Source organism: Temnothorax longispinosus, chromosome 6 (genome assembly GCF_030848805.1).
Source record: "Temnothorax longispinosus isolate EJ_2023e chromosome 6, Tlon_JGU_v1, whole genome shotgun sequence".
Lineage (NCBI taxonomy): Eukaryota > Metazoa > Arthropoda > Insecta > Hymenoptera > Formicidae > Temnothorax > Temnothorax longispinosus.
The window spans coordinates 1,815,492-2,103,849 of record NC_092363.1 but is presented as its reverse complement, the minus strand read 5'-3'; the positions used below and the strand labels follow the sequence as shown (position 1 = coordinate 2,103,849).

Here is a 288,358-nt window from a genome sequence, read left to right as displayed (position 1 = left end):
GTTATTTAATTAAACTCAGTTATAGATTACTAAAATATTGATTTCCATTACATTCGGCATTTTTGAAACCAGTTATAAGATGGCAATTCTTTAGCTTATATTATTTCCATATAATTCAATTTGCGATTGCACACAACGGTATACTATACATTGTAGGTAAAGCCTTATCCCGATGTCTTCTGATTAAAGGGATTTCGGAGGCATCTTCGGTGATACAAAGTTATATTGTTATTCATAACAGGCGGAGAGGTAGTTTCGCGAAGCCTGTAGCAGAGCCCATTATCTTAACGCGGCTGTGACGGGTGAGTCTTAAAATTGGACGCATCTCTCGGTAGTCTAATTACTCATTAGTCGGGCCCAGCCGGTGATTCGAACATTATCTTAACACAGCCGAAAACTTGGCAGCGGCTATTATAGCCACTCGTAGATCCGTTTTCACGGCTGCTTTAACCAGACGCGGTAACAGGTTTCAGGTCCCGATTTCGTCTGAATTATACGCTATATTAAATTACTCGGCTTGCATCACCATTACAGTTTGTCGCTCGACAAAGTAGATGTGGGGAAACTATTTCTGTTGGATCATTACCGTTAGTTAATGGGCACGAATTCATATGTTAGCGAATTGTGGAATAACTAAGTGCTCCCCATTGTGTGACACTTTATAACACGTTGCATATTCACAGCTACGTGTTCACAGGTCCTTACATTAATATTGCTGTTAACGATGTTGTCAATCAAATTTTTAAATTATTTTCTCTTTATAAAACTTTAAATCACTTACAATGTCTAAAATAATATTAAAAAATAACACTAATTATAAGATATATCGTACAATGTTGCTACCGTCTGCGCTTCTTGTTACAGCTGCAGAACGCGAGCATATTATTAAACTTGAAATACGATATTAGTTCATTGTACGTTACGCGCGTGTTAACATTATACGCAGACATACATCCCACGCTTTTTCGCAAGTTTGCTTGACGCATAGCAAGAAACATAGTACGCTCTCGCGCAGGTGCGAGTGTCTGCTCATTCGATTCCCGAAGGCAGAGGTGCCGTCGGTGATGAATAAACGATCGTAATTCTTCATTCAATCGTCCGCGTCCTATGCTCAATAGTGTACGTACATTTTTATTTTACGTAAAATAGTAGCAGAGGTCCGTCCTACAACGGAAAACAAACGTGTCACCGTATTCTAAGAGTCACCGCCTCACTTATAAACGGCTCATACCACTGTGAGAAACAAAGGTCGTCGACTGCGGATAATATCTACCACGGTAGTAATAGAAAATAGCGCTCCACTAGCGAGATACAGCATATATCTTCCGCTAATTAGCATTCATCTAGCCGCGGCTGATATGGCGAGCCGTGCGTAACACGAATACGTTAATTCCGCCATCCCGCTATCCCGCTAGCTTTGCGCCTTTGCTGTTTCGCCGAACCGTAGTATTCCGCGATCGCACAATGTAAACGGAGCGCCGGCGTCATTCCGATGCATCGAGCCCCGTACCACGTGCGCGTAGCACAGCCTCCGTGCGTAACAGGAACAGACGTGTTCGTCGTGATAACCTGCCTCCAGGACGTGTGGAATTACTCGATAAGCTCACGTTCCACCAGGCCGGAGCCAATTCTAGGTTGCACGGAAGAAAACATCCCTACGCTGTCAGCGTTTCCCGAGAGTCGAGAGTAAACAACATGACTAATGGTAATGCTGATGTCCTGGTGCGACTCGAGGATTAAACCATGCCGATAAATGTTTCTACAAGAGCACGCCGGTTCTCTTAACTTTCGCATATTAATTACACGTCAAGCGGTTTATTATGACTATAAATATTATTAATTTACAGATATTTTAATGTTATTATTAATATTGAACCTATAATGTCGGATTTTAACGTGAAAATTCTATCGTGTGTATAATTTTATCTCTCTTATTTCTTATTACTTTTTATCTCCACTTTATTGATGCAAAATTTAATCTTCAAATAATAATGCAATATAATACATATAATACGGGCAATATAATGAAAAATTATTAATCTCAACTCTCTATTAAACTTACTTTATATTATATAAATGATACATGTCAGATTCATATGTATCACTCTTTCTGTCAATTATCTTTTACCATCTCTCAGATCTTAATTTAATGAAAATATCAAAGTTTTCTGATGTGAGAAAGTTATCGTTTCGACTACTACTCGAACGAAAAAAGATATAGAATCGTGCAATTTTATAGTTTTCCCGGATCTATATCAATTTCGATATTAATTTTGATCGACAAAAGATCACTACCATTATATTTTAAATTGTAATTATTTTTCTCTCTGCAATGTATTATTTGTAGGTATTTATTACAATCGTATGTTCCTGTACATTAACCGTTATTTCTGTTTTACTTCAATAATTTGCCTCGACGTTACCTCGTTCGAATTATCGACTAAAACTAACGTAAAATGCCTTGAGCATTTACGACTCGGTTTTTACGAAAAGAGGGTAAGTAAAGTATCCTGTAATTCTTTATCTTCGTTAAGACGGCGAACAGTCGATGTTTATAACAGTCTTCGCAGGTACGTATAAAAACACAAAATTACATAATATATATGATAAAATAATTCAGATATTTTATAAACTTCCGATGAAGGTATCGAGGTACACTTTTCACTTAAGGTTATAGGAATTTCATAAGAATTTTCATAAGCAATAATACACACACAAAGTAATAACACATATTTATAATATTAAACGTAAACATTTATTTAAAAATGCAGGTTAATTACATTATTGCAGAAAATGTTTAGCATAATCTTTTTATTAAGTCGTAAACATGTCGGAATGCGGATTTTGTAATAAATTGAATCGGCGAACATGTTGGTATCATAATTAATCAAAGAGTGTGCTTTGTAATGTTCAGTATACACGGTATTCAATATCCTCTGTTCGTTGAATCTGCTATCTTCGTTAAATTCCGCAGCACGTACTGCAAAGCGACGTGTTTATTATATTCGCAGAATAACCCATCTGCCTTCGGATTATCTGTACGTCGTAGAAAGAGCTCATAATATTTGAGTAAATATCTGATCTGACATTTCCATAATATTTCTATTTGGATCGTGATGCTGTAGAGCGAATTTTAAGAGCTTAAACAACAGCGAACGACTTTCGGCAATTTCAACTCATTATAATCGCAGCCTAATTGATCAATTTTCAATTTAATTTTTTATCGCGTCGCAGAAGTATAGGAGTGGTTTAGACTTAATTATATGCAAGCAAGGAAAAAAGCTGTACGAAAATATGACTGGAAAGAATAGCTACCAATAAGGCAAGAGAAATAGGCCGTGTTTCTCTCGCTATAGTTAAGAAATATGATTGTGTGATTGCGTCTGGCGCAATAACATCCCTTAGACAACTCGTGCATGGCATAGAGTTGGACTAGTCACTTGTTATGCATGATATATTGCGGCATGCTTTCTACGTGTCTTCGTTATATCCCTGTTCATATCTTCTCATCGTGCGATAGCGCGCTCTATTATGCGAATATCACGAAGAATAACACAGTTCTTATTTCCCATGTAGCTGGCGTATAAACGTTACAAAGAAATACTTATATACTTAGTTAAATACGTAAATCTGTAATGAAGATAATAACTACGCCATCAAGTAGCGCACAACTTAAGAAATACGGCGCTCAAATTATTGCCCACTCATTTGAATGGTTAACAAGTAGAAATAGCTCGGCACGCGTACTCGCGTTTAACTCGGATAACTTCTACTGAAATGTATATTGCGGTCAAATGACATTAATTATGCCGCGTGAGTAAATCAAGACAAACAAGCCCATTCTACAATTTGCGTGCAGAGTGGTCGTTATACATACATTTGACGATGTTTCACAGAATTTATATATCGATATAACAAGGAGGCTTATTAATAATGCACAAATATTTTAATTTCACATTGTTCTCGTGATTAGTGCGGATAAAATATAAAGTGCATCGATTGTACGACGCCGAATACAACCTAATTAGATTAAGTATAACAAATACTCTATTCTCCCGCAATAAATATGTTATTCGTGTCAATATATGTTGCTATTTAACAAATAGTTAATTCAACATTTGGAAGCTAAATATGTTCACATATGTTTTTAAATATATACTTATAGATACTGACACACGGTGTTAAAATAAAATTAAATGAAGCACGTGGCGCGAAATACGTGACGGTTCGTTGTAATTACTGTGGTGATTCTGTGCTGTTCGTATTTTTCCTTTAATATTTTAAGTTTGTTTACTCTAACTTCAGCAAAGAATGCATGAACCACCACCGCCGGCTTGAAATATTCTGATTAAATGTCGGCTGAATATTCCTCTTCCAGTGTAAACAATAAACATTTTCACAAAATGAAAATTATATTCTATAACTACTGCTTCTTTGTGCATTCCTCTTTTATATCTTCTTTCAACCACAATAATAACCAGAAAATATATCTTTCCGAGATTTATAATTTATACATAGATGAATATATACAAACTTTATTTTTCACAATAATAATAAAATTACTCCTGCATATCATAGATTGTGCAAAATAGGCTTAACTTACGCTATCGCGAATTTCATTTTTCGTATCATTTATATGTTACGCTAGATCGACGAATTTTCTTATTCTGCGAAAAGATATTTACATCGTACATATGTCGATAAAATATAAATAAATCTTACGCGTTTCTACTCATATTCAATAACAACCTGTCATGGCGGAACTCGCGACACAACTTTGCATACGTATATAACAAAAGTTGGAAACTTATAAGACGTCAGAAAGTTTCTAAGATAATACAACAAGACGCAAACGCGCTCTGGCAGCGTCGGCAGCACTACAACTTTCCCAATTTGCTATCTATGACTACAACTGCAGATTCTAACTCAATACACGCTCCTTAATATTCATCAAATTGGCCAAGCGTATAACATCTTTAAGACGTTGTCCAACTTAGCCCAGATCAACTAGATAATACTTGTGCTAACTTTTCCAACTAGACACATTAGACGTACGTGACATTGTTAAGTTGGAAGAGATGTCGTAGTATTTTGCAAGAAATAGTATAAAGTACATAATGCAACTTATGTAGCAGCGCTGCGCTATTCTGAAAAATTTCAATATCACATTCTGTCCATCTCTCAGGGTAAATTATACTTATTTATAATTATAAATTTATGCATGTCTAATCATTAATTGCTAGTATAATGCTTAAAAGATTCGTCTATAAATATAAAATTAGTTTGGCTTTGTCTATTTAACCACACGAAGTAAATTCCTTTGTCGAAATTTATGCAAAATATATTCTCTACTATATATATTTCTCTACTATATAGGTTTCATCATGACATAATGCAATGGATATCTGATTACAATGCGGATGGTGTTATTGAAATCTGCACTAGAATCAATATACGACTAGTGAGAATTCCGATATCGATACGGATACTGATGTACTGTAAATTATACGGATGTCCCGAGTAACATTGCCCATTTGCTCTCGGCTATGCTGATAAATTGTATGTCATCTATTTCAGTATCGAAATATCAATGTTTTTTGGATTACCAGGATTTTTAGATTAATTATTTAAAAGCAAAGGGTATGTTTGGTTAATATTCTCTTATAAAATTTATTATCTCAATTCTCTGAATTATTGTTTAAAATATTTGTTCTGTTATGGACGTATATCAATAAATTAATTTTTAAATTAATTTATTTATAACAATTTTGCTCTAGTTCAAAACAATTGTTTTTAGCAAAAATTGACTCTTTTCAACTTTTTGCCGATTCGCATTGTATAGCGAATGCGTCTTGTCAGTGGATAGTTTTTAATTACGTGAGTACGAAGAGCATTACGCTTATACGTTATTTCAGCGGTTCTTCATGAAGGCATAAAGTATCCTGGATATATCATGAAGTTTTCATAACTCACGCCACTTACCGTGAATATATGCTCAGCCTGGCCGCATCGCCGGCATTACCCCTCGCGTTGCGCGACATTTTATTCTACATTTATGATCACTATAAGCTAAGATCGTTATTCCCGCAGCCGTATTTTTCACCATTATCGGCTAATAGACTCATAAATCGGCGTACGACATAAATGAAAAATTGCAGTGGCCATGCATCGTTATAGCGCAATGAGCGATCGAATTGGATTTAAGGCATCAGATTTTATAATAGCGCCAGAGGAATCGTTTTTCAATGACTCTATCACATCCTTCGTTTCATCTTAATCGTTAATTGATGCAATTTATATACATAAATCAAACGACGGCGATCATTACAAATGTAAATGTATGTTGGAGAGACTTGAGTATTCCAGCCGCATAACCAAGCGAGTGAAATAAATTATGAGTCGCGTATTGGGTACTGAAATAGCGTTACATCGATGACTTCGACAACCGCGAACCAGATAATTACTATTTATCGTTTGCATCTAAGTTTAGCAATAATTAGATACGCCGTCATCCTATAAAATGCGATATTGCTATAACATTATTAAACATTTGCCGGTAGAATCAATAATTAATAATTAACATAACATAATTAACGTTGCATCATATTACGCCTTTACGTATTAAACATAATAAGAACTTATAAACTATAAATCGACGAACAATTATATTTATTCTTTAATAGTTTAGCAACAAACCGCGGATGTTGTATTTCATAATTTTTTTTTCCAAAATATATATTTCGGAAAATATATATCGTTTGCATAAAAGTAAAAAAGAGCCAAATATCAAGTCGTTGATAAATTACAACAACATTTGTAAATGCGCATTGCCTTCGTTTTTTTATAGCTCTAATTACAGCATCAATGATACATCGACGTACACTTATCCTTTTGTTACGCCAGCCTTAATCTGCCTTAAGTGCACTCCTACGTTTGGCGATTCAGTTCGAATTAAGACGCAAGAACCGTCGCGGAAATCTGTTTGTCGCTGCGACAGTGAAATACAGCGGCCCTCGTTAGCGAAATTTCGGTATTATCAACTCATTAACATATCGTCCCCGGGCCGAGATAGAGAGATATAAGAACGTTAATCTCCGTTAAGTGCACTCAAGTCCGTCGATTCGTTCGGAATAACAGCGCGCAGCAGATATCCCCTTCCGGTCTCCCTGGTGCTTTGTCTTTCGGCCACCCGCTGGAGGATACCGCAAACGTTGCCCGCCTGCAATGTGGCTCGCGAGCCTGCACATAACGGCCCGCGCTTTGACAAGTTTACGACATTTAACGGGATGCAAATGCGGAGCGCAGGAAACGTCCGCACGCACAGGTCCAGTCGGACAATAAAGAGTAGAATACACGAGATGTCGGGGAATAAAAGGTGAGGGAGATGGAATAAGAGGACGAGAGGGAGGAAAGAGGAGAGAGAGAGAGAGAGAGAAAGAGAGAAGAGAAAATTACATGGTGTGCAGGAGGGGTAGCGCAGTATACTCTAATCCTCGTATAACGGGCGAAGAGAGGCGCATCAGCGCCAGGGATTGGCCAAACGCCAACTGTTAGACAGTAGAAACGGTTGTTTTAGCTGCAAACTATATCACTGGTAACTTGCCGTGGCCGCGACGCGTATATGCGCGCGATGCGCGTGGAGAACACGCGAGAGCGAGCGTAAGTACGGCCACCAGTTGCCTCCTCTCTCTTCCCGGCTTATAATAGATTACGCGTTATATCTAACTTTATCACTACAGCGGAATGTAGTGCAGGCTGTGTTGGAAAAATAATCGAAAAATTGCTCGGAGCATTATTTTGAAAAAAAATACTTTCACAATTGTTTATGTTATTTTGTCAAAAATGTAAAACGAAAATTTTTAAATCGTTTATTTTGAAAATTATTCTGTTATTGCATCGAATAATGGTATAAGATCGATGTTTTAATTTTAGCAAAATCTAATCAAATATGTTACTTGTTAAATGATAAGTATAACTGCATTGTGCAAAACATTACGCATAGATTGTAACTATTATTGTTAGTTACTCCAATATATAAAAGCTCACTTTAAAAGGACCAAAATCTATGGTCGAGACGTCGTGAGGATTTTTAATAAAAAAATTTTGGCCTGCAGTTGAGTCGTTTAAACCATTCTCTTGTTAATTATTTACTGGCGAATAAAAAAGGTCACTGTTATAAAAACTTTAATTTAATTTAGGTCCATGTTATTTATACTACAGCCGCTAATTGTTTTATAGATGTAGAAGGCAAGAATGTAGAGTGCCGTTCGATCATAGCGCGCGAAAAAGACCAGAGTGCTCGAAAATATTTACGGAGCCGTGTTTCCATAAGCGACCGGTAGCGATGGCTTTTGGGTAACTGCTGCTACGTCTCTTACCATTCGGTATATTTACGCCAGTACTAGACTTTGCAGACGAGTGTTTTCGTCTCGCTGGCTATATCGTTGGCAGCTCGCTGCGTATATACGCGGCAAACCTACACGTACGTAAGTACTTACGACCACCAGTTGCCGCCTCTTTCCCTGGCGTTACATCCATCGAAGTATAAAGCGTCGTTCAGCAGCGTGGACGGGATGGTTTATTGATCATTGCGGCGGAAGCAAGAATTACTTTCGTTCGCCCCCTTACGTCGTAAATATAAAGGAAACATCTCAGCCCTGACAATTGCATTAAAATATGGTTTACTGTGTTAATAAAAATAAAACTACTTATGAATGAATATTTATTTTAAAAAAGAATAAGTAAAGCATTTATAAATATGTAGAGTATATAATTCTTTTTACATCATATTTGAGGATGCAATTATGCAGTAAGGAACCAAGCGCAATTTTCGTGATTTTTAGTTCTGTATTGCAAAATGATCATAAGATCTATAGTATGTTATACACAAATGATTCACCTGTTGTCTATAATGTGCTGCCCCCTGGAGACACAAGAAAAACGTATACCTATAACATAAAAGCACAAAAACATATATAAAACACGCACATAACGCATATAACACGTGGAATTGATATTTCAGGAGGATTATATTTGTTCAGTCATTAAGTATATTCGAGATAACGTTAAGTATATTTGAGATAAATTTTGTTTCTAATGTTTCGCGAAATTTGCTCTAGTGGAAAAGTAAGGTTTTAAAGTTGGTTCCGCATTGCAGAACTGCATTCATTTAATGTTATACAATTAGTGTTGTCATATCTTCTCCTTGTATGTAATTCCTGCGGCATTTTCATATCTGTAAGTATATCAAATACAATCGTGTTATTGTTACATCAGTTAAATAGCGCAATTTTGCACCACAAAGTATTGGCAACGCTATTTGAATAAGTATCGATCATGACCATTCGCTCGTTATTGAATACAATAGCTGCGTGCAGTGATCCGTGAAACCTCCATATTAGCATATGCATTAGGATGAAACGCAATATAATGATGATATCAATATGTTTTAGATAAATGTAATTGGTATAATTAGAAGTGGGATCTATACACATATGTATACGTATATTACATACTTGAAAATCTCTACTTCATATAAAGTTCGATGAGATTTCGATGCAATTATGAGATTGCGAAACGAAGCTTGTTACACACTTGAAATGATCCATCTTCCCCTGCTCTAATGAGGGGCAGGACGTAAATATCAATGGATAACTAGCAAATACATGCGCGTATCAGAGATCCTATTTAACGCTTCCGTCATTTCCCAGTTAGTTGATATTGATACAGTAAGCCGATTTTGCGATACATAGTAACGTTTCTGTGTGTTGCGATGATCGATTGCAGCTCTTATAAAACATGACACAATAATTCATTCCTACATCGAAACAACGCCACTATTCCTACATTCGAAGTTGTACGTGTAACGAGCGACCGGCGCCCGCAGGACGCATTACAATTTTGCTGGCTCGGTCAGTTCCGAGAAAGACGAACATTCCGGTTTTATTTCCGTCGTAGCCCCTAACGAGATATTGATACAGCAACGAGACCACCCATAACTTTCCACCCCAGAACCGCGTATATGGACTCTTCCGCAGTCACTCGTCCTTACGCGGAGGATGGGCCTCGGTAAATCCACGTTAGTATGTGCGGAGGGTTGTGAGCGTACCCCGAGTAACCACCCTTCTTGTTCTCGAGCACCGTCTATAACATCGTTCCTGAGTTCCAAGACGTTGCTGGACGACTTGAAAATTTATTACCAGGATAGAAGAGGAAAAAAGCTGCGGAGAGAGAACCCGACTTCCTGGCGATATACTTGCCTCCGCGTCTGACCCTTAATTCCCTCGGGACGGACAGAAGTAGCGACTTTAAATTGCGTACACCGCTTAACCGGTAGATTTTCCGAAGCTTGGGATAAAATGTTTCCTGATACCCCTTTAGCCCCGGCCACGATATCTGCGTACCGCACCCGAAATGTTCGAAGAAGCTCTTTCGTATTTTGTTTTACGACAGTAATTAAGAGCGTATCATATAAGTATCAAATATAAAGATATAAATGTTAAAAGTTTCCTGTGCGTGGCAAGACACTTGTATCGTTTTTACTCATTCCAATAGGCACGGTTATGGCTGAGTTTATTCATGGATATACACACATTTATTCGCGTATAGAGAACGAATAAAATTGTCCATAAAATCTCGTCGTTACATTGAGAATTCAACGCGTAGAATATATACCGGAAGGTTGTCTTTATATGCGGTGCACGCAACGAAGGTCTGAGCCCTCATAAAGCCGACTTGTATAAAACGTTATTTAAATGTACCGTGAACAGATCATCCATCCCGAAAGCGATCCGCGATCTGCGTTAGTAGATACTCTCATCTTTACCATGATAATCCAAGCTAGGAAGGATTCGCGAAACGTGTACAACAAAAATCTCGATTTCGCAAAAACAATCGTCGATACACGCGTGTAATATTTCAGTACGTACATAACAACATTGCATAACGAAATATTGTCATATGTGCCGTTCATTTGTGTTACTCGCTAGGAAAAACGTTTCTTTATTCGTACAGTCAGTTTGATATTTTTTATACCTCGCGGAAACCAACTGTCAGTTGCACTAAAAATAAACTGACTGCACCAAAATTCACTGTGATGTACGCGACTCGCAAATCATACCGGCAATTATTCACGTCTCCACGAACTGGAACGTATGAAAAATATGATGCCTTTCGTATATTGGATGGTATTAATTTCGAGATGGACGCATATTAGTAAACGCGTTCGCACGAATCGCGAACGTGAAATTTAATAAATTCTTTTCAACGAGGCACATTCAAGTTTTTAAATAAATTTAACTTTCCAAATTTAATTCAAGACCTTAATAAATCTTACAAATCTTAACAAAAAACAATTAATATATATATAACATAGATATTAAATTAACAATTTGAAAATTATATTTATATATGAGATATTTTCTCTTTTACACAAATTATCCACTCTTTAAAAACCTATATGAGTGTTGTTGACGCTTTTCCGCTATGCCGATTGGATCTCTCACTGCACTTACTTCGTGAGCATCTGTATCGCATATTTTGACAGTTTTATGTATCAAGGGGTTAATAATGTAATGTAACAGTAATAGTATAATATTAAAGCTAAATACTGCGCGCGTAGCGCGCGTTTGTATAATACCAAAAATGCAAAAAAAAATTAGATGGTAACGTCACACGGTGTTCCCAAGCGGTCACCCATCCAAGTACTGACCGTGCTCAACGTTGCTTGACTTCAGTGATCGGACGAGAACTTGTACTTTACAACGTGATGTAAACGTTACCTTAATATTTGAGCTATCCATAATCATTTTATATTATATGATTCTGTTCCAAAATTCCACTTCTTTTTATATAGCAATAAATAAGAATAATAAGAATTGTTAACTGATTAATCAATGCGTACGATCAGAAAGCCATTCAATATTTTTTTTTTCCATTATCCGCTCTTAAAGAAGGAATGTGAGAGATTGACGCAAGAATCGTGTTTAAACAACTCATAAGACAGGTTATTATGATTGATTTTATTCAAGTTATTTTATCTTGCATGACGTCAAGTAAATGTAAAGATTTGATACATGTTATTAAAAATATATGTATAATAGTCGAAAGCGAGATAGAAATCTTATAACCTGAGTTGTTGTTTTTTTACAAATTGTTTTATTAATCTACTTTTTAAAAAGCCGTGTAAGAGTTTTTATTGTAAAAGAGATAATTGTAAAATAAAAGTTGAAATAATTGATATGTAAACAATTTATATCAAACAAAAACGAAAAATGCATGATATTTTTTAAAAAACATGATTGCGGATATTTCCAATCACTTTTTGTTGTCAATACAATTAACTAGAAATAAAGTGCTGTCCTCATAAGGTAAAAAGATACACAACAGGCGCAAACAACAAAATCGATTATGTATTACCAGCGGCATTCTGCTATGACTTTATCTACGTTCCAACAGAAATTATCTCAAAACAGTACGAAAATTATCTTACCATTTACAGATTAAAAAGAATATATCTTTCTCCATTCAGGATAATGTGGCCGGTATCATATCGAAAGAGAGACTCCGAGAGGAACCTGAACACACGAGCTTGATCATCCACCGGCAACGTTACTACCGACTGCGTTCGCTCGTACGAATCAGCCGTGAAAGAACGGGCTCTCCTTTCATCCGAAGAGATGCCGCCGTTGCCGGCGATGTACGCTTGTTTCATGTATGTAATGATATTTCTATAATTAAAAATATACGTTTAATAACGTATTTTTGCATTGCCTTCAATCCGCCACTTAACGATTCCACGATGCTTCGTGTGGAGCATGAATGCGAAATCGAGACCGAGCATGAAGATATACTTTTTCCTCCCGATCGCAATTTCTTCCGAAAAGCATTTGACGCGTTTCGCTCTTCGCTGATGGTATCCGGAAAAAATCCAGGTGCCCGCAAGTATTTACGCAGTCGCGCTTCCGTAATCTCGGAAAAGCGACGGCATTTGCGTAACTACAAACATATTCTTCATCCATTCAGTGCCTTTAGGTATATTTCCTTGACTTTCTATAATCTTCCTATATATGTAAAATGTATTAGTATTAGTAGCAAATACATCATCAAATCAAATACATTATACTAAATCAGACCTTTTATAGCACAGATTTTTCTGGGAAATCCTAATGATTTTAACGATAACATGCTTACTCTTGGCCATTCCGTATCAAGCTACCTTCGAAATAAACAGGCGTTCAGGTTATTGGACGGTTTGCAAAAACATCCTACTTTGTCTTTGTTGCGTGGACATAATCGTTAATTTTATGACAGGGTGAATATAGTTTAATCAAGAAATATTCGCATTTTCGCAGAACGCAACGTAACACAAGAACACAATTTTTGAACGTTGTATTCTCACGTTCTTATTACAAAATTTATTAAAATCAACATTTCTTTATCTGTTGTTGAGCAGATATTTTGACAAGCTGCATCACACCGTCGTAATGGAACCGAAAAAAATAATGAAGAGGTACATAAGATACGGCACTTTTCTGCCAGATTTGTTGGGCTCTTTACCAACCGACATCGTGTTTGTTAATACATGGCAGACGAACACAGTCACACGCGAGTTAGTGTCTTTGATGTGCGGATTCCGCGTGTTCTCTCTCAGTTCCTACGTAACAAAGATTGCCCAGGCGTACGATGTTCCAATGGCCCTCTATGAAGTTTGCATTATGATATTTTGGCTAATGATAGCGTTTCAGTGGCAGTCTTGCCTGTATTGGCTGGTGCCAATAGCAACAACTTCCATGCATTTACCAAAGCGACCAAGCAACGACTCGTGGATACACGAGTTCAACCTTTGGGAAGAATCTAAGGCTCTACAGTATCTGAACAGTCTCTTACGCGCCGTTTCCACCTTTCTGTCTTCGGGCTTCCTGCACGGAAGACCGAGAAACGAAGCGGACCTCACGCTGGTGATTCTCTTACAGATCTTAGGAAGTCTAACTATCTGGATCCTGATAGCTCGTGTGAACCAGCTCTACAAAAGCGCCAACAGTTCTAGAATAAAGTATCAAGACATCATGGCACAGCTCAAGCAATATATAAAGCATCGGCAACTACCGTATTCGACTCGCCACCGTATCGTAGCTTACTATGAGTTTTGCTTTCAACATCGATACTTCTACGAAGCCGAGATCCTCAGCACTTTGTCCCCACATATGCGCCAGGAGATTGGCATGCACGTCTGCCGCAAACTCGTAGAAAACGTTACGTTTTTTAGCAATCTGCCCCTCTCGTTACTGACGCGCATCGTCGCTCTGCTAAAGTCCGAGATATTTTTAACAAACGACGTGATTGTACGGGCCAATCAACCAGGTGATTGCATGTACTTCATCGCTACCGGTACGGTGGCTATTTATACGGGTTCCGGTAAGGAAGTGTGTCACTTGGAGGATGGCGCGCACTTTGGGGAGATCGCGCTAGTGATGCCGGACGAGCGGCGAGTGGCCAGCGTCGTCGCCGTTGAGATTTGCGAGTTGTATCGTCTGGATCGCGCGGATTTCGCCAGAACGATTCATCCCTACCCCATGCTATGGGATCAAATCAAGAAAATAGCTGTCGAAAGACACGAGAGAACGACCATACTGGATATGCATTAAATATTGCAAAAGTATTTTATTTAAAAAATATCGTCGTTATTACGGCGTATTTATTGGAAAATGGTAAAAAAAATCTTATTTGTGTGCAACTTGGTTATGATATTAAAAGCAATATTGATATTAATATCGTTTTAACCAATTAAAAATAATATTTATTTAGCGATACGTTATATGGAGAGCAAGTTAAAAATTGCTCTATCTACGATCATTAGAATTATACAAACCGCGACCGAATGCTGAAAGTAACATTGAGATTACCAAGCAAGCTAGAAATTTTAAAGATCTGATTATCTACTGTTGTAACGTAGCATTAGCATTATGAAAATCATACTTTGGAATAATGCGTGTCTTTGCGTTCAATTGCGTGTCTCGTAATTTTTTAAAAGATATAATGTATTCCCTAAATTTATATATTGTGGCGTACTAATATCAGGTTGTATAAAGGTTATTAAAGAATTGCCGTTGAACGGTTACGATTGTAAGAATTGTTAATGATCGTTGACGATAATAGCGGAAAATTGTTAAGAAACCGATAAATTTCAAGACTCCGATAACTGTTTCTCGTAACCCAACATTAGGGCAGATTTATTACCCTGCACGCGGATCAAGAAGATCCGCGATCGTGCGCCGCGAAAGACTACAATTTTCAATGTACTGTAGATCATCGGTAATATCATGTAGCAAGAAGAATGTGTGATCACTTCTTAAGATGAATTCGTGATAATTACAGTTTAGCGCCGCGCATCAACCGGAACTCGGACTCGTTTTGCGAACATCAAAAATCTGCAAGTCGATTCGAAATGCATCGCGCGTATCAAATGTATCGCGAGCTTTGAATCGGCAAGTGGAGCACTTAATATAATGGAACGAGAAACGGAAGGACGCCTGCTTCGCTTTGTAACCGTGCATCGACGCAACTAGCTCGCGCTATTAATACTTATCGGACGCTGGGATCATTATCTTTAGCGCTGGTTATAAGATCCGTAGTTGATTGTAGTCGGTGTCCCGGGATATTGCATTAAGAATACGCGTGTAACGAGAAAAGGCCTGATTTACTTGACGATGCGTGCTTATCTGAAAGATTCGCGTATCGAGTTAGTCCGACCGGTTCTACCTGAATATCTGCGCGATGCAACGATACGTTATCCGTTATTAATGAATGCAGTTTTCACGATAATTGTTTTTTGTCGTTACGGAACGAACTTGTTCTTTCACCGAGGCGAGGAATGGTCTAAGCAGGAAAACTTCGATGGCACGCGTAAATAATCGGTATGCATACGTTTTGGTAAAAAAAAAAAGTACCTATCCTCTCGAAACTTATTATTAGATCTAGTTGCACGGTAGCGTGGTAACAAGTTCGTGCCACGATGATATATCTCGCTTGATGATATAACTCTCTGATGTTAAATGCGACAAATATGTATCCCGATTATCCTACGCAAAAAGAAGAATAAACTACCGTAAAAGAGAAAAGGAAACTTTGGCTGCCGCACCGTCGTCGCACGTAGTGAGGACATAGCAAAGCGTGCAAATCACAGAGACACGTACAAAGTAGTGTAATAAATACGCATTAATTACTTAAAGAGAGAAAGAGAGAAAGTTACCACGTATATGCCACATCAGCGATAGCTTAATGCACAAATTTAACGACAAGCTATGTTACTGTTGCGATAAATATGATCGGTGATTTGCGAAAAGGAATTTTATATACATATAATAATTGATCGAACAGTCAAGTCGGCAAATCTATCATATTAATGACACCTTTCCGACAGAGGGGATTGCACCTAGATAAAAGCAATTAATATACTCCACCACTGGTGGGTCATGGGTGGTCGGCCGCGCGCAGAAACTCACGCCTCGCTTGGCCTCACCGTGGAAACGGCGCGACGCTATCCGATGACGGTGCAGGTCTCGCTGGCGAGAGCCGCCCATTCGACGAGAAACAATGGTTCGCGCGCATCGACGCATGGGCAGAGAGAACACCGATGACAATGAAACGTTTAGGAGGGCTGGCCATTGTAATAGGCCGACGATGCGCCTGCTTGGTAGCTCTCGATGGCGTACACGCACTGGCGTATCCCTACTGCCGCGCGCGCACCAGCTTCGCGGGCAGAAAGGGGAACGCTAAGCATTAAAAAGATAGTATGAACGAGAGATAGAGAGAAAAGAGGGAGAAAGAGCTCGCTATTGTTATCAGCACGACCACGGATTCGGTTGGCGAGAGCGAGACGAAACATTCCTGTGGCGAACGAGTGAAACGCGCGACGATGAAACGAGAGGAAAAGCTGGACAGACAAAGAGGGTGAGAGCGCGAAAGTAGACGAAGGAGAGAGATAGAGAGACAGAGAGGAGAGAATCGTTGTGGCTATGGTTATGTGGCCACACCCCGCGGAGCCAGCCAACGGGCTCTCCGCCGACCGACGACCCACCTGACCCCACAATGGGCAGATCCACGTAGCTACGCTCGGTGGCTGCGCATTGTTCCCCCTCTGTGCGAGTTAAACGGTGTGCATGCCGCTAAAACGAAGCGGAAATGTGTGCGGAATGGGTGAGGTGCTAGGAGGGTAAAACGAGAGAGACGTATGCGCGATGATATACCCGAAATGAGCTTCTCCGATTGAACGTATCGTTTACGGCACGTGATACGATGACAACGTCGAAGACGCTGAGAACGCGATGCGTAGCAGGCAGCTTGAGGTCATTAACATGTTTAACGGTGCATAAGTGATACGGAATCGCGATATGTCCTTTAGAATGTACATCGAGCATGTCGCAGATAATTTGACTCGGCTACTTCCATGACCATTGCATGTTCCTTCTCTAATCGCTTTCCTGTCTCGCGTACACATTAAAGGGTGAGAGAAAACACGCAGGAACATAGAGACATTGAGCTCGTTGCTCCTGGATGCTCTGGCGGAACGTACACTTGGTACTCGAGAGCGTAGTGGCGAATGTGAAAGTCCATAAAATGAAGATTACTCCAAGTTAAAGGGATATTTTAATGATCTAAGAAGTTTTGTAAATCTTCTTACTACGCACATTCTTGTTAATGACTCATGACGTATATACACCTCGAGAGATTAAAGCGAAAATCGTAGATATATATTCTATTGCAGTCACGTCAGACAAACAGTAAATCCCAAGGGTCAACATTGAATAGCATATACATTCGAGAAATCGCGGAACACTCCCCGAGTGGTATGCCTCCACGGAATTAAAGCATGGAAACGATTCAAACTCGTCGCGCCGATGCGACAGCGAGATTGAGTCTCGTAACGTCTTCGCGCAGATATCCAGATAGACAGATACGCGCGGAGCGTATACACCTACATCAACAAAACCCGGCGAAGGCGACCCTGGCTGCCTTCTCCTCTGCGATGGGTCGATACTCTGCAAGCCGCCACCTTCCCCCGCGCTACCCTCACCCCGCGTCTCGTGCCTCCTCTGTCTTTTGCCCCTACCGCCGCTGTTTCCGTTCAACCCCTTCCATCCTTCCTCTCACATACCCATCTTCACCCACCATCGTACCGTTTCTCTCATCCCTTGTACTTCCTACCCCTACGTCGTCCTCCGTTACCACTTCCTCCTCCTTCTCCTCCGGCCGTCTCTGCCTTCCCGCCGCTGCCACCGCCGCCTCTTTTACCCTCAGTGGCCTCGTCCATAGGTGTACCAGTTGATTGATCGTTTATCGATACGCAGAGGGCCCACCCCGGCGAGTTGCGGGTACGTCCTACACCCGGTCCTCTGCTGCCCTCCCGTCCCGCGCCCCGGCCATTCCCACTTTCAAGTATACGCATTACACATTTATAAGGGCGTTAAACACGAGCCGCATCGATGGCATAGAACGCTGTACAAGGATATATATGCGTATTTCCCTCATCCTCTCCGTGTTTTTCCCTCCGCGCCTCTCTTGATACTCTGCCCTCCGTTCTCTACTCTTCCCTACCTCCATTCCTGCCTCTCTCTCTCTCTTTCTCGCTCTCTCCTTCCTCTTTTCCTCCCTCTCTCTCCCTCTCTCTCTCTCTCTCTCTCTCTCTTTCCTCTCCTCCCCCCTGTAAAGCCAACCGGCCGCCTGGCCAACGAAGCCCCCCTACATCGGTTTTGTGTAGGAAGAGCCATGCTCGATTGGTGTCGGTGTGTTTGTAAGCGCGCCGGGCAACGTCAATGTTTCGAGTCGAGCGTCCGCCCCCATTATTTTACCCCCGGCCTTGGAACCGCCATCCCATCGACTAGCTCTCTATACAACACGGCGCGCCATCTCCTCCCTCCCCCTATTCCTCCCTCTCAGTTCCTCCCCCGCTCGTTCGCGCGCAGAGATCCCGATACACACAGCCGATACTTATTGATATGGGCTTCCGTTTACCGTTGACTACATACGTGACTTAACCGCCGGCCCCATGCACTTCCGAAACTACTACATCAATTTTTAACTGCGCAGTCGGATTTATCGGAGCTTATATTCCGCCCCGTGCACGCCCGAGCAACTGCGCTTGTGCTACTCCGCGAGTTCCTACTATTCTTGTATCTTGTTTCGGTACCTTCAGCCCGTTACTTCATGAAATTCTGTGAGTCAAGCGGAATATATGTACCGAGAAGCACTGAATGTTTCTACATTCTACATGTTTTCTGTTTCTACGAAAAAAAAGTATTTACAAATTATTGTACAGACAGAGTAATTATAGAACTGCGACGCAAATGTTTGTCATGTTAGCGGTGATCTTCTATCGGTCAAAAAAAGAGCTAATAACGTCGTTCGTTAACGAATTAAAGCAAGGTCGCAGGTAGGGGATTCTCCCAACCCCCATCGAGTGTTAGCTTCCAGTCGTGACGTGGCACGACGCGGTGTTGACTGTCCGTCACACATCCCCGAGCCCGAATGACGACGTTTATAAGCTAGTGTCAACAACGGTGGGTAATGATGTGCGGCCCCCATGTTCAGCAACCAAGAGCTTCCCGGCGGGCGGTCGGGCACCCGCAACGTATCATCCCGTCACGCTACATTGAACGTCATTGTCCGAACTAAAGTCGCCGTTTATCGCTCAACGGGTGACGGTACGCGGACAGAGAAACTGAATACGCCTAGCCCGTACTCCGTTCCTGTCCGTTCCCTTGCGGTGCAAAAAATCGCTACTCAAAAAAGCGACATATCGACTTTTGCGCGTCCATGATCGAGGATCGTTCGTAGCTTCCACCAATTTTTGATGCGAATCATATATAATATATAATGATACCTGCATTTTGTACATACACAGATATACAAAACGATTATTTCTATAACATTGTAATGTAAAAGATTGCCTTCTGTATGTGATAATACAATTTCACAGCCCCGATATCATTATATTTGTTTATTTCAGTTAATATACATCTAACTTATACAGACATAAAATTTTTTAGAATATTCCGTGAGATAGAAAGCGTTCCATGACGACAAAGACATGCGTTTTCATCCCCAACACGCGATGATTTACATAATTCGTCATTGGCTTCGCCTTTGCAATCACCCCTTGACTAACGAGACTACCCCAGCAGGGGGGATGTTTCTGCAAATTCACTTTCGTTCAACGTTATATACTGACGCACGATTATCTTTGCACGGTTAAAGCATTCAGTGCAACTGGTAGATAAAACGGAAAATACGACCATAGCATGAATTGCGAAACTCATTTAACTAGAAAGAAGAGAAAGTGCGAGGATGTTATTAATCAGTGTCAAAGCGTGCTTTAGCGATAATTGCGTAGCTAACAATAATTATCGCCACCATAATATTGTACAACTATTGTATATCGGCAAGATATAAATTATCCATATCAGACAATCGCATTAACACTTGGCGATATTTGTTATTAGCAATAAATTCCGCGATTGGATATGTGCATATTTTAGAAAAGGCACAATGAACTTGCTAAAATGAGTGTTTAATCAGCGACGCTTCGTTCGAGAGGCAGAGGCAAAAATAAACGGAAGAGAGAGAACATAAGTCAGCTCGTGATCGTAATGTGTGGGCAAAGTGTTTGTCTGCGATAAATAACGACAATATATGAGCGCGTGTATCGCAAAGAATCGTATATACATCAGACATCATTAATGCCTTCCATTTCCGGGTTAGACATTTACGGATAGAACGCATCTTGCGACTGGATATTCGTATATCATGGCTCTTGTGTTTGACAGTGATATCTTTCAATGTCGATGAATGTTTGTGTACATATGTTTGTATGAAAAATTAAATATAAGATTAAAAAACAAATAATATATCATACAACAATACCTGAATTGCTTAAGTTGTAAAAGTATAAAAATACAACAATAAAAAGTATAAAAATACAATAATGAAAAGAACATTATTTGTGATATACATATAGATTACTTTCCATATTTCTTACGTCAAGCAAATAGGAAATTAAGCTATTAGATACTGTCGCAATGCGTGCATTTAACGCGGAATGTAAAATAAGCAAAAACGTATAAATAAAATTATCCGATCGACAACTAGGTATGTTTTCTGCGATGCAGAAAAAGCGTATCGCGAGCCGAGAGCCTCGCTATACCCGATCTTGATTACTTTCATCTCACGTAGATCGTTTCGTTGCAAACGTGACAGCAATTACCCGCGGCGCTAGATTTCGCTGCGTTCTCAATAAGCGTCCAAGTCTGGACCAACAAGCACTACGAATGCCGAGGACAGCCGGAATATACTCGCCGAGCACTCGCGAAATTCATAAACTTCTACCACACGCGTGTCTCCCCTTTCTTCGACGATTAGAAGTCGCGTATTCCGCCGCGCATAATGAAAGGCCCTCCATTATGGAGACGGAGAGATTTTCACGACTCTTTACTAACTATGACTTGCACATGAGTGCTGCCGAAACAAATAATTCGCCGTTCATTATAAATGGACAAAGTTTCAGTGGAATTTCCTTTAACTCATTATCGACTTCTTCGAAACGGTTTCACTAGCATACTCGTTACATTTTGACAAGGTTCTTGCAAAAAACACTTAAAGATATGATTACCTCGCTTGTTTCGTAATAAATACAAACCTGTTCGTCGCCATGCGATTAAATATAATTTTTATAACGCAGATGTTGTTAATAATAACGCTATAAACGATAATTAAGTAAAATATATAAAACAAGAAAAGTTTATTTATCAATTATTTATTATTAAAAACATTAAAATATCAAAATTAAATTTGCAAATTTAATTGAAATTTCTGTATAAATTATCTGCTATTGCTGCTTATTTTTTAATTTTTAATTTAATTCATATATAATTAGGTAATTGAATATGTGATTAATATGCATTAGATAATTTTCAATTCATACTTGATTATATACAAGAAATAACAGAAGATAAAAAGTGAAATAGGCGTCGTGATTGTATTTCAAAGAAATATACTACTTAAAAACAACATTTCGCATGTTATAACAGTTAATTACTTTTTGATTTCTCCATCGTCACATGTGCGTGCACTTTCTTTCGAGGCTGTTGTACGATGTCCAACGTATTTCACATAATTTCTTTCGGAGCATTCCTTCGGAGCATGCTCTCTTATATCACATAGCTTTATTCGGAGAGCATGCAGCAGAACCGTTTATCATCCACCATATGGGCCCTACTGTGTTGATAACGATACTCGAGGTGAAAAGAAGAATCAATTGCGAAACGATGGTCATTCCGAGGCACCTCATCGTGTCCCCGCACGAAATCCAACATTTCTCCATAAACGAATTTGCAGTTAAATTATGAGGCATTTATTATCGCAATAATGACCAGGCTTAATTACTTGGCCACTGTAAACACGTCCTCCGCGATATAACCGGAAAAATGGATGTTGTTAATAATGAATACGAAACGATTACCATGAACTGTGTTCGCATGTAAAACGCAAAAGTCGTAATTTAAAAAAAAATATCGACCGTTCTTTTCGTGCGACAACCTGTTCGGTTGTTGCTCGAAGCGATGGACAGGTCGGCTACAATATTGTACAAAGTTCAACTAAACAAACCTGTTTCCGCAGAACCGTGGAATTAACCGTTACGAAAGATCGTGCCGTATGATAATGAATTTTCTCTTGAGCTTAGAAAATATCGTACGCGCGAGGTATCTTCGTACATGTAACAAAATTACTATCGGTCCCGTACTATATGCCTCGCACGGATAAAGAAGCTCTCGGTAAGCCCAAAGATACGTCGATTATTTAATCGACGCGCACGACAAGTTTCGCACAAATAATTGCGCGTAATATCGACTCATGCATACCGGCTTTGGCTATAAGATCTTCGCGGACAATTTTCCCCAGGAATATTCGAATCGACTGTTACGCAACATGCTCGATCACTTACAATACACGCAACGCGTATTTCCCCCTGCAAGTCTCTACTAAATAACATCCATTACTCAGGAATTTATTCGTAGGCTCACAACAGGGCGCCGACATTACGAAGCGATAGACAAGCGTCCTCTTCCATAGACGTTTCCGCGAGGGGGTACGTACCTTGTTCCAGCTAGGATATTTTCGTCTAATCCTCGATATGGCTATATGTACAGGGAGATAAGAGCATCCGCACACAAACTTCCGTATTCATGATTATTCAGTCGCGGAGTCCAATGCAACTTTCGAGATATGCGTATCCGCAAAAAGATCTAAAGATTATTTGACATATCGCTTACGAGAAATACACGATGATTCTGACATATTATAGAATAGAAATGAATAAAAAGAAATAAATCAATCGTTGTGCGATGCTGTAAAGTTGATCAATGACGTCAAATATTAAATTTTGCAACATGCGTGAATTCCTTCTTTCGACTCACCTATTTTTCTCAGGACGCAGATACAACACGCACATAAGCACATATCCACGCCCCGCGACTGTCGCTGGGGCCATTTTGTAATATCGCGAGCTTTACGAGCAGATTTCCAACAAGCCTCCACGGCGACCCCCGCTGACGACGATAGTGTTAAAGCGGTAGCGTGACTGCACGCCGCTTTCCCCTCCGTTTCCCGTCGCGACGAAAAAGCGTCGGATCGAGAGGATCGAGAGGGCCGAGGCGCTGTGGCGATCCACGCCGTGGCCGTGGCGGACCACCCGATGTGTCGGGCATCTGAATTAATTATTTGTTTTAATATAAAATCCGCGGGGTGTGATTTAGTTCGCCGCTACGGGGGCAAGTAGTTGGGGGCCCGAGCGCATAAACAAGTCACAGCGGTCGGGACCCTATCTCTTTGCTCCTCATGGATGCGTTCCGCGCCGGCGGGAGAGGTATTCGGACGCACATGTATGCACCGCGCGTAGTGGAGGAGAGAGAGCCGAACTAACGAGTCGCCGCCGTCGCAGTCACGTCGACTCCGCTGCAGCACGAGGAAAATCGCGCGCGCTCGCCGGGATCGGCCGCGACGCCGATTATCGATGGCGCGATTTAATCAAGCATGTCGATTGCTCCTCGGCATTTATGGCGAATTTCACTCTATTCGTGTCCACTGAATCATATTTTTTGTCGAGATGAGATTGGTTTATGCAGTACGCGCGTCTGATACGAGATACGTCGAGTATCTTAACTGCAATCGGCTGACCGTCGCCTATATCGCCGGTGAATTAGTTTCATTCGGAAAACGCTCGTTTTTTCCGCCCGATATATCGCTTTGATTAATTATGCGAGTCTAAAATACCGTGATCCTGATACTAATGTCATCATACGTTCGCTATATCTTGAGTTGTTTTTTGATATCGTATTTTAGAAATCTGCGAATTACTTTGACGGGTTGAAAAATTCTGTTTAGAAAAATGTATGTGCCATCTTGCAATTTTCCTGATATTTAAACCGTAGAGATATGCGAGTAAATTTTTTAGATTTTAATCTATATGCAAATATGAAGTATTTTATATATTTATGTGTAGTATCTAATATTTATATACCACATAAATACATCAAATGCAAGCTAAACTAATGTATAACTAATTACTAAAAGGTTACTAAAATAACTCGTTATGATGATAAACTTGATTGATAAATCGTATACATACAATCCAAGTTGAGGATTTATTCCTCTTAATATATTACATTTTATATAGCATCTTATCACAGCTATGGCTACTATACATGGTTATTAATTATGCCATTAATAATGCAACGAGATAAAACTTATAATTACAAATGCCAAATGAATTAGTATAACAATTTTTCCATCTATCGCTATTAATTGCATCTAATTATCTCTTTCACGCAATATCTTCCGAACACTTATTATATACATGTATATGAATTAATTATTTCTAGTGTTCGGCACAGCTGACATTGCAAATAGGGAAAATAGAAAATAGAGAAAGGGCATATATAATACTATGCCACTGTTCCGTGAAGCAAACAGGAAAGGGAGGAGCAGAAATTCGAGTCGACTTGGAAGTCTCGTTAATGGATGGAAGGTCGCGTGTAGAAGAGAGTAGCGCGTTCGGAGCTATTGCCCGGCATCGGCGGTCGGCGAGCCACTAATCACCACTAATGTTAATATTATGCAGCAACTACAATGCTCTACGTGGAACCTCGATAAACCATGAGCGGATCTCCGGAAGATGCATGCAGCCGTCTCATGCGATTCCCTTGTCGAAGTGCCACGCCACTACCTCCCGATCGTTTTTTCCATTGGTCTTTGCACGCAGGTATACTGACTCATTTTCTTGTTTTCTCAGAGTCGTGTAAAAATTTCGGTGTAGCCAAAAATGTGATTGATATTTCTTTCTTTCTCTCTATTGCGATCCTCGATTGTATTATTAGAAAAGCAAGACATTTTTTTCCCAATAAATATCGTATTTGAATATCCTATATTGCTCGATTAAACCTAATTACATAATATAAATCGATTGGTAAAACAGCTTAATGCATATACATTTTCAGTAATTTAACGCTAATTATATATTCCGCTCGTAACCTATCCGGACGATTACGAACAGTAGGCGAGAGTTCATAGATCACCTTGCGGATTCTGTAATCTATAGGAAACTCTTAACGTCGTTCACGCGGCCCATCCACGAAATGGAAATGGAGGTCCCGGAAAATAGCCAACACGATGGGTGAGATTGCCATTTATTTTGACGTCCCCGGTAATCGCCGACGCGCAGGTAAATGTTAATGGATGGGCACTGACAGCAAATTGAATACGTGCATCGATCCGCGGCGATACCAGGTGCGTTTTGTTCGATACGGTACTCTATCAAACCCGCTGACCTATCAACTTGCCACGTATCACGAGGAATGACAAGGGGACAAGTCTAGTGGAACTGCTACAGGCTGCCGCGGGTGGTCAATTAGAAATGAATATTCAGCATTTCGCGTCCATTGACAACGATTCCCTCGGCGATGAGTTATCGGAGCCGGTCACGCGAATACTTGTAAAAGCTAATAGTACGATTCTCGTGCACGCGCGCGCAGCTAACTACATACGATAATGATAATTACAGTGTTCCGCTGATTAATTATCCGCGCGCGGATATTTTTACGCGCGATTTAAGGAATCGACGATCCGTATTCCAATTATCTCTCTTCATTCATATTAACATTATAATTAAATTACATACTCGGCACGCAAAGGAGAATAATGCGTCTGATTTATTTTATTGCTCGAAGACCGCCTGGACGGATACCGAAATTGGGTTACCTTAATTGGAGGCAGAAACGGATTCGTATGTGAATCCGTCTTTCGCTCTGTCTGTCGCATTTCCGTATTCACGTGATCGGGGCGTGAATTCCGCGTATTTAAGTGTCCGTTGCGCCATGGTGCCTTTCTTTACCCCCGGTAATGATCCCTTTGTCCGGCGAGTGAGCGCGACTTTAAGTGAAAACGTCCATTCAGCCAACGACAACGACGGTTTGCGCCCTGAATATATTGCACCGATTGCGAGGGGAAGATAAGTACGGGAGACTGAGGTCCGTCGGTTCTTAGCTTCCGACGACTCCGAGCGAAGGTGCCTTTTTTTTCTTCAGCTTGCTGAAGAAAAGGAGCTTAACGCTCGCTTCCTTACTGTCGGAAAGGAGAGAACGAGAAAGAAAGAAAGAGAGAGAGAGAGAGAGAGAGAGAGAGAGAGAGAGAGAGATTGCGTTATTCACGGAGGTAAGACGGTGTCGTCATAATACGAGCTCGTTGTTGCGTCGAATTTGGAGGAAGCGGCTCGTAATAAAGGCCGGCAATTATTCTCATTCGTGAAATTCGCCCCTTCGTGGTGCTCAGCTCCTCGCTGTTGCCGTTTTCCTTCTAATGTAACGTCCATCAGCGAGGCCAACACGAAAGACCAATCAACGTGAGAGGTACGCTATTAGCGTGAGATTTTTTTAGCATTCAAGCTTCGTTCGTTCGACGGGATAGCGCGTCGCGATAAATCGCAGCCGCGCTATGTCTGCAGTGCTTATTTACACGCGCGTATGACTTTGACGAGCGTTCGTCCGCGTCGACCGCGGGGGGACGACGAAATGTGTTTAAGCCGCATCGATTTGTCTTAAGCCACGCGAACACTGGCATGCGAGGCATTTTCACATCCGGCACCGGCAGAGATTTTCACGAGATCGGCTCTAAGTGTTTACGCGATACTCCGCGGGATTTTTTTTAGAAAATTAATTAACACCCCCGGCCGCCATAAGCCGCTTATCCCCCCCCCCCCCATCCTTCCTCCGCGGATTAGAATCGCAAACGCGTTAAACGCTAATAGATGCAGTCGAGTCGCGCGGGCTCTAGTAAGTGTATTCGCCGAGAGTAAATAAGCGTATCTCAAGTGGCTCTATTAATAGGTTCCCGTGAGCTTATAAGCCGGAATAAATTTTTTTCCGGGACCAGATATCGGCGCGCGGCAGTATCACGCGCGTCCAGCGCCGCTTCCAAAGCCAAAGGCACGTCGATCCAGAAGCCGATCTCGCATTGAGATAATAACAGGGAGATCGCCCCGTGGCGTCGGAAGGCGGTTAAAATGTACCTGGCGATATAGTCAACGACCGAGATCGCCCCAAACGGACCTACCGATCGATTCGCGATCATTTGCACGCGATTTGTTAAACGCGGTTAATCCTCCTTCTCCCTATCTGTGTTTCTTCCCTAATTTTGCTATCAAGATAAAACGAGACCTCATATTTGTGAAAAGAGATTTCTTAAAGTCTTCTACGTAATGCTAATTTAATTAGAAATCAGTTATGCAAATAATCACTTCTTCGTAAAAAAATTCAATTAACGAAAATTTTTAGAGAAAGACAAATTATTCATGCTCGTAAAGTATTTAAATGTCAGATTAAAAATCAGCGGTGGCGAATGTTTTAATGAGAAACGCTGGATTTCCTGTAACGATCGCGCGAATTACCTACTTTATCTTATCCTGCTTGGCGCAAAGGATGCATCGTATGGAAAGACGCGCATCGGGAAGAAACGTGCAAAAATCACGACAGATACGAGCGTTAATTTGCGTTTCCGCGGCAGAAACGGGAGTAACGAAGGCTTATTAATAGAGAAGGCAGTGCACGCCAGAAGGCGACTATCCCTTTTTCAGAAACCAGCCCACGGCGGCGTACTGCCATGCTACCACATATTTGCACGTATTTCACAAACAGATAGGCGCTCGAACGAGTCGGTAATTACGGATGTGGCTTAAAATAATGAAAATCTATTAGTTGGTACAACGCTTAACAGCGATGCTATCCGTTTAGGAGCGGGTACACGTGCACCACCACACACATGCGCATGCGTATACGCTTGGAAATGGAATCTCGCCGCATGACAGGACGAATGAAATCTACCTTAGAAGGACGTTCGGGACAGGATGAAGGCTGTAGCGAGAAGTACATCAACAAGATCTATTTCAAGATCTTCGTAAAATTAAACAAAATTAGGCGAAGAGAATTTCTTTATGATAACTTTTACCTAAACTGGACTTGATCTAATAAACAAAATTGATCTAATAAACAAATTAATAAAAGTGCATATTCCTATCCCATTCTTAAAGAAAAAATGATAAAACCTCTTATAGAGATCTATGCGATATGCGATATTCAAAAAATCACTGAAAATTCTGAGTGTAAAACTATATCGATAATTAACATAAGTTTACAGCAAATACCAAGCCTAAAGGCTGTAATCTGCCTAGATTTAGTTACGTTGATGAAAAGCAAGTTTAAATGCAACTCCCATTCTTTTTTTACTAATAAGTTATAATCATGTGTGAGATAAATATAAATAATCATAAATAAAATCAATGCATTGCCGATATATCAATCCACGCAAATGCTTATCTTGAAATGTATGTTAAAATAAAAATGTTTTTTTCCGTCAAAAAAAATTTTACATTAAATTTCTTTAGCTTAGGAAGAAAGAATGGATGATCAACGAAATGAATAAAAAAAAAATGGATGAGAAATAAATAAAAGAATTTGTTCGAATATCGGTCGATATTCTCGATTACAAGCGCCTATCATCAGAGCACATCGCGCAGCGAGTCGATTAAAGCGGAAACGGTACAGCGTGAGGAGAAAACAGATACAGAGAGCGCACCGTCAACAGCTCTCGGATGCTGCGGAGAGGATCTTCGCGCGGAGTGAGCGCCGCGTTTCGCATCGGCTGGCCGGCCGGCCGGTCGGTCGGTCGGTCGGGGTCGCTGACTCGAACGGTCGCCGATCCGTCAGTCGATTACTCCGGGGATCTTACGTGAACATGGAAACAGGTTCTTGGAATCCGGTTCTCGATTCTACATACGACTCTAATCAACGCGGCTAGATTGCTGCATCGTATAGGTACATACGCCGTGTACGGCGAGCTAGCGCGCGTTGGACGCTCGCTCGCTCGCGGTCGCATGTGTGTTACCTCGTTATTCCCTTCGGTATAATGTGCGTTGTTTGTTCGACTGGCGACGGCCGTTCTTCGGCCGGTCCCGGTCGGGCTGTTGAAATGTATTTAGAACCGATTTCATCAACGTCGTTTTATAGATGTAGTTGACATACTTTTCAGTTTTCTTTAATTCAAGATTAAGAAACATGAAAGATATCAATTCTCTCTCCAAGTTCGACGTACATATCAAAATTGATTGATGAGACGTCGTCGGTGAAAATCGTCTCCTAATGTCAAATAATAAATGACCAATGTATTATAATTACTGGCAAAAGATCTCTCCTTCGATATCATTTAAAATCTAATTCCGACTGCTTTTATCGAAGATTCGGCCATTATTTAATACTTATTTCTTTAATACTATTTACTTGTATAAAAGTACTTTGTATAATATATAAAATTTGCATATTAAAATATAATTTTTTTATAGTTTACTACAATATATAGTATCACTGAAAATATAGCAATGTCAATCTTTTCGATCGATTAAGTTGACACATGCTTCAGTGACATTTCCAATTTCGGTCATTTGCTTAAACGGATAAGGTTGGACAAACCAGAGCCCGATTTGTTCTTTGTGTGGATTGTCACGAAGGTATCCCGTCAGCACAGGCGGCTTCTACTTACAAGAAATGAAGTCACAATTACTCAAAATTCGTCGCGCGACTCACAGTTAGCCGAAAAGGATCGCGATGCGTGTGCGGGCCGAACGAGCCCGGCAATAGCAGCAGCTGGTGATTTTGTTTGCACACGTGGAAAGCAAAGTCGGAGTCGTATTTGCGTGCGCGTCCACCGCGTCAATCGAGTCGCGTCGAAAGATCCGAAACGAGTGGATCACGCTGCTGGTACCGATTTTACGTGGCTACGCCACGGTAGCTGGCAATTATCGTTAATTGAGACCCCGAAATGCAACGCCTTACAGGCAGCTGCCGCAACGGAAAACGATCCCTGTGATTCTCGATGAATTTCGCTGAGGATACACCCGGGGATGGGGCCGGTCCTTTTTTCGGACAGTCGCCGTCGTGAATCCTCTCGTAAGCGACCATAAGCGGCATTTTATGCGCATCATACAGTAGTTTCTTTTTTTTTCTCAGCGAGATACCTTCGGCTACGCGCGCGATATGTATCGGAATTATTCTCCTCGGCGCCTTTTTGCACTCCGTAAAACCGGAAATGTTCACTGCTCTAATGCGCGTTGCTAGCGAAGCGCGACCAATTAACGTCATTCCAGCGTTACGACAGTGTCGAATTATTTTAACGCTGACATTACTAATATGCGTTTTCTTCTGGCATAACGCAGTACACAATACGACTAGTTTCGTGTGAAACACGAAAAGATAAAACCATCTCCCAAAATTAAAAAAAAATAAAACAAAATGAAATAGAATAGAGAAAAATGAGAAAGATAAAAAACGATAAAAATCGGAGAACTCTATATAAATATATCATTGTAAGTAGCAATAAATGTAAGCAATTAACTATATGACATGGTAGAAAATATTAATTCTCTATGAAAACCCAAGTTGAACGTTCTAGCCGACAAGCCCACTCGTGAACCATATAGCTAAACGCAAACGAGCGACAAGTTCGAAAAAGAATGATCGGTTTATCGGTGTCAATGAGATGCGCGGGACCAGGGTCCTGGATCAAGGTCGTCCACCTGCCCGTCAGGACCAGGTTATCTGTCCCGCGCGATCCAATGTCTCTCGCTAGTCCACGCCTGCCTCGGAATACGTGCACGGTTAAGCCGAGCGAAGTGAGTGAGTGAGTGAGTGAGTGGTGAGTAAGAGAGAGAGAGAGAGAGAGAGAGAGAGAGAGAGAGAGAGAGAGAGAGAGAGAGAGAGAGAGAGAGAGAGGCCCCTCGTTACGACGCTCTGTGCCGCTGCCGGTCAAGAATGGAGACATCATCCCCGATGATGCCGCGGAATCTGAGCGGAGAAGCGTCTTTCCTCTCACGCGCCCGGAGAACGTTTGCGTTCGCGCTGTATGTTCCGGAAGCGCTCTTCACGCAACTGACGTTTGCTCGCCGCCGCCGGTTGTAAGTATTGTAGCAAGTAGCTTTGCGGAATGATATCCGCGGGAACGATTGTAATTCGAGAGCATGCACTACTGGAATACGCATTCTGCTTTTATCAAGATGATATAAAAAATGATAATGATTAGAATCCTAAAAAGACGATATCTATTATTCGTTAATGATAATTTTAAATTTGACGTATGGATTTTTTATTTTATTGTTTTTTTTCTCTCACATTTTTTGCAGTATTATAACACTGTTTTACTATATGTAAGCTATAGATATTTATTTGATCGTTAGAGAGAATACATTGCAGTAAAAAGCCGCAAAATGGCGTTCCATGAGATAGCAAAAGAGCAGTCCGATTTACTGACGACTTTTTATCATCTCCAACTTGCGCGTGTGGCTTTAGCTATCAATACGCTGCGTTTTCGCGACGCTAATAAATATAAGATCTTGAAAATTTTGTGGTGCAATGTACCGATGGCCGCACGAAGATATGTATAGGTCGCAAGGAGACCAATTAATTTTCGACCGTTATGAAAGAGCCGAGGCAGAAAGCTACTTGTATAAGTCCTCTCCGCCGATAATGTACTGTATTACGAATGAGGGGTTTTACACAATCGCCGCCATCCATAGCATCTCTCACTCAAACAGTTGACGCAACAAGGTCTTTTTATAGAACCATCGTCCTATTTTTATAGACCATTTTTATTTAAATAAGTGATTTGTCTAAAACTCCGTAATTATCCTACACCGCTGTATAAACATTTAAATTTGTTAATTTCTACAAAATGTCAATCGTGCGTGCAACGATTCACAGCGGCATCCAAATAATTTTTATTACAACTGAGTGTAAATAACGTTTCTTGCTCAATTGGAAAGCGCGAAATTCTACTAGAATGACAAAACAGAGACGTTTGTCAAGCTCGCGTACTTTGCCGTTGCAATGGAATAAGATCGGCTATCGGTTCTCCGTGTCTCACGTCGCACAATATTTCCCCGTCAGAAAATAATCCCGTTGCACGACAACGGAGAAAATACCGATAGCCCAATACCATCGGGCCGCTATATCTCCTGACACACATGCTGCTCCTACCGGGATGAAAATTCGTGCCAAGTCCGTGTACGGGCAAGTAAAATGCGTCACTGATCGGGTCGACCAATACGCATGCACGCGAATTTACATCGGCAGGTGTTATCGCATTACCGCAATTGCGCTACCGAAGTTGTAATTTTCAGGCGCGAATAACCAGTCCAACTAGAGAAAAATGATTACGATGTATATATGTATGTTAGCGTCGATGTACACACAAAAAAATATTGTATATTGCCTGTTCGCGCGCATCTGGAACGACGATAATGCGATATATTGCGCGGGAGCTGGTTAATGCTGGTTTATCCATGCTACTATCTAAATCATCGTACGATACCGCCATGCGATACCGTCGATTGCTTTACGACTGCATAAATCCGCGTCGACCCCCTCGATGTCGCATCGGTGCATCTTCGCCGCGCGATTTATAGAAGATTTGCAAAACGTGCTAACGTTTATTTGGATGCGGTTTTGCGTATATGCAGATTCGCGGAATTTACGTGTTACTTTCTAAAACTCTCTCCTGCAATCGCGGGTAATTATTAGTTGCCGCTGCGCGCGACGTGGACATTTACACGCTCACAAAGCTCTCGCTCCGAGAGCAATTCGTAATTCGCTAATCATCAATTCGTCAGAGCGACGCGACGATGCAACGAATGCTATCCTGTCCCTCTGGCAATGCTTTAACTTTCGCTAATCTCTTTAAACAAATTGTTACTTACTTCAAGTTATTTCCTAATTACATTATCTCCTAATAACAATAATTTGCTTTAACCAATTGTCTTTCATTATTTCATTATATTCTCTCGCTTTTCCCTTTAAGATCGAGAAAGCATTAAACTAATCTCGGATATTTTAATTTTGTGATTGCAAGCATGAGAGATGTAAAATGTCACGATCTTTGTGCATCGAATTTGGTATTAATTAAATTACGAAATTAATCCTGCGGTTTATATATAAAGTCAGATCTGAAAAGAAATCTGATAAATAGCTTTTGATAGAGATAACAACGCTTTTGATTCTTCGATTGGTGAAATAAAAGTATGCATATGTCATAACATTTAATGATAATGCTCCATATACGATGCCGCCTTTCGCTAAAGCGTTACGTTTGATGTTAATATATGAGAGGAATATGAACAAAACTGGGAAATAAGTATCGGCTATATGTTAAATGTGCTATATGTGTCACATAAATTAATATTGGAATTTTTGGGAAAAAGAAATCGATATCGAGTGCAATTCTAATTTCACTTCCCCGTTTCTGCCAAGCTCACGATTAACTGGCGGCTTAAACGACGCTTGCGCGCGCGCATGCCGGCGTGGCATCATACGAGCCTCAATGCCGTCTACGGAAAGAGCCGATTTCGACGTGGCCGTCGGGCGGAGGAGGCTTCCGACACGACCCCAGGTCACGCGTAGCGCCCGAGTAAACACGTGCACACAGGCCGTCACGCCGCGAAGCCCCCGGCATGTCGTTCGCGTACATACCTGTAAGAAGGCGGACAATAACAGGCGTTACTGATGTGCGCCGAGGATGTTCGCTCGAAACCACGGCGTGTTGCACACACGGCTGAGATGAAGAAAGGGGAGAAGGGAGGAAAAGCCGAGAGCGCGAAAGAGAGACGGGGACAATCGTGATCTTTCCAACGCGCGACAACGCGAGAGGAGAAAGAGCGAGGGCGCGGAGGGGGCGGTAGGAGAGGTAAGAGCCCGCGGGGACAGGAGAGGCATCGTACGTTCGAGCCGGTGGGAAAGAAGAGCCCGAAGAGTGGATCGAAGATGTAAGGAGGCCCGTGCATCACCTGTGTCGGCCCACGGGTATCGCCGCTGGCGTGCCGTGTAGCGTTGCGGGATGGAGGAAGCGGGAGGAGAGAGAAAGAGAAAGAGGGAAAGAGAGAAAGGGGGGAAAGGGAATCCCAATCGGTGGTAGGGGTAGCGTGGGCCTGACGCGAGGATAGACTCGGACGAGGGACACAACAAGAGGATCGGGGGGGGGGGGACGGGTGAGCCCGCGCGCTGCGTGTGTGACAAGTGAGGCCCCAGGAGGTATCAGCAACCACCACAATCGCGTGGACTCACTCATGCGCCCGTACGTGGCGAGCAACGGACGGAGAGCGATCGACCGACGACGACGACGACGAGGACGACGGCGAGACGAGCGGGCTCGGTGAGCAAGAGAGGAGGGGAAGGGAGCGACTGAGACAGCCAGCCGGGAAGGGAGGACAGGGTATTCTCTCTTATGCCGTGAGGGCAAAGACGGCGGGGCGGGAGGGCCTTCTGGATGCGAGAGAGGAGCCGCGCGCGGCTGCCCTCCGGCGCTCGTCCGACGGCATTCCTTCCACCGAGCGAGTCGTCTCTTCATTCTTCTTATCGGCCCCTCTCTCTCTCCCGCCCCTTTGTATCGCCGTGCGTCCTCTCTCCTTTGCTACCCTGACTCTTTTAAACCTTCCCCACCCGTCTCGCTTTGGCCGCCCGGCCCCACCTGTCAACCGCTCGGATCCCAATTTTAGCCTGGAAAGATGCCTAAACACCCGACTTTGTCACCTGCCATCCCTTGAATCTCGCCGCCTCTGTCTCTTTCTCTCTCTTTCTCTCCTTTTTTTTGTCATTTGAGAGAACGATATCTGACTCCACGAATATGACTAAAAAGAAGATTCTCATTCGCTTGTCTCTCGTGTGAGCGGATCCATCGTTCCTTTTGTTGCATGCGCGGCTCGTGTTATTGGATAATGCGAATGCGATCGTTCCGATCAATCGAACGTGAAACGCTATGATACCCAAATAAAGTAAAAAAAATGATTTACATAAAAAAATGTGCTGAATAATTATTTGTTGGTGAAAATCTGTTGATGAGATTACATATGCCGACATTCGACGCGTTAGTCGCATACGTATATAAAGTACTTTGAAAATGTCATAAGAAATGTCCATTGGTGGAAAAGAGGAAACAGTTTTCCTCTATACACGTTCGTTAGCACGGAACACGTTCGAGCGAGTAAGTGCGATCTCGTCGTTGATATATAAAATTTGAGCAACGCGGTCGAGTAAATGAAGATTTTCACGGTGCCGCGCGTTCGCGAGTACACGGTATTTTCGCAGCAATTAAAAACGGTCGGTAATTTCTTTAATCAACCACCCCCTTCTCCCCCTCCGTGCAACGCCTCCTCCACCCGCGCGCGCGCGAGCGCGCGAACTAAGTTTCAACGCCGAGATAACATCGAGCCACGGGGTGATAAGTTACGCAAACCCCCTAACCGTAGAAAAACAAATGCGTTTCCGACGGCAGATCATTATACGGCGCGTTATTTATTCTTGATGATCATGAAATACCGGTTCCCCACGGGGCACGGCCGGAGCGTGCACAATAATTAACGTACGATAGCAATAACGATAATTCGAGATCTCGCGCAGCATTCCGGCGCTACCGGACACCGGTGGTGCGCGCTTCATTCATCGATCTCGCGTTTATACTCCAGTACCCAGGCCCGATGCCTCGGCAACGGCTCCGGCTCTCGGTATCGGTCTCGGATGCCCGTCCGCGAATCGGTCGGGAGTATCAGCATGGTGATGCGTTCCAATTCGGTATTATCTAATCGCGGTTGGCATGCCGGAGCTACCGCGATCTCATACTCCATCATGGCGTGGCGCAACGCGCCTATACAGACCACGCTCGGACGCGGACGTACGCACGTTCGCCGTACGTGTACTTTTATGTATACGCCCTTCATGTAAGCAAATCAACGCGCGCTCACCACAGGTCGTTTCCACGGCTGATTTTTACTCGCGGCAAATAATAAATTATCGGGGCGGCCGTGCGTAATCGGTTCGGAATATAATCTGCGCATGGACAACCGTATCGCGCTGCGGTAGCAGCGGAGGCTCCCTCTTAGCCTACAATCTGTCTTACATATTCATTATAGCTGCAGGGTGAGCAGGTATTATCTTAGATGGTCGGTTTGGAACAACGTATAGCTTGTAATTTTCAAGGGGCCTCTCTCTTTCTCTCGGACTACTTCTCCCTTCTCCGCTCTCCCGCGCGTTTCTCTCGTCCGTTCCGTCGTATCCCCCTCCGTTCGTCTCTCGCCTACATTTCTCTCACACACACCCCTTACACGTTTTCCCTATCTCCTCTGGTCCCGACGCTCTAAGTCGCGACCCTTCCGGCCTCGGCGTCGCGTACCCCGACACCTGATCTGGCCGCGCGCCGTTACCCACGATATAATGACAGTTCGGTACGCGCGTATGCAAGTGTGCAAGTACAAACGTACGTGCACGCCTCCGTCTGATAATATCGCGGTCTGACCGTAATTGCGCTCGCGCGCTCGTCTGCCTCGCCACAATGGCTCGAGTGACGATCCTGGAATTCCCGGAACTCCGAGCGGCGCCTTCTCCGGAAAGAAGAATCGGCATTCGTCGCTCTCGTTTGTACCACGCAACGACACGGTGCTCCGGATACGCATCGGATAGACCCGGTAGACCGCATTCAACGCGTTGGACATATTTAGCTGCAAGAATACGAGTTTTGCTTCCCTTACCGATTTTGTAATACAAAGGTCTTGTTAAAACTAATAGTGCTTATAATGCTATAGAAACATATAGGAATTTCATTACAATGATAATTCACTTTGTAATTCTTTTACTCATTGCTGATACTCGTCGTTGACGTTTTTACGTAGATATCTTCTTTACAATATGGATTTTCGTGAAATTTCATCTTCTGGTACAATTACAAGTTCTCTCATAATTCTTCTTAGCGCAAGTCTTTACGAGGTGATCCACGTATTTCTATGGAGAGGCGATTAGATAGCAGAAAACGAACAGCCGTTCTCGGGGGGCTTAAGGGGCGACGATTCCCTCGAGACTTTCCGAGCAGGATTATCCTTCAATTTTCAAACTTCGGGTAGTGCATTTTCTTGACACGACACTCCGGTGAACGTATTCGGACGTTATACGCGACACTCGGCGTATAACGCCGTACTTGTAGCTAACGCAGGTTGGATAGGTGCGCCGTGGAGAGCAGGTGCCACGTGAAGTGAATGACTGGTGGCATGTTAGCAGTAGCGGTGACGAAAGTGGAAAAGAGAGTGGAGGAGAGAGAGAGAAGAGGAGAAAATGAGAGAGGAAGGTTTAGGGAGTAACGTGAGTGAGGTATGCGACTCCTGTGAGTGGATAACGCGAGTTTAGTGAATGGGGCGAATGAAGTGAAACACTCGAAGTCGACGGAGCGTGCAACGAGTAGGTGATACGCTTTCTAATTATCGGAATTAACTCGACGGGAATAGAAGCGCAGCTTGACACGGTTCAAGCCGCGCGCCGCACGATCTTCGCCTCCCTATTTTGACGCGAAAACACACCGCGCGTAATCTTGTGTACCGGTTTGACCATTTATTTTCCGTAATAGCATTAATATTTCGCGGAATGTTGTATAACATTTTCCACTTTTTAATACCGTTATCGTCGTTCGGTTTTAACGGTAAGTTATAGCGTGGGCATGTTGAAAGCACTCCATCATTAAATTATCATTACTAGCCGACTGGTTTTAGAAATTTTACTTCCACTAACTTGTTACGCCTTGCAAATCGAGCATTAATTCACGAGTGTCTGTAAAAAGTGCACTTGTTACATCTACTTTTATATCATTACTATCTCTTTTGTATTTCTGTATATTTTCTTCGCGTAAATATAAAAATAATACAATTTGACATTAATGTAGAACGAACTGGAATAACAACGATTTTCAAGCTAAAATCTTACTGAGGTTGATCGATTCTGCCGGGTAGATGGCTGGGGCGGCGAGCACCCGGAATCGGGGCACGCTTGTCGTACGTCAAGGCGGGGAGGAAAGTGCACCAGCAACAATAATCAATGGAGTTACTGCATTGGGGTGTGGCGCGCAGTGCCGGCGCCTCCTTGCTGTCCGACGTACTTCGATCCGTACCCCTTGCAACCCTGTCTTCGCCTCCCTCCTCCGGTGACTCCTTTCTCTCTCCCTCACTCTTACCTACCTACCCTTCCACCACCCTTTCCTCCTAACTCACTAGCTACCCCTCCGACGTTGTAGGTATCGACATCCCGTCTTGTGTCTCGTCTTCTTTCTACTTAGACACTTCTATCTTACGGAGGAATTGTAAAAGGAAACATTTATCTGATATAGCAGTTATTCTATAGAAAGAGTAATTGCAGATATCGATTACATCTAGTTTATAATCTATTTAAGCGTCAAGTCTAAAGACTGCGTGTTCAATAATTTTTGCAATTGTCTCTTATCTACATTCTCTTTCTCTTTTTCTTCGCATTCCTTTAGCGATAAATTGACACAAGGACGCAAAGAGTGATTCTGATTCAGCAATAGATAAAGCATCGACATTTCTGCGACGGATAATTGAGACAGATAATCACAGGTTGTCACGATATAATGACAAATTCATGTTTCCACACGATCCGAGGTCCGGACTGAAGCGCGCATGGTGCGTCGGGACCCTGGGGACTGGTTCCGGTACCAAGACCGCGCGTGGGTGGAGCGGATGCAGTAGCGCGAGCACAATGCATTGCGGACTGCAGGTGCCATGCACCGCAACGGAGCAGCGACGAAAGAAGTAGCGTTGCGCTGGTCAGCGCTGACACGCCCGGTTGCTTATGCTTCCGGCGCCAGCATCGTAGCCGAGTATCTCGCAGTTCCGAGCGGCGCCATGGAAGTCGCACTGCACCTGTCTTACAGAGTCTATCATTCGGCGCAACATTTGTCAGCTATCTGTTCATCATTTATCATTTCTCCAGGAACGCCGCTTTCCTGAACGATACAATATCAATAATAATGTGCGAAAGGTGAAAGTATATTGCAATTGCAATGAACAATTAGTCGTTGAATTAATCAATAATGACATTAATTAATAATGTGATTTTCTAAATCAATAATAAAGGGCCTGGCTCTCAATTAGCTCTTTCCTTTATTATTCGTGGATTTTCAACAGAGCCTTATACATTTATTTCAATAATAAAGGTTCGATATATTCGATTATGTCTATATGGTACAGATAAATGAAATCTTATTCTATAAAGATAATTTTTCCCGAAGCTAGTCTGTTAACACCTGCAGGTATGACTAATAGTTCTGATGTAAAAATCTATACAAGATTAGATTTTTGGATACAAAAGAGATAAAATAATATTTTTTATCGCCGTTTTTTATTAATATTGCCGTTACTCTCAAAATAATTAAATTACGAACACGATGATTAATGGATTCGAAAGATCGGTGACTTATGCAAAGCAGAACTCATGTTCTGTTTGAACGCGCGGTGACAAATTGGTAACGTCAGTGGTTTAGACGCGTATCCACGACGAAGAGTTCGAAACGATGACGACAGAATGGCATTTTACTGGTTACAGCTGCCGCGCATGATTATTCGCGCACTTCCGTTGCATCGAATCGCGTCGTGCGAACGTCTCGCGGAATTTGCAATTCTCATTCTGCTGATAATGCTGATCTTGAAGGGAGAATCGGTCGAATGTGTTCCCGTGAATACATTACGCATTTCTCGGATTGTATATGCACTTAATGTAAATAATGGCGATAATACCGATGCGTTGCCGCGCATCGGTACGGGTACACTATTTAAACGACCGTGCTTTCTACATTACTCGTAATTTATTCCAGAGGCAATTACAGCTCAGCAAAGCTATATTTTATGATCGCTAATTGGAAATCGACACCGTGCGACATTTGAAAAGTATCATCTCTTTTAACTACTGCGTTAATCATTTTAAGTGCAACTCGATAATTGGCACTAAGTGCTGTAACTTTGCCTGTAAAACTTTTTCACCTCCCTTTCTTTTTCTCTCCATCTTTTCCCATCATTAACGCTACTAAACGCAGACGGTACGCTTCGCATGCGATAACGATGACTTTTAGCGTAGTCACCGTTGTCACTGTCAAACAGTCAGCACACCGGTGGCTGCCGTCGATATTTAAAGCAGCACCGTCATCCCTCGGCCGGTCCACATAGCTCATTCATGCTCGCTCTCCATTCAATCTTCCGATCAGAAACCACCTGATCGCACGCTACCGTTCGTACCTGCTATATGGACGGTACGCACCAATGTTACATTATTTATAGGTACTTCTAATCGCGCCTTACAAGTTCCGCAGCATGTACCCAGTAGGAATAATTCTGGTAGTCAATAACGTCTTAAACATTGGCATTAGTTATAGCACAAAACCCCGAAGAATGCACCGATTAAAAAAGAATGAAATGTATTTTTTTCCCGCAAGAAGACCTCATCATCGATCGATCAATCAACGTATTCGCATCGCGAAGCGTGCTTTATTCCACAATCAATCAAAGAAAAGTAAGACCGCGTTCTGCGCGAACAAATGCTCGTCCAAACTAATTAAAACATACAAGTCCCGATTTGTCTATGTGTGCCGTAATCTTTATAAGCGTCCAGCAAAGCAAGATCTTAGAGGCGCAGTCATTAAGAATTGCGACATGAAAGAACATATAGTTATTGTCCCCGTGTATACAGGTGGAAACTCGTTATAAAGCACTTGTTACGCATGACGCAATCCTCAATATAAGTTATACGTCACAGCACGGACGTCAATGCAATTCAAGTCATTATTGAATGATATATAGATAGTCTTACGCCTAACAAAATGGGACGTCTTACATCATCTTGTGGCAGAGATAATAATGATGTATTATTAAACCCGCGTGTAGTAATGACGAATATATTATTCACATGCTCAGCTTCTTTCATAATTTATCCTTTCGTTGCACTTGGTGCATGTCAATTAGACTGAAATTGTACAGTACAATTAATAACACAATAAAAATTTTATCACAACTACTACTTTGTTTTAATTTTCTTATTCGCTATATAACTGCTCGTATATCAAGTTTCTCGAAGCGACATGATAATCGTGTGGAAGTTTTCTTCTAAACTTTATTCCAATTTTTCGAATCATAATAATACTTCATTAACACATGTCCGTTAATAATACTTTGAGAAGCAAAGAGGTATGTACATGTACATCGTTGAAATCTGCAGATATCTTTTGATTGTCGATAAATGGAAAAAATATATGTTTCATATCATCAAACTTAAACAGCTACTACTTTTACGAGGATTAGCCCACGTAAAATCCGATCATCCTTTATCTTCGGCGATCAAGAAGGGGCCAGCGGTCCCGCAGGAATATTCGGTTAGAATTCAAAGCGTGTGCCGTTCCCACGTAGACTCCGGGGAGTTTTTCCGATTCACGATGAATCGCTAACCCAAATGCTCAGTAGCCCGAGGATCCAGATTGTGCCGCTCGGAGGCATTATGCCATCCCGCATTGTGCGCTCATTGTGCGATTGAATAAAGAATATTTTTAGACATCACTTAGGGCTTATCCGACGGGGTGACACACAAGCACATCTCATCCTCGCCTAACATCCCCCTTTCCATTGTCGTGGAAGACACTCTTATTGTTTGGGATGCTTTTAGTAGCCGAATATCTCACGCTAAAACTACAAATGGATGCGAAAAAAATGATCGAATGTCAGAAACAGGTGGCTGTCAAGATACCAAATGACTTTCATTAACATCATAAAAATTTCGAATAAAATTTCATATTCTAATGAATTCTATAATTTCCTCATTGTGAAATAAAATTGACTATAGGTAATGCAACAATTATAACCATAAAACATATTTTAATTGTCGTCTTCTTCATTGCTCCTTGTGGTTAAAATCATGATTGAAAACGAACGTTAATGATGTATAAATTATTTATATAGAAAGTTATGCTTCAATTAGTAAATCAAATTATCAACATCACATCAAGTACAAGCTGTTGTAATGCTAATTAGTTACTACATTAAAATAAAAACGATGTCGATAATATCAACGAATGTCATTAACATCATATACCGAGTACTTTATCTGACACAAAATCGTGACACTTTAATTTGTCAGTTCTTTTGTAATTCGATGTTGGAATTTTCAATTGATTTTAACAAGGTGAAACAGAACTAGTTTTAATGTATTGGAAATTTTTATATATACACTGATTTATATATTTTTTTAACTAAAAATTATCGCATATATATGTACTGCGAGCTGTGAAATAGCGACCATATGATTTACCAAAAGGATCACGTCATGATAAGGTATGTTCGAATTAACAAGAGACTCGAATTTCATGTTTTATTGCTTAAAATTATCTCTTCTGATGCAGATTGACGTCATTTTGCTGCGAGTGCTTAGGTGATATAAGAGAAATTGTCAATTCTTGAAGAAAACCTGACGATAAGAACGCAGTAAAGCGGTTCGGCCGAGCTGCCGCCAGCTAAAACTTCGTTTAGCATCGCATCGGGGTGAAACAAACCGGTCGCGTGCGTGTTGGCTGCGTGCGACGAGCAGAGGAGCAGAGGGTCAATCTCCTCGCGCGCTTCTTCTTCTTGTTCTTTCTCTTCATATTCTCTCTTTTCCTTCCGCGTAACCATTTTCTTCTTCTTTTTCATCATCATCTTCTTCTTCGCCCGCCTAACCATCTCTTCTCCACCTCTGTTTCCTTCGCGGCAGCATCCTTTCTCTTTGGCCATTTCTTCCCGTGCCTCTGCCAGGTAGTCGCCATTATAATGTACCAAAATATCAAACCGCTACCACCCGCTATCGTAAGCGTATTGCATCGTTATTTCATCGAGAAGAATGGTCCACCAGGTTCCAATGAGATTCGATGAACGTGAGTTGTACAGAATATTTCGCGAATCATTAAAAGAAGGTAAATGCAGTTTCATGCTTTTTATTTGTCAATTTGGAACCATGACTAGAATGTTAAACTGAATGTCTGAAAAGGTAGACAAATTATATTTTGATTCTCTTCATAAGTATGAATAGCATTAATTGTCAATATAAATTTAAAAAACACGCGAAAAAAATGTTTACACCTGAACACGTGATGGAAACATTCATCCTTAATTTCAATATTATGAATATCTTCTTAATAAAACTCATTATAGTAATAAATATTACTAGTAGATATTATTCAAGAAATCCAGCATCACGATTATATACATTACCTCAAGGACCAGAAAAAAAACGATACATCACTATTGACTGGTCGGCCTTGTCTAGATGCCTTATCTTTTTACGTACGGGATTTAGTAAGCCATTGTGATGCCATAGACGAACGGCGGCAAGTCGAATTACGCACAATCATTTGCGCAAGGGAAACGTTTTATCTGACTGTTCTTTACTTATATAGTGCTCACTGTACGATGGTTTATCAACAATATCTCAAAGCAATATGTATCAATATATGTATCAAGAGAAGTTAATATTATACATTGAAATCTTTAGACAAATGTGGTAAAGTGATGAAGTCAAACTAATGATTGATCAATCAGCATACTGAAAGGATTTATCACCGAGCAACATCTCTAATAATAAGGAGAGATACTTCGTAGAAAAGACCATTCCATGAATTTTGAAGATAATGCGACATATTTATATATTGGCACGTTAGCTCCATACACGGAATCGCCATGAAATGCTAACGTTATAATAACGGTCGTAATAGCAAGAAGTCGTAATTTAAATTGAGTTTCTCGCTTGTCTGCCCGTAATAGCTCTATTGCACGCCACTCAAACGCGAAAGAGAAAGAGAGCTAAGGTAGGAGAGACACAGCGAGAGAGGCACGGTGATCTGGAGGGAGGGAGACGATGAGAGCGTGACTCGAGGAACACGCGGGAGCAAGAGAAACGCGATCGAATGTCGAGCGAGTGGGTGGGTGTGAGAGATATCTGCACTCTTGTGGGGCGCGTTGATCTAATTGATGCCCAGAGTTGGGGACAGAGCCAGGATATGACGCGAATCCATTGTGGCTCGCATTATTATAATATATATTATACACATATCCTCCACACTACACCGATATCACCGCGTGCGACGTGACAACGAGAGCGGAGCGAACGGCGAGGGAGAGAGGTATATACTGAGGAAGAATGGGGACGGAGAGATACGAATGTAACAATCCGCCGACATTGTTCGGTCAGCCAGTTAGGGAGTACGGTTAGCGGGAGTCAGACACTTCGTTCGATATATCGGCAACGATTTGAAGGATCGGTAATCGCGGCTAGTGTGCGTAAGATTCAAGAATTGGCGAAAAGAAAGAATTCTTCGCGAAGTATATCGAGCGATCACATAAATAGTGATAGTCACCCACGATTTTTGAAAACTTGCAAAATAAACAATTGTCTAATATTAAATTTGATGAAAAATATACCGAGGACAGTGACTTACAATAATGAGAATAGATTTATAACTGACTCTTAATAAATTTATTACGATATTACTATTTGGAGCACTCTGAAAATGTTTTTAAATAGCGCAAGTTGGCTAGAAGAGAGACATATGGCTTTGCGCGAGGAACTTTCATTCAATTCCGTTGCGGAGTGTCAGCAAGGCTCTAACCGAGGATCCCCCTTCTTGGCAATTCGTTAAAGGACATGTTGGTAAGTCATGCATGCTGGTACGAGCGCCAAGTGAAATTGACGCGCAACCACTCGAAAACGAGCGCGGGTAATCGCGTTCACGTAAAAGTGTCTTAGGACCTTCCTTCCTCCGGATCTTCTCCACCGCCTCCGCCTTTACCAAGACGCATACCAGACGTCGCCCTCTGAAACTTATAATGAAGAAAACCCTCGAGAGACGCTCATGTATAGAGACCGACGATATAAAATCATTAAAGGAACCGTGCAAGTATTCTTCCCCTCCGCCGGCGACATCCCCTCCTCTCTCGTCGCTCACGAGCGAGTTGATATTCAAAGTATCCCTCTCGTTTTAGCCGAGTGGATGGCACTTTGACTCCCGTCCCCCCGCGATAACATCTAACGTTTAATTGCATTCGAGTCCGCCGCCGGATATAACTTTACTACCGGAAATTAACGAACTTTGACTATCGGCCCCGCCCGCGTATGCGAGCGCACGGTCGTACATTTAAAATCGAGAGCGAGAGACGCGCGCGCGCGCCCGCTATTAGCAGATCGGGCGAGACCGTCGCGGAGACCGATAATTAATATCCCGATGTTAAGGTGAGCAGCGCGAGCCGGCAGAGAGCCGGAGTTATTACCGCTTATGCAATGTAATACCGCGTGCCAGAGAGCACGCGCGCACAGAAGATCCTAATATCCCGTCCCTCGCTCGCAGCAACTCGGTCGCTTATTTCCGAGTCCTCGCGATCGATCATCCGGCAACGAATGCTCCTTCAATTTTAGACTTTCCGAAAGGATCGAGAAGGAAGGTAAAATTATGGACTACGTGCTCCCGGGCGTTAAGGCGCACGAGGCCCCACCGATCTTGGAACTGCCGTCGCGCGGTTTTTATAAAAAAAAAAGCGTCTTTATCTTCTGCCTATTATACCGCAAAAATTCCAAGATATTCCACGAGCGCGTCACTTGTCGACGGAGAGCCTGTCGACCGAGATATGGTCCACCCGTATCGTTGCCGAGATCGGCGGCGGCGCGCAGCATCACCGCGAGCGGTGGCTTCGGCGCGCGGTTCGAACTTATCGGACACCCGATGGGCACGGCCGGGGCCCGAAATAATTGCCCGCAGTGAAATATAAATGATACCAAGATTGTGGATCGTCCAGGATGAGCGAACCCGGGGGGACGCGGGGAGGTGGGGTGGTTTGGACCGGGAAGGGACGGGTTACGCGGGCGCGCCACGGCGTCGTCGGTGCGCACCTTCGTGCTGGCGTGTGTGTGTGCGTGCGTGCGTGCGTGGTCCGTCGACCGGCTACTTGGTACGCGAGACGTACGCGCACGTAATTGCGTGCCCGTCCTGAAATTATTCATCTCCCCGACCACGGCTGATCCCAGGCGCACACCGCACCGCACACGGTCCCGGCACCAACGGAGCCAGCCAGCCAGCCCCAGCGGTATGATAATGCATAGAAGTGCCAGTCATTATACCTATACGTACCCGGTGTATCCAGCGCCCATCCTACCTACTCGGTACGTAGATTACACCACCTCGAGTCGTCCTCCCCGTCCACCCCTCTCGCAAACCCGCCCAGTGACTGCTTTGCCCCCCCATCGCGCTGCATACACGCATACGCGCGGTGCAACACGCGCGAATTACACCTCTACCTATCTGCCTCCGACCGATACGCGCGATGCACGAGCGACGCTGCGTGTAAGCTTGGGCGCGAACGCATCTATCCCGTATACGCACGTCGCAAGAACATTAAGGATATCGCGGATTACGAGAAAACCGAGGAAAATTGGATTTCCGAGTAACATGCGATGGCTATACATAGAGCAAAGATGTGGCTGCTCGACGTGAGAGGATGTATCTTTTTGCGCGTTGTTTATAGATGAGGGATTTTTTTTTTAAGGAGATGAGATATTACAGTTGTCGACAGTTTTTCAATCGACAGTAGCGTTTCGTTAAACAGCCAAAAGAAATCGTAAGTTGCTGGTCAAACTCAAATTTCGTTATCTTCTCTTTTATCTACCTGTTAATGAAGCACAAACACGTGAGAGCGTTCAGATTTCATCTCGAAAAATAGCACTTACTCGAGTTCCGAGGAACGCTTTATTATTAACCGAATTCAAGTTTCAAGATATCTCCAGGTAGAGTTGCGCTGTTAAGCCTTTCGGCATAGCAGAAATACGTGCAGCGGCGTTGGTTTTGAGTCATTAAAAGTCGCTTAGGATAATATCTGGATGATTCGCTTTTAACCTGAGTACTTTTTCGAGCAATTTATCTCGTATTTTCGCGAGCCCTTTGGTGCCGCATGGTTGTCAAAGATGAATATTCCGGTACCCTCTGATCTGCCGAACATCTGATGGGTTTCGAGATTTTGTGCGATGCCAGAAGCAATTTAAATTCGAACCTTATTAAAGTAAGAAGCAACATGTATTTTGCTCTCGTTCGTGTATAATACGATATAAATCAAAGACGCTGGCAAATAATTTTGTTTATAAATCATTATTAAAATATATAGAAAATCCGTAAGAAGATTTAATATAAGATATCATTCAATTTACATAAATATTTAAAGTATCTCACAATATCCTTTATGAGAAAGTTAACGATAAAGTAATATATTACAATGTAAGCGATATTACGTCGCAGTCTTTTACACATCATAGATTCGCTATTGACTCTTTCAAAACATTAACACCCTTTTTCCTGAGGGTATCCCAATTCAAGCAACGAGAAATAAACTCTACGCTCATTGCATGGAAACAAATCATACCAGGAATGTCATTACGTCGCGAAAGAAATCTCGATCATAAGGGGGGAGAGGGAGAACGTAAGGCCTTCGCGGAACGGAAGTTCGCCCGATTCGCGATATCCGACGCCGCGTGGCCGCTCCTTTCCCTTTCTCGTCCGCTTTGTTTCTGGAGTCCCGAAGATAATGAGCACAATTACGGCAGGGTTTTTGTTCTAGAAATTACACAGTAGTGTGCGGATGCATGTCTGTGGCTGATTGCTATGCCCCCGCCGTCCCCTCGGCGCGATACCTCGCGTTACGCGCACGTCTGTCTGTGCGCGTCCGCGTGTTGCGTGCGTGTTCGTGACTTCGTGTACCTGTTGCGGGGTCCGCGCGCGAAAGAGTCGCGGCGAGGATCGAGGATCTCGCGCGCGCGCGCGCGCGCGCGTGTGTGTGTGTGTATGTGAGCGCGTCCGTGCGTGAACCACCACGTTTCTGCGGGGAAGTCGAAAGGACGACGTGGTAGCGCGGGGTCCGAGAAGCCGCGGGGCAGAGACACGGAGTAAGCTCTAATTGCATTCAATAAAGCAAATAATAGCAAGCTCATTAGAGTAGAGAGAGGAGCTGGCGAGTTGACCGCGGCTCGTACGCCAACTTGCCTACGCTCGGACGAAGAAAGAAAAGGAGGAGGGAAGAGGGGAGGAGAGGAAAGAGGACGTGAAGGCGCGGAGGGTAAGGCCGATCGTTGAAGAAAGAAGGAGAAGCCGCGGAAGAAGGAGGGGAGGACAAACCGGGCAGAAACCGGCGATCGTGCCGTCGTATCGTCGCGAGAACCACGGTCCAATGTCATTTATTGTCCACGGTGGACACGCCGTTCGCCCGAGAACGTACCCCTCTGCTCCCTTCGTGGCGTGGATTCGTCCGTTTCATATGAATGGCCCATAGCCATGCAACCTTCACGTCCTTCGTTAGGTATTTATCCCCGTTTATTATTATTCGGTCGTATCCCCCCGTACGTACATATAGATGCCGTGTTCACCACACGGCACATCGGCAAAATCGATGAGTAATGTTTTACGCGCGATAGCGCATCGTTTTCCCCGAGAACGCAGCGATCAGCGCTATTTCTCCGTTTCTCTGGAATTCACTCGGAAATTACAATCGCGCGGCGTTAAGACGCGACCTGTTGCTGCTGCTAACAACGCGAGCTTGTATTCCTACGTTATGCAAAATAAGCAATGAAGTATCCTTCTGGGGTTTAATTTCTGGAGCTTGTATACTAATTAGCGAGATGTAGCGTTTCAAGAATAACTTTGATAAAGTCACCAAGGATTACGAGTTTGCCGAGATCGTTTCTTATCGAAGTTGTATTAAAAAATATTATAAGCAATTTTAACAATTAACAGACAATATGCTCAATAATGGTTATTTTATCGTCTGTTATATTTGAATATTTCAAATAACGCTGTCATCTCGATCAGATTATCACCAAAAGGAACAATACAGCCGTTAACAGTGCATCGTAAAATCCGCAGCAGTTCGCAGGCGCCAACATTGACAAATCTACTCTCCGCCCGATGATCCATCTTCAAGCGCTCTTTCACTTATTCGCCTTCGTTAAGCGTGACTTTGACTATGTTAATTCATCAATCCACCGCATAGCATTGATACGCGAAAATCAATATACGCATCATAGTGTCCTCGATCCGAACGATAAATTAATCAATTTTGTATCGATTAATTTGCGCTATTAATAATTTACCGATATTTCTTCCTTCTCGTCCAAATCTAACGAGCAAGCGGTACGAAGCGGTTTCTATTTGGTCTCGTATATATAGCGGGCACGCGTCTTTGAGAAAGACGAACGATGGACCTGCATCGACGAAGAGCTCTACCGAGCGGACGATCATTGAGGTGGGAGGGTAGATCGGGGGGGAAAAGGCAGCCGGAGGAGAATCGTCCGCCCCCGAGACGCGAGTAAACGTCGGTAAGAATGGCGATTCGGCTAATGTATTCCGCGGATGTGCGCGCTCATTATTCAGCGATAATTAATTGACGGCTATAAATAAGCGGCGCGTCCGGGCACCGCATAAATAAATGGTTCGCGCGCTGTGGAATGGTAATGGTGACTTTGACGGACCGTTTAAACTGGAATAAAGCAGGGTAACTCGTTTCCCCCGGGCACTCCCCGAGTCCGGGTCTGCCCATCGCACGGTAACGAATATAACTCACCTGCCATGCCGCGCGGCCGGCACAGCGACTGTTCGAGGGACTTGTGGCCCTTACGGCCTGGTACTGACCCACAGATATTTACTTCTCCGGGACTCTCTTAAACCTGCGGCCTAAAATCCCGGCCCTCTCGTTTCACTCGCCGCGAATCGCTGTATCCCGAGGGATCACGATCACATACATCCCAATGTATCAGTTGATCATTATTGTTTTAAAGTTTTATATCTTTCTTGTCTACAATCTTACCTACACGATAAAAGAATAGAAAATTCGACTATTCTTGCATTAAACTGTCATTTTTTGCGTATAATATCATTGACGATAAAAATGGATAGTATAAGATAATTCTACAAATATTTGCCGTCATCACCAAGAATGCATAAAATATTTAATTACAATTGTATGATGTTTGAATAAACCAACAGGGTAATACGTGCTCGTATTGTTAATGTTCAAGCTTGGTAATGACCGGAGGCTTCTTTCCTTGTTGACGCCCACAGTGCGCTGTACAATACGTGATTAATCTCGATCGTAACAAGGTCTGACGAGGTTTCAGCCTTTCGGCTAATATTCGCTACTGATAAAGTGGTAGTTAACTGTTAACTTACATTCATATATATAATCGGTAAGTTGTCAATTTTTTTAAATTCGTATGAAAAATGATGTCTCTTAATCATCACCAGCTTTCTAAGCGATACGCAAGGTGCACGTAATAAACACAGCATATATATAGCATGGATTATGCTTCAACGAGTCGCTTCTCACGATGTCAACCTTACCTTTGATATCACGAATAAAAGGAGAAAATCAGATTACGGAATGCACTTGCTTTAATGTTGCTGTTAAGGCCCTCGATGTCACGTTCGAATAAGGAAATTCGCAGCGTGGCGACATTATCGTAATATTTGAAACCAATTCGAACGACATAGTCATGGCGCAGTCGTAGCATCTCGCCAAGGTTGGATTAAAAGGACGACAGCAATGACGAAAGTGTCGTTGAACCAACAACGCGTAGCCAAAGAGGTAATTCTCGAGTTCTTACGACAGGTAGCAGGTTCTATGCGACAGGCAACAAAGTCCAGAGTGCCTCGGGTCGTAATTGCCTCGGCGGCGCCATTATTATTTCATAGCGCTTGTATCTGAAGTAAGGACCCGGCGGCGAAATTACAGAGTTTCCACGCAACGGATCTCGATATGTAGAGAAGCGCTCTAGTTCTCTCGAGAGCCTATACTTTGAGGGAGAACCGATCCCCATCGAATGAATATAAATCCGCGACAATATATGCCGCGCTTGCCACGGGATACAGGCCGCATCTTGCAGTTAATGCAAGTTAATGCGCGCGCCGATGCGCGTGCGGGGGACGAGCTCGAGCGATTATTAGAATTCAGAAAGCAGCGTGCGGTGTGTGGCGGTTCTTACACGTGTATTCCTTCCATTCAAGTGAAACATGTGTGGACGTCGATCGAGATATCGTTACAAAATCTGCGGTAAAGTAAAGATCATTCCGCGGTCCTTTTAATTGGACGTGCCGCTGCGCCCGCGCCGCGTTGCGTCCACCCAACTTTTAGTTGCCGCGCATGCAACCCGTTTTCAACGAGAGAAATAATACAATGTATCGAAGAGCGTTATCGGACGGCATCTCCGGCGAACATGGAATCCCGCCTAATAACCACTTCGCCGATCGACATTGTTATGGGGCGGTCATTAAAGGCGCGTCCCAGTGGCACCCAAAAAACGCAGGATGCACCGTCGTTTAACGGCCCTTACGCCGTCGGGTCTCATCGGCGCGTACTTATCTCAAGGGACTTGAAAATCCGGTCGCATTAAGATATCTATCGGAACAACGGATGTGCGCCATTAAACTTTTACTTTATTTAGTGCTCGAAGGAGAGCCGCGGTCCGCACAGCAGTCTCCGGAAAGGAAGACGAGGGAAAAGGAGGGAGAGAGAGAAAGGGAGAAGAGAGAATGACGGTCTGCGTACCAAGTCGCGAGCACTGTTCTGTCAGTGACGTCCGTAGGTAGGACTCCTCTTCACATTGCGCGATTGTTCCTCAACGTATAATTATTACTTATACGTTTGCCGCTAATGACCGCCGAGACGTACCACGCCGTTTAGAATTGCTAATGTTCCATGCGTTGTCAATAGGCAGTAAAGCGCATGAATCTAGCCACCTAACTAATTGGATGCGTTACGATTAACAAAAGGTGTGCATATGATTAACTGACAGAAATATCTCTGAGAGATTCGTGCATCCTCGAATTTATATGGTAGTAGTATCCGCCTCGTGATCGAGAGGACAGTTCGTTGGATTCACGTCTCAACGATTTTCAGTGCCTCGCTCGCGTAAGGAACATAGAATAGAAACCTGACTTCTGCGCGATACGAAGATTAACACTGACAATTACGGCACCGCACGGCGATCAAAATCGGAGAAACGGGCGCCATTCTTACCGCCCTTCCTACATAAGCGATTGTTAACTGGTTATTTTCTACGGTCGTGAAGCTGGACGGTTTAAGCAGAGAGTTACGACTTTGGAGCTCGTTATGCATGCATAGGCGCAAGCATAAAACACTGGAATTGCGCGAGAGAGCAAACGAGCGAACGAGCGAGCGAACGAATAGCGCACACGCTGGTTTCGATTCGTCGTCGCATATATCGGTGCATCCGTGATCTTCTCTTTTTCTCTCCGGAGACGATCCGGCGACACGGCGACGATGCTCTTGCCGTTAACCGTGGCCCAATGTTAACCCCCATGCTCTCTCCCTTTCCGAGGCGTCGCGGAATCACGAAGGCGAGAAAGACCTCGCCTCGCGGCTATGCGCCCGCACCGCAGAAAGTGGTGCACCATTGGCGAGGGCGACGACGGGCGTCGTTATTCGCGCTGATTTAGTTGAAGGCTATGGATTTACGGATCTACCCTTGCTGGCACGCGGTACGTACGACGGGCGGCGTGGCGCGGGCCGCGCCGAGCCCTTTCTCGTTAGCCGCCTACATTATATTACCCATCGAGCGGCATACATCATTCCCTCTTTATGTAAGTATCTATAACGGCCCGAGAAACATTTGCAGCTCGCTCCGCGCAAAGGAATGAAACGGAACGGCGCGGCTGGATACGCGAGCGCACCGCGTGGGCTGGCCGGATGGTGCCAGCGCGGGTGAACCGCTTGCGACCGCCGCGGAATTGATGTACTGCGTCCGGGGAACAATGCCTCGTAGTGCCTCGTACCGACGACGACGTGCCGCACTGCGGGGCGATCTTTTCACTCGCCGCGCCCGTGCCCGACAGCGTTACGGAGACGCCTACATCTCCCGAAAATTAAGGACGCTCGAATGAGCGAATCTCACAAATGTAATATATGAAAGCTTAATACATATAGTAAATTAACGATCAAAGTTATCAACAACTTTCTCGTTTTTTCAGTTAATACTATTTAATTATTACGTAATTACTTACGACACTTAATAATGCGACACTTAATTTTTTAAGTCAAAACTAATGCAGATTTATTAAGAATAACAATATTTGATTAGAAATATAAAATTTCTTTAGAATCAAATGGAAAATCGCGGATTCATTTACGATAGGCGGGAGACATTTACTGCGAACGCTGAATGCGTTCGACGGTGCATTGTTGTGTGTTAGTCAAGATCTTATCTGCATCCTTGACGTTGCCGTGAATTGTAAGACACCGTTGCTATGGTTTGCAGATAGAAACGAAGAAGATTGAAGAAACCCATCGCCATGTAAAATATATACCCTCTCGCTGATCTTCTCCTCGATTCTGTCGATTATTTTAATATTGCCGTCATGCAAGACAATTGTTTCTACTCAGGTCCAACTTTACCAACTGATATTTAATGAAACATTCAATTGCTCCGAATTTAATATCTCTTGATTGTCACAAAACGTCTCGTAAATCTATGTCGCGCATTATTTGTGCTATATTTTATTCGTGACAGCAGAATTAAAAAATATATGCTGAAGACATGGATCAGAATTAATATTATAAGTATCGAGATCATGCAGACGATATGTTATTTTTGAAGATGTTTTTCTTAAAAAGTAACTTCTTTTTCTCAAATTTGTTATTTGTGAAAATATATGATTTTAACAAGCAACTCGATTAAAGTAACGGGAAAATGACCAAGAAAAATGAAAAATGTGATAAATTTATTTTCATGAGAATCTTACGTAATCTACGAACGCCTGGAGCGTGAAATCAACGTTATAAAGGCTTTGGAAAGTATATCCTAGAGCATCGATTCCATCAGATGCATTAGCCGTTACTTGGGGCGTTTACGTGACGCTCACGTTATCTCATTATACATCGCGGATCGTCAAGAGTGAGAACGTACGAATAGAATATAAGTCGTGGAACGATACGGACCATCACGACGAACTCGAGGAACGATGCCTTATATCTCCTTAGCAAGACGAAGGTGAATGGCGTACACACGGTGAGGGTTACTCCTCGGCCAGGAAGTAGAATCCTCAAGCAAACCGTCCGTCGTTGCGTAGAAATTTATCGTCGAGCACGAAACGCATCTTATTGCGAGAGACGCACTCGCGGACGACAACAACGAATAGGTACTTAAGTCCTATAAGACGCTCGGTCTGAGAACAAGCGTGGATTCTACCGGTTCTTAATAATTGTACGCCGGCCCCTCTCGCGGAATTGCGAAGCTTATCTCCGGCAAAACGCTTCAAAAGCTAGTCGGCAACACGGCAATACTTAGGATAGTCCTCGCATACCACTGGCCGATACATTCTGGCCATACGGCTCGACGAGACGACAAAACTATCTTGAATGTGTTGACGTCTTTTCAGCACGTTCTTTGATAACGTACAACTATAATTATAGCTATAATTATAGCTGAATCACACAAAAAATCAAATCCTTCGTTATATAGTAATTTATTTTTTGATTTAATATCTTCTCAACTAGTCTGCGGCGTCGTGTTGTGCAATTCTTAACCGTTACACACACGTGTCATAACTGCTCATTAATCACTCATAAATGACTATTAATAGACAGCTTATTAATATCCTACACAACTATTACCAACTTGACCGCGTCAAGACAAACTGAAAATTACGATGTAATAATAATGTTATTCAAATCACGCGTGTATAAGCCGAACAGTTACATGTCACGATCTCATTAATCGTCTATCAATTAGATAAACCACGCCATGGCGACCTATCAATATCCTCGCAAGCTATCCCACCGCGTGAGACAGACGGAATCGACAGCTCTTGGACGGTAGTATTTTTATCCCGCTCGCGGGGGCCTAATCGCATCAGTCACGAGACGAAGGACCTTTTAACCATCAAGTCCTCTCAAGTTGGAGAATGAGATAGAACAGCCGGCCGAGGACACGGAAGACGAATAAAGAAAGAAAACAGTGAGAAGATAGGAGAGAAAGGAAGCAAGAATGGGAGAAAGAGAGACAGACAGACAGAGAGAGAGAGAGAGAGAGAGAGAGAGAGGAGCGAGAGGACGGTAGAAGACAAGAGACGAGAAGCTACGAGAGAGTCCCGGTCTGCTTGACAGTGAGGTGTCGGGTGGTCGGAGCCCAGCTTGCTGTCAGCTTGTCAGCCTGTCAGCCCACGCACGTTGGCACCGTGGCGACCGGCGACCACGTATGGATTCACACACCGACGCCTCACGCCGTGCCGTGGCTGCACGCACGACGCGATGCGACCGTGCCGGACGCGTATTGTTACAGCGCGCGAACGCTATTTCGTATGCATGTGAAGAGCGGAGACCAGCTCGGGATCAGCCCTCGGAACGAGCCCGCTTCGCGGCTTACACGCGGCCGTCATTAGTCGTGGAATCATGTCTGTCGATTCGGTTTCACGAGGATTTATTAAAAGTGGCTTTTGGCCAAGGCTATATTAACCGCGCCTTATACGGTTCTTGATAATGACGCCGATAATTGCGATCACACCTGCGCTATGCTGATCAATAAAGTCACCTGTTCTCATATAACATCAACTTAACCTCGATAATAAAAATATAGAAACGGCGAACAGAGAGTCTTCTTCGTTTATTCATGAGAATAACGAGGTCTAAATATATTTGTCCGAGCGATCGCGCGTCAATCGTTGATAATCCATTCTATTCATTCGCTTTTAAAGAACCTTGCCGGTATATAATCGACTTCCACGCTGAGAGACAGGTGTTCCCAACTGATGCCCTTAGGAAATCGGAGGTGAAGGGACACTGTACGCTCGAGAAAACACAATCACTTTGAATAGACTCGATTGCAGGATTGCGATAACTGCTTTAGAGGGTTCGAAATATTACATGATTCTTACGATTGGAATTTTGCCCGGCGGGGAATAAGCGATTTTATATAGTGATTAACGAATAATAATGTGTTAATCTGCGGATGATGCATGGGTGACTTGTATCTACTTTCATAAGCATTACAGGAGGGACATTATCGTAACATTCTCTAAATAATTCTGCCTCTAAAATAATTTAATTTATATGATTGTGAAATGTCAAAACTGCCAAGATGTATAGTCTGTAATAGTTGTTGAAAGAACTGAAAGTTGTTATAATTCTATTCAAATAGCTCTATCGTAAGAACATTCTAATTTAATTTATTAACTAATTGTAAGAGAAAGTGCGCGGCTTTAACGAGTCTTGCCAGTATACCGTGTGTGTCACGAATAGGAAGGAAATAAACGAACATATCAAAATAACACTGTTATCATTCGATTTTGCAGTTATACGTTGCAGTTATACCATCGCGATTATACGTTACATCCAGCTGTGAAATTAATACCTAATCTGCGGTTTCCATATCAATTGAACAATCTATATCTTTTTGTTAGAATTGTGTGTAGAGTCTAGTTTCTAAGGATCTGATCTTTCGCCATTCTGACGTCAAGAGCGTGTCTTATTCTGATTTTTTACGCAACCGGTTTCAACATTATCGCGCCGAAATGTACGGCGAAAGAAATATTGTTGCTAATGCTTCGGGCCTGAACTGTACTTTCATTACAATTATCGTTGCTACCGCAGCCGGATGGTTACGCGCTACTGTTCTGAAAGTATATAATTTATCTATAGTGGGAGGGCGTAGCTCGCGCGAAAAACGTTTACTTACGATAGCGAAACGTTATATTTAGGGGAATGTTCCATAACGATAAAGACCCGCTCGAGATTGTCTCGGATCAGCGCGGAATTACGGAGGCGATCCGAGCGCAATTATCGATAGTATATCTCGATTATATCGGAGTCGGCGCATTATCATGTATGCCGCTGTAAAAGAGCGCAAAACGACGAGCCTTGCATTCCACCCAAGGAGATCTCGGCCATTACGCTAGATTTTCTGCCATTAAGGCTCAATCTTCCAGGGAGCGCGCACGTATAAGCCGCGCGTAGACCGCACCGATAGCGCGTACCGTAGCGCGACGCGTGAGCCTAGCGTAAAAATCTACGTCGCCGTTAAGAGTTCCTATTAATTTACAACGATAGCGCATACCCTCGGCAATTAATAGCGCTCGCGGTAATTAACAGCTCCGTATGGCCTGCGCGGCGCAGCTCGACTCGACTCGACTCGACTCGACTTGACTCATCGTTTCATGGACCGCGTCGTCCGTTGGACGCATCGTCGTAAATCCTTCTACCATGGCGGCGAATTGCCGCCGTCGCTCGCATCGTCGCACGCAGTTCCCGTTGTTTGCACACATTTATCGCGACGAGGCGATCTCCCCAGGGCGCACGAGATCGCACCACGTCCGGCTAATCCGCGAGGATTCTATAAGCCGCAAAAGCTCGCGCACCCCCGAACGTATTATTATCCGGTAACCAATCTTAATTGACCTCACCCTAGGCACACGGTTCGCCGGTAATCGATGCGATTAAATCGCTCGATCGCCGAACGCAAGGAACGTATATATGATAATTCAGTGGGCAACCGAAGCCGGCGGTCAATGGTCGCGCACCTGTTCTCTAAACTATCTTTCTCTCTCTCACTCCGTCTCCTTCGCTCGTGCTACCTTCTCTCTTATTACACAGGCGTATAACTCGTCCCTCTTCTTCTCCAACATCTCTCGACGGTCCTCCTTCTCTGTCGGGTCAAGGCACGTCTAGGCTGTTGGAAGGCCATTTACCCCTTAGCCCGGTACACACAACACACCCGTGGTCTCTCTTCTTTCTCGGATGTGTTCGTGGTGTGCGCTATCCACATATCTCGTTTCGTCATTGCGCAATCCGGAGATGATACAATGCATGATAGGCATTGTAGTCCGTACATTCAACATCTTGATAAATAACGTCGGTTTCGCTTAAATCGATTGAAAAGTGGAAACATCGATAAGTCTTAAATGCCATCATACACTTATCGTGTGAAATTAACTCTTTTAATATTTTTATTCTCTCTAATCATGCATGAAGCTGATAATGATTTGATATGATGGCTCATATAAACGGCAAGGACAAGTCAACAGACACTAGAAAGCGATAAGCAGCAACCAAGTACGGTACCGAGTCATTCGAAAACTACCGTGCAACGCAAAGCGGCGGACAATTTGTCAGACAGCTCCGTTAATTTACGTAACTACATATTATAGATCTTATAAACGCGACGTATACACTGATACGCGCTGATCTCTCTCCGATCATAAGTATCGATGACCTTTCGCGCGGCATTCGACGGATCTAATGAACAGATTTCTATCGGTGTATACCGCGTATAGTTATGACGTTTCGCGTCACACGGCTCAAACAATCGAGGAACAAGGCGTGGAACTTTTTACACTGTTGTGAAAATTACACTGCAGGCACCGCACGATTGCGTACATATGCGCAAATACACATACGTATATGCACAAGCGTACCGATTAACATGTTGCGATAGGCACGTTAACAACGTCACCGATGTCGACGTAGCGCATACTTATTGCGAGAAAGCAATCATACCGTAAGCGACTTCGGAAGGGGCATGCGCACGATTAATTATCCGTGTCGAACGGTTTTCACCGATGCATCGGCCAACTGCTAAGATTAATTGACTCGAAACCGACTTTCTGGCGACAAACGGCGTAACGTCGTTAACACCGCCACGAGATGAAGAAAGATCTTCGTCGCATACGTCTAATCTAACTATGTTATATCTAACAATAATCGCGATTATCAATCATCTGGAAAATATTTATTACATTAACCCGTTGTGGTCACACCTCCTAAAAATAACGTAGTGGTCACATGGGGTCCAATGGACCCTACAACAGTTTCCATTTGCGTTCTTTCTGATGTATCGACTCAAACCCTGAACTTGAATTTAGTTTATGACTTCCTCTTTATATAATCCAGTAATTTTTAAAAATTTTTTATGTTGAAAAAACGCGAGAAAAAAAATTTTTCTTCGAAAAATTTGACTTTTTCCACAAAAATATTTATCATAATTTTTTGAGATAGAGTAAAAAAACTTCCTGCGTTTTACTCTCAAAATAGTATACTTTTAAGAAAAAAAAAGCAAAAAAGCCTGGGGTCCTATGGACCCACGGTGACCACAACGGGTTAAGTTAAGTCATCGAGCAATCTGTAGCGGGGAGAAAATGCATGCGATGTGCCAAGTGCAATCTCTATGCACATTTTGCACGTTTATAATAAGTACGTTAATTTACATATATACCTTACATATACGCATTTTACATGTATGGATCATCCATTCGCGTACGGTTTATATTTCGAAAAGCGTATTCACTTTAATAGATACACGTATAAGTTCGATCTCCGAGCTTTATTCGGGAGCCGGCATGCGGCCGGCTATATCAATTTGTAGACGCATGTGCACTGTACAATCGTGTGTGCGTGAACGCAGGTAGGATATACGCACGCGAGAGAAACACCTACACGGTATCGTGCGGTTGCGCGCGAATCCGCAGCCTCTTGTAGTCTCGGATCTCTCTCGCCCCGTTCCCTCCCGCCGCCACATGCGTTATAATCTCGATATCCCATATATCCATGTACAAGACATGCCTCCCATTTTAAATATACCATCGTGTAATTCATAATAAATGACTTATAAATGCAATGTACTTTTTGTGCCGGGGCACCGCGCGCCCGTTGTGCGAGGCAACCACGTCGGCCTCTCTCCCCCTTTCCTTGCCGCGCGTGCACGCATACAATCGCGTACGCGTCCGTGCGTACACGCACACGCGGTGGCAAACGCAAGCCGTATCCCGGGCCCGACACCGAGGCCGCGTCTGCGTTCCTGCTTTATTATGTGTAACACGCATTATACGAGCCCTTGCGCCCGGCCGCGGCGCGTCCTCCCCTCGCGCCGCTGATTTAGATAAATCGAAGATAGCCGTGGCGGAGGTCAGGCCGTGCGTACCTCATCTCATCTCGCCGTTCCATTTCCGAGAGTCGCGCGGCGCTAAATCTCGTCGCTGCCGCGTATAGCTCTTCGAGGCGTCGCACAATTCAAGCCCTGCCGGCCGTATGTCGCGGCTGGTCGCAGCGAAGGGTGTCTGATGACATACTTGAAATAGTCGAGCGAAGGAAACTTGTTTTTAACGTAGTCAACTAATATGTCTCTTTCGGAGAATTACGATCTTTGCAATGTTGCAATTCAAAATGCAAAACGCGTAGAATACAAACATATTTTGTTAAGCATTTTCCCTCCTCCGTAAACGTAGGATAGAAACGTGAAGTAAATGAGTCGCGCATGAAGAAACGTATAAAAACGCGGAACAAATTCTCACCCCACCCTCTCCCTCTCGATTGCCCGATATATCCCAACGTTCGATGCACACGAATTACCGTGGAAGCCGGTCCGGACGGACATTTGTATTTCTCGTGTCCGGTTTCTCGCGAGTCCGGACGCGAGCGACGCTGCGTGATCGAGGTCCACGGTAAAAGAGACGCGGCGAGATTTATCGAAACCCGATGCGGCGAACGCGCGCCGATATATGTCCCGGACCCCGCTCGAAAACGCTCCGAAGAATCGTCCGATACTGAAAATAAAGGATCATCGTCTCTCTCTCTACCAGTCGTCGACGGCAGGATGGTGTATCCATGTGCGCAAAGAGAGCCAACGGGAGAGGAAGAGAGGAAAAAACACTGACAGAAAGAGAGAGAGAGAAAGAAAGAGAGAGAGAGAGAAAGAGAGAGTGCGGCGCGCGTAGCAGCAGGGGTGCGATTAATCGTCGTAAGCAATCGCTTATATTCCGGAATTTTAATTCGCAGTCAGTTAAGCGCGCTTGTAGCCGCTGGGGACGAACAAAACGTCGTCCGCGTATATTGCGAAAAGCAGGATTCAAACGGCGAGCGTATCCGAGACGAGTCGCCGATACCTAGGTGCGCGTCCACTATACGTGACCGAACACCTATCTACCAACGTATGTACCTCCTATACTTGTACTTGGGTACCTACACTTGAAATCCGGCCGACGGTACGACTCCGGCACCTGCGCTCGCAAGCGCGCCGATACGACGAAGCGGTCGTACCAGTCTGGCTGTTGTAAAAGTGTCAACGCGTACACCGGCTTAACTTCAAGCGCACCACCGATCCGTAATAACCGTTTCCCCGCGTCTCACGCGGCTTTCGAAGGTGCTAACGACTTCGAGTGAAAAACTCCCCTCGATGAACCAGACGTTTCAGCCCGGTTTAAGTTTCCTTGTCGCTGTAGCAATCGCGCCGCTTTTTCGCGTGACACACGACTCGAAAATGCACGCACGGTCCGCGTATCGCATTATAATAGGTGGATATAGGCATGTGTACGTATAAGACGTAGCCTGGCGTAGCTATATATACCGCGGATAAGATGCCGCATCTCCCGCAGCGAGGCGTCTCGCTAAATAATGCAATAACGTAAGAATTATGGCAACTTAATGATACTTTATGTATAATTATGTGGCTGCGTTACAGGGCGCGCGGATTCCCTTTCTCTATTTTGATCGCGGGTGGTAAGTGGAGGGACTCGTTGCTTATATTCGGATTATAAATAGTTGTTCAATGCGGTTTTCCATCCTCTGGACAGCTACGCTGTGGGTTTCGATGTTATCGCGAGTTTTACAGATACGCTCTAGGAGAATAACATTGTAAATCTTGTCGTATTTTTTTAGTTTTCGCAGCTCACGTGTTTCAAAAGTTAGTTTCTAATGTACGCTCTCAAAGAGAAGAGATATCATATTGGTATCAGAATAATTTTGTACCCGTGGTAATAGACGCGTATGTATATGTACACCGTCAATTGCGCTGCAGTATAAGAAATTTCAAAGGAAATACAGCGCATGTGGTTTGCGGCAACTCGGTATATATAATGACCGTGCAATTACGCGTAATGAAACAATATTACTTTACTGCCTAAGAGAATACCGTGGTTTATTAATTTTTATGAGATAATTTCGGGAGCAGCACTCGTGCGTTTAATATCTCTCTCGCGAATCCATATAATTTGCCGCCTATCTCGGCTACCATATTACAAAGTCTCAAATATATACACGCGAGGACGAAAGGGGGCTTGGCACGAGTGTGTCACGCAATGTAACGAGTGGCCGCCCTTCGAGGCTTTGACGAGTCCACCGACTTTGTGCGCCTTTTCACGCGAAAGGAAGGCGCCGGGAGCGGTTAATTTAAAACATGTTATATGCAAAGTGGTAATGGTCCCCACTGTCGCGACCATCACTGTCGGATGCCTTAAATATCCGTCGATGCGTGTTTGTCGTCTCAAAGAGGCAGGGCCCTCTTTATGCCCTCCCGCCGTTGAAAAAAACGCACGTGTAATCTGCAAAACGCTTTATCGCGCGGGCGCATCCATCCGGATCCATGTTTATGAATCGTTAAGACGTCGAATCGCGCGAATCTATCGCGGAATCGCGTCGGAAAAAATTTGGTTAATCGCTAAATTAACGGTTGCTCGCACCTGCGAAGATTTGTAATGCAATCAGCGCCGTCGGTCCCGCGTCTTCGGGCGACCCGACCCGATGGCTGCCGACCTCTGACTCGGCAAACATATTGATTTATTAAAGTGCACGTGCATACGTACACATTACCGCACAGCATCCCATCACTGGCCATGCCAGGTGTAAATAGGCGGTTATTTTCTTAATAGATTTCCATTGCCCAAAGAAATGTTTAACCGGCGCGGCGCGCCGGATGCCGGACTGTCCGCGTGAGGACCGCCGCTTCAAATTGCAGCTTGTTCGCGGTTACAAAGTCCGGCTTATTTGGGCCGAATTGCCCCGGCCTGTCCGCATGAAAGCGACGATAACGAGCCGGCTCCCTTCAAAAGTTTGACGCAGGGATTGTTCATTGTTGAATATATATAATCAAATAATTTCGGCGAGATCGAACTTCTGTGCTGTCTGCTACACGTAAGTGATCTCTACTTTTCTTAATAACGGGAACACCGAGTTAATTAAAAAACTACCGCAAGGTTTTCTCTGTGATTTCGAAATAAAAATCAGACCGTAAATTAGACCGATTTCAATCACTTGTTTGATAAATTCGCCGATCGCGTGGCTAAAGATACGCGAGACGGTCCTCGGAAGGGTTGACGGGGACAAGATCGAGGGTGGCACGAGGGAGGATGGGCGAGATTGGTAGTTCATGAGCGAGACTGGTAATTTATAATGTGTAATATGTAAAGTGGTAATGGACGGCCGGTTGTAGTGGTTTGATGCAAGTTGGGACTTCAGGTTGAAAGAGAGTCTCGAGGCAGGCTAGCGGCCAAGCAACCGACCGCGAAGATATTACGAGGGGGCACCGTGGGGCGAAAGAGCGGGAGGGGTCCCTCAGGGGCGTCGAATGGGGTACCCGATCCCGAGAGCGCGACGACGACGAGGGGATGAGAGGATGAAGGTAGAAACAGAGACGGTGAAGAAACGCGCGACGAGGAAAAAGAGAGCGCGAAACGGGGCAGGAGGATGAGAGGAAGAGGGAAGGGAAGAGAGAGCATCTCAGAGCCGCCACTGCTTGCGTGTCGAGCCTTAATGAATGCAAACCACGATCCGGAGGCAGCCCGCTCGACCTGTTGTTTTCCAGTCCAGATAGCCTATAATTTTTATTGTCACGGGAGAAATAGCAGCCTGATGGAGGCACGGCTTATCTCGGTCCTCGTTTTGCGTCCGAGCCGTGTTCCGTGCGTTTTGTTGCCCTCTCCTTAGCCCTCGCACCACCGTCCTCCCTCGCCGTCTCTCTCTCTCTCTCTCTCTCTCTCTCTCTCTCTCTCTCTCTCTCTCTCTCTCTCTCTCTCTCTCTCTCTCTCTCTTTCTCTCTAGCATGTCGCTCTCCGCGCGGTTTCTTACTCCCCCCTTCCCCGTCTTTCCGCGAACCTCTCTCACCTCTCTCGTCGTCTGCGATTCCGATTCCCCATCTCATTTCTGATCCTCTTCGATCAACGCCACTGGGCGATATGTAGGTCCTATTATACGAAGAATATGATAGCATATTACCTGCTTTATATCACTAATATATGATACGCATGTAATAGATATATATAATACATACTGCGCTTGCGTACACGTATATGTACATGTGAATTCGCCAAGGAACAGCTACCTTGAATTGCTGCAGCGATTTTCCGATATGAAAGCCTTGGCGATCAAAGTCTACATCGATCTCCTCGAGTAATAGTTTATTAGAATAGTAATCGGAGGATGATCACGGATATTTCGTTTCGTTTCGTTTCGCAAATAAAAGATTGGTGCTTATCTGAAGCGGTGCGTCAGAAGCAAAAAGTCCCGTATCTCTCAGTGACAAGAAGATACCAGTGACAAATATTTGGTTGTCGATAGTCAGTTATACGAAGAGACAGGGAGACGGTTGTCGAGACAGGTACCATCCTCGCTCGTGATCCAAAGGCACGTAATCGTTTCCAAGGAATCGCATCAGGAGAAGATCCGATGAAGACACGTCAGATCGTCCATAACGATTATCTGGCGGCGAGGTATCGTTTCCCGCGCGCAATATACAACGAACCTTGTTATGTGGAAGATGCGCCGGTGCATTGTCGGCCGCGTACACAAATGGTTTCACAGAATCGCACGGTGGCCAACGATGGTATTGATAATGACCGACGTGGATGGGTATCCGGAGCGAAGTGAATCGCGAGATGCGCGCGCGATCTTCTTCAGAGAACTCGATATTTACGCGCGACCGCGAAGACGCACCGGCAGATTTGCGGCGTGTAACAAGATTCGCCGTGTAATTCGGGGAAAACTTGTTGGTCGTGTCGGTTTAAATTGGATTATGATGTGTCGGATGCGATCCCGCCTTTTCGCGAGCGCGCAGCGAATCGCCATTATACACTCGCAAATTCATTAACGACATTTGCGAGTCACCGCGCAATAATCTTAATAAAATAATTCACCGAATTGCCCGATATAACGACCTTTCAGTCGAAACAGCCGACACGGATAATAGCCATTTACTCCTCGATTTTTTACCAGGTGTAATCCGTAATATGCTACCCGATGTAAATCTACAGATCATGCTCGAAGGAGCTTCGATCTTACAGCGTCATTTGTATAACTTATGCTATTTGGATAATAGAATTCATCCATGATACATGAGCACGAAACGTTCAACGTACGTATATATTTTAGACTACGTTCTAGCACATGTGTCCGCGCGCGTGCAGAGTCCATTCCACGCCAGGATCGGCGTCATCATCATCATTATCGTCATCATCGTCGGCTTTTCCATGCGTGTGCACTCTCTGTCTCCTTTTCTCTCTTTCTCTCTCCTGTTGCGCGGCAACAAGAAATTCCAGCGGGTGAACGGTATAGCGACCGCAGGGCAATCAGCGTTAACAATGTTTTATTGTTACGTCACGGATCGGGTTGGCTGTACACGTATACACGTACGAGACGAACGGACAGGCGTGCATTAAAGCTTATCATAACGGTTCGCCGTTAAGTCGCCGTCAGGGCGAACCCGGAGTAGTTCGCGGGCGGAAAAAAAAAGCGGCTCGAAAGTTGGACCCGGCGCGGCGCGGGTTGCTGGACCGAGCACAATATGTTCCGCATGTTGGGATCGACCGGCGGACACCGCCACGTCGCGGCCGGTGTCGTGAATATGCCTACGTAAATATAGCGTATACTCGCACGGATACGCTCGATTAAAGCCGACCGCGCGCATATTTACTGAGCGCGCACGAAAATAAGCCGCGCATTCCCAAAGCGGTGGAAAACTATTAATCTTCCATAACGTAAGCGGTACTGCCTTGCACCTTGGGTATGCGGAATATCCAGTGGGAAACTGCATGTGCATATATTAAGTTAATCCCTGGTACTGATCGCTGGTTGTCTAAATAATATAGATAGTGTTAACTGTATTATCGAGTAATTTCTACACCTCTCCATAGACTCTTTAATTTTGAATATTAGGTGCTGATAAAATTTATATATTATAAACATATATAGTGATATAAGAGCATGTATATAAGAGCTGATAAAATTTATATATTATAAACATATACAATGAATATATGACTTTAGTAGCAAATTACACAAAACGACAAAACATTATTGCAAAATATAGGACATTAATTAATTTAAATATTTATGTATATTTTAAAGTTTGGTATCCGACGGTACACTTTCGCAGGCTGTACATGAGAAGTTTTGCCGTTCATTCTCTCACACAGACTAATGTACGGCGTACAAGGTGAGCAAAGGTGCGGGCAGGAGAAGGTGGGGGAGTCGATGTATAAGGGTAAAGGTGTAACGGGACCCTTGACGATCTACGTATTCATCATGCGCGACCTTAAGTGAGAAAAAAGTGACAACCAATTTATAACCGGGATAATTACAATATCAACCCCTGAGCTTTTAATATATGCTTAATAACCGATAATGAGCGTATTGGCGGGCCGATGTACGTACCCGTTTTACCACTTACCGGTATCGCTTATATATGTGGGACAAGAAGCATTCTTCTTTCCATAACGCAAACTGTACATAGTCAGAAAAGATCCTATCGACAGGCGTGGCGAAGCACGAATTACTTGGCACAGCCAGTGACAGTGTAATTCACGCGAATGGGCGAATCCCACGGCGGAGGACTAATTGACAAACATTGACGGACGGTATGTACGGTAACGTGAAGTGGTGTATAGTGTCCGAAGTGGCCTTTGTTGACAGGCGGACCTGTGCTTGGGCGACACGGCATTTCCCACAAAAGCCCTACTACTTCCACTCAATTTGCCCGCTCGTGCGAACTCCAGCGCGGATCGGATCGTTCCGCGCGCGCGCGCACACACGTGAACGTTTATTGCACACGAGGAGAAATTTCTCTCTGCCAATTTTATTGAGGACGATCGAATGATTACAGCTCTTCGTGAGTTCTTAATTAATCGCGGTAACTTTTATCGTAACCGCTAATTTATCGCGCACGACCGTTAATTTTCTGTAGTAAAACCGCGGAAAAGATTCATGGGATATCTAAACGCGCTTCTCGCGTTTATAATCTTCCAATCGCGCGGTCGTCTCTCTGCCTACGTAGCAGTTCGAAGTAAGTTGCCCTAATATCGAAAGGAAATTCGATCAGCATTTCGTATCGACGGCGACAAGCTTGCCAGCCGCGGCGGAAAAGCATTTATTTGCATAGGCGGCGAGTACCATCAGCAAAGGATTTCTGTAATCCCATGCAAATTGTTAAAGTTGAACCATTAGCGAAAATTAATGCGATTTTCTCCGAGCGCGCGGGAACGGGTGAATATAATATTGATGGGTTTGATACGAGAAGAGGGAGGGGGACAGAAGAGGAAGGGGAATGTTCGATTGGGGTGAGAGCGAGGGGGAGACTCGCATTATTTATCGAATCATCGGCTGTGGAATTGTGAGCATCGCTATAGTATCGTGTGTGTGGCGCTCGCAAAAGACTTGAAGCATCGCTCCGGACTTATTTCCGTATGCCGAATACATTATGCAAGATAACCGCGGAAGTAAATAGATCTTATTTTCCCTCCTAACAAAATGCGTCGCAATCGTTCCGACTCGACATTATTTCTTAGCCTTATCGCGTTTTATTGTGAAATGCAGAATATCAAAAAGCTACGCTATGTTTTTCACGTTGACACTTGAGTGTTGAAATATATTATGTCGAATATGATATTACTATTAGCGAAATAGAGAAATCATGCGAACCTATCAAAAATATAATGAACACGTTTCCTCAAGAGAAATATAAGATATGTTAGGCTCTCGGCGTTTCGAGAAGGATATACAGTTTATTTTTTAACATTTCTCAAGCAGCGTTATTTGGTACATTGCCGCGCTCTATCAATCATCTGTTTTAATTGCTAGACAAATGGACATATTAGGTACGTCTCGGAAATATAAATAGTATCTCAGCTGTCCAGCGCGGTCGTTTAATATTCTATTAGCTTAGCCGTGGACCGTCTCTCTCCCTTCACCAATGCTTGCCTCCTCGTTCATACACAAGTTTGCTAGTTGGTTTAGAGCCTAGAGAGCGGTATTCTTACACAACGCCAAGTACAATAGCTTCGTTCAGTAGCTTTTTTTCCCGTCTTCTCGTCCTTTTCTCTCGTTCGGCCGGCTCGACGAATCCAGGAATCTTTATGAAAGGCATAAATGGCTATCTTCGCTAACGGTATCGTCGAAAATGGTATTCATAATTATACAGTTGCGACACACGCATTATTTGTTCGGAATTGTAATGGCCACGAGTTCTTTGGCTGAATGAGCCTGCGAGCGGTATAAAACGTTAATCGCCGCGCCACGGAAAGATGTCTTTTACGACCGATTATAAATCGTCGCTTTCTCACTGCGTTACTCTCGTCTTAGTCTGTCGGAATAATTATATCCTATAGCACGAACGGGTTAATAGTCGGACACGATGATAAACCGGTGGCCGTTGATTGATCTTAACAAGCGGGTATTGTGATATCCTAGGAATGTTCACGAATCGATCAGCGGAATTTTCTCATTAAACGGCGTGATTACAAAATTTAATTCAACGCGATTTAACACGGATGCCGTAAAATAAATCGCGCTACGTATAAGTTTCTTTTGAATAATACAGTTTCCTTAAAACATGAGTATACATTATCCACGACTTTCATATGTAAAGAAAAACCACGCAGATTATTATATTTGAAGAATTGTAACAGTAAAATTATTCCCTCTAATATTTTTTCTAAAATTAAGAATATGTATATTTCCTACTGCGGTAATTTACTTAATATAATTATTATTTGAATTATATGAACAGGCTGCTACATTGCTCTCAATGAGGCCAGCACATGATTTATCACAGAATAAAAACGTTATTATTGTCACCGAAATCTTTCGAAATCCGGTTTAAAGAGCAAATATACCTGATACAGAGCTTTTGAGAACAGGTCTAATGACAGTGTATCTCCCCGTCTTTCATCGCCATCACGTCGCTAATGCACGCGTGCAAAGCTGCGTCGCCGACGACAAGCAGTCGTGCCTTTTCGCTCCGATATCATCGGTCCGGCAATTTTGTTGTCGATCGAACCCAACGTCATTACCGACCCTACCGGCCCGAACTGCCACACCGAAAACGGTCTCGGCGTGAAAGAGTTGCGCTTCTTCTCGCAAATAATGCAGGTTCGTTGGCCGGCTGTCGACGTTTTCTCCCGTCCCATCCATTCTCACTCTTTTCTCCTCGACACCCCCTCTAGCTCAGTTTCTCTCGTTCTCTCTCTCTCTCTTTTTCTCTCTCTGTTGCTCCCACTTACGCGACTCACTCCGACTTGGTCTCCGCGCCGGAGAACAGCCGTGTTTTTGTCGCCCTATTGTGTCAGCCAGGGTTGCTGCCTCTTCTGCTCGTCCATTGTGCGAATTCATCAACGTATTCATTCATTCCGCCAGTATTGTCTCACAGCTGCTCGCGTAAGGTCCGTCTCCCCGCCAACGTTTCTTTCTATCGTCACTGATCGCCTCCGTCGTTATGTTGCGCATTAATGGTAATCTTCTCGCAGCAAAGAAATAGAAGCGAACAAAGGAAAGTTCGGATTAGCAAAAGAACACGCGAAGAAGCGCGTGGCAGGGAACAAAAGTTACCTCGGCCTATACTCGTTTAAACCAATGCCATTCGCTATATAGCTTCGCGAGCTTGTAATGCTTCATCTTAGAATCGATGGAACAAAGCGCTTATATGTTAGAACGTCAACGGAAACCTAACACGAGCCATCGATTTATTGTTCAATTTACTGTCGCTGAAATGATATTGTCCTAGTTTACTCAATAACCTGTTTCTCGCGCCCCTCATTCGGAATCCTCCGGTTCTCGCCGCGTAGGTGTGTAACGACGTCCGACGACAACTTCCTGGGGCGAGCTTCCCGTCACCCCGTAGCAGCGGCAACGCTTCTACATGTGTCGGATCGTGAAGGGGCCTCGAGGAAGGGTGCGAGCGAAAGAGCGGCAACAATCGCATTTCCCGAGCGGGAATTATCGAGCCCACGCAATATCGTTGCGGATATTGTTTTCGGCGCGAAACAGCGCGAGGCTGCGTCTAGGGTGGTACGGCGCGGTGGTGACAATGGCGAAAACGCTGTTGCGAGAGCGAGACAGAGAGAAGGAGGGAAAGTAAAAGGGCTTCCTACACGAGGAACTGAGAAGGGCAGAATGCGAAGAAAAGGAAGGCATACGTGCGAGGAAATGAGAGAGGGAAACCTGCGCGGTGGTGGGCCGAAGGGGCGCGTTATTGTCGCGTGGTGTGAGCTATTCTCTTGCGACTAGCAGTCAATCAGAGCTCACACGGTGGTGCCGTTCTCGTTCGTTCAGTCAGTCAGTCAGTCAGCCAGTCTGCCAACCACCAGCCCAGCCAGCCGAGCCGAAGTAGTCTCGGTGGTTGCCGACCTACCGAGCATGGAAATACAATTACCACGCCAGGAACACTATGCCTCGCAGCTCCGCCATTACGACCGGCAAGCGCGACCCCGCCACCGTTCCTCTGAGTCGTAATGACGCCTGATTGTGTAACGCCGGTAGGGATATTGGGTTAAATAAACAATATTAAATCCGCAAACGCGCGGGGCGCGCGGGCAGGATTGACGTCTCGTCGCTTACTTACATCTCTGTGCGCCGACGACGATTTTCGTGAGACAGAGGGCGGATTCTTACGTTTGCGCGTCTCGCGTCGTCGTCGACAATCGCGTTATCGCATGCCGACCTGTTAGCGGCTAAAACAATAAACGCAAACGCGTCTCCCTTCCTGACGGAACGAATGCGGGGGCCCGGGAAATTGAAGCCGGAGCGCAAGGGTTGCGCGCCGTTTGCAACGCGCTTAATGCGCCAAAGCGGAGCACGGTAATAGCTGCCGGTGATTTATGAGAGCGCGCGAGAGGGCACATGCGGTTGCACTGATCGCGATTTTCGCTGCGCGAAGGAATGATTTATCAACTCTCGCGTTAGGATACAAATAAAAATCGCTGTTCCCACTTATCACCGCCGTGATACTATGTACAAGTGTACTATTAGCCGTTGCCAGCAATCACTTATCCATGCTTTCCTCAACACGTATAATATCGCCTATTAATTTACGCGCAATGCATATGTATATACATTGATATGTATATACGTAGATGGACACCCTATATGATAAATAATTTTCAATATACATGTGTATTTGTCATATAGAATTAATGATCGCATCACGTGTGCGTGTCAGCCTGATGAAGCAAAATTATCAAAAGAATGTTTGATAATATATAATGATTAGAGTTTTTGTCGAGCAATTGTCTTTTACAGTTACTCGGGACTTGCCACGCATAGCACAAGTATTATTTCTGGCGTTGTGTGTAAATTATTGTTAGCCGAAGGTCTCCACGTTCGTTTTTATGGCGCGTAAGATTTAACGTCAAATGCACTTAACAAGCAATTCAATTAGAAAACATCGCGAGGCCCGGAGTAGTAAAGATAATGAAAGCAAAAGTACGAATTTATTTTCGCGGCGAATTACCCCGGTGGCTGCATGGGAATGGAAACTAATAACAATTTACAGACCCTTTCGGCACTGGTCGGAACGTTTTCGAAACTATTATAATAACAACGCAGCGTACGTGTACCGTTTACCTTCGCTAGAATGGCTAGACATAAATAAGAATGATAATAACGATTATTGCAGTTTTTGCTCGGCCGTTGTTAAGTTCTCCGTTCTCTCCGGCGTCGCCGGCATTAATTCCGTTTAATTGCAGAATCCCGGATGCTTTAAGTGCCGCAGATACGCGACCATGTAGGGTTTCAGTTTCCACAATCGTCGTCGTTTTACGATATTGTTGCGATGCAAAACTGTCATAACATTTACGACGCGGGATAAATTTGCATATGAGGCGTGTTTTATTTTCACAGCCAATCCTCGCTTGCAGAGAGAACTCGCTCGATCGATCACTATAGAAGATTCAAGGCAATTTCATTCCTCGTGGTAAAGACGATACTTGCTCGGAGACATGTCGATGATCGAACACAGAATTTTATTTTATTCCTTTTTCCGAAGCAGACTAACGTGCACGTATATTGAAACTGATAGAGAGATAAATCAAGCGAAGCTCATTTCCGTCTTAAATCCTGGAATGCTTATTTTATCCTTATTATCTTTTATTTTTATTATTATTTTTTTATTCAAAGATATTCCTGCCAATAAACTTGAACAGAATGTCGACAAGTGTAATTCATAGTTTTACTCTGAAAGCTTTACTACTTCATGCAAATTGTGTTTATTGGTGGAACGGTGGATGAGCCATAGTATTCGCATATTTTCGGTGGCTCGAAGCGCAATATCACGATCAATTACTATCAATACCGGGAAGAGTCTCATAATTCGCAGCTGCCCGCGGAACGTATTATTTACGCGAGGCTCGAGGCACCTCGTGATTACGTTACCACGCAGGGAAACAAAAAAGTCGAAGGACAACCCTTCATTTACTCGTCCTTTGTAAGTGGTTACCCAGCAATTCGTATGCATCAAAAGAAACTGCATTCGGTCACTCCACGCTTTATCATTAGAATACAACAGACGTCTGCGCGGCGTAATCCCTACAAGCGTCAAAATCATTTTTCCATCATAACAATCATAATTGATCGCATTCAGATAAAAATGATCGATTTTATGAAAAAAAGTTGTTTCTTTTGATAAAGACTTGAGTCCTTTTCTGTTCGGCTGCGTATTATACGAGCTGGTAATCGCTGCGTGGAGTCAGTCGAGGCATATTTGGGACAGGCGGTCTAATTATTGCCGACATTATTAACCTCGATGAGAGTGGGGTTCGCGCGGAAGATGAAGGTTGGGTGAATGGGTGTCGGAGGGCGAAAAGGCGATAGATGGTTGCTCGGAGACGTCGGCGTCGGTCGAAGGAGCGTTCGGGGGCAAGGAGAAGGAAGCTGGAGGTTGCTGGCTTCGGCTATAGACGCCGCATTATGTCTTCGTTCGCCTTGCTTGCAACGCACCGTGTGACGTGACGTGAGTGTTCCAGACAACCTAATTACATCACAACATAGCACACCGTCATGCGCTACCGTCTCTCGCGCGCACTACCATGCCCGTGCACAGCCGTCTTATAAACCACCTTTCCTCCAGGCAACCCTCGCTTTCTCCTCCACCCCTCGACATCCAATCGTCTCTCGTACTCTACGACACCCTCTAACCGACATGTCTTCGGATGAAACAGTCGCTCATGAGTGTATAATACTACGCGCGCTAGACAGACGACATTCCAAATTCCAGGACGTTATCATAGCTCGCAGGGTTGCCCAAATATAGTTGCCGTATATCTATATTGAATGTCGAGGATATAATAGCAAACGTTGAGAGAACGATATCATGTTTTAAATACAAAATTGTAAATATGTGATAAAAAAGCATATTCTTTGTCAACTACAATTCATATGTGTAGATGATAATAATAAATTAAATTAATAATGAATTAAAATATCAGATATTTTCTTTATGTGTGTTTGAATGTATATCATTTTGAGAAATTGCCCTTTAACGATAATTGCATATCTGACGTGTCGCGTTATATATAGATTGCAATATTGAATAGATTCCTTTTATTTGTATGAGTAAATGTTGCATATACGTTCCCCTAGTAACGAACATTGTACATAGCGAGCAGCCATGCAGAAAATAAACATACACCAGCCGCACAAAGGGGCGTGAATGAGCCATTCATAATACAAATGATGAAAATACATCGCGTTACAGGCTAAGCGCCATGCCCTTTCGTTGCACTTTCACTGATATCTAATTGTAAGTCGAGTCAAGGGCGTTCGTGATCACAGCGATAGATTTAAATCTTACTGGTAAATTATCGCTGACGCTATCTACAGCCGTAAAACCATCGTCGGCGCCATGGGAAAGAACAGTTACCTTGCACTCAAAATCGTTTAATATAAATACGATGATACGCAGAGATGTTGCGGCGCGCAGTAAGTAATTGTGGCACGCTAATGAACAGCCCGAATGTCCAATAGATTACGAGGAAAATGCAGTACTACTACAGTTATCTTCTTTTATATTACTGCTTAGACTTATCACCGTATAGGTACTTTGTTGTGTGCAATAAATTAATGCCCTTTCGCAACTGATAATCTTATATCACACGTCTCGAGCTGGTCTCTCAAATGGCCATGATTGATGTAAACGCAATCGAAAAGTTATAAAAGTAGAAGGCAACCTCGTAATAAGCACGTAAAATACGATTGACGAGATTACGTGACGCTCCAAGATGATATATCATGTCAATCGCTGACTAAAATCGCCTAGTTAATGATCTAGTTAATTGATGCATATTGCATACATATACTCAAGCGATGAAAAATAATATTACATCATATAATATTTATAATACTTCGTAGAATATGTGTGTATTTATATTACATGTATACGTGTATATGTATATATGTATTGATTAGGGCATGCTATTATAAATGCACACCGATTACACGGCGACGAGGAATTATCCGTCTCTGAAGCTAGTGCGATATTGAGACTCAACGATTGAGAAGTAACTGGCTGAAATAAGTATCCATCACTCTCAGCACGTATCCGATTACCTGTATCTAAGTAAAATTACGGACGCCAACGTAAATCGTTCTCTATTAATACACTTCGTTGATCTACGAGCTTATCCATCGTTTCTCACTCCTCTACCAGTTCAGAGTTTTTACGTTTTCATGTTTCGCACACAAGATGTTCTCGTCGGGGTATCTTTATGTTGCCACAATTAATGAGTGTGGGGGACAGATAAAGTGCATTAGTAGTTATCGTTTATGGTATAATTTACAGCTTAATGACACATTACAATTACGCACCGTATTATATTGCTCTTCACACGCTCTTTAATTGTCCACGTTAACAAAATTCAGCACTTTACTCTCAAGATACCTTCAACGGTAATCTATTCCCGTATGGCTCACTTAACTCATTGTATTATATCACTTTGCGATTGACGACTGCGTCCTACAAAATTTACTACTAGGTATATCTTGAAGCTATCGCGGTAAGCGAATAAGATCGAAGATGAAAAACGGAGATTAATAAGCGATGATTAACGAGTAGAAGCTTGAGCATTGCCCTCTGCAATGGCGTATTTGTTAGCGCAACGCTGACAAATATTGACATCTTATGGGATATAAAGCTGCATGAAAGATAACGGCGATTCTCGCTTATAACGAGGTCGCGTTCGTCTTTTGAATTTGCGACCTAAATGGCTACCAATAAAAATGACGTAACACGTGATATTCTCTCAATCGACATGAGTATACACGGCATAGATTCTTATTGCAGAATGTCATATCATCATTTGGAAACAGCCTATAAAAGTGCAGGCTATTATAAGCATGCTGACCTTTGGTTGATTGAACGATAGTGTTAAAAATCAAATAGTCAATCGTGTATTGTAAAAATATGATAGTCTTTTATACACGCAAGCAATAAAATTTGACGTAATTGCGAATAAATATACGGCCAATAATAACGTCATAAATAAAGCAATTGATCAAATTTTCGTTATTTTATTTAAGTGCATTTCGTGTGCATGAGCTCCTTAAATTATTCACGTTGCGTGCGAATAAACGAACCTCATATTTCACAAATAATATTTACGTACGCATGTTTTAGCTATAGAAACAAATCTCTGTAGAAGTGCATGGCGCAACGTGGGAGCCTTTTTTCGTAATTATCCCGCAATATTAATCTCAGTAAAAGAGCTCGCGTAGGTACACCGAGATGAGTGTGCTCTTTCAGCGAGCTATCAAGAACAGCACAACCCGTTCCCGCAACATGTTTGGCCAGTAAGTAAAGCAACGCGTTACCTTAATAAAGAAGTTTACGAAGCAAAATACGTATACGAAATATGTAGACTCGATGTAAAAACTACGTGATCGCAACGTGATGTGGGCAAATCGATGTGTTCGGAATATGTAAGTCATAGGTACCATAAGCATCAGCAATGACCATGTAAGAGATGGTCTCCACGGGGCGACACCGTGACAACATATTACAAAAATCGTTCCTGCTAAATAGACCTTAATGAAGCACTCGAGGCACATCCAAAAGCGGAATTATGTCCCACGGCAATCGCCAGAAAAGTATATACGTACGTGGCACCAAGCCGCATTTTCACACACCGACACGCGCGTCCGCGATAATTACTTTATCCCCGTTCCTCTATCCTCGTCAGATATTTTTCACGCGGAAAATCGTCGAAATGGAACGGCCGCGGCGTGTTCTCTGTGCCTCTCCTAACATGGTAAACTCACCCGCGGGTGATCGATGTTCCTTGGGCCCGCCGCCATATCTCACCATATGTCACATTCCGCGAAATCCATCGATCGGTGTGCGCGGAATATAATATGTAGCACCGCGATCGGATTGGCCGGGAGCGTCGGGGAGCAGCGGTAACGCGGCCGCAAGAAATTGCACGATGCTGCCATTCCTGAATCAGAGCGCACGGTAGCCGGCACGTCTCGACAACTTGATTAATAGCCTTAATTAAGATATTTAATTGCTTTTATTTTTATTTCCTGCCGCGTTGTACCTACATAATGGCGACGTCGCGACAGCACCGACGAGGAGGGGAGACCCGACGAAAAGGGCGGTGGCGACGAGGACACCGGCTCTTCTGTGCTCGCAAAAGCGTCGGGAGGAAACGGCGTGCTCTCGAGAAACACGTCATAAGCCTTGCGTATTATGACCGTGTGTTCATATTATGATAGTGTATCTCGCTCATCGTCGCTACTATAATTAGATAAAGAGACTACATTATTTTATATATATATATACCTCTATCAACAAACGCACGCAATGAATCTTATAACACTTACCAAGCCTTAATCTCTCTCGGAGAAGAAAGAATCGTGACTCTACTTTATGTCAACATCAGTTATACTTTTACATAAGAGCAGTATTTGAATTTTAAAAAAAATATTACCGTACATAATATTTACTTTGTTAATTTACCGCTACGTTTGTTACGCAGCTGATGAATCTCGACACGCGTATAGAGTAGATACTACTCGATAACATCGTATAATCCTTGATCCGTCGTCTGACGGTAGCTTGGAACAATACGGGTAATCACGTATAAAGGAATCAGTGATTGTTTCATTTTCGGTGTGTGCGAGGAGAGGGTATGCTTGTCCAAGCCTGAAGAGAGGCGCTAACTCCCAGACGCGCGCACAGACACTGGTGTCTTTATCTGTCTCTCTCGTTTATCTCGGACGGTCGCCTTCGTGTTTTGCCCGTACACGTACGACGCCGACGGTACGGGAGGATGAAACCAACGGAAGGATGGATAGGTGGATGGATGGACGGATGGATGGACGGACGAACGTGCCAACTCTCGTGGCTCACCGACTGCTTTAGGGGTGGCTTCGTAGGAGTTGTGGGTGGGCGACGTGAGGCGTGCGAGCCAGGCATACGTGTGTGTTTCTGGGGTGCAGAGGAAACGTGTGTGGGAGCGAGATGTGGTGGATGGAGCAGCTCTCAGAATGGAACAATCAGCCGAGAATCAAGCGACCACTTGTTCTATATGCAGGGACGACGGACGCCGGTCGCTCCTCGAAGTACTCCGCTCGGCGCCAGCCCGAACAATGGAGACCGTGACAATTATTGCAATTACCACCGAAACTCCCGGAGAGAGCGCGAGAGCGGCAAGGATATACCCGGCGCTAAGCCGTACTATTTCGATGCAAATCTAAGCTGCTCGCGCGTACAAACGCCGCCAAGTGGCGTCTCTCGTGTGACCGGTCCTTGCGTTCGCGCGCATACGAATTTTAACGTAACAATAAATAAATACGACTACAAGAACAATTACGATTGCTTTATATACTACATAAGTAGTGAATGAGAATCTTCTTGCAACTTTTTTCATATGACAACCTCAATTACTGACGATAAACCAGTTTAACAATTTCGTAAACGGATACACTGCCTTAAATTTGGATTATAGTATATAAATTACATATAGTATTTAAATATAAATTAATTTATAAATATAAATTAAATTATAGTATATAAATATAAATTAAATATCAATAAAGTAGAGATAAGGCAAACAGAAAACTGGTTTATAGATAACGTACTGCATATTGAGCAATTCAACGTAATATACTTCAATTTGATTGTGCACATTCAGTAAACTAAAATAATTGAAATTTATTCTATGATCGATAGATAATGTCATCTGAATAATAAATTTCTAATTTATCATTTATTACTAATAGGTGCTACTTACTGCCGATTTTTCCAAAATATTGCAGACGTGTATATTGATTAATTTCTAAGACTATATTAATTAATTAACAAGAGGACATTTCCTAACTAATTTCTAATTGCGATCTGTTAGAAAATTCTTTCTTTCTATGTGAACTATATCGTACCAATTATCATATGGTAATAGGACATTATATGTATATATAATAGGATATTATATGTATAAATCAGAATTTTTTTGGCTTGTTAACAACGACAAGTTTGTTTAGTTTTCAGATAATTTGAAAAGTTTTTAAATGTGTGTAGAGCTTTCTTTTCCGTGCAGCACTATATTGATCACTGTCGATTTTTGTGCAAAAATTACAAAAGCGTCATTGACGACAATGACTGCCAAAATTATAAAGAACAGAAAGTACTAGAAAGATTACATTGCTACATCCTTATAGAATCAAAAGAAGAAATTTCTAAAGAATGTACGTGAATAATATGTCGTCGTCGCGTACGCACGGTCACGACTAATGATGGTTAGAGAACACCTGGGAAAAAAAGAAATGATGAGAGACGGGCGAAAAAGAAGGAAAAAACGGAATGAGAGATCGGTAGTCAACGTACACGAACCCTGTATATAAACGACAATACTACCGGTGGTGCTGATAAAGTGTCGCGCCGCTGAAGGAGAGGACGACGATCTCGCCCTCACATCTTCGCGCGGAGGGCGCCAACCACCCTCCACGACGGTTATTGTTGCGGTTAGTGGCAACCCTCCGATGACGAAGTTAATTGGGCAACGATTGTGCGTTGGATACGCTGTTTTCCTTTCTCCCCGCGAGGCACGTTTACCCATGACGAAAGTCTCATTACGAGAACAAAGATCATGCACCCTTTCTTCTTCGAAATTTCATGCGCCGAGATTGCCGAGAACTTCCCTGGTCAATGTTAGATCGTCTAGAGAGATTCTTGCAGTATTTAGCAACTTTTTAAAATTAATTCAGATCTTCATGTACGTTTATAATCGAAATAATTAAAAATATATAATTATTAATATATTAACGTAATTACTATAATAAATAAAGATATACACTTAAAGTACAAAGTAGTCGTATTTTTATGATTTGTATTGCTCTGATAACTGATATTTATTATTTTTAAATGAATACCGAGATGAATACTTATATTATGCGAAAAAGTAGAAGAGCAATGTAGTTGTAACCCAACACTCTTTTACACTAATTTCTTATTGTTGCATCTCAGATATAATGGCTGTCACGAATGTTCATATCTAAGCGATCAATACTAAACTCCCTGCCATTGATTTGTACGTAATTGCATTTACTTGGGCGTTTTCGCACAGAAACCCAGTGACATTGACGTTAGCCCCCCGGCTGCTCGACCAATCCCCTATAATCCACTAACACTAACCCTTCTCAGCAAGAATGAAAACTGACCTTCCTTGTGCGTAGGTATTGTAACTGCTGACGCGTTGTATGCTAAATCCGGCGATAAATCAAGTCCCTTGGCAATATCTAGTAAAATATGTACTGACAGATTTATTAATTAACGGAAATATTAATTCGCGCACTACATAAATCACTACTCTGCCATGTTTCGTATTGTATACTTGAATTATGGGAATAGCTTTCACTTCAAGTTCCATTCTTCGCTAAGTAGTTAATATTGTTAGATTTATTAAAGTTTATTAGATTTATTAAAGTTTTTTAGAGAAACTTTCTCAATTCTTTCAGAGTTATGCAAGACGTAATAACGCTTCTGCATGAAAGTTTATGTGTTCTTTATGAAACAATTTTAGACAGTAAATTACAATAATTTTACCCGTTTATGATTATCTCTATTACATCTATAAATCAGTAGGTGTATATAATCATTATATAATCATTAAACAAATACTCAATATATGTATAGGTATATATAAGAAAAGTAGAAAATATAAAAATTAAAATTTTTTAAATATTCTGCACAAAAAATAGTGATATTACTTCCTAAATGACTTTTGTTAAATATATGATCGTAGAGAGCTACCAATTCTAATCATGTTTGCCGTACATTTCTTCATCGCACAGAAAGCAATTTCCACGAGGAAACGAGTAGCTTAATTTTATCGGAAAAAAAATAATATAAAACAAGCCGTCGAACGACGCCGATCACGCTGTAAAAGCCACCCCATCTCGCTCTTCCCGCCCATAATGAGATTTTATACTTGCTCGTAACGAAATAAATATTCTTTTATTTCTCGTTACATTGGCCAGTCGTATCTTTCGTTCCGTCTCACTGAACGCATCACCTCGAAAGGACGTAGCGTTTAAACGACAAAGCCGCACTTCCGGCGCTCGGACGGGCACAACGATGCACCGTCGTGTTTCGGCGAGGCGAATTACAGCGATAGGAAGGGTGCATAACGACTAAACGGACAATCGTCGACGCATCCGGACGGATCGCGGGTATATGATGCGCCGGGATACGTGGAAAGACAGAGAGGCGACGAGCCATCCAGAGAACAACGAGGAAGGGAAACGTGTCCCTCTCAGCAGGCAGCAGCTCGTTACTCGCGACCCGCGGCTCACCATCTCGTGGAATCGCGTCTGCGGCTACCAGACACGATTGTACTACACGACGCACACGCTGGAATCGTAGACTCTTATATTATCGCGTATCAAATATCGCCATCTCTCTCCCCCCTTTCTCTTCTTTTCTCTCTCTCACTCTCTCTTTCTCTCTCTCTCTCTCTCTTAGCAAGTCAGCCGGGAATAGTGTCGGCGCATCAATGTGCTACATCGCTGATTACGGCATTACATCGTGCGGACAATTGTTTCTGATACCTGCATTTCCTAGAGTTCCTTTTAAGGATGAAGCTCGCCTTCGATAAGATCTATTTTCCATTAGAATAATTTAAGATTGTTCAGCACGGAATGTAAGGATCGTTTGTGCGGATCGAGATAAATTTCAAGATTTATGTTGCTAATGTAGATATTACATCGTTCTGATACTGCAGTTACGTCTAAAGATCTCGGTCGGAATGCGTCTCTAATGATTTTGCAAAATTAAAATTACAGATTCTGAATGTTTATTTCGGCGCTGCTAGTGGCGTTTTCACGTTCACCGATGTATCAGGAGAAACTTTATTTTTCTTGTGGCTTCTTCCACCATACACCTAATCGTCGGACGTCAATTTATGCCGCGCGGTGCTCCCGACCTCGAGCTGCGGGAATAAAACGAAACACTGAAGCATCTCTCCCATGTTGATGGCGAAAGAAGCCCTGTAGCGCGACGCCTAACGTATCGGCCTGGAACACGCGTCCCGTGCACGGAATCGCACACGAGCGTGCGCATAAAGTCCACGGTGGTAATACTACAGTGGCACGCAAGCATACGGGCGCCGTCCAACGACTCCGCATTGTTCTCCGGGGGAGGGCCTCGCCGCCGCTAATTGCGCATTGTATACCATTGTTGCTCTCAGCTTAACTCCTATCGATCTGCTATCTTTATATAAAGTAACGCAAAACAACGTAATTAATTGCCAGTCTCCCGAGCATTGTTAGACGATAAATAACGCGACGGGGCCTACGTCCAATTAAAATATTCAGTAAGACAAACAACAATGGGACGAGACCCTCCTCCACGACTCCTCCGTGCGTGGTTCTCGACCGCTTCTTCCTATCCGGTCGCGGCCGGCGCGGCGCGCGGTTGGACGGTCTCTTACCCGTCTTTTCTTCTCTTCCTCGGAAGATCCTCGCATGCGTTCTCTGGCGGTTAAACCCGCGCGCAGCGCGCAGGTGGAAGAGATACGAGCCTGTACCTGCGACTTGCACAAAAACGAAATGTGATATTCTCCGTGCGGTGTAATCACTGCTATCCCCGGATCGTCGACACAGAGAGAATGAGAATTCTCCCTTTTATTTGTGCGTATAATACATAACGCACAATGGCGTTTGACATGTTATGAGAACCGGAATTTGTGTAGAATGCGAGATAAGATATGATCTTTCGTCGCGCTTTGCATATATGATAAAAGCTAATCGAAAAGTTTTAATTACTCCAAAGATTATACTGATTTAAATTAATTAAAGAGCATTGAGAATCTTGCTCGTAGAAGAGAAAAATTAATATAGAATTCCCGTTAATAGCTTCAAGAGAATTTTATCGTCAGCTCGTATTTCAGTTACGCACGTTATATGGTATAAAACATCGCGATAAAGGTCTTTTACAGTTTTTCGAATCTATTACAGAATGTATTAATGATATATTGTGAATGTGAAAATGTGTTAATAATATATTGTATTAAAATAAATTTTAAACAATTTCTTTTGGATAGCCAGAAGAATCTTTCTGCCTAATATCTAATCATATGTAGTCAAATGCAAGCATATATTTCTCATGACATTCCTGCTACAGGAAATTTCCCTTTTTGTTTCATCTCCAACTATGCAATTACGTAATTATATAAACATGGTTAAGTTTATCTCGCTACATTTACAAGAAACTACCGTTATTCTTAGCCTCGCTCGTCGCGGCATGTGCATGTGATTGTGAGAGAAATTGAACGGAAGAATATCTAAAATGACATTAGTGTCGGTGTGATTCGCATTTAGCAATAATTAATTTCCCTATCTGCCCGGAAACGCGGAAGATTCGAGTAACCAACAGGCTTTTCCAAGCGTATTCGCGCCTTCATTGCACGATGTTTAAACGTCTTGATTACAGGTTATCCGTCGGGGTCCGCTTTCTAACGCAGCGCGTATCTATAGCCTTTTTTTTCCAATTCGACTCCGAGTGAAACTCGAATCATAGTCCGATAAGCGCGCGGCGATACGCCTCGCTCGTCGCGGTTGCGTAAGATACCTGTATACTCTTGTTCTGACGCCCGACATGCCAGCGGGACATTTTTCCAAATAACAAATCTCCTTCGTATCTTCTGATCAAGCCGCCGTGACGAGATCGAGATTAGTCTCATTCACTTTTGCCGTGGCCTCTAGTAATATCACGCTTTATCTTTTTCGTCTTCTTTTCTCGACAACAATGTCCGACAGCAGTCGATGTCTGGATTACGTATAGCTGTACGTAGAAGAAGCAGCTTCGCGATAAGTCAATCGTAAAACTTTGATTTGCGCTCCGACGTAAAGATGGTATATATATTTCGGTATATACTTCAATCTTCGCGGCATAGCACGGCTCTCATGATGGCTCTGTAGCTTCCGAGGAGCGCGCTGGTCTCGAGCGCGATACGCATGCCGGCAACTTATATCAGCAAGAAATTGCCTTCAGGAAACAAGGCATTCTGCATTCTCGCACGCTCTAACGATGTGGGCATCTTTCGAGACGAGAGCTCGGGCGCCTCCATCGCGGTCCGCGTCCATCTCATCCGGATTCACCAAGTAACCGCGCGCTACACTGGCGAATGCGCGTATGCACGTACGTCTATTATCACACATTAGTGGAAGCTGAGACGTTGGCGGTCAGCCGCGAATAATGTGAAATCCGCTCGCTCTCTCAGGTATTGTAATGCGCATGGACTGCACCGCGCGTCGCACTTTCTTTCTCTCCCTCGAATACAGATGAGAGCAGTGTATCACAAGCTCTATATGCTACATAACGTAAATCTCTTCCTGCCGCCGTTACATCGGTAACGGATTTAACAAATATAAGTCTTAAGCATAAAGGAAGTTGTTAGTGAGCAAAGAAAATCTTTCTAAATCTTAATTATTGGATGCGAAAAATGACTTTATAATTACTATAAATATTTTAAGAATTATATGAAAGATTAATGAATATGATATTCCAACTTCGGAAATAAATAGAATATATAAGTGATAAATGAAATATATGCTTTTTATGTGCTTATTAAAAATCCATTACAGGTTCACCTCACTGCTATCCCTCATCAGACTATACAAATCTCACCCGCAATTTCATTCTTCTTCTCCGTCTGTTTATTCCATCTCTTCTTCCGTTCGTTCTTCCTTTTCGTCCTCTTCGTTCTTTCTTCCACCAATCTGCTTCCCGCTACTCCATCTAATCTATGTATATACTTCACTCTCTTCTCTCTCCATCGGGCATCTTTCCTCTTTCGCTGACCGGCTGAGCGCGTTATTTATTGCCAGCAGAAACGGCCGCAAAACTTAAAGCCCGTACGCGTGTACACTTTCTGTGCGCGGCTTTTTACACCGTGCATTACAATACGCGCGCATGCAAGCATTATACTGTCCGCGTGATTCATTACCAGCCGATCCTCCGGGCCCTTGAGAAAATACGGAAACTATAATTGCGCGAGACTTATGATGCGCACGGCGCCTGATACGCGAGCCCATTTCATGAATAACGTCGCGCGCGACGTTCGAGAACGCATAGGAGGCGTTTATGATCGCCGCGAGATCGTATCGCTCGATCTCTTCATTCGGCTATTCGCTGTGGCCTTCGACCGTTCTCGTTGAATAGTACGATTTGTAATCGTTATGTCATCTCTGTGGAAAACTGCATTTCGAATGACGCTGATGAACGCACGCATATAATCATATATTATATATTTATCAACATTGTAAAAATGCAATCATAAAAGAACAATTACATGTCTCTAAAATATTTAAGTAAAAATACTGTTTTAAATTTAAAGAAACTTTATCTCTTGAGAAAGACTTTTACGATCAAGTTTTATCGCTTGCTATAGAAGTCACGTTATGAAAAAAACACTGAATATCCGAGTGAATATCTAATCCTTAAATACATGCATTCTTGAAGACTTTACGAGCGATCAACGTTAACAAAATTAAATCAGCCTCGTTGTAGATAGATTAAATATCTAGCTTCTAATATCATATAAGCAATTCTTAGAATTTTTTCTGACGTAAGAGCTTTGTGTTTACTGATCCGACAGAGTAGATTGGTGGCTCTGTTGGCCTGTAAAAAAAGTGGATCGTTCCTGTACGTCACTTTTAATCTCGATCACGTCTATTACGCGTAGCTGAATTATGATGGAATACACACACACACACATACACACATACACAGCGATGACCTATTTTCTAACACTACTTTGCCTACAGCCTACATAACAAAAAAACGGGCGTTGATTAGATGAAGCTTCCTTACTTTAAAATATAGTATATGTTTCTAATATAGAGATTTTGTTACAATAACATGTGTATATATAGCTTTATGCAAAATTAAACGACGTTATTGAGATTTTAAACTCTGACTTTACTTCTACGCGTCTTCAATTATAGGATGAAGAATGGGAACATATATTTTCACCATCTTTGAATGGCATGAATAAATTACTTGTATCTAAGCACACTTAGATACATTTGGAACTTATGAACGCAATTATTATTGATGAATAAGGATGCGTTGGGATACGATTAATAATAGTCGATTACATATGATAGCAATAAAGGTCGACATGATCTCTCTCTCTCTCTCTCTCTCTCTCTCTCTCTCTCTCTCTCTCTCCTTTCCTCGCTCTTCTTCTTTTCTTTTTCTTTAACTGAATCTCTCTGTTAAGCATCTTTGCTAATTGTAAATTAAAAATGCACCTTGCCTTCTGCATTTTAACTATTCTCTCTGAAATTTTCACAAAACATCGGAGATCTTCGTAATAACGTTTGAATAATGTCAACAATAAATATCGATATCCGTCGGTCGATTCCAACCGGTCAACACGCCCACTGTGATTAGATCATTATTACAACAATTTCCGTACTGGTATCCTTTCATTCCGTGTTTCGCACAAACGGATAGCGTATTTATTTACGAGACAGAACTCTCCCGCTCCTCGGGTGCGGATATGACAGACCGATCTCCTTTTTCCCCTCTCCGTATGTCTCGACGAATGATCTCTCCCGTTTGTTTCCTCTATGCATCGCACGGCATACGTCTAACCACCTATCTACCTGTTCGCCTCCTTCTCTCTTACTTTCTTCTTCATTCGATCCCTCTTCATCTCTCTCTTTCTCTCCCCGTCACTCTTTCTCTCCGTGGAATCATCAACATTGCAGTCAGGTGCCGCTACTTACACAATCCTGTGGATTCCATCTCCGCGCGAGTTCTCCGTGCACAGAGGGGAACCGAACTGAACCAAACCGCGCACGCATGGTGCTCACAGACAACGACGGAGGATACAGCCGGAGTGATTTTCTATTTTCTGCCATCCTGGTGTTCGTGAGCGCGAGCGTTCGAGCGAGAGCGGCCGATTTCATCGGGGCGGCCGCTACCGCGTGTATGTCGATTTATAGCATCGCGGTCCATTAGAGATAATTGTTGTTGGTCGGTATCCGATGTGTGTACCGAGCGCGGTACAAAGTCGTTTTTCCCCCGTACGCGTGTGTACCCCGCGCGCGCTGTTCGGACACGCGGACGCCTATCCGGTAGCGGTTGTTTTATTACGTGCGAAATTTTTCTCCAGGCTTTCCGTGCGCGCGCGTCCACAGATATACACGCACACATATGTACAAATATATTGTATATGCCATCATTGGCGTCCGCTTGAACGAGTTAGTTTTATAGTGGTCGTTGTAAACGCCAACCGCCGCGCCGCGCCGGGGGAACCCGGTTAATTGGAATGTTGCTCCTTCGATTAAACTATTAAAATAAAATCTCGATGTGTATGGTGTCGGCTCGGAAAACTTCTTTTTGTTCTCCTTTCTTGTTTCGTCGTGGCATTCGCGAGGAATCGCAGCTTACACTTTTTAATAAAATGAGAGAAACAGAGAGAGAGAGAGAGAGAGAGGAGAGAAAGAAGTTTCTTGGAAAATGTCTTATTTTCGAAATATGATATCTAATGATAGTGGAAATAATAGGCTTATAAAGAAAAGCAAAAAAAACTATTCTTATATTATCACGAGTCATAATTTTCATTGTTTTTTGATACTTATTATATACTTAAATATATAATTAAAATTATATATTTAAAATTTAATCATTTAAATTAAATATTTGAAATATTTATATTAAAAATTTTGATTAAATATTTAAAATGTAGGAAATTAAAAAAATTCATAATATTTTTCTAAAAATTATTTCTCGAGAAAAAGTCGGTTTCAAAGAATTTATAATTTAAACTAAAATTATCGTTTCCAGGATGCTTTGTATAATTTACATTTTTTTCGAACTTGTTTACGCAGCCGAGTTTATTCCACGGTATCAACGGGAAAATGCAAATCGCCGTATCTCGATCGATTTCCTTCTTGCTGTTATGTTTCTTTTTCATAAGCGAGTAGCTTTTCGCTTGCGCGAGCACGGCTACCGAGGTAGCGCCCGACCAGATCGGTAATCTCTCCTGCGCCGGTTATGGTGCAGGTATTAATCTTACGCAATTCATCTCGTTGAGCTTGTCTGGCTTATTAATCCTAATAACGACAGTGCGATTCACTTTTAGAGATTCCGCATACGGCGAGCGGGTTGTTGCCATAGATGGCGAGCGAAAAATCGTACGCGCTCGATTTTGTTGATTTTTGATAATACCGTAATGCGCGCGCAATTCGCATGATCGGTATCTCTCCGTAAAACTTGCAAAAGCGTAACGAATCGGCAGCACGCATGTAGCGAGGTAGGCATTATTCCTTTTTAGAGCTCGATACGAAAAACAAAAGGCGGAAAGGAGGAAACAGTTGCAATTAAAAATGAAGATGCAAAGATAAATAACAATCTTATGGCAAGTATATGTACGATCCTACATCGCGAGAATCAACAGAATCGTCTTGTTCCGTTAAGACGAGCTTTCGTTAAAAGGCCAAACTAATAAACGTTAACGAAACAACGTATGAATTATGACTTCCTGCGATTCCCTTCTGAAATTTCGCGCGATCGTCAACTTGGATAAGTGTACGCACGTAGATGAAAGAGAGATCGCGCAATGCAAATAAATACACGAGCAGTGCGCGTATATTTTTACTCAATCTTACGGCACATTTCTTATGGGATGCACTTATCTCCGTTATTTAATTCTCCAATAATGTGTAAAGTGGTCCCACAAATTATCGCTAAGAATATATTCTGGCAAATTAATCCATTATCCCATTTAGCCAATAATTTTAATTTAATGACTTTCAAAGTTGTGTGATAATTAAATATTGACTCGCACATTTCTCGGAAGAAGAGATATTTTCGAGATATAAAATTTTAAATAACATTCCTACACATTATGCTAATTTTACTAAACGGTATAGTGTATTTGATTCGTGCAGTTCGACATTAAAAAGTTAACGGAAGGCATTTTGCATACGAGAATACGAGATTTCGAAGGTTGCGTCGACGCGAAAATATTGTATATATTAAACCAGGATGCGAGACCGTCTGTATCGCGGTTTACACTTTCAGCAGAATAAAACGGCTTCCGCGCATCTGCCGGCCGTTTAAAGGCGACTGACAGTAATATTCGAGTGCCCGTAGAGAAAGTGCCCGTTTCCTATTTTCCCTCGTCGCACTTCAAAAGACCAGGCGCGCGCGTGCGCGCACGCATGGCGTTCTCGGCCCGCACTCCATGTGGCCATGTGGTGATTTTAGTGTAACAATTCTCTTAAACTGGGTGGGTTTACGTTCGCGCGCGGCCGCACAGGAGCAGTTGTAAAGGGGCGCCGATTGATTGATATTCGGACCGCGTCTGTCTTTAGCCGAAAAGATTTTAACGTCCCTCTATAGGAACGCGTTTTCTCTCGCGCGCGCGAAAGAGGTGCGGGTTGCCAAGAGGCTGAAATACTATGTGCCGTCTACTCGCGCGACGAGTGATGCACTCCACGCGCTTTCTTTGCCGCCGTATAAACGTATGCGTACACCGTGATACGCATCGCTCACCGTCCGCGCCGCGGCCGCGGCGAGAAAGAGAAGCGCGCGTCGATGCCGTCACAAATTCTTTGTAGACCCATTCACGGAGGAAAGTTCTGAAACGGACCTCTCTCTAATCAGGTCAGCCTGTTCTTAAGATAATGTCCCCTCGACTGCCTAATGGGAGATGACGGTAGTCTGAAGTTTCTAAATTACTGTCAACGTAACGGACAAGCGTTTCCCCTCCTTTATGCACGATTGTAATCTTATTCTATCTCACACTAAGCACTTCGAGCGAAGGACCGTGTCAAATGAAGAGAAGCTGTTCTCAACGAGCGCAGTTTGTTGTGCAGAGTTGCGCGAGGATTCGCATAACAGTAGCGTTGCATCACCACCGGTCTCGCCGCGACCATATACGTTTCTTTGCTCCTAGTAGCTTCCTACATCTCGTGATAACGTTCTTATAAGGCTTGGATCTTCTACAAACTTGATCGCGTGTTCGACTAGGCGAAAGAACGCAATGTCTATCGCAGAGTCATCGAACTTATTACAAATGTAACTAGAAATATCTTTACGAGATATATAAACGATATCTATATAAAATATATATATATTTTTATCGCCATATATAATTCATTAATATAAAAATTGATCGATAATATGTATTGTACGATACATGACTGTATAACAAATATATTATATATAGTTTTAATTGTGACAAATTATATTAATTAAAACTTTGATTTACACACTATATTGTCAGGCATTAGTATTAGCCTAAAGAGAAACAATTAAGGAGAACATAATCGCCGCTTTTCATCTACATAGCTTTTCGTAGTAAAGTTATTTCAATGTCGGAAAGGAGTCGTAAGAGAGCGCGAAGGATATCTGGCAGGCACATTTCCACGGTCGGCAGTAAAGCCGGCTAACAGTGGCGCACGAAAGTAAATGTTATAACAAACACGGTGAGCAGAGGCCACGACGCCCCGCTATTTAACATTATTTAGTTTGCTTTGTGAACGTTTAAACAGTGCCTGCCTACTTTTTGTATGGATATTTGATGTACCTCGCCCAGTCTCAAGCCGCGATGTGTGTGTATATACACGAGAATGCCATGTTTGTTTTCTAGGTGGCGGTGGATGAAGCAAAGATAGTCAAATCGTTCAGTGGTACATACGCACATGCACCTAATAATATGAGTTGCAGACTTGCAACATGATGTTGACAAGAAAATCACGATTTCAGAAAATATTTTCTTCCTGCGTAAAATACACGAGAACATAAGCAACAAAAGCATTATAGTCGATATTGGCTGATACTAATGATAAAAATGAAGAAACAACGCGAGTAAGAATAGACGATAATGATAATTAGCGTGAATAATAATGTATAATTAATGGCTCGGATATATAATAAGTACTTGAACAGATATACGCTGAAGATGCAGGACAATTCTAACATCACGGATTCAGTATGCAGCAGCGAACGTTAGAATAGGCACAAAATCACAAGTCTGCATTTATCGCTCTTGGGAAAACGGCGACTCTTCCGATTTTGGCCGATAGTGCCGATATTTTTCTCCTGAAGTAAGGAACGTCCGGCGCGCAGAGATTTACACGCGTATTAAATTACACGCGACTTCGTGACACGCAAAAGAGCCTTTCCTTGGGCGGAGTAGTGCAGGACAAGGCGCGTATCGTGTAAGAAACTCGCGACTGTTCGTCGGGGCATAGAAATCAAGATAGAAAGCTCGTATACCTGCAGACGGTGGAGACAAATGGTTGTGACGTACGGCGTGAATTCTCCCGCGCGGGACCCCCGCTTAAATCACACCCGGAATATTTACGGTATGGCGTATCACGTTTCAATATATCTTATTGTAGCCGCCGCGGCCTCGCCGCGTCCGTAATGAAAACGTGTTTATGTAACGCTCGGTATGTCATATTCCAATGTATCAAGCGCAGGGGAAGGGGCGCGGAACTGAATTAACGGCGGAGCGTTAGATTTATCGCCGAGCGCTTTGTTAGTTAATGAGAGAGCCTGTATCGTTCCATTGTGGCGTCACGCGGCCGATACAAATGGTCCTACTCGGGTGACATCGGTATTCTCGTGAGAAGAGAACGATTCCGCCGTTACGTCTCAATGTCATAAATCTATGATTACTGCGCGCGTACTCCCAGTAAAGCAAAATTAACGAGCTGCAGAACGCATTTCTTACGATTTCGTCCTGCTATTGTGGACTTCCGCGTTTCACGTTAATTCTGGAAGTGCACAACCGAAGTCTAGCGGGCCCCAAGACGTCCCGTTACTTCTAACTTTTCCTCTCATCTGTATTTTCAAGCAAAGAAATGGTAGAAATTTGTTCGGCGGAGGAATCTCAGGAATGTCTCGGAGACATTTGGGTACAATCAGCGGTGCTAGGCACCGTTAAGGTACAAGCTCGTGCTCGAAAAGAGCGTCTAACAAGACAGTTTATGCCGAGTCTCGGCATAAATCGAGCCGAAACTCTAAAAAAGGTCGCACCGTCATTACCAGGTATACGAGAGACGCACGCGCGCGAGAAAGAAGGCGACACAGGTCTTCTGAATTGGCAACTTGGAAGCGCGTACTGAGAAAGGAAGCGCGCGTCACCGGGCTTTTACGAGCGACGTTATACCGTGCTACCGTAAACGGGGTGCCGGCGAGCCCATTTTCGCGTTACGCAAAGCCTCATTAGACATCCTATTCTCGAACGTGCGTTTTAATCGAGCCGCGCTCGTTTCCCGGCCGCGAGCGAGCGAACGAGCGAGGTGCAACGTCCTTTAGGCCGGACTCTCCTCTCGTAGCACGTATTCTCTCTCTATCGGAGCCCCTCGTCTAGATTCACGGCCCGTTTCAGGCGCTGAACGAGAGAAGCGAGAAGGGACCTACTTTCTATCGTAGTTAGCCTACTGTTGGCGTACACCGCACGGCTCCAGCATCCGGCAGCGCCCGGGGCGAGCCATCACTCTCGCTGCGCGAGATGAGATCTCCATGAGCCAGGTGTCCATTGTTGCTTTTTCAACGCGATTTCCCTACGACTATCACGTAAACGTAAATCATGACGCTATACTCGATGCGTAACCGCTGATCCTGAAGCCGAGAAGAGCGAATTTCCGTAGAGGATTGCGATGACCACGCGCCGACGTGACCGCCACGTGCTGGTATTTCCGATTTACGTGGAATCTCGCGCGACATCTCCGCAATGGTCGGAGATGGTCACGTCGGCAGTGTAAAATGTATTGTGTAATGGGCAGTAGCCACGTGGCGGAAGACGACTGCAATGCTGCCTACTCTAAGCGTGCTGACTTCATGCTTGGTCATCATGTCATGGCTGCTCTTTAAGCAACGTATGTGTTAGTGAAAGAAAAGAAGCGATGACACTACGTGCATTTTCATATTTATCACGTTTCAAACTACAAATATTAAAGTAATAGATCAAAGTTAATCCAGTAGATTAAAAAATCGAAGAACGAGTCGAGGAGCGAAGCAGTTTGTCCCGCTGCTAATATTAAATGAGGGAAAGTTGTGGGGAAAAACATTCGACGTTGACAACCGGCAGAAAACTGCGAAAAAAAGAATAAAAGCAATTGAATTCAGACATTCGCATGAATAATTAATTAACATTTCTATCTGTCGCGCACAGATAACAAGAATCATAGATAACTGTCGTGGATAACATTCCTGTGAAAAAAGAATTATGTTAGCGGAACCTGCTTCGAGGCGAGTCGCATTAAACGGATGAAAAATAGTCAAAAGACCGGCGAGAGCGATTTTCGCAATTCCCGCCTCACACGCATTCCTGGTTAGTCCTTAACGAGTCCGCAAACAACCTCGAATGGGGCCCCCCGTGCTCGTTGTGACGCTAACTCATACGCCCCATAAACGCCCCGTAGACACGGGGATTTGTGGAGTGTAAAGTATCAACGTATTGCTAGATACATTAACCTGCGGTCGCATATGCAGTGCGTGCGTGCGTGCGTGCGTACTTTGGGGGTGCTCGACCGTCCGAAACGTCAATGTTAACTGCGTTCGGCTGATAGAAAACCGTTGGTATGCCTGGTCGGCCACAAAGGCCATTTCAGCGACCACAATGCGCGCTGAAAACACGTACGGTGTATACGCGTATCCGCGGCCGTTTAGGCGCATGCAATATACTCGTACCTGCGCGCGCGGCCGCAGATACGGGGAAAAAAGGCCCGAGAAAAGTACCCGCGTAACCGCACTTATTAAGACGTCGTTGGTTGGGCGGAATTTAAAGTGCCTGGTCTTAACGTAGCGGTCGAGCACGAGCGGATAGATTATGCCGCATCGGCGTGCTTTCTCGTAAGAAAGTATGATCTTCCTGGTAGTGGCAGATGTCTCGTAAACGAGAAACTGAGGGATGAGGGGGTGCACAAATTAAGGGATGAACGATAGCCAAGCGCGACTTTGTTGAGTATCTCGCGTATCGACAGTGTCTCTTACAAAGTGAAATATTGTAGATTCCATGGCATTGTATAAAACTTTTCGCAGAATACAGTAGAAGAGAATCTAAAATCTTAAAATAGCGATACTGTAATGTTTTTTTCATAAATACGTAAATATAAATACATAAATACGTAAATATATACGTATAAATTATGTTCCATAAATTGGGTTCTATATATAGATAACATCTCGCAACAAGGAAACGAGATGGTAGGAAGTTTTAAATTACCGAAAACAAACACGATAAATTGGTTGGCGAATCATGATCGGGCGACAGCATAAAATGAAATCTGCGTAGTTCGATACGCACACACAAGGAATATTCCTTCGTCTGTCGATGAATATTCTGTCGCGTGGAGGAATTGGAGGTAGTGGAAGATAGATAGATGAGAGAGAGAGAGAGAGAGAGAGAGAGAGAGAGAGAGAGGCGGAACGATAGAATGAGCGCGAGAAAGATCGGCAGAGCGAGAGCGCGCGGCGGAAGGTACGGAGAGGGACCAAAGCGCTTCATGGTAGCTCACATCAAAGAGTCGGCCTTAATAGAAAGCCTTAGAGGCGTTTGTTCGAGTCTCCTCATCTGGCTAAATATTCCTGACTGAGGAGATATCGGCGGGCCAAGATACACAGCACGGCGCGGATCTTACGTATAGAACAAACAGCCCGGGCCTCGGGAATACGCTTCCGTTTCGTGCCTTCTGGGTAACGACCGCGTATTCGCATAAGTTTCCGCGAGTTTCTGCAATCTGCGTGTATACACATATCGAGTCGTTGACTCCAACGTAATAACCAATGGGCGCGTTTCAGCGCGAGCTGCGTGTGCACCCCCGCCGCACGCGCGTCTGCTCGTGGCGCGGCGTACGATATACGAACGCCTTCTATCGCGCGGAAGAATCGACCCGCCCGCCGCCGCCGCGTCGACAGACGGCAGAATTCGACTAATTAATATCAGTGTTGACAGTGGGCCCGACAGTTGCCGCGATGAGAAACTTACGAAATTTCGAGTGACGAAGGAAGGAAGGAGGAAGGAAGGGAATGGAGTGCGCCTTACGGAAGTTTAGAAACAGTTCCTCGACATCAACTAAGACGCCGTTGAGAAACGGCATTGAAGACATCGACGTCGTCTGCGTATCTCAAAATGTACGAATGTACTGGAATTTGATGCAATTTTGTCCAAATTTTTTCGTTTTTATTGACCTGGCATTCTTCATGAATATAATCCTCTCTTAGTGATATCATCGTCCTTCTACACTAAATCTATATATTGAAAACGTTCAGTTACAAAAGTTTGCTTCGGTAGAAAAAGAATGTAATTAAAAAGTGCTCGCGTGATCCAATTCTCACTAACATTTAGCCGCATAAACGTATAATTAATCTTCGATTGGATGCCAACGTATTTACTGTAAATCATTAAAAAAAAAGTACTCCGCATGCGCAACGCCGATTAATACCTGCGGATATACAACCGCGAAACCATACGCGCGTTTGATTGATTTAAACAATCCCCCTTATCCTCTGACAGATACAAATGAATCGGATGCGTCCGTTACTAAGCGCCGTACAGATGTAATCCTTTAAAGGGATATTCGGCCTGCGATTCGCTTCGGTTAAGCTATACAAATAGACGTGGGATGTTCGCAATCAGGTTGGTCTCTCTCTGCACACTGGGGTGGGCCGGAGCGGCTATTTATAAATGAGTCCTCACGCAGAACACACCCTTTGACGAATCAGCAATCTTCCGTTATTATTCCACCATTCAGATACTCGCCGCACTCTGCCTCTGCATATACGCCATCATACAGAGACTCCCGAAATTACGTCCAAATGTAATACTTTGAAGCGAGATTATATCCGCATTATGCCTTCCTCGGCGGTCCGCAATTAGTGATGCCTACTGATATATTATGTTATATAAAAAAGACGATTACTCCCTAATATTAATTTACCCACAATGGAACGTTCTACGGAACCTTAGGTTCAGACTGCAGAATAGCAGTGTCAAATAGGTCAATCTCACGAGCAACCTCGCTGCGAGGTATAAGCCGCTAATTACTCCCGTCCCAGAAAGCGAAGCCTTTAATTTGAATATCAACGGGAGGGAGCAACATTATGCTCAACAATTATTCAGGCACGGCGAGAGGCGGGCTCATGAATTAACAAGATCTATCAGTACCTTCTCCCGCCGACCATCCCCGACACGCTACCCCTCCCATCCTCCCAACAGCCTCTCACGAAACGGGCTGGTACTGCGAATCATCGTGCCAAACGACCTCGGTAACGACGAAGCATCCGCCGTTTGTTTGTACGCTTACTTTGCCGATCCGCCCGCCTTCTCCCTGTCACTCCTACTCTCTCCCTCTTTTCTAGCGTTCTCTTGCGCGGAGTCTTCCGGCATTGTTTAAATACAATTTTGTCGTTTACTAATTAATGCGCCGTACATCAAAGAAGATGTTTATTGGTTCATGTGATACTAAAGAGACGGTAACGAAGAGGTAACTCGCTAAGGGAGCGCTTGAAGGAGCTGGGAAGGGTGGCCCGGGCACCGCCACTGCACTGGTTTGAGAAGCGGTGAACGCCCATGAAAATATCTATATAGACGCAGGAAAAGTTCTCTCTCTCTCTCTCTCTTCCTCTCTCTTCTCTCTTTCTCTTCTGCGCTCGTCTCTGTTCCGTTCTTCTATCCGCCTGGCTGTCCTCCTCCTTTCTGCGTCCCGTTTCCCGTTTCTCCTCTCAGCTTCCCTCTTATTCCGTGTTGCTCGTCGCTCTTCTCCTCGACAAACGACGGTAACCACCCACAGACTCATCAACTAACTCTGTTCCAGAGTTACCGAACGACGAAGCCCCTTTCCATTCCCCTCTACCCTCGGTCCTTTTCTCTCTTTCTACTTCCGCCTGCTGTGTCTCAAGCTTTGCGGACATGCGGCGCGGCAACGCACGGCGCCGCCGAATCAGTCGTAGTTAGCCTCGTAGTTTTCGTCCTCAAACGGAAAACGGAATACAAACATCCACACAAACGACAACGATCGGTGAACGGTGGTAGTAAACGGAGAAGGCAACCATGAAAATCAGTAAGTTGTTCAACCGCGTAATTCGTAGGTTCTCTACCAGATTTAATTGGGTAATCCTTCTATTTGGGGGCTCACACCATCAAGTTGAGTTTCTCAATTCACGTGTTTCATCGTATACATTAATAAAATACGATAGATCTTTTTTTACATTATAATATTTCTTTCTATAATATTTTAAATTTTGTGTAATAATGCTCAAATTATGAAAGAAAAAAATTTCTATGCGCTTTAACGTGCTTTTTACTTGAGCTATTTTCAAGCTTGTGAACAAGTATGAAGCTATAAAACTAGCATTTTCGTGCTTGAAAGAGAAGCTAGGATATACAATGCATTAAATGACGTATTGAAAGAGTGGATGATAAAACGCAATCTTTCGTAATGGCAGGAGGCTGTAACACTTTAGCGATAACGAGAGGAGAAGAAAATGCGGAATAATGAATGCAGGATCATAGCGCAGTGGTAAAACGAAGGTACAAAAGCGGATTAGAGAGCACGATGGAACAAAAGCGGATCGTGATTGATCAGGGCTTTAGATATAGCCTGTTGATATCATCATTCAACCCGCTCCATATAATTCTCTGTCTAAGCGATAAAGTAAAAAAAACAAGAAGAGGACAAAAAGTAAATGGAGAGAGAGAACAGAAAAATGAAGCAAATGAATAAAATGGCATTAATGAGCGAAATTTGTCTAAAGAGAAACAAGATACTTCTTATAAATAAAGCAAAATGATTCAAAGAAAGTTTAAGAGCGAATTAAAAAACAGTTTGCAAATTCGCAGAAAGAATTCGTATCGTGGACAAATAAAGCATCGCAAAGGTAAAAGCCCAAAGATTAAAAAAAATGACGGTCCTTTTAATGGCTTGTTTACTCGAGATTGTCGTTCCTCGTGCATACGATTTATGTTTCCAATGAGCAAATCCCAAAAGCATTCTGGAATTAAGAGAGGGACAAACAGGCGAACGAAACGAGAAGGGGGAAAAACGGCAACGACGTATGAGGGAGTGAGACGTAAGGCCGAAGGACGAGGGTCAGGAGGCCGTGGGTCCATGTGATAATGTTGTGCTCCACCGACCGAACGAAAACGGTATCGAGGGGCTCTCCTCATCCAACGGGACGCATTATGCTCGACAGAACAGGAGGAGGCGCGCGCGTTGGCCGTTCCGCGTGCCCTTCCTCTGTCAATAGGCTCGATTTCCCTTTCAAGTTGTCAACTCTTTTTGTGTGCCCGGCAAATTGTCGCCAACGGTGGAGACGGGAACCGTGGTTGACGCTGACGAAAGAGAAAGGGAGAGAGGGAGAGAAAGAGAGAGAGAAAGAAACAGGGAGATAAATTAACATTATTGTTGCGACAAAGACGGGGGGTGCTGAGCCCACCCAGACTGTCCTGCGCGTCCCCCGCGGGAGCCGTAGCTACGTAAACAATTCCACTTGATGATCGGCTCGTTTGATGTTGCCTGATTACCCTGTGCAAACAATCGTCGATTCTCTCTATGGAATATCGCGATATTTTCTTTCACTCATTCCCCGATCCTCCCTACCACTTAGGAAAAATGTTCTCTTTGCACGCTTATTGAAACTGGACGTTACGTCCGCGAATAATGATCGTAAAACGAGGAAATTTTGATTACCTAATGTAAAAATGAAAGCAAAATGCTCGCATCTTCCTGTTATCTATTGGTTAAACTATTTCATATTTTTGTGTAATTTCTATGCGAAATGTGAATCGGTATTTCTTCATTTTCTTATTAAATTTTACAATAGTATTACGAAAAACATACATGCTAAAAGAAGCAAAATAAAAAGTTCTTGGAAGTTTCTTGATTAACTCGTTCAGAGACGCTCTTATTAAAACCCGAATAAAACAGCCTTTCACGCATGAGTCCACCGCAAATTACCTCCCACCCACTTCATTCTTACACGTTGATGGATTGTACTGATATGAAAATACATATTTGTTATTGGTCGGTAATATCGAACTATAACATTGTACAGATATAAGAGAAATAACGAGAGTGATCTTGTTAATGAGCGCAACTTTTTTTCGTCGACCGTTCCATGATCAATCTTATTAATTAACACTCAAAATCCCCATACCGCCAAGAGTCCCTCGTCTTTTTCTTTCCGTTTTATTTGATGACGCAGACATTATATGATTTTCCCGCTCGGTCCACGATCACAGGAAAAGAAACCACACATACCGTTCTGGAAGTCCTTCGACTTCGATAAAGCGAGAAGTACCCTCGAGAATCCCGGTTGGTCTTCCCGTATCTACTTATACACGCGCGTCCTTAATTAGAGTACCCCGCTCGTCCGTCGAATCCGCCTTACGTAAGCGTCGTCGTCGGTCCTTGCGTCGCGTCGTCACAATGGGCGGCGATGGGCAATCATAAAGAGATTCACTGTTTTGGACGCGGGCGACGCGTAATCTGAATAAAATATACGATCGAGTAGATGATAGATAAAGGACAATGCCCTTTTCATCGTGAAGCGGAGGGATGCGAAATAGAGCGCGAGGAGGGAAGCGAGAGGGCCCGAACGAGCGAGGAGCACTCCGACTTTCAGGGAGTCGACAAAGAGGCTCCTTCTATGCAAATTAAATGCTGTTTCCATAACCATTCGTCCGTTCCATTGAGTGAGGTTCGGTTCTTTGTCATCAAGGTAAAGGGAACTTGCACAAGCTAGGGGCTGCGTTCGCTCCGACCAACCAACCAGCTAACCAACCCAGCCGCCGAACCAACCACCACCCACTCACCCACCCGACCACCACCTGTCCACAAACTACCCTTCTGATTTCAATAACCGAAAGCTTCGGCACGCTTCTCTGTGTGATGCTAATAAAAAGATCTCTCTTTTCCTATCGTCAACCTTGACGTTGCCTTCTTTCACCCTAATCTTTCTTTTTTCTCTGCCTCTATTGTGACTTTCTGTGACGGAAACAAACGTTTCGGACAGCTCGACAAAACTGATCGATCTATTGTGCAATTTAGAAATTCTGTTTTGCCACACTGAATATCTTTCTTTGATATCACTTAAAATATAAATCATATCATTACGTTCAAATAGTTTGATGAGTTGCATAGAAACTAATATAAATGTAAATATTAAACGACTAAAAATGTATATATTCCATAGATTACTGAATGATACCCGAGTTTCAGATTTTACCTGCAAAATTAATAGACTGAAAATATTTTTATAGCAGAAAAATCTCGCAACTTAATAATCTTCTAAATTATTGCTTGTTTTATCCGACGGTCTCAAATCTCACACTTTAATTTTAGAGAGCCCAAATAATTAATATATACTCATACTCACTATAATAGCATGCAATAATACGGAATACAATGAAACGAAAGGAGAATTAAACGCCAACGTTCTAATCTTTAAAAATTAAAAAAGATATTTCTCTTTACATTGATAAATTTTATACATCAATACATTTTTAAAATCTACATATTTCAAAATCCAAATATTCATATTATTGATGCAATTAATATTGCTACGAATGAATGGGAGGGCACCTATTTTCCGCCGACGGCTTGGGTGTAACGAGGGTCGCAGAGACCGTCCCGCCCGATTTCGCCAGTGATTTGACTCAACTCGACTCGACTTGTAACGGCGAGCGCACGCCGATAGCAATAAAATTACACTCGGCACAAAGAGCGCCGGCGGGCACGCCAGTCGACCACCAGTAATGATGCAGCGCGTTTATGTTAAGAAAGCACATCACCGATTGCCTCCGAACAGAAGCAAGCTGCTCCTACATCTCGTCGACTCTCCTATACGCGTGTAATCGTCCGCGCGTGTACGGACACCGGCGACGCGTGTAAGTTACAAAGCCGCGAGAGAAGGGAGGAGTATTTTCTATTTATTTAAGAGAATTACTAATTAACAATTAATAATACACCTCGATACGTATGACAATTATATTGCAATTATTAGTCAATATTTTATATTACAGATATAACTTTTAACAAGAATTTTTGCAATATTTAGAAAATTAAAATTAGTCAAGATCGTGATTCGATTCTTCTATTCTAAAAGAGTTAATAAAAATTGCTGAAAAAGAAAAAATGCGAAACAATATTTCAGATAATTATCCCTTTAACTAGATAGTCGATAAGACACAAGGGCGAACGCTACTGACTAGATATTAACGACCTACAGCTGATTAAGGAGAGTCTCGGAGTTGGAAAAAGAGCATACGTGGCGAAGAAAAGGAAGAAAGATGGATAAAGCTAGAGCTCGTTAAGTTTCTATCACCTGGCCGCGCCGATGGAAAACGGCAGGACGAAGGACAAAGCGCACAGCGGAATTACTAGCGAACTATGAAGCGGAAACGTATTTAACCTCTCACCTACATCACATTAACGCTGGGTTACGGGATAGTCTTTTTATAGTACCACGTCCCTATGGACGGTACCAACTCGCAACAACATCGAGCGTTTTACGATACACCGCGACGCTCAATCATTTATGATCTCCACGTCGTTCGCGAGAACTACTCAACTACGTGTACGGGAAGTTGTCGTATCTTGTTCTGTTTCACGCGAAATAAAATGTCGATGAAGCGAAATAAGACGAACTCTTTTTCACGCTTAGAATTTTGAAGGACCCATAAATGTAATCCTTACTTTAATTTTTTAGATCGTAATGTTAATATATTTTAAAAGTAATAAGATACTGCGATGTATAATATTTTACTCTATAGAGTCCAGATTCTTCTAAGCCTTCAAAGATAAAGATAGGATGAAAAGAAGTGATACGGGAAACAGGATGGCTCCATTACAACGAGAACATCACATTACGGAAGACGATCGCGTGGAAATTGAAGAAAATTACGGCTGCCAGTCGTAGGTGCATGATTTATATTTGCACGTTCCCTTAGCTCGCGGCTCGTTTCCTTTAAGCTCAGTGGTCGACCAGTCGAATGGCTTTGCAGCACAAGGCTGTTACGCGCCTGAAGACGTTATTAGGCACGGCGGCGCGTTATGCTCGTCAAATCGCACGGTTGAGCCACACCGAACGCGTAAGCTCAAACTGTAATCTTACGATCGTCTGCTTGAATAGAATACCGATTACCGCAATACGATTTTTTGCAAGACACGCGGCATTAGTCTGCAATCTAGCTACGGATTTTTATGTCTAACAATAAACGATAGATATGTAGATTCTACATAGAATGTTTCATGACTGTGATATAATTTGGAAAGTAGTAATTTTATATAAAAATCCGAAAACTATAAAAAAGATTAATATTAATCTTTTTCTTTTTGATATATGTAAGATAATTCGGAGGCGAATGGCGTATATCTTACGTATACTATACTTGTACAAACTATTCACGGCTATCAAACTGAAAGCTTACTGATGTGAAAATAACGCATTTTGCGAAAAACATTATAATTCTCGGAAAAATACACAGCCGCATATTTTCTTTTTATCGTCACGAGAATCATGTAAATCCGAACAAGCTAAAACCAAAGTGTCATTGCAAAAAGAGCCATAACAATATCTGTACAAGACATATGCGCTGCGACGGAGCTAGTTAGCGAGGCGTTTCATTAGGCAGATAAGGCAATCAAGCAACCCGCCATCTCGTTGAATTGTGCACGGATCGTCTTGAGTATGTGTGCATATGTTAAGCGTGTATATATGTATGTAACGGTCAACGCGAGTACTTTACGTTACTCGTATACGCACAGCGTTTCGCGGAGTACCTACCCTAATAAGCCGCATTAAGACGCAGTCCGTCAGTTTGCGGTATTCGCGGAGCTTACCATACGAAATGTTTATCTCAAAGTGAAGCAGAGGACGTTTCACTCTCGAGGGCGCAGTGGAAATAAAGTCGGTATTACGACTTTAGTCCGGCTCCATCGCGAGGGAAATACATTTACAGCTAATATGTATGCTATTCGAAATTCCTGCGGAGTTACCCGTGGACGTGGCGGCAAAAACCTACCGTGTCGCTGCGCGTTTTATTAAATTCCGTCCAATATAGTCGGTCTTTACTTTAATTACTCTCGATACGAGAATCCGGGATAACGTTTGAGGGACTGACACGCGCACAGTTTTGCCGTTTCTGAAAATGCTTCTGCATCGCATCTCGTTAACTCGGAATAAATTGTATTACCCCATCCCCTGCTCGGTAGCAAAATGCTGGAATATCGGTTGCACCTGCTTTAAACTCTCGTACTTTGCAAATAAATAGCTTTACGTTCAGTTGGAAGCGTGCTGTTTCACTCGTCGATGTCCTTTGTGACTCCTTATTAGGGTACACGTGCCAAATCAGTAGCTAGCTCGGTTATCCGGCTAGTAAATGGAATCGCGTGCATTCAGGATTGTCTCGATATCTCGAGCGGCCCACGTGAACAACTTGGGGCCTTCAGAAGCGCATTACGCACACCCTACACGCCGTCCCTTCGACATCCTCCGCCCGGTGTGGAGCCAGGATATCTTGTACGCGTCCTACGTAAAAGATTTAACGTTCTATATCCCCTACGAACACATTCTGACGCACGCCAGCCACACGTTGCACATGTACACATTAAAGGTGTACGTTTAAAATGCACAGTTATGTCTCAAAATATATTTACTTTTATATTTTTTTTTATTCTTATCTTATTAATTTATCTTATAAACTATTCTCATGTGTCAGAAAATTGATAACGAATAGGCAATAAATCTAGTAGATAATAATAAAATACGCTTTATAAAAATATAAAAATATAGAAATTCAGTTAAAAATATATATGCTTCAATCATATCATGCTCCATAAATTTTGTATCGATGCAAATCCAAAGTGGCGTAATAATTATAGCTGATACATTTCTCCGTAAGAGCGTGATCGGGCACGACACGTGAATTGCACGTTCGACGATTCGTTGCGTCTGCGTCGAGGTGACTGTAAAACTGTGCGCGAAACCAAGACCACCATGACAAGAGGCCAGTACCGAGGAATAAATCTCCCGATCGACTACCGGCTGCCATTCACTGCTGCGCCTCTGCTTCACGTGCGTGCGAGCGAGCGAGCGAGCGAGCGAGCGTGCGTGCGTTCGTTTATGCGCGCCTCTATATTTAATATCATAAATTATGATCCGTCCGCGAACGGGCTACCAGCAAACCGGACGATCCGGGAATTACTGGAACGTAATTAAGCGTGAAACGCGCCAGGTTCTCCGCGCGCGCGGCGACAGGTCCGTGTGCGTGCAGCGCGCGAGACGCAAAAAAATGCGCACGAGGAGCGCGTTCTAGGAGAACGAACGTGTCTAAATGCCATGCAGCGATGCATACGCGCGTCTTCCTGGTCTTCCTGGCTGCGACTCGACAAAACGATTTACGCTTTCGATACTTTCGGGATATCATCCGCAGGCAAGGTCAAGATAATACGCGCGCACGTCTACGTCATACCTGGTTCATTTACAAGCCGTCACTAATTATCTGCTCGGTCTTCTTTTTTTCTTTACAATAGAGTCGTTAAGTTGCGTATAATTGGACGCAGTGGCATTATTATCTCAAGAGAAAACTCTTCGATCGCGATCATCGATATAAGAAAGAGTCTTGCGTAAACTGATATTTTAGTTCATAGAGTCACATTACAGAGTGTGATTCACGTAGATAATAACTTGGTGAATTAATTAATCACCAGCTCGGTAGCGATTCTCTTCGAGAATATCCCAATGTCCTCGAAAGCTTAATAGCTTCGGATAATTTGATAAAAGTAATCCGGATTGTTTTCTCGTGTCTGGCTCGAGTGCATCTTGCTGTTTTGCGCAGACGGTAATTAACGTAATTAGACGATAATTTATTCTGTTTTAATTTAGAACATTATATACTTAATTTGCAAGAATCGTATCGGATAAAGTATAATTATCTCACACTCCTATACTACTATTATTATATTTTGCTTTTGATTCGTTTTAATAGAAATGCGATATATACTATATAGTTATTAAAGAATTTTTTTATAACGATATAATACTATTAAAGAAATGCTAAACATCCGACCGAGATATTTTTTTGAGCCGCAAATCCGAACTGGTTGTTCGTGCAACATCAAGGAAACGAGTAGGTCGCGAATTTCATAATTATTTCACTCTGATAGCCGATTATAGAGTGCATTCGTGACTCCACGTGTCAACCTAACACTCTTAACAGCGTTTCTTGATTTTTTCCTCACCCGACTCACACCATTGCGCCGATTCGATAAATCGGTAAATCACGCCTCGCATGACACACGTAGGCAATTAACGTATATCTACGGACGATTAGATGCGTTAAGGACTTCGATCATGCTCTACCGCATGTTGCAGTGTAGTCAACGCGTGGGTGTACACGACCAATAAGATAGATACAAGAAGGAGGAACTCACGTCATCTTACATTTGTTTGTCTTCTTATCAATATAGCGTAAATTATAATTCCGTTACTACCTTAAATTTTGTTTCTTAAGTATCTATGACTCTTCTTTAAAATAAACCTATAATGTTGAAGAGAATACATATGTACTATAATTGTTTGCTTTTATTTATATCTTTGCTCTTCTGTTCTGACTATAAGTAAATTTTAAAGGAGCAATTTTTGCTAAATTTCTACATTAATTATTTCCTATCAATCCCGTTTTTAATAATATTTGAATTTTTAATATTAATAGTCAATAAGTGAAGTAGTTATTTATGAGGATTTGAAAGTAAATAGAAAGTGAGGAAATATACCGGTTTTCGCTGTGTTAAAATTTTCTTAATTCTAATAGGCCTTTGCACGCACGAAAACGCTTATTTTAGCATGACTCGGCAAGTACCGCGGAGTAATGCAGATACATTGCGCAGGCTCTCGAGTTCTTTTTGCGTTCGCTGGATTATCCCGCGGCGCCATATTTTGCTTGGCCACGTCCGGCGTTGGCTCCGTATCCAAGGATCTCATTCCGCCGATTCCTTCGTTTCCCATTCGCGGCCAGACAGCACAAAGTGGACGCGCATAAAGGCGCGACCTTCCACTAGGCGCTTCTTCCTCGTCGCCCGTCGTCGTCGCCGGGGTGAATAGTCTGCTGCTGTGTATACGCATGTGTACGTGCGTATACGTGTATATACACGCATGTGTAGGTAGATAGGTATATAAACGCACATATATTTTCTCCTGATCTGGAAAACAATAAGCGTGGATTTATATGCACCGCGGCTCGAGGCAATAACTTACAGTACGAAACGCTGCTTCTTTGGCGTTTCCCTGCCAACCCGGACGTGTCCCCCTCTACATAAGGATACGACAGAGTTTCCCATTTTATTGTTCTACATCTTCTATTTTATAATAATACGGAGCTATCTTCTTTTTTTCGACACATTACTAATGCGCCACCCTATACATATTTCTAACAGATCATTTTCATGACAGATTCACGCTTTCCTTTATTTAAAATAAATACGCATACTTTATTTAAGATAAATTATTATAAATCTATCTTTCTTGTGTGTTTTTAAAAATTTTATAAAAGAATAGATTTGTTACATCGAAGATTAATCTGTAAAAATGAAATATTTTAAATATATTACGTTCGCTCGCGTGATATCGCGTACAAGAATCGTTTCCTGCGGAAACATTCTCGTAGGCATAAATTTCGATTATTGGCGTTGTTTATGCCGGAGATGTTCAGCAAACGGGAACACGATAAATCTCAACGCGCACATTCCGGCCTGAAGAATAGAGTTTCCCGACAAGCGCCGATTTGTCAAGAAGGGCTTCGAATACCTCTCAATGGCAACAAGCGAAAAGCTCACCCTTCGTGGCATTCCGAAGCCACAATGCCATGAATGTGCGTTCCTTATCCCAGTGTCAGAGAAACGGTCGCGATACGACGGAGGGAAAAGTAGAATAGATCCGTTTCTCTCCTTCCATTGAGATCGGAGAGGAAGCCTGCAAAATTTACTTACTTACGACCAGTTCTTTCTCCACCGGACCCTCCAAAGCGGATAACTGTATTATACGTTATATTGTACTTTCTAGTATGGGGTATCACCTGATTTCTTGTTGGCCCGACGTCAATAAAACGCGCGCGGTGTGTTTAAAACTAAAAAAAACTTATCGATCGTCTGCCAAGATCGTCGCACTTGACCGTCTAAGAATTTGCGACAACAATGTTATGTGTATCTTCTTTTTTTAACCAAATTTAAATATTCAATTATTTTGATACTTTTCCGATCTTTATTAGCACGTAAATGTGCGGCAGTATAAAATAAACAGTTTCCAAATTAATTCGTTTTCTGAATAACACTGATATTCCATCGGTATTTAAAGAACATCTATATAATCGTGTTTATCTTGAAAATTCAGATGAATATTTTTCACGGACAATCACAGTGCTTGCATTTAAACAGGACATGTCGTTATACGAGCGCAGATGCATCGACATTTACCGGTCATTAATTACGCGCAAAATCATCGTGCCGTTTCCTAACAAAGATATACACGATCGTTCGTTGCGATGTGCGATTGTCGATGACTGCAAACGGGCGGACGGATCCGTCCAACGTGTCATTGTCTCCTCAATACCTGTCATCCGGACTTTCTCCTATCGATTGCGGATGGTCGATCCACCGGCGCGCGCGTCCGCATAAGTCCTGGCAAGGATTTATCGTGCCCGTCGATCGTATGTAATGGGTTGAACGACCCCGACTTTATCTTGAGACTTGAACCTCAGGCCAGGAACAATCGATCTCGCGCGAACCCGCGCGCGGTCCGGAGAAGGACGAGCGCCCATTATAGTCGACGGATAGAACGTGCGTGCGAAAGGTCGTGGACTGCCGTAGCTTCGCGATCGGCGTTTTTACACTTTCTAATGCTCCGCCGCGATCTCTCGCCGCACGGGGCTAACGATAACAAAATCCCTCCCGTTCGCCACCGCATACAGATCCGACGTCGCTTTATTGTATGTCATTATGGACGAGGCTCGGTGCGCTTCCGGTATATAAGATGACATTGCTCTAAACGTTTCTTGACCATTTCACTTTACGCAAATACGCTTTTGAATTGAATATCTCCCGTGAATTTAATCCTTACAGATTTAATTATGTCCATCGCACTTATGTACGCGAATCTGTTCGACAATCTATTAAAAACTAATCTATTAAACTTTTATTTTAATTGTTTTTAATGAATATGATATAATGTGTGAATACTATTAGCTGCTCCTGCGATATTTTGCAGTCGAGAATGCATGGCGAGGCAAAAAGATTATTATTGGGCTTGACGCATGAAATTAAGATTAGCAAAATTCACGCGCAATTAAGATTATGTCGTAACAGAGAAAGCGAAATGTGCAAGAGAATCAGTGCCTGTGTGTTGAAAACACGATAGTACACTTGTAGAGACTAACGAGCCTCGACAATTTAATGGCATAATGTCATTACACTCCCGGGGAGGCATTGCACCGCGATAGAGAGATATAATAGGACTGGCGCTAATTAATAATTAATAACCCGGATCCAAATTAAATGGCTTTAAGGGTCGAGGGTGGTCGCCGATACGGAGCGATGAATGCCGCGGCGCGTGGTATATCGGAAATGGCATTGGGGTGGTCCGGAATGGTAGAGGGGCGACAGCCGCGGCAAAGGATAGAGAGAGAGAGAGAGAGAGAGAGAGAAACGAGAATTCTCCTGTTCGAAGGGTGTCCTGGGAGCTCAGGATTACTCCGAGGGGTGTTGCATTATTTATGGCCGCCATCGATCATCGTCCGGCAAGTAGGACCGTCGCGAACACCCCACTAATCGCCATATGACAACCGTATTTATTTTAAAGTCGCTCACGTCAACATATGATGCATTAATCTTAATTGTTTCACTTGCCTACCGTGTCACCCTTGTCGCAAAGAGGATCTCCTGGGTATCCTTTGCCGAAGCAGCTTTATATTCGTTCTACGATAGAAGCGATCCCGAATTCTCGATTCTGATACCACGTTCCACGGGAAATATCGATCTGATGCCTTTAGCATACGTTGACACTTATTAATTCATGCGGCTAACTTGAGCGAGCATCCGTCACGAACAAATCGTTCACGATCCCCAGTACCGCCGCATCGTCGAAAGTGATTTCTATGAGTAACCGCTTCTCCTAGCAGGTAAGCTCATTGACCCTCGACCGCGATAGAGCCGCAGGAAGCGGCAGGAAGGCAGCCGGAGTACGCGAGGGTGGAAGTGCAGCGCAAGTAGCTATGAAATATGCATAGAGACTGGAAGGGGCCCGGGGTGCACGACACCGAGAGAGGAAGGATAAAGAGGAGAAGGAGGAAGAGACGGTGGAAGACGAAATATGAGCGCGGCGGGAGAGAGAAGGGTGGCGGACTTGCGCTGTATTCGAATCCAAAGTCGAACGAGAGAGACAAGAAGCCCGTTGCACCTCAGTGAGTATCGGCGGCTAGAACGTAACGGAAGGAGCGCAACTTTAAGGGGAGAGAGACAGGGAGCAGCAGAGAGGGGCTGCTGCAGGATCGACGTACAGGAACAGCGTAGCGTAGCGTCACGCACGCATCTGCAAGAGAACGTATATAACACGGGGGGAAAGATGAGTGAGAGGGGGAGAAGGGGGGGGCTTTCTCTCACCCCGTGCACGGTGACGGCGAGGGTCGTCCGTTGACCTCGTTCGCCTCGCCATTGCTTAACCCGCAACGCAAACCATTATCTTCGCGCTGCGCAACGTGCGTGCACTTAGACGCGCATCCGTGCGTGGTGCGTGCGTGTCCGCGTGTGCGCGAGAGAGAGCGCGCACGTACCGATGATGATTTATAGCGTTAGCGCGAACGCCGTCGTCTAAAAGCCCGAGAATTGAAATGAAATGAAACGTTGTGAATCAACGTTTCCCGCCAGAAATCTATTTAACCGCGCGGACTTTTTCATTTGAGACATTGGCAGAAATTGTTGCTTATGTTGAAAGCCTCTAGGTACCTACTACGTAAAATAGACATTGTATAATCTTCCTCTCTTATACGCTTAGAATATAATATTTAATTAATTCCGAAAAATTGCAAAAAGTTTGAATTAAAATTGTAAAAAAAAGAATACTATAATAATAAAGATAATTAATATATAATAGGTTTCTAAGTCTTGAAGTTTGATATTAGTAAATAAACCATCAAGTTTCTGTTGACATTAAATATCGTAGCGTACTTTTTTCATCACTTTATTTTTATGCACTATATTGAGGGAATGATAAATTAAAGTGGAGATTCATATAAATATGCGCGGCGAATTGCGAAATGCGCGTAATTTGTTCCGTCGCAATCTCCGCTGAAAATCGGCGGATATTTATATCCGATTGGGTGCATCTCAAATAAAAAAAAGTAGCTATTCCCGATAACGTAATAATCGATAGGATGCTGCAAAAACTCCACGTTCGCACGGAGACACGGTGGCTCTCGCGAATCCGGATATTTGACCACGTTGACTTATCGGTGGGACATCGGTGGCTACTAGAGCGAAATCAATTTCCGCATGTACGTCGGACGATCTTTCACGGTCGATCTCACGGTGGCCTTCTCGGTCAAGGCGCAAGGAGAAATCGTAGGAAGAGAATCGCGCTAGCAATATGCAAGGCAGACACCAAGCATCCGTGTACCGGATGATCTCGCGCGAAGCCGGCACGAGAGTCGTGTACGATAGGCACGGCTTCAAGCAGCGAATCCTGGACTGGCATAACTTGTTCAACACGTTCCTCGCGCGATGGGGTCATCGTCGAAGGAGAAGAGATGCTGCACTGACCGTCGGGGTCACCGCGGGGTTGCGCCGCGGCAGCGCACACGTGGCAGCCTGCCGCCGGCAATTCGGTTGCCGGCAATAGTATTCCGGCCGTGGTGGATATCTGGCGAGCTCTCTCGCGGCGACCCGCCGATATAAATCACTCGAGATAATCATGGTCGATGGCCGCTTAATCGTAGGACACATCACCGACGCGCGCGAACGCGAGAAGCTCATTCGGCGCGTGAGTACGTGATCGCGGCGGCCGCGGCGTCGCGTCAGGTCGACCAATTATTACGGAAGAGATATGTGCCCGTGGCGGATTGGAGGATCGGTGAAAAGTTCAATCACGGCGCTAACCCGACGATACGTTGACCCCGTACGAGTGAGCAGGTGTTCCAGCAGATCGTACGTACAGCCGATGACCTTATCCGGCGTGAATCTCGCTAAAAGGGTAAAACCAGTTATGTGCTCTAAAAGAAAGTCCGCGATGGATCATCATTACCGGTAATGATAGAAATTGAGATTCGCACGGATAACTGCACTTTGAGAATATATCCAGATTTATTGCTCTATTATTTTTTCCTCAACGTCTATATTTCTTTATGTATAGCTGTGCGATGAAGGACACGCGCTAAAATACATCGTATTGCCGGCGCGATTCTTCGCGAAATCAAAGAGCCACGTTCAAAGACGACGCCCGTCCCTCTTTAGCCTGAATGACGAGGCCGGATAGGCAATCCGACGGAAAAAGGTGTCGCGATAATGCAGTTTCCACAGTTTCTGCTACGAGCGCGATTCTTTCTAATTTCGTGCCTTCTCCTCCTGCCTCGCCGCGCCGCCACGCGCACGGATAATATGAGAGAGCGCCCCGGAGCCGGAGGGCGGACGCGCCTCCGTTACTTTTCTAATGACAACGGCGCCAATCGGGGCGGCCCTGCGACAAAAGCAGGGTAATGAGAACAGAAGTAAATCATCGGCCATTGTGAGGTAATCCCCTTGTATTGTCTGCCGGTACGCGCGTGATGTATTATGTTATTGGGGCGAACAAGCGAACGAGCTCCCGTCGCAAAGACGCCGGTAAGCTTTTCCCGACGTCGTCTCGAAGGCTTCTTTTAGTACGCGATTTTGCATCTTGCCGAACTGTCCTCCTCTCTCGATTGGCGCGCCGTGAATCGCGCGATACGACACAATCGCATTAGTCACGTTTCCCTTCGACGCGTGTTTCGCCGATTTGTAAAAAGGCCATTATCGTGTACCGGCGCTTACATAAATCAAATTCAATTCCGTGCGATAAAAGATAATGCTTGTCTTCTCATCTACTTGTCATTATAACGCGCGATCAATGGATCGCTCAACGCGACTTTTATTGTAGGATGCAAGCGGCTAGTCACAATATTGTAATTCACGACGCGCATTTGCAATCAGGTCAGAGTTCAACGAAGACGCGGAGGGCTTTGTCCAAATGTTTAAAAAAAAAAAGAAAAGAAAAGAAAAAGACTAACCGTGCCGCGCGTCGTGCAACTTGCCGACGTCATTGTTAATAATTTCTCGCGGGGAAATCGCACGTTCACTCGAATATATCTGCTGTTATCGCAGCGCGGATAGCAAACAACCGATCTCACGAGGGACACCAATCGACGCGTCAATGGGGACTCTCGAGAGGCTTCAACCGCATAATGAAGATGACACGCGATGAATTAGCGGAGCCTGACAATCAATAATTTTGCTGCCGGTTCGGGAATGTGCCGGAAGCGCTTCCACCGTTTATACGCGTTCGAGAGGTATCGTCTACAAAGAAAGGTAAACGTCCCGATATTATCGATCGATCGGAGGAGAAAACGCGACCTCGGCGTTCCCCTCGGCCGACACCTACGTAAGTTAGATCCGAGTTCTCAAATGGGACAAGTATTCACGACGGAACGAGAATCGAGAAACCGTTTCCTTATTGGTGCATTTACGCGACGCGAGAAGACAACGGTGCGGCGAACCGTTACAATTCCTTCCTGTAACGACGCGCGCCGCGAGAGAAATTCTTACGTCTACGAGCTCTCGCGGCAAAGCCGGAGAGCGTTCCGGCGACATCAGTAACTCTGAATTAAGTACTGTATAATTTGCGATTACGCCAGAATGCTACGAGACTTTCCGTTCGCCGAGATGCCCCCGTTTTGTTTCATTGATCGCGAATCGTCGATCGCGAGGGAGCACGGTAGTCGCGCCGAGGAACGTGCAATAAATCTGTTAACAGACTCACCGCCGCGCCGTTTCAACAATTGGCATGCACGCTTCAATCCCGTTATATTACTTGATACAGCTATCATACGCGATTCCTAACGACCGTAGATAACGATGTGCGATATAATGATCTGCGTTCGAAGGCCTCGCACGAAGAATGCCGTGGCAGAATACCGTTACTGTCTCGCGCCGTCGCGTCGTCGTGCTTTTCGCGAACCTGTCGCCGGGCTAGTCGTAACGTTGAGAATGTATTGATTTTCTTTCGGACAGAAGTAAATAATCGTTCGAGGCATTTCAACGATCCGCGCGATCTCGCAATGGGCCGAGATAACGAGCGGAGCGATCGGTCGGGAATTGAAAGTGGAACATCGGGAAGTGTGTCGACGACGAAACAATTCAGCACGCTCGTTATTTGGCGGGCATCAAACTTGGCTTCAAACTCCGAGTTCGGTTTATTTCGTGGCATTTAAACCGGTTGGAGAAGCATATTGATTTTTTGGGGTCTAGAACTAATTATCTCTTCTAGTCTACGAAGGGGAATATTACTAAGTTAATATTCTATGCAATATTTTATGGCAATATTAATGGAGATTAATAAAAAAATATATGTATCAGACAATTCTCTCATAATACATTACCTTAAGTTAAAATAAAAAATAATTTGACTTACCGACCCCGATTCGCAACGGCGGAGTTGAAACTGCACTCTGTAACATACAAATACATCCACATTATATTATAGAGTCCAAAATAATTAATATTTTAAAAAATTATTTTACGCACATTGCATTGTCGTTCGTCTCTTAAATAAATATTTTATAAAATAATCATATAATTTTTCAAAAAGTTCTTTTATCAAGTATTAAAATTTTCATAAGATTTTATAAAAATGGAACTCTAACTCGTTAATCCATGTATCTTAGATTAACGATTAATAATCCAATATCTTGAAAATCTAAAATATCTTGACATTATATGTTTATAATAAATGTTATTAATACTTTATTACATGTCTTAAGAGACAATCTCTTAAATAAAAAATATCTTGAAATAAGTCAAGCAAAAAGAGCGCGAATAAACGCGAATGAACGAACTTATTGCTTTAGAGAGCGAGTGTGGATGACACCGTGATGGTACGAGCGAACGCAAATTTACACCAACGAACATGTTCCATCTCAGGTTGATATATTAAGCCGGGACCAGACCAAACAAGCGAGTGCGAACAAACACGAATGAACAACTTGTTTCAATAAATGCCGCTCACTATATTCGTCCACGTCTGAATCTATCTTTGTATGCACATTATGCACGATTGTATACACAAACAATGCGAAACAATAGCAAATGGGAAATAGATCATTCTATTTACACAAAACGAAACAAGACAATGACGAGTGGAGCACGCCGGATGATCGTGGCAGAAACAAACGATTAGTCTCGTAGTAACGAGTATAGTAATTAAATAATCAATTACTCACCCGAGGGTTGTTCCGCCGATGCATGATGCCTCCCCGGGCCTCCGCCTGCTCCTCTCGCTTCTTCATCGTGTTCATCACTAAACTCGCGGAAAACATGTTAAGTACGATCGCGCACACCGATCATCAAAAACGATACGTGCGCGGCACTTGGCACGGCGGCACACGGCACTCCCCGAGACACGACGACGTTAATCACACGCGACGCGCACTTTACCACACTGCGAGAGGAAACGAAACGCGAAAAAAGCGGAGTTGTACCGAGCCGCGATGCGTGCGATACCCACGTCGTCTCGCGACTTGACGCGACAGGTATCTAAGATGGCGGCGGAATTCGTAAATCTGCGAGCAACTTCACAGTTCACAAGCGTTAAGCCCGGTCTACATAGGCCGCAGTTCGCAAAACGCAAGACACACGCACAGTCTACATGTCAATCTAACCTCTATACACAAAGAGGTTAGATTGACATGTAGACTGTGCGTGTGTCTTGCGTTTTGCGAACTGCGGCCTATGTAGACCGGGCTTTAAGGCGCCAATTGTCGCCGCGGCGCGGCGGTACTACACCTTTTGCTCCTGACTGCATTTTCGTACACTCTCTCTCTCTCTCGCACTTTGGATAATGAGCTGTACGAACGTCTTTTATATGGTTATCTTGGCTGCGTTCGGGGAGCGCGCTATTAGCGCTATTGCATTATTCTTATCTTTATCGCTCATCAGGTGTAAAACAAGGATAGAATAAGCAAATAGCGCTAATAGCGCGCTCCCCGAATCCAGCCAGAGTATTATAACATAAGCGAAGATATACGAGATACGAGTAAGGCCATCGCACACAAAATACATAGCTTAGCAACTTAGCATAAGCGTAGCATAACAGCATAAGACCGCTAAACCAATGAGCATCCAGCATAAAGTCGCCATATTGATTTACATAAGAAGCTCATTATTGGTCCGGCGATTTTATGCTATGCTTATGCAGCCTATGCAATTTTGTGTACGATGACCCTTAAAATTAAAAGCAAATGCCATGCACGCGGATTAATCACTACTTGCTAATTGAACGCGTCGCTACGCCACTCGACTGTAAGCCAATCCGTTCCGTGCGCGCGGCGCGGCGTTTCGAAAAGAAACATTTCGACGTTTCGTTTTTTAATGATCAAAAAGTTATAAAATAATGCAGAAAACTTCATCCTGATACCGCGCCGTATGACGATAGAAATTCGTGAATCTGCGATTAATTTTACGCATTATTAGGTTCAACTATCTCCACGGCGATGCTATACCTGTTGCTCCTAACTGCACCTTCGTATACTTCTACACTTTGAATAATAAACTATACACAATTGTGTTTTGTGACAATTATTATCTGTGTTATAAGTGAGCGAATAAATGGTATGACGACGTTAAGACACGTGACGCGTACATTATATACTGCAAGAGAAAACGCGAAAAAAAAGCGCGATTATAAAACGCATGATATTTGCGTTGTCTCTTACGTCAACGTAATAAAGGTATCAAAGTAAATCAATTCATTCTGTTAATGATCGAAAAGCTCGAAAACTTCATTCTGATACAGCGCGAATTAAGTCGATAGCTAATTAAAAATCGTTCGAAAATATGTAACCGTAATTTAATATTATACGCGCGATATATTTCGAACGCATACATTCAGCGAAATGTCCATTTTTTATTATTTGAATTACACGATATGGCAATTACTCTTCGCATATTACTCCGCTCTTCCAATTTAAAAATGCTGGACAAATTACATTGACGAAAAGTTCAAAGCGCGATGCAAAATGTATTTAAGTTTAAGCATTGTTAAAGAGTATAGATATTGCCCGTATATATTATAAAAGCACTTTATAATCCTCATTTCCTATCGTTTTGATGTCCATTTCGAATTAATAAATCACGTGAAATATATGTCTAAGAGCCGTTGCTTTGATACGTCATTTATGAATCGTTAATCGCAGAATTTAAGTAATTGCACGGCTTTGCGAATGACTAATTCGTTCGTATAGAATGCTCACGCTTTCTCCTAGTACTTGTCGCTACCGTGCCGCGAATGATAATAACATAACGACGCGCGTAGCGCGAAGCGACTTGTGCTGTGTCAGGTCGTCCGAGAGTATACGTCACAGTATACGTCACACAATAATAACATGCCGCAAAATAATACCAAGGCCATATATCAACCGAAACTTCGTTTCTTTATATTATTCAGCGTATTAAAATAAATGCATATCAAATATTTTATTCTCCGCATTTCGAATTAAATTTATGAATGGATCATCAATGCACATTAAACCTTTTTGCGTAAAAAATAATATTTATTTTATTTGAATGTTTGAATTGTGAATTGATGAATTGTGAGTTTGTAAAGGTGTTTTTTTATAAATTAATTATTGCTTTTCGTGTATGTTTTAGTCCACGTGTGTACGTTTTATAATTTTAAGTTTTGTATGTTCCAAAAAGAGTGAAATAATGTGATATTTCTAATACTTGTAATAAATCAAGAACGTTAAGCCATTTTTACAATTATAAGAAAATAAAATTCGATCGTCATACGAAACGTATATGGCTCATTTTTTTCTTGATTTATTAAAATCACATTCAAAATTTATACAATTTCACATCTCGAGACATATTGTTGGAAAAAGATGAGTAATTGCAGTTGTAAATCTGTTGTATAATATTAAAAAATAATCTTCCCTTTTTTCTTTTTTTTGCGAAATAATGCGACATTTCTCTATACATATGGCATTCAAAAAAATTAAAAATCCACTAAGATTATAGAGGATTCGATTCTTTCTGTACAATTCTTCGCGGAATGAAATCCTCGCAATCGTTGTATACGCGCGTGACGGGAAGAGTCTTAACAAGCCACGTGGATGTTTCGCGTCTGACGAAATGAGATTCGAATCTTTCCGGGTGATCGCGAGAGAAGGGCAGTCAGGGGAATGGAAGGGAGGATTAAAAGAGGAGACATACGCTAAGTGGCAGTGCCATGCACATCGAGCAGAATGTAAGTAGAAGAACTCACAGACTGTCACCGGGAGTACAAAGTGCAGGATGGCTGACGCGCCGGTAAAGGAAAGTCAGGAATATATCTCGTCTCTCATCTCCGCGCTCCCGTTGCAGTTATATTACTTCACCTTCTTCATCGCAAGATTCTCTTCGCCAAGTTTCATGTTGTTGATGTAAAAGTTCATGCGACTATTAAAATTATTCCGAATATTTACATACTTGATGCCGAATGCTACGGTTCCATTAATAGAAAGTGCACGATATAGAAATATACTGCAATTCTATCAATAAAATGTTTGGAAAGAGCGACTGTCAATTGCATAATATACGACGTCTGCCTGTAATTTAAATCACGTCATAACTGAAAACATAACGTCAGAAGCGTTCTGATTTATCGATGAACTGTAGCAATAACGCGCCGTGATATTTAACGATGCTTCATATTCGACAAATTAGTATCACACGGATAGGATGTAATCGTACTTTAACGATCGTAAGAATTACACGACAAGAATCGCATCGAGAATTAATGATAAGTCTCTCGTCGTGTGTACGCAGAGTGGCGGAGGCCAGATCTTCTTGCTGACCTTGTAAGGAGGCAACCCCCTGGCGGATTCTGCTACGCGAGCAGCTAAACATTTGCCGCACGCTCGAGTATCTATTCCTGTTCTCGGCAGCACAAACGGCGAAGATTGCTCCGGACTACTGCTCAAACGCAGTAGTTACATCGGCAATACCGAATGTCTTGCTATCTGTCTCGAGATATCGGTCTTGTGCCGATTTAGATTGCCTTTTAGAACACGCTCCGCTACGAAACAGGATGCCGGGTACCTATTCCTTGATGTAAAGCGAACTTCACAGAACTGTTTGAAGATTCGAAAGCCTAAGGCCTCTTGCTTTTCAATGTGAAATTCTCATTCGAAAATTAAATTCAATCTTTCTATAAAGTTACAAAAAGGTAAAAGAATTTTTATAATATATCGCTCTTGTGTTAATTAGAAATAATTTACCGTGATATAATTTTATGTTTCACAGAGCTTTATTTCTAATTCTGAATTATTTTTATATATTTTGCAGACAGTAAAATTTTCAAACCTTAAAGCCTTAAACGTTTTGGCAAATTTTTAATAAAGATTCCTGGAAACATAATGTTTATAATGGATGGAATACTCATTGAACTCTGCTTCGCGACATTGTAAAGGATTCTATGAGAAAGAACGTTGGATTCGTTGGGTTCGAGCAAGGACGAGTATATGTCGCTGTTATCGAATTCCTTTTTCTGCGACACGATAAGGGAACCGATATAGTTCGACTTAACGTGTCCGCAGAATACACTCGTCTTGATTTTCATGGGAGAGACGGAAGAACGAACCTGGACACTCGCGTACGTATCTACCTACCGGAACGTATGCACGTGTGCACGCGCACACTGCATTCGAGTCGATTGGATAAATTCAAACCGATATAGCGAATACCGTTACTACTACCGCGTGTCCGTGATACAGTCGTTGCTACTGAAACCGCAGTCTCGTAGTAATACAGTGTTCCAAAGAAACCTAAAAGCGCGCTTTCTCCTTCCTTGCATCGGGCATTCTGTTATCGCGCTTGAAACTTTGTCCGACGTTAATGTCCAAACTCGCGTATCCTGTTTCAGATTTTACAACGACACTCGACTGGTGGAACTCTAACAGCGACATAAGTTCCTTAAAACATTTTTTATCCTTATAAAAATATATTATTCGTAAAATTCACAAGTAAAAGATAAAAATGTTTTCGCCAGAAGTCTAATTTTAATGTCTTATCTTACATATTCCTCATTAATGTAAAGTATTATTTCGCACAAGCTAGAGCATGTACAATCTTTAGATATCTATCAATATAGATATTCAATCCCTTCAATTACGCCAGTTTTTTCAATTTTTAATGAGATTTATTTTAAGAATTAAACAAGTGCGATTTGAATCAACCCAGGCTCGAACTCGGGTGTCGATGTAAGAAAATTCACTTACACAGGAGACACAAACCATGATGGAGCGCGTGGATGGGTTTAAAAGTAGGTGTAGAAGTATAGGAATAGGAAAATGCGGGCGGGCAAACGGCCAGGGATATTGCGCAGAGAGCAGTCGCGGATCGGCAGTCAGGCGAAGGCAGAGAGGCAGGGCAGAGGTACGGCGCGGACCTGTAATGTTAACGCGGGCTAAACTACGCAACCTCGGCGGGTATAAGTCGGGCTATTATCGGGCTGTGCGCTGAGAGCCCTCCGCTTTCATCCGCTAATGGGCAGCTCTCCGCCCGTCTGCTCCTTTACTACGTCATTAATACAAGTTGCACATGTCGAGAGTCGATGCGCTACAATAATTTACATGAATGGAATTGAAAATTTTCTACTCCGCGGAAGAGAAAAGAAACGCGAAGGAGAGTGAGAAACGGCAAACGGCGGTGCGGCGCGATGAGAGAAGCTGAGAGAAATAAAGAGCGAGAGAAAATACGGATTAAGCGAATGGCAAAGAAAGAAAGAGAGGGTCAAAGAGCGACGGAGCGAAGGGGGGGTTTGCGCGGGCGAGCAAGGAGCAACGGAGAGGGCGAAAATCTTCTGGCATTTTATGTCAGTAATTACATGAAAGATGGTATAACCCAGCCAACCGACAGACCGACAGACCGACCGACCGAACCTACACTCGTCTGACCTCCCCTACCTACCCGTTCCGAATCAACCAACCAACGCGCGTCCTCCCCTTTCAGCCGCCGGCCGAATTCCCTTTAGCCTCCGTTACTCATCTCTTCGACTCTGTCCTCCCTGTTCTCTCGCGGCACGGCTTTTTCTGTCTCTCCACATTCGTGCGGAGACGCAAACGGCGGCAAGGTCGGAAAACGAGAAAGAGAAGAAGAGAAGGGAGGAGGGGAGAAAGAGTCCTTTTTATGCTTTAGTTTGTGCATGAAGTGTGTCCGGACGAGGATTTAACTACGCCATGCGGGCCTGAATCCACCTTTCTCCCCGAGCTCACCCCCGACAACCCCCCAACGTGGCAACGAGGTAACGCTGTCGTCCGCGCGGCCTCCTCGGACGACGAGCTCCCATGCAGCCGCGGATTCTACAGAATGTAATACGACTACAAGGACGGCGAAGAAGCCGGGAGAAGCCGGCTTTACCTATCGTTGACCCCGTGCACTTTATTATGCACGGTGCCATGAGTTAGCGCAAATAATGTCGTCGTAAAGCAATCATCCCGGCGCGATCCCCCACGCCTACGCATGCGAGACTTCCATGCGAGAGCGGTGCACCGCGTCGTACGGGTGAGGATGTACGAACGCTCGTAACTATCGTCTATGCATATACCGGCGAGCCGATGTGCCGCGTGAATTAATGGCAACTTGTGAGCTCTATGAAATAAATCCGATTTCTTCCTCGCGCTCGCCACGAGAGAATCGGCGTCCTCTGGCCATGGCGAAGCCGTGATTTCTCGTCGACCCAACTCTTCGGCCGTCAAGAAGAATATACCCGCTACGATACATTAACATTTTCGCCGGGCGATATTACACCCCGTGTCGAAAGTTACGATTACACCCATGTATAATTCATATCTCGATAACAATGTAGCAAGGTCCTGTGACCTTTATGGTGTAGCCTGCTTTCTCGTCTTTGCCTTCAATTATGCGCGGAACGCTGCGTGCTACATTGTATACCCGACTTTTCACGCGATAGTGGAAGCTGCAGATAATGCATTGCCCGCGCGATAAAGATTGTGCGAATAATCCATTGCACTTTTAGACGCAACGTGCCCGAAGTCGAAATATGTATTTCTCGATTCTCCACGGCATTTCTGGAAGGAATCGAAAGACTTTCCGTGTCACTATACGAGAAAGTTGTATGACTTGCAACCTCAAGCTACGTTACCAACTAATAATTTATTTTTCCAAGTTATATTGCAACAATTTCGAAGCATGATTATACCCAGAAATATGGTATACAACTCCATGCAAACATGACACGTACGTATCGATCTTTGAAGTTCCCGAGAAGCCTGTATAATTAAACTTCGACTTCTCCCGAGTAGCAATATAGAAATCTTTGTAAATATACATTCGCGATCGAAACTATAAGCGAAATAATTTGCATATTGCAACGTACTAAATAATCACTAGAATATTTTCTCCCTCCGAAATTAATTTACAAAGTAAAAACTCTGTCAGCGCTGAGATGCCCGGTTGAGATATTATCCCGCTCCGGATTTTACCGCGTCATTTTATCGTTTCTCGCGAGATCACTGCAGGCGATCGCCGGCGCGATTTAACTTTCCGAGTCGCGTCGCGGACTTGGAGTACTCCCGAGTATATAGCAGGTCGTTGCCGAGTTCTTGGTCGACATCACCCCCGGCTACTCGGTAGCTATAGAGGCCATACGTCAACGTCCATTACACTTCCACCCCGCTGCTGGCTTTAATGTTTTCGACTCGGGCACTCTTTATCCCACCTTGCAGCTAATTAGCGAGCCAGATACCGGACACGCGCTCTCCCAGCTCTCCCATACCACCGACGGCACCGACACACACACACACACACACACACGCGCGCGCGCTCTCTCTCTCTCTCTCCATCACAAAGTCCTTCCACGACTGCCGCTCGCCGCCCCCTTCACCCACCTCATCCTTACTCTCATAGGGATCTTGTTCCTTCCTCTCTCGCTCCCTCCCGTTCTCTCGCGTTATCTGCGGTTCCTTCTCTGCCCGAGGGACACGTCCTCCTCGTTCTAGCCGTCGCGGAACCGGCCCGGCTCCGCGATTATTCCAAACTCATTTTAACTCATTACCCGGGTCCGCCGTTGCAGAATGGCGCGTCGACAAGTGCGCGGTACGTGAGCACGTCGGTACGATGCTCGAAAAGCCGGAATATAAATATGAAAATTCGCGCGAGGGGCATCTCCCTCGCGTTCGTTCGTGACCGCTCTTGTACTCCGTGCCATCATATATGCGTACGACGATTCCATTAAAATTAATTACCGTCGCGATAAATTCTTGTTGCGTGTTATAACTTTCGAACCGTTGGCGTTGCGTATCTCGAATGAAAAAAGATTAACTATTGAAGGATGATTATCTAGAAATTACAATTAATTCCGATTTTCTTTCACTGGAGAAGCTTATAATGTAGTTATTACGCTGAAATAATAGTTGCTTGCGTGCCGCGATATGACGTTAATTCGTACGATAGTCGTTTAAACGTGCAAATTTAAAAGTCGACAGAATGATCGTTGTTGAAGAAACTTTTTCGGCAAGAAGATTACGCGATCAACTAAAGCGGGCATTCAATTTCGAGTTCTTCCCAAACTCCATTAACTACTTCTCCAAGAGGATACTCCGGCAAGCAGCGATCTCTCCTACAGTCATGGGAGTAATTCCTCTCCGACTTTGACCGGTATGTACATGGCGGCCGGGATAAGTTTCGAGCTGATCATTAGGTAAGTTTAGAAAAAGGGCCACTCCGAGGTTTCATTAGGAAATGGATGAAACAGTGGATATACGAGGATTGGAAAGGAGGCAGTTCTGTACGTAGTAGGAAAGGGGAAAGCTTTGAAGCTCGCGATGACTCGAACTGATAATCCATTAGGATCCGTCTACTTAGAGTATAACATCTATTTGAATGCAAATCAATAGGGAATGGGAAAGGACGGTAGCCAGTAATTGGTCCGGCTTTATTGGAGCTCTCAGTGTCTCAAAGAGCATCTCGTTCGGTCATCTCCTCTCTCTGGCTCCGCTTCAGCGTCTCCTGCCTGTCCCCACTCCCTTCCCGTTCGTTTCTATCCCTCTGTCTCACGATCTCTTTCCCTATGCTTCTCCAGAATTGCTCTTCCTCTCGCATTGCCTTCACAAACCTCTGTCGCTTCCGTTATACGTCCGCGTCCGCGTCCGCGTCCGCGCACGCTCGTCGCACAAAATATACATAATGCTCAATGGTAATTAACCGAGATTTCGTTCTCTTTAGCCGGTTCTACCAAAGCACTCGGTATACATTCAAGCTTATCCTAACAATTGCAAATTGCTACCTCTATAAAATAACTTGTTATTACTGTCGCTCTCTTAATGCGGATTCAGTTTAAAGTTTCAACGGCAAACGCTGAATAGAATATCATATTTCTATCGCAACGTTCACAGTTTTTATCATTAAGTAATAGCAACTGAGCTTAAACAGATTTCTCTTAAAGCAAAATTTACTTAAAAATAACTAAAAACGAATTTTTATTTCATCATTAATGCTTGATATTTAGAACATCTTAACATTCAATATTGAAATTAGTGTAAAATTCAGCGCCGTCATAAATGTCATGTCTAAAGATCACTAACGTTCCCGGCCCACATACGCGAATTATTTCTGTTTGGATAAAAAAGTTAAAAATTCCCTCGATTTTCTCAAACTTTCTAAACTATTTTAAGGCGCGACATGTCAATGCCCTGTGCGTAACGCCTTTTAGAATTTCGACAATCGGACAAAGAGTAAACTAACGAGAGAGGTATTGAAGCGTGTTCCCCGTATAGTGTTCGCTCATATATGTAGTTCGCGCGCGACAACCTTCTTTCTCGCTTCTTCCTAGACAGGTGCAGAGCGATTCATTCCCCGTCGTTGCGTGAGTGCTAACAGCACGGCGAGAGATGAAATTAATTCCAGCCACGTTCGAGCCACTCAATGGCTTCTTACTTTCCGTCGTCTTACGGTCGCGCACAAGTATCGCGAGTTCACGTTCGGTAATGGCTTGTAAGAGGAAACGCCGAAGATTTATAGGTTGCCACAACGAAAATGTGTGTGCGAGCCCAACAATGCGCTGATACAATATATATACCGAGGGGGTGGCGCGCGGCTGCCGGTATACATGACCTCCGACAAAAACGTGTACGTACAATCGGACTGGCGCGATTGCGAATGGGAGTTTCTTTTCGCGCGACCGCCATGATTAACGATTGAACGCACTCGACTTCCGATCCGAGACGCTTCGACATTCCACGAACGGTGAAGAACGGTCGCCCCGCTGCCGCCGCCGTTCGCTCGTTCTCTTCGATCGCGCCGCGTTCTTTGATTTTTACTTCCTTTCTCCGCGCTACCCTGCCCGCATCCGATACGTTTCGCGCCTTCGTATTCATTGATGTATCGCGAGCTATCCATCTCCTGTTTCCGAACAGCGCTCCATTTTTCTGCGCCCACGAAGAGGAATGGGAAAAATCAATGCGACTTCTCAGAAACGGCGCCCGCGATGTTTGTACTCCTCAAATGTTATATTTAAACGTGTAACGTAAATTTCCTTCCTCCTGATTTCGCGTTTAGATATGTAACGTTATCGGACGTGAAGATATTTATAAAAGTGTTAACACAGTAACATATTTAATTCAAATATTTACAGAGTATAGATAATGCTGCGTAAAGATATTTAATTTTTTTATGTCACTGAAGGATACGGCGCTTAATTAGGTAATCATTCTTATGAAAAAATTATCTAACAAAAGCTGGATTAGTAAAAAAGTAATAAAATCGCTGTACGCTATTGAAGGCTAATTGAAGAATTGATAGGTACTCGTAATATATTTGTCGATATTTTCTTTATTGTACTTTGTGAAACACTAAAGCGAGCGATAATAAAATTGTTACCTCAGACGACGCTAATAAAATTAACGAAATGAGTTGCGAAGAGATAGCATTTTTTTGTAAGCTATAGGGACACCGTGTAGAGAATATTACGTTTGCATTAATGTTGCCTGTTTGAAATCTAGAAACTGAAACATTTATAATTCACACTGCCGTACGAATAACGGTGTAACATGAAATCACGGCTGGAAGGAAATTTGATTAAATTTGCAATCAGTTATCCTAGTTCTTACAAGAATAATGAAATTTTAATATAATAGGCTCGATGTATCCGCAGTTTTCAGCACTCTCCTTTTGAAATTTAATTTTAGGTCCAGCACATTTCGAAAGAATTTTAATTCGAGAAATTAGTTATCAAGTATTCAACATTGAGTATTAAAATGTCGTGGAAAAGAGGCTGGCAAAGTATGCGCGCGAGTAATGCGTCCATCGAAATTGATTTGATATGCAAAGAATAAAATCCTACTCCTTTACATCAAATAAAAAAGTGTACAGTTTACTTTTCATCGCGTATTTCGTAGCGGTTACGAGATATCGACAAAAAACGACGGCTCGGCGCGCGGGTTGTTTTTGTCGCCACCGCGTGCTCTATTGTGTACAGCGGTCGCCACGAGCCGTGGGCGGCGCGGCGCGCGGGGCGCGCCGCCCGGCCGTAACGGCCGTGTGGCGTGTTGTTAGTTGTTATTGTTATTCTCTCGGCGACGCTCGAACGGGCTGGCACGGCACGAGACGCTCGGCTTACTCCTGCTATACAACGTCATTATTCTTCGAGACGGGACAGCGATGAGTGCTGGGAGAAAGCGCGATCATTCCGTATGAACGATTAGTAATAATTGGTAAACCCGGGCGATTACTTAACTCCCGCGATTAACGATTCACAAGCGTGTCAAACCGGCGGCTATTTATCGGGACATATATTTCGCGTGATTTATTAATTTGAAGTATAGACATCCGTAATTCAAGTAATGGAAAACCGTGATACATATCGATTATTTATTAACGGCACGTATATTTCGCACAATTTATGCGCTCGCGATATATGCATTGCTCGTATGTAACACTGAAATCTCGATTACATATTTTCGAACAGTTTCTAGCCTTAATTAAATCTTAATTGGCTAACGGCTTGGCTCGCGTCGTACGGCGCGACGTCAGGCTGAAGTTTTCTGCATTATTTTTTAAGCTTCTCGATCATTAACGAAACGTCGTGCGCACGAGACGGGATCGGCTTACAGTCGAGTGTGGCGTCGCGACGCGTTCAATTGGCAAGTAGTGATTAATCCGCGTGCATTTGCCTTTAATTTTAACTCGTATATTTTTCCGCTTAGGTTATATAATGCAACATAACCATAAAAGACGCTCGTATAGCTCATTGCCTCATTATCCGAAGTGCGAGAGTACATGAAAATGCAGTTAGGAGCAATAGGTGTAAAGGCTATCGCAATTGCAAAGGGTGCATAAGCAAAGCATAAAACCGCTGGACCAATGAACGTCTTAGTAAATCAATATGGCGACTTTATGCTGGATGCTCATTAGTTTAGCGGTCTTATGCTTAGCTATGCATTTTGTGTGCGACTGCCTTAATACCGCCGCGCGGTGCCGTCACTGTCGTCAAGCGACACTTGACTTTGGCGCTGAAGTTGATCACAGATTTACGAATTCGCGCCGCCATGTTAGATACATCTGTCGCGTTGAGTTGCGAAACGACGCGGATAGCGGATATCGTACGCCTCGTGGCTCGGTAATCTCGATATAATCGCGCCTTTTTTCGCGTCTTGTCTTCTCTCGCGGTACGGTAAAGTGCGCGTCGCGTGTGATTTACATCGTCGTGTCTCGGGAGCGCCCGTGTCAGGTGCCACGCAGGTATTTTGGTGGTCGCCGTGACCGGTGTGCGCGATCGTGCTTAACCAAGTTTTCCGTAAATATTGTGCGAATGTAGTGTAGGGTAGCGTCTACCGACTGTACGAGATGTAGTGTGAACTGTGAGTGTTCATAAAGAAGTCACGACGCAAAAAGAGAGGAGGCGGAGGCCCGGGGAGGCATCATGCATCGGCGGAGCAACCCTTGGGTGAGCATTGATTTATTTAATTACTGTACTTATTTGTTATTTGCGGTGTTAATCGTTTGTCCTCGTCAAAATCATATGGGGATTTCCACTCGTCATTGTCTTGCTTTATTTTGAGTATTTTCTAATATCTCTCTCTTTCTCTTTCTCTTTTGCAAGATATTTGATAAAACATTGATATTATTAAATTCATGAATATATGAGTATGTAAATAGAATACTTTCAAGATGTTTTAGATTTACAAACGTTTTATTGTAAATATTAAATTTTTATTTTTATCAGATTTTCGGATTTTAACGAAAATTGTTACATTAATGAGAGGACTTTTCTCGGAAATTATATAATTATTTTATGAAATATCTATTTAAAAGAGACAGACACGAAAAATTCAAGCTACGCAAGATAATTTTTAGAAATACTAATTATTTTGGAGTTTATAATGTGGATGTTTTTATGCTACAGGTTAATGCAGATATACAATTCCGCTGTTGCGCATCGCATGGGTTGGTGAGTCTAATTATTTTTTATTTTAATGTAAGAGACTATGAGAATCGTCTCGTGATAATTGTACCGTGTACATGTATATATTTCTCTGAATATATCTCTCTATCTCGTGTATGTATTTCTCTATTTAAGTACGAATACAAGTTAAAAATACATGTTAAAAATGTATCAAGGAGATAATGTGACAAATATTTAAAAAAATTAAAGTAAATTTGAAATCTAGTGAGAAATATAATATAATACTTTATTATTACATCATTCAATAGAGTAAATAATCTCTTTTACAGTCCAAATAGATTGATTTCTTTCATAATGTCAAATTCTCTAAAAATAAAAAATATATCAAAGTTAAGTATTATAAGCATACCTACTATATGTGCCGTAAAGATGCATAAGTTTCCATTAGCTCATTTTGGAATTTTAGATTAAAGTTTTTGTCTTGCTGCTAAATTACATTGAGGCTATTTGTGGAAGCAACGCTACGGATGATAAACCATGAGTACGCGCATTCGATTGAACTTAATTAGCGTGCTGCGGGATTAAGTGAAACAAATGTAATTTGCATGAATAACGAATTTGTCAAAATTCATTGCGATCGATTGGCAAATAATCAGCGCGCGAATGGCTCGTGGCCCAATCGGTTTTCGTCTCGTCGAACGAGTTACGATTCCAGAATTTATATAAAAGCTAAACTCGCAATATGTAAAGCTTTCTCTCGATATTATACTCGTTCTCATATCTCGGGCAACATTCGCCGATTTGTAAAAACAAAACCCACCGATTAAGCAATCCTTTTTTTTTTATCGTTAGCTATAAATGTACTGCAACACGCAAATGTCGATTCGGTGACGGTAATTTTATTTGATTGTATAGACTCATTTAAAGAGATGATTTAATTAACGTAGTAGGACATAAATATGAACTCTGTAAAGTGCAAATACTTGAACTTAAATCGGTCGACATCATTATTGCACAAGATAATATCCTTAGTCGTTGATAGTGCCATGGAATAGCTTCAGTTACAGCACTGTTTAAACGATTTAATTACACGATACTTTCCTCTCTCTTTCGCGTTTTTTTTATTTAACAAAATATACATACAATGTATGTTCGATGCAAGAATCATCTGCATCATTATTACGCAAGAAACGATATCTCCAATCGATAACAGGATCATCGAGTACCTATCTGGCTTGAGCCGCGGAACCGCTTTCTTGGTTCAGCTTATCGCTTGCGTTTTACGTTTGCCACTCGACAAAATGCAATATACCATGTAATTTCACAAACACTGTCATCGCTCGACACATGCACATTCGCCCCCTAGTGTCACGAAGTATCTTATACCTTGTTGCCGCAAAGCAGCGTCGTTCTCCGTGCAACCCGACATATATCACTCGCAGTTTCCACGATCCTCGAGCTGATCCCCCCAGGAAGAATGAAACGGGAAACGAAACGGCCGATAAACAACGGCGCGTTATATCCCCGCCGTCGAGGTTATCTATCCTGCACCTCTGGTCTGCACTTTGCCGACTCGCGGATTTCTTCTCGCCGCGTATATTTACAATCGAATCGCAGCGTCGAAGTGAAAGTTCAATCGTACCGCGGCTACGTGCTATTCTTTTCCCGATTGTCTCGTCACACCGCGAAGCGGAGCGCAGCGCGGACACCACGCGCAGAGAGAAAGAGAAAGAGAGAACGAGGCGCTGAAACACAGCGCCTCGTTGATCCTGAACGATCTCTTCCGCGCCGGTCTCCGCGAGACGAATTCTCACGCTTCGCATTCGATATGCATACATTGGACGATTCTCCGTTCTCCGACTTAATAACGCCCCGATTCCCGCTTCGTTCGCGCAGTGTAAATTAATGCCCGCGGCTCGCGGTGTGTGTAAAGAATCCTTCTCTCTACGCACACACACGGCACTCGGCAGAGTGGTTCCCGTTGCCCCCCGTCCCCTGTGAAATTTTTCGCTCTGCTCGCCCACTTGCTTAACTTTCACGCGACGAGCTTGATCGCTACCGAACGCATCGCTTCTTCTCCCGCGTAGGCGTCTCACAAGAAGCAATTTCGCCCCGACAGCGTTACGGTAGGAACGTCGCGATCCGGGATATTGAACTGGGCTGATGCAAATGTGATCGAGACCGCATTATAATTTTGTCCAGAAATACCTACATAAATACTCACGTAGAAATATTTCAGGCTTTTACTTGGACAATTCTTTTCATATATACGTTATTTTAAGCGTAAAATATTAAACACGAAAGTCACGACAATTCTTCAGGGTCGCTCAGCAACATTTCAGCGCCAGCATCGTGATTACGGATGTGGCTGATGCTCTTCAAAACGCGTGTTTGCTCTGGTTTCAGTAACGCTAACCAAGTTTGAAAGTAGTTAAGAAGATTCTAACGAGGTACCGGTCGTTATGCGAGCTCAACGCAGTCTCAACGCGTACGCAACTCTCGCTGCGTTTCGTTAACGATCTCCATTCCGCGACAACGTCCAGGTGGAAGCGGTGAAATGAGGTTTTGCCCGGTCGACGGGCTTACGTTGTGCTCACGGTTCTTACGTGCTTTCCCGCGTAAAGTATGCGCCCGGCTAATGGCTCCGCGGAGACGGCGGAGAACAGATATTGCGTGGAGACGCTCGGACCCTGTGGTAAGGTGCCACGGCAGGCAATTAATTCCTCCGGTTAGACTTCCGTATCGGAAAGAGATAAACGCCAGACGCACTCGGTCGAGAGACCTTAGGATCGTATATTACCACGCAGTTTTGCCAAGTCCTTTCCCAACTGCTCGTCGTGAGCTATGCTTGCAAGAACTGTAGTTTCGAACAGACAGGCACTCGCAGATTCTTCTTGACTTTCTTTGACTCTGACAAGATATAAAATACTCGAGAATATATAATTACTGATAAAACCATAAAGTTTCGTATCGCAACATAATAGGGAATATAAGAATATTATCTTGTTTTTGCGATTATTGAAATCGTATCTTTATGTTACAAAGTTTGTTTTTTAAGCGAATAATGTGATAACTGATAAGTAGGTACTTTCAAGAATATTTACATTTTTTCCGGAAGAATAATGTAATATATATAGATATATGGATGTTGAATTTTTGCTTTTAATTTATGACCGTATATTTGCAGAGAAATGTATTCATACAGTAGCTTAAGGCAGCCATTCCTTTCGACAAAAAAATTTACGATCCACATCGTGTTTCTGCATTAAAATCGTATTAAAATCCTCGGACTCATTTTCGCGGTCATTTATGTGTTACTCGTGCAACAAAGTATACACACGGTTGAATCGCATCGTGTTGCAGCGCCGTATCTGAATATTCGCGTGCAACTGCGCCTATTTATAGTCGCGTTTCTCAAAAAAACCCTATATCTTTAGCTATACCTTTACCCCAGATACATTATCCGCCGAGATACGTGTACCTGTACCTAGTTACTCTGAAAACGTGCTTTACACGTCACCGGTTGGGATGGTCCGGTGGAGAACGAGCGAACTGGCGCCAAGTGGATGTCACCACCACGTATTTGGCCTCACAAGGACGGCACACACGTGCGCGTTAGCGTGTCCCGTGTGCTCTCAGGCCGGGATGCTTTAGATTCCACGCGGCTAATTAACTTTGCGTTATGGTGAATCCTCGGCTGAATTTAGTCCTGCCGTGCGATCGCGAGCGACAATTATCGGGTTTCCTAGACCAACGTGGTGTCGCGGGAAAAAAAAATCTCGCGCGGTACTCCTCACAAGTCGCGACGATGGCGGCGACCGTAATTGCTCTGCTCGCGTAACGTCTTACTCTCCGTGTCGATCTGAATTACTAATCGTCTTGCTCCTTGAACGAACGAGCGAACGAACGAGCGAGTCGACGACGGTCGAATCACGCGGGAGTCGCTTTTAAGGAGATACGCGCGTTAGAGGCTCGATGACGGGGCGACAGGCGAAATGGATGGCGCGTAATTGCGTGCCGCGATAGCAGAAGAAAGTAAATTTACGGACGGCCCGGCCTCCGTAAATTGCTCGTCGGCGAATTGTGCGGACGGATGCTCATACGTGAGAGGTGTCTGCGCGTCAGCGAGGCGATTTAAATGGTTGCGAGGTAATTGCTGATTAACGAAGAAGGATCGCCGATTTCTCACACACAACTTTACATCGCGCCAATAATTCCGAATAGAAGGGTAACGCTGACGATTCGGTCTATTTCTAGTTTGTCACTCAATTAAATAAGTAATTCAATTCTGTCTCGCGCTACCAGTGACAGCGCACACTTATTATTAGCAGTAATTGATAAGAAAGTCCTCCTCTGACAGGTAGATTATTATTGATGTACTTCAATGTGAATTCCGTTTTCAGATAATCATATAGAGAATACATCATGTAAGGAAAGATGTAGACATTAGAAAATCTAAAAGGCGTATCGATAGGTTATTTTAAAATTTTCCTTCAGGAAGTTAAAAAATTAAACATCGCTGCACGCGATTCACAATTAGTAATATAAGAACATTTCAATTGAAGTACGCTTTCTCGTTATTTCGTCGCGTGATCAAGATGGTTGGTTAAGGTATTATTAGTAGTCTGAGATTAGTGATCTAAGATGCGAAATAGATTTAATTATTTACATTGAATTATTTTCTTGGAACTAAATCCGGTAAACGGATCTCGAGCGAAAGTAGCGTTGCATTCGATTTATCGAATGTATCTAATCCCGATCTAAAATCTTGTTCTTCCGCAAATACAGTCATGCAAGATAGCAACTTCGACAGCGTGCAGGTGGTTCTTAATGGGAGTCAAGGTAAATACACGCCACTCGACATTCACCTATGAGAAGCGCTCGTGGAAAATGAGTCATACGCTCTCTTCGCGCACGCGACATCGAAGACGATTTGCACGACGTTAAATGAAAAAAGCTGTCGCGGATTCGACGTTCTTACCAGCGTGCACGGGAGCGTCAAACGTCCTGTTAAGCGCGGACGATTCGCTCGTGATCGTGACTAATGTGACATTGCTGCCGCGATTAACATATTAATCGTACGATAACGATCGTGTGGGTGCCTCGTGCGGCTTCGCACGCATCTCGCGTCGTGAACTTTCTCGAATAACAAACGAAAAAAATCACCAACTACGCGAAATACGCGCGCGTAATTCATTGCGACGAACGATTCTTATTTATTATGAGGTAGGCGGATAAGAAGATATGTGTCAAGTGCTTTAGTAGTCAGATTTATCGAAGGTTATCATTAATGCGCGATCGGAGCGTTACTTAATGCGAAGTCGCGTGAAAGAACGGAATCGACATCTTATTTTGCGCATACCACGAATCGAAAAGTTTGACGTTGATATACGACGCAAGAAGAACATTTAATTTTTTTCTGTAACTAAATATTTAAATACATTATTTTTTAACACATTAGTTTTTAGCTTTGTAAATACAGAAAATTAATGAATTTTTACAAATAAGACTTTGAGAATGAGGAAAAATACGTAACAAAAGAAACTTACAATTAATTAAAAAATATATATATTAAATACATTTATAACGTATACGACATTGGTCGTTTATTCGTGTAATCATATGCATGCCGCAGGATAATGTCGAACAGAAGATAATAGGCGAAACTCGTTTCAGTTAAAACATTTATGGTAGCCCTAGGACCATAGTAATTAATATTAATTATTAGAGCGTATTTTAATGTTAATTAATACTGAACCCATTTAATTGCGCCCAGAGCAGATTTCTCGGTACGTGCCGTCGATATCGTCGAGCCACTCTCGTAAAACGGCAATTAATAACGTGAAATGTTTGCACCCGATTTGCCACGGTAATACGCGTTCGCTCGGCCGCTTCATAAACTCGACCGATCGTCCCTTACGATACCCGCGGATCGTCACGAGCAAATTATAGCCGTATACAAGAAAAATCATCCGCACTTTCTCGTCCCGGTGACATGCACTACGAATGACGGACACGTATACGCTGAGAGGGGAATATCGGGCTTGCTACACCTGTTTGCCTCGTCATCGAGTGCAATAACACGGGATTCTGATCCAACGATCACGAGCAAGTATCTTCTTCCCGCGCACCCTTTCCTCTGAACCTGACTTGTTCTACCACCGGGAACATAATGCCGCGCGGAGCAGGTATTCATAACGCCCGACCAACTTGTTGAGATATAGCCCGGGTAGTGTTTCAATCGCCGGGCTACGACCGTCGACAATGATACGTGCACGTATGCAAAACGTATTACAATATTGGATACCGGGGCTATGCATCATGATAGTCGAAATAAATCATCCGGCAACAAGCACCGACGTGGCTAGGGGAGTCTTAAATAATTTAGCAATTTTTCGACGTTGCGACCTTAAGGTCACGCCGAGCATCGCGTAAATCCCTTTAGCTCGTAAGGCTCTTCTCCTCCTCCCTCTCTCCCGTATCTCGCGCCGCGAGTATTCTGCCGAGTACTGGAAACCGAGGGAAATCGCGTGTTTGTTGAAAAAAGCGCGTATCCCACGTGCTTGCGTCCGTGGTAATAAAGAGTCCTGCTTCGTGTACTTATCGCTGCAACGCTTCCGCAAATCGAGCAACAAAACGCGTCGCGTATTGCGGCGGATATTATGTAAGCGTTTCAGCATGCAAAAATGAAACCCGTCTCTTTGCCCAGTTTACTCATTGCTCGTGATTCAAAAGCAACGAGAAACATTTCTGATCTTCTTTCAGCAAAGAAATTTCAGTTTACGGTATTTCATCTTGTTCGTTCATACTAAAGTTGGAGGTACATAAGTTTTCATTTACAAACGTACAGACTGCTGTCTACTTCATCAAATCAATATTTATTTTTCTTTCCCATGCGTATCTATTAATGCTAATTTAATGGAAGGCTATACTATTGGAGAGAGAAAGAGGAGGAGGTTTTAGGAAATATTATATTTAGGAATAAAAAAAGAAAAATAATAATAAGAAATCAGAAATAAATAATCCTTTAACGGTCAAATAGCGTAGTTAAATTCGATGACAATGTAATTATTATGGGCATATGTCGTATCGTTGTAATACATGAATAATTCTCGCACCGAAAACCCGTAATTCGGGTATCGCAAGATTGCACGGGATTGCGCCAACATGAACGGACAACATTGTGTCTGAAGAGATTACAATGCCACTTGATCCTTCGACCACCGCTTTCGTGTATTCATGCGTGTATGTCCGCGTTCTATGCTCTCTTCTGCTCTCCCTTTCTCTTTGCCCTTTCTTCTCCCCGGTTATAATGGCCAAACACATAATAAAGAGGGCAAAACGCGAGACCGTGGTACGCGATATAGGGCGGCTAACAATGGAGCACACCTGAGCACGGGCCGGTGCGTTTGAGGTGGCTTTGGGGAGGTAGTACCGCATGGTGCACCGGTATGAAATGTGGGGGGAACAGAAAAAAGCGCGGGGGAACGCGGAGAAAGGCGCAAGGAACGGAACAATGCTTTCAGCCTCTTCTGCTTTTTCTTCTTCTTCTTCTTCTTCTCTTCAACAGCGGTTGATGCTGCCCGCGTCCCTTCTTCGATCCTGCTCGTCGGAGAACTCGGGTGCCAGCATGACGCTCTCCGATTTGTTCGCGAAACGCCGAACACGGCCGGTCACTTGGTACGCATGTCGTCGTAAAGCGGCACGGCATTATCCATCTTGCACTCTCGCGTGTGCGTAAATTGTCTTATTCGCGTGTCATTCTCTTAGGGAACCGGTCCTAATTCGGGCCTCGAGGATGCTGCTTCTCACATATGACTGATAGAGCTTTCTCCAGTTACACACTTTGGTAGTAATGGCCATTATTATATTTAAAGACAAATAACAGGAATGGTTTTAAGAGATTCTACTTACACGTAAAATTATTTTACAAAGCGTAATTGTAAAATAGGCACACACATAAACAGGAAATTTATTTAATTAATTTCATTGCTTCATATTTTTTTATCCTAGGAATCACTACCTAATATTGCCATGAAAGTATAGCATATTTAACTATGTGATTCTTTAAATGTACTTGGCGTTATGTCTACAATTCTGCTTGACGCCGTTAATAACTTCCCTTTGATCAATTACTTCTCAAGTACTTTCGACATTAATGTTTTCCCACCGCTGCGAGGGATCATTAACCATTGCAGGCTCGCTGCTTTCGACATTAAAAGTTAAAACGGCGGTGATATAATTATGAGCAGCGGCTGAGATTTGCTCTCGCCATGAATTCTTGTGAGTCGCCACTAATATCGAGCTATAAAATAAATCAGTAGTTGCACTCTCGTCAGTTTTCGTACTTTGTATATATAATAATAAATTAAAAAATATCAGGTAAAATAAGACATAACATTTTAATTGATTAAAATTATGGGTTTTTTTTTAACATCTTCGCGTTTACAAATAAAATGTTTCCATCGTAATGCGTATTTTGTTATCTGTTGATCACGTAAAAAAATTAAGAAATATATAAAGTGTTTTTTACATGAAAAATTATATATCTAAATTGGTTTACGAACGAATGTCAAGGAATCCCGCGTATGTTCTGCAGCAATCATTATGTATTGGTATCATTGTGGCAATTATACTTGATTCACGTAAATTATATCGATCCTACCATTAAAATCGCAACGATTGACAGTTACCCATTACGAAATGCTGCAAAAGAAACGTACATACTTAAAGAACGTGCACGCAGGATTTTCCGGCAAATCGGCTGAACAGGAATGAACGTAATCTGAAGTGTATGTAGCGAAAGAAGCTTTCACGCGGCATCGGATTATTGCTCGATTAATAGCCACCTTCGATAAAAATAAAACATTGCTGATAAATCCGAGAATATTGACTTTCCATTAAATCATGAAAGCTCTCAATCATTAATAATCCAATAGAATCCAAAGATGGATCTATATAGCTTTCTGATTGATAGAAGAGAAGAGAAATAAATGTAGATAGATAGAGAGAAGTTAATTTTTTATAAATCAAATTACAGTAATACAATTATTAATTATTTTCTCAACATTTTTGTCTACTAATATATTTCTGGAAGGCTTTGTTAAATATTACTTATAATTGTCTCTACGCGTTCCAAGAATTATGACAATAGTCAAGAGGAAGATAATTAAACCTCCAGTTCTTAAGTGCCGCTCTTTAGTTCATCTCGCATGCTACATCCTCTTCTTGGTGGTATTCTATATAGTTATTTCCTGTCTGCCCACTTTTAAGATTGACACGAATATAATATGTATAAATGATTTCATTGAATACACACGAAAAGGCTTCTTCGAAAATGATTATAGTTAGTATATTCATCCGCGTGTTTTACGTGAGTCGATATAAACGCATGTCGTGAGCGGTTACACTTTCGATGAAAGTTGTTACGTTGCGGATTCTTCCGAACACAATATGTTTAAATAAGTCACGTCATGTACGACCTGCAAGTCGAGGGTCGTGCTTTAACGCTGCAATGTGCTTACACTTACAGCGAGTCGGACCACGTAACGGTGCTAGTTAAAAGGCTTTTCAATTTAAGTGTCAGTTAGGATAATCTTTTCCTCATATCATAACTAAATGTAATTGAATAGAACTTGCATTAATTTTAACTTGCGACTAATGTAACCCGAGAGGTTGTCACGAAGTGCAGCTACGATCAAACGACGACGCGGATTTCGGCGGTGAACAATAACGCCGCGACGCGTACGTCTAGTGATGGTACGATCGTAGCTGATAGTGAAAATCGGAGCAATCCGATCCGAGGGTCCAAGGGCCCGCTGCATAATGGAAGCTGGTCTTAACAATCGTGTAAAAAGACGCCGGGCCATTTTAGATTGAGGAATATTGGGGCATTGTAAAGCCGTGCGGTCGACATACGTCCACGTATGCGTGTGTATGGGTTACGCGCGTTGACAATGGGAAGCCCAGTGGGTGCGTTAATCCGGCATGTGTGAGGTTGGACTGTGGGAATATTTCGTGAAGAGAGAGAAAGAGAGAGGCAGGAGTGAGGAATCGCGGCGGGGTGGGAGGGTAGGCGGTCTCTCGGCTCTATTGTTACATCTCGGCGATACTATCTGCCGTACACGCGATGCCTCTGTCGGCTCGCCGACAGTGTTGACTCGCGTTTAAAGTCTCGTACACTCGTGTGCACGCTCCTCTCTTTCTCTCTCGCGCGGGGCTCGGCTGGCAGTAATTGCCGCGAACGACGTACGGGCCGACGAGGAGCCAAGCCGGCGATCGCCGCGGACAGGTCTCTCCATTTATCGAAGCTGCACGGCGCACCTTCATCCGGAACCGATGAACTCATTGTCTACCATAACTCGTGATTCCACCGATGGCTAATAACGGAAGAGATAGGCTCATCGGAAGCGTCACTCGGGTGAAAAGTGGAAGGGAGGTCATGGCAAGCGTGAAGACAATCGGAAGATGAACAAAGTTGTGAGTCACTCTGCTTGCTTTTCTCATTGACGGATTGCGGTGATTATCGAGATTGCGTTATCTACCGGCGATTTTTTTCGCGGTATGTTTCTTCAACCATACTTTAAAGAAATTGCAATATCGTCATTAATGAAAGAAATGTTTGCAGCTGAGTTCTCTCTTTAAAAATGGTTAGCGTTAAAAAAAACAACTTAATCCGTCTTGCTTTTATCCATTGATGATAGAAATTTCAGTATTAAATTCTGTATTTAATTTATGTGGAACAATTTCAAATAATCAAGAAGTATAAAGTTTTACATACTATAGCATATGAACTCGATATGCTTTATTCGAAGGAGTTATTCTTTGTGTTTTGCGCAAAAATATTAAATCTAATTTAATCCTTTTGTCACAGTTTATTTGAATCAAACATATTTTTTGTTCATACATAAATTAAAGAATAGATATTATTCTTTACGGCATCTCCTTAGCAGTTCTTGCCTCTTTCTTCCTCGATGTCGCGTCTCCTTATCGGGGGGGTTGCAATTTCATCCTTTCGGTCGAGTGGTTTCGAAATTCCAGCTCTGACGGGCGACACCCAACGACGTCTCCGCGCCCGTTAAGAGTCCCCGTTCTAATCTCGAGAACGGATATCGAGTCGGTGTACTATGTCGCCGGTGATCGGTCAGAGGATCGCTCTCTCGGAAAAGTGGTCGGGCATTTTTGTAGTCGCTGAACGTGGGAATGATTTTGAGACGGGAGCGGTGAAAGGGGGGCGGGCAAAGATGGAACGAGAAGAGAAGAACGGGGCACCTGGATGCCTCCTCGAGTCAGCTTAGTGATGTGCGAGCACGCGGGTAAATACGTACATACGTACATACACATTCGAGTATCTACGAGGGCGCTCACGATGCAACACATGTGTCGCCCCGTGTATGCACGTTCATGCAGTTTGTAACGCGCGGAACAGGTATTCCCCCATTGAAATAAGGTAACGTCGCGAATATGAAATATATCCCCTTGTACAACTTGATAATCCGTGGTTACCATAAATCCTGAGTGATTATCCGCGTGTCTATTTATAAGCCTCGTGGCGTCGCCCTCACCTTCGCGAGCCTCATCCTCCCTCCTCCTGCATCACCATGCGTCTCCTTTCTGCCTACCTTTTCTCTTTGTTCGGATATTCTCGTTCTTCTCGACGATGCTCCGAAAGAGCTCCGCCGTTCCTAAGTATGTGCGTGCCATGGCTTTCCATGACGCACGTAAGACTCTTTCAGAGATACGCCCGATAGGATTAATCAGCTTACGAGAGCCACACTTTCGAGAGGTGAGAATGATTTGTTGTTGAAACGTTTGTCCACATCTATGACAAAAGCGATAAGCGTTGACATAACGTTGTTCTACGAAGAAGTCGTAACGAACGATTGTTGGAATGTAGGAAACAATGCAATGCTCATTATTTTCGATGCAATCTGTTGCCGAGTACATGTAAATATATTAATTTTTCTAACTCTAAAAAATACGAGTAAATTTATAATATAATTAGAAGCAATATGTCTTGGTGCGAGTTCACAATCCTGCATCTCGCATGAAGAAAATGCGAGAAAATGTATTGAGTCAGAAGATAATAAATAATTCAGTTTGATATACGAGCTCCAATATCGCGAGATCTCGCCGCGTGCCATCCGTACATGGATATGTGCGAGTGGGTTGTCGCATTTTGCCTCGTAGACAGATACGTGCATATCGATCATTCTGGATGCATTGACAGCTTCATTCGAGAGCATATTCCGTGGAATTACACATCCGCTCCTTGCTCTCCTTTCTCAATATTAATATGAACATATTAAAATATTCTTTCATAAGAGATTTAGGTACCTATGAACTCAATAAACTTATTAGACTATCGGGATTGCCCGATCTCATTACTGTTTGCCACTGTTTTGTTCCTATGTAAGACGCGGAAAATATTTCAATACTAATTTGAAATATGTTAGTAATTATCATATATACTTGCAATAAAAAATTTTATTATAATGACCAAAATGTTTGATTCCATTATTATAATAATGGAGGGAGAGAAGTTAATTTATATCGTATTATGCATGTAATACCGTGCAATACAGAAGTCTCGTTTTTCTATCCGTATTATCAAGTCTTTCACGTTTTAACAATATTACAATGTCTAATGCATAAAAGCATTTAAATCCCATAAACAGAATAAAAACTAGTAAAAATTGCTAAGTTTATTTGATTTTTGTGTTAATTAATGTTCTCTATTGCGCGCCGAAACATTTAGAATGTCGCAATGCGAAGCTGGGTTAAAAACAGCAAATAGCGGGGAATGAAAGGTAATCGAGTGTCGATCTAACTCAAATAGAGACAGCGTTCAATGTAGAGAATGATTTTCGGTTCGCGCGCGCTGAAGAGGTCAATGCTGAGAGAAGGCGAGGGAACCGGGAGTAACATCGTCGCCACAGGCACTGCGGCAAGCTATTAAAAACCCAAGTTATGAATGAAAGCTGGGCTGAAATAGAATGGCATGCCGGGTCCCGCCCACAGGAACAGGTACGAACACTACGACTACACAGAGCCTCGGCTAAGCCCAGTGTCAAAAGATTCCCGAATAGCTACAGACGATTACCGAGAGATGCGCGAGTCACCGCCTCGCACGCAGAACCGGTAGTCGAATCTTCGGATAATTTAATTACTATGCACATGTCAAAATCAACTTGTTCACGTCAATACCCGTATGTTGCTGAGACTTGGTAAAAAAGATGGCACAGCAGTGTTTGCACGTTATTCATTCACGTTGTTAAGAGTATGCGTATCTTGACAATTTTTTTCCCAAGAAGAAGATATATTTATAGAGCAGATTTATAAATAACTTTATTTTAGCATAATATATGTACGCAAAGTATAAACATACTCAATTATTAGCCATAACATAAATTTTATCGATGAAGCATATGAAGTGGTGAGCATTGCGATGGTTTCGATAGATAATTTATGGAAATCGCGACTTCGATCGATCGAAGTTTCGACGCTAAGGGTTTCTGGAAGGGACACGATGTCCGATTATCTGTCACATTCTTGATGTCAGCAGTCGGTATCCTGAGGGCCGGTACTCTCGAGCGTCCTGACGATTCAATTAGGATTCAGGCACGCAGTGAAGGTCCGGATCTCTCCTCGCCTCCTTTCCCCCTTACCACCTTTCTTTCGTGGTATAATCGATCGCCGATTTCACGAGAGATCCGACCGTACGCTCGCGTGGCCGTTGATATATGAAGTTTAGGAACCAGATGCAAGCGGCCTGCGCCTGCGAGGTATCAACGGATCTACGTCCAAAATGCGGTTCGAGGGACAACATAATAAGCGCATCGAGAAAAAGTGATCGCTCACTATCGCCAGTCATTAATTTCAATATAATCCAATTACGTATCATGTACTTGATTTTTTTCAATAATATAATTCACTATTGGTCTCGGTAGCTTAGACCAATGCGAAAAAATTTTTTTTTCAAATTTACGGGTGCTGTTCGTGACCAAATGTTCGTGAGTAAATTTATCGTGGACAGAAATAAATTTATATAGATTTTAATCGCTCGCTGATTACCGCAAATTACTTCGAGGCGCTATATTTCACGCGCGAACAATGATGTCCACCTTGGAACCGTTACGTTTAATCAATCGCGAGGAGAGAACCCGGTCGTTATACGTCGCGCACACAGGCGAGTCGCTGGCGAGACTAAGGAAGTGGGACCGAGGCATCGGACCAAGGGCTGAAAGCCTCGATGAAGCCATCGCCGAGAAGCGTCGCGGGGACAATGGAGCAATCAATAGGGTAATGTGAGGACACTTTATCGAATTATCGATGCGGTCGACACTGGCGTACCTACGGTCAATGGACACGGGTACCCTGCTTTTCGAACGAACCCTTACGCCTCGCCGTTTCCTCCTCCTCCTCCTCCTTCTCTCTCTCTCTCTTTCTCTCTATCTCTGTGTGTCTCTCTCTGTCTCTCTCTTGCCCAGGTCTATCTCTCTGCATCGCTCCCTCTGATCACCGCGTAGTCCTCTCTTTGCTGCTTTCAATCTGTCTATCCGCGTCTCTTTCTCGCTGGTTCCCGTCAATGTTCGGCGACTGATAGAGCCGGAGCATCCGCGCTGTAACAAGCTCAGTCGCCCTTGACACTTTGGGCCGTTAATGTCCGAGAAGCACGCGATAAATCCGGCCCCGAACGCAAGGCGTATTTCCATCTTATTGCAGTGCTATCCCGGGAGTGTCCTTCGGTGCAGGAACGAGTGCCTCCGCGGCGTATGTCGTTTCTCTCACACACGTTAAGGATACTGGTTTGTACACTCGTCCCATTTTTGCGCAATGTTCCACTTGCAATTCTTGCTATTGTATCAAACAAGGTGTAAAGTAAAGTTTCATTCTCTTTTTTGTATCTTTCTTTGTCTTTTGGTGACAAAGCTAATTGGTCTAATCAAATAATAAAATTGATTGATTGATCGATAAATTCACCTATGAACTCCATTCCACGAAGTTTACCGTTTCTATGTTTTGACACACTTCGTGTCACGTTTATACGTGATAATTTCTCTAATCTTTGATACATAAATCTGTTCGTCTAATTGACGGGGAATCCATAACGTAGAAGAAACGCAGACAACGCGCAGCTGGAAAATCCGGTCGTGAGTGGGTTTCGCACCCGTGCGGTGGACGTTCAACAGGGACGACGGTGGGCCGATATTTTTACACGGTCTCGGTCACATATTTCACACCTGTCAGTTTGACTGGGATTTTTCCTTCGCGTCTTTTACATCGTCGCGGCATGCGCGCGCGCGTGCATGCGCGTGTATCTGTACGCGCTTGTAATTGCCGCGGCCAGTCTTCGGTGCCCTTATCTTCTTCGCTCGGTCTGCCAGCATCGAGGCGCGTCGCGTTGCGTCGCCCCGCGTCGCCGCGCAATGTCGTGTCCTGTCCCGTCCCGTGAAGCATGCCCGATTGACCGCGTGTGAGAACACGATATCGCACGAATGAGTTATGATCCCTATTCGAGGATTTGCATACCGATTCATTATGCGCCGGTGGAACTCAAAATTGGAACGCAACGTGGCGCAACAGATCGCGCGCTGCATGGAACGTCGAAGGAGGGCGGCAGTAGAAACGATAAATCAAAAGCCTCCTGCCCCGCGTGTTTCTCCCTATATACCTTTGCCTCCCTTCTCCTCTTCCCTTTTCGCGAAACGCATGCAAATCGCACTCACCTTAATGGCGAACGATGCAACGGTCCAGGGAAAGAAAGAAGCATCGTTCAGAGGAACTTTCCGCTACTTTCCGTACATTTTATCTGTACGCTTTGAATGCGCGAACCCGTACGAATCGCTCGGCGAAGGCCGTGCGCACAGATGTACTAAATTGCGTACAAACAAATCACTTTGGCACGATCGACGTGCGCAAACACAGTTGTGTAATGCTTCGGCGTTGGGTAATTCGATTTATGTAACGGTAGTGCTATTGTCGACGTACGTTGTTCTGCGACGTGGACTTGTCAAGGAATGTTTGCTGAATAACAAAGTATTATTATCTCCATCTTTCTTTATTTTACGTACTTCAAAGAAGTCGTGTATATTCTTAGGCCAATCAGACGAACACTATATAAGATTATTAAGATAAAAGTTTTAATTGTCGTTATAATTACTATTATAATTTCTTAACAATGGCTTTATCTATTTCCTAGTATCTATCTTTTAAAATGCTGTTCATCAAGTAATTGGGGGAAAAAATAAAATATAAAAAGAGCGAGAAGCAGAGAAGTGGTTTCGAAAGACGGATGAACGGATTCTTTGAGATAAGAGGAGATGACAGGTGAAGTACGTGGGCGGAGGCGGGACAGATAGGCCGATCTGGATATACATGATACTACCCACGTTGGTATTCTTACAGCTATATCATCTCTTTTTCTCTGTCTTCTTTTCTTCTTTTGTCTTCAACATTAATACCGTTAATACGCTCGCGTAATTTACTTAATCCTAGCAAAATCAGCGTAGGAGACAAATTAATACAATAAATATATAATTATTTCTTTTTCTTTGAACAATCTATTATAACATTTATTTATATTTTCTATAAAGTTATTTATAATTTTATTTAGAAATCTAACATATAAAAATTTATAAATCTAAAGTTAATGTTTGCATAATTTTGCCCCATAAATGGATTAATCGAAATTACAATTGAACGTTATTTCATTTGTTCGATCATCCTCTTGTATGTACGACAACGTATAGTAGATAGATACCAAGCCTCATTTGCTGTACAGAAAACGAAGACTGGGTCAATGAGCATATGTATCATCCGCGAACAATCCGTCATCCTGGTCTAAACGACTTTCATCCCCGAAGAAGGTAGCAATGGCCGGGCAGGCAACACAGGCAGGGGCAGGGAGACGATTGCTCGCGCGACTGCGTTAAAGCGTGCGTATCCGCTGCTTAAACACAGCAACGGCAGCAGCGTCGGCAGCAGCATCAGGAGTAGCAGAAGCAGCAACGGACACCCCTCCATGACTGCAGGCTGTTTCTTTCGTCTTCTCTTCTCTCGCTGGTCGCTCTCTTCTCATACCTCCTCCTCGCCAGTGGTTAGTCCCGGCTCCCTCTTTTCTCTTTATACCTCTCTCTCTCTCTCTCTCTCTCTCTCCTGGCCGGTTCCTCATCTCTTTCATTCTATCCCATTCTCCCTGATCTCTCACCGTCACTGTCTCGCCTCCTCTCTCGAGTCTCTTTAGTTTTGTGCGCTACCTGCCTGCCTTGTGGCTCGTTCGTATCGTATCGTATGTAAGTGAAGCGAGGTGCCTCGACGCGTTCGCGGGAAGGGGCGAGGGGCCCCAGGACGACAGGTTACCTGTGTGTGGCACGGCATGGCGTTGTCTCTTCGCGTGTAGGCACACGGCCCTCTCACACGTGCTCACGCACGCACGCATACTGTGCGCGCGCGACACGATGCGACGTAACGGGGTACACGAGAGCACTCGCGCGAGAGAGTCGCCGCAAGTGTACGTGCAAGGGGCCCGTACACCAGGCCAGCATCCGACGCATACAGGTGCGTAAACGCGCGAGAATGCTCTCCCGATTCCGCTCTCGCGATCGCGAGGCTGCGGCGCGAGAGCGTAGGTACATTGTGCACGCGCACTTGTGTGCGAGAAAGAGAGATAAAGAGGGAGAGAGAGAGAGAGAGCACACGTGTATCCGCGTGTGTATGTCTGATGCCGTTTGTGTGCGCGGCCGGTGCACAAGAGCGTGGGCTCCCCTCCCTCCGGAGCCACACTCCACCTCCTCCTACCTCTCGGTCTCTACCTCCTTCTTCTACCTGCCGGCCCAGCCGACACACATGTGTATGTGTACCTTGGTCTTCAGTGTAAGATCTGAACCAGCGGAGAACGCACGCTATTGTTATATCATTATCATTGTCATCGTTCGTGATCGTTCGTTCGCGCCCGTTCCCGCCGCCTGGTGTGTCGTGAACATTTCGCGTCGGCGCTCATGTGGTACCGTGAGGGAAATCGAGACGAAAATCATCTCGATCTAGCCCGGTCAGTCGATCACGCGTGTATGTATCGGTGCCGGGTGTAAACGAAAGAAACGTTCGGGCACGCACGAAACCGCGTGAATGAGGCGAGAGATCCGCTGCGTCGCTTCACGGCCGATACGTGGACATTCCTAGGGTCGAACGATGATGGTGTGCATGTTGGTATCGCGCCCTCTGACAGTAAGGCGCGCACGGGACAGTACGGTGTGAACACGTGGGAAATCGCGTCCGTCAATCGTCAGCAATTTTGCTATCAACAATAATTACATAATTTGAGTCGTCGATTATCGGCAAGCGGATTTCACTTCGCGTCCAAGAGATTTATAGATCTATTGTCAAGAAAGTGGATTGTCAAGGAAGATCATTAGATCGAACGCTCATCGTTTATACCCACCGAGTTCACACGATGATCATGATATAAAGTGGCTGTCGTTGGTCGACGTTTAGGTTTACAGATTGGAGCTGCGAGAGGCTCTTAATCGACAGCGGTCGGATGTAATCGATCAAGAAGAAGTAGATTAGAATTAAGAGGATCAGATGACGGGGAGGAAGCGGAGGAGGTTCCGAATCTCGACGGACGAGAAGGGCAGGATAGGTTGGAAGGAGACGATGGGTAAAACGCTTAATTAAAGCGATTAGACTTTGTGGTTAATTGTTCTGGAACGCCAAACTCTTACATGATCCCACATCGGTGCTGTCGCCCTGCTTGTTATCGTCGCGTCCCTTGGCAGGACTGAAAGGTCCACGATCGGGCCGATTCGATGAGCCCCGAGTCATCGCTGTAGCTCACAATCTAACCTGAGAAAATTGTTTAATCATAGACGAGACGTTGGTTTTGGTTTATTTGAAATTTTGTGTTAACTGCCTGTGTGTTGTGATGCCATTGGCTTTGACAATCGCCTGTTTATCTTGATGAAAAACGCGTTACTAGCTTTCTTCTATATCTTCCCTTTTCTTCTTCTATAGTGATTCTGTTCCTGATCGCCATTTATATCCAATCCTCTTTTTCTTCTCCCTTGTTTCCTTTATATCAGTGATTGAACCAAATCGTTTGCAATCTTGATTTTGTTGTAGTCGTTTCAATGATACAAACGCGAAGAGCCGACTCGATATACTGTGTGATCGCGATGATTGCTCAATTAGTTTTAAGCGTGAGTATATATAGTGTACCGTGAAAGATTCGTCCGGTTTGTTCGGCTTTTTTGTGACCGCGCGTGTTAGTGCGAGGTATCTCTTTCTGATCGCCAAGCAGAAACGTGAACCATATAGTGTGGGTGAAATACCTTGACGACAGTGCAGGAACTTAAACTTCGTGTCAGGTGCTATCGGAAAGAAACAGCTATTTGGCGAGCTTAGTGCGTTTTATTAGGAATCGATTATACGGACGGCATGGACGGGTATTCGTAATGATGAGTAATTCGCACGACAGACGTTTCGCTTGTGCGGAAGCAGCTAGTTGAAACTGACGGTAAGTTGCACACAGCTTACATCCTGCTCGTAGCGAAAAACATTCTCACAAAAATGTTACCTTTTATTTGAGAGTAATCTGCGTCCCTTTGCAAGCATCTTACGTAGAAAAATTTCGTCCTCTCATGCTCGCGATCTCTTCGTCGTAATCACATCCCGCGTAAATTCGCGCAAATTCGCGCAAATCGCAGTATACTCCAGTCCGACTTCTTGAAAGAAATTATTACGCGATTTCGCATGCGAATAGTAATTCTACATCACATGCTACCATTTCACTTCGTAGAAGGTGGATAAACATGGAGTCACTGCAGAATTAATCTTTCGCAGACGTTAATAGGAATCTTCAAGTCATTATGTTGGAATATCTCGACTCGCGACGTTCGCGGAACCGGCAGACGCCGTGCATACGGTCGATCTCGCGTCTCTCACGGCTTCTCGCGCCGTCATGAGCGATTCTCGAGGCGAATACGTGGGCAAATGGAACGATAAATCCTTCGATTGTCGAATGTCGATAATCTCTCAGAGGCGCGCACCGTCGTAGACACCGACGAAGGAGGCAAACATTGTCCAACTAGTCTCGGTTATCATGCGCACGTGATCACCACGGCGCGGCGCGGCGGCTTCGTTGATTCTCGCCGCGCCGTGCCGGTTGCAAGTAGCAAAAATCGTTCTCTCGCTACGCCGCTCGGTCACGTTTGCGATGTAACGTATCCCGCGTGGCGGATGTCGATCGACAATCCGCGGAATCTTTCGGCGCGTTCGCCGATTCGTCGAAACTCCCGCATTATCATCGGAGTAATCAGTTAAGCACTCGTGCTTGTGGAATGTTGTACAAAACGCGCTCGTCTGTCTCTTCCAAAAAGGAAATTTGTTTCTCGTTTTAGTAGACTGCCTATATGGAATCCTGTCTGATACTCTATTTATTTTATTTTAATTAAACGACGAGAAAATTGAAGTCGCCGTAGCTGCCGCGTGCGGAACAGTTGTCAATTGTATAAAATTGTAACTGCGGCGGGTATAGGGTACCAAGTGCGACATGTTAGACCTTCTCGGATTATGCATTTATTTTTCTCTTGCTTGCGATAACGAACTTGAGTCAGTATCGTTGATAGATATAGAGGAAAGGAACTGCCTAATGAGATTGCAACATTTCTCAGAAAATTATCTCTATTTAGGTATAGGCTTCTATTGTGGCTTCTTTGAAAGAATCCGTAAAAATTTTGAGTGTCTCAAACTGCTATATTTTTTGCTATATTAATATTAATATTGATTAATTATTATGGTTATACATATCACGCAAAATTTATATCTTTCCGCGACCGAACATGTCTGATAGTGATCTGAAAATGCGAGACACTGAAATATTTAGAACGAGCAAACGGCTGGCTAGGTTAATTATACGATCTTACTGATTGTTGCAATAAAACCCGGTGTGAGAAAGCGTATATCTTCTTGCTGCGTGATTACATTTTACGATCCTAACGCAATAAATTATTAATCAAACTACTTAATTATATGTTCCTAATGTAACTATGATTTCTTCGGGACCTAACGGTCACTAGAAGTCATCTATAGTCCGTGTGTTATTATCCTTCATTGTGGATATACGCGGATACACAACGCGCACAATGTGGTTGCATCGAGTTATTAAGTCGATCCCGTACCGCGGCATTTGCGGCAGGAAATTAAAATATCGAATGAATGCGACGACGTCGCTCAGACTTTCATTTTACAGGGATTCCCTTTTCATTGGAGCTTATTCTCTGCCCCCTTCTCCCTCATGTCTCGTCCTTCGTGGCTCTTATATTTCTTTGTCTTGTTTCTTGTATTTCAAATGTAGATGAGGGTACAGAAAACTTACATATCACGCAATGTCGTTGTTTTCGCACCCGGCACCTGCCGAAGTCTCATACGAGTTTCTTCGCTGCGCGTTATGTCTCTCGCGAAATCACATTTCCTCGCGCCGCGTACAGTTGATAGTGGTCACTTTTAGTGGCCATATTTTTGACTTAAAAGGAGTCCCTGTCAGCAGTGATTTGGGGGCCGTGTGAAGTGCCGCTTTTATAGTACACACAGGAGGAGACAGTCCAATTAAGGGCACATTTGTATACTTAAGTGTACCGATATCGATGCATAAATCGGACCAGGCTCGACGATTTATAGCTCTACCGAATGTCGTAAAACGTCCACCGCGAGATACGCGCGGGGAAGCAGGACCTTTCCGTTCTTAGAATCCTCGATGGGTACAGATTTTTTAACGGAAGATGTACGACGCGTCCTTTACGATGATAAATCTATCACTTACAATTAGAGTGAAGATCGATATTTAAAAATATACATATTAAAAAATTTAATTAAGTACTTGTAATATTTTATTCGATAAAATTTACATAAAAAATTATGTGTAAGATATTTTGTTTGTCCGATAAAGTAGATAACCTTTATAAATATTATGTATGCTAAATAATATGCGATCCATTAAAGAAAAGACGAGACGTGCCTGGTTCTTCCACGCTGATCTCCAATTCTTCTGCGACAGATACGCCTGTGCACTGTGGTAAAAACCGACACAAGCGTATCTACTTTGAATATCGTTAAAAGTTGCCAAGGAAACATCTCTCGAGCTCACTGCGCGCAAAGTTAACCCCCGAAGCACGCAAGGTTACACCCTTTACGCGCTGTATCACAAAGGAGAGCGAGTTGGCAACCCTTATAAGATGGCTCTTTCTTTCTCTCGCAGTCCTCTCTCATTCTTCCGTTAAAATGTACACGTGCGGTCGGCATAGAAGGTATATTTCCCTTGTCGTAAATCTTCTTCGCTTGTTTCTCACGTGCTCTTCAACGATCGGCGCTGAGTTACGTTCGTCGGTATTGCTGATGCTCTTACGGTCGTTTCGGTGTGTTAGGAGCTCGTAAATGTTCAAAATGAAATCCTTTAAAGCGCGGCATATTCATTTTGTACGTGGCAATTTGCATGTAAATCCACTGTGCTCGGACGTAAAGATCATAGGATATCATAATTTTCCACGTCAAAAACGATGACATTTTTCGTACGTCGAGCAATTATACGCTAATTTTCACAATATTGTGAGAAACGTACTTTACTGTCAGTATATCCTACTGTATAATAAACGATCGAACGCTTTAATTAAATATTTCACATGGGTTTTTCGTGGGATATATTAAATCAAAGACTTTATGTTTCTCACGATTATTCTGATCTTTCCGACACTTGGAAACTGCCATCGATTCGCTGATATGTTCAGTCCGTTTGTGTAACGAGATCTACTCTATCTCTTTCATAATGTTCATAACATTTTCTTCGTGCTATACTTTCTATCGATCATGCAAGCATTTAAATATATCCGTATATTCTTGTTTGCGTCTCTCACTTGATTTGTCAAGGCGAGTGCGATTACCGATAGGTCGACGCCGAAAGCATCAGCAATACTGAATGCCCCGGCGAATTTTTGCGAAACAGGTGGTTTTATCCATATAGATCGAGAGAATACAATGTGAGCTCGCGCCGTTCGTGGATCGTGCGATTTGTCTTCGTAGCCAATCCCGTTCGCCTTGGCATGGAAAATGCGCGCGTGCCCTAATAGAGTCCTTTGTTCAAAACCGAACTCAATTGTTACGGCCGGTTATTCAGAGTGGAACAATGTCCAGTCAGCCAGATACCAGTTTGTCTCGAAACGCATGCTGTTGCATCCATCGATCGCGGTATGCGCGATCTTATCTCGCGACCCGAAGCAAAATGCAAATTAAAGTTTCCTCGCATAATTGGTCCTCTTTAAGCACTTATCTAGCTGAGAAACGCGTACGAACGAATGAATTAAGTTTGCCGTCATTTTTATCGAATCGAATATTGACATGAAATATAAATATTGGAACGCTCGGTAATCATAACATTCGTTTTTAGTATATATGTGCGACAAGCCGATCTTATCTCATTCCATCATGTATCCTGATGCCTTTATGGGAACTTTAGGCTGAAGGAGCATCTTTGAGATAATTAAAGTTTTTATGAAAATTTAGATTGAAAGAGCATTTTTGGGACAATTGAAGTAGTTACTTTAAAGTAATTATACGATATATATTTATAGGTTTTTATTTTTATTGTATTTAAATTAACTTAGATTTAAAGTGTAAATTGCTATAGAAAAAACATATTAGAGTGCCAAACACTACAAAAATATAATCGTTACTTCAGAAGAAATTTCTATTTTGCTCGTGTACCTTTGTCATTTACATTTAGCCCAGCGATTCGCGGCGAGGTTACCTGACCCGTTCGCCCACCCGAACTCATCGAATCCCCCTGTTCCACGAAATAAATATAAAAGATCAAAGCAATTCACAGATTTAATGCTCGTGGGTTCGACCCATAAACGAGGTAACTCAGGAATTAAAGTGAGACGGCCATTCTTCTCGTGTTCACGAGAAGCTTTCATATTATGGCCTAAGAGACAACACGCCCACTTGGCGATTATTTGGGAACGATCCAAGTTCCCTCGTAACATCCTACAGCATTCAGATCTACATTATCGAGATTAGTTACAGTAAAGTAAAACTAAAGCCACAAAACGAAAGGAAACGTCTCATCTCTTGATCGGCAAAAAAATTATCAACTCTTTGCTGCTATATCGAAATATACGCACAGACTAATTTATTAGCGAAGTAGTATAATGATATTGTATCTTACAGAATGGAGCGATTTACACGATATGTGGCACGTATACGAATCGAGCTCGAACCGGAAACCCTGGGGAAACCCGTAAATCTCCAAATATGTTCTCTCATTAAAAATTCTTCCAAATTTCTGTCTAAACTGACACATCTATCGCGGACGCGGAACGTTACCTGCAGCTGCTTATGCTATCGATGAAACGGTCATTGACCTGGTGGATGGGTACCCTCGGCCTTAACGAGTTTGCCCCTCAAAAAATGTCAACGAGAGCGCTGTCGTAGTGTCAACGAAGCTGATCGCGAGAGCGGTCATTTGCGCGGCGATTCTCCAAGGGTCCTGCTCCTCCCCTCTTTCGTTTTGCTCTTTGCCGAGGCACGATTCTTTATACCGGCGATCTGGCCCCTGGAATCCCGAGGCATTTATCGGTGGAGTTAATACAGGTGAATAAGAGAGAGACTGCGAACGTTCGTTGTAGTCACCGTTGTCGTAACGAAGCAAACTTCTCTCCTTTCGTCTTCGTCTTTTCTCTTTATCTCTCTCTCTTTTCCTTCCTTCGAACGAATGGTTGGTGTTCCTCCGGTGTTCGGCGAAACACGATGGTTTCTCGACGAAGAGAGGTGATTCCCGATGGGTGGGAGGTCGGTATCATCGAAAGGGGTGACGGGACGGAGGAGAGGCCGAAGGAAGAAGGCAGGGCGGCGGTGGGCCTAATTAGTCAGGGATATATCTGGAATCTCATGGAGGCTGAGTTTTGTAGGCCTCCTTCAGTTTTATGTACGCAGGCGGATTTCTCTCGTGGATTAGCATACAAATCGATTTAAACTCGAGATAAATAGCCACTCACAGGCTCCTCACACGGAGCCGACTTCGGGCATTATCTTGTCCACCGCCGAGATTAACGCTTAATGCTTTATACTTTACAGCCGGGGAGCCTCCCCGCGCTGCCTCCTGCGGGTACCACTATATATACTTAAGTACGTACCTGCGTTTTGTCGTGACACCGTCGAGTGGCTCTTCATCTCTTCCTCTCTCTCTGTCTCTCGTCGCAGTGTCTGCCTCGCGCGTTTCGCGCCAATGTTCTTTCGTTACTACGGCCGGCCGATCGGACAAACTCGTTTCCGATTAATCGAAACGCCGGGTCATCGTTCGGGCAATAACGGCTCGCCGATGCCGATGTGGCGGATCATTTACACTTTACACCCCCGATAGATTTCACGGGAGTAAGTACCTGCAACATCGTGCGCGACACTCTTTACGAGCGCGCGGTAGTAGTACCGTAGCATACTAACGCCGATGAAATTACTCAAAGATGCGCTATTATATATGGTGTTACATGAGTTTACGCTTTGTCACGTCACGCTATATTATCTAGTTACTAATAGTAGACACGCATAACGATTGTATCGTTCAATTAATATGAAGAAGAGAGATCTGCATACATCGGGTAAAATTGGAATTTGCTTATTCTGATATATCGACTTTCTCGAAATATTATACATTCTTTTTATAGCAGTCTTATGCTCGCTTCAGCAGCGTTACAGCACCTAATCGCCGTGGCAACCTAAATGGTTACGTTAGCATTTTATCCGGTGCCTTAACGATCGCATCCTCTCCCCGTAAGCGGAAATACAATATTGGCACTTCATGCGCAGAAATAATTTTTGCGTGTTTATAATGAATACGGTGTCATACGATCATATAACGCGGTTATGCGTTCCAAGAGCATCTACTATTTCGGAACACAACAACAGCACTTTATATTATTGTCCATCATGACGTGTTTATTGCTCGGCCGGCCGAAATCACATCAATTTTATGATTACGTTAAAATGTTCGATTTATTTAGCCTTAAGTAACGATGAAATATTCGTCAAGTATGATGCGAGCGATGCCATTGATATCACCGTTTGAAGAGGAACGAGTTTTGATGCCGCATCCGATTTCTCCGGGATGCACGAGGTTCGTTGTGTTCTAGCAGAATATTTCGATTATTCATGACGACTGAAAGTTTCGAATAGCGAACGTCATTCGAATAGTTATTAACGAGCTGCGGATACACGTGGAGTTACAGGAATCGAATCCCATTAGCTGTATCGTTGACAGATGCTCGTTATACTTTAGTCTTTTATACCGTTATATCTTCTTATATTTCTGCGAAACTCGTATTTTTTTAATTGGCTGTTGGTTATAAACCGATTCTCTTCTATCACAGTAGAGCTACTATATGTATACATCCTGTCATAAATTTTTTTATGAGATTCACCGAAATATTCTTTATTTTATGCAAATTCACTATTTATTCGATTAAATTGGCATCGATTTTAGTTGGCACCATTTTAAGATTATCATTTTTGAAATTTTTTAACGTCAATTTATCAATATATTTTTGTCCAGTTTATTAGAGATGAGCGCGTATTCTATAAATAATGTTAAAATGCGACATTATATAGGTGACAGTATTTTCTGAGAAAAAGTGATTTGACACGTGAGATATGCCTTTTTGTTGAATTCAGGAATTATCATACTTTAGTTAATTAAGAGAAATTGACGGAAACTGCAAATAGTCTAAAGGCTGTTCAGAGCTGGTGGCGGTATATTCGTGCATTCTATGCTTATCCGCCGTAACGGAGAGGGAAATTATTAAGCAGTTATATCAGTTATATCTAATTGCGTATTTAACGCAAAGAAATTTTCGCTGCGGGATATTACTCGGCATCATATTATATCCATTGTTTATTCATTTTGTTCGTTATCTCGAACAAAGATACAGTCAGCGCAATAGAATGGCGTGCGTTTTTGCTTACCCGCGACTCCTGTTCGTTAGCGTAACGTTCAATTAGCGATTACTTTGTTTGCCGGAATTATTATCTCGCGTGTCCCGACGAAATCATTAACGGTCGACTTTTAGCTCGGCTGCGAGCCGTCGGTTCGCCCCGATTGATCTAACACGCGATCACGTTACAAATACCGGGCCGCGCACGTAATAAATACGAGGCGCTGCAAGCCGGACGGATCGCAACAGCGTATACAACGACTAATGAGTTCGTAATACAAAGATTTCTAATATGGCTCTCGATAGTCGGACTCGGGATAATAATGTCAGGCTGCTACGTCCCCGATTGCTTCATGAAGCGCGCGAGGCAGCCGGAAAGAGAGGCGCAAGTGGGGCACTCTTGAAACGGATGAGCAGGTGAACGGGCGTAAATCAGGGTAGACTCGAGTCGCGGCACGGAAAGGGAGAAGATGGAAGGGGGACCGAAAAGAAAGAGAAAGAGAGAGAAAGGGAGGACAGGAAGAAACGGAAGATAAAGAGGGGGATAAGAGGGAGCTGGCAAGATAGAGCGAGAACGAAAGAGGACGGACAGAAGCGGAGCAGTTCTTGCAACGGCGCGGAGGGAGGGGGGGTAGCAAGATTGGAAGCGTCCGATGCTGGATCGCGACCAGCTGCTGTCACCGACCTGCCTGGTAGACAGCCAGATTATTGCACGGAGCCTCCATGGACCACGGATGTACGCTGACTTTGCTATCTGTCCGTAGCGATAGAGTGGTCGATTTTGAAACATAAAGTGAAAACCACACGTCAGATTTTACGAATAATAATATCTTGGAGAATTGTTATTGAATTATTCGAAGTAACAGAATGCTAAAGATAGTTGGCTCACCCACGAATATATTCGCTCCAATGTGAACGACTAAGATGTCTCGATTATTTGTGGGAGCTGTCCACGGTTTGACACGGCAGTGAAATATAAATATTGTATGTCGCGCTGTTAATAAACTCCCGAAGACATCGTTAAAGTGGCGTGCCGATGTACGCACGCTGCGATTCGCACCTTGTCGATCGAATTGTTGATTGCCACTTGACCTCACGCTATCTCGCATCGCTCCCGCGTGGTGAACGAAACGACATAAAGCAAAGAGAGTTGGTTACTTTCATACAGGACTGAATGATCGAAGGAGGCGCTAGACCGATAGAAACCGTACTGACCAATAAATCTCCCTGCATACATTCCCTGCCGTAATGTGCTCCGCCGCGAGAATTATGCGCAATTGATAAGACACGACGCAAAAGTGTAATTTACGACATCGTTTGCACGCGATGTAATTGACTATAAATGAAATTGTAAAAGAGAGATAGCAGGACTTCGGATGTCGATCCATCTCGAAGTTTATAACAGTTGAACGTCTTGCGTGCAACTTCGTCAGCTTGTAATTTAGCAGCAAACATTTCTTCTGATAGACGCGTGAGATATTTTGTTTGGTATTGGACTAAATTACAATAATATAAAAATGTAGTACACATGCACTCACATACAAAACTTGTGCAATTCTCTTTAAGGGAGTACTTGAAAACTTCCGTTACACATTCGCGAGTTCGATCAGCAGCGCGCTCATTTCGCGTGACGAAGTTTAATTTGGAAATTCCCGCGTGAGAACTCGTTCTTCGAATGTGGGTAATGCGTGACACCGTGGAATCGGTGCTAGGCGGCAAGGTGTTGAAGCTAAAGGGCTCGTATTTTTGTCGCGGCCTGAGCTCGTCGTTGTCGGCGCGGCGAGCCCCTTTTCGGGCACGGTGGCGATAAATCCGTATCTTTATGAAACGCGCCGTCGGACGTTGCTGCCTATAGTGGCTTCTTTTGTTCGGTTAAATGTTCCGTAGCTCCGGGCCGGCTGCTCTCGATCTCTCTTTCGCCTCCATCCGTCGGTCCGGCATGCCTTCCCCTGCCTTTTCTTGTACAGGCATTGTATTTGGGCCGCGCGATCTCTCTCCAACACTTCCATCAATCTCTTTTTCGCGGTACTACATGTTGCTAAAATTAGAATTAATTATTCCCGGGGAAATAACTCTTAAAAAAGAAAGAGATATGACTTTTGGGACAAACGGGTAGCACAGATTTTTAGCACAGATAAAAAATATAATAACGTGACTTTGTTGGAATCGCGATGTCATCAAAGGTTAATATTCGGAGAAAGTGTATATTTTATGCGGCACTTATTGTTAGTAGCCGCGAGAAATCGCGCGTTTATGATCGGAAGCGTCTCCCGAGTGATTTTATAGCTACAGATAAGAACCGCGATTAAATCCGATTCAACGATTCAATTACGAATATTTATGGTTTATTAATTTATTTCTAGGTGAAAGCGAGTGTTATGTAAATAGACTGTTTACGCGTTAATCGAATTAGCCTTATCAATCGAACTTTGTTAATAGATTCTTATTAAGGACGAAATTAAGGCAATATAAGTAAATTTCTATCTCGCGCCCACGGAAAATCGGTTTCAAATCCTTTGTGGAAGCTGTTATCCAGCACTTAGATATTTTGTGTATCCATATAAAGGCCCCTAACGTTCCAATCTTATCGTGACGAGGGACCGCGTGAGTTCGGTCGGAACCCATATAAATTATCGTTACGAATTTCGAAACGCACTCCACCTCCTCCCCTCTCCCCACTCCTTTCTCTATTCTTTTTCCTTTATTCTGAAGCTTGCTGCTGCCCGTTTCTCCAACAATTTGATAGGAATTTAATGCGTCGCGATCATCGTAATAAGGAGACATGGCAAGCGGAGAAGCGGCTCCTAATCAAAGAATTGCGGTAATCATCGAAAATAATGTCCCAACATTTCGTAGACCTTTAAAGCCAACATAGGTGGCTTGGCTTAAGCAACTGAGGCGTGATGGGCAATAAATTGTTGGCACCTACGCGCGAACGTCATGCTCGTGTTTTTTCTTTCTCTTTGTCCTGCTCCGTTAAGACGATTTCCGCTTTATCTTTTTCTTCTCTACTGAGAGATCACCGATTTGAGACACCTTAAAACAATAATGAGGGGGATTGCTCGTTGTTAATGCGTTGCCTTTTTGCACGAGACGTTTTGGATCCGTGACTGATGGAATAAAGTTACGAACGTATAGCGATTAAAGATATACAGACGGATGTATCGTATCGGTGACTGCTTTCGTAAATGGACAATCGTGAAGATATTTCGATCACTGAACGTGAAAATTATTTCGATACAAAATTGAAAAAGAATATGTTAGTCGGAGAAGCGCTCCGTCAATATGTCGCACTCGGATAAAAGTTACTTTTCGGCTAATCATTAAGCACAATGGACATGATGTAACGGTGTAACGTCTTTCGGAATTACTAGAACTATTACGGTATACCTATTATTCTCCCGTTTGCAAAGAAATACATGACAATGTGCGCATATGAATATACATCGAGACGACTTCGAAAAGATATTTCTCGCGCAAAAAATTGCGCAGACTTATTGTATTGTATGTGAAATGTAAATGTCTTAATATCTTAACGTCGCACTGAAACTGACAAAGTTTCATGCAAAAATTGAATTTGAATTGACGAGTTACGTAGCTGAAAATGAATATGTAACTGTCAATGCACATTGCGCTACATTCTTCTATGTTTCATGGAAAACAATGATTGACAGATGTTTTCACGAGCTCATTTTGTAAACTCTATACAAAATAAACGTCTTGAAATGATACACGTGGCGCGATCAATGTAAATCGCGCCACGTGTATCATTTCTGTCATCGTGTATCTACGAGTAGAAACAATATTTCTTAATTGCTTTCTTGAAATATGACAGATGCAACCTAAGATGAGTATTCTGTCAAAGAGACATGACGTGAAAATCACTTTGGATTCCTTTAAATAAGTCTCATCAGTCTAAATAACATTGTATGTTATATAAGTGTTCATATAATTGTAAGGAACAAGTTTTAATTCACTTACTCATTATCTCACTTAAGTTTTAATTTGATTTAATATTTAAAAAAGAACATTGTACACGAAATAACTTGAACGCTGTATTAGACATTGCTATGTGATTAAATTATTTCATCTATTTTTTTACATTTTGCATACAATATTGGAAACAATATTTATTAAATGTTTGTTCTCGTTTGCGGATTATGACAAATAAATACTAGCAATTATCTAAAGTCGTTGTCTGGAAAGGAAAGCAAATATTAGATCCTCGCCGCATTGCCGCCACTCGAGAGACGCAATTATCGGATATTCGTAAAAAGGCAAAAGAAGAGGGCAACAAGACGGCGGTGATGCGACCGATACCGTTAGCGCAGCCTATAATAAAGTAAATAAAGAGTCCGACCGACGACTTGACTCTTCGCTGAGGCGAATCGCATTTTTATTTCCCTCCGTCCGACCAAGAGGGGACGAAAAAGAATCGTTACACCCTCGAACCAGTTCGGAGGCAGCCTGTTGGTTCGCCACTCGTTACGCATTATCATTCTCGATATCATCCGTTGATTATGTAATTGACGGGCAGCAAGCTCTTCGTTCTTCACTAATTCCATGCCACCTGCCGATTCATCATCTCTTGTTGTGCCACCATCTCTTTTTACAAAGTCATTCTTCTTGCATTCTAATCATTAGCAAATATAGAATATGAGATAAAATCGTTTATGAGCATTTTAGATATATCAAGACTAACAAGGTTTAAGACTTTAATTCTTTACCTTGTTTTTCATCTTTTAATATACTTAAACGTTCTTGTATTTATAAAATCTATAGTTATAGAATTTCAAAGTTTTGTAAGAAAATGGAAAAGATGTATAAATTTTTTCTATTAATTGCAAAGTTATTAAAAATGAGCAAAGAAATCAGTAAAACCATTAATTAATAATGTTATACAACTTTCTTTAATCGTTTAAATATTGACTTCTCGAAAGAAAAATTATAATGTTATATCGTCGATAAAACTGATGCATAACAAACTAATTTTTATATCCTTCCCATTTTCTTAAAAAAAGGAATCTTCAATAGACTACTCAATCTTACCTGATATCTTGACTTATATTTATACAGCATTATAAAATAGATAATCATTAGATAATTTTTGTGAAATATTAATTTTTTTTATATTTAATTCGATTTAATCAAAAGTTTTACGTAGCAGAGAAAGTGAGATATTTTCGTGTTACATAAGATTTGCTGTTTGAATATTTATCTATTCATTTTTATAATAAATTTGCGACCTGTTTATCACCTGTTTTATTTTGTCGCGTATCATTTTGTGCATTTTTTTCCATTAATAACGAATTAACATTCTGAATAGTAGACTTTTTCTGAAATGTAAAATGCGTAAAACGTAATGATAAGTAACCGAAACATATTATAAAAGTTGTTTATAAATACGCGGGGTTGCTTTTATCAATATATATATATATATATATATATATATATATATATATATATATATATAGTGCAAATTTTGCTTTCTTCAATTTATTCGATAGGTAAAGTGAAACATTTAATCAGTTTTATTATTGCGTTTCTCAATATCAAGTAACATTTTCATTTCGTGCAAAAAATAGGCCGCTTCTAGTATAGAAATTAACATATTAATTAAACTTGCTTTATCAAATGCAATTACTGTGAAACAGTCTCCATAATTCGATAGCTCGAATTTATAAAAAGGCAAAAACGCGTGACATTTATTATAAACATTATATCACTTGACATTTCCGGTGAAAACGTACAAGATAGAAATTATTATTGCACAGTCTGAAAAAAAGCAGCAATTATAAGATCTTTTTCGTCTTGCGCTGGCAACTTTGATACTATTAAGTATCTGCAATGGAACATAACGGGAACTAAACATTCAACCACAGTCTATTAGTCAGGAAATTTAGACATAAACGATTTATTTCATTATATAAAATATATGCATAAATTGGAATCTGAGGAAAATAGTAGGTCGACCATTTAATTTCACCAAGTATTTCCAGGATTAGATCTAATCACTTTTATTGGAGATGATGTTCAGTCATGCGATTTTCCGTTGTGACACGTATATATTATAATTTACTTCACCGGCCATTCGACCGGGACTCTTGTCGGCATTTGCGTATTTTAATCGCGCATGCACGCGACTGGAAAGGGTTGCGGACATAGAAGGCCATACTCGTCGCTTGACGCACGACAGTTTCTCCGCCCAATTATCATTGAGCCGCGACACCTGTAGCGAGCTGGGTCTGCGCCGCGCCGCCTTTCTATCAAGCTGGACAGAAGCCGCGCATTAATGTCCTCACACCCGGCAGGGCATTGTTCTCGTTAAATAGGGCGAGCGACTCGTACGCCGCGAGCTGCGATAATCACTGGCGCGGCGGTGCCGGCGGGTGCATCTGCATACAAGTCAGTAATGCGAGCGAGCGAGCGAGCGAGTGAACGAACGAACGAGTGGAGCGGAGCGTCCGGTGACAACGGGTAAGGGGATCAGTCCGTAAATGTAAACTTGAACGAGCGCCGCAAAAAGCGCGCGACTTCTACGTCGGGCGAAGGGCCGTTTGTCTGGCTAGAGGCCGGAACGAGCGGAGGCTCGGCTCTTCTCCCTCGCCTCGAGCCGGTGCATGCTCTTGTGCTCCGTTCCCAATGCTCTTCTCTGCCGTTTGTGTAGTATCTTCCTCTCCTCGCCTCCCGCTTCGTCCCTCCTTCTTGTGCTCCTCTTCTTCCGTCTCCGCGCTCATCGCTCCCCCTGCCACCCTCGCTAACCATTGCATCTCCGTCGTTCTATCTCTCTTGCCTGTTTCGTTTCTTGTGCCGCTCATCTCCATTCCGTCCACGCTGTTCACCCTTTTTCTCGCGGCATGGCAGCCGCCGCAATCCCGGAAAATGCGCTCGCGCGCGCGCCTCTGAACCGCTTCGCTCGTTCGCTTAGCCACGGCCGACGAGACTTTCTCCGCGGCGAAACGTTCGTTTCGAGAGCACCTGTTTAGGGGATACCGTGACGATGCAGAGAAGGTTTCTATATAGAAGCATACGAAAAGCGTTCCTCTCGGAAATTCGGGACTGCACAAACGTGCAAACAAAAATGAAATTATACATGTAATATGTAGTACTTTTATTTCTTAGAAACAAAATACATATAAAAAAATTAGACTGTACTTCTTCATATTAAACATAATGTGTTTCTGAAACTGAAATATTCTTGAGTACCGTTTGAATGGTTTTTCGAACCTCATTTCTTAAGCACGCGTGAATAATTAGCTCGGATAAGAAACGAGCATGTTGTCAGTCTTTTCTCTTTACACGCTTTATTAACTCTCTAGTCTAGACGTACGAAGGATACGAACAGAAGAGCTATTGTGCGCGTTGTTCGGCATTCATCTTGTAAGCTTTTGCGACTGGGCATATGCTCGTCGGCGTCGGTATGATTTCGTTTTTAACTTGTAATTATGCGGTACACGTAGAGAATAGTATTGTTACGATCCGCTGAAGCTAGTGTGTCAAATCTGCTACCTATCCCACAGATTCTTTCTGTCCGTAATACCGCTATGTAGAATGTAAATTATGAAATACCGTAGTGCGATATAAGACATGTAATTAATTATATTCGAGTAGCAGCTACATTCTCGGAACTTATCAAGTATATTTTACAACATAGTCGATATCTAGAGTTTAGTTACATCTTCGCCTTTATTCAGACTTTAAGTATAATCGATTGATAATTTTGACGACATCGATCAATCCTGCCGCTATCAGACCACCTAACGTGATCTAATATCATTCCTCGTTTATGATGTATCTCGCGTTTCTTTCCTCCACTTCCCCTTTTCCGTTCTTTCCTTCTTCTCGCCGCTATCCTCCTCCATTTTTCGCGTTGTGCTTCTTCCGGCGAGAAGGCAGCAAAAGGCAGCGATGCAGTCGGTGGAGGAAGAGCATTCGGTGAATTGAATTATTTAAAGCCCGCGCAAGAACAGGCGTCTTTTATGAGTGGCTCCACACAATGCCGGCTTTGTGCCTCTCGGATACACGTGTTGCGTGCGCGCGTTCATGTACGCGGCGCGGCCACGTCGCCCGGCATGAATGTGCTAATAATGAAGGTAAATTTGTTCCGAGGAGTCATTAATTAAAGTATTTTGTAACAAGGCGACGTCCGCCGCCACACCGTCGCGGCTTCTCCGCCCGCAATGTCGGGCTTTCTTTCCACCCTACACGTTACATAACGCACGGGGTGGTTCAGAATTATTACTTGTAGGGACCAGAGATACTGCATTTGAAGCTTTCTATACATAGAAATCAACGAATGGCCCTCTCAAACTTATTACAGTAAAACTTATTATACAGAAAGTAAGAACACAATTGATAATATTTCTTTAGAAGAGAGATTACTCATTAGTGCTTGTTTAAAAATTATAAAAAGGAAGATGGTAACTCTGACGCATTCTATATCTGTGTATTATGGACCCGCCGTCCATGTGTCGCGTGTATGTGTGGTGTGTGTGTGTCGCGCGAGAACGCGAATAGAGGATAGAAGAGTCGGTAGCAAGAACGGTACGTATAAATAAAGGTGGCGATCATAGAATTGCTAATGTTCCAAAGAGAGGGAGAGAGAGGGAGAGAGAGAGAGAGGGAGAGAGAGAGAGAGAGATATTATTCTTTTCAAAAGATGACAGGGCGTAGAACTTGGCGCAAGATTTTTCAGCAGGTTGCGAGAGATTGGGGGGTGGGGAGTTGAAAAAGACGGTAAGGGTGACGGAAGGACCGCAACGATGGATGATGCTGGTGGTGGAATGGCCAACCTCTCGTATCTCTTCTCTTTGCACGGACTTCACGGTTCCGTGTGTACAAGTCCGCGCAAGCGGGCTCTCGCACCCGCCATACTTATATATTACTTGTCGAGACGCGACGCATGTACATACACACCGAAATCGCATACACACATGCGTGCACGGGCAACGCACAAACGAGCGGGTTTGCGTGAATACGTATACATTATGTGTCTATACAAAACAAGCGGCCACCAGTAATTCAAAGGCCCCCATTCAAGACTCCGTCTCTATTCTTGCTCTCGCGTTTGTAAACCATTTCATTTGCCCCTCACCGGAGCGTATACTAATAACTAATAAGGAACTGCTCCCGGACTTTTAAACGCCAACAACGTGGCGTGGCATTGCCTTCATTATACGGGAAACTAGCGCGCGCGGCCAGCAGCAGTGGCTTTGATATTGTCTCGACTGATTCGGAAAACGATGGACAATAAGCGTAGTAAGCTGATTCAGGGTATAAAACGTTATCCATCTGTCGCGCGATGTTTTATCCGTTTCCGACCGAATAGCGAAAGAAGAGCAACGAATTAAGCTATCAAATGTGAATGAATTAATCATCTGTGCGGAGAAAAACTGCTTTGTAGCATAATTCAAATATTGATCCACGGTTTCTTATCAAATAAAGTCTATTCTGCTCAGCTTATTACGCTTTTCTATATTGTTTTGCCTTGTTCAATCGTTCTGTAAGCTGTGAATGTATTTCAGCACATTTAAAAATTTTAATGATACCCGTTGGTTGTTTTTATTTCGCTTTTTTAAACTAAAAATCGTTTTTTTACTAATAGATTGCATACATCTTTTTTCACGGACTTAACTTCTTTCATTTCTTTCATCTAGACTTATAATACGTCATAATTTGTATTTGTCAATTATGCAGGATTTTTTTTATTGCTGCTAGTTTAATAAGAATTTTTCTGGACCAATAACATAGTTATAATAATCGATGTAAAAATATGGCATAAAAAAGAAAAAACACTGATAATTTTTTTATTTATGTAAGGTAGGTGTTTGTGTAAGAAAAATGAGTCAATCTTTATTTATTTGTTTATGATACATTTGTATATTATAAATGATACTTATCGCTTAAGACGATCTATCATTAGCGCTATTAAGGCATATCCTTCGCAAAACATACGAAAACTCTAACATATTACTGATGTTTTATTCATAAAACTATCCACACTCTACTGGTTATATCGCATTAAATAAATATATTCGTTTAATGAACTTTAAGATAAAGTTTTAATAAGCTAACATATCTAATTTCTTTTTCACAATTATTATTGTATTTGCTAGCCTAATTAACAAAATTATAATGCGCAATATTAGTTATCCACTTGGAATGTTGATAAATATTTATATTTTATTAAGATTTTGATAATTGACCATTGGAAACGTGATTTACCTATATTACCTACGTACATTGTTAAATTTATATTTTTTAATCGCGCATTTTATATTATTATACATATTTTACTACATATATTAAAAATTATATTATAATAAGAATAGTGAAAAAAATTTAATTTAAGCATTCTTAAAATTAAGATTGAAGGAACTGACGATTTTTTTTAAACTGATAAATTAATAACAAGTCATAATTATTTTCTTTTCGCGATAGTTGGCTTCTGAAACTTCTGTGATCTATTTAAGAAGAAATATTGAGAAGATGTATGTATAACGAGAGTGGACATGAAAAAGAGCTTAATATGCAATTACAGCCATACCGTTTGTTCTTATCGTTATCAAAGATGGAAGAAGGATTACGTGTCTACCCTAGACGACGTCACGATGGTGGAATCAAGTACCATGTTTCGTTTTTGCGTTGGTAGATAGCGAGTATACATTTATACCTCATCGTAAGCGAGACCATGGGCATCGTAAATGTGAAGTACGCGCGAAGTCACGCTGGTATGCGAGTTACGTCACCTGCGACGCCATCACGTGAAGACACACTCGGGGATCGGACCGAGGTGTCCTTGGTGGACACCTGTCGGGACGCCCCGTCGTCGATGGGACGATTATCGAATGACGAAAGCGAGCACGAGCGCAGTTACGAAGGCGGGATTGGAGGAGTCGATGGAACGGAGGTGAGAGGGCAAGGGGAGAAAAACACCCTCTTGCACTCGAAGGTCGATGAAATTTCAGCCTCGGCTGAGAGATCGGCCGGTAAATTGACGAAGGGCGAATGCGCCAGAGGCTCTCTTTCTCTCTCTTTCTCTCTGTCCCCAACCCCCCTGCCGCTAATCCACCCCTGTTCCTCCGTCTGCCTCCCCGCGGGACGCAGTAAGCCTCCGACCGACTAGATTGACGTCAGACAGAGGAAACAGCCCCGCGCCTAGTGATTGTCATTTTCCGGCCAGCATCCGGACTGCATGCTTTTTCTCCGTTTGCGCTCTTTTCCTCCGCGCCTGCTCGTAATTATTTTTTACGATTAAGTGCGCCGCCGTCTGCATGTATGCCCGTTTCGGAACTGGTACTGATTGCCATCCCGCCGTAGAGTGTCCTCAGCCAAAGCTTCGGAATTGTCCCGAGCTCGAGTTCGATTTGTTTTTTTCCTTTTTTTGTTTCAAGGCGATTCAATCGATTGCTGGATCGTATAAACAGTCAAAGAGGCACATTCTCGTTGCACTGCATTTCGGCATTTTGATCGCTTTTTCTGAGACAATCTATAGTTAGCAAAATTTAATTACCCATCAAAGCGATGAAGTAAGCTGTCTCTTTTCTTTTGGTCATGGATTTCTATTTGCTAGAAGATAAATTCACCGAAGATTTTTTAGGATACTAAAAATACATTTCGTTATAATCTGAGTGCGGTCTGGCAAAGATTTCTGTTGCGGAAGAAAGAATGATCTTCTCGGCCGAGCGTTTGTTTTTTGTGGTAAAGGGAGCAAGCGGTGATCTCAATGGAGGCTCGACTCCATAAATAACCCTCGCAACAAGGATTAGCTCCCCTTTCGTCCGGTTCATTGTAAATTAATTACCTGGAAATGAGAAATCTCCGGTATACATTTTTCTTGGCAGCAGACGCATTCAGCGGGAGATAAAAGCCACTCTTTGAGCCACGGCCTGATCGTTTTTTCATCGATATATCGCGGAGCATTGCCGTTTTCTAAACCTGAAACCGTAAGACCAGCGCGTTTCTAGCGTTGTTGACACGAGATGCACATGTGTTAGGATAAATTGGTACCTTCACGCGGCACAAATAGCACTTCAAAGTCCACAAACCTTTGCCATCAAATGGACCTACGAATTTATGTCTCTGATTGAATCAATACAACGGCAGATACATCATTTCTAACATTAGTCGGAATTTATATCACCCGTCTGGCGATGAAGATTTTTAAACTTCTGCTGTTTATGTGCATTTAGCAAAGTCAATATTAGATGGAGTCTACGAACATCGATAAGAGAAATGGCGAAGAAAGCATGTATGTGAATTGTTCTTTCGTGGATGGGTCGCGACGAAAATTCGCAAGGTTCTACTAATTGAATTAGAAAACAATTGTTACTCGTTATATACGATGTGTACACGTTACACGGACGCATATAGACAATTGCGGAGAAGCCTTGCGCGTTTCAACGCATATCGGCGCCTACGCAACTGCGCGCGGCCATGGTGGAATTTTCACCTGCTCAAACACTGCCCGGGCCGTCAAGCTCGCCGTGTCATTGTATTTGCATTATTATGTTAATCACAACGTACGGCAGTAACAATACGTCAACCTCGATTTAGGAAGCGACTCGAAAAGGAACATATAGCTGAACAAATATTAACTGAGCAAATCATTAGTTTCCTCCTCACCTCCTCCTTTATGTCGGACGGCGTTTGTTCGAGGAGTCTTGAGGCATATACGCGTCGCGTCGAGCAATACATCGATTTCAAGAGACTCGCGAAGTAGCTAGCCCCATAATTTGCAAACTGACAATGAGCTTAGCTCAATGCGGATGCCACGAAATGCCACCGACGAAACCGCGAATAATCCACAGGGAACGATTACGCAACCGTGTAATTTACAAATTTTTATTCTTGTCTGCCTGTCAAATATATTCAATGTATAAAAATGAAAAATTTGTAATACCGAAATGATAAAACATTGAGGAGAATATTATACTTTAATTTGTTTTTGCCTATTTTATTGTTGTTTAAATTTTATTTATATATAATATATATAAAATCAAGATTAAAAAAAAAGAAATCTGGAGCAAGTTTATTAAAAATCTAGATTCAAAAATAGTAATAAAATTTACCGCGTACACATACATTTTTAACATGTAACAAATATAGATAACCGAAGATATTTACCTGTGCATAGCGGAAAACCACAATTGCACGAATAAACAAGGACTATTAGAGCGGCATTTTCTTGCGCTTGAACAAATCGCGCATAACCAGAACACCGCGGTACAATTAAACGAGGCGAAGTAGAGTCGAACGGAAACAAGAACGTCGCATCCAACGGCGAAATGGTCCTCGACGGACTAATGATGGCGCGTGGCACGCGTCGTCTGTATGCCGCTAAAAAAAACGATATCGATCGTCAATCCGCCGATGCGAAACGTGCTTGAGAGACTCGTGGCGCTAATCACGTTAGCATAGCGCCGCTGGTCGAAAGCGACCGAATGGAGGAGTCGAAAAGTGTGCTCGGCGGTGGCCACTCGTCGACGTGCAAAAGCCACCCCCCCAATACAATATTCGTCGCGAATCTACGATACGCGAGTTCCCATCAACGAGGAGAATTGGCTCTACTGTGAAACAAATAAATCTGTTGATTCGGACCGCGAGTTTGATAAAGCTATTTATACCCGTACTTTTTATGGAAGTGAAAAAGAGAGAGTTTATTCGATAAACAAAGTATGTAGCGATTTTCATTTTATTAAAAAAATATTTTTGTGCATGTATCTATAAAATAGTTTTGTTGACATTATGTCATGTTTTAAATGCATACAAACTTCAAGACATAAACGAGGTATTTTAATCTTTGTATAGAGATCAATCTTGACGACACTCTTGACTGGTGGACTCTCGGACCGTCGCCGTCGTTTGCCATTCCGACTATTCGTCTGTTCCTCACAAATAACCCCCTTCTATCTCCGTTCGTCCCGCTGTGACGTGTAATGCAATTACGATTGTTGTTTGAATGAACAATCAAGCGCCCTCGAGGCGCGCCTCCAATCATTCAATTTCTGTTCAATCGACTTCTCTACTCTTATACGCGCGCTCGCGCATGGCAGCCAGTTCCCGCGACCCCTTCTTCTTTCTCTTGAGAATCATCCAGAAAGAGAAGAGAAGAAAGAGAGAGAAAGTAGCAAAAAGGGGGTTGACACATCGAAGGATAAAGAGGGAGTGGGCGAACGTACACGGTCGCGGAGGGGGGGGGGACCATGCGCGGACCCGCGATTATTGTCGCTTTCCCGACTGACAAAGTAACTGCGCCGGAATACTTCTTATTTCCTGCCGCTGACAGGGCGCGTATTACGAGAAAAGAAAGCTAATAACAGCCACCGCGCCGCCGCCGCCGCCTCGTCGTTCGGCTACCTGCATTGACGGGCGCGCCTCGCAGACCCGTCCCGGGTTACATCGCCGCCCCCCGATCCCTCGTCCCCCTGACCCTCGCTATTGATTTGTGCTGGTGGAATCGGGTACGCGCGCGTGTGTAGCAGAGACAGGCCTGTGAAACCCGGTTATTAGTTCCCTGCGGGAGAGCGGATCTCTTCTCCTTCTTTCTCTCTTTCTCTCCCCCCTCTTTCTCGCTCACTCATTCTTCTCGATTTCTGAAGGTACCGTACGAAACTCCTCGATTGAAGAGAGGAAGATGGGAAGAACCGCAGAGAAGGAGAGGTCGAGAGGCCGTCTATTATTTCATCCGTGACGTCATTGCCGCAAGCATTTGCTCGATGTTAACGTGAACGTGACGTCGCAAGTCGTCGATGGGCTGTTTTACGCGGTGGTGCTGATACCAGCCGCGGGGGAACGCGCGATTAACGAGCTTGGCTTGTCGTAAAGGGCTCTCGCGATCATAATACGTTGCTCATCCTGGTCATATCCCGATGAAACGCGGATATTTATAGGTATGATGAATGAAACGATAAATCCCATAAACTTATACAAATTAATCGAACAACCGCAAACACGAATGGTCGAATTCTCGCTTATTTATAATAATTTTTTGTGATCCAATATGCGAATATTAAATGTTATATTTTCATTTTAATATTGTCGATAATTTTATTGTCGAAGATCGAAAGATGATCATCGTGTCGAGGCGAAATCTTGGCCCGATTTGACGCCGTCGATTTCTTTTCCGGATTCCGAGATTTATGCAGACTTTGAGATACGCCGTTAATATCCGTGCCAATAAATCGACGCGAAACCTGGCAAACCTGTTTCAATCGTGCCCGCTTTGGGTTTTTATGTCGCAATTTAAATGATTAAAAGAAGAACTACATAGCATAATCATTGTTCGAAATCACCATCACTATGTATATAAACCCTTTTTCTGTTGTGCTCTATTCTCACTTTATATCTTACGTCTATAATTTGTGTCTCTTTAAATTTCTAGTAGACGTAGCGATCATAAAATGCTAATAATGTTGCTTTAATAGTATCGTTTCCACTTCGCGCAAAATTACGCCATAAACCCCTACATTTCACGAGTTCTACTGTACTTTCACGATATCATTAATACACTTACGAGCGTATTATAGGCCCCGGGCTGAGGGCCTGAAATATAACGAGAAATAAAAATGAGATGCAAGAAGCGACTCTCGCGAGGGACACACCGTGTGTATCGCCTTAAAGAAACAAATTCTCGTTCGTGCGAGGTGCAAAGTGTAACGGGTCAATTATCGTGTTTACACGGGGAGTACAGTAACCGGCGATTTCTCGGAGTACAAATACCGGTAACTTAGTTGAGGCTGCGCTCACGTTCGGATCTAGAGCGGAGACGACTCAACGGAGGGAGAGGCGGGGGAAAACACCGTGATACTGGAGGAGAAGAGAATGGGCGAGGGACGATAAGTCAGAGAAGAGAGGAAGAGAGATCAGCGATGAGCCTACAAATGTGTGTACGTATCCGTGTATACGTGAATACCAGCGTGTACGTATAGTGATCGGCGGTGAGGGGGGCAGCCGGCGGCGAGGGGGCGGAAGGGGGCGAATGGGTGAACGGGTGAACGGCCTGCCGCGTCCTTGCGAGCCACCTGACCACACCGGCCGTGCCGCCACCACTCGGCCTCTCCAGCATCCTTCCAGCAGCTCGGACTTGCCTTCCAACCGGCAAACCACTCGTCCACTGAACTACCTGACCGATCGCATACATTCGCGGTTCCTCCGCGCCGATTCCCGCGTGTACTCCGATTGTTCTCCGGCCATTCGTTATTCGAAAACGCTAAAAGTGATCGATGGCGCGAATGCAGGTCTCGTCACCTAACTTGATAGCAAGCTTTGAAGTTTCACGACACTACTTATAACGATTCGACATCTATTTTCTTATCTGTTTTTTTAATTTTTACATAATTCTCTGAGGCATTTACATAAATGTACATATCGTAATTATCATATTAATTTAATGTATGTATTATATTAATCTGAAAAGAGAATTTATGGTTTGCAATGGGACAACTATATATTACATTTATAAATTATATCCTTACATTCATATATAAATGCGTGTAACAATAACAATAAATTTTTTATGCCAGTAAAATAGTAAATGGTAATATATCAAAGAATAGTAAATGTTTAACATATTTTAGAATATGTTAGAGGCAATAATATATTCGCTACGCGTGGGCGAAGGACCCAATTATAATTTTACGTCGGTTTCAGGTACCTGTTCCATGCAAAAGTCCTGCGTCCAAAAGTGGTTGTCTTTATGTTGCATGCTTCCTTATTTCCAGAAAACGCCTACGCGCTATTAGCATATTACCGCGATATCTTACCTTTCTGGAGAACTGTCCGCTTTAATATAACTTGTCTACTTACGCATAACATGTACGGCACAATACATACGTGCTCTTGTATCATGCATGGTTGTATCGATTGATCATTCGGCATTTATTCGCATATATTGATTGTTTTGTTCGAGCCTTTCCTAATGAATCGCTATTTACAAAACGCGCATTATTCTACCTATCTTTGCGACTGATCTATGACGCGAAGCGATTTCTACATCTTACTTTACTATGCACTATCTAATCCAGTATTAAGTTCCTGCTTATCTCAATTACCGGTTTTAATTGCTCTGCAGTTTATTGCGACATACACATCTCTCCATGTACCCTTATATACGTGATCATTCAACAATACAACGTTGCGTAAATGTGCACTTAAAACGAGTATAATTTTTTTACGTTATGTAATATATTATGCCGTAGCATTCCGTTCTTTTCGTTCCTACCGAATGATATCAATCCCGATTTATTCTAAAGATATCATTGGTGCCATTGGCACTAAAGTCGCGCTAAATAATCTCCATTGCAAACTATGGCGACTTGGATCGCCACTGACAAATATATAGTCGTGAAACGAAAGCGAAATCGGTACTTTCGATCGCGATATGTGCGCTTGATGCTTCATAACGACCGCGCTCATAAAGAAGAAACGATCCACGGCGGTGTACCACCGTCGATGATTTGTTGCGCCTTCCTGGCACGGCGAGGAATAAACTGGAACGCGCGCGGCGTTTATATACCGGCGGCACGACGTCCCCCTGGCACATCGAACTCTCATTATTGCTAGATGCTTCCATCACAAACTTCCGTGCCGTGCGCGTCTCTATCCGTCCATTTGCGCGTAATCCAAACTGATTTTATGTACTCTCTCGAAGCGTTCCGTATGCCGTTGACTCCAATCTTCTCACCCTTGAGCTCTGACGCTCTAGTACCACTTTCTTACCCGGTCGAAAGTGGCTATTTAGCGTCTTTATGGCTTCTCACTGCCTAGAAACCGTAGTACGCCCGCGGCTACATCGCTTCACGCTCGCGAATTTATCAACCGCCGTATTAGCGCGGCACGATCCTCTGTATCCGCGTGTATTCTCGTTCGCTGATTATCATATATATTTTTTCACTTATTATCTATTGCATATTTCTCTACATAATTTGATGCTCGTGCGATACATTCGTTTGACAAAATACAAAAAAATGGAAAAGGAAATGTATCATCTTTGGAAGTAGAGAAATTAAGTCACAGTTCTATTGTTATGTAATTTTGTATTGATCTGCAATAAGTGAATTGCATTTTGTTTGATTTTCGAAGAAAATTAATTCGCGTTACGATTTAGCAACGTCACGATCGCGCGGACATCGTTTTTACTTCACGGATGGTTGAAACTCGGCTGAACGATTACATGCTTCACGGTGGTATCCTGTCGAAGCATGTAACCACTATTGGTTCGACAGAGACTGTAGGTTACGGAAAGATCCTCAGGGCTAATGATCCATCACCTCCTGATTCTAAAGTCCGAAGTGGCTACTTAACGACTTTACGGCTGCTTGCTACCCAGGAACGCCCACACGTGCCACAGGTAAACCTCGCCGACGCGCCTGCGAATTGATCAACCGGTCTATTGATAGAGCGGGGCGCTACCTGCGATCTTCCGGAATGAAAAACGATATGATTCTACCAGTTTTCGAGAAAGGTGTGCCTAATAGCCAACGACTTCCGTTCGCTAAATCGAATGATGAAATCTTTTTATTATTCTTATCGAACTTTTATGCGTAAAATAAAATTTTAATTCTTTTTGAAAGTTATTTTAATACAAGAAATCTGTTTTCTAAAATTAAATATAATATGAACAAATATTATTCTCAATTACAATATGTGTTAATAATATAAACAACTGAATAAAAGTCTGTTATAATTAGTAGGTTTTGAGACACTAATCGTGTTCACTTAAATACTTGACGTGACAAAGAGTTGACGTCATTTTACTACATATGCAAAATAAAAAGAGTTGGAGGGATATTTCATTAAAAAATTGCTGCTTAATAAAACATTATTTCATCTAGCTATGATATTTTACTATAATTGTACTATATATCTAATGAAATGACATCAAACATTTGTCAGATACTTAGTTGATTTTTACGCGGTTATAAATTACAAAAGAGGAAGAGAGAAGAATGTTTAGTGGACATTATATTTTCTCAAGACGATTCATTTAACATCGTCGGATTCCATGCGACTGCAGGAATGCCGGCGTTTCAAGTCTAAAACGTTAAACCATAGAAGGTGCATGGGAGAGAAAGACAGAGAAGGAGAACAGCGAAATGGAGAAGAAAAAGACAATGACGTAGTACCTACCTTCGTAGGAATCTCGTGTCATCTACCAGGTTCTTCTCTCCTCCTACCTCTGAATCATCGTTCTTTGTCTTCTCCCAGGATCTTTCGTATCCGTGGGTAACCAACCGCAAATCGCCAATCCTTCGACCCCGATATAACGAATTCTAGATAGTGTTTAACGGGACGTCTTCTTTTTTGTCATTATTTGAATGGAAGCTATTATGACGCTTTAATGACCTCCTTATATATTCACGTTCGAAGTTATCGCATATATTTTCGAAATTTTACGCAGGTATAATAATTGTCTAACAATATTACGGAAAATAAAAATTGTTGCAATATAAGTGTTTTGATTATCTATCTTTAATCTTTTGTTCGTAATGAAGTGATTTAAGATTGAAATCGAGAGAGAAATCGATCAACGCTACATTTTATTTATTTTCTTTTACTCTTTCAATTATGAACTTTATTACATTTACTCTCTTTACTTTTTGTACAGATGGATGGGATGGTTAATAGTTCTATCTTATCGTGTTTTCTGTCTATTAACTTAAGTGACTTAAGAATATACGCCTATGCATTGTTATCTCTTGTTATCTTGCAACCATGCATTTTTGAAATTTATTTTTTGTCTTCTTCGCTTTGAACAATCCCGATCCGTTCAAGTTGTGTAACATTAAACCGGAATTCGCTGATTTATGGCCAACAAAACGCTGGCACGTGTCTCATACCGAGTCTTCTAGTTTTCATCCAATAAATATATTATATCATGAAGATCGTACAATAAAATAATTAAAATTGATATAAAAAGTGCGCATGATACAAATAACTTGATGCAGAATTTAATTCTGCAACGACGGTGAAATTTGATTATCGCTATCCTTCAACGTCAGTGACTATTCCGTGTGATCGGATCAGAAATTTAACAAGGTTTGAGAACCAGTTGTAACAATCCGCACGAGTGATAAAAGTAGAAATAATAGATAATATGTGAGAACGTTAGAGGATGTAATTCTAAATGTGTTACACGCGAATGTTTGTCAAAGGTTAAACGGCGCGGAATGACGTTTCGCATTATTCGTCAAGCTGACCAAGATTCTTTCTTGTCCGCAGGATCGTGCGCTTCCTGATGTTCGCCATAATTGTACGACGGTGGACGGGGTCGATACGGCCGTAAACCCGATCAGCTGGAAGGAGATTCGAACCCGGTGAGTCAAACGGCACCTGCTTATTGTGCTTATTCATTCGGGACGCGGCTATTCGCCCGTGTACAATGTGACTTAATGGAACCCATAAAGACCTTTAACATTACTATGAAATCTATCGCCGCAGTCTGACTACAAACCAATGAGACTTATCGGCGATGCTTCCCCTAGCGATATACCTCCGTGTAGCATGTTCGCGAATATGACACGTATCCATTATACCGAGCCGTTGCGCCTGCATATAGTTACAAGCGTATTTCAATTGAAATCATGTTAACGTAATCATATAATGGCATTTTTTAACTTTATAAATCCGCACTTCCTGTTACACTCATCAAATGGATTCTAGAATCCACAATATTTTTTACCCGTCTACTTCTCTCAGTTTTTATCTAGCAGAAATGAGATTGATATCTTTTTATTGAAGTATTAGGACAATAATTTTCGTTCCGTGAAAGGAATTGTCATGCTAGGAACCTATGATATCTCACTTCTCTTTACTGATATGCTATCGAAATAATTTATATTTCGCTCGTAAATATGACTCAAGATTGGCTTTTGCGGCAATTGATTCCTTCGAATCGTTCGTTTGACAATACGAACGTGTATGATTTTACTCAAGATGATCAGCGCGAAAAATAGGATTTGCTTAGAGTCGCGCACGTGACGGCATAATGACAAGGGAGAAAAATACACGCCGTATACTTGACTACTTGATGTTCGGTCCAAGTATTTACACACAGGCACGCGCGGATAATTACGGACGGCGGGACACGGTTTTACAATAAGTCAATTCGTTTTCAAGCTGCGTAAGAACGGCCTAACGCCTAAAAAAGACCCCGGGCTGGATATAGTTATTGCGGCTGTACACATGAACAGGTCGATCCGGTCGAGTGGGATCAAAAGAGAGACGAAGAACGAAAGATGGAAGGAGAAAGTAAAGAAGAATGGACGAGCAAGAAGGGAGAGATTTTCGCGATGGAAACAGGAAGGGGAAAAGGGGGCGCAGAAACGAAGTACACGTATATGACGGCATCGAGCGGCGATAAATACATGAAAGAGAGGAAGAGAGCAGCGAGGCACGAAGAGCGAGAAAAAGAGAGAGAGAGAAAAAGAGATGAGGATGTACAATAATCGAACGCACTCGCAACGCAGTTGTTTGCAAAAGAGCGATATCTAATCGGCGAAATACTCGTCGAAAAGTAAACCCAAGAACAGGGTGGAGCACGCATATATCGTTTCTCCTCGTCGCTCACGGATAGTTTCATCCGTTCGTCTCTCGCTCGTTCGTGAACGGGTTATGCGCGCCGGAGAGCCTCTCCTGGCGGCAATACCTGCCGCGCGCGGTGCACAGCACGCCCCGTTCGGACCGTGTGGACCCATTTGGTGGTATCTATATACTCATGTATGTGCCCGCACACATGTACGCGTCTTCGGTGTGCGCACATACACGGTAAGGTGCACGCGAACGCGCGTACGCACACTCGCGCACTACGCGCCGGCAAACATGTATTGCCGTATATACTACCACCGAGTATTGTATAATGCAGCCATTGATGGCCGTCCTCTCTTTCACGCACGCGATCTGTTGCAGTCGCTGCAACCCGTGTCCGGTGACAGCCTCCAGTGTCCAGTCTCCCTCCCGGTGAGTGTCCACAAGATTTATTTTCCCAAGCGATATACGGGGTGTCGTCGTGAAAACGGAAAATCCGGCCTGGCGCCAAATTCATACGCTGGATACGATTACGAGAATAATGATTATCGGACGTTTTCAGGACGGCGATCTAAGCGGAAGTACTATTTTGTGAGGTGTGACTTTGTGGATTGGATATTTCTCGCGTTTTTTATTGCGCGCATTCGAACATTCAGATTCTTATCTATTGTCAGAAATGGAATCGATTGGGTATGTAAAACTATATTAGCGTTTAATTATACGCTTATTATGCTAGCAAAAACAAACCGCAAAGATCCAATTAATAATTCCTAATTGTTAGTTATACATAGTATACTGTGTCATTATTGTCATTTCTATTAATGAAATCTTTTTAATTTATAAGAAACATTTTAATTAAAACTTGATTTACGGTTTAATTATCAGATAAATTTGAAAATTTTGATAAATAGACAATAGATAATTTAATTCTTAATCACTGCTAAATTTTATGTATTCGGCTTTATTTTATATATATTTAATTCTGCATTCGACGACAAAGATATACATAATATTTGGAAGTTGCTAAATTGCACTAAAATGGCCTAATCAAAAAATCTCACAAGTGAAAAATCTTTATTCAAAGAATTCATTAGTATTATAGTAACGGCAGAGCATTCTGTACATCACACGACATATTACGGGAAACGAACTTTTACTTGCAATCCGTCTCGCCAGTGGTAATTTCTGTTGATATTATATTACGACAAAGCGGAAGCGAGCTACTAAGAGCTTACATAACATCCAAGTTCCGCCGTCGCTCGCGCAAGATCGACTCCAGACAAGAAGCGTGGCGAGAGCAAACCTTCTTCCCGGTCGCGCTCGCGACTTTCGCCATTAATCGCGCGTATGTCGTCGGGGGTATATCGTCGTTATTTTCTCGATCGCGATCTCGCCGTCTCTCCCTCACTTTTCAAGCGCTGTCTTTCTCGGGCGTCCGCGATACTTAACGAGCAGATCACTTTCAGTCATGGTGTGTACAATCGCGATCACTTTACAAGCGCAACGAATCGCTACGGGACCGTGCGAGTCGCGGAAGATTGCGATCGCCGTACGGCGGTCAGTTCAGCGAGAGGAAACGTTTCTCGCCGATCTCTCGTAGGTGGTGAACGAGTTACGATTCGCGCGCGGCGATTTGCACACCACCAAGGAAACGTTGAAAACGGCGGGAAACGATCGGGACACCCGTTGAGTCGTCGATCGCTCCGCCACTCGCGAACGCGCGAAATTGCGTAAACGAAATTGAATTACCGTCCATTGCGAGAACGGGAAATTCGCGGGCACGGTTCGATTTATTGGACGATTGCTGATGGATACCTACCGAATGGCTGTCATTTTGCGGATAACTAAAAAGAAAAAAAATTGTTGACGGTCCTCGTTCCATCGCGCGCGGAAGACGATTTAATCGTATTTTGATTGTCCATGTTGTACGACATCGTCGTAAGAAATATCCGGTTTTGTAATATTTAGATCTAGAGATGTTATATTATTTTTGTTTCTTTTTAATGGCGAACATTTTTTGGCATGCAATGACGTAATGCGAATTCACATAATGAGATTTCTCGAACATCGGTTTCCCATTCTCGGATACGGATGTCGCGTTCGGCGCGATATTGACATGCCGCTACCAACGGCAAAACGCTAAGTAAATAGCGCGTAGCTACGAGTACTCCGGTATCGTCGTTCCATCTCACACTTGTCAATAAACCTGTAGTATCAGCGTATCTTCCAAGGCGACGATAAAATGTTGCACGTTTAGCTCGAGATTTTCGACGATGGGAAAGAGAGCCGCTTAATCTTATCGTTCCTTTGTGCAAATAGTACAATGATGATTCGCGATTACGTATGTTGCGACGTCCGACGAAGCAAATTCCGGCGCTCCCGCTAATTTTATTTCTTCGTTTCTTCGGCGAAAAAAAGCGGGTCGGAGCCGCGAGCATTAAATTGGGAGCAATCTGGTCGCGAGGAGCATCACAAAGAAGTCATCCCGGTACGCTCGTAAACTATAGCAAAAAATGATATTTTCTTTGGCATTTGTTAGTCATAATTCTGGTGTGCTCCTTCCTTTAACAATTATTAAAGTCGCTTTGCGTGAGAAAGTGAAAAAGGAGAGAGAAGACGATACATAGAATCTGTCCATTTATCTTATCTTATGGAAAAAAAGAAGCTGGAGAAACGCGACAAAACACTCCATATGTTTGTGAAATACAGTATGGACCAAAATGAAACGGCGCGCGATTTTTATTGCAACATTTTTATTTTTATACAAAAAGGTATCTTTGTTATCTTCGTTCGAAAACACGAGCATTAGTCATCACGCATTATTATCGATAACTCAAATTTTTGGCAACAACAAATGCTTTAAGAATGTCGCGCTTCGATGACATACGATAGAACTCTGTGCGTTTGAAAATCTCAATTGCCTGCAGACAGCGAGTCAGAATAACAAAAGCGAATTGAAAATATGCGAAGAATGCATTAAGAATATATGCTGTAGATAGAGCTACACAGAGGCAAGCGAACCGACTTGCGGAGAGGAAAAGAAGAAAAAGAAGTTGAAACGCGCGCTTTTGTCGGTACGTCATTACGACATCCGGTCACCGTATGGTCGTTAAAGTGACACAAATGGTGTTTCAAAAATATCAAGCAAAATATGAATCCGAGTAGAAATAACATCACGCCATGCTGTTGTTGCGATGTTCGCGATATCTTTTTGCACTCATTATACTCAATAATTTATTCCTTTAAGCCTCGTGTTCTCTGAGAATAATATAAAAATATTATTCTCAGCTTAATGAAGGAAATATGTTTTAAATAAATAAAATAGCACATGACTTAATATTCATGTTTGTTCAAAATTAACATTTATTTATATTTATTGTTTTTGCCGAAATAATTTCAAACGCGCATATATCTGTTCGAGTATAATGAAAAAAAAAGAAGGATTAGCGGCATCGAAGAATCAGATTGTTTAGAATACATCGCCCAAGGATTAACACACTCTCGCGAGATTATGCCGATCCTGGGAAGCTTGTCTATTTAATTCTCGATTTATGCGGAACTCGCCGGCCGTTCAGCGTGGTGACCCATAGCGGCCGTTGTCGACTTTAATCGGGGCCCGTGTGCGTGGAACAGCCGATCGTGAATCTGCTGTTGACGCCGATCCGAGAGAGCCGGCCTCCTTGATAAAAAAAAAAGTAGGCAAGCATAATCGTAAAGTGCGAATGTTATTCTCCGGGCGATGAGCGAGGCCGCGAAAGAAAGAGGCGAAGGGGCAGTATTTTTTCGGCGCGTATAATGGAACGCCATGGAGAATAAAAATTCCACGTCGCGACAGAGATCTCGGGCGATTCCGGCTTAAAGCTTGAGATTGACGTTCGAGGACCGTTACAACGGAGATTCATAAAGCAGCGTTATCGCATAATTAGTAAACTTTGCTATTATACCAATATCGTATCAAATCAATGCAAGAATTTATTTTTATCGAGACGGGATCGGCCGGGCTGCGGGCAATATTTCTCGTTTTCTTGCTTTAGCATTTTGCACGTCAAAATCTTTTCATCGTTCCTTCGTTGAATTCGTCAATAAATTCAAAGGAAAACTAAAGATCGGCGCACCCCTCGACCAGTATTCGAGCGTGGCGCCGGATTCCATCGAGCACGTCAATTGCGAATGATCGACGAACTAAGAACGAAACAGGGACGAGCTCGGTCGGCCGAATTGCACAAGCGGATTATACGTTTTCCTTCGTAATAAAACACGGGAGGTCTCAAAGGGAAAATAATGTCTCCCTGATTACTCGCCTCGATTCAACCCGCTACTCCTCCTCTCCCTTCCCGACGCCTCTTTCGCGCTGTTTCTCTTTGCAGGGATATAACTTCCCGGTCCTTTCTGCCTGGGACTTTGTTGAAATGGGGATTAAAACGATGTTTGCGCGAAAGCCAAAAGCATTACCGACTTTATCTTTCGAATTGCATCGTATTACTTTTCCTTTTATCTTCCGGCGCTTCTGTGATATTTGTTTCCTTAATTTCAGTCGGGCCGACGGAGGAAGGTATCTTGTGCTCTATAAGATTATATTTGTAAGAATTAAAATACGGAGTCAGCTTTTCCGTAAATGTAGTGCGATGCAAATTACATAAAACGAAATTATTTTTAATTTAGAGATACATTCATAATAATTGAATTTTAGAATACGTTTTTTTATCAAATCGTTTTTTTATGTTGCGTATTACGTAACTTTTAAACGTCGAACATATATCACAGCTTTAATCGAGATGGCATATTAAAAAAAGTTGATTTTATGGAATATTCAGTTTTTCTGCAAAGTATTTTTTTATCCTGATGACGTATTTCATTATTTATATATGATGACGATAATAGTGTTATATTATTTTTGTGTTATATATTTTCATAATGATTCGAACGTTGGCCCGTCGTTCGTAATCATAAACCGGTTGGACGACAATGCAAACTCTTATTTTTAAAAACTCGCCTCCAAAGAAAGAATTGCAATCTATAAAATTTCATATCTCAGCTCCATCAAGCGTAAATAATCATCATTTATAGATGGTTTCTAGGACTTTTAAAAGGAATATAGAGAGATATCTCTTTTCTCTCTGTTTTTTATAATATAAACATATTTTATTATAAGTCATATTAATGCATTATTTGTATTCATAATACGATAATTGTAAAAAATGTGGATGATATAAAAACGATATGTCAGCATATTAATACCGAAGTGGCAAAAAATAGAAGCATACAATGTTTCAGCTTTAAATTGAAAATGGTTTCTTAACATACATGTCATTTGATCAATATTGCTAAGTGATTACTGAGAGATATTGATCATTAACTAGTGGCATTATTAATAATTATAATGATGATGAATTATTAATCACTTATGAAAGATAATATATGCAACATGCAACACATATTCTCCCTTTTTTTATTCAGCGTCATTTGTCATTTTTATAATTAAAAAATAATACTAAATTACACGGAGAAAATTTTATAGTAAATATTACTATGGTGTCGCACTAGCTGCGGACCATCGAGGAATTTTAAGTTAAATTACTATGTTTATGGTAAAAATTACGTTATTTAATCGTTTTTAAAACAATAATTATAGTATTTTAACTTGAAATTCCTCGATGGTCCGCAGCTAGTGCGACACCATAGTAATATTTACTATAAAATTTTCTCCGTGTATATATTAGATCTCACTTGATTACAAAAAAGGCGATCATATTTTACGAAATATATCCAATATTCTCTGATTCTCGCTCGATTCTCGCCAGTATCAAATATTCAGCAAACGAGCTGCAGAGACAAAACTGTTTGGTCCCCAATTCGACGAGGACCACGAATAAAAAAAAAAAAAAGAAAAGGCGCAAGCCCAAGAACCAAATGGTCGGTCGAGGCGCGGTGGATAGGCGTCGCGGCGAAAGCTCGCTCCATAATATATAGAGCCCGCGCGAACATAAAATTCTCCAATTGCAAAATTGATGCGGCTTATGTTACCCTCTCTTTCTCGATGCCGCTGTATCCTCCTCGGTAGTCACCCCGCAGCAGCATCGAGCTGCGACGTCGATGCCGCAAGTCTCGCGGGTCCCCTCCTCGTTTTACTGTAAAGCAACTCCTCATATTGTACAGGGACGCGTAATTCATTTTTTACCGGACTCGGCTCAATTATTTATAAATTGCTGCTCCCTCGGGGAGGACGGGACCGACTTGTCATCCCCATGATGCGACACGACGCGTCGTGGCGCTGCGTTTTTCCTCTGATAACGGCAGACGCGAAATAAAAAAAAATAAAAAAACGAGCGCGGAACCTCGTACGATCGGCCAGCAACTCGAAGCAATTGTATAAAAAATATTTGTAGTTTGGCATAACATTGTCACGATATAACAATAAAAAGGGCTAATTAACTTACAAAAATGATAACTTATTGTTAGAAACATTTAAACGGTTTTATACATATCTAATTCAGATTGCAGAAGTATTTCATCTCGATAGTTTGACATTTACGCGTATTCTATATGATCGACAATTCATAATCTTAATTCAGAATTAAATGTCGATCAAGAGAAAAAAAGCTCTACGTATAAGAACTCATCAGTAAAGCATCAAGTGGATAATAGCTCAATTATACCTACGCGAAGGTCACGTATGACCTCGCGCAGCACGCGTTTACAATCACTGCTTCGTAATCCGCGATCTTAATGACGTGCCGCTCTACATAAATTTACATGTAATTGTAGCCTTTTTCGCGAACCTGGCAATTTCAGACTCAAGCGCATCAAGGCGCACATGACGCATTTGTTTAACGGTAACACCCCCGTACTCATAAAACAGGCTCTCAAATCTCAGCATTATTATATGTTGGAACTTGATAATCAAAGAACTGTAAACTCAATCTCACTTGTTGCCTATAGCAAAATTCATTTGCTGTGCATACTTATCTCAGTACGAACACATATTTAAATATTTCTAAAATAAATATGAAAATTTTGCTATTTAAAGAAAGATAAAAGTGACATATAAAATTTTTTTTTTAATGTTTAAACGATTAATATTCTTTCTTGTATATTAATTGCAATTATCAAGTAAAATAATTAGGAATCTTAAGGAACATAATATGTTAAAAATTTTTAATAATTTAATATTGATACAGATTTCTAAAAAAAAATTTTTTAATATATTACAAATGCTATTACATAGAATCAAAATAAGTGGATTGTACTAGTAATTTCAAGCCTTATTATTCCCGTCATCGGCAATTCGAACAAAGTTCAAAGAGTATCGCAGTGGTTTGATATCCAGATCATTATTACAGGGACATCGCCTGCTTTGACTGCTCCCCAGAGACAATAATCTCCCTGTCTACATCTCCGCGTTTCATTCATCCTAGTTTCCTACCCTTTTATCGTGCGTGCAAATGCTATTTGTTGTTTACAAAATCGACCAAAAGAACGAGAGAGTTTTCTTTTTAAGGGGACCATATGCTTTTTAATTAGCCCTTCTCTGCTCGGTTTCCCTCCACTCGAGTGGACCGCCAGTAAACTTGTCGTCCTTAGACATCAAGGACATTTTTCGGACAGCAAGCTATACCAGCATCGATATCAGTGGAAACATAAATTTCTATAAGTAGGTACTTTTTTGCAAGAAAATTAATATATTGAATTGATACAGATTTATGAGTACGCCTTGAGTTCGATGCTATCTTAACAGCAGTAACGTGATGCAATCGATCGAGCATATAATTGTTAAACTATCAATTAATCAGTAAAAACCATACGCTATACGTCTCACAATTACAAGCCGCAAGTGTTGCGACAACTGACACCGCATTCCTTAGTGAACAGCAGCAAAACATGTTGATCTGTTTTCCATAAAGCCAAATTATGCATGCATCGATGCGTACATAATTTCATTTTTGTTAAATTATCCTATTGAAACTGCCGAGAAAGTATTAGCTCGCAATTGACGTCGATACAATCGGTTACATACGCACGCATATAATATGCCAAACGTGTAAATATTTACTGTGCAGACAATGTAGGTATAATGATTGTGTTCTATACTAAATAATAATCGATAAGAAAAGTACGAGCTTGTTGCTATCAAAAGCCTTTTCGAACAAACGCTGCTAGATATTAAAAATTATTTATTTATAATTTTCTATTTAAAGTTAAACATAAAGAAAGGTATCATTTTCAATCACATTTTTGCTAAGGAAAATTATCTGCATATTTACTTTTTAACGAACTCATCAATAAAATTCAGTAGCAACAAAGATGTCGTAACGCAAGATTTTGCGGCGCGAATTCACGATAAAGCCCATTGTACGAAATGCGCGAAGCATATAGTGCAAAATGTAACGTGTCATTAGAAAGCGCGAGGTCGTAGCTGCCGGGAGAAATCACGGGACACCGCGCGCGACGGCTCTTTCCTTGCGATTCGTTAAAAATCATCAGGCGGATGTACTCTGCGAGGAGCGACGAAGTCGGTCGGCGTCCGCGAGATTCGCCTTTATCCTCGCGCTCGCTGGACACAATGCTACACTCTCACGAGAGCGCGCATCATGAGAGGACAAGGAGGACACCGCGACGTTCACGCGTGTGCACACGGGCGCGCGATCGGAGGCTACCCTTCAAACAACCTTGATATTAACCAGTTGTGGAGGGCCTATTGTCGGCTCCGGACTATGGACATTGTGCTCTTTGAGCGTCCCACAAAGAGCAACGGCTCGCACGCTCGGTGTGCGTGTGGTATTCAGTCAACGCTATCTCTGGTCCCGGGGCCCCGTGTGCACACGCATACGAACACACACGCGCACTGAGTGCCGTTAGATTGCTGCTAAAAGCGCGATGCCCGCGAGGTATTATCCATTGTGAGCGTGGAGCATCTCGAAAACGTAACGTCAGTATCACGGCCGACCACCGGTGGCCGGCGCGGCGCGGCGCGAGAAAAACGGAAGATCTCATTGTAATAGATTTATTGGCACTGAAGCGCTCTGGCTAAATCGATTAAAATTAAATCCGATATTTTTCTAATCGATCCGGGATTTCATGAAATTATGAACTCAGCAGAAATTGAAAATAATATGACATACTCATAAATTACAAAAATTTTATTTATATATATTTATTTATATTTCATTTACTTTAGTTAAACTGGTTCTTATTTATTCAGACATATTTTTCCAGTTATTTTAAAGACAGACGTCAAAGAGCAGTTCACGTTTTATGTATTATTTGCTTCTGCTGTCGCGCCAGAAAATTTTCAAGAAATATACATATGCCTGCTCCTATACAAATCCTCACGTGTGGCACATCGAATCGACAATCAGAAACACGGGTACCACTCTTCAAAGGCGTGAACCACCCACTGGTCGCCGAAGGAAGACGTCACAATGGCCTGCCGTTTAAGGCACGAGGGATTTCCAGCGGCAGAGATTAATTGGTCGCGGAAGGTGCGAGCGGCCTGAATTCGACGATACGGCGGAACGTCGGATCTCTTGCGTGTAATCACACACATACACGTGCACACTCCGATACACGTGTTCGCCGAGGGAGAGACGAGACGGAAGAGGGATCAGCATCGCGGCGGCTGCGTACGGTCGCACGAAGCTCGTCTTAAGGCCCTAAGCTCCTTGTCGGAGGACGCGACCACGCATGCGTGCCAAGGACTAACGCACCAGCGACAGCACAATGCCGCGGCCACGATGAATGTGGGCATTAAATGATTATAGTCAGGGATTTGTATGAACAAATGGATGACAATGGCGTCCGCGAATGGCCGCGCGGGCACGGAGCGGCCGGCGACGAACCGGCCCCTTGTTCCGCTCCTTCCTCTTTCGAGGTTCAATGAGAAGCTAATTGGAGACTGCATCGTTGGCGTTGGCTGCAAGCAAGCCCATCGCGAGCACCGGTAGCGCTCCTTGTATCTTATATGCGTGCGCATTATTCTCTGCCGGCCGTCCACGCCATAATGCAAATTGCGCTCATCGATAAACTCGCTTCTATTATTTTAATCTTTGTTGTTTAGTGTGTATTGATGTATAAGACGAATGCCGCACAGGTACTTGATACACAGGTACGTCTCCTCTGCACAGTCATTGCATATGGTGCATATAAAGCTTGCTCCGTCATCGTGCACTTTCTTCCGTCTGAAAATACCACGGAGCATTTCGACGGAATCGTTTGTGACAGATAAGCGAGGGCTATTATGATTCTCGCGTATTATTTCGCGCACTCTCTATCGCGAGGTATCACAAACGCTCGTGTCTATCAATAGACAGCAGTAGGCCACTTACTCCTTGTGCTTCGCGTCGTGTAAATCATATCGGTTCCATAAATCACGGGCTAAAAGGGATCTCGAGAAATCGCCGAGCGATTGAAGAAGCTGGCCCACAATAAGGCGTGACGCATATCGGTGAACACTCTCCCGGCCAGATGTCTTCCAGAAGGTCTTTTTCGGCCGATAAACAAACCCACGCTGATATGTGTCGAGCGACGCGACGCCGTCGAGTTACAAGCGTCAGATTCCTGCGTGACGTACTTCCTCGTCACGCTTCCGCGAACTGCGGGCTGACCGATAACGACCTGGCCCGTGAGCGTAAAAGAAGAGAGTCAGGCCCAGGGCCGAAGAAAGAGCGTCAGAATCGGCAATGCCGACCGGTCGCTCGATCCAGCAGCCACCATCTATCATGCAGCTGTTGCTTCCATTGTGTTGTTAGTCTTACGTTACGCGTCGCGACGAGAGAAGCCGAAGAGAGGAACTCTCTCTCTCTCTCTCTCCCTCTGCGAGTGAAGGAATCAGCAACCGACGACGAGCGAGTGTGCAACATGTGTTTGTCCCTTGCTCTCTTTTCTCCTCCTGCCACACAGCCTCTGTGTTTCTACTTCTCTAGATCTCCCTCTTTTTTTCGTCGCGTTATAATGTTATTCTTCCGACTTATAACCGGGGCTGAGAACCGCATGGCTAGGAACATAGAGTCGCGCGAGGCGGACAATGGATTTAGAGCTGTTCTTTTTAACTGCATTCTTTGTATATAGTTAATATTTTGTGTTTTTTTTTTTATTTCATAATTATCGCACCTTGTGTGACCTTTCTTCCTCAAATTAGGGATTAGCACGAGTTGAGAAGATGCGTTACCGTTTTTGTGCTGTAGGATTAACTTCGTACTTACCGTTTGCGGGAGATAGCTCAGCTGTCATTAACATTCTCTCACGTACAGAACGTATCGATTGCAAGGAAACGATGTATTAATTTTACGTAATGGGCTAGCTGAGTATCAACCGATGCATTCTATATCAAGGAGCCCGGGAGTAATTTATAAATGGTCATCTCTCGGAACCCCAAAGCCACGCGTGCGGCTCGGAAGAGGATAGGAGCGCGGGGTGGAAGGGTCAGGGAGCGAAGGAGAAAATCGTCGAGGGATACAGAGAGCCAGCTAGGCAGAGAAAGGGCGTAAAGACCACGGAAGAGGGGCAGAGGGTGAAAGACCGGGACTATGAGACAGAGAGGGAGGGGAAAAGAGCGAGAGAGAGAGAGAGAAAGAGAGAGAAACTGAGACAGGCGGAAAGATAAGTCTTTGATGTCTAGCGGAGATATGATGATAATCATGATGAAGGCTTCCGCTTGCACGCTACAGCGGAATCCGCGCTTGCTACCTCTCCGGCCGCGCCGTAAGCCATCATGTGCGCGCGCGTGGTTTCAGGCCAGGTATATCTTGTGTTCTCGCAATCAATATAACGGACGTACCCCGAGATGTTAATATAGTCACGGGTGACCTTAACGCGTTACGCCCAAACGGGATTCCAGATACGCAATGGGTTCATGTGCGCACAGGTGCGCGAACGAGTTTCGCTATGGTCGGCACGCATATCGCCTCAATGCAACGACACCAGTGCGAAATGAGTGCCAATTAACGTCAAAATCCTTCATACATAATATCAAAAAATTATACGCTCGGCAATATATGCACAACGATAACGTGCTATACAATTAGAGAAATCTAAATTTGCATTTTAAGATTGATGTATAACGATAAAATAGAGCGCGATGTCATGTATAGAATGATCTTTTTTTCTGAAATTTGGGAGAAAAACTGTGAAAGCGGCAGCACTGGTCAACGTACATTTGTGTTCGACCAAGAAGACACAACGGGAAGTACATACGTATGTACAATAAAGACGATGACTCGTCGCGAGTATGTGCGAGCGCGCGTATATAAGAAGTGCGTCCTGCTTTCACGACAATCCAATGCGGGCGCGAGAAAGTAGTCGGTCCATCCGCCTTTATACATACCAATCGAATAGAAAGCCAGATAAGCTTTATAGTCGATCGAAATCGTAAAACGGCCAGACGGTGGAGTTTTAACGAGATGTACCGCATCGTGACGATCGCGAGCGCGCGAGAGAGACAGCTCGGGACAGTACGTGCGCGGTATACTGCCGCGGATGATAGGCGGAATTGATGCAGCCCCTGAAGTCGTTATGGCGCCTCGTGAGAACGAGACACCTTTTAAACGGTGCGGACTTAGTCGGATCCGCGACTAATAATAGGCCTTATCTCGAGGAGAATCCCAAGAATTTCAAGTATCGCATACTCCAAGTAGAAACGAGCAAATCGATTCGTGGTGGTTCTGTCCGCCGTGCGGGATAAATCCCTTTATTTTATCAGCGAACGGTGGACCGCGAGAATCGGACACTTTCATCAAATCGGTGCCGCGTGTCCGGCCATTTGCATACGTATAGTCGATGCATATTCTCCGATTGAATATTGCTTGCTTTCTCGCGGGATTATTTGGTTTGTGCGTGGTGGTTTCTCCGATATAAAGATTAGTATATGTGTTCTATAGATAGTATTATTCCCAGCCATGACGTTCGCGTAAAAAGGCTCATACATTGCAAGAATATTGTACAATGATATAGATACTATTTGTATAAGAAGGTGTAGTAAATTAGAAAATATTTTAACGGCAAATTTTTAAATAAATTTAATCATTTTTTTTTAATTTTTATTTTATAAATCAATCGCGAGCGAACGCCAATTATCTTCCAATCTTCGAGATCACGTATCCATTGTATCAATATTGTGCGGTTCGAAACGAATTCTCTTCTGTCACATTGCATCGAGAAACGAATTTACTTTTAAACCATCCGACATATTCTCCGTTGCACGTGACCTCGATGGTTGCTCTCCGGAGGGTTTTACCCACGAAATTTTATACCGTAAACCAGAAGAACGACTCCAACAGGGATAGGCGCACGTGCGCTGGACATCGTTACTAAAACATTAGGCGACGACGATAAATGGTGGCAATAATCCAGCGGTTCGACTCGCACGCCGATTGTAGAGTAAAAAGCGATGAAGACTCCTGGCGGCGACCCCCACTCCGCCGATATAAATGATCGTTCTTCTTTCTTGGCTGCGTCTCTATACTCCACGGGCCGATAAATACAGGTCCGCCATAGGGCGGAGGCGAGGCCTGGCCCACGAATTATAGGCGTTTTAAAAATATTGTTCCATCACTTATTCAGATGCCCGGCTAAGGTATCGCTTTCCAATAGTATCCTTCGATCACAATTTCCCACCGGCTGTATTATTGAAGCCTACCCCAAAACTCGAGTAGTCTAGGTGCTACGCGGTGGATCGTCTACTTTGTAGGGATAGCTCGAGCGGATAAAAGGATGATGTACGATTATGGGAGTCCACGAGAAGCTGCTTTTCTATTTTGGAACATTTTAGCGTCAATCTTTGTAAGTCGAGGGTCGTTTAATTCCAAGAGTCGTTCCTGCGTTTAAATGTAATGTAGATACGCGTTGCTCGGTGTAATTATTGCATTGTGTAAAGATTATTTATATGTGATCTTTGAGTGATCGAATTTTTTTTTAATCGCTGGAAGATCGCTGATCCGAATAGATTTAATTACGGGTTTAAACCGACTACCGGAAAGCACGTATCGATTATGTCTCTACGATATTTCGCGGGATGCGATTTGGTCCTTATTGCATCCGTGCTCGTCGTGCTATGGATGTGCCACGGATTATCCGCTTGTAATCTGTTACGAAACCGAAAGTTTTGATGATTTCATCAGAACTTCAGGATCCCTTGAAATATCCAACAGTCACATGCATCGTGAACGTGGGATTTTCAACGTTCGGAATTTCTAGATGGAAATTCTGTCAGGAAACCGTTGTACATAAAGAGCATTCAACTTTTCTCTTAGAAAAATTCTCATTAATGAAACTTTAGTATTTTAAATAATTATACTTATGTCACCGAGTTACTAAAAAAAAAAAATGATAATAATTTGATTGGATGGAAAAATTACTGACCTTTATTATATATTTTTTAATTTTTATATATTAAATGTAACGTCTACATCAATACATTCTATATGTATATACGTTCAAAGAAAAAATATCTCAATAGGTATACAATTTATGTTTGTCCATCTTAAACAATTTAATGCTGAAACAAACAAAGAATTATCAGATATCAGATGATGGTGACACTTAATTCCTTCATACATACAGAAAGCACGAGAAACACAAACACACGTGAGATCTATATTTGCGTTCACGGAAACCGCCGTACCTTTACACTGGCCGCTATTGCTCTCACCGATGAACCGATTACGGCCTCCATCTCTCCGCTCTCGGTTAAGCCCGCCGCTTCGTTTCAGGCGTTAATGAGGACAGGCGGTTGGCCGCGGGGTATTGCGCATACGTTAGAAACCGCCGATCAACGGGCGAGCGATGCGATCGGCCGCGGATCGGCCGTCGGCTGCATGCCGCGCGAGTAAAACGCTGCAACGGGGAGCGCAGAAGGACGCCTACCGGCGCGGCGTCAGGAGCGGCTAAGAGCCGCGCGGTAGCGACGACGGGAATGGGAATGAGAGGCTCAAGAAGCGGCGCTTTCAATTATTCCCGCCGAACAATCCCGCCGCTTGTTTCCTTCGGCGATTACATCTACGAATATTTATTCGCCTCCCCGTTCCTGTTCCACGCGCGCCGCGCTTCCATCGTTTTGCCGTATCTATCCGCCCAACCCCCTTCGCTGCTCTCGCTCTCGCTCTCGACTGCGTTTCTCGCTCGTTCTGAACTCTCGGCGAGATCCTTCCGTAAGAGTCGCGGAAAGAGCGCGCGATGTGGTCGGTCGAGCTCGTTGAGCCGGCTGCCGTGAAGTTTCCCGAACTACTTGCCGGAATGTGGTTGTATACCACTGTGAACAAGTACGTAGATTGGCCGGAAAGGCGCACTTAATTGCAACTGTGCATGATAAAGTTATATTTAACACTAAATAGTAGGAGCAATTATTAATATCTTCTTGAAGGTAAAATTAGATAATGCTTATAATTTATGTTGTAAAATAACAGAGTAAGAAAAGGCAAGCGAGCGAGAAAGAGAGATAGGCAAGGGAGGAAGGGAGGAAGTGAGAGAGGGAGAAAAACTGATCTCAAAATTCATGCCATAAATAGATTTATTCATCGCAGAAAACAGGCACATAACTTATGTACCACTGTAACCGAAGCGCCGCGCCGCGAGAAAATTTGGAATCCATATCTAGGTGAATTTGTCTCGGCCAAGCTAGTGATTTATACATGTTGGTTTTAAGTTTAACGCGTCTGACTAATAGCCTGATCGTTCTAATAATTTTGCTGATAAATAATGTCCGTCGTCTTATGTGTTTCCGTGCAGATATAACGAGACCGTTACGGACGATTTACGCGATTCGATAACAATATGACATGAGTTATAGGCATGTATCTCGTCATTGAAAGTGCATCGAGAGACAAATAAAAACATTCGGCGCGTCTGAATAACAAGTAGGATCTTATTATTAGCTTGCAACAAAAGCATCAAGAAATCGCGCGTCATGCTGACGGTAGTCATTACTCTTTAAAGCGGATCATTAAGGAATTGTTCTCCATTCTCTTGTCCACCTCGCTCGTATCAAGAGCCGTTGGATCTGCTCTTGGAGATCCGAAACTGTGATTACGCGCGCACAAATTATCGAGAGTTAATTGTAATCTTAATTAAAGTCTATATACAGCATGGTGGATACGCTTAATTCTCGATACTTTCTCTTAAGGGATAAATGAATGAAGCCTTAACGTGCTAACCTACTTATTATCTATTCAATCTTTTCTTTTAACTTCTTACTAAATCTTTATACAACATATTTAACGATATCAACGATTTATAACATTTAATATAAATAAAAAGTTATTCCTAAATTTTGGCAGTCACTTATTTATTTTGTTGTTTTGCTAAATATAATATAAAACAAATCCGTAAATTATAAGAAATATATTTCTAAACTTAATTTATACACAATTAATTATGATTCGTTTACTGTGAATACAAGCTTATAATAATAACGAACAAAAAATAGATGAGAGGCACAGGAAGTACGTGTTGTCAACTCCATCATCATCGCTGAAAGCAGAGCATCCTATAGGGCGCAACGTTAAGCTCGAAGGTATAATCGAACAGCCCCACATACACACACAAACACACACGCACACACACGGTTTAAATGCCCGTTACATCTATCTATCCTTGAGTTTTCTTCGAAGGCACGTATGGCCCACACGTGTTTAAATTATTATTGTCTGAAATATGTGCGTGTATATATAGGTACAGAAGCGGTCGTTCCGAAACGCTACTCGCGGCTTAGAATTGGTTACTTTCTTTTCTGGCGATCGTGTATCTCGCCATTCTATCATGGGGATTCGTTAAACCGTGACAATAACGGTTGATGGCATGAGCAACGTCATAAAATCAGACGTGCATTTAACAAGTATATAGTAACACTTTCAATTATCTCGTCAAATGCAGTTGCGATTATGCGTTACTGATAGCTTTATCTTTAATAAAATCGCTGCTCGCTGGAGGTTGATGCCAAGGTAAGATACCACCAGAGGAGAAATTGCTTAGCGTTAAACGCAGCGTGACACAGAATAATCTCTGTAAATCACCGTAAACGGCGGTCGTAAATAAAACTTATACTCCGGCTAAATTTATCCTTAGAAGGTAGTACTACATATATAGGAGATTTGTTACGCACTCTCGAGTGTGATGCATGCGGCGGCGCGTTTAAAAAACTTGGTATTTCATATATACACGTCGTGGGTTCAAATGACGATTGTCGCTTCTTCGAAACGATGGCCCTGACCTAGCTCAACCCGCTACTTACGCGGGGTTTCTAATTTCGAATCGGTCGCATCCTTTGCCGGAAATAGCGCACGTGTGTGCGAGAGTGCTACTGGAAGATCCGGCAAAGGGGGAGCGCACGTCCGCGTGTCATCGTTCGGCACGGTGCAACGATAATTAAGGACAAGTGTAGGGACCGCGATTCGTTGGTAACGTCGCGTGGCGGTCGAAATTTTTCGCCCCCTCGGCACGTACGACTCGCCAATGTGCCGGATGCCGTGTCACACCATGTACGGCGGGTATGCGCTGCATTTATTATGTTAGCGGCGCGGGACCGGTGCGCGGCTTATGCCATCGGAGACGGATGCACCAACGCGCTTGCAATCGCTCACTCGTACACGCGCAGCACTCCTACACCCGTAGCTCGTACATCATGCGTATCGTTGCATTGCGCTGAAAGCTAAATTTACATTGTTAAATTGTGCCACCGCTTCCGTCAAGCGACGCGCGCGACCCGCCGCTTATATTTGTATACTTAGTCGCTAAAAGTACAGGCGCGTCCCCAGTTTCGCCTATCTACCTCTATCCAGCGCTTCCTTCGCGTGTTACTCGCCATTAAATTTATTTCGTGTTACGTCGCGGAAATTCGGTAAAGACGAAACCGCGTCGTTTAAATTGCTTCGGCCAATCGTAATTGTAGGTAATTAATCATTTTAAACTTCATCTTCGTTATATTCAATGTGTATACGTTAAACTCGGGCTTTTCTCAAACTGTTGAAAAATTATTCATTTCTCGTAATTATATGTTCGTGATATAACGGAATATGAAATCAAGTTATTAGTTACGAGTGAATAAACTCGTAACATGCACTTATGAGATGACTATTCCATCATTATCACAATTTAAATATTTCTACACTCGATTACTCGTACGCCGGCAACACCTTCAATCTCCCTTCAATTTTCATTAATCGCGCGTAATTCCTACCTGTGAATTTTTAGCGGCACTTCGATTCGCGATATTAAAATGTTATCGGCGTAAAGCCGACGCATCGTTTTACCGTTATCGATCACTGTAATATGTATAAAGACCGCCAAGTGTCTCGATCGCGGCGCGTCGATTTTCCAATTATCTACGCACGCGTTCCACATTACGCTTATCGAACAACGGTATACGCGGCAGCAATGAGGAAATGTCTTCGTGGCTCCGAGCACTGCTATTACCGTACACCGCGCGCGCTTCTAAATAATGATTTCCGTCAGTGCGACCTTGAGCACGAAAGAAAGTATCGGTGCTGTAACGATCGGAAAAAGACAACGCGTTGGTAGCGTATACGACTCCTCTTCCTGGTCTCGTTGTGCGTGCGAGCTTACTCGCGATATGATACGCGGATGAATATTGCCGTGCATACCGGATAAATCAAATGGCCGACAGTAGTTAATGTCTAAACAAAGTTATTGACCACGTTATTAATTGAGTTATTAACATCGCGCTCACAATAGGAAAGTCGTACGACGTGGCTTGAGACAGATTAATATAAAAAAAGTTTATAATTTACAATTATAATTATGCTATTAAAATATTACACGATGATATCACTCACAGGATTCTCTGTACAATGACAAATTCCTTCTGGCTAAGAACACTGAGACTGGCGCAAATCTGAGAAATACACATAGTAAATCTCAGCTAGAAGAAATATTGCATTAACTGTTTTTATAAAATTTTTTTATGTCAGAAGCTTTACCTAAGGAAAGTAAAATAATGTCAACGTTGATCTACGAGATTTTATGGAGATTAGTTCCAATAGTATTAAATAATAAATATTATCATTATGTAACTCTGTATGGGCGCGAGAGGATTCGCGGTAAATGAAATCACTCCAAAAATAGCGAATTGGCAAAAGATCAGGTATCGCTGCTAACGAGACAGACGGAAACGATTCTACCGTAGACCGGTGTGCTTTCATGACGCAATTTCCAAAGTGAAAAGTATTCAAGCGATTCAGGCAAAAATCTTGGATGCCATGGCCGCGTCTATTTTTCTTCCGAGGTGCTTGACCTTAAGAAAAACGAGAGAGAAAGAGATTCCCGTCGTGTGTAACCGAGCACCGGAGCTTCCATGCATAGTTAGTAGCGTGCAATAGGAGATCCTCTGTCCCCCGGAGCAGATCTCTAAACGGCAGTCACTTGCAGTTGTGATTTTCATAACTGCGAGAGTGTGTCAGCAGAGAGAGATGGTGAAAAAGACGATATTGTAATGGCTACCGGCGGTCGCGAGAATGGTAGAGCGGATGGCTAACGCGGGAGAAAGAATGAGAGGAAAGTATAATACGGAACAAAGAAACGTTCCTCTCGTCGCTCGTCGTCGAGGATGGTGCGAGAAGCGAGAAGCGAGAAGCGAGAAGAGAGACGCGAGAGCGAAGGTGGACGAACGCGCGTGAACACGCGCGAACGGCCCGGAGGTGCGAGATTTAATACCTCGTCTCTCGTTCGCGCGTTTACTTTAACGAGCGATCGTCAAATTAAATTAAACGACACGCGAATCGTTAAAGGGCGACGTCGTAGCGCTACCACGGATGGGTAATACGCGTCGACCGTCGCCGCGGGCGGCCGGCGACGTTTCCTCCTCGTCTCTCGGCGAGACGCGGATGCTGCGCGACTGCAAAATGCTGACGTGTCGCCGCTACCCATTGCCGCGCGACCGATGACTCGCGCATATCTGACGCGGGAAATAAATCGCGTTCGTCTCGAATAAGTCAATTACATCGACGACTCGCGGAGATGAAACGAGCCGCTACGCAACATTGCCTTAACGCAGAGTAACATCTGATTTTAACCGTAAAGTTGGGGGTCGAGTTGATGTAAGTCGACAGTTCGAAATCTGGATTATTACTCCTTTTCTATTTACAATTTCTTAGAAAACATAGAATTAGGCGTCCAATATGCAACGTTATCTTACGTTGCATAATTTTTTTTGCATATCACTGACAACGATATATTTTTGTTATTTTTCTACTGTTAAAATTATTGTAGTTTACTGTCGTGCAATTAATAGGCGATTAATAGGCGATTAAAAAAGCAGTAATAAAAACCCATAATTCGATGATACGAGGAAGACGACGTGAATACTGACGAGCGCGCAAAATAGAAGCGTTGCAATTCGAACGTACCCACACGCTCACACGCGGGATGTTTTGTGGTGGCAATTAATAGTAGATTAGCGGCTCGTGCACGATGCAAAGAGGAAGACGGCGGGAGGGCGAGCGTGGATCAAGCGTATTGGGAACGCGCTTGTGGGGAACGGGAAACAGAGTCTGGGGAAAGGTCGGAACGGGGGTTGCTGAAGGGCCATGGGACTTACCCGAGAAGAGCGAAACTCGGCCGGGGATGGGGCGGGCTGGGAGAGGGATGAGATTACATACGCCGCCTCGGGGATTACCACACTCTGATTCTCCGATAAGAATGTCAAAATAAGCTGCCTCTCGCCACGGCACGTGTAATCTCTCCTCCCTCTCCCCTCCCGCTCCTCCATCCGCTCGATAGACGCTTATGAGCCGCGTAATTACATTGTGACGACCGTTCTCCGGTCCGTTGGAACGATCGTCTTCGCCACGACGACGCCGTCGTCATGATCCGTCCCACCATCGGCAATGACTCGAATCATCTTGTACAAGTCATGGCAATATTCCAATTCATCGTGTGGGATACACATGTAAAATAAACGTACCGCTCAAGTACGAATATCAGACATGCGATATGTTTAAGTCGCACGAGAGAAATTAACTTCTTCAAAAACGATGGTGTGCGTAAATATATTTTACTTAAAAAATATTTGCTCACAATATAGAGAAGAAATAGAAGTGTAAATTTTCATATAAATGTTGTTCATAATTTTGTATATTATTCCTATTTTTTATGAGTCTGATGCGAATATAGTTTTTATATACAGTTGAACAAAATTTTGAGGAAGTTAAAAGCATAAACATAAATTACGCTCAACATAGTCGCGCTCACTCGTACATAGCACTGCACGCACTGTCGTGTAAATCAGCTGGCTAGCTTGAAGGCAACGTACGCCATCGGAATTCTAAATATCTTTCGAAGACGAGAGTTCTTCGGGCATGGATATATCTACTCGCCGGACAATCCGGAGAACATTTGGCCATGTGTGCGGACTGGCGTAACGCATAAATTACGGCTTCGGATCTTCACACTGGCAGACGTGCCACTTTTCACAGGTTCCGTCTAACGGTCGCGCGAACAATCCGTGCGCGCGAATAAAAGTGAGGAAGAATGGGATCGGCGGCTGAAGGATTAGCCGCCTTTCAGGCCGACATTGAAGGAGTACCGCGTCTTCGCCATGCCGAGGATTAATCCACGGCTCTTTCGTGCGGCGAAATAGAAGAAACTTCAAACAACGAAAGAGTCCCGGTTAGCCCGTTTGCTATATCTAATATTGTGTAGTCGTACCACGTTTCCAACATTTTATAGTACAATTGAAATAGAAGCACAGCGAATTATTTTTAAAACTCAGTTCTTTTTCGTAGATTCTAAAATAAGCTTTGTTCGGAAACTGCAATTGGAAATACGACAGATAAAAATTTTATGCGCGGAAATAGCTACCACATTTCACGTTTTCCGTCACCCGATTTACGCGGCTTATTATAGACACGATAAAAATATGTATCGATACCCTGCGGGTTTTCGAATATACCTATCCAACCGCAATGAATAGTCATAACAGCGCGGATATGTGTGCACATACGTTATAGATGCATCGATCTTCTGGCCGCACGGTCGAGGGCTTTTGCAAGGAAACGATACAATGGTCGGAGAATGACGATTATTCAAGTCGGGGTGGATTATGGGACATTTATTGAGGCTAGCTTCTGTCCCTAGCGGACAGAGGTGGAGAGGGAGCCGTCTTTTTGCGCGCGTGTGCGTCGGGGTGTCCGCGCGGGGAGGATGTTGACATTGGCAGATCTGCTCGTGGATTAAAGCTTTGTGTCGTACAAAGCGCTGCCACAATGCCCCGTGTCATTGTATACACGACCTCATATACCGCCGCCGATGCAACACCCAGCGGGGACGTAATAACTCGGTCGATTCCCCATTAAGGATTCAGCCATACTCGAGAGGCACGAGCGTATCCGGAGAGGAGAGACAGATCTTGTCCAATCGCCCCCCTCGGATTCTCCAGCTAGTCGCTTCAAAGCGCGTGGGAGTTTCGAATTGGAACCAAGCTGATTTCGCTAACATCTCGCTCTATCGAATGTCTCGGCTATTGCGCCAAATAGGTACGTGTTCCCTCACATACTCCGTCTCCAGACATTAACTGAAAGACCCGCGAGTTTCTCCAGTTCCAATCATTACGCGAAACTTACACGGTCTGGCGAATATTTTACGAACCGCGAAAGTCCAATCGAGTTGCATCATTCTCTCGCGTGATTAGACAAACGCATTGTAAGCAATATTCTCGTATTATCTTGAGACGCATTAACGATCTATGTTTTCCTAACGATATAAAGAGCGATAGTTCACGCGCTATTGCAGATATTAATAGATACAGTTACTCATATTCTGATATCCACATGTGTATAAATAATATATCTCTATCATATTCGCGGAATTATAAAGAAGCCATCAACGACTCTGATAGCTTAGTGAAGGAGGAGTGTAACACTTTCTACGATGAGACAAAGTAATACCTCATCTCAACAGATATAACACCCCAGATTTATGAGTTTTCTGCGAGCGGTGAATCCCGTCTTAATCTCAATCTAACGTCAGGTCCAACGATCTTCGTCCTCCACCTAAATTGCGTTAGTATAGCATCTCTCCGAGGCGAGGACAGTTTTCACCCCGTACGTCAACGTTGACCATCGTTGCCTAGCGGCGCCGCTAACACCCCTTCTCTCGCGACATCGCGTCGTGATCTTCTCTCGTCTCTGTGTTTTTAGTATTCCCTGAAATGAAGTTGCGAAAAGTGAGATGGTCGGACTACGGGCGCTAACGCCGGTGATGGCTGCGCCTGTCGACGTTGGCGGTAGATAGCTAGGTAATATCTTCGTAAGCTCCGTCTTTTATGACAGGACTGGAGCGCCTCTCAAGGATATTGGTAATCTTCGGGCTGGCTGTAGTAATATCGGCGTCGCAGTGATCTCTCGCCTCGAAGATCCCCTTCCATGTGACCCTCTCCGCCGCCTCCTCTTTCACCACGTCCACCCCTGCCTTCCTCCTCTTCTCTCTATCCCTCTCGATCCCCCGGCTATACGCCTGTACAAGTCCGCCAACCGCCCTTTCCGTATGAGAGCCAAGACTTCGAAGAACCGTCTCTATAGCTGTTTCTCTCTCGCTCTTTCCCCTCCCCCTCTTTCCCTTCTCTCTCTCTCTCTCTCTCTCTCTTTTTCTCTTTCTCTCTTTCTCTACCGTTCTGCAACCATTCCTTGCAACTCTCTCTTTCTCTGTCTCTGTCTTTCTGTTTCTAACTCCCTTCGTAAGGTGTATTGACGCGACTTTGCAGCCTCATTCCGAAGTAAGAACGTGCAACATATGTATACCTATCTCCTCTTCGTTCTCACCGTACCTTCTTACACTTATCATTTCCCTATGTAACAGAGTTAATATCCACGATTTGATTTTACTGAGATTTCGCTTATATTTTTTAAGCAGTTATAATGCCAGTTTTATCGCAAGATAAATTTAGATTGTATTAAATATATAGACATAATATTTGATTAGTCGTCTGATGGCACAAATATATTTCAGTCAATTATACATTGGATATGATATTTCATAAATAGATACTTTACTCGATTTCTGTAATATCACTTATGTCACTATTTGTAGACACTTATCCCGCGATTAGAAATAACGTGCGCCGCAATATTCTGGTTTGAATTTCCTTATAGGATCATATCTTGACGCAAATTCATCATGTGATCCGCTCGCATCTTCGCGAGTGCGAGTAATATATTTGTATAATAATATCAGATGCGAATATATGCGAATACGGGTGCGGGAAATTATTTCAGGCGCTTTCTTAATCTTAATAAGCGCCGGGTAATATCGCGATTCACGCCATTCCATGGAACGGGTACAAATACGCTTGGTAACTCATTCTAGCGACGGTATTGCAGGCAAGAATTATAGCTCGGACATAACGAGCCGTCGATCGGTTCGTTACGTAGTCGGCGCTCGAGAGAGCCGAAGATAATTGGATGGCGTTCGATGAATTGCTCGTGCAACAATGGGACAGCAGTAAGACAAATCGCACTTCGGTGCCTGCGTTATCTGCGACGATGCAGAGGCGAGAAGCTTCAGCGATTATTTTGCTCTATTTTATCCCACTTGATAACGGTTGTTTCCTCTATAATCGTATAATATATATTGTTATAATTTGAATTAAAGTTTGAAATTTATCATATATTTTCGAATTCTATAAAGTGTCCACTAAATTACTTCGTGATTTTAAAACATTTTTTACGTAACGTCAGTAAAATGTGTTAAAATATGAAGTCGACATTTCTGTCGAAACGAAACTCGTTTCTGCACGGATATGCAGCGAACAATTTATTATAATTTATGCGTCCGTTACTTGTACTATAAATGTTATGCGGTTAACTCGGTTTTAAGCTAATTTTTCGTAAAAAAAAAAATACAGTCGCGCATTGGCACGAGGGCCGGATCTCGCGATAAACATTCATTACGCTGAAAACTAGCGCGTTAAGCGCGCGATCTAAATGTTTGTGTAATTACGACCGTAGATCTCTTGGAAACGTTTATTCCCATTAACAAGTTTGCCGCCTGCCGAGTCGTCGCGGTTGTCGCTTTAGATCTCCACAGATTTAGATCTCCACAAAGAGCCTTTTCGTTAGCATTCTCCCTCGGAACAGGCAAGGGTCGTGATGCTTAATTACAAAAATTAACGCCATCGCGACATCGTCGCTCGAACAATTGTTGAAGACTAATTAGAACAGCGATTTCATAACGCGAGGGCGTATAATGACCTCGCATTCATTCAATTTGACACCGGTGTGAATCCCACGAGTCCATCGCGACGTACCCTCTCTTCTCCCCTGTCCTGTATGTCCCCCCCTTTTCTCTGTGAGCCCCTACGTCTCGTATTTGGTGCGCGAGCGCCGAGTATAAACGGAACGACCTGGCTCCGGTATCGCCCGCGTGAGATTAACGCGCGAGGTAAAATAAAGGCCATTGAAATCCCCACGGCTCCCCGAACAAAAATAGTCGCCAATGAGAAAGGGAACCTTACAGTTTCTTTTCAGGGCTTTCATAAAAATTTCTGAAAACTAATTTTCTTCTTACATACAGGGCGCCGGGCGAGGTGCGCGAGCGGCGAGAACGGTATATAAGATTCGCGGCCTTCTTTCCTCTCGGCTCTCTTACCCCTCGCTCACCCTTCGACGTTCGCCACCTTCGCTATGCTCTCTCTTTCTCTCACTCTTTCTGCTATACAAGTTGTGGCGGCACATCTCTCTCCCTCCCGATACCCCTGTCAACTACCTCCATCGCCACCACCATCGTCGTCGTCGCGTCTCTACCCTCCGTTCTCCGTTCGCGCTACAGCACTTTTATACGAAGTGCTAATCTTCCAGACAAGCCCATGCCACCCTCTCCTTCCATCTTCATCCCTATTCCAGCGATCTTTTTCTCTCATTCTTTTTCCGTCAGTCTCACAAGCTGTAACCCCGTGCGGCCCCGCTACACTCTTCTTGCCGAAGTCAGTGCCGGGATTATAATATAATATCGCGCTTGTGCAAAGGAGAAAGCATTATCACGTCTCGACATCGTTGCACTTCTACATCGATTATACATCTGTATGCCAATAATCTCGATAATGTTCAGTGGTTTTTCTCTTTCTTGCGCTGGACTTATTATCGCTTTTATTTACTTATCATGATAGAGACTATAAAAACGAAGCTTTATCGCAAATTATATAATAATGAATAATGGATTAATAATATTGCTAAAATAAATTATTAATATTAAAAATAGATTCTTTTAAGAAAATTGATCTCTGTTTTTTAATAAGAAATTTTATTTTTTGAATAATTATTAAATTTAATGATCTATTTATCGAATTTAATGTGAAATGTAAGAAATATAATATTTGCCGTTAATGTTTGTTTGGTAGCGTACACGCCACGCACTATGTTGCCATTCGCACGGTAACACTCGAGTCAGCAGATAGGTAGTGACGCGTGCCGCTCCATGCGTCGCATTGATCTGCAAGATGAAATCGCGATAAGTACGAATTATTAAACACAATTATTTCAGTATTACATTTCACAATTAACATATCGTATAATTAATAACTTGTAAGCATACTGTAAATGTTAGACGACGATTATTTCTCGAAATAGATATGTATTTGCGCGAGACATCTATTCAGATCAGAAACTGAAATATAGAATAGACATGGTAAATTACTGTTTAACGATGAGAGATTATTATTTCTTCATATACAACGATGTTTCGCATACTTCTCTTATCACGTTTTGCCGATAAATGTAATTTATCGTTGATTAACCGTTACCGTTTTCGAATCAAGAGTATGGAGCATAGAACACACAAGTCGCCGAATAATTCAAGTTATCGAAAGCTGATATATCGATTATTTATCGATAATATTTCATGGGACCGCGCATCGTGTATGGTCAAAGTGCATGCAAAGTGCATGATCGTTACATTCTAGTAGCAGCTGGTGATATTAAAAAATGCCAATTATACTTAATTTTTATTTAAATAAAAAATAAACAGTTTATTACTTGTAAATAAATAGTAAAAACTAGAAAAAGAAGAGAAAGAAATGAAATAAAACTATAAAATCTTGACTCTTTGTAAAATGTAAAACTTTATTTAATTTTTTTTTCATAGTGTTCACATGTCATGGACGACGAATTCAGAACGAAATTTATATATTGTATGTTTATGTGAAATAAAAATAAGTTGCTGTAGAGAGAGGAATAAGATGAAAAAAGAATATTAGTATTTAAATATGTTATATCTCTTCCTTGCAAATGTTTCTTCAATAAAATTAAAAAAATATTAAGATTTGGTTTCTTTACATATCTTTCTCTACAGGATTAAATTTTATATGAATTAGTTCAAGAAAACAACATTCACAAATTTTGTTTAATGTTCATATATCGCATAAGTCAAAAACAGCACGGTACATATATTTTATAACATATTTTAGCCAATTTATTTAATACAAATTTCATTAATAATTATTAATTTATTCTTGCGTTATTATGCGCCAATCTTATTCTAATCTCTTTCATAGTCTATTTATTCACTTATATATATCAATTGGTTTATTTCATATTTGGTATTACAAAGTGAAATACAGTGTAATTTCAGTATGCATTATACGTATTATAGATAGAAAGTCGGTAGCCATGAAAATTTCGCAGATTTATTTTCAAAATTATTTAATATCTCTGTAACAACTTCGAAACGCGGTCTTTCATTGTGATACTTGCTCCTAGTAATAATAGTAATAAGAGTCGTGATTTTTTCTTGATATAAATATACAAAATATATCCAAGCATTAGAAAAATAAAATACAAGTCTTTCTTAGGAATTTTCTTTACATGCAATACATATATATTTTATAAATATACGTATGTATAAAGCGGGCGTCACGGCTTCTAAAGAAACGAAGGCACTGCCATTTGAGTAAGTTGCTCGATAAAAATTTCATTTCCTCGTCGCGAGGTCGCTCAGGGAAATTCGTATCGCTTCGAAAGCGTGACGCTATTTCGTCGTTCATTATCGCCCGGGTAGCATAACTCACCGCTGTACCGTCCCACGGGAGACCGGCGGACGCGCGGGGAACAATGTGACCGCCTCCTGAATTATTCCCTTTGATTGCTCGCTTTCGTCCCGCTTCGCTCGGTCCGATCTGACTCGTTGCGACCCTGCGATAAAGAGTTTTCGTGGCCCCGGCGCTCATGGTAACACGACTCCCGTCGAACCCTGATGCACGGATCACGGGGGTTGACACCGATTACACTCCCTCTCGCCCCTTCCCTTTCCGCCCCTGCTATCGTCGAGATGGAAGGTATGACGAGGACGAGGGAAGTCGGGGGTCGCGGACAGCCGGACGGACAGATGGACGGATGGATGGATGGCACGGCAATCAAACTCCCGTTAATATGGCTAAGTGGAAACGAACCTTCGCCGCATACACCGGCGCATGCTCGTGTATATCTCTGTTTGCTAGTTCCCGCCACGGAAAATTCATCAACTGGCCAATTGTCGATGGTACCGCGACGCAAAGTCACGCTCGATGTCTATTTAATCGTAACGGAAATACAAGGCGGTGTACTTGGTCCTTAATAGCCGACCATTGTTTTTTCTCTAATTAAAATCGACTCCTGAAACTACGCTATAATTAGCGACTGTAAAATATTTTTAAATGCTTTATAATCAATTATAAATCTAATGATAACGTACAAGAATGTTCCGAAAATGCAGAATCGGTTACACTTACGGTTTACGCTTACGAGATTCGATTCAACACGTTTTACGTGCGTTAAATTTGTGCGTGCAAACCGGAACCGCCAGTCGCGATGGCAGACCACTCTATCATACCGATCACAAAAAGACTTTTATTGGCTGACGCTAACGTACCTATTATATTAGCTATTATATTAGCGTGATCCATCTCTCGAGGACAGCTCGACAATAGCTCGATAAGGCTTCTAACGTTCGAACGCCTGATGCCCGCTTACGCGAGATGAATTGATATAGGAGCCGGGGATGCAAGCGTGGTGCAGTAGCATTATTTGTAACTTGCAGATTTTCGTTGATCCTTCTCCGTCTCTCTTTCTCTCTTGGCGAATCGCGATGTCGCGACGCGAAAACCTTAAGCCGAGGGGATGGCACTGATTGAGGAGCACGTCCGTCAGATAAGCGCGTAATAAATACGAGCTTCGTGAGTAAGCTAGAAGCGCCGCGGGTGAGTCAGCCTTTCGTCAAGTTGCCGAGATTTAGCACATTATCTATTCGCGAGTCGTTCTTTTTCTCTCGTGTCTAAAGATAATGAACGTTTAGAAGAAGCGAACCACTTCATCCGACGTAAAATAATTTACCGTCGCTTTACCGCGCACGGAGAATCGCGCGTCTCAATCTTGCGGAAGACAAAATTTCAATATACAAGTCGAATCATTCGCTCTTTCCTTCGAAAACAAACGCGCGACTCGATAAAAGCCGAGAAACACGGTCTGTAAATTTGACGCGACGGCGTCGGGACGCCTGAATCGGCCCGGGGACGTCGGTTCGCCTCGCGGTGAAAGCGTTTATACGATATTTATTGAATGTTGTTGCCATAGGCGCTCTGACAGTCCGTGAATGGGGAATGAACTGAACGGCGCGAAGGGAGATAAAGGCGCGGGAGACGACGAGAGAGGGAACAGGGGAACCCGGGAGCGAGAGAGCAAGTGAAAGCATACGGTCTGGGCATAGCGCGAATAGGCGAATCAATCATCCCGCGACTCATTAGCCACGCTGGTATACTTTTCCCTTCTCGTCGAGCCCCGGTTCCCTCTGTCTCTCATTCGCCCGTTCCTCGTCTCTCCTCTCTCCCGCCAAAAGACCTCCGCTGTTTCTCTCGAGAGGATTTCTCTCTCGCCGCACCCGTTACGAGAAGACGCTCGCCGTCCATTGTGAAGCCTCTACCGTGCTCACAATGCGTACCCGCTTTTAAGGCTCCCGCGTGAGGTAACAAAAAATTATGAGGTCGATGAAGAACTAATGATAAAAATCATCGAATCTTTTTGTATTCTGGAACAATATCTTTATCGACTGCGATTTTGTAGTATTGCTATCTCTAAAAGTTGCAATTAGTGTTATCGGAATAGTTGATATGTGTACATAGTGTAAATACATGCCTGAATAGAAACATCCTTGCTAGCATCTTAATAACATATTCAGTGCATATAGAGATCGGACTGATGTAAACGGACAGAAGAAACGTAAAAAAGACAAAGAGAGGATTGCAAACCGCTGACACACCGCTGCATCCGGACTCCTCGAACTGGCAAGCCCGTTGGTCGTTGGTTGGTTTAATGAAACGTTAATTAAGGGGAGAAGACTGCGCGCGAGTGTAGAGATCTTCGCTCTCGCAATTAACGCTACGGTACATACAACATTGACCGCGGCGTGGTTCGGCAATAATTCGCCTTCCGCGAGAGATGGAACAAGTCCCGGCAGGTGATTACACCTGCGTTACATAACGCGTTCGTTAAGTTCGGCCCGTTATTCCACGGCGATTTGATCGAGCGAACCGTTTATCGTGAAACCGGTAATTTATCTTTCTCTCTCTTTCTCTCTCTCCCCCTTCTCCCTATCCCCCTTTATCATCACGCCCCCTTCTTTGCCCGCTTCTCTCGTTCTCTTCTCAATTCTGGAAGTCGTGCATAACGAATTCGTCCCACCCCGCCGCGCGGTCGTTTCGTTTCTGCGGTGCACATTCTCTGGTGCACGTATTATCGACGTCCGTACGATATCCGCGTGCGTGTCTTTATGTCGTTACGAAAACATCGCCTGTCAAGTTACACGCTTACTTTGTAATCATTGCATGGATAGCCGGTGACTAGAAACGGGTAGCAAACGAGTTTTCCATCGTGTAGTATCCGAAGTATAATACATTGTTTTTTCCGCGAGCAACGATACTCTTTTTTTTGTGCAGTGACCGTATAATCGGGTCGACGTCGAAATGAATACGTAAGAATTTTGCAAAGTTAATAAAATAAGCTCGTTGAATTTCAACGTGCCTTTCTAAGATTAAACGGCTTAAGTACGATCGAGAGAGAAAGAAAGAGGGAGAGAGAGAGGAAGAGAAAGAGAGAGAATCGCGTATACACGTCCGCACAGACTCGACAATAACTACCAATATGCAGTGTTGCATAATACATCGCGTATAACGCGCGTCAAAGCCGCTTCTCTTGGCGTCGAAGTTCCTTCCCGGCATACAGGGACCGGACCCATTAGCAGGATATATCGAGTCCCGTAGGATTAGTCGGGTTGCCCCGCGGCGCCTGCCCCATCAGCTCAAAGGACAAACATAACTACTTTAGTCCCGGCCGCAAACTCAAGGGTTAAGCGAGCCTCCGTTACGCTTTACGCGAGCCCTCTGCACGCACCCCTCTCAGGACACGAAATCCTCGAACCTGCCCCTCCCGGTCTCCCTAACTCCCCTCCTCCCCCCTCCACCTGCGAGCTACCCCAAGTCCATCCCGAATCGCGCAGTCAGGATTGATTTCGCCTGAATATTTCATAGCCATCCAAGCCCGAACTTGTTGCCCCAAAAGCCCCCCCGCGCAGTTCATTAACGTCATTATTCTATGATGAATTTATCGTCCATCGTTGCTGCTCCTGCTGATGCTTGCCGTATGGGCTTGCCAAACTTAATGAGCGATTGCCCTGCGATCGCTAACGACTTGCTCGGGCGCATATATAGCCGCGTTTCGACATCGATTTTCATTAGATACACTTCCTTCGTTTTCTTATTCTACTTCCATTATGAATTTCCTTTCTCTCTAATTTTAAGAAATCGCGAGAGATATTAATGCTTTCTATGTCGTAAGTATAGCCACTGGCTGCGAGTTCTCCTTGACCAATCGGAAAATATTTTAGTCAGATCTCTAGACGAATACCGAAGGTATTTGCTTCGCGTCTATTTCTATTCGTCGATGCAGCCACAAATTAGCGTGATAGATGAAGCAAATTTACAAGGAATCAACGAAACTGCCGGATTATTGCGTATTTATCTGAATGTCTCGCGTCATATTAGCGGCATTAGCGGCGTCCATGGTTATCTTAGCTCAATCAATTAATCACAACGACGGTACAATTCGGGATATCATGCCAAATAGCGACCTTTAACTGCATTATCTCGTCGTCGTTTACTATTGGTCACTATATTCATGCCGCGAGACGTTATACGGACCCCAAATAAAATGTCGCGACTTTATCCGGTCGATAGCAGCGAGCGCAGCAAGGAAAAGAGGAGTACAAAGTATTCGTGCGTGGATCGTGCTTGACAAATAATCGCGATGAAAACGCGTTATCTTCTACGTTCTCCGCGCGCGATTACGATAGTTATTAATGGCCATAATTACAGACATATCGTGTCACTATGTAACGGAAGACGTCGATTATTTCGTATCACTAATGTCGATCGAGCCGCAACTCGCTGTTCTAATCAATAGAGAGTAGACGGTTGCCAGGGGATGGGACATACAGCTCTGCGATGTCGTAATTATAATTATTAGGTAAACACACAGAGCGGCGCAGCTTGCACGCTGTGTTACATAGACATGTCATACACGCACGTTTCTCTCTCGCGCGCTCTCACTCTCTTTCTCTCTCTCTGTTTCCCTCTCTCTGTCTCCCTCTCTCTGTGTGCGCCAAGCGTAGCTTTGGTGTACCGTGTGACTGCAATATATCCCAGCTATGCATTATGCACGGAATCCTCTCATTGGCTCGTAGCGTGCAGTCGATACTCTGCATTCAATGGATGTCTATAGGCCCAGACCTCGCCCGATGCCACTGCGTTTGTTGCGATCGATTAAGCGAAAATATTCGCTTCGCGGATGCCGGCTGAAATGTCAGGATAACTATGTCGGCGCGAACATGTAATATCTATACGGCAATCAGAACATTCAGAACTGCATATGGTTTCCTATACGATCATTAAAACCAATGACAGAAATGGTAACTCTATATTATGAAAATTGTAACAGAACTACATATTTCTTTCTTTCCCTCCCTCTCTTTCTCCCGATCATAAATATTTTCAAAAATAAGAAATGTATTTCTATTTATTGAGTTTATAAAGGCCGAATTGCTTCTATTTAATCTGTTAAGAGCGCGTTCTTCGATCATCGACGACTGGCGAACATGCGCGAGTCTCTTTTATCGCGGCGCCCATAATTTCTAACGTAGTCCGATATATATTCTACCCGTAAATAGCTTTCCAATCGCGCGCGAGGAAATTGCCGTCGCTTCTCGATGGCAAATTACAAGAGTTCCGGAACGCCGGCCAGCGGAAGGAAAAAGGACGCGATCAGGCAGGGAGCCTTAAACTTGCGGGCGTACTCAATTTCAAAATGGCCAATAGGAGCTCCAGCCGTCATTTCTTCGGTTTGCCGGTGCAGCCGAAACCAAATACAGCGCGCGGTAGCGTTTCTCATTAATTTTTTATTTCGCAAGCACGAAAACTCGCCGCTTGGGAAAGTTCATCCGGCGTTCCGTCTACTTCCCGTCGTTTTCTCTTTCCTACCCTTCGCGCCGTGCTCGTGGAAAAAAAATGCGCGGAAGACAGTCTCAGATGGGGAGATTCCCGGACGGTGTGCCGGTAGAAACAAATGCGCGAAGATCAAAGTGCGCCCCGGGCTCATCGGACGGGACTGATTATTTTTATGACGTTACGTCACGGGCACGGGGTTGTCCGCGAGATGAGATACCTCCTTCCCGTCACGCCGTATAACGAATCTTCGCCGAGAAAGAGAGCGGTCCAACCCTCCTCGTGCTACTGACAACGACCTGCCGCCTCGTGACCGGAATACATCTTGCCGCCTTTTATTTCGCGTCGTTCTTACCTTATTACTTACTGCGACGATAGACGACTCGGCGAATTAATGGACGTGGACATCGCGAACGAAAGAGAGCAAAGAAGAATGACAGTGATATAGAGATGAAGCAGTTCGCGGGATATATTTTATGGCGAAACGTGATTCGAGATGTGACTCTTGTATGTTATTTAATATCCGTTCTTGGATAAATCGCTAATCATAATTATCGTTTGCATGAAAACTCATCATTGTAAACTTTGACAAGCATTCTAACTATTCGTTTGAAGCAGAAGAAATATCTATTCAGCAATTTTACAATTTTTGTGCTGTAGTCTGTGTGGACACCACGTATACGTACTTATATATTTCTCAAACTGTCAGTTTGAGACTGGCAATTTTTCGCGTCGATATGTGTGTGCTCTCCGTCTTGTTACATAATAATAGAACGAATTCGGTATGACAAAGGACGCCGACGGTGACGGGAATTAAGAAGCCGCGTATTATCCCGCAATGCGCCGTGCGACAGATTGACGGTGTTATTCTTAACCAAATGAGAAACGTCGCCGAAGCATGCGTGTGTGTTACGCAGGCGGGAGATTTTTTTTCGTCTCGGCTCTTTCTTTCTCTCGTGTGGCAGTCAGCTTCCTTCGGCGCTGACAAAAAGCAGCTCCGACTCTCGAGATGTGGTAACAGCTCGGGATAAAATATACACCTGCGCGTTCAGCCGCATGCAAAACGCTCCGACATATGAGGAAAAATGCTCCATTATTTGCGCCGACAATGATTAAGTGAATAATCACTGCGATTAAAATCGCAATACATAATGACGTAATACAACGAAGTCTAATCTAAATAATACTATAATTGTGATAGCAACTTGGGAAATAACATTAACTCTTGTTTTTTTATTACAGAAAAATTTATTTGCTTTAATGAATAAATAAGTAAAAATAATCGTACATGAAATTATGAAACTATTAAAAAATAGTAATAACTTCTCTGTAATTTTCTCTCTCTCTCTCTCTCTCTCTCTCTCTCTCTCTCTCTCTCTCACATTCTCTTTGATGCCGCTAATGTTCGCTAATTGTCTACTATTGTAAATCTGTGCAAGCTTAAATGCCGCTTGCCAGACTTGTAAGAAGCATCTATCAATCTATCACGTGTGAACGTAGGTGCAATGTGAGAGACAAAAGAACGGACCAGGTATGAGGCATTATTAACGTCGACCATCGAACCTCCTTAATGTCTTCTAATGTCGACTGGTAGAGAGGCATTTGTTCACTTATGATCTCGTTCGAGAAAGCTGTGCAAGATTATTTCCCTTATCAATGAAATTAAACGATATTTTAAATATCATTAAACAATATTTTTTTTATAACAATTCAGAATTTACAATCGTATTTGTAGTAAGTAAAGTAGCGATTGTTTTAGAAATAGAAATATTTTAATTGATGTATTTCTCTTTTTGTCTACTAACTCCATAAAAGTCCCATCAATTTTGAATATTCCTAGAAATCATGCGGTTTATTCAAGTGTTGGCTGACCGTATCTGTCGCAATCTTGGAATCGTGTCGGTTTTTCGAGAAACTGGGAAGATTTCCAGAGGGGCGCGACTAACGAAAATGTCCCGACTCCCGAGTGATGGACGGACGGTCTCAGAGGGATATAGGGGGAGGCGAATAAATTAACAGCGTCATCAACATCCGGAGAAGTGAGAGAGAGATGAGTTATGCCTCTCAACGCCGCGTCTGAGAAACGGAGTATCTCGGTGTAGATACTGTACACCCCGTACTGTTACTCGCGGATGCCCCGCGTGTCATTTCTCGAACGAAAATAACGCGCGGTATTTATAGTCGCTTTTTATGTGAAAACTTAAGTGCTTGTCGTAAAATTACATCGGTACATGCCGAACTATCTGCTGTTCGTAAAAAAAAATATATCGACTAAAATGAGCCGAAGAAAAAATCGTGTCTCCTCATGAAATTGAACGTAATATTTGAAATCAGAGACTGGTCGGAGAAATCACTGAAATCTTTTCAATAGAAACATAAAGATTCATGTCTACATCGTGTCTTTCATATTTATGCACATTATAAAAACTTGTTTTGTCAGCCGCATTATGTAATACAAAAATTGCGAGCTTGGAAAATTCTTACGCATAAATATTCATAAGAATACGCTTGAAACCTCGTTACTCCAATTAACATAACTCGGCACATACACATTAAGCAGCACTCGTATTAATTTTACATCATGTATAATTAGGTGATACATGTAACTTTTTCGCTCATCCAACAATCTTAGGGTTTAAGTAATATCGATTTATGTATTCTTCTTTACCAGATTGTGTAATAGCTATTAAAAAGCAATTAATCGCTGATTCGTTTTCTAATACGCCGAGCATAAGAACAACGTCACTAATTAACGCCATAGGGAAGTCGGATTATGTAAAATCTGTAATAAGCTACTATTCGTTCATACAAATTTATAACATTGCACAAAATTACTACGTTGCATAGACTATGTAGCGAGCAAAGCCCGGAAGCGGAGCTTCAACCAATGATTGAAATTGCTATAATTTCGGTTAATTTAATTCTTGATGCTGGAATAGTTATCGATTACCAAATGGTTATTAATTAATAGGCTAAATTTCTTAAGTACCTAACTAGAATAATTATATTTGTATCGTATTCCCATTTTCTATGTCTGATTACAGTTAATTCTATAAAACAGGAAAAAGATTATAAATTTATCCGCACAATTAACTTATACACATATATCAGTAATATCCTATATTTTATCGTTCAAATGAAAAGATCAACATGTATGTATGGTATATACATATATGTAGTGATTTATAAATCTCTTTTATTTCTTACTTCTTACGTTATCATTTTTCTTGCCTGTGTGCAACGTCGACTCAACACTGGCCGAAATTGTAGCGGTCTCTCAATGCCTGATTCTAACTACGCGTGGATGCGGAAAAAGATCACAGAGATTCGATACGCATCGTAGCGCCGCTTACACACGCGCAATATAATTACAAAGTATATAGCGCGCACCCACACCCACGCACAGTTTCGTTTTCTTTGGATCCCTAACACAAGACGCGCTTTGTACGCGTTTCCCCTCCCTCATTTCCTAACGACAAAAGAAAAGGCGCGTTCGCGCCCTCCGGTGCCCTCTTCCGCTGCCTTTCCGCACGCCCACCTACCGTGCGCGCGTGTATGCCTTAGCAATTCCCACAAACGTATATACGTGTGCCGTTAATGCGCTAACGTGAAAAGCTTCGGTTGACTGCGTAAAAATTTAACGATGCACTGTAATTTATGCGTCTCGCAATTTATACGCTGCAAATCGATGAGTGCGCGAGATGAATCCAATTAACTCTTTCTACCAGCCTGACCGGATCCTACGCTAATTTGTTTCTGTAAACGAATAACTCTACTTCTGTATAAATAAACACCACTGAGCGTATATATGTAGATTGGCGAACACAGAGATTATTCCCCAGATACTTGTCGTATCGTTCATCTATGTAAACTACGCGCGGAGAAGTCGCGTCGGTCATTATATCCGAAGTAAAAGAAAAAAGGAAAAATCAAAACGCGCGTCTGACGTAATTGAGCTTAGTCACTCGAGTCAACCGGCTCGTTTCCGGGGACCTCTTCCGTCAAGCACACCCATTCCAGTTGCCCATTATTCGTCGCTCCCGCTAATATGGACCACGTGTTTTGAATGGCGACGCTACGAAAGACGGCGATGGTCTCTTCACGAAAGGGACCGTCGAGTATCGCGCTTCAGCGGGCCTGGACCAGCACGTGCAAACCTTCTCTGACCTTCGCCATGGCTCCTCCACTTCCTCGCGCTTCGCTGCGAACCGCCATCCTGGCGGCCATCAGCCTTTCTACGTCAGACAACAGTTCCATTGTGGCCGGTCCACGATTTACATACTTGCACGTTTACGTCGAGCGTATGCGTGTACACTGGACTGACTGTATCACGCGCCGTATTAATCGCAACGTGTCGTTCGCTTATGCGCAAGGAGAACGCCCCCGTCCACCCAGTGTTCGAGCGTGCCTGTAAGCGCAATGTTAGAATACAAAGTAGTCGAAGACCTGAAGCAGATTTAAATTACGTTATTAAGGTTTAAATTAAATAAGTTTAATATTTATTGATATTGCCTCTTGTTCGAAACTAAAATTTATTTAACCAATTGTCGTGTGGATTGCGTTCGTCTTTGTTTTCGCAAATTACGTCAAAGTAATGCGAGTTCTACGAATGGTAACCCAAAATTAGCGCTGATTGTTGTATCTAACTTCCGATAATTGGGCAAGCATTGTAACACCAAGCCTTTCTCGCGACTCGCTAAAAGAGGGCCCCCCTTCTGTCCGAGAGAAAAGAGAGGCACGATCTTTATCTACCTAAAGTCGAAGACAGATAGGAAAAGGGGAAATCATTCCTATAGAAACGTTAATAATAATAATCATAATAATTCTCTTCTCTTTTCACGACGTCTGTTCGACGCAGCCTTTTCATCGGAACGTGAATGGGTCGAACGAGTTGAGCCACATCCTCTTCGAGCTCCCTTTTTCCTACCTCCTTCAGCTCCACCATCATTGCCGTCTCCACCCTCATGCCCCCCTATAAGCCCCTTCCTCATTTTCTCGCAAGGAGCATCCATTGGAGACCGCGGTACCGATTGTACGCTCTTCGCCGATCTAGGAAGTCACGTATGAATAGAGCCAGTTTCCGCGACGTTCTTCGACCGCTTTTTTCCCTCGGAACTATCATGCGCCGAGAAAAACGCGAATAACGCGCGCATGTATGCGCCAATCGATTGCACAACCGATTCGGTGCTAAGTACGTAGTACGATTCTATTCTGTATACCTATTATCAAAATTTGTAAAAGATTTCTCATTTTTATACGTATATTATCGGTTATCAATTTTAATTTTTAGCAAGATTAACATTATGTCGGTTTCTAAAATCAGAATTAAAAAGAAGCTATTATTTAAATTTCAATTAAAATCAACGTTAATGAATATGAACGTTACAGAAGAGGAGAAGTGAAGTTTCAAGATGCTGTTACTAACACGAGTATGAAATTTCTGTATAGTAGTCTTATACATCTCAATCATCGTTCCTACAATGTTTTTGCGTTGCTGACAGGAGTATAATTACGTCTAGAAAAAAGTCCCTGTTTTCTATCCGGGAAGATGTATTTAATCACGCCAACATACAATGAACTTTTATCTCCTCTCGGAAAAAAAACATTGTAGAAAAAGATTTAGTCATTCACAGCGCTATCTAATATGTTGCAAATTTCTTATATTTTCTTGATAATTAATTAAATTAATATTATATTACCGCGTACCACATATATTTGACATTTCACTTTGTATCGTAAATTATTAATTAATATCCTAACAAAATGTACAGCCTTATAACATTTAATTGATAACAATTTCGATTGCCGGCGGCAATCCGTGATCGACACAGAGATATGAAAGGGACACAAAAGGAAGGAAAGTAGATATGTTCGCGCAAAAAGACTCGCTTCTGAATCTACCATCCGCCGGCGTTTCTCTTTCATGCTGGTTTACCCGATACGCTCTTGTCGACGCATGTCTATACAAATTAGTCGCGTGTACATACAAGTACATCGTTGCACGAGCGACTACCGCACGGATTCCACGTAGCGCCGCGTGTGTTACATAGATAGAGCGACTCCGCGGGACTCCCGCAGCATGATCCAATCAAACGCCAAAGTGGATCGCAACAAAACGCCATACCATGATTTCTATCGTTGGCCCAACGAATTTCAATATGGATCCGGTATGCCCGAATAACCACTTATCTCTTCCCAGGGCAGGTATTCGTACACGCGATATGAAAGGCGCGGCCGGCGCGGCGCATCGCACGAGACAACATGAATGCCGCGAGAGCACGGCGAACAGCGAGTATGCAGTCGCCCTTTCCAATAAATTCGTCCCGTGTTCTCTTTAAAATAATCTGTCCTACCTGTACGCATGACACGCTGACAACGAAGCCACACTGACATCGTGATTAATATCGCGTCCCGATCGTGTAAAAATTTTCAGATCCGACAAGTCTGGATATTTTCCAGGAAAAAAAAGAGAGAATTTGGTTCAAAATATTTTTTGAAACTACCACGAAGTTATATCGTCATCACTTGTAAAATATCTGCTGGATTTATTTAATTTATTTTTGGCCTAGTCTTCGAAAAGCTTTTATATTTAGGTGTGTCTTTATATATATTCGTTAAACGACAAAAATTTGAATCTTGTTAATACTATTAAAATTTATCAACGGGACTAAATGTCGCTCTATGCAACCGGTGATATTTATAACAATTTACGTATGCTAATCGCTTGTTATTTTTCATATGTCAACGCGCGCTAAAGCAATTTGCATGGTTATAGGCTATAGATTCTCGCTTGACATTCTCGCGATGCACTCTATTATATCACATCCGTTTTTTCCCCGCGAGAGATCTCGTTGATTAGAATCATTTGTAACATATCGGTATCATTTATAACATCATTAATTTCTCGCTTTGACAATGATTATATCTCGATGATAATCGTATATCCGTTCCGCGGACGACGATAAAGTACAGTCTTTTTTTTCAAATGTATGCGCTGGTGACGTAATTAATATTCGGACAAGGTTTATCGAAATTAACCATAGATTATCCGCTTCGAATCACCATTCGTCGCGCGTGTCCTCAACATTTCGCTTCATTAAAATTTCAATCTCATGTGGTCTCATCTTTCTCTGAACTGACTTTACTGCAGTGCCAAAAAGACGCCGAAGGACCGATAGCTTTGTCGAATGGAAAAAGGGGATTGCCTATTTAGAAGCTGATGGTTCGAAAGCCCTAAGGTGACGTCATTTATCTGGTAGGAAAAAGACGAACGGGACGGCGGCGTTTAGAGAAATACGTAGATAGGTAGCGATAGTAGACGAGCGAGTAAGAAAACGGGCAAAGAAAGAAGAGGCAGGCGGTAAGAGAGAAGGCAGGTACGATCTTTAGGGGATGACGAAGATGCGTTTTTGTCGGCGCAGTTACGGGAGGGTGAGAAGATCGCTTCTTTTTTACCCATCCTTTAACTTTCTCACTCTGGCTTCGTCTTTTTCTTCGCATTTCTTTCTCTTTACAAGGCGGCGCGTTTAAGAAAGCCCACCCCGTCATCCCTTCTTTCGATCTTTCTTTCCCTTTCTTCCCTTTTACACCGTCCTGGTCGCCGTCCTCGTCGTTGGTCTCGAAGAACCGGAGAACCGAGAGCGCGAGGGCGAGGTTCCATGGATGAGAAACGTGTTTGTCAATAGCCTGTTAATGCGCTAAGCCATTAATCATTGCGAGCGCTCGCTCCTGTCACCGCGAACTTAAACCATCCCCCGAACTCCGAAGCCGGTAGGGAAGAGGTGGGAGTGAGAGCACGGGGGTGGCTGTGCAAAACACCAAGAACCGACTTGTGCGGTTCTTTCCTGATCCCGAGACCTCGTTTCCGGCACTCATCCTCCCCATCTCTTCGTCCGTTTATTTCTACGTTACGTTTGCTGGTAAACAGAATTTAATTCCCAAAGCATTTTTGATTAAATTGGATTTATTGATTCTTAATGAGACAAAGTCTCAGCAAATGCACTTTAACCCGGAAATAGTCGCCTAGTTTTTTTTTTATACGTACACGATTACCTGAAATAATTTTTATACCCCTGCGAGAAAATAAAGCTTAGAATACTTTCATATCTCTTTGTCTATTTCTCGGATTAATATAGAATCTGTATTATTGAAAGCTGCACATATCCGTTTTCTCCGTATTGTTCACCTATACATTCAATTTATATATATCAATTGATTCATCAATATTTGATTTCTTTATAATTTGGGCAAAAATCTTTTTTATACAATGCTAAATATTTGATGGCAATGTTAAAAAATATTTAAAAATCTATAGATATTTATATATCTGATCTGTGGATATTTATTAAAAATACATTTATTGAAAATGTGCACTGGAATATCTGAAGAAAGGCGAGATTGTCGAAACGCAGTAGTGCCTGATCTTTTCGTTGCGGGCCGAGTTGTCGCTCTTAATTTCTACGTTTTCGCAGCGCGAAACAGTTGCGTCGGCGACGTAAAGCGGCGGCGGCCGCCTTCGTGCAACGCGATACATGCTCGTCTATCATATCGGAAGGATCTTCGCGCGCGTTAATGCACGGCCACGTAATAATATCTCGCTAGCGGCGTGCGAGAGAGCGGAGATTCGCTCTCTGAAATAACCGCGCGTTTGCGGCCGGCGTGCACGCGCGGGCGTAGAGTTTATGGAGATGATGATCGGGACGCTTCTGTAGAATGCAGCAAGGAAGAGGAAGACGAAGAGGAGGAGTACGAGGTGAGAGGAAGCGAACAAACTCGAATGAGGAAGAAGGAGAGAGACGATTAGAGAGAGAAAGAGAGAGAGAGGGGGGGAGGAAGGGAGAGAGAAAAGGAGGGGGAGGGAGAAAGAGATAGAGCATTTCTATTTATAACGTTCTATTCGTTTCGGGTAGCTTCGGATGCTGCATGGATCTGCCATGGCGGAAGGCATTATTATGGTAAACGAACGTACGATGCTCCGTTTATTATCTCGAAGTTTATTGTGCTTTCGCGGCCGATTAACTTGTCTAGTCTCGAGATCGGAACCGTTTGCGAGCTCATGCGTGTGTATGCGCGCGTACGAGAGTCGCGCACGCACGATACGTCCCGTTGCTGAAGTCTCCTCTAAACGTCTCGCTCATTCAGAAATCTGTAGTACAGTCTGTAATCTACAAAGCTGCCCGTACTTAAATTTATAATAATATATCAAATATATAATAATGAGATGTGAAGGAAAGGAAGGTCAATATTATGCTAAACGATTTGTCATAAAGTGCGATTAGGGACTCTTATTTTATTGTCACTTGCAAATGTAAGCGGCTCTTTGCATAATCATAATCCGAGTTCCAACGTTTTGTGGATTAGACGATCCGCGGTAACGAACCGCGGATAATAAACGTTTAGCGTTTAACGAGTACAGGCACTATAATTCGCCTCGTGAAACTTGTAAATGCACGGCTGTAACGAGAAATTCGCGCACCGGCGCGCGTACATAAATTAACGTTAACAAGACACGGCCTGTAACGTTAATAGACGCATAGCCAGCCGGGTGCAATCTACGAATTAGCGGCGACTCAACCTCGTAAAACTCGCCGATTAGAAATCCCGAAAGGCGGATATGCGTGTCCGAAAGCGAGACCACTGCTCGTAAAGGCCGGAATCGTATCGCGAAGTGACTGTCCCGCGTTAAAAAAAATATTCGTCTGCAGTCGCGCGCTTTTCTCTCGTTATTCTTACCTTCTTTTACTTGACATTCATTCGTTCATTCATTATCTCGAGGAGATGAGAGGCGTGTTGGCAGGGTTGCCTTCGTCATCATCTCCGCGAGACTTCCCGTAAACGTTAGTTGAAATTAACCACGGGTTTATCCGATCCTTCGTCTCTTTCGAATTATGCCTCCGTAAGGATCGGCTCTGACGGGGGATCAGTTAAGCATCAGTTAACGTTAACTAATCGCTTATGGGAACGCATGGGCCGTATGGGTCATATCGTTCTTACGCGCTGACCTCGAGGATACGCGATACATCATCGTGAGTGCACACAATGTGCTTTCCCAAGTACAAACTGCTTATTGTTTCTCGCGGGCGGCCGCGGCGTGCGCGCGCTCACTCGCTCGTCGCTGCTGCTGTGAGGGCCGAGAAGGAGTCGAGAAACGATAATAATAGCTGTGTGCGCGGCCTCCTCGCAGCCGCCACTCACAAAGTCACGAGAGCGGGCCGTTTTCTCGCTCCGGCTTTATAAAATATCCTCGCCATTCTTTCGCGCCTGACTCACTCCTTCGTCCGTGCCGTGCTCCATTCATGAGGGCGGCCGTGCGCGCGGAACAGTGATCCGCACTGTGCGGCTACGCTGCTTTAATTACACGTGTATGTATCGTGCATACCCGCGTACCCGTGCCGCCACGACAGACACACGCTCCTTTCTGTCGTCGTCGACTTCTCTCGGTCGTAGGAAACGCTCGACTCTTCAATTTTTCATAAGTACAACCGTGTAATTAAAATTATTTATTCTTCACTCTTATTTTCTACGTAATCGCCATAGATTTTCCCCTTAGGAAGAAATAAGAATTGCGATCTGAGTGACTCTTTGTCTACGTGATATCGACGTTATTATCTATCGAGAGTTGCGCGAAACTGCTCGAAGGCGAGAACTTGTGTGATGTCTACGATCGATTCAGATCGGCAGCTCGAATTCCGCGAGTTCGCACGGTGGTGTGCACGTCGTAATATAATTTCATATATCTGATACAAATATGCGCACGTGCATTGTCGGTCTCAAATGAGATCCTATTGTCTCGGCGAATATCGTTGCGAGGAGCGCGTGTTCCCGCAGAGCCGGTTGCGTGCGTAAGAAATCGTCGTTTCGTAGCCATTAGTAATTAAGATTTCGAGCTGCGATGGGAACGGATGCAGTTAACGTGAAAAAAAGGAAGGAAAAACAAAGGAAGTTTTTTCATACTAATTTTCTGTTAAGTGGATGATGAGAAGGCCGCTATTATCGGCCGTTGTTTGCGCTCGTTATTTCAATACAGAAGTTAATGATACAGTTCTGCGAGTTGTTTAAGCCGCGTCGTTAATCATCGTGTTTCGCGGTTAAGCGAGCGTTCCCCGTTGTGGCGTATATAGTTTAAATTATATTGTTTAACACGCGCGTTGCTTTTAGAACATTATCGTGATAAATATCTCGGAAGCCTTGAATGATTTATAATCGTTCTAATCTCAGATCGAGAGATTATAACTCCGATTATAAACGAATGATCATTATTATTAGATCGTCTTATTTTAATAAGATTTACGAGGCGAAACGGTATCCGTTGAAATTAAATAATTAAATAAATAAAAAATGGTTTATTAATCGTAATAAAAAGATAAATATCAGCGTCTGCTAGACTGCTCCGAATTTTATAGGTTTTGCTACAATTTCCGTAACTAACATAGCTACTTCTGATATATATATAATCTGTAATTGCAAAACCGCTTCTGTGACGTAGTCGTCCTCGCTTCATGAGATTAGAGCCCGTTCTACAATCGACAACCACGAATCGATCGATCATTGTACGGGTCCCCTTTATCGCCATGCACGGCGACAATGCGCCGACCAGTGCGCTCTCCATCGTACGTTAAGCTGGTGCGCCGTAATTCACGCCTACACGCGCACGCGTGTGCGCTCGCGGTAAACCCACCGTCGTCGTCGATCCGCGTGTACCAGAACGGTCGCCTATTACGGGCGCGACCGCATATGTACGCGGATTTTAATTATTTTCCAACCCGGACACCTGTCACGTCACGGGCGCGCACGCGTGCGTGCTCTATTTATACATGCGCGTTTAACGGTCAATAGTATTTCGCCACGCTGTTACCGAGGCGAAATTTTCGTCTTCTTCTCGCCTCTCTCGCGTTCGTCGCGCGAGGAAGCGCAGTGCCCCGATGCTTTGCGCCGGCGCGACTCGAGTGTCGGCGCGTGTGTACGCACGCGGTCACTCGTGCGCGGGCACGCGCCCGCATCTCTACCGTGGTCACTTTCTGCCTGCCCCACCGCGTGTCTCGTTTCTCTCTCTCTCTCTCTCTCTCTCTCTCTTTTGCTCTCTCTTTCTCTGTCTCTCTCTCGTGCTTCGCAACTTTTCTTTCTTCCCACGCCAAGCTTCGCCAATGCAACGTGATGCATTGACGTGGTGCGACACGATGCACTCATTGAGCGTATGAACACGTCTGTTAAATTCATTTCTAAAGATTAATTTTTTCATCTACAATCTGATCATTTCAATAATTATCATTTAGTTAATTGAATGTCAGAGTTAACGAAAGACAAGAACAATCATGACTGAAGGTATCTTGGAATTATTGTTAGAAATTATGAAGTAATTTGTTGCGATAGAAACGACAAGAGTAAGTTTAGTCCGAGGAATAATATCGTGCTTCGAAGTAACTGCGGGCAGTCATCAACGTCATCCTTTTTCTGAATTTCCTAACCCATTATATTCAGAATCGCGTCCCACGCAACAATTGTTACTTTGTCCTACAGCAATGTAAATGCAAACAGTTTAAGTTTCGAGCTTGGAAAATTATCAGACAACTTAATACAGTCGGGGTGTTTATGATAAAATGCTGAACTAACGTGCAACAACTGTAACGAGCGAGCAATCGAAAAATCGATGAGTATTTTTTCTTCTTTGCTCTATAGGGTATTGAAAGAATAGATTACCAATATCATTCTATTATTATTCTTCTATTTTAATAACATAAAGATCAATTACAAGCTGAAAAATTCTCGTTTACGAGTTATTCGCGCACAAAATCTGAAGGACATTACCGCATGGAGATGTAGAGGGGTCAGAGGGGATGACGATGAGGAGATGTGTGTGGTGGAAGTATAAAGAAAAGCGTCCGACAAAGGTTACTATTTATAATCGGTACAGTGCACGTTACCGGATGAGCCGGGCGGGGGTGATGCGCGAGGAAGAAGAAGAAGAAGAAGAAGAGGACCAAGAAGAAACAGCGACAGCAACGATGCACGGAGGAACGGGCGGTCAGACGCGGAGACGGCGATATATTAATAATGGGAGCAACAAAGCGGGGTGGAAGAGAGGGATAAAGGAACGAAGGAGTAAAAAAAGGATACGGGAAGAGGAGGGGAGGGGGGCAAGCATATAGTGGCTCCGCTGTCTTCCTTTCCCTTCGTTCTCTCAGTTCCTGATCTAAATTCGTCTCAAGCCCCGTTGCAACCGTTTGGCTTAAGGCTAACGGTTTGTTCGGCCTTCTCTCTCTGACTCTCTTCCTCCTCTTCCACCCACCCCGCTGTCATTCTTTCGTCCTTCCTCGTCCACTTCGCTCGGAACGCTCTACCTCTGTCTCTCTTTCCCTATCTCTCTGTCGCGAAATCGCGACTCGACGACTCTCATTCATGAGAGGACGCGCGAGTAGATAGAGAAGCGATCGGGGTGAAGCTACGGAGAGGGACGGACAGAAAGAGTAAGAAAGAGAGAGAACGAGACAAACGCGAAACGAGAAGAGAAAGAGAGAGAGAGAGAGAGGCCAGCTTGAGCGGCCGGAAATGCTCAGAAGCCAATGTTCATTCACAAGCGGCGACGGCTGCGTTGTCATCCTTCTCGTCTTTTTCCTTTTCCTTCATCTCGACTCCACGTCCGTTCCCTCCTGTCCTCTTCCTCCTACACGAAAGTTCTCTCATCCGCGCTTCTTCATCGTCGTCGTCGTCGTCTTCTAGTTGTCGACGACCACGACGACGATTACGACGACGACGGCGACGTCCAGCAGCGTGAGCAAAACGTTCCGACGCCACCGACGCCGCCGCCTCGCATAAATCTCGTTTCTCTCCCTCTTTCTCTCTTCCTCCTTCCCTGTCTCTCTCTCGATCGCTATTCTCTTTCTCCCTTTCTTTCTCTCCTACACCCACTAGAGAGCCTGGCATACCCTACGGGAGGATGCACAAGCAGTACGCGGAACGCGTACAACACTCATTGTTCTTGTCGGTTCCCGCACCCGCAACCGGTACCGGAATAGCATGGTATCCCGCGTGCTACCGCGTTAATACTGCGCCCGTGCAACGCATAACGATAGCCCATCTCGCGTTTCTGCGCCAAACTCGTAAGCGCGCCCGTTCTCCAGCGGAAAACGTACGATCTCTGATCCCAGCTTAAACACACGGAGTTAAACTAACCCACGCACCAACAATGCATGATATCTTATTGTACTCGCGACGCTTTACCAATGCAATGTCACAACATTTTGCAAAGTTTAGTACATTATAGAATAGCCACGACGTGCAATGATAGTTATTTATAGATAAATTTAGGTATACGTGAAAAATAATGATTACGTTTTTTTTATCATTTCTGCTTAATTTAAATTTTCATTGAAGACGTAACAATGCATAAATATCTGGCACTATTTGCCTTTTTATTGTAATATATACAGGTTTCCCCCGCTAGCCAAAAGTATAGAGCGTTCCTATGAAATCTTTCGTAAACCGAAATGACGCACAGCGAAGAAGCAATTACCATTAATTTATATGGGAAAATTTTTTTTCGTAAAAGCGAAAATCCTTTTTGGATTTTTTTCGGTTAGTGGAAACAGGTATTAATGTGGGTCTTTCGTAAAAGCGAAATGACGTAAAGCAAACTTTTGAAAAGCGGGACCTGTATACACTGAGAAACCTATTTTGTTGAATCAACTATAAATCCTTGTTTGGATATGAGCCAACAAATTCTTTAGTTAATATAACAAAAAATTTAGTTATGTTAAAAAATTTTTGTTATGTTAACCAAATTTTTTGTTATATTAACTAAAGAATTTGTTTGCTCATATTCGAACAAGGATTTATAGTTGATTCAACAAAATGGGTTTCTCAGTGTGTTTTATTTATGTGAAACATATAATGGAATAACATAGTAATCCCAAGTAATGAAATTTAAATATTTCTGATGATTTTCATTAGTTAAGCGTTTGAATTTACTACTATTATTTTCTCCAAACGCAAGATCAAACGCAAGATCCTCTTTACGGGTAGAATCTCTCCACTAAAATCAGATCATATTTTATCACGATAACTCGAAAAATTTGTCTCTCGTTATCTTTATTATACTGTATTAAAGAATTTTTTAAATTTTTATTTTGTGCACCATTAAAATTTTAAAAAATTTTTTTAATGCAATATGATAAAGATGATGATTAATTTTTCGAGTTTGTGTGATAAAATATGATAAAATACGTTATAATTTTAGTAGAGAAGTTTTAATGTATAAGAGGAACTTGCGTTTGATCACCATGGCGACAATATAAGTAGTAAATTCAGGCACTTAATTAATAAAAGTTAGCAGAAATATTTAAATTGTATTACTTGTAATTAATATGCTATTCCATTATATGTTTCATGATTGAATCTGTCATTAGTATAACAAAAATTTTCATTCGACCTATGAAAGTTATTAGATTGAAACATTTCTTATACATTACATTACATTTCTTATACAAAGGCACTTGTAACTTTGTCATACGTAGCTTCCATTTTGCATTACATTAATGTAATTAATCAATGAAAAATTGAACTAATTGAGAATTAGAATTAATTTTGATTATATCCAAAATGGAAGCTGTATTCTTAATCTACCTCTAAACGATTTTATCTATATGTCCATCTTGTCGCAAAGAGGAAACTATCATGCGATGTAATTACAAGGACGGCACAAATTGACGTTGAACCGCAATCGATCTTAATCGAGAGGAAAAGAACATCGATTTGCGGTCTAACGCGGAAAGGGTCAGACGGGGAGGCAGCGGACGGACGAATTACGCGGTGGCCGCGGCGAAGTGTGCTCGGGGGGGATGGTAAGAGGCTCTAGTTAAGGGTGCGCTGGGGTACGGAGAATAGGAAAAAGGAGGGTGGAACGGGCGGGAGCGAGAAAACATGAAAGAGATACGACCTAATATCATTCTCATACGGTTCTCTCTGCGGAGAGCAGCCGAGGGTCGCGAGGAATGTCACGAGGTGACGCGTGCATAATGTTGACATATATCCGCATCGGTAGATGGAGTAGATTGAACGTTGCATCGGACGTAGCAAGATGAGAAAAAATGAGAAGCATCGCAAATGTAATTTTAGTCATATAGTTACCGCCGCAACGTCTCATTTAATTATTAATTTATCTTCTGTTTGCGACGTAATACAAGTATATCTATCCGATTTAATTATAGTTTGTGTACTTTGGTACGGAAGATATTGGAATAAATATATAATATTCTAATGAATATTTAGCAGATTTAAATATTTCTGAGATTAGATATGTCGGCCTATCTAAAATCTAAATTATATACGCAATCTTAATGATGATTTAGCTACCGCGACTTTCTCGATGCTTATCATATAAATCAATACCAACATTTAAGTAAATTGATAAAGACATTAGTCAGCAGCACACAATCTTCTCAGTTACTCAACAAATTAGAGATAATATAGTTTGGAGGAAATATGGATAAAGTAATATACATATATCATTGCGTATGGTATTAAATGTTTTTTAAATGGAGCTTTCGGAATGCCATCATTCATCGGTCAATCATCGATAAGAATAGAGCGGTGGCATGTCCGTTCGATACGTTACGTACTGCTGAAACGTAATGGCGGTAAACTGCGTTTGGCTCGTCCCAATTTGGGGTCGATTCGGGGATTTCTACCTGGGCGAGTGCCACAGGAGCTACAACGAGTGGTGGAAGACACGGCACGGGGATGTGGGCGGACAGCCCGGCGACAACAATGAGCATTGTGATTTGCGCGGGTGTGCCTCGCGCCCCATTGGTCGATTCTCACCACCTCCATGGACCCGTTCCCGAGGCGAAAGCGAGCTCGCTGGCAAGAGGGTTGTGCTACCACCTCCAAGCCGAACAATACACAATGCGCGCGGCGAATCACCTGAAGCCGATATCACCGCTCGTCGCCCCGGTCGCCCGACTTGGTGTCTTTGCGACCATTGCATTACGATTTGAATCACTTTTTTTTCGAGCATTACATTTTTCGGAGATGAATATTTAATCCTGCACTAATGATAACGAATAATATTATAGAACGTGAAACTACTACACCTCTCGACCAAAGAGAGAGAATTAAGAGCATTAAGGTAGTGACAGCGAATAATCAGCGGTGTTAATCAATTACGTCAATTTCTCAAAATTATAAAATTTAAATTTGATTATATTTTAGCTCAAAAATTGTATTTTTAAATATTCTAGTATTATAGTTATTCATTCCTTTATTCTATTGCGGAAAAGATGCGGTGTGAAATAATCGCGAGCACGCAAGTCGATACCGAACTGCAGTCGACATTAATCGAGGAAAAGATATATTTTGGAGGAAATATTTTGCAATTTAACATGCAAAGAATTAACAGAGCTAACAAATGTGAATTTTTTAAAATTTATTATGTATTTACTCCATCAACAAGCCGTTCCATGTCTGATTTCTGAAGCTGACGAAGCTGACGTTGCATTGGCTTAAGAAATTGTGTGTGTGTTTGCATTTTTTTCTCACTCATTAATTAACCAATTAATAGAGGGTAACGGAAAATAAGTCACGAACAAGGTAGGCAAATAGTTTTATACAATCAAAGTACGATGTGCACATTGCAATGACAGACGCCATTTGCCTCTAAACGAAAATATCGCTTTGAGATGAATGTTGTTACACTGCGATACTGACAGACTGGTGCAATTTGGCGAACGTTTCGGTACTGCGTCCACCACCGAGTCCGCACGCTGCGCTTCGTTTCAGCGTTGCGCATCGCGGCGATGCATCGCGTTCTTCCACGCCACGTGATGTGCTGCGCGTTAATCGCGTTCTCCATCCGCTCGCTCTCATTGAGCAACGAGACCAGCGGCAGTTAGTAGGGGGGCCGAAAGGGGGGACGAGCGCAGCTACCGTAGCGCGCGTAGCTGTCCATCCGCGTTGCTACTACTACGCCCAGCTACGAGCCGGCAGCGCCTCAGGATGTCAGACTGGGGGAAAGGAACGGGGCAGGTATAGAATCTAACAACCGCGAACGCACACAGGCGAACGAATGCTGATCCGTCAGCGGCGGCGGCAGTGGCGGTAACGGCGGCGAGCGTAGGTACACGGCGGGGTGACAAAGGCGACGAGGACGAGGACGTGGACGAGGACGTCGGCGAGGACAACATCGGGAGTCGGTGGCGGTGGTGGTTGTGTGGTGGAGGTACCAACGACGGATCACGGATGGTGGTGGTAGCGGCGGCAGTGGCGGGCAGAGTCCGTCTCGGCGTGGGTGTCGGAGAAAGGAGGCGGCGACTAGGCCCCAAAAGAGGCGTGGCGTGCGTGGCAGAGCTTGCCGCCACGTACAAACGGTGAGGCGCCTCTGCCGCGACGGTGTACGACGAAGAGCTGGCGAGAGAACGCGCGCGGCAGAGACAGAGATCGTGGGGAACAGGAACAAGAGTAATAGGAAACAAGAGGAGGGAGCGAGAGGCCAGAACCGCCGGTCGCGCTTGGTGGGACAGAGGGAGACGGAGCGCGCCGGTAACAAAAGCAAAGGAGAGAGGGAGCGCCTCGGTGCGAGAGGGGCGAGAAAGGGTGCGAGCGGGACAAGGGACAGTAGCGGGGCGCGAAAGTGGTGTGACGCGCGGGCGCCGAAGCGCCGCTCCGCGCCGGCCGCCGCCGCCACCGCCGCCACCACCGCCGCCAGGCAGCGCCTTCCGAATCTCATCCCGGTCGGTCCTCGGGGGCTTCAGTCAGTCAGCCGACGCTCCGAGAAACGCGGTGATTATTTCCATTGTATGTTCGCCGTTCTCGGGGGGGAGGGAAGGGGGCTTTCCCACACACTCGCGCTCGCGTTTCACCTCTCTCCCTCTTCCGTCTTCCGTATCACTCCTTCTCTCGCTCTGTCACTCCGCTCCCGCTTCGCTCTCGCGCGCTTCTATGTCGCGCGCTATGCCCGTGCAGCCTCCGTGCGCCTCCTTCTCGCCCCCACTGACGCGGACCCACTGACGCGCCGCGAGGGCCGCTGAAGCCTCTCCGCCGTGCTGCAGAGCGCCTCGTAGCTCGCGACAGTGGTACGCGAAACGGAGCGTCGCGTCGCGTCGTTATCGCGATCGAGGATATCGTTACAGCTGTTCTCCACGCGAATCAGCGGCCGCGGGCACCTCTGTCCGCTCGCGTGCATCGTCTACCCGCGATTGGTGAATTTGAAGTGCGCGACCGATACTGACGGCGACGCGACCAGGTCATGAGGTAGCGTGGAAGGAATCGGTGCTACTCCCGCCGTCTTGGTGAACGCGGTTTTCGTTCGTGCAATAATTCATCCGTGAGGGGGGGAGGGTGTCTCCTCCACCGATCTTTCAACCGCGAGCGACGTCCGAGCTGCCGGGTGTGAGCTAACCGAGTGTCGAGAAAATCCGGTCGGTTCCGATAGAGCTGGTCCGACCGTCGCTCTAGCTGCCGATCTATCTGGTTTGTCAGTGGCGGTTTTATTCATTGTGCGGAGGTGCGTTCTTTTATACGTGACAAGTGTTGCGCCAATGGCAACGGGGTAGTCCAAGCTACCAGCGCGCGGCCAGGATGATATGAGCACGCTTGGCAGGTGAGTGAACTGTCCTCCTCGCGTGCCTGTAGATATCAGGACACGTGGTTTTCAATGCGTGATACCGGAATTTTAAAAGCGGCGAGATTATATTGCAATGTCCTGCACACGCACATACATAAATTATCTGCAAATGTGCCATGTTTTTGATCGTCGTCTGTAATTAGAGATTATCCTGATTAATCTCTCACTCTTCTAACTTCTATAAATATCTATTCGGCATTTACAGGATTTTGAAAGATTACAAATTTATAATCATATAATTTACTTTTTATCGCGATGACAATTAGTATCAACGATATTTTTTTCTTTTAGACTCATAATCTGTAAGCGTGAATTGCCAAGCGATTGTAATAAACTCATTGTCAGTCTATCAGTGTAACTTAAAACACTTCGTGACACATTAGAATTCATATAAGTTGAAAAATTGCAATTAGACGAGCGAAACTATCCGAAAATATATTAGAATTCTTTCACGGACGAAAAAGATCAGCTACTGTAGCAAATTGAATGACACTTAACATTTTTTTGCAGCGAGAGCTACAATTTAGCAATATTAGCAAAACCTTTTGCTCTCGCTGCAAAAAAATGTTAGCTGTCCCTATTTTACAACTAAATTTGCTATAATATAGCTAATCTTTTTTTCCATGTTATTAGCTGTGGATTTGTTGATACGGGATATCGATATAACTTAACCCGAGACGATGACGCGTGTGTAACGAGCGAAACGGCACGCGCGCCTGCTCGTGGAACGTGAATTACGATTTGTCGTCGACGACACGCACGTCTGGAAGAAAGTTCGATGATCCGGAGGCTTCGTCGGTCACAGCCTCTCTGCGCTAGGATCGATCCAGCTCGACAGGACTCTTAACGCGACTCGAAATACGCGGAATTACGCTTAGACGAGCTGCAGCGATCACGCTTAATACGAGTCCTCGCCGGCGCGTAATCGGAGTCACGTCATGACATTGTATCTCCGCGATACGCGACCGCCGGCGTGATAGCGCGAGGGCGACTGGAGCGTGTGCGTATATATTTCGTATACGTGTCGAGCTATGTGAATGCGTGCGTCGTGCGTGAGTCGTACCCAGGCGGCCGGGTACAGGCGTGTACACACGGGGCCATGTGTTCGGTACGGCGAAGGAGAAAGAGAACCGGCTCGACGAGCGGAAGGTCGACGAGAGAGAAAGAGAGGAAGAGAGGAGAAGAGACGTAACGAACGAAACGAGGGTTGAGAGAAGAGGGAGCGTGCTCTCTACGCATCTGACCCAGTGACCCTCCCCGTGGTCCCCCTCGATCTCCCTGCTTCTCTATGGGGTTCCATCTAATTCTTCGCAGGCTTCCCGCTATCGCCGAATATCTTACGCGATCCCACTCAAAATCCCACGATGTATCCCCTTCTTTCTTCGCGCGGACGACGCGAAGGACACTTGACGTCTAACTCGATTAATTGGAGAAAATGACGCGTATGGTGCAAATCCTTTCAGCTTTGGAACGATAAATCAGGATTTTTTTGTCGGTTAGGCGTGTACAAAGCGGATTTCGCGAGGAATGAACGTTTTGCAAACGGCGAAGAGTGTCTTAATCTGTGCATTAATGTTTACGAAGATTGCTCCTACTAATGGGCAATCCTGAGTGATGTAACGAGCCATAACAAGTGAACTGTATAATTGGTCTACCGCTTATTACCGCATCACTGAAAAATTGCTTACTCACGGTAGCACTCAAAGCGAAACATGATTTTGCAGTTTTTATCCCAATATCGAAAGGCTTCGTCAATCAGTTGGGCGACTGTAATTGGGGATTTTGTCTGCAGATGCGCGCGTACATATTTCCGGGTACAATGTCTCGTTAATCGACGTTTCTCGTTCAGAAACGACCCTCCCGAGCAGCGAGCTTGAGTGCCGGGTTGCCGAGTACGCGTTCGCGTGGCAAAAAATTTTGAATTATCTCGGGCGCCATGATAAGCGCGAACGGTACGGATTCCCGAAGGATATATGCCCGATGCGGAGATCGACACGCAGACTACATGCGCGCATTTGCGTAACAAGAGCGCATGTCGCCAAACGAATCGAGAGGCGGCGATATCGAATTAAAACGCGCGAATGTCCGCCGTTCGAGGTGTTCGCTTTATTTTTAACTGATTTCCCTGGAGCTTCCCCGACACCATCTCGTTTCAGTTTTGCGAGCAATTTTACAGCATTTACTGAATACGATCGATCTTTTAACACTTTAATCGCCAGACTGTTTAAATTAATCGACGACGAGAGCGCCCGCTATATAAAAAAGCCGACTGCGGAAGCAAATTAAAATATATAATTGATATTTAACGAGGTACTTAATGTCACGTTTTTTTTGCGAATATTAAAACCATATCTTTTAACACGTTATGTTAGCGAATAGAAGGTTATTGGTCATTATTACATATATACATTTCTACTAAAGAATTCATTAATTGTAAACCATATATTATCCCAAATAGATGAAGCATTAAAAAACGCTGTGTAGTTGTTAAACTTGCAATCTATTCACCGGCTGCAGCCTCTATAGAATTGCGCATCTTTGAGGAGATAATTAAAACCGGGGTACAATGTACGTGCACAAAAGCCCTTTATGCGACTAAAGGTGCAGCGAGGCTACATTATGTGGTATTCCCGCTATAATAAATTACTTCAGTCGCACGAGCGCGCTTATGAGACTACATACTACATCCCTCCTATAAACTATGTATACGACGTGCATTATATCGCACCGCGCTCAACGATATTGTCCGCGCGATAATCCATGCAGTATCTATCACGGTATTTTATTAAAGCCAATTGCTCTCTTAGTATAAATCTAGCTGCCTAACGTGTTAGCGGCGTTACGACTCGAAATACCGGCACGACCTCGGCTGATATATGTAGACAACCCTATAATTGTGCGCGCGACATCGCTCGCCGCAAACGAATTCGGGGAGTGCGGTGCATAAAACTCGACAATGGAGACATACTGCGTGCTTTGATTGCGTCACTAAACTGCGCCTTAGCGCATTAACGTGCGAGACAAAGCACGATTCTAAAGTGTCAAAACACGAGGCGGTAGAGTTTCGACATTCCGGCTCACTTGCGAAAACGAGTGATAGCCTGTTTCGCGCGTTAGTGTTATATCAATAAAATGTGAGCGGTCAGCGCGTTCGTATAATCTCTAACAATATAAATGACATCGATATAACCTCGTTAAGTTGCCAGGCAAGTAGCTTTAAGCCTTCTAAATGCAAATAAATTAATTATTTACTTATGTCGGAATCGAGCATTAGCTACATATACATATATATACGTAGTATGTATATACAGCATCGATTTAATTTTTAAAATGTACTATCTGTCAGACATTACCGAATCGCACAATCATACTTCACAACTATGGAAAATTATGTCTAAAATTCTTTGACTCTTAAACATCATGACCATCGAGATCTGTCAACAACCGTTTGCCCTGATTTCGAACTTATCTCAATGAAATTACGCGTATGAATTACGTTGCTTTAATAGCGTGTGTCTGCAATCGCAAACGATATCGTATTTGACTTTGACCGACAAACGCTAGGATGTGAAATGCATATTTGTTAGAAAAAAAATTCTTACTCATCAGCATGATTGCATTTCGAGGTCAAGGTCGGCATTGACAACTCATTAGAGAAACGAATACGAATGTTAACACTTCCCTTTTGGATTATCGCGCGAGCTACTGAGTTTCTGAGTATCTTGTTTTTGCGCGACGATTACCGACGTAGAGATATTAGGGCACGTATTATCTTTTCGGAATGGATTCCGATCGAAATTGTTTAGTTATTTTTTAGATTTATAATTGTATTTTCTAGAGAAAAACGGAATAATTTCGATCGGAATCTATTCCGAAGAGATCTCAAAAACTCTTGTGGGAGATTATTTAATGAACCACGGGCTGTGCACTGTTAATTAACAATGACACGTATAACGTCAAATAAGACGCAATAAATTAAATTAAATTACTCAGCGATTACGAATTAGCGAGTGCATAATTGCGGGCAAACGTTCATAGAAGTATTACAAAGTTCTATTTCTCAGATAAATCACTACAAAATTTAGCGAATAACAGTGGGCGATAAGCATTGATATACTTGACCCTAATCAACTCTGTCGGAATTTCTTAAAGATATGATCTCGCGATGTGTTCTAATATATGTTCATATATAAGTTCAATCAATAGTATCATAATTACTATTGATTGAACTTATTATATTATAATTGTGAAAGTAACATATTGTCATTTTTGTCATATCTTTTTTTGAATAATTCTATATTCTTTTGAGCACTGCATGAATTTACGAATAGTACCATTATTTTTTAATCTTTCAGATTTTAGAATATTTTTATGTACGCCGATAATAATTAATGCTTGCTATATTTATTTCCACATTTCGTATGTTTATGTCCGTAGAATTATTTCAAGAATTGCGAGAGCGCAAAACCAACTGAGAATAGGCGACATCCCGTTTATCATAATGATACAATGATGTATACATGTACTAACCGTGTGATACTTCCTGATAAGATCCTCTTCTGGAATCCTCTTCTAAGAATGCGCGAGGATAAATTCTTTTATTAAAAAGTATCAAGCAAATAAAGTTGCATACTTGCGGTTATTACTATATCGCACATCTTTCTTGTAGAACATGGTGTGGCAAAGATATTTACAAGCTGAAAGCATTCGCACCCATGTGCACCGCGTTTCCTCCAATTAATCAAGATGGACGTCAAGTAACTGTATTCTTCGCGTCGTGATTTTGAGAGGAATTGCATAAGATATTCCGCGATAGCACGAAGCCTAGGGTGAAGTAGTAAAGTAGATGTTAGAACCACTCTGCATTAGCGTGTCGCGAGTCTACCTGCTAACCGCAGTAACTTGCAATAGAAAATTACGGTAATAGCCGGCAGCAGATACGCACGATAACGTATAATGATGCATAACACGTTGCATTCCGCGTGATATTATACCGCTAATCGGATAAGTCGAAAAGAGACGCGTTCGATAACGGATATCAGGCTATATCTTTAATTCTAGACTTTCTGTATAATTTTCTCTTTACTGTTGCTCTAAACAAGTTAGTGTTATGAAATACACGAGTTATTAAATTTAGGCTGCGGTCCACTTGACGCTACAAATGCTTCGAAGCATTCCTCTTCTCTTTTCTTTCAATGAAGAAAGAAGGAGAAGAAAAACGCTCCATTTGTAGCGTCGTACCGTCAAGTGGGCCGCAGCCTTAGTTTAGAGTTTAGAGCAGTAGAAAACTAGAAAACGTCCGCTGAAACTTTGTCGTTTAACAGAACACTGTAACTCGGAGGAACTCGAAGCTTTTGTGAATATAAGTACAACGTTTGAGAAATTTTTAGGAAAACTTAGGAAAAAGTCTTTGTCGTATAAAATTATAGTCTTCGGTACACCTGTTCGATGCGAGATATTTAAGGAAATACGATTGTAAGAAAAGTAGATTCCGTTGCTTTAACGGGGCGCCCAACCCCAAAAGAACCCGATTTGGAGTCGCGCGCGATACGGAGATCGCTATTCGCACACCGCACAATACCTGTACCCCGGTACCGCGGACAACGGCGCGAGGGTTTGCGGCGCGGCGGGATTCATCAGGACGGATGAATAGCGGCAGATAGCCGAGGTGCTCCGGCCACCGCGCTATCGCGCGTGTGCAGCCTCTCGCGTACAGATCCGTGTATGCCGCGCGCTTTGTTCGCGATGTATGGGGCCCGGTTACGCGTTCGTTTGAGTCGGACGAAGGGAAGGGCAGAGGGAGTTGAGATGTACGAGCATGTAACACACACGTGAACATTTCTCTCTCTTTCTCTCTTTCTCGTTGTTTTCGGCTGGCGGCGCGCGTACCCCACGAATTCTCTCATTTCCTCTACACACGTCCGGGGTTTCCTTCCCCTCGAACCTCGCACTCCCCCCCCTCTTTCTTGGTGTCTTTGCGTTCCTCTCACGAAAGAGCTTGCTTTTCCTCATGCATCACGCTAGTGTGCGTGTGCGTACATACGTGACGGTCGGTGTGTGGGGGCGGTCGCGGAGGACCCTAACGCGTTCCAGATGCTGCGCGCTTTGTTCCCATCGGCGCGCGCTCTCGCGCGATGCTTGAAACCGTCTTTCTTCATTTCTTTCTCTCTCTCTCCCACTCTCTCTTTTTCTATCTCCGTCTTTTTTTAGCATGAAATTCTAATAGGCGCACGTTCATTTACATCGAGTAACTGTAAAGTTGCACCTTTAACCTTAAAAACTTTAAACGAATGAATAGAGATAAGGATCTAAGCGAACTTTTTGAAGTGCAAATGATAGGGCGAGGGCCAACTTATTTTTGGGAATATTTTATTTAAAAAACAAAAAAAAATTGTTTCTTGATATTTATTCTTCTAGTCTGTTTAACAAAGAGATATATGCAGTTAAAATGCACAAATTCTCTAAATGTCACTAGTTTCGTAAACACAGACCGTGACGTTATTCAATTCCAGACTCTATTTGCCTTTTGTCTACTTTAGTACGCGTTTAGTCTCAGAGATAGAGCATCAAATAAATTCCTGCGCTGCTTCTTTCGTCTTTCTCTCTTTCAGCCCGACTCTTTCTCCTCCGATCTCGTTTATCTGTCTTCCCTTCTGGTTCCTCTCTCGGGACGATATGTGCATACGCGCGCAGAAACGCGCTCGGTGTGTGCACGTGCATCGCGTGTAACACGCTCCCTTTCCTCTCTCTAACGAACTCCGTTATAACGCGAAGGAGGAGGATCGAGGAAGCGATCTAAGGTCCGAGCAACTTGACACTGAACACATGGCCCCACTTCTTCTTAAACCCACACTCGGTCAGAAGACCCTCCCCCCATTTCTAGCCGTCTCCGCTCCCCCTGTCCCCCGACCAGCGCATTCTATTCTCTCTTTCCTCCTCTATTCTTTCTCTCCCTCTCTTTTCCTCTCTCTTTCTCTCATATCCTTCTTTTCTTCGAGTTTTTTCCTGATTGATCACGCGCTTGTGATCCATATGGATTTTGTCTTTGACGAGACAAAGTTAGTCATGCCGATTGTAACATTGCCAATCATGGGAAGATTTTTTTTCAAAATATCGGGAAGGATGGACATTATTATTTTGAGCGTGAAAAATCATACGTTCAATCTGTTGTCATGAGATTAAATAACGTAATTCAATCATTTTATACTTTAAAATTATTCTGAACACGACCGATATAAAACGAGAACATGAATTTGTGCCGAAAGCGATTATAAGTCTCCGGAAATCTTATCACATCATTACGCAAGCATTCAGTGAGAGTCATTTGTTTGCGCAATAGTTAACCGTAAGATATATACATAATGAGGAGATAGTGAGAAGATACCGCCTCGCGGAAATGAAGGAAAAGCACGAAGTGAAACTGTCCCGTTGGTGAAAGGTCGGACTTATTTGCGAGTATCCGCTCTTTCTCTAGGATTTATGTCACGTTATCATCTAGCGTGCGGTATTTTTTGATTGACATCTCCAGAGAGAAAGCAGCTGATCGCTTTGGCGTGCACGACCTCCCTGATGTGCGAGACTCACAATCAGTCGTACGGCGGCGAATCTCGCGAATTAAATGTTCACTTCTTTTGATCTTGTTCCTCTCCGGGACCAAGTTCAGTGGTACGTTATCGCCGCTCTCGTAATCAAGTTACGACGGTATTAATTACGACGGCTCGATGCGGCGCGCCCGCGGATTAATAATCCGACTTCGCTTTCGTTCATTGATTTACTTTGGCGCGATACGGGCCGGCATTTTGTCATGCTGTCGCCAGGGTTGGAGAAGTCGAGGGCTAAATCGTTGATTAAAAGTTAAAAGTTTCCCATTATCTACACATATTATATTATAATTCCCATAATTAATTTGTAATAATATATCATTATTTTAAACACAAATTGTTTTTTTAAAAATTTTTTCTGCATTTTATAGGACGTGATAAGCAAAATAAGAGAACTTGTTAAGGAAAATAAAGTTTACGTGTAATGCGAATATACATGCTTGTTGTTTTTTTAATATTTGTGTTAAATCGTCATACGATAAGAAATTGAAGTTTGTTGTTTTGAAGCGTTAAATTAAATGCGTAATGATTAACAGTTTGACAGTATCGATTTATTCGGGTATCTCCCTTGACTTCGCCGAAGTTAATTGTAACTTATGTTATATGGAAAATTGTTCTGAATTTAAAGAAAAATATTTCGTAGAAAAATTTTTTATCAATGATTTTTTGTCACCATTAATATTATTCCGTTGAATGTTTTTAAAGTCTCAAATCACGTAAAAAAGAAAAACAAGAAAAATTTTATTTACACAGCTTTCTCGCAATTTATCATCAAAATTATCTTCTCTTTAAAAAATAAGAACTTTGAACTTTGTCATATGCGTTCTTGATACATCTATCTTATTATAATTCTTTCAATTGAGTTGCACTTTCTTAGCTTTACCAGGTGTAAAGTTTTATATTACCATACTTCAGAGCGGAAGCCGCGAGTCTCGTAGATAAAAGCGCGCATCGCGTGAGACGAGTGGCGAAAAAAAAGGAATTCGCGGCGAGAGGCGGTTCTGAGAGGCGGCGGAAGAGAGAGGCTCCGGAAATAGTAAGAAGGGCTAGAGCAACCGCGAGGGCCGAGAGGCCGCGGTTGCCCTCTTCGACTCCACCGGTGCTGCTGATAACGTATTCTAGGTAGAAAGAAGAAGAAGAAGAAGAAGAAGAAGAGACCGACGGAAGATTGCTTTTACGACGCGGCCGCGATGTGACGCGAGGCGAGGCGAGGCGAGGCGGACGTTACGTTGTCGGTTCCTGTGAATGTGTTTCGGCCTAGTCGCGCCTCGCCCCTCTGACTTGCGTCGCGAAGCGAAGCGACGCAAAGAACGGGAGGATTGCGCGCGCGAGGAAGACCCGGCGCTGCCCCTGGGACAACCACCAACTCCGGTGGTGACGGTGGGCCGTACGGTGCCCGCGCGTTACGTTGCGCGCGGGTGGGTGCGGTCCGCGCCCGCTCATACATAAACAAGAGATCGGCCAAGAGGTAGCATCAAAAGAAGAGACGCCGGTACCGGGACTCCATTATGTAGAGCGTATCCCACGGTGGTCCTATAAAGAATACTAACGACGGGGGCGCTTTCTCTCACCGCGTCCAGGATTTTCTCATGCGCGACTTTTCCCGAGCTGATCTCGCGTCGGGGAGTAAGAATAGCTATCGATATCTAGTTACTGAAAACTGCTATCGCTCATCTTCTTTCTTCGATATTTTTATTTTGCCATGGATATTAATCATAATAATACTGGGAGTACGAATACTTCAAGAAATGGCCGACATGAGAAATCGATTGGCAATCTTGTTTTCCTATCTTTCATCTTCTCTATTTTACATTATTCTTATTTCATTTTTGATCATCTTTTCTATTTTTTCTCACTCTATTCATATTTTTATGATAAAATATATCTTTATGATATACATATTACGAAATTCGCACACTGACTAATATCGCGGTGTTGAAATCAGCGGAATATTACAATGTTGTTATCGATGTGTCAATTTGCTCGTGACATGAATTATGTTACTACATAATCCAATGTCATTTTTAAGTAAGTTTGCGTGCCGTGTATATCGCGAGATTGGGTCCTCCTTCGTATCTCTCTTACGACGGCTTCCGAAAATGTATGAAGAACAGATAATGAGAAAAAGAAGACTGAATGCTGTACATTAATGGTCTTTTATCGCTATTGTACGTTCCAAAATTCGTATAGCTAGTGGTATAAAATTAGTCAATAACGCGCGTGTATCTTTTTTCTTCGCCGTATAATCAGCTTTGCGCCAGCTTAATTATAATGCTCCCGAGATGCTGGCCACCCCTCCACAAAGAGCAAGATATAATGAATTTTTATACACTATGTCGCGTAATTTACGGCTTGATCTCTGCTGTTTGTCTCTGTTTGATAATAAGTAAATACTTTGACTAATATAGTTATAATATAATATTTGATTAATACCTCGTTAATTAATTACATTCAACTTAACATGCAAATCTTACTCATAACACTTTATGCAATTGCATTGTTTATTTTAGTGCTGTAATATTCGCTAAAACAAAAGACATACAATTTTTCATATTTCTAAGTTATAAAATGTGACTCCCTATTCTTATAATGTAATGTGGCAGTATATCAATGTTAACATTTTAAAAATTATTAAATTTATTATCTTTAGCTATTGTTTCAAATCTTTCTTTTACAAGCAAAAATCTGATTAAATTTTTTTAGTGCTTTCTTATTTAGACTGAAGTTACACATAATACATTTAGTCGAATTCCATATTATCACGGACATAATCGTACAATTCGTAATTAAGTTGTCTTCAATCCATCCGATATATCTGACAGCTTATTCTCCAGAAATCTCGTTGGCTGTTTCCCACACCGGATCACTCGAAACAGATTCCTCCGTCCGTCCTATTTGCGTGCGTGCTGACGGAAGTTGTAGCTCGCGGTATCGGGCCAACTTTCTCACCCCGACACTGGAACGCCACCCTAGCTTTGCTACTTGAGCCCGAACAGATGCCGCATCCCCTAAAAAAAACTAGGTTCCTATTGTGCCACTAATAGAAAGTCAAGCGTCGGCTCACACGCTTACATCCGATGCGTGTCGCTATGCGTGAATATGCGTGCTTCTCTGGTCGTTGCTCGTGGATACGTTTCGATCGATCACGACCGACAGGGAAAAAGCCACAAAATGGTCGTAAAATATTTTTATCTCGTTTACGACACGCATGCGCTTTAAATTAAATTAATTAAATTGAACTTTACATCTCGAAACCAATATAAAAATATCTATGTGTATATTATTAAAATGAACGAAATGCCGGAAATAAAAATCACTATTATCTAAGATTTGATAATAATATAACAAATTAGCAAATATACTATTAAATATACTATTCTTATCAATGCATTTTTTTCAGTCAATTCAGTTCAAAAATACTATCTTCTTTTATATATATATTCCATCTTTTATCAATTTTTTTGCTTCTCGAATGTAAAATACATTAAAATTTAATCTTTCATTTCAAAGAAGTAGAATTAGTAGAATTATATACATTTGTCATTACAATTATTTCGTATCGACAACAATTTTTTTTTTTTAAGAAATATTTAACTAAAAATATATATATTTTATCGATTTTTTTCTCTTTTTTGAAACACTTTGTACAATACGAGGACTTAATTTTAAATATCGTCGTAACATTGGTTTCAATATTTTATCTGCGGAGTAAATGTAATAAGATATTCGACCTTTGTCGATAAGCGAAACATATGGCGATTGAAGCTATTAGTATGAGGCGTACAGACGCAGATAATTGTATCGAACTCTTCGGTGAGTTTACTGATTAAAAAGGCGTACTTTTATGACTTGCATACAATAGTCATAATTAGATTAACTGCTATTAACTCATAATATAATTGATCTCTAGAGAACTTTGGTTGTTTGCGTAACATTTATGTGTATATCATTATTCATTGTTTTAAAATTATAAAAAAAATATATTATATATATATATATATATATATATATATATATACACATATATATATATATATACATATATATATAGAAGTAATTGCTTAATGAAATTTTTTATTTGTTACTTTGATCAATAATTTTTCACGATAATGAAATGCGCGATATATTAAAATTGAATTAAAGCTCAATTTAAAACAACTCGTTGATGACAAAATTATCATCAATTTATAATAATCGCGACACGTGCGGCACGAAATCATTGCGAAATCGCGCGTGGAAAGAACAGAGAGAAACAAGAAATGCGCATTCGTAATTACTCATCTTACGCACTTAATGAATCAGCAAATGAATGAATGGATATGGATTGCGTGGGTGCGAGAGAGAGAGTACTTAGAACACCCGGCGAAGGAAAGATTTATCCCATTATCCGCAATCGACACAAGTTTACATTCTATCGATATTGACGGCCGAGATTGTCGACCCCTTATCGAATATATTACGTGAGATTTTGTATGCGAGTGCGTATGTGTCATGCAAGTGCAAGCTTAGAATTACATTTGATTATATTTTTTTTCTCTGGCCGTTTGTTACAAATCTCGGGATGCGATCTCGCTTCGAATTCGACTGTATTTCCAATCGTGCGAAATCATTTTTTCCCCCCCTTTTTGCCTATTCAATCCGACACGATAGTATACTCGCGGAAGGAGGAGACCTACCACCCGCGCGTTCTTGCACTGTCACCGGCGTTGATGATCTCTCGCTATCCTCGTCTGTGATTTCAGTCGGCCGGACACGATGGCATCTGGCGGTTAAAAATATTTCTTCCGCGGACGTGCCGCAGGCGCGCGCGCTTTTTGTTCGGTCTTCTCGGCAGTCTCGGGGTCTATAGTTGCGAATCTGTGCTTCGCGAAGTAATTATGCCGGGCGGAAAGTCTAGGGGACAGAAATACTTCGCGTACCAAGAGCGCGGTGAGTACGCCGCACAACGAAGAGCCGCGCGAGACGACACGCCGGCAGTCGCGCGTATGCATGTACGCATATACGATACGCGTACAATGTTGAGACACGTAGACTGTCGTAGAGACAATAGAAATAGAAAAGCGACGCGCGATAAACTCGTGGTACGTCCGAAGGGAGCAAGGCGCCGGGAAGGAGAGCAATGGTCTCAGAGATTTCCTCGCGCCTGCGATCGCCGAACGCTTGCACATTGACTGATTGCTGCCACGACTCGCAATCATGACGAGATTATTATCTAGCGTGCGTAGTTATGCCGTCAACATATCTTCGCTAAATATACATCGGGCCGCTTATTCTTAGCGAGTCCGCCAAGCTTAAATTTAATTTTAGGAAGATTGCTAATGATGTAATTCGGAAGTGCAGTTCGTTTTCCTCTTATCTTTATTCACGTTCTTATTATAAATACACATATGTATAGTTTAGAAGCATTTTTTTACAGGATATTCAGCATTTTCTGTTATGTCTGGAATAGAAACCTCGGCTTTCAGTTCCTTTTATCGTAACGGTTCGCAAATATAAGTCAACAATTCAATACGTGTTCTATTTATCTAGTGTTTCTGAGGATAAATAAATGTGGAATTCTTCGTAAAACTCGGTTACGCTGCAGAGAAGGAATTCGGCCTTCCCCGGCTTTAGGCCGGTTCTACAATCAGTCGTATGTCGGAACGTAGCCGATGGTCCAACGAGAGAATTTCTTTTTCGAAAACGAATTTTCCTCATTGGACCATCGGCTACGTTCCGACATATGACTGATTGTAAAATCGGTCTTATCACGTTACGCGGGGTCATATGCGATCTTCGACTAATTGACAATTATAAAGCGATTTAGATTCTCTTCCCGACTGCGGACGGGACGCGCCGGACGCGCGTCGCGCCGAAAATCCGATGAATCGTTCACCAGTTCTTCGTGTTTCGATATTGCGCTCATCGTAATCTCTCAGCGTCGTTCATATATGCGCTCGTAGCGGCCGTTCACGATATATACACTCGTAGTAAACGGAGCACGTGGTCCTCGGCGTACCCCGATCCGCCGCGACTCGCAATTCGTGTGCATGCGCGCGTCGAGAGCGCGTGCATAGCTGCCTCGCGGGCGCATCGCGCGAGCCCGCTCGTGCAAAAAATGCGCTGGAGGCGCGCGCGTGCAGCGCGCAGACAATGTTCATCATTGTAACGAATTGTAATAAGCGTACATACAACGCAGTACTGTCCATTCCCACATTATCAGCGGCCCCACTGCCCCGCTCGATGCTTTTTTTTTTGCGAATCTCATAATAGGCTGCGGCATAATGCGTATCGAGCAGAGACGCTGATGTTATAATCCTGACCTTCTTGATAACGCGCTTCTTGGTGCGACGACTTGATACGCGACACAACTAAGGGCGATAACGTTCTCTTTCTTTTCTTTTATTTTGGAAACAAGTTATGTTTCTTCAAAAAAGTATTTCTCAGTCTCGTATTAGATAACTTTATGTATCTAATATTTATACTGTTTTTATTATTATAATTATTGAAATTATTTATATACTTTTTTTTCTTTCTGTTTACGTGATGAGATCTTTTAAGAAGATCCGTATAATTGTAAAAACCGTGTTGCAAATTTAAGAATGTTTAAGATTGATAAAATATTACAATACTGGATATTATATCCCTCCGCAGAGATTCGATCGATCGATCTATATCGCAGTAGATCACGCAGATCCTCGATACTCTTACGCAATATTACATATTTAACATACAAATATTATCTTTATCTTCACAAATATTATCTTTGTCGTAAATTGGCTCGCGGAAATGAAAATCAGTTCGCCTTTGTGCCAGCGATTCGAAACAATTCCATTAAAAACCTTCTGATACCTTCTTTCTCAATATATATTATTGGCTAAATATATATTTTTAGATATCTTTGTCCAAAAAATCCAAATTTAATTTATTAAATCAGTTTAATTTAGCACTATCACAGATGCAGTTTATATTTAATTTGTGTCTTGAAGAATTAATTGATCGATCAATTTGTATCTTGGGGGAGGATTGCATCTCGAGTGATGCATTATATAAATATTATCTTTATCCCCGCGATACGGTTAGCGATGCCTAAGGCGAAATGGCCGATGACAGCCGATGTCATTATATATTTCATAACTTTATGATATATCGCTCTTACGTTCCGAGAAGATGCGCGTAGTATTCTCTCAGCACCGTAAATCGTTCTCCATTATGTGACTAACAAATGTCCGCGTAACGCGCAGTAATAAATCTCCCGTTGTAATTATACACATCACAGACGACGATTTTGAACGCAAAGCGACATATATATATATATATATATATATATATATATATATATATATGTAAAACGCGCATCTTCCAGTTGAAAAGTCGTTTACGTCTAAAAGTCATTATCTCTGACTTATATATGTGTAATGGACCTTACCTCTATACATCAATCGTGCAGCTCAAAAATGTAGGTCAAGCGCGTTAATGAGAGAAATCATTGACACACTATTGGATAAAATGCTCGATATTTTTTAAATTAATGTACATTCTTTTACTTGCTTGACGCAACGTACCGTCGAATCAACTGTGTTGATTCGAAAATTAAAACACGATTTGAAAAGAGGAAAACAAATTGTTTCGAAAAATTCGAAGATTGGAGATTTAAAATTGTTAATTTGTTCCATCGGGCAGATTACTTTTGGAAACGAGAAACGAAGCCTGCGTGTCACCGGAAATGCTCGGTTAAAGCTCGTCCCGCTTTTCATCGGATGACGATCAACGAAACCGCGAGTCGTGCTTATTTCTGACCTCGCAACCTCGCTCGTGTTCGCCAGTGGAAGATAATCGTGGTCTAATGTAGTTCTCTCCCTCTCTTTCTCTTTCGCTTTCTCTCTTTCTTTTTCCTCGCTACATAATTGGTCAGTCGATTAATGGAATATCTCGCTCGATTAATGGAGAGATCGTTGCGACACGCCAGCGCAACAATAATTCCCGCCCGATAATTGCGCCTCGCGTCTAGTTACATAACTTATACGTTCCTCCACTTGTCCGCGCGCCGATATCGGCGACGACGGCCACGACTGCCACCTAGCCAGCAGACGGCCGGTCGATCGTGCGATTTGGATTTAGATTTGGTAATTTGTAGACGGAAATGAATGGACGAACTTGGGCTAGTCCGTGTCTAAATTAACTCCGCGCCAGATGGCAGATAGTTTAGACGTCTGCCGGGGGCGACTGGGTGACGTAAGGAGCGACGTCGTCTCGTCGCTCGCTCATACGCAGTCCTCCACCTGAGGATGCTGAAATTGAAACCCTCTACCACTCTTTCGTGCCGCCAAGAAACTGGATAAACCGCAATAATCAACGTAAACATAAATGAGTTCTGCGACATTTTAGATGATCTTTTTACGATATCAATATAAGAAAAAAAAAGCGAGCCGTATCATCGGAGCACATAGAGAATATACGAAGATTTCCAACGCCGACAATCCTCCCCCGCTCTTCCTCCATGATACACATCCCAATTGAGTACGTCGACGCAAGAAAAGTAAGAGAAAGCACAAAAAGACAAAAAAAACTCAGCGGTCTCCCGTTACGCTTGTGTTGCAGACTGAGGATGTCCTCAAAGAGGAAGTCGCCACCAACGAAGCTATCGGAGGGCGGGGGCGGTGCGGGTACAGTGGCAGGCGCCAACGAGGAGGAGGAGGACACTACCTCGCCGGTGGCCGGTTCCGGTGGCGAGGCAGCCGTCGTCGTCGGTGAGGAGGGTGCCACCACCCCCGTCGACATCGAGGAGTGCTATTCCCATCAGAGAGGCGGCGAGTGCGAGTCGTCCGGCTGTTCGTCGCCGGCGACTACCAGCGAGCCGGATCTACGCGACTCGCCGTCGCCCTCGTTGAATTCCTTACGGACGGCCAAGCGGCAGAGGCTGCTGTTCCTGTCGAGCCAAGAGACCCTCGCGCCGTACCACCACCCTCATCATCACCATCACCACCACCACCACCATCATCACCATACGAACACGTCGTCGTCGTCGGGCGGTGCACTGGAACCGGCGAGCTCCTCGGAGTGCGGCTCGCCACCCACCCTCCTCTCCGTTGATCCCTATTACCCTAATCATCCCCATCACAATAACAACAACAATACCGTCACGCAAAACAACAACAATAATAACGGCAGTGGTACCACCGCTGCAGGCAGTAAAAGATCCATGGACGACGTTCTCAAAAGACTAACGTGCAAGATGAACAGCGAATCCCTGTCTATCCAGGATGATACTACCAATACCAGGCGGACATCACCGCCGCTCTCTTCCACGCCAACCAGTCACAATGCACATAGGTTAGTCCAGGTGATATCATATATTGAAGTAAAAGACTAGGGCGGCCGAAATAAGACCTTTTATCTCTATTTTATATTGTCTGAATGAGACAATCTAAAAAGACTATCGATTTATCGTCTAATTACCAAATAATAAACAGAGGAAGAAAATAAGATTTGATAGCTTATCTATTATAAGGCACGAATAAACGCGTTCAGATATTAGTTAATGGTTTTCTATTCTATGGAGTGTAGTAAAACTGCTATTTATGCTTAGCAAAAAGATACGCTTATTATTCAAGGGTACATATTAATATCATTTCTGACTGGGTAGGTTTAATGATATTGAGTATGAAACTTACATTTAATATTATAGTACATAAGATAATGATAATTAATAATCAAATTGTATACGTCTAGTAAATGAGCGATCCAAATTTGAAGCATAGCCAGAAATGATTAATCGAATCGACGATTTGATATCGATGTGTCGATGAATGGTCGCTGTCGAATATTGGTTCATACTTTTGTCATCTTTATAATTGTTCTCATTATAATTGTTTTTATGTTAACCCCGCGGGAATGATTACTTCATTTTGTTTTGCATAAACGGTTATCCGGGGTGATTTTTACACCTCAATTAAAAGTCATTGTTATTAATTACATATAGCATATTTTTCATTGTTTTATAATTTATTAGTTTGAGGACAGCATGTATACAGATTTGCTCAATATTTAAAAAAGTAAGGAAAAACAAAAAAAATATTTAAAAATGAAAGAAGCACGTTAAAATACTATTGTGACGTGAGTTTTATTTTGAATATTGCTATTAAATTTTTTAAATTGTTTTTTAATCTTCTCACCAATTCTATATTGAATATACAGTACATACGTATATAGGGTAGAGCGGGGTCAAAAGTAACGCGGGACGAAAGTAACAACTCAAATATCTATAGTTATAGGCATAGATGCGCATGCGTCTGTTGGTTAACGGATGAAGCTGAACAAGCTATAACGTGTCTCAGAACGCCTCGGCCTGGGTATTGAGTATAAACTATAGATATTAACTATAGTATTAATTATAGATATTCGAGTTGTTACTTTCGCCCCGCGTTACTTTTGACCCCGCTCTACTCTACTGTGCTTTTAGATTTTGCATCAATTCGATATAAGACTGATCGAAAGACAATAGAAATTTTGTAGAAATATTCATAATTGTACAATTAATATAAGAATAACTATGGGGAGATTGAAGATGAAAATATCAATCAGTATTTGATATCAGCCATTCATCGACACATCGATATCAACATCAAATCGACTTCGATTCGACTAATCATTTCTCGCTGGGTAGGTTAAATATTTTGGTATTTAGCTTACATAGAATGACAATAGGCCTGTTTATAAATATGTGAGAGGTAAGGTATATGAATGTTACTTCGCGAAACAATTTCAATTCGTTGCCTATCGTCTGCTAGTCAACTTGTGTGTCTCGTCATTGTATTACGGCACTAGGATTTAATTAATATTAAACGTTAATGGTGAGTGCTTTATTAAACTTACTAATTGATTTGTCCGATATTGTGATTATTACATACGGTGACACGTACGTTATTTATAACTACTGCCGGTGAGTCGTGATTCGCATTCTTGGAATTTATCTTTTCTACCTTCCTTTGCATTGGCGTTACTGTGATATATATACTACCACAATTGAGTCAAGTCAAGTATATACAAAAATATATCACTTTATATTTTAACACTTATTTTTATTTTAATGATTACAAAAGGCTAAGAGCGCTTCTACTTTCGAATTTTCGGTGTTCTTCACACGCCATCGCGCCACCAGATCTTCCAATTGTCATTTTCACCCTCTTCCGTTTAATATCGGTCCGGCTACTATTAACTCGGTTAGGAAGTACCTATCCCGCAAATAACAGGAAATGAGAAGAGCGTGCCGTTCAAGAATTTCTTCCAATTTTCCTGATCATTTAGACTCCATTACAATTCGTGTAATCCATGCAACGTATCTCAATAAGCGACTCTTACGCAACTTGTGTATGTTAATTATTCGATACCGTGTTCGATCGACATTGTAACAGTGCACTACTCTGTTGCAATATCTGCCTCATAATGCGCCACCGTGTCGCCGAGGTTATCATATCTCTCCCACTTTACATAACTGATTAATATAATATAATGGTAAATCAGAGGCGGATGTGGCTTTTTGCAACTTTGTTACGAGTGCTTATATATAATTTTTGCTTTCGCAACTGCCGACTATGTAATTGAAGCGAATACAAATACTTATTTGAATTTAATCTTGATTTTATAACAAGGAGTTAATTACAAATTACAAATTGTTGTTTGTCAGCCAGACAAATAAGTTAACATGTTATAGTTACTGCACAAAGTCACAATAAAATTTATACAATAAGTTTATAGAGCTTATAGCATTTGCAATGATTCAATAGTAACATTTTAGAACGTAGCAAGTTTTGTTTGGTAAATTTCAATATATTTCAATATATTTCAATATATTTTCTATATTTACACACACAATATGATACACACATGCACACACACACACACATATAGTATATAACTTGAGTAAAGTTTTCTTTCTATGAAAGCTGGATGTTCAAATGGAATTCTTGGGAACGGAAACTTTGGAATTTAGCTCGTAACATTATCGATATTCTTTGAACACAGCTCACAATGTGATATTTCACGTTCTCCATGATCCGATGTTATCACCGGAAATTAAGGCGGCAGCTATAATTTTGTTTTCTGAAAGAAAAGACCACTGTGTCGTTTCTTGCCTCAACATTCTCAAGGCCTGATATCTCGGATATAGTAACATGCAACTAACGATCGGGCGGAGCCTAAAAGAGACTATTGTCCCGAAACCATAAGGCCAACCTAGCGGTCTCTTGAAACGGATCTCTATTGCCATATACAGTCAGTTGACAATGACCAGTAATCCAAGAACAAAAAGCACTATAACGTGAAACATAACTCGAAACAATTATTATTAAATGAAAGATTTAATAAATCAATTTTCAGTCTTGATATAATATACTCTGAAATGTTTTTAATTTAATGAGAATTATTCCTACTGTTTCTGTAATCTATCAATAATTATAATATATAATCTAATCTTATATCATGGTTCTTAAAAGATTAATCAAAATTGAGTAATTTTAATTAATAGCGCTAATTTATCTACGTTATATTAGCGCTATTTATATCTACATTTTTAATAATTATGCACCTCTTTGAGTTCCAAAAAAGCTTTTATTATTTTACTAGACTATATCCGTCCCCATAATAATGATCTATATCAGTTATTTAGTCAGTTAGTATACCTTTCATTGATAGATATAGCTTATTTTTATATAAATATTGTTATAATGCTACAACACACACACACACACACAATACTTAAATTTACGGATTTAAATTTATTATAAGATACTTAAATAATTCCGTGAGATAATCAATCCGTGGAACAGCATGTCTACATGACTGACATATGCTTTTCAAACGATTATTTTGTGCCGATAATAATTGCTCTAGGTAATCAGGTCTGCCAATGAATTGATTTGTGTTTGCATAATTTTTTTCTTTATTCTGTAAATTGCTCACACAAAGTCGAGAATACTAAGTATAAATTGTTTACACGTGACTAATTACGATTCTGCGTACAAGATGGTACGATAGCGCTATAATATGATGATGTTACCATAAAATTATACTTTTGCGTTTCCATATTATTATTCCGGTATTCTATTGACGCGTATTATGTTGATTGAGTGATACTGAAGGGATTACTGACTTAATGAAGCATTTACGCAAATAATTTATGCCACAGTCATGATCAAATTGTTATAAACTTCCACTGTCTAATCTCGGTCTTATCTGTTTGCAATCATAGAACTGTTATTATTAATACAAAAAGTAGTATACAGTAAGTCGTACATCCAGCCCGTCGTTACGACAGCAGATTCGCGCGAAATAACACCCGGCAAAATTATACGGATAGCAGTCAACAATAGAATAGCAGAAATCCCCTGCAAAAAGTGTCTTCCTTCGAGCTAGATATGTAACGCGATGTCTTATATTGACGTGGAGTCATTGAAAGTATAAACGAGTGAACTTGGCAGCGTGGAGAAGCGGTAGCGCAGAACTGTGCCAGTCCGCTGCCCACATCGAACAGACGGCTGGCCAAGATTCTTCAAAAATTCAGCCAACAGTACAACGTGCACTTACGTTGACGTTCACCTTCTTTTTGGAGCACGTTCAATTTAACTTTGCGTACATCGAAATAGCATGGATTCGATTTAAAAATATACAGCCAATATATATACTCACGAAGTTGTTATCACTGTAATAGTAAAACATCCGAGTAACATTTAATACCGACTATACGTTTCAATTCATTTCCAGAATAATTCTACCAATTTATTCTTATCGATAAGCTAAGATATCAACCATTTTAATTCGCTGTTTATTTGTCGCGGAAGTGATTTCGATGTGTCTCAAGGATTACAAAATCCGACACGCGGCTCGGAGATACTTTGAATTTGTGCAAATACGCGCGTGGACACTCTGCAGGACGTACAAACAACTGTAACAACATTGTTACATAAAGCGTCTCGGTTCCGTGCATCATATATGCACTACTGACGTATCGCGCGCGCGAATCGTATTATGAGCCGCGCACGAGTAGGTATTCGGAGATGCGAGTGACTAGCGAGTAGAGTTATAGGGTGGACGAAAATATCGGGCATATACATTAGCTCTCGGCTATTCTAAATATAGTGGGTATTGGATAAAAACTCCGTGGAATAACCGTCGCATTATGGACCGGCGATAACTTCGATACGTAAAAAAACTCGTGATATTTCCGATGTCGGAGGGATTAACGACGTCGGCAAAAATTTTTGTCGACAGTCAGCTAAATATCGTAAAGCTTATTAAAATAACCGATTTGAGTTACAAAAATATAGGATAATCTTTTTAACAAATAAGAGTTTAGAGATATGGCAATTATATTATTAAATTTGCTGATTTTCTCCGAGAGATCGCCAAGTCAAAACGTTCCTATCTCGTGGTAGAAGCAGAGATAAAAAGGTTGATACATAAATAGCTTTGGTAATTTTTATATATTACAAGTAGTGGGGTGATAAAGAATTGATGACATCGATCGTACTTAATAACTTAGATATTTAATTAACAACTCTATTTAACGATATCAGCTGTAGTTTTGATGAAGCGCCGCTATAAATCGAAGGAATCTCCCACGAAGATCTTGCGTGTAACCGTGTAAGTCTCGATTATAAAAAATGCGAAAAGATCTCTTTATTCGCATTGATTTTATCTACGATCCATGTGCCATCAATTTATCATACATTCTCCCGTCCGTTAGTCCGCGTAGACAAGAGCGGAGTTGTGTACGCAGAGGAGTAGCACAAAAGAGACGAGGCGACCATTTATCTTGGCTCGCGCATGAAATTAAACCCTTCCAATATTTTAGCGCGCGATAATAATAACGGGAGTTCTTTTTATTTTTAAACCCGTTAAGCGCGAATGAAATCTGTCGCCAAACTCACGTTATCATTATCACTCTAAAGAAAGTTCGTGTGGAATTAAAGCCTCTCGCGATACCGGACGCACACTTTCGCCGGTTTTGCCGACTGAACAAGATAGACTTAAACACTCGGGAAATATTCAAATATCACAGTCTGTTTAACTCTAGCGGTGAAGTTGAACGGACTGTGAATTCGTGATTATCTCACGAATCAAAAGCTGTGTGTGTGTGTGTGTGTGTGTATAAAAAAATATTTAATTTTATATCTCATATATTTTTCTGTCTTGCGCGACACGCGACGTTTAATCTCTTATTGAAGAAGGTATACATCGACGTGATATTAAACATTCTTAGCTGTTCTGTTAGTCAGAACATAACTACCAGTCTGGAATAATTAAGATAATCAGGCTAACATTGAAAATCTGAAAATACCAGATAAATGATGGTTGCGTATTGTAGACGAGAAAAAAGTACGTACGTCCGTGACTTGACGCTCCTACACTCGGAACGGTTTGAGCGTTTGTGTTGCATGTCATTCGCGCGTACATCGTAATGCAACTTTAATCGTTGACCCTGTAACGTCATGAAGAAACGCGGCGGACGATGCTGGCCTATATTTTTCGCAGCGTAAGCTTCCTCATTGTCAACATCGTCACCCTCGTCTGTCTCGCTCGCGTAGCCTTTGTCCGACCGGTGGTCTCCTAAGCACCGTGCACAATACGACCTATATCACTTATTCGCGGACCATTTTCTCCGACATAAAGGAGCAGAATCTCGAGGCCGGTTCTTGGGCGGGTGCTCGAGGGCCAGGGGAGGATTGATGGCACCGAGGTACCCCATCACGGACGCAAACACTCGCCCTGTCGTGATTGCGCGGCCGCGACTCATTTATTATTCACCTGGCTTCCAGCACCGCGTACGCGACCACCTACCATCCAACCTAATGCGCTGGAGGTTATTTCCCTCTTTCTCTCTCACTCGGCGTTCCAGGAACATCTCTGCATCGACGGATATTCCTGAACGATATGTCTATTCTTTTGTCTTTTTGATATTAAAAAATTGCAATAAATTATTAACGATGAACAATTATGAATAGTTTATTATTTATAATCAGTTACAGAATTGTTAATAAAAATTTCCGGTAATGGACGACTGTTTATCATTAATGCGACTGACAGAGAAAAGAATCAGTTTTTATTATATGTATTAAGAGAATTAAAATCACAAGCTTCTTTTCTCCCTTCCGATTTCTATCTGTTATACTAATTAATACTTTTAAGTATAATTTTTTCTTGATAATAATCATTAATTGCTTAATTAATTGATAAATATAAAAAATAGATAAATACAAAATTTATTTCCTTTAGAATTCTTTTGGAATTTGTATATATTTTCTTATGTATTTATCGTACTTATTTTACAATTGTAGTTTTCAGTTACAATTATAGTTAAAAGAATTCAACCTCAACGTTTAATAAATGCCTTTTCTTCTGTCTTTCCCATTCATCTTACTTATTGTTAGACGAAACTGATCGGGATTGAATCGCATGTGTTGCAGTTGCAGTGGAAGCACGACCACCACCGTGGCAAATAACGTGACACTCTCACCTCCGGATGCCGGAAGGATACCAAACACGGAGGCGCAAGTAGAGCAAGGCGGTGTGGCGGCCCTTCATAGGATCCTCTGCGCCGAGAGTTTCGCGGAGAATGAGCGCCGACTGTCGGAGATGATCCTGCAGCTGCAGTTGCTTAGGGAACGTCTGGTACAACAGCAGGACCAATCGAAGGTAGGCAATCTTCTGCAGCACACACGGCATGGAAAGAAGTAGTCGAATCATATTTACAAATATTGTATTATTTTGACGCTGGGGTATACGCTGAATATCTTAGACTCCAATGGAGCGTATTGAATTATAAATGACCGAAAGTTTGCGAATTAATCACGAATTCAGGTGTAAGGGACGTAAATAAACAATATAATATATTGTAGAAAAGGTTTAATTTCGAAACCTGAGACACCGAATATATATTGAATTATTACGGACGTTTTAAAATAGAAAATAGGAAATTTGGATAATAAAATTTGTTACCGCAATTATGCATTATAATAATAACGAAACTACAATATTGTGTTACACAATTCGATCGACTGTCTAATTACATCATGCGGGATATCATTTACAATTAACGGGGAAAAAAATAGAACACGTGCCGCGTGGCAAGTGACGAAATAGGAAATGACGGATCAACCTTAATATAAATCGCCAGCCGGCGCATGTTGATTGACGAGGGAAAGTGCATCGATTACCGCGGAATCATAATTACGCGGTTGAATCGCGGTCGCGCAGATATCGCAGGCAACGATAGAAAAAATGAGAGAGCCAAGTTCTCTCGACTCGCGATGACCGGTATGCCGTTACGACCAGCTTAATGTGTTTCCGTTTTAAAAAGACACGGCGCGATAAAAGCGAAGCATTCGCGACTCCGACGACTCGTCGGGCGTGGATTGCGAGAATAATTCATAATGCGCGCGGCTATGCCTCTCTGTGCAAACAACATAAAAATTCCGCGTTCCTTCCCGCGCCATCGGAATGTTAAGCCGTATTCTTCCGCTTAAAAGCATCTCCGCGATGTTCCCCGACAATAACGTCAAGACCTCTCTCTGTGATATTACCGTACTAATAGCGGCGAGTCCGTTGCACATCCGCGAGTAACAGTACACCTTTGATGCGCCTGCATCACGCCAGACTGCAATCCGCGAGCGCGCCGCATTGGGCGCGAACGTTCGGCGCACAATGAGATCTCATTGAAATCGCTCCGGCCTGCGTATCGGATTCGATAACCGCGTCGAGATTAGTATCGCCTTCCGACTCGCGGCGATGACTCGATATTTCGCGCGGCCTCAAAAAGCGCGGGTCATCGCGTGGCTCTGCGACCGCGGCGAAACGCAACCACGCCGCCGCCACGCCGCCGCCACGCCGCCGATGTTCGAAGGAATCGCAGGAGACCGGAGGAACCTGTCTGCCCGCAAAAATGCGAGCGCGTGCAGATAATGCTCGACGTGTATTACCGTTATTATGCCAGTCATTTACGTGCTGTGGAAACGATGTTTCTTCCCCGATGTCCCGCTAAATTCGCCCGCCGGCGAAATTCTACGAATGCATTCGCGTAAATATCCGTCATGTGCAGCGCGGCAGGTAGAGGCCGATGTACCTGAACATTAATATTCGGAATTCGGGAGAGCGGTAACTACATCCGTTGTGGCGTTGTAAACAACGATCTCGAGATATTCTGGAGACGTCGCGATCCGCAAGGCGGAACACGACGGACAAGTTGCTGACACAGTTTCAATTATAACGATTTATATTTAATTATATGCGCGCGAGGAGAGAAACGCGCACGCAAAATTCAAATGATAAATGCCATCCCCCGGGGACGTTCGATTTTTAAAGCCCCTGCATTTTCGAGCCGCAAATTTGCAAATCGCGCGTACGAACGTGTCAACAATTCTTTATGCAAAATTTAGTTTATTTAAAATGAAAAAGTTTATAATAAGTTATATTAACTTTTAAAAGTTATATTAATTTTTATATTAATAAATTACTCTGTAAATGAAGCGTAATAACTAAATTTAAAATTATAATTTAGCTCTCCTGCGTGTTTTTATAAAAATAGTCGCGAAATAGTGCACATTTATCAGCATACTTTATTTATTTAAAAGAGGAAATATTTTTTATAGAGAGCCTATAATCCGTTGACATTCCGCTTTTGCACTTGAGAAATCTGCAACCAATAATGCGAGATTATTTCCATAACATTTGCAAACGGCTTACGTGCAAGAACGCGGCTAATGTCGTTTTATAGATAATTAAACCCGGGAGAGAGGGAGAGAGGGATAGAGGGACAGGAATCAGAAGTCGTTACGATCGTTCGCAATTGCACCAATAATTGAAATCCGCAGTCGGAGAGACGCGTAACTACCGGCAATAATGTTTTAACGATAACGAGAGAGGAAAGATAAGGAAAGTGCCATCTAGCATGCGACAAAAACGAATTTTCCGTGTCTCGGCATTTCCTGTTGGAGTCACATTTTAATCATGACGAGTTGCGCATGACGAGTTGTTCAGCTAGCCAGGTTTGACTTAAGATCTAAAAACTCGAAAAAAAAAAAATGTTCTGAGAGCCGATCTGCAAATTTTCCGTTCGATGATTAATTGGCGTGCCGGACAAACTGGCCGTACGGTAAACTGAAATGCTGGAAAATCTCCAACGGGCGTGAGATCGACGTGACTTCGCGAGGACGTCTCGGATGAGGTCCTCCAGGGTGGAGAACGTTCTGTCGTCCGCCATTTCATCGGCGCGGAGTGAAAACGCGTTTGTCGGCGGCGTTTGCGCCGGGGCCGGGCGCCTCGAGTTAGCCGACGTTAAAGCGGAAATGCAACGGCGGTACCGCGACGGGGAGGAGGAGGAGAGGGGAGGGTTGGGGAGATAGAGGAAGAAGAGAAGCGCAGAAAAAGCTGGGCGGCAGGGAGAGAAAGGAGAGATTAGGAGCGGGCCGTACGAGAGGTAGATAGGAGCGAGAGCGAGCGCGAGAAAGAGGTAGGTGGAGTAAAAAGGCGACGAGAGAGATAGAGCGAGAGACGAGAAAACGTAGGAGGAAGGCGGTAGTCTCGATGTTCTCCTCCTCTTGGATCGCGGAGGGCGTATAGTAATGTTCGAGTTGGCAGACTCGGGGTCGAGTGGGGGTCTCTCCCTCCGTCTATCTATCTATCTCTCTTTCTCTCACTCACTCACTCACTCTTTCTCTTCTCGTTCTCTCCTCCCGGTGTGTCTCTCTCCTCCGTTACCTTTCCACCTGTTATGCGACGCCGTGCCATGCTGCGTTGGCACAGGTGTGCGCGACCGCGTAGCCAGCGACAGGGCCCGCACGCTCTCCTCGGTCTCCTCGGTCTCTAGTCTCCCACCTTTCCGACCTTTCTCTTCCACCTTTCCGTGTCTCGTATCTGTTTCTCTCTGTTTCTCTTGCTATCTCTCTCTCTCTCTCTCTCTCTTTCTTTCTCTTTATTCCATGCACCACCGGCTCGACTCCTGTCTTTCCCGGCGAACGAGCAGGCCGATCGCGCGTGGGCGGCGAGGATCGCGTTCCCCTCTACCCCGAGGCGCTTTCATGATCCTACCTATACGTTCGGCTGCACCTGCAGCAGGGATATACTGTCACGCCCAGTAGCTCGATCGCAACCGACCTGCTGCACCGCAGACTTTCTCCTCAAGACATATTCTTCTGGAGGCGGTTTCGGCAACGGGAAAATTGCATTTTCGCATATCACGTATATCGGCGCTTTGCTTACCATCAGGCATGCAATTTTTGCTCAATGGGAATAACAATACGATATACTATCCAATGCAAAAAATCCAGCCGTGAACAAACGCTCAAAAGACAGTCCAAAAGGTTTTCATTTTGCCTGGTCAAAGATGTTTCAGTACACTCAGGTAGCGCAGTCTCTTTGCGAACGAAATTTGACCCCCTCTTCCCCTCGCCACCCCCCCCCCACGGGCGTACGCAAAAAGCAAATTATCTCCTCTGTATGTGGCGGACGCGTATATTTCTCTGAAATAAATTTTCGTTCCTCATAAATTACCAACTTGCCAAACACGCGACGCAGCTGCGCGTGAAATTAGTACATTAACACGTTTCGCTGTACTACTTTTACATATTTTAATAAGAATTACGGCTAGCGCATGTTACCAATGAAATACATGCATTAACCGCGTGCGAAAATCTTTATCATATATGCGATTCGGGGGAAAAAACCGGCGGTTGAAAATTTTATTTTTTGAAATCTAAACAGCCCTTGCTCATCTAAACAAACTTGCAACACTCGATAACGCATTTTGCGAAATTTTATTTGATTACTTTAATTCCATCTCCCCTACCAGTTTGAATATTATTATACGCTAGTATATATATATGTATAAAACATATAACAAATTAGCTTCGCCACGTGCGTTCTTCGTAACAAAATCTGTTTTAAAAGCAATTGAAAAGGAGAGATATAAATGACGATGATATATAATAAATATTCCTACAAATAGAGAGAAACGTGCTCGAAATTTGCATGCTGTGAAATAGTTAACGATATAATTGTATACGAAATGTTCACTAAATATCTCATTAGTCATTAGGATGTACAGGAAACTATATAATTACGAAAATAACTGTTAACTCTTAATTATGGTTTGCCGATGACTTATTCAAGCCGCAATATTAAGAAACTTGTTTATTCTTTTAGTCAGACTATCGATCAGTCTATCATAATTTATGAGAGATGATAAAAATATTGTATAAATAATAGCCCCGATAAACTGTACGAAAATCCATATATGCAACAACAAATAATTTGAGGACTACATTAATATATTATGATGCATGGCACGCACACTGTAAAATCGTATATTTATGTGCTCACATTTATTATTATTTCATATATTTGTATTTATCAGATGTATCTGCCGCACGACAATATCGTTATTACGTGCAACAACATGGTCCACAAAGGCGGGGCAAAATTGCATGAGGGCATCGCGTTTCGCGCATCAGGAACGACAGTGGGGCGTGCGGTGTTCGGTACAGGGCGGACGTACCGCGCACCACCGTATTCCACGCTTGCATGTGTATACGTCCATATCCGTTTGTCCATTTGCGTATCGGCCGGCGCTTTATGGGAATTAGCAGTGCATTGTGGACCACCGGTGGGCGGGCTGTGTGTGCACCAGTGCACGAGACGCGACCGCAGGCACGGCGGCCACCCCCGCGATCCGATGGCGGCAGGGATTGCGGCGGCGGGATAGCCGAAGGGGATGGCGAGTGATAAAGAGAGGAGGAGGAGGAGGAGAGAAAGGGAGGCGGGCGAGAGATACAACGGTCATGGACAGAGGAAATAAGAGGGAATTGCTCCCCGCTGCTCGGGGCGAAGGGGGATGATTCTCTCTCTCTGTGCGCCCACTGTTTGTCAATACGCGAGCGATATGATCACCAAGTATAATCACCGGCGGACCCGAGAGAGCGCCGGGCTTTCTGTCAATAGAATGCTACTTTGTGACCTCCCGCGCGCGCCATTGACCCCCTCCCCCCGCTTCCGCTCTCCACTCCCTTTTCTATCCCCCGTTCCCGTCGATTCCGCATCTCGCCGCTTATATATTGTATCAAACGCATTCGAGCGTCCGCCCTCTGAAGCACGTCGCCGCTCGTAAAATCCGTATCGGCCACGAAGCCGGTAATGTGTACACGTATTCAACACACGCGTATACAGTGAGGGAGAAAGAGGGAGAGAGTGAGAGAGATTCATGGAACATGCACGAAAGCCCGTGGAATCGACGTGGACCGTACTGGGCGTTCCGTACCGGCGAACAAAAGTATGCCCTCCGTTCTGCATATTTGCGTAACGTGTGTTTCTGTTGCCGCGTTACATACATACAACCTCCCTACTCCGTCTGTTTTTTTTTGCGCGCGAGCGGCTACAAAGGGAATCGCACGGTGGATATCGCGGCCATTGCGATCGGGAATCGCGTGTGTGTACGTGTAAAAACGAGAAACTTAACGACAAAACTATTACTTGCCGTTTATACGATAATTACAGTGCGTAAACCACTTCGCAATGCGTAATTAGCGGTTGTAGCTTGAAACGGGGTGTTTAACAAACAGATTAGCTCGCTGATTAACTTTTTATTAGATACCTCCTTACATATGATAATAAAATGAAATAAGATTCGTTCGAATTATGCGCTAAAAGTTTAACATTGCGGCGCTCTGTATTCAGAAGCAATTATACAAAAAAAATTACTGCGTTGAAAATGTCACAGACTATAAAATTGATTCTAATATGACGACATAAGGCGTTAGTACATTACATAACCAAAATAGCACCGCGCTTAGAATAATATAACATATAATTATTTCTTTAAGAAAAAATTAAAAATAAACCACACAAAAAGTTCATTTTTATTTATTTTGTCTTATTACATCTCCATATAATAAGGTTTTTGATTTTATTTATTACACTCTGTTACATTTCCGCATAATAAGGTTTATAATCTTTGTTTTACGTCGTCTCTTTATTCGCTTTACATGTTCAGTCGTCCGTCATCATCCTCATTGCGACGCTTACACCTCGCTTACATCATACCTCCCTCTGCAGTTTGCACCCTGCCTTCGCGCTAACGAAGCTTCCGCAAAGTGCGCATTATCACCACGTCGTGTCGTCGCAGTGATTTTTGCAGAGCGCGGCTCGGTCTGCCGTTAAACAGGCTAAACGAGCGCGGTCGCGTTTTCGCCCTTCCGCCTCTCCATCCGCTTTTCGAGAGACGTCGACTTATGCGCGCACCCGCGTGCGAACGTCTATCCTCTTTCCGTTCAGTTCATCCCCCCGGGCTCGTCGTCGTCGGGCGAGAGGTCGTGTTACCGCGGAGGCTTGGTCGATGTATCTTTTCTAGCGATCAAAGAATTACCGTGTTCGAGTGGTAGGCCGACAATGTTTGCCGTTTGATCGTAGGGCAACGACGCGTAACACTTTTACGCGTTCACGTTACCTGATGCCGCATCGCGTCGTTCTCCAAGATTTTTGAACTTGCAATTCGCATTACAACAAAAACTCCTTTCTGTCTGCTTTTGTATGCTGAAATAACATAACAAAAGTAAATGAAATTAATAATCAAAATTATATCAAATATATCAAAATTCTTTAAATAAGCTAAAAACAGAAAATATAATGAAAAAAGGTGACAGAAAGAAAGGTGACAAAAGGATAATCGTCAAAGAAACGCGGCAGACCGTGGCGAGCAACCGCGAATGACGGGGAGTGCCGATGACGCGAGTGGAGCGCGCGAAAAGAAACGAGGCGCGAAACGGAGCGATAACGAAAATTCCGGAGTAGGCGACAATCGGCGCGAATTCGCGCAAAGCAATTACGGCACGATAATCGCGGCAGATTCGGTAAAGGTCTTGAAGGATGGCTTAGTGGCGGTACGAGCAGGCGAGACCGATTCGACAGAGCGGGGCGAAAGCAACGAGCGCGCGATAAGCGAGCTAAGTGCGTGCGTGTAAAATAAAAAGAAGAGACAAATTTATATTTTCGAGATATTTGATTTTCTATTTTTTAGTTTTGTAATAAAGTTTAGTAAATTATGCGATAGCCTCAGTGAGATGAGAGTGAAAGTAGATTTAAGTTCACTATGTGACATGATATAGGATAGCGTGAGTAAAAAATTAATATCATGTCTTTCTCCTTCCCCATGCGCGTTAGCGAATATTCAATGTTGGGTAAAATTTAAGTTGACTAATTTTCATTTTCTTGGCGCCATGGCGATTGAATTGATTTAATATTTCATTTAATGTTTCATTGCAAAATCTCTGAGAGATTATACTGACAGAAATTCTAACGAGAAAAATATTAATCTCTAATTACAAAATTATACTGTACCTATTTTATATACATTATCTATATATTATATTATATATTATATATTATATATTATATATTATATATTATATATTATATTATACTGTACCCGAGCTGTACCTATAAAAGTTTTACAGTTTGTTATAAATTGTCTCTTATTAGTCGGATAGGAATTTAAAGTTCAGAATTCTTGCTGTACCTCAATAAAACTTTTCTAAAATCAGTCTTGCTTGCATAGAGATGAAATATCGCTGTTAGACATTATAGTGCATTGCATGTATTAATCATTAACATATTAATGATTCTCTTTTATCCGCTTTTTCTCCTTCTTCCCTCTACCACTCCCGTTCTTCCATGCTACTATTACCTCGCTGACTTTTTTCATCTCTTCCCTTATTTTATTTCCTTTCTTTCTCTTGCTCTCCACATTCTACTACTTTTCCTTCGCCTAATCTTATCCGTTCCACTTATCCTCTCGGATTTGTACATCCAATACCTTTTTCGAAAACTACCTCCTCGTCATGTCGTACAAATGCAAGTAATTGAAACTAATCCCATTAAATTCACCGATTGATGCCACTCGCTCAAGTCGTGTCCCTTTCTTTCAATTAGTCCTGTTATTTGATTTTTCGTATAGCAATTTGCTTTTACCCTTTCCTTATTTCTTTTGTTTCGATGACTGCTACTAGTTTTAAATTGCATTTTAATAATAAAACATTTAGAAGAGAATAATTGCAATATTCCACAAAATTCGAATTATTATATATTACAAAAATTTACATTCGAATAACATTAGGTACTAGGCTACCAAGATCTAACTAATAGTAAGTTAAATCATATATCTATCTTTGTCTAATTTAAAAGAAAAACCAAGACATATATATGATTTAACTATAATTATAGTTAGTTTACCAACAGGTTGGAAAAACCGGCCTCTAGTCCTGGTCGTAAACTAACGTTTTTCCCTAATTGAAAATGAAAAAATTTATGTTATATCAATAGATATCGTGTATCTCAATCTCGAAAAAATACTATGTTAAAGGATTTACGCGTAACTGACGGGGGAGGATGCGTAGTAAATGGTACGGCGTCCACGTTGAGTCCAGAAATACGCAGCCGGCGTAAAAATTGAAAATGCCAGTGCTACAATAATTGAAGGTTTGAATCGAGTTTATTGGCGCCAAAGCGCGCATGTTCGGTATCCGGTAAAATTGAATTACAGCTTGAAAAAAAAAGGGCACGGTATTTGTAACCCGGTTGCTGCGTTCTAGGTATCGAAAGCTGATCGGGGATCATCGGTGTAAAACGCGTTCAATCAGCTCCTATACGTGCATTCGAACGCTCGGCATATCGGAAGTAATACTGCACTCCAAAAATCGACGATATACGATTACGCGCGTACCTGTTTTCGTATTTTTTAACCGTAACTGCAACGAGACCCGACCTGTTATTCAACGTCCGATTGAATGACTGTAACAAGGCATAATTTATTTTATTTTCCAATACGTTCCTGCATGCAGTTTCTCTCTCGTTTTCTTTTCCTCTCCGACCGCCTCCTCTCTCTCTCTCTTTCTCTCTCTCTCTTCTCTCTCTCTCACACACACATATAGGGTATAGTCTACATGTGGATTGGTATTATTATCGATATAAATGTCAGGCGTGTCAGCATCTCATTAATACGAATATATTAACACATCGGGCAGCTTTAATGTCTATCACCGTCATGGTCAGTAGCTACGTCTTGCTTTATACCCGCATTAACACCACGACACATTATGGTCGCGCATTAAATGAAGTTCTAATTAATGTAAAACTAATATGCACACCGTTGAATATAAATATGCGTATATACAGGTTACTATTTCAAGTCGAGGAAAACCAGAAATAGAAGGTGTGCTATCTTGAACTAGATATCTCTCTCTTCGAGCACTTTGTTATTGGATATTGCCGATAACGCATACAATACAATTACAATTTTATGTTTGGAAAATAATAAGCTTTGTCTTTTAAAATTTTGATAAAAGCGCTCATTTTTTTTTTTTTTTTAGGATCGGAGAGTATCGATATTTCGAACACGCGATATTGGCATCACGCAACATCAATCATGTATATCTACGATAATATTAATTCTTTTTCATCAGACAGGTCCATTTTTTTTCATTTTTTGCTGATAAAATAGTTTGAATTCAAGATAATTGATCAATTAATGTTTAACGGATATACCCCAATTGTATACAGTTTTAATCGATTCTAAAATGCATTGCACTCTTTATTCCTTGTTCTTTCGTCTCTGGTACTTTTAACGGGACGATTAAACGTAGCGAAGTAATTATTTAAATTACGATTTTATTATATTAAATACATTAAAAGCCATTCTTGCGTATTACATGTTTCCGTGGGAATTGTTTATGGCTTATATCCCTTTGATATCCGGCTGAGACTTCTAATCGGAACCACTGACGGCTATTATATTAATTACGAAATAATTATGTCGTCGGGTGGATGCTTTAAAGCCATGCCTTGTGCGAAAGGACGAGGAACAGCGAGCGTTAATGCATCCACCGACGTTGTCTGGACCACTCGACTACGACATTATGCGAGAACCCTCTTACGCTCGTCTCCTTGGCCGGAGCTGCTGCGCCAGCTCTCCTCAACCTCTGATTTTCCGCGACGAGAGAAAGACCTCTCGTAATTATTTTTCTCATTAATGCGCCCCATTGTCCGCGTGCGTGACAGCAGTATCGGTAACCACACCGCGTCTTCATTAAATCCACGCGTGAAACGAAGCGTCAATCGAAAGGCGAGATTTCGTGGACGCTTCGTGGTTAACAAGCGCGGTATAAGCTCAACTTAATCACTGCATAATAATATCCTCGTTCGCGAGGGAATTGTCGTTGTATAATGAGTCGTTGGAGGATTTTAAGCATAAAATAAGAAAATTGTCTGGAGTAATAATTATATTTTCGCATCATAATTTCGTAGTAAGGCATAAGAATTTTTTGCATAGAAACCTTCCTTCACTTGACGATATACTTACTATTGTTAAAAGAGTGCAGGTCGAGGAATGTGCGAAATAATTATCTTTGCCGGTTCTCTTCAGAAACCGAGAGAATTTAAATCCTAAAAAGATGACGCACCGTGAACATTCGCGGATGTTCGAGCGAATCGTCGCGCCTCCGCGGCCTCCGTCATTCTTATCGAACGACGGCCCCCACGTTAGCGACACGGATTGTTAACTGAATCCGGGAGCCGGCATTGTTCGAGGGTACCGAGCGCGCAGCAACAGTGGCCCATTGTATTCTCTCGGACACATCCATCGGCTCGTCTTCCTCTGTCTTCGATAGCTTTTTCTCTCGTTTCGCGATCCGTCACCGTCGCGACTGATTGTCTCACGACTTTTCATTGTGGCTTCATATAACTCGCGCGTATTGTTCGCGCCTGATTGTCGAGCAACGCGAATCTCCTCGCGAGTCTTCTCCGTCTTCTCGTCCGTCTTCTCCGGAAAAAATGCTTTATTTCGGTTTGCTTGCTTTTGGCATTATCAGCGGGCGTTCGCTTATCGGGGATATCGGTTCCCTTCGAAGCGAGCAGACGCGTCTTTAAGGTCCAAGCTCTCGCGAGGCCGCGGCCACGGCGGTGGCAGCGGATATAATGCGCGTTTCGGCCACGGAGCCCAGAATAGTTCAAAGTAAATACCGTGCTGTGAGTGGTGCCTTCTAATCTTCTTCTCCTTCTTCCACGGGCGATATTCTGATTGCATTATGACCCGGCCTCGAACAGACGCGGCTCCTCGAGAGGGTTATTCTGCCGACGATGCTGATGTAACGCGCGGGGATTGTCGCCGGTGGTAAGTGGCAGTGTCTGGTTAACCAGTTCGACTTGTGAACGAACGGTCGTACTGCGAACGATCACGCGATTGCGTCTGAAACGCCGGAGAATTTTTGGCGACGTCATGGTGCGCCGTGGTGAATGGAAGAAATGATTTTCACATAACATAATGTCGCTTTATTGAAGAATTGCTCGGATTTATTAGGGAGAATCAAGGTTCTTATAGTCAGGGAAAAATTTACCAAAATTAGTTTCAAAGATTACATCTAATCTTTTTTCTTAAAAATAGAAATATGTTTTTAATTTTCATGTTAATTATATTTATTAAGCTTTGCAATTTGTCTCTATTTAGAATTTAAAACTAATTTTCTAAATTAAACTATAGGTATTTAATCTAAGACCAGTTTTCTATATCTCAATAACTTAAAATACTATCAATGCAAAGCAAATAAATTAATCTTTTTTAAAAGGACTTTAACGTTATACAAACATGTATAGGAGAGATTATTTAATTATGTGGCATTATGCACATTAATAGCTCGAATATCTACTTAGAACTTATAATATTTGTAGACCTCTCGGAAGTAAGTAACAACTGCAGATTGAATGTGCAGGCGCTTTTGCAAATTCGCCGAGATACTTCGGAAACGGAGTAATTGAGCGCGACAATAGGTAGACATTTCGGCCGCGATATTTGAATCTAGATATATCTCGCAGCGATCGTGAGGACTACAGAATGAAGTGGAAGTAGGTACCCGGCGGGCATTGAGTGCAGTTATACTTGTAACTTGGACGGCGACCCCGTGAGAGAGAGGAAGAAAGAGAAAGAGAGAGGAGAGCAGCCGCGAGAGCTGCAGTAGTAAGAACTCTGCCGCGCGCGCGGTTGTGAATGAGCCCCGCAGCTGCTACATTCCTGTGTGCCATCACCGCGCGATTTCCTTCCATTTTCTTTACCCTCCCCGAATATTCTGGTTAGACCTCGCGAGAGGGGTCCACGTTGAATTGCGCTCGAGTCGAGTGCGCAAATTTGCTCGAATCGCGCCTCGCCGTACGGCACAATTTCATTGTGTCGACGCGATCTTGAGCAGTCGTGTATCTCAGGCAGGCCGAGATTGCGTAAGTATGCAACGTAACTGCCGCAAGAACGAATTCTGGAACATCCGATGCTCCAGATGATGTTGTCAATGATTCAGTCATTTTCATTGGAACTAATATCTGATAACTATATGGAATATTATATTGATAAACGATATTCCTCTGAAATTTAGTTATGCTATTTAGTGACTGCTTGTAATTTTAATAAATTGTAGAATTTTTTAATTAATTATTTTTTAACAACTTAAACAAATGAAATGCATGAAGTGTGAGAAAATTATTGATCATATATGAATTAAATGTTCTACATTTTTTATAGAAAATATTATACAACGCGTAGAATATATTGTAATTAAAATTATTTATAGTTGATTTTTCACAAACGTCAGTTAACTTTAATTGTAGTTAATTTATTTCTTATTATATCTGTCCGGTTCTCTAAAATGATATCAAGTATCGCAGTTAACCTTAAATTAAAATTAATTGGTACAAGCGAAACGGATTGTCAAAAGGAAATATTCAACTTGCGCGAGTCGAATTATGCGTTTGTCACGATTTTGTGCTTCACAGCAATAACGCTATTAAGTATAGCTTGCTAGTCATGGATTAATCCGTAAAACTATCAATCTGTACTTCTGTGAAATAGGGTCGGTGGTAGGCTTCGATCCGCGCGTATTTCTGGTGCGTCGCGCGTGTCGCGCGAATCTTTATTTCGGTTCTCACGTTTCGGCGGCGCGTGCACGGTGCACGCACAGGAGCGCGGGACACGAGTGTCCGCGCCGGGATAAATATCGCATACATTCTGTGGAATGTGCACTGCGGCGCGAAGATGCCGATATCAGCTTACGGTACATACGGTTACTTACACGGTGCGTGAACGGGTCTTTTCGGAGCACGCGAGCCTCTGCAACTTCGATATGGATTTGGGTTATCTCACATTCCATTTTATTATGATCTTAAAATACACGCATATATTGCGCCACATTACGTTGCATTAAAAAAAAATATGCGTAACTAAAACGATTAAATCATACATTTACCTTAATTTAAGTTAATTAAACGCGCGAAATAATCAACAATGGTTAATGAATTATTTAATCTGCTTCTTATAACGATTCTGAGATTTATACCATCTCTATACCATCCGTATGTCACAAATGTATCGGATTATCTTGCGATAAAAGTCTGTATTACGCAACATGGTAATTTCTCTGCGGTTAAACGCAACTTGCAACCAATAGCGTATTGTGCATCGGTACACGTGCGCTGGATAAAATCATTCCACTAAAATCGTATTCAAAAATATTCAATAATGTGACATATACAATTCTTTCGTTGTAAAGGATTACGAAGAATTCTAGTTAGAGCAGAATAAACCAAGCCAAAGTATGTCTTCACGATTTTAATAATCGCCATTAAATAGATGGCTTCCACTGTGCGTATTATAATTTTATGCGCATTATCTTCTTGGAATCCAAGAATAATTCTTTAGCCTTCATTTGCAAATTCTAATATAGTGAATATAATAAATGGTGTATAAGATAGAGCTGTAGATTATTACTGTAGTGTTCAAAAATTTAATTTACACGAATGTTTTATATATAGGTATATATATGTATATAACATTTGTGTAAATTAAATTTTTGTATATATATATATATATATATATATATATATACACACACACACACACACACACACACACACACACACACACACACACACACACACACACACACACACACACAAGATCTATTTCCCGGTAGAGATATCGATTGACTGTTTCATCTATAATCCGCATTTTTGATATTTCGAAGATAACTTGTATAAATTTCACATTGATATTTTCCCATGAAACCTAAGATTAAGAATCATTCACCAGCGAGTACTAGTAATCTTTCCTTTTATTTTTCTTTGAGCGCTTTGTCGAACGTCTCCTCTTTGACAGCGGAAATCTTGCACAATCCACTTGCACGCGCACAATGCGCGTCGGCGGTACAACGAATTAGAATCGCGGTTGCGCCGCTTGATCGAGAGAGGAGCAACGACAGGAGGGGTGCGCCGTGGCACGTGCATCACGCATATTATTCTCGTTTCTCGAGTGGCCGGGTCTCCCTGCAAAGCGAGTGTCGAGCGCGAAAGAAGAAAGTGGAAAGATACGCGACGAGCGCGTGCGAGACTGAGAACGAAAGAAAGAAACAAGATCTTGCCGTGTGCGCGCCACGCTATATATGAATATATAAAATTAATTAAAGTCGACGAATGCGAAGGGAGTTGATTATTGTATTCGTCCCGACGACGGAAAGCACGACCGGGCTGTGGGTAAGGTGCACAGAAGTATTCGCGTATTGTTGTAATCATCAATCTCCTTCTATCATCGGCTTCTTGGTCTCTTTTCTCTTCATCGTACGCGCTTCACTTTGTCTTATTTCGGTACCTCTCATCAGGTTCATCAAGCGGAAATGTGAGGTCGTGTTCATGCGAAACGTTGAACAAAGTTTAACTCGTTAGGAATTAATAACTTTCTGTCTGATGTATAGAAGAAGATTCAAGATATCTTGTGTTCTAATTCTTAGCGAGATAATTAAAGTGATTTAGCAAAAATAAAAATATTTTTTTAAACGTTTGTTTTATTATATACGTATTAGATCTTATATAATAGAATGCAAGACTTCTCTGACTCTATTATATTGCTTGTAAAAAATATTTTATAGGAACACATATAAATATATATATATATATATATATATATATATATATATATATAATAGCTTATGTATATATATTTTTTAATATAATAAATATATGATATAATATTTAAAAAATATACATATATAAGCTATTATATAAAATTACCGTTATTATTATTTAACTTTATAAAAAAAACGGCAATATTATGATGATAAAACTATACATACATACATACTGGATCATGTTTCGGTTTTTTTTCGCGTTACCACAAGCATGATGATTTTAGCTACACCGCGACGACCGCGGCTCGCTTGGCTACGTGGTATTAAAGACTTGCGAGGAAAATAATGCGCTATACTTAACCCGTCGGAAACGATATTCTCTCATCTCGCGAACTCTTCAGGGGGAGGCGCGTTCGTTGACACTGCATGCCGTTGCGGTATAAACCGATCGAGGTGTCGAAGTGCTACGGCGACAGTGTATGCCGTGCAGTTGTCGGCTGTGCCACGCACTACAGATAGAAGGGTCGCTGAGGGATCTCCTCTCGAAACGCGGGTGACCGTTGATGGGAAAGCCGACGATAGAGACAAAGAGGAGAGCATCAGGCGACGGATAGAACGGTTCCCGCGGAACGAAAGGGGAAGAACATAAGACCGACGTATATATCTCTTTCTCTACCTTCTCTATTGCTGAGAGAGACGAATCGTGTCGAAGGAAGCGACGCGAGAAAAGAAGACACGCCGGCAGAAAAGTCAGAAGGAACCGGGGGAGACAGCGACGCGATTGCCCTCTCGCTTGCCTCAAAGTTGACGGGGGTTGCTTTGGACGCGTCCCGATGTTCCCCTAGTCTCCGGGGACAGTCGCACACCGTCTTGCCTTACCACATACGATCTTCACGGAAAGAACTCCCCGGCGGGCGTAAGAAGCCGAGGACAATAATCCTACTGACAGCCGGCTCATCATCGCAGCTTATTTCGATCCGCGATGGGCCCTGAGCCGCTAAGAGAAACGCCGCTGTCTACGCCGCGTTAGTGTCATACACGTCGTAATATCAGGGTTTAATGCTGTTGATTCTCATTCGCGTATCGACATTATATAAGATGAGGGCACTCGCAAATGCGCGCGTATACTGGGCTAAAAAGCACACAGCAAACTGTCTTTCTCATCCCCCTTAAGTACGAAAAGATTATTCTCTCGCTTAATGCGAAATAAATTGCAGTAAAAGCATGTGATTTCGATGAAAGTCGGGGAATATTTCAACGATGTGATAATTAGTAAATTGCAGAAAGGTCGAGATATTTATCATTGAGCACAGAGATAAAGATATCTCCTTAGAAAAAAAAACGAAGATAACCTTCTATCCTTAGCAAAAAAAACGAAGATATGCAAAAATAAAGTGCTTACGTAACGAAAAGTCTAAGATCTTTCGAGTTCTACAAATGCGGAAACGGCTCAATGCGCTCGCGGAGCGGCAAGGATATATCGTTTGCGCAGCGAGCTGCGAAAATTGCGTGTTTACGTTTAAAAAGCTAACAAAGTTTAATTCTTTTTCCTGGCGGGCCACCCGACGTTCCGGTAACGGGATATTCAAATGGCTTCGGGCAATAAGTGTTAAACGCGAGAAACTCGTCCCGTTTATGGCGGCGCGGCGGGCGGTCGTGTGCAATGCGCGCAGAATTTTCGACCGTCCACGCATCGCATGGCGGGCGCTCCGCAGATTTCGAACGCCGGATTGCTGTCGCTTTCCGGTATTTGTATCAATTAGAACGTAGAAGCGAATTGTGAAAGATGGTCACAGAATCTCCGTCGTTGAACATCGAACGAAGATACAGTTTAGAGCAGCAAAACGCGCGCGCTTATAAAATATTGCATTTCCGACACCGTTAAGGGGATCCTAAATACCGACAAAAACAGTCAAGAGCTTTTACAGGAGTAAAATCCTTTTACAGGAGTAAAGTATAGGTACTAATGAAGAGTGGGAATGTAAAATAATTAGTAATAATTGAAAAAAATGTAAAAATGCTGTCACCCCTTATTTTTTAATATAAACAGTTGTATAAGTAATATGTAATACGAAATGAAATGTTTCCACTCTTCAGAAGACGTGCACAAACAATAACGTACCTTTGAAATTGAGATTGAAACCCTGGAATAAAAATGAGAGCTTCGAAGAAATTATAACCTATAACCATGTCTATCCTTGTCTATCATCATTGTCTATACAAGGACAGATATAGAATTTGGTCGGTAATACAGACGGCTTTAGGATCCCCTTAAATGCCTATCGCATCTCGCGTTTATGCTCTGGTATAATGATTCCGTTTGTATTGGTCCCGCATTCCTGTCACTTGCTTATGAACTTGTCAAAATGTGTGAGAGCGCCCTAACGCGTTTTATCCGCTTAACGATCGCGTACAATTAATAATCTTTACGTTCACATATTCGTCGCTGAAAGGAGGCCAATATATGCAAATGTGTGTATGTGTAAGATGATATTATCATTTATCAAGAAGACTATAATCTATCTGACAATATTTCCTTAATTGATCGTTCACTTGTGCAACTATCTTAATCTCTTTCTCGGAAGGAGAATTATTGAGCAACGATCTAACTATTGATCAGAAATCAATGGCCGCGTGTGTGTCAACGGGATTCGCGCTCGGCAGAATTCTTACATAGTTGACTCAGGCAGGCATTATCACAATTGCTCGCGGAACCGATGACGCGAATTGAAAAGCGAACAAAGTCGTCTTTGTAATGTAGGACCGCGCGATCGAGACGCGCCGCGCATAAACGCTGCCGGATAAGCGCAGCCCGTTCATTCGGATAATATCGGCGAGCGATATCGGCCGGCATGCGGCAAAGGGAATTATTAATATTAGCGTTTTCGCGAGAAAACGGACCGGTTCGCGGCCCCCGATGATCAGGCCGATTTGTTTATCCGTCGACGCGGAATATCAAAAGGATTAGAGGCGTCGAATAGATAATAAACATCGGCCAATAAAGATATCCGAAAATACCGTGCCACGCGCGTCTGTATCTGTACACGCGTCCATCGGACCCGCCCTGATCTATGATTATGGATTCCGTGAGGTCGATGGCAAACTCGTATCTTTTGACGATTGTACGACATGTCTGCCTTCGTCTTCTGCAGTCGCGAATAGGAGAATCACATAAATCGCACAACCGCCGCGGCATATACAGATACATTGATTTGTTTTCCTCATTTTGAACGTTTGACTGCTACAGTGCGGATAGTAAGGAAAATGCTAGAAAGACGTACCACGCAAAAATTAGAATTGCGATTTTTCCCGATAATGAATAATTGAATTTAAGCTTTTGCAAATTAATAACGGTAACTCAAGGCAGAGTTATTTCGAGTAAGACTATATAACATAGTTGCAGAATTTATATTTAAAATATTTTATATGTAAACTAATTGTAAGTACGGAATGTAGTGTAATTTATCATTTGAGACAAAGTCTAGTTAGTTAGATAATAAATAGCACTGGCTGCTTTTTAATACTCGTCTACCTTTGATTACGTGTATAATGATAGTTCATGTGTAGATTGTCCTTGTTTATTTACATTACAAATATCCACAGAGGGAAAACTTATCGCGATACACGTCGCATAATGGGATTCAACTACAAGGATAGAAATATCATCAACAAGGTTTATGAGATTAGTATATTGCATATAAGGAAAGACGATGGATTATCTGCGTGGATTATCATACAGAGTGTCCTACGAAGAAGTATTGATATTTCAAGAAATGATGGTAGCAACTTTCTCTTTATAAGATATACATATATGTAATTTAACGATACATAATTTTAAAATAATTCGCGTAGCTATTTGTCGCGAACTGTGGATGAGTATTTCAGGAAATAATATGCACTTCAAATAAACCGGGAAATCTATCACTAAAATTAAACCGGAGACTTGCGGGACTCCTCGTATATGTTGAATCCAGTAACGATCTTTCTTCGGTTTTATCTACACGATCAGTGCCATCGATCTCTAACGTTATGTATCATCATGATTGCCACCGCGTTGGCATGGTTCGCAATGAAAGAGAGGACGGACGACTCTCGAAGAGACGACCGCTTTGCGACGATGTACCCGCGATCATCTCCTCGAAAAGCGGCGCCACGAAAATACCGCTTCCGGTTGCCCTAGATTCTCGCAATTCACTGGTCTCTCTCCTCTCTCCTCTTCTCTCCCTCCCTCCTCTCTCTCTCTCATCTCTCTCTGTCCCTCTTTTTCTCCTGTCGCTACGACGGTAGTCCCGTACGGGGCGAGCGCGAATCCCGTTCAAAGCGCTCCATAATTTATGTATCCACCGGCCGTCTCCCTGTTTGTCGTTGGAGATTCCGCGTGTCTCTCTTTTAAAATTCCATTAAGGAGTGCAGCGGCACTTTTTTGTTCCTCGGCTTCTCGTTGTCCTTCCTCCCCGCCCGGCGCGTATATCAGCCGCGAGAAGGACCGGCAGGACCGGCTTCTCCCCGCAATCGATTATTCATAACGCTTGTACACCTCGGACGCGAAGATGCACGCGATAAAATCGCCGGATCGTCGATATCCGGAGATGGAAGAGAGACCTTAATTCGATCTACGTGCGCGGGCAGTTCACGTCGCGGAGTCGCGCGCTCCTTGCAGCGCGCAGCACGACATAATTTTAGACAGTGCTCGCAGTGACAGTCTTTATAACGCACGTGAAGTATGAACCACTTCCGGTGGATCCGCGTCAACCGGCATGTCCCCTCGCACTCGCGCACTCCAGTGGCTCCGATTCTAAATCTGGACAAGCAAATTTCCGTGGCCTTTAGCACCGCGCGCGTATCGCGCCTACGAAAATCGCTCCGTCGAACGTCGACATGATGCTGCGCAAAACGCGCATTGTTGATGAATATTTACCGCATTAACCCTTTAGAGACAGGTATTTTAAACAAGCCTTATCGATCCGAAGCAAAAAGAAGAGAAAAAATAAACTATTTATGCGAACAAAATTTAATCGGAGTTGGAATTAATACGCTACTGTGGCTTATTTATCATCACCCCCGTCCTTAAAGAGTTAAATAATATCATGAACGTAAAGGCACGTTAATTAGTTATACACAAGAATCGACATTTAAATGTCACAAACTTGCTTTACGTGGAATTGTGTTGCATCGACATAAGAACAAAATTATATTTAAATTATTGTAGTTTATACCGATTTAAATTATAGATTCGGATTATTTAATAAATTGATGATCAAATTGTTTATTCACGATTTTATACGATCTAGATGTCTTCCTCTGTGCGTTACTCGGGGATTCAGTATCCGCGCGATCCACGATAGATAATCGGCCGAAGAGCGATTACGGGGGTAAATATGTTTCGGTAATTGCGTGGCTAAGTTTAGGCGGTGCAGTTGGCGTCAATGCGCGGATGCATATTCAGAACGGGGCTCCTCATATTCTTATGCTCACTTACTAAACCGCCGCGTCGTGTGTGGATGTGAATGTGAATGGAACTTGCTGGCACCCCGCCTGTTTATATTTAGCCACTGTGGGCGGTATAGCTGTCACGGATACGTATCATCGGCATAACTGAACTGTGCAAATGAATAATGAAGTTCCAGTCGTTCCTTTCTCTCTCTCCCCCCCCCCTCTCTCTCTCTCTCTCTCTCTCTCTTCCTCTCTTTCTCTTCCGTCTTTGTCGCCTATTATAGGTGCCGCGAACCGAAGACGTTACCCGAATTGGCGTTACCCGGTCGCGCGACTCATTGTCTCCCGGTGGCCGATCCCTCGCGCCACCGAAGCGAACGCGACACATGTGGTCTCAATGAACGCACATGCGCTCATTGGGACGCTCGCAGGGATATAAACGCACAGTTCGGCAGCCTTTGAGCGGCTCGGCCGTACCGACGACGCATCGTAAAAGATCGTAACGTCAACGAGTACAGAGAATGAAGAATACAGTCATACGATACTCTTAATCCCGTAATGACTGCCTTGTTAATCCCGTGTGCGGCTTAAAGCAATTTATATATTCTTCGTTATACACCAAACTCTATGTGCTATCGAAAAATACTTCTCTCCATTTCTATCGATTAATAAAAAATACAAGGAAATATAGATATATGTAATAATTAATTTTTGTTAAAAGTTACGTAGTGTTTTAATCTTGTTTCTTTTTTAAATCGTTATTTTAGTTATAATATAGGTATAGGGGAAAATATTAATATTGTATTTTCTCTTGTTAGAATTAAATATAATTTTTAATGGCTGAAGAATATAGATATATTACTTGTGTCGATACTGTCGATGGCAATTTGGCTAGTAAAACCGGCATATCGATTTCTTGCGTTCCGCACATTGTAATCATTTCGCGCGTTAATATGTTAGAATATGCTGCTCATACATCTACGCTTTTTACATCTATCATTTTAAATAATCTGCAGAAGCCGGCAATGTCCAATCGACACGGAAGGTCACGTCTTATCGTCGCGTCGTTTGCGCAACGCTACATGTTTTTGTGCGGATTTTTGTGTCGCCCTGCAGTTTTTACTTTCCCGCCGTAACTATTTATAATATAAATCAATGTTTTCCTACGTCAATTATACGTCTCGGCGATAAGGTCCCCGGAGAGAACCGCCATCGGGAGCGTCGCGAAAATGTGAAATTAATAATCGCGCGGCTCTCGGAACGGAATCGGGGAAGGGGGAAAGGGAGGTGCATCCAGAGTCGCGCGCGCGTGACATCTCAGCTGGTGCACAGGCTGGATGAATAAACGTCTTCCTTATCGTCTAAAATAAACCCTACGCATATCTGGATCGTAGCCAGGCCGTAGGAAAGTACAATGATATTCGTCGCGTAAATTGTTGCGTTCCTACGGAGGGTGGAACGGATACTCTCGCTCATCTAAGAGCCCCGTTACCGGCGTGCTCCGATGTGTGCTATTAATACAACGTTAATCGCAAAAATTCGCTGGCGATGCACTTGGCTGCGATCCGCGTAATCGCGTGATGTTACCAGTCGGACACGCAATTAGGTCTTTAACTACTCGGTTATGAAGTAATCATCTTTTTGACGTGATATCATACATTACTAACGTATATATCAGTATACATTTACGACCTGGTAAATGGATAATGTACATTTCGTATTAAAACACCTTTGATAACTTGAAACGCGAAAGTTTTTATAAATCCGTCTCTTTATATTTAGTTTATGCGAGCATAAAAGTATCTCATGATTTAAAAAATCGAAAAAAAATTATATTTTTAACAGATATTTATAATTGACATGTTTTGTAAAAGATTTTTATCCGGATAAAGTAGAAAGGAGCAACAGATTGACCACTCGAGATAACTGTTCAAATTGATTCGTTAAGCGTCACGAAGCACCGCGATTCCTTTTACAATTTGCAATTTTCGCATTGCGATATCAATGAAACTTTAAACGTAATGCAAAAGCGGTTTTTTGCATTTAATTTGGCAAGAATTATGAAAAAGTAGCGTTTACATAAGTTTAATAAATAATATAACATAATGATTTCGTTAGCCAATTTCATATAATTAATATCATTAAAAATTAAAAAAATATTCTGCATATATGGTGCAACTGTTTAATGCACGTAATTATGCGTTATATTCAAGCAACAAAGTACTCGTTTAGAACGTTTCTGGATTGTATCAGATTGTTAAGAAGTCTAAATAATTTTCGCATATAATTTGTTTCGTAATGTCTAAAGCATCCGAAAAAGAAATCTCGAATAACTGCGCATGTAATAACGTTTTGCGACCGTTCGGTCGAAATAAAAAAAATATATGTATAGGTGAAACGTAATAACGCGAGGGAATCCGAAACAGTATTTATGACGCATCGAGTCGTTGGCGGCACAAAGTGGCGATCGCGTCGCGCAATTTGCTCCACGCTCGCATTGTCCCGGCAACACGTCCGGCGTATTTCATCCACGCGGCGCGGCGCGCCGATAAGCCGCCGTCAAGGTGGAATGGTCCACCCTCGCGCAAATAGCGCGCGAGGGACCGCACAATTCTCTGTATGAGAGCCGGCGTGCACGGCGGCCTTTTAATTAGTGGTCCCTGTTCCTTTACAGTCGTATCCCGCTCACATGACGGTCGACTCGCAGAAGCAAATCGAGATGCAGCGGCTGCAAACGGAGCACTTGAAGCGGCAGCAAGAGCACATCATGCAGCACAACATCCAGGAGTTGCAGGCTCAGATGACAAAGAGCCAGCTGAGCATGTCGGGGCCACAGTCGTTGATGTTCCTGCCGTTTCTCGAGCAGCTCAGAGGGCTGCCCGTGCAGTCGCCCATGCCTCCGCCGCCGGCCACGTCAACCGCCACCACCGGCAACAAACACATCAACTCCATCGCCAATGTACGTGCTCTGGTGATCATCGATATCGCTATATATCGGCTGTAGCTCCGCGTAACGCTGGCAGTGTTTCACAATATTGCAATATCGTGCGTTATTTTCGCCACATTAGTTATTTTTCGGCATGCCTGCTCGTTCCAGAGAAAGATACAAAAAATCGAGAGGAATGTTTAAAAATCCTAGCATTTATTTAAAAAAAAAAAATATATACATATAGTTTTAACATTAACTCCAGCTAGCCACACTTATTTTCGAGTCCTTAATTCGCCACATAATTCCGGCCCGTGAGACCGCTCGACTTTGTCGCATTGTCGCATTTTCATTCTAATTAATATTTTTAAGCTTGTAATGTAGGAATTGGAAATACAGAGTCTGAATAAGATGTTTATGATAATATCAGGTGAAGAAAATGATTTGAGTTTAAATTAAACTTATTATAAGGAAACTAGAAAATTATGTTATTATGTGAAAACTAGAAAACCGAAAAATGTTCAACGGACCGGAATGTGACAAGCTAGGGTTAATGCTATTCCGATCAAGAACTTCCGACTTGTTAGCCTGACGTTGAGAGATTTTTTATTTGTTCGCAGATGATCAGCAGCCATCGGGAAGGTCCAAGCTGGGCGACCGCGCATTTGGCGCAGATGACCACGCAGATGGAGAAGGAATCGTCGTCGCCGGCGCCGATCTCATCCGCGGTAGCGCCGACGGCCCCGCCTCTTCAGGATCTCGACGCCCCGCTGAACCTTACGAAACCGAAATCGACGTCCTCGGGCGCCACGGCGTCCTCCTCGTCGCCCGGCAGTGACTCGCACTCGACCGGCGCCGGAAGTAGCGGCCAGCAGGAGCAGCCGTTGGCGGCGACCGCGCCCAAGCTCTTCCCCCCAGGACTGCCGATACCGCGGAATTATCTACCGACGCTTCCTTACGCCGGCCTACCACCGCATCTCAGCACTCTGTCTTCGCCGAGTGAGTGAAACATTCACGATCATTCGCTTTAATCGCTAGCCCCCGTGGAATAAAACCAGTGGAATTAATTAGAGGCTCCAGGGGAATGTCGCTTATGTGTTATTTTTTTTAATATTTATCTTGAGAAGAACAGTGCATAAAAAATAGCGAAATGTTCTTTTAAATTCTAAAAAAAACCATTTCGCGATTTTTCATCCACTGTTCCTCTCAAGATAAATACTAAAAAATACCACTTCAACAACATACCCCTGGAGCCATATAGCCCCGGTCTTCCCTATATCGAGCAGTGAAGTTGAGTATCGTGTCGAAATGACATTTCGCGAATATTCCGAGATATCGTTGCCATTCACAACGGTGAATTATCTCGGCGCGATATACGTGCGCGCTCTCACCACGCTGTGTTTCTGCGAAATGCATATTATAAACGACCAAGCGCTCGTGAAGTATTCATCCGAATTACCGCGATTAAAGTAACGCTTGTTACCGCGATCCGAGCGTTGCCAGGATTCGCAGTTCGTCTCGCGACCCTCGCGGAACAATTGCAAATTGGCGATCGCCGCAAATGGATTCCGAGGGAGAAAGGGTACGGTCGGTACCCTCCGGAGTATGCGATTTCATACCAGGTGAACACTTAATCATCTTCGAGCAGGCTAGTTTTCCCGATTGTCCGCGGCCAGGTTTTTTTTCCACGCTCGCTACTCGCCTCGGAGAACCTGTTTCACTTGCCATCTGGTTTTTGCCACGGGTACCGGCATGCTTATAATCAACGATGCGTAACGCGATTCCGCCCGATAAGGGCCGCGCGACGCGCGCGATTCGCACAAGCGAGGAAGGGAAGAAAATCCGCGCAGGCCGTCATTGTAACGTTGAGAGCAAATCTCTGCCACTCTTCGCGTGGCCATCGCCGCGCGTCACTTCGTCCGCGACATATAGGGAATATTGAAAAACGTGTCTAAACTTCGGGATTGTATTAAAAATCCATCAGTGTGAGAGAGAAAAGATTCCCACAAACGTGATTCTGAAAATAATATTTATTTTACAAAGATCAAAGATAGCAAACTTCGTTATTTCTTTTCAAAGAAAATCGCTATTTCTTTCCACTTGAAAAAATTCTAATATCACCCTTAACTGGCTTTAACTGTTATGATCCTTTCCTTTACATTAAAACTGAAGAGGCCGTAAAGAAATTGGTGAAAATATATGAAGGGCCAAATACAATTTTCGCTAAAGGCAATGTCGACTTCAAGTTGGGCGAAGAGTCAGGATATTCTTGTGTGTCTTCATTTTTCAATACTCTATATATCTTTTAAAAGCGTAAATTCTTCCGACCGTATCTCCATTACACGTCTCTCATTCCGTGTCTCCGGTAACCCGTTACAGTGAGCAAGGTAATGGCCAAAGACGAGGGCGGCGGACCCGGAGGATCCGCCGTGGCGGCTGCTGCGGTCGCGGCCGTGGAGAAGCACTTCGCGATGCACGGGCTGTACGGATTGCCGTCGAACACAGCTGGGATGCCACCGTCGGCCCAGACTCAAAGACCGATGAAGCATTCTGGCTCTCGGGAGGAGACGCCTCAGGAAGAGCAGGATTTTCTCTCGACGCCTCACAGTAAGTGGACGCGGAGAAATGAGCGTGTCGCGTTAATCGAGACGGATCGCGAGGCTGCACAAATATAAAGAGCGCTTAATGTAATATCGTAAACTCTTTGACAAAAATGTAGAGTCAATCTTTCTGTCAGGGAAACAACGACCGCGACAGAGTGTCCCATATAAACTCAAGTCAAAATCAAATTAAAATCAAGAATGAAAGATGAGATTAAATACGCACATAATATACGAAAATTGTTGTAATTTTATATTATGTAAATCTTTTTCTTTTTTAGAAAAATATGAGTAGTATAATATTATAAGATACATATAGCATTTATTATAATGTTTGTATTATAAACTGTGTACAATAGTCTTCCGTTTAACGTTGCATATCTCGTATATATAATTTGGTTTTGAAATTGCAGTGTGGCGAGATCCGGGATATAAAGTAGCGGAAGACATAACGGAAAAAGGTAAGCACTTTTATGTAGTAACGATTAGACTGATGTTACGCTCTTGTTTTGAGAGCGCCAAGTGACGCCCTCGCGAAATCAGATTCGTTTCTCACGAGAGCATCGTGAATCCCGACGACGACGTGACATCTAACGCCCCGTCTCTCTTTCTCTTTCTCTTCAGCTAAAATGGTGAGGCAGCAGAAAAGGGAGGGTGAGAACAAGCCACATATCAAGCGACCTATGAACGCATTCATGGTGTGGGCCAAGGACGAACGTAGGAAGATCTTGAAAGCCTGCCCAGACATGCATAACTCGAACATATCGAAAATTCTCGGTAAGCATACCCGATCCATATCATCCACATCAGCGATTACAGTTGATATTTAAACCCATTATTATGTCTATCAATTATTTATATCACAAATAATTACAGTGCCGGTTAATGTGACACAAGTGTAAAATTTTCCAAATATATATAATTCTAATATATAACTTAAAAATATAAATATAACTTACAATTAATATAAAACTTAAATATATATAACTTAAATATAAAACTCTCGAAAATAATATAAATGCAGACTCGCAAGCAGAATACAATGGCAGATTATTCGACGTATTTAATTTAATTTAATTTACGTACTTTGATGAATAATCATCAAAGAACGCGAAACGTTCTCCACTTCAACGCGCATTCTTCATACGGTTACAGGCGCCCGGTGGAAGTCGATGTCGAACTCGGAGAAGCAGCCGTATTACGAGGAACAGTCGCGGCTCTCGAAGCTGCACATGGAGAAGCATCCGGACTACAGGTATCGGCCGCGGCCGAAACGCACGTGCATCGTGGACGGGAAAAAGATGCGCATCTCCGAGTACAAGTCGTTAATGCGACAGCGGCGGCAGGAGATGCGGCAGCTGTGGTGCCGCGACGGCGGCACCGAGATGAACTTCTTATCACCGGTGAGCGCCGATCTGACCGGCACGCAGCATCACCCGGGCACGGGCGCCGGCCCGTCGGCGCGGCCGTCGGTCTCGCCGCCGGCGACGATGCTGAACGGCGGCGGCGGCGCCGCCGGCCCGAGCTCGGACCATCCCTCGTTCTATTATCCGCAGGACAGTCTCTCGCCCACGGACATGATGAACTTCTCGCCCGAGAATTCCGGCTCGATCGGCGGCTACGACGCGAGTCCACGGCACCACGACGAGGATTGAACCACGGCTCCGGGTCAGCCACTTTGGCCACCCGGAGCGTCATCGTCATCATCATCAGCAGTGGCGGCGGCAGCGGCAGCCGCGGCGACTGCAGCGGCCGCGTCCACGTCGAGACTCGCTTACGAACTCTTCTGGTAATCGGAATCCTCTGTCTCGGTGTGACGACGACGTGTCTTAAGTCACACGCGGCACAGGCCGTGAACGCGCGATCGCAGGAACACGTTCTTCTCTGCACGACGGAGCGAACTGGAAGAGGACACTACTTCTCGGGAAGAAGAGTCGGGCGTCTCGAAACCTCTCGCCGGAAGTTGTGATATAATGTTCTATCTCTGTGCCATCGTACGCGAAACGCGAAGGACCTCTGTCCGCGATGTAAAAGCGCGAGAGCGTCTCCGTTGCGACGTCGCTCGATCGTCTATCTTTCTTGCTCTTCGGTACAAGCTATCGAAAAAATACCGGTGTTTTCACAGTACGCAATCTTTACATCCGTTAGTTCGTTTGATTTGTATTGAATACATGTACACGGATCTCGATACGACGTTCCACAAATACAAGTTTATCTACGCTATCATATTGACAAAGCACGTTTAGATTTGTCGAATATTTTGATGACATCGTTTGATGTCGAATTTGCAGTGCTCAATTAACAAGAAAATATACCCAACTATTTCGCCATGATTTTGATGAGTTTTGGATGTGTTGTGTAATATACATAGATCAAAATAATTTAACATCAAATTTAACTACATATATAAAATTGTAAAAATGAGCTAGAAATAAATATATATGTATATATTAAATTTATATATTATAAATATATATTAAATATATATTTATTATAAATTAAATATATGTATATATTTAATTTATATATTAAATATGTATGTAAATAAATATATAAATATATATGTATGTATATATTTGGCTCTCTTTAATTTTTGCTATTAGACAATTTTACAAGATTGATAGAGGTAAAAGAAATTTCCGATGGTATTCGTTTAGAAAGACATAAATCATTTTACTTCAAAGTTGTGTTTGAATCTCTTAAAGTAATTAAATATATATTTACTTAAAAATATATTTTAATCTATACTCTGTAACGCGCGCGCTTATATTCCAAAGCTCATTGAAATTCGAGGAAGGGACGGTTGAGTTTCTTTGTAAATTTTTTATTTGTAACAAAAGTTCAACGATCTATATTCGCTCGCATTATTTTGCATGCCAATTTTCGGGTTTTCTATCGCAATACAACGTCATTTTGAGACAATTTGTATCGAGGCTCGGGTTTTACTTATTCGTTCACATCTGCAATTACTCGACGGCCGCGGTCCATGAATCGTTCTTGTGTAAGATGTTTCTGTTGTTCATTTTCGTTCAGTCATTCTTAAGCTAACTCTTCCAAATGCATATTGGAAATTCCGCGGTCTAAACTGAAACAGAAACGACGTTGTAAGACTTTAAAAGATGTTTACTAGACATCTTTTAATTTCTTGCACATCTCACGGGACGTCGAGCGTCTTTCGTTCGGTAACTTACTCCTGCTTCACACGAGCGATGACGGAGGACGGCGTCTCTTACGCATATCGACGGAAATTCTCTGTATAATTCTCCTGCATCGTAATCAAAACTACAGTCCGCACGAAACTCATGGTAGGCTTCGATCATCGGTAGCTAACGCGTAGAGATAACGATTAACCGGCGTTGAACTAGCGGCCAAAAACCCGACGCTCGTTGCAATTCAGTTTATGTATTTTGGCGTGCGTGCGCGCGAGGCGAGGGTCGCGAGGGCACGCGCATATATACGCATAATTTTTATAATAAGACAATCGCGCGCCGATTCGGATACGCAGCTCGTGCCGGTCTCCTTATCGGACTTGGAAACATAGCCGATAATCACGTACACGTTGCGACACGATGCATGGCCAAAAAGTCTTGTTCCTATTTCTCCTAGTGTGTATGTGTGTGTGTTCTAACGATACAGCCAATTTCGGACGGCCGTATCGAGAGAAAGAAACGAAATGTAAGAAGGGTAGAGAAAAAAAAGAGTAAACGAATAAATAGAAACTGGTCTATCGCAGCATCTCCCGCAACGATCGCGCGCGTGCGAACCCGAACGCGTAGACGCCGCACGTGGCAATCTTATCTTGCGACCGCCAGTCAGTTGTTTAAAATGTTCCATCGTATGTAAAACAACTGCGTTCGACGCGCCGAACGAAAGGTCGGAACAGAGTGAGAAAAAGCTAGAAGATAATCGCGCGAGCGATTAAGTCCCGGTACGTAGACGCGTGACGGACTTCTCGTTTAATATAAATGCCTAGTACTTATAGTATTTTCACCGTTAATTTATTGACCCTAATGTGTAAAAGCGGCGACAGCCGAGGCGGTTAATAGTCGACTGAGTGGCAGGGGGCGAAAAGGGGCGAGAGGGCGTAAAGAGGGTTGAAATGGGATGGACATTGGGAATTAGCGGATCGTCGATATATTAGTACAACGTTATGGTAAAACGGTCGCGAAAGGGATTATAACGTTATTTATCGAAAGATCAGCGCGCATCTGCGATCCTGATCGTCATGCTCGACACGTCGCCTCTATTTTCCTTAGGGGCGCGTTACGCACTTCTCCATCTTCGAATTACATTTACGAATGTGGGGGAGATTGCGGTACATGAGGGGTGGTGAGGTCAACGGAGACAATTGGGGCCTCACGGTAAATCGATGAGAAAAGACAAACACAGTTTGTAACGTAGCTAGGCAGTGGTCTGTGGGACGATCGAACAAGGCGATATAATGATTTGGAGCTTGATGTGATATAATACTTATGTGCCAAATAGCGTTTTCGCGGGCGGGGGGTTAATCAAAAAAAGGAAAAAAAGAGAGAGAGAGAGAAAGAGAGAAAAACCTCTAGTTCCGAGTCGCCTCGTTGGCTCGACGTGAAACGAATTTTTTGCGTCTCCTCCTTTTTTCACGTTTTCTTCTTTTGTTATTTATAATCAGTGCAATTACATACACACACGGTACCTAATATAATTTTATAAAGAGAGCCAGTATCCTCGATATATCTGCACCCATTTTGTTGGGGCTCGACCGGCATCAGATTTAGGATAGCTTAATGTTGATAATAATTTATTTTATGTATATAATGGATTTGTACATTGTGTCGGGAGATAATCATCGATCCGCGGCCCGACACGAGCGTCAATATTATTAATGTACAGTGTAATTATATTGTGATGTATCTACGTAGCTACATTATATATGTAACTATTCGAAGCATGTAGATTAACAATGTTAAACGCGATATGTATTCTTATTTTCAATGTCATTATTATCTTTATTATTATCTTTATAATTATAATTATAATTATTATTATTATTATTGAGATGGCACCATTATTATTATTATTATCATTATAAATATTACAGTTATTAATATCATCGTTGCTTAATTAGTACACTTATTATTTAAGTGACGAGCCTTATTATTTTTAGTAGCAAAAAAAAGGTTGTACGTGCCAGTTTAGACAAGAACGGCAAGTGAAAGTTCGTTGGTCGTTTATGCTCGAATACTCAATCAAATTTTAATGCAATATTTCTATGTGACACATTTTTAACGCAATATTTCTATATGTATACATTTCCTTCGTTGAAACCGTTTCCTTGGTCTGTGATGATTTCGGAATACTGCGTCTAGGAATTACAATTTTATATCACATTCATAATCTTCATATTTTAAAGTTTTAAAATATACATTTCTCTCTCTAGGTCAATCTTTCATCACCAGTTTCAAAGATAAGCAAAAGAAATTCAGTTTTCTTTTAATTATTTTTACTGTTAGACAAATTTTTCACTTAGCAGAAAGATGACATATTTCGGGTGAATGATCTGCCTATCTTGCATTTTTTTATTTGTGCCATATCTTCGTTATTGAATATTGAAAAATTAAATTGTTTTCACGTTTGCAAAATTTTATGAAATCAAACCATCTGACGATGTAATTCGCGCGTGCAATGTAGCTCGGTCCGCGTTTCCCTTTTTATTAAAGACCTTATCGATTCTTATTGTTGTCCGCAGTGTTTGCTTTGATAAAAATCGGTTCTGCATTCCATCGATTGCGATTTCTACCCACATCGATCGTTGAAATTAGCAACGATATTTAGTCCGTGGCGATCTCCTTACTTTCAGATATCACGAATGTTATGCGATAAATATATCAGCACACGATTATTATATTTACTGGCCTTTACATGCAACCAATGCGAATGCAAACTGTAAGAATAGTAAATTGTAAATCGAATTACACTACTAATATTATAGTATATTTAACGTAAAGAAAAAGTGAACACTAACATCCGCTCTCAATATTCCAAGCATTCACTTCATTTACATGTACGTTGTTGTTAATGGTATAAAAAAAATATAATAAAATAACGCTTTACCGAAATTCAATCTTAGTTTTAGGGGTGTACGACACTATTTCTAGATGAAAAAAAACTTGTATGTATGAGGGATGTATATAGTTATGCAGTACCAGTGTAAATGGGAAGAAACAGAATGAGCGGGAGTGAGAAAGAAAGAGGAGTAAAAGAGAATGAAAGAAAGAGTAGGAAAGAGAGAGAGAGAGAGTGAGAGCGAGTGAAAGGATAGAGAGTGTAAGAAAACAGTCAAATGATGTGTGAGTGGAATAAAATTCTCCGCGATCATCTTAACACTACTCGTGTCGTGATTGTAGTACACTATTGGTATCAATAGCATAAAATCAAAATATATATTTAGGATGATGGGTAAATCGCTACTGATAACACACTACTTTAAATTTTATTTATTGATACATATTCATAACGGAATAATCTTCATCGCGGCAGTGTTAAGATGAGCGTACAAAGCATACAGTAGAACAAAGGAAAAGTCATTCTTCGAAACGCACACATATAGCGCAGCATTAAAATTATCTAAAGATGTAGCACGTCTTCGCGCTTACATACTATTATTGTGAACGAAGTATTCTCGTGTCTGAGAATACATATATTTTTGTTGAGTATAATTGAAGTTAAAGTAACAAGTCTCTCATCAAGAACGCACCACAAGCTGGCTGTGAGTCACGTGACTAACTCTCATGTTTCATTCTTTTGACAAAAGGCACACATATATTCATCACCATTTGCTTAAATTAAACTATACGAATAAACATTGGCAAATTGCAATTATTTATTTGTTGACACGACCCAAGATGACTTTTCCTCATAGATAGAGACATCAAATGCACTGTATATCACAATAGAGAACAGCACTATTATAAACATAAAAAAATATATGATTATATTTATTATAATTTGAAAGCTAGGTACTCTTTGTTGTTTGTATTTTACAAGCGTAATCATTATTATACATAAATAAATATGAACTATATAAATGAATAAATAGACTTTCATTTTTACATGTGCGGGTGTCATGTCAGAAAAAAAAGAGGAATTAGAAGAGAATGGCAATTTAATGATAACGAAAATACATGGTTAATAAAAATAAGGTTTCATCGATTTGTAACTCTGTGGCCGCCAGTTTCTTGATTGCATTTTGCGCTTTTTCAAGCTGTTCGGTCTCAGATGGTGTCATCATTTCTGCAATCTATAAAAAGAGGTTTTTAAAATATTGTCATATATTAATTAATTAATTCATTGTTTTTGCAACTCTCTTTGCAACTCTCAGTAATATATAAGTATATATTCGTATTACATCAGCCAGTTGTTGTTCCGTCGCGCCATGTTCCTTCAAATTGGCAGAAAGTATCTGTACTCTCAATTGCTTTTCTATCATACGTTTGTTACTAGTCGATTCATGATCTCGTCTTTTTATAATGTTGTATAATGCTTGATAACAATGCTCGATTTCCATCTCGACAATTTTAGTTAAATCGATACAAAAGCGATAAGGTGCTTTTGCCGGCCCTGACGAAGTTCCACTTTTCTTCATCTCTTCAGTCTGTATATAATTCTCTCGTGACAAAGTATATGTTAAGAATTTGGCTTCTTTTGCTGGAATCATTGCTAAATTCTGGATTTGTTCTAGGTTAACGTCAATTTCAATGCGAACCAATCTAAAAATTACAGAAAAGCCTAATGGTTATGTAGAGAAAACATACAATTGAAGCATTCTCTCTTCATTGCAGTAAAGTGAAATACTGAGTACTGAATCTGTAACTTTTTACCTGAAAATTCTTGCAGCTTTGGAACCGAACCTCTCTGTTACAATATGTTCCAAAGTCGCCCATGTTAACTGTTTGAATGCATTTTTCATGTCAACGCTGTACTGCCCTCCACCAGAATCGCCAACTCGTTTGATGAATTGCGTACTATCCTCCTCTAGAAGCCGCAAGTACTGATCAAGAAAGTGCTCGAGGTCTTCATAATTCAATTTTTTCACTTCTTCTTTTATCTCAGTATATGGAATTGGATTTGACGTAGCTGCCCAGGATGCAGTCCGCAAGTACATCAAATTGATCAACTGTCTCATTAATTCTCCAGCATTTTTATCAAATCTTTTGGTCATAGCTGATATAACGATTTGATCCCTGATATAAATTATGTGTTAATATAATAATGCGTTATTCATTTTAAGATATAATCAGAGATTAATATAAATTAAAATGCTTTTACCGAAGATCCTGAGTAAATCGATCGAAATTAACTTTCCAATATATTTTACTATCCGAAAGTTCAATATTTTCTCCTTCCAACACATTGGAAATGGCCGCCAAATCAAGGTCTGGTAAGTTATAATCAGGTTTTTCAGTATCTTCTGTCATCGTATCAAAGGATGTACTATGCATTAAAAATTGATTTTTCACCAATAACTCGAATATCTTTTTCAGATTTGGGATAGAAAGTGGTTCAACGGCTATAAAAATATTTAGATAATTAATGCAATAAATCCTCGAGTTCATTATA

The 288,358-nt window shown here is 42.7% G+C and overlaps 5 protein-coding genes, 1 long non-coding RNA gene and 1 pseudogene across 11 annotated transcripts in view; 4 read left to right on the top strand and 3 right to left on the bottom strand.

Annotated features, from left to right (window-relative positions):
* LOC139814095 (uncharacterized) overlaps window positions 1-12,777 on the top strand; it is a 248,087-nt gene extending 235,310 nt beyond the window's left edge. Inside the window, exon 5 of the mRNA XM_071780085.1 lies at window positions 12,530-12,777. Within this exon, the coding sequence (XP_071636186.1) occupies window positions 12,530-12,593 (64 nt within the window). The 3' untranslated portion in view covers window positions 12,594-12,777. The remainder of the gene's footprint in view (window positions 1-12,529) is intronic.
* Ten-a (tenascin accessory) overlaps window positions 1-114,802 on the bottom strand; it is a 561,949-nt gene extending 447,147 nt beyond the window's left edge. For 2 of the 3 annotated variants that reach the window (XM_071780078.1, XM_071780079.1), the window contains exons 1-2: window positions 114,505-114,802; window positions 113,697-113,733 (exon numbers count right to left, since the gene is read on the bottom strand). In XM_071780078.1, coding sequence (XP_071636179.1) covers window positions 113,697-113,733; window positions 114,505-114,600 — 133 coding nt within the window. In that variant the 5' untranslated portion in view covers window positions 114,601-114,802. Of the gene's footprint in view, window positions 1-113,696; window positions 113,734-114,504 lie in introns of those variants that run through there. The other variant, XM_071780081.1, reaches the window with a different exon arrangement.
* Window positions 11,662-11,781, bottom strand: LOC139815520 (5S ribosomal RNA; annotated as a pseudogene).
* Window positions 13,485-14,645, top strand: LOC139814182 (potassium/sodium hyperpolarization-activated cyclic nucleotide-gated channel 2). Its single transcript, XM_071780265.1, has one exon. The coding sequence runs from the start codon at window positions 13,485-13,487 to the stop codon at window positions 14,643-14,645; it is 1,161 nt and encodes a 386-aa protein (XP_071636366.1).
* Window positions 25,704-28,383, top strand: LOC139814811 (uncharacterized). The gene is made up of 3 exons (XR_011732602.1): window positions 25,704-25,723; window positions 28,178-28,258; window positions 28,335-28,383. It is a non-coding gene; the product is annotated as an uncharacterized lncRNA (long non-coding RNA).
* A 30,767-nt stretch (window positions 114,803-145,569) lies between the features above and the next one.
* Sox102f (transcription factor Sox102F) lies at window positions 145,570-284,832 on the top strand. 3 transcript variants are annotated; one of them, XM_071780462.1, is made up of 10 exons: window positions 145,570-147,195; window positions 174,875-174,969; window positions 245,430-246,161; window positions 253,292-253,520; window positions 276,912-277,196; window positions 277,784-278,162; window positions 279,543-279,770; window positions 280,177-280,224; window positions 280,388-280,540; window positions 280,919-284,832. In XM_071780462.1, the coding sequence occupies exons 3-10, from the start codon at window positions 245,437-245,439 to the stop codon at window positions 281,416-281,418; spliced, it is 2,547 nt and encodes an 848-aa protein (XP_071636563.1). In that variant the 5' UTR covers window positions 145,570-147,195; window positions 174,875-174,969; window positions 245,430-245,436; the 3' UTR covers window positions 281,419-284,832. The 3 variants fall into 3 exon arrangements, with proteins under 3 accessions (XP_071636563.1, XP_071636564.1, XP_071636562.1); XM_071780463.1 differs by lacking the exons at window positions 145,570-147,195; window positions 174,875-174,969 and adding an exon at window positions 227,595-229,224 and having other exon boundaries at window positions 280,919-281,166; window positions 281,320-284,832; XM_071780461.1 differs by lacking the exons at window positions 145,570-147,195; window positions 174,875-174,969 and adding an exon at window positions 227,595-229,224.
* A 1,927-nt stretch (window positions 284,833-286,759) lies between these two features.
* Polr3c (RNA polymerase III subunit C) overlaps window positions 286,760-288,358 on the bottom strand; it is a 3,014-nt gene continuing 1,415 nt past the window's right edge. For both annotated transcript variants that reach the window (XM_071780464.1, XM_071780465.1), the window contains 4 exons: window positions 288,068-288,308; window positions 287,620-287,982; window positions 287,148-287,508; window positions 286,760-287,039 (listed from right to left, as the gene is read on the bottom strand). In XM_071780464.1, coding sequence (XP_071636565.1) covers window positions 286,905-287,039; window positions 287,148-287,508; window positions 287,620-287,982; window positions 288,068-288,308 — 1,100 coding nt within the window. In that variant the 3' untranslated portion in view covers window positions 286,760-286,904. The remainder of the gene's footprint in view (window positions 287,040-287,147; window positions 287,509-287,619; window positions 287,983-288,067; window positions 288,309-288,358) is intronic.

Coding starts and splice junctions, on each gene's coding strand:
- LOC139814182 (XM_071780265.1), top strand. CDS start 13,485: ATGGAACCGAAAAAAATAATGAAGAGGTACATAAGATACGGCACTTTT.
- Sox102f (XM_071780461.1), top strand. Junction 253,521..276,911: donor AACAGCAGGACCAATCGAAG/GTAGGCAATCTT, acceptor GTTCCTTTACAG/TCGTATCCCGCTCACATGAC. Junction 277,197..277,783: donor ACATCAACTCCATCGCCAAT/GTACGTGCTCTG, acceptor ATTTGTTCGCAG/ATGATCAGCAGCCATCGGGA.